General features: G+C 52.3%; 3 protein-coding genes across 5 annotated transcripts; all 3 read left to right on the top strand.

Moving 5' to 3' along the window:
• Positions 1-20,739: 20,739 nt before the first annotated feature.
• NEGR1 (neuronal growth regulator 1) lies at positions 20,740-206,237 on the top strand. Of its 3 annotated transcripts, XM_066555848.1 has the most exons (8): positions 20,740-20,949; positions 102,315-102,547; positions 127,310-127,435; positions 135,367-135,498; positions 156,060-156,180; positions 161,146-161,297; positions 181,844-181,885; positions 203,687-206,237. In XM_066555848.1, exons 1-8 carry the CDS (start codon positions 20,780-20,782, stop codon positions 203,809-203,811), a joined length of 1,101 nt encoding a protein of 366 aa, XP_066411945.1. In that variant the 5' UTR covers positions 20,740-20,779; the 3' UTR covers positions 203,812-206,237. The 3 variants fall into 3 exon arrangements, with proteins under 3 accessions (XP_066411945.1, XP_066411943.1, XP_066411944.1); XM_066555846.1 differs by lacking the exon at positions 181,844-181,885; XM_066555847.1 differs by lacking the exons at positions 156,060-156,180; positions 161,146-161,297; positions 181,844-181,885.
• Positions 206,238-252,276: 46,039 nt separating this feature from the next.
• Positions 252,277-262,706, top strand: ZRANB2 (zinc finger RANBP2-type containing 2). Its single transcript, XM_066555325.1, has 10 exons — positions 252,277-252,403; positions 252,690-252,742; positions 252,928-253,036; positions 254,575-254,657; positions 255,543-255,619; positions 255,926-256,063; positions 256,847-257,019; positions 258,992-259,078; positions 260,428-260,592; positions 261,111-262,706. Exons 1-10 carry the CDS (start codon positions 252,348-252,350, stop codon positions 261,172-261,174), a joined length of 1,005 nt encoding a protein of 334 aa, XP_066411422.1. The 5' UTR covers positions 252,277-252,347; the 3' UTR covers positions 261,175-262,706.
• An 849-nt stretch (positions 262,707-263,555) lies between these two features.
• PTGER3 (prostaglandin E receptor 3) lies at positions 263,556-273,451 on the top strand. Its single transcript, XM_066555324.1, has 2 exons — positions 263,556-264,368; positions 270,180-273,451. Exons 1-2 carry the CDS (start codon positions 263,556-263,558, stop codon positions 270,459-270,461), a joined length of 1,095 nt encoding a protein of 364 aa, XP_066411421.1. The 3' UTR covers positions 270,462-273,451.
• Positions 273,452-283,376: the final 9,925 nt, after the last annotated feature.

The following is a 283,376-nucleotide window of genomic DNA, read 5'->3' on the forward strand; positions in this document are numbered from 1 at the left end:
TCATTCTGTGCTTTGTGGATCACCTTTGTTTTATCTCTTGGATGGTAATTGCAATCCCTTCCTCACGTGCTCATCATTCATATGGGTTTGCTCAAATCCATTTCAGGCTGCTGAAGCTTTTCCCTCCAAAGCTGATGTGAACTAAAAGCCTACTTTAGCTGTCTAAGGCTAAATTACATTTGGCGATCCAGATAAAATCTTTTTTCTCTTTAAACCAATTTTGGGAAATAAATAATACTTATCTGTTGCTGCGTGGGGGTTTTTGCCAAGCAGACATCCCAGTTTGCTGCTCTTAGATGTGTTTTCCCTGAAAATCCTGGAGGATGCTCAGCTGATTCTCCTGATGTTAAACACTCCCGTTAAAAGCTTTTGGTTTTATAAAAGTGAAGGTAATATTGCAAACAGGGTAATGGAAAAGGGATCCTGGCACAGGGATGTGTGACTCCTTCTGCAGATCTCACTGGGCACACCCCTGTAGGATCGTGTCACCCGGATTTTTGAAGACTTTCTAAGCCTTCTGATGTTTACATTCTTGTAACAAACTTTCTCACACACTTTCTGTAAATAATTTATTGTTCTGAATTCTTTTATAGAAGAAATCTGATGGGCTGTTGGTTTGCCCAGTGTCATTGGAGAGGTGGCACCGTCACCCTCCAATCCACTGTCACTTTTGGAAATCTATAAATGCTGGAGTCAGGAAATAAACTCCCCTTTTTCTTCACCTTGAGAGCAGCGGTGTGAGCGCTCGTGTTGTTTGGTGTCCTACAGTGACAGGATCAGGAGCAAACAAAAGCAGGTTTGCACCTGCCCAGACAAATGTGGGTCATCACAAACCTGGTGTTCCTCACCCACGTGGGGAGAAACAAGACAGCACAAACCAGCTAGGAATGCAGGGCAATAAATCAGGGAGCAAATCACTCATTTGCTCCTCTCTGGAATGGGTTTTATTAAAAATGGCTTTTAATCTTGCCCTTGATAAGGAAAAGTAATGGTAGCTGTATTTTACGTGTGCTGCTCAAAATCCAGATTTAGAGGGCACAGGGAGGGGGGAGCCCTTGGTAGCTGCTATTTTCTGTCCAGTGCTTATCTCGGTGCTGTTACAGTCAATCCTCCATGGACTGAAGGAACACTCTGAGGAGAGCAGGAGTCTCTGCTCTGAGCCATTCCCTGGGCTGTATTTGATACCCTGGGAAAAAGCCCCCCCTGGTTCCTCCTGCAGGTCGTTATCAGCCAGGCTTGGCCTTCTTTTTGCATGGGTTTGTATAAAATCCTGCTGCTTTATTTTATTTCAGCACCTCCTCCCCTGAGACGCTTTGTGGGGCAGCATTTAAACCCCAATGTGAATGGTGAGAATCAGCAGTTGTGCTGTTGCTCTGCTCCGTGGGTGTGGCAGGAAAGCAGATTGTCCTCAGCTGAAAGTGCTGCTCAAACCTTCATGTCTTCAAATGCTTTCATTTGTCTGCTGTGTTTATTTTCTGTGGCTAAAGACACAGCTTATGTTCTTATGGATCATTTCTTGGGCTATTCCTGGGCTGTTTTGGGTGAGTAACCCCTCTTGAAGTGCATCAGGGTTTGGGGTTTGTGCGGTCTGTGCCAGGCTCCCTTTGTGATTATTTTTTTTGTTGGGAAGTATTAAACACGGGGATAAAATCTGTGCCAGGCCACCCCAAAGGCAGAGCTGCTGCGGCAGCCCTGGTGTGACCAAACCTGCTCAGCTCAGCAGCTCTGCAGGTGCTCCAGGCACCTGTGTGGGACACAGCCATTTCTTCTCCAAGGGATTTGGTTTCTTTCCCCCACTAATTAAAATAATTAAATGGTATTTAATTGTAAGCCTTCATCCGAGTCTTTGTTCCATCTCATTAAGTGATTTGTTTGGATTATCACACTTGTTTCCACCTTGTGTAGCAGGAGCAGCCCTGGATTTCAGCCCGCCACGAGGCTGCTGGGCAGAGGCAATCCCTGAAAATGGGTGCAGAACTGGGACACTTCCTGGGGCTGGTGGCACAGCTGCCCTTGCGTGGCACCCAGCGCTCTGACCCTGGCGCTGCTGTCTGAGCTGCTGCCCACGGCTGACGGCGTTGAGTCTGGGGTGTCTGCAAGGCCCTGCAGCGCCCAGCTCCTCTGCCGCCACCCCTCCCACTGTCCCAGGCTGCTCCAGCCCTGCCCAGCCCGGCCTGGGACTCCTCCAGGGATCCAGGGGCAGCCCCAGCTGCTCTGGGCACCTGGGCCAGGGCCTGCCCACCCTGCCCAGTTGTTTCATAATATCGAATCTAAACCTACACCTTTTCAGTTTGTAGCCATCCCCCCTTGTCCTCTCGCTGCATGTTCTTGTAAATTTTATCCTCATGAAGAGAGCCATGCTTTAAAATTCAGTGTCAGCATGGATTATGGCTTCAGCAGTGAGCAAAGAGCCCAATAAAGGCCTTGTTGCACTGGCAGCAGAGCAGAATGAGAGGGGTTGAGAAATCAGCCTTTACACAGGTCTGATTTCAGTACACCTTGCAAAACCCCTTCTATGACAGCAAAGAGTCTTGAGCAAGAATGAAGTGAATTTTTTAAATGAATTTTGGCATTTAAAAAATTTCCTTAAAATTCTCCTTTTGGACCATTATTTGTATATCATATTACACAAGCTTGCACATCTCAATTTGAAAAACAAATTACTTTTCAGGTGTCCACAGTTTAAATCTCCAGTGAAGTCATGATACATTTATATTAAATAAACATTGATATCAATATGATTATTTTATTTTAATCAGATATTAGGAGTTTATCACCCTGATTTGCTTTGTTGCTGTTTGGGGCTGCCCAATGAGGAGACAAAATCACGAGCAGTGAGTCCAAGGCCACTCCAGTCTCTCCAGGTATCAGACTCACTGCCACTTCCCAGGTGCTCCCAGCTGCTGCACCATGAGGGGGACACTGATGAACCCTTGAAACCACACAAAGGAAACGTGGGCAGGTAACAGAGGTTTCATTGGGGCTCAGATGTTTTCTTGGAGGCAGCTCCCTTAAAAAGCAGCTTTTAATGGTTGCAAGCATTCCTGGTGTTGTGTGCTCGCAGGAAGGATCCTCTGGCATCCTGGTGCATTCCAGTGGATTCCACCTCTCTCCTCGTGGTTCGCCCCCGTTCTCCTGTGCTGGGGTCAATGCTGTGAACCAAGCCATCCTTGGAGATGTGGCTAAAGGAGAAAAAAAAATCATCCCTGCATTTCATATACATAGTTCTTTCTGCTGTTTTGGAGGATCAGGGGTTTTTCAGGACTCACATTGTGTTTTGAAAAGATGAGGCTGAAGCACCTGCTGAAGGCTCAGAAGGAGCTGAGGACTCCCAGCAAGCCTGCTGGAATTAAGAATAGTTTAAATGATGGAGTCAGGGTTAGAGACAAAGACAATTTTCCATGTAGTCTGTCCAAGTTCTTTGCAGGGAACAGGAAAATGATAATTCTCGGTTTTTATCTCCCTGGTTGATTGGCTGTTCCTCCTGAAAAAGTTCTGGCACTGGCTGGCTGTGGCTTGTTTGCTCCCCAGGACCCCAAGGCTGAGGTTTTTGGATGGTTATTTCACATTTGCTGCACCTGTGCTGCTGCTCGTGGAGCACCTCTTCAGCCAAGATGTATTTAAGGGATTATTGATGGAGCTCTGGTGACCTTTGCTGTGGTTTGCTGATGTGTGTCTGTTTGGCTGAGAAATGGAGCCAGTATTGGATTTCCCCCATCTCTTCCACCACGAATCAGAGTCTTGGGATGGTTTGGGAGGGACCTCAAATAAATCCCACCCAGAGCCACCCCTGCCATGGCAGGGACACCTTCCCCTGTCCCAGGCTGCTCCAGACCCCAGTGTCCAACCTGGCCTGGGGCACTGCCAGGGATCCAGGGCAGCCCCAGCTGCTCTGGCAGGTGACACGCATGGAAATGGGTAAATCCAAGTGTAAAAACCTCTTTGCAATGGATCATGAACAAAGGCTGCTGGGGAAAGGACACGTCCTGATCCGCTCAGTCTCGTTCCGATCAGAGTTCATCTGCTGAGAAGGAGTTGAAAGATAAATGTCACAGGAGAAGTGCAACAACTCCCAGGGCTTTAAATGATCAAAGGCTCCCTTGAAAAGCCTGTTGTCAACTCTTGACGCCGTGTCACAACTCTTTGTGTCAGTCCTGAAGGAAAAACAAAATAGAGCTGATTTTTGGAGATACAAGCTGAATCATCCATATCGAGTAGGTAGAAACACAGCTGCTTATTAGGAGGGTTTTTTTTCCCCCTAAAATGTCTTTTAACTGTCTGGTTACAGTGTTATGGCTGCAGGCAACACAGGATCTGCACATATTGCATTGCCTCTGGCTAGCAAATGTTTCTGGGGTTTGTAATATTTTAGGCAGGTAGCACGGAGCGAGGCTGAGAGTCAAGCTGGCTACAACCAATCAATTATTCACAGTGCACTTCCAGCAAAATCATTTAAAGGAAAACTCTCTTGCCAGTCACTAACAGGCGTGCAGACAAAGAAATGATGTCTATAGCAAAAATAAGCAGCTTACAGTATGATTGCCAATAAAAAAATCAAACCTAGCTTGCTAGGAAGAACTCCACCTGCTTGCTAAAAAATCTGTCAATTGAATACGTTTTTAATAAGGCGATGGATTTGATGACTCAGAGCTGTGGCTTGGAAGGAGTTTGAGTTTCAGCTGACCCAGACTCTGTATCTGAATTTGGCCAAGGGAAGCATTTTGCCATGCCCAGAGTGGGCCTGGGGAAAGTGCTGCTCCTGTGGAGGGGTCCCAAAGCCAGCCCTGCCCTGGGGCTGGGAGGGACCTGGGAGCCCCTCTCACTGCACCCTGCTGCCCTGGGCAGGTCCCCTCCACCCCAAACCCCTCTGGGCTCTCTGCTCTTGATTTATTTATAAAAAATCTGGATATTGATCTAGTACCGATGTCCAACTGTGACAGACAAAAACTCTCTGACAGCTTAGAGCTGGAAAGTGTGTGTTTATTGTGGGACAGCTCCCAAATACTCGCTGCCATTTACAGGTGATCACAGAGCCCTTTTATCCATACAAGTATTGAATACACAAAATACAAATAGATATTCACAACTTTGGTACATCCCATTCCCAATATGGATATTGATCTGCTACCAATATCCAAAAACTCTCCAACAGTTTAGAGTTATAAAGTGTGTGTTTATTGTGGGATAGCTCCCAAATACACACCCAACTGACAGGTGATTACAGAGCCCTTTTATCTGTACAAGTATTGAATACCCAAAATACAAATACATGTTCATAACTTTGGTAATTCATTCAAAAGCCATTAAGCATGCATAGTTTGTTCCTTGAAATGGGTCGGTGGTCCCTTTCATGGGGAGGGGTCCCAAAATGAGGAAGTAAATGAAGTCTTCCTTGTTCTGACCTTTCTGCCTTTTCAATGCAAATATGACAAAGGAAGCCTTGGTAGAACTCCCATTCCCCATCTTCAATTGGTTTCAGAACAGAGGAGGCCACAATTGTCTTATGTTCCTAAAAGCTATTTATGAGTTTCTATATTCTTCATGATAAACCCAGCTAAGCAAACATTGTGCTGACAAGCAATCAATTATTAGTTAACTACTAACTCTTAACTTCATCAAGGCCTCCCCACTTGTTTTCATTAACTCCAGTAAAGCTTATCTCTAACTAAAACCTCAGCTCCTCTAAAATCTCTAAATTCCTTCAAGTTTGTGTCTCACTCTGGGTGTCAGAGCACCCGGGCAGGGTCACCAAGGGCACTGCCACCCTCTGTGCCAGGAACTCTGATTTAATCACGGCTTTCCCAGCCCAGGGATGTGGGCACAGCCCTTCCCCAGGGCTCTGGGACAGGCGAGGAGGAGTTTGCTGCCCTGCTGCTTCCCGAGAGGTGCAATGCTGGGCATGCTGCTCCTGGCACTCTGTGCTGATCAATGAAACCCACAAACCAGGTTGGAGTTGGGTGGGATTAATTTCCAGCAGCTGTTCTGAACTTGCCACTGGATCAGCTCCAGCCTGGTTGTGCTGGCTGCTTCTGTGGGAGGCAGTGCTGGGATCTGCTTTTGTGGATCTATATGTTATTAATGGCTCTTTTTAATCTCTTCTTTTCTACGCTGTTTTCCCTGGTGTAGCTGCAGATTTTCTCTCTTTGCATGGGTTCTGCAGGGATTCTCTGCATTCCCCAAAGGAATGTGATCCCCGTGCTGTTCCTGGGCAGGGCTCTCCTGTCACTGTGGAAATACTCAAACACAGGGAAGGGTTTGCCCAAAGCAGACAAGATTGTCTTGGGCTGCAGCCAGGAGGGGTCCCTGATCCCCAGGGGTTATTTTTGGGGTCAGAGATAAAATTACAGGTCCATATTACAGATACAATTACAAAAAATTTATATAATTACAGTTGCTTTCACTTTATTTATTGGATATTCCTGCAATGAAAATACCATCAATCAAAGTGCTGAACTGAATATGGATTTGGGCTTAATTCCCCTGGCTTTAGTTCTCCCTCACTGGGATCCTTCCTGAGTAAGGTGGTTCATAGCTTTACTGAAGAGTCACTCCATCCTTTCCCAGCTTTTCTGAAATAACCAAAATCACCGGATCAGATTCTTTATTACTTTTTTTCTTTTAGTGAAACCTTTTTTCCTGTGTAAGTTCTCCACCGAAAGAAAGGAAATAACTTGTCATTTAGTTTAATAAAGGATGGATTTATTTTCTGCCACTTAATCATGTTTGAAGCACACGTCGATGTCAAAGATCAAAATCTTTCAGGAGTTTGAGGGGGGAGAATAATCCATTTTGAACTTCACCTGTCAAACACTCCTGCCCTGTGGGGCCTGGGAGGCTCATGAAATGTTAATTTGATGGGAACCTGAGTGGCACCTGGGAGAGGCAGGAGCAGCCTCCCCTGGCTCCAGGTGTTGGGCATTGATCCCTGCAGGCTCCGGGGCTGATTCCTCAGTTCTGGGCAGCAAACAGCTTCACCTCTTCTGCAACAGGAGAACATTCCCCTGGTGCCAGCCCCACAATAACCAAAGGGAGAGGCCAACTTCAGCAATTTTTTAAAAAATTTTTTAAGAGGGTTTTTTTCTCTTTAGATGCCTCATGCAAGACAAGAAAGGGACAGCTGGAGCATAAAGCCAGCAGAAGGTAATGTTGGCAGTGTGGAAGGAAACCCTATTCACAGGTTCATAACGCAGCCCTGTCAATGAGATTGCAGCCAAAACCCCTCATTGAGGTGCAGAACAAAATGAGATAAGTGAAGCAGTGCTTGTGCTGGAGCTGATAACCTGCAGCAAGAGGGGCTGGGCAGGAGGGAAGGCACTGCACTCACCCCTCTGGGGCTCTGTCCCTCTGTGCCTGGTGCCACTGACCCCAGGGTGACACACAGCACCTGTGGCCTTGCCCTCCCAACTGCCCCAGACTTTTTTTTTTACTTAAATTATTACTTTTTTTTTTTCCGTACACGCCATTAAAATTTGTAACAATCTTCATCAAAATGTCAGTTTTTGTTAGAAATCATTTTCCCTAAAAGGGCATGCCACCTCTATTTTATGTTGGAGCTGCCTTGTGCTCATGTAAATCGTTCCCATTGATTTACCCTCTGTGCTCCTTGGAAAAGAGATTTTATTTTCTGAGTCTCTGTAACCCCGACTGCTGGACAGCGTGGCTGGGTTTATATTTCGTAAATATACTGCAGGGATTATTTTGTGCTAAGGGTCAGCTACATATCCACAAATGGCAGATTTAAATGTCTCAAACGTGGCTGAGATTTATCCAGCTGAAATATTAAACAGCTAAATTTCAGCTTTTAGCTGGAATAATGGGGAAAATCAGAGGCCTGGGTTTGTGCTGGCCATAAACATCAGTGAGACCTTTTCTTCTTGTTTCCTGTTGCTTTGCTTTGGTATTTATATTTGCCTTTTTTAAAGTAGTGCAGCACCCTATATTAAGCGTTGACAACTTAATTATATGTGATTGATCTGCTTATTTTGAGTGAGTTGTTAGCAGAATGCAAATGGCAAACGTTGTTCTTTCCCTGTGTTTGCTGTCTGTGAGGAGGGGCAGGGAAGGAAGGCGCACAGGCTGCTGCAGGGACAGCCACCCCAGAGTGTCCCTGGTGCCACTCAGGGGACATTGGGTGGCCAAAGCCCTTTGGGAGCACCCAGGCCAGCCACAGCACTCCTGCCTTGCCATGGATCCCAGCTTATGGACCCCTGGCCTTTCGGCTGGGGCTGTCAGCACAGGGGCTGCCCATGGAGCATCTCCCAGCTGAGCTGCAGAGCCGGGTTTGGCTGAGGGACCAGGGCCCCTCAGAGAGGGGAGGTGCCCAGGGAGGGCTCCCCTGGCAGCTCCTGCCCCACTGCACAGCCTGGAGGGACCCAGGCCTTGGGGCTGCCCGGGGCAGCAGCACCAGGCTGGGCACATGCCCTGCCCTGCCAAGGGGATTTGGGACTGCCCAGGGCAGCAGCACCAGGCTGGGCACATCCCCTGCCCTGCCAAGGGGATTTGGGACTGCCCAGGGCAGCGGCACCAGGCTGGGCACATCCCCTGCCCTGCCAAGGGGATTTGGGACTGCCCAGGGCAGCGGCACCAGGCTGGGCACATCCCCTGCTCTCCCTGCCAAGGAGATTTGGGACTGCCCAGGGCAGTGGCACCAGGCTGAGCACATCCCCTGCCCTGCCAAGGGGATTTGGGACTGCCCAGCCCCAGCATGGCAGCTCTGCCCAGGGCAGTGGCACCAGGCTGGGCACATCCCCTGCTTTGCCAAGGAGATTTGGGACTGCCCAGGGCAGCGGCACCAGGCTGGGCACATCCCCTGCTCTGCCAAGGGGATTTGGGACTGCCCAGGGCAGCGGCACCAGGCTGGGCACATCCCCTGCTCACCCTGCCAAGGAAGGGTTGGAGGCTGTCCCAGGGCAGTGGCACCAGGCTGGGCACATCCCCTGCTCACCCTGCCAAGGAAGGGTTGGAGGCTGTCCCAGGGCAGCGGCACCAGGCTGGGCACATCCCCTGCTCTGCCAAGGGGATTTGGGACTGCCCAGGGCAGTGGCACCAGGCTGGGCACATCCCCTGCTTTGCCAAGGGGATTTGGGACTGCCCAGGGCAGCGGCACCAGGCTGGGCACATCCCCATGCCTGCCGGGGCTCTCCCTGCCAAGGAAGGGTTGGAGGCTGTCCCAGGGCCCTGGTGCTGCCTGCTGCCCCTCTCCAGGGAGCAGCCCTGCCTTTCTGCACCCTCAGAGCCCCTGCCAAGTGCCAGTGACACATCAGAGAGATGGCTTGTTCCAAACTGCTGGGGCTGATTGCTAGCAAATGATGGGAATTTGGGCACCAGGTCCCAGTTCTTGCTGGGGCAGACCCAGCACTTCCCAGCACTCTGCTGGGGTTTGTTTCCTGCAGGGGTCAAACGCTGCTGGCAATCCTTGCACTTGCTCATTCTTGTGCACAGATAAACCACAATTGGTTCTGGGGTTTCAATTAAGGATTGAAATTATGTCCCAGATTATTTCAAATCATCTCTTTTGCGTTGTTTAAAATGTTTTTTCCTTGTTGATGTGTCAGACACAAGCATTTCAGCCTCGTGCATGTTCACCAGTAGAACATCTCTGCCTATACATCCAAAAGGTACATTTCTGCTTCAAGTGTATCAAGATTCTTTGTTTTATTGCTTTATTATTTGCTTGATTGTTTTTATTGCTTTATTCTTGATTAGACTTAGCTTGGACTCGATTCTGGACTCAGCACCCCTGCATGTCAGAGTTGACTGGAAATTCTGTCCTGATACTTTCCAGAATCTCTGGCCATGAAAGCCAGGAGTTCTTTCTGAGAGCCAAAGAGGCGAATGCTGAATATGAGTCCCCCATCTCATTTAAATATCTATGAATTTCTGGTTAAAAAGCCCCGGGTGCTGCTGCTCCAGTGTGTGCCTGAGCAGGTGGGACCTGCAGCTCTGAGTGCCGGGCCATGGCAGGGGGGCTTGGACTGAAAATGGACACCAAAAGTTGGAAAAACATAAATTATGATGGCACAGACTGGTTCAAGTGCTGAAAGATCTGCCTTGGCCATTGCAAGCCTCAAGGGAAGGTGAAGTGTTGATTATTGCCCACCAGGAGCTCTGTGGAAAGATTCCTGTGGGTATGACAGCTCCTTGTGGAAAGGCATGACAGGAGCAGGCCAGCAGGCATGCCAGAGAGTTTTGGGCATGTCACTCATGTGGGACATGTCAAATCCACCTAGGGACACCTTGGATTCCCAGACAGAGCTGGTTTTGAATGATTTAAAATGCAGATTTAATGTCTTTGTTGGCCACAGCCTGTGACTCAGCGTTTCAGGACTGAGTTCTGGTGGCTGATAAAGGACAAGCTCGTGGTGCACGATTTCTCTCCAGCAGGGCACTAATGGAGTGTCTCTGGTTCCTTAATTTCATCATGAGATAGCAGCAAATTCTCATTTAGACCTTTGTCTTCAGCCTGGCTGGAATCACTCAGGGGCTGCAAAGCTCTTCAGGGTGGGTGGGCACAAAGCCCCAGACAGGGCTGGGGCCAGCAGCCTCAGTGGCTTAAAAAACAGGGCTAAAAACCTGCTGAAGTGTAATAAATAGACTTGTGCTTGATGCAAAACCTATTTTCATGCTAAGGTCAGGCATTTCATTGGTATTTCAGTTTGAAAAAAATATTAATTAAAAAAATTCTAGGTAAGTCACCAGATGTTTGCTTTTGGGGCAATAATATCTGACTGACTCCTTTAATGTTGCTCTGATTTGCATTAGTATTTAAGAATGTGCAAATGAGTATTCCCTGGGCAGGTCTTAGGGCTGATCTTTGAGCAGGTTTTGGAATACCTAAAAATCAGGATTTGTAGTGGATGTTGGAAGGTTTCTCTTCCAAACGTAGCCTTGGAACCAGATCACTCTGCCTCTGCCACCCCCAGTCATGGGCTCTGGGAAGGAGAATTGCTGAGGCTGAGTCTCTCCAGTGAGTGCATGGCTGTGTTTGTGTGTGCGCAGCACTCCACGTCCCAGAAAGCACGAGTGTGTGCAGCAGCAAGGTGTGCTTCCCTGAGCAGCTGAGCTTATTTTAGAAACCGATCATCTCCCGGCGGACTGAGGGTCATCTCGTGCAGTTATTCAATTTATTTGACAGGTACAGGCTCTTTTTCAAATGCGACTCTGAGGATGGAGTGGGAATATTCAAACCCTGAGCTGCGTGGTGCTGCTCTGAGATGGGGGAGATAAATCACATTCTGAAGTGGTTAGTTTGTGTTTTTCCTGCTGTTTCACCTCCTCTCGCACAAACCTTTCTGTGTTTGGGAGGATAATTGGTCTCTGATAATGCGGCTGTGAAAATCCATTTCTGTCCTTGACCAAGAGCATGGCTAAAGCTGACTTTATTGTCAATTATTCACCCTTTTTCACTAATAATGGCCAAGCTTGGGGGCCCCTGTGGCTCTGCACAACTCCTGGCAGGAGGGGACAGCCCCAGGCCGGGCTCTGCTCCAGGGAACAGGGACAGGAGCAGAGGGAATGGCCCTGAGTTGTGTCAGGGGAGGATTGGGTAGGACAGCAGCAGAATTTCCCCATGGAAAGGGGCTCAGGCACTGGAACTGCCCAGGGAGGGTTGCAGTGCCCATCCCTGGAGGTGGCACTCAGAGCCCTGGGCTGGGGACAGGGTGGGCATTGGGCTCAGGATGGTGCCAGTGATCCTGAAGGGCTTTTCCAGCCTCACCGCTCCTGGGGTCCTGCCTCCATTCTCATTTTTGGCTCCAGAAGTGCAGGTGCCTTTCTCTCCCCAGCCCTGCGAGCAGCAGAGATGGATCTCTGGAGCAGTGATGAACCTCTCTGCTGCTGCTGCTGCTCTCTGCCCAGCACTCAGTGCTTCCCCAGCCCCTGTTGTTAGTCAAAGGAAATGACTGATATGCAAATGTTGTTTCCTATAAACTCCGGCAGTGCTGTGATTCCAGCATCAATTATGGAAGTGCTATAAGGCACGGCTTTGCAGCATCGCTCTGAGAGTTACAAAGGCACTGTCTGGAGATTCCTCAGGTTTTTAATCTCAGCACCCTAGGAGGAAACATGCAGTCCACACAGCCTCCCCACCTGATATTTTATTAATGAGATTAAATGAGTAAGTAAATTATACATGTAAATCAAACAGAAAACAGAATGGGATAATATGAAGTCAGCACATTAATCAATTTATCAGCTTGGTTTGTTTGATGTGCTGTGATCAGCGATCTTTGTATCCTCCAACCACTCTGCTGCATACCAAAAATAAAGAGCAAAAACCCCTCACCCTCTTTAGAGACTCCCTTCACATCATGCAGATATTCCAGAACCATCTGGACGTGGTTCTGGGATGATCTGGGACCACTGTGGGCACTTCCAGCCTCAGCCCTCCTGAGATTCTGGGATTTGACTGGGGCAGGATCTCAGTGTTCCAGGGAACTCGTGCTCTCCTTAGGGTGCTTTGAAAGGGAAAAACCCAGGGGTGCTGTGACAAAATGCTGGAGGTGGCTTTGTCCCAAGGGCAGGTGTGTGTCCCAGCCCAGGACAGAGAACCCTTCTCGCTCTCACCCGTGCTCCTGGCTGTGGAACTGGGATGGGATCCCCTGGGGGCAGTGCTGAGGGCTGTCCCCAGCTCTCAGCAGAAGCGGCTGGGCCTGGCTCGGCCAGCCCTGTCCCCCTCCTGCCCAGGTGGGATGAGGGAGGCTGCAGGACAATCCCTGGGAATAAAGGAAACCCTGCCGGGCAGGGCTGGGCTGGGCTGCTGAGCAGGGATTCACACTTTGTTCACAGCTGCAAAGCTCTGACACCCCACTGGACTGACTGCACGAGGGATCCCCACCGGGACACTGTGAATGTGGAGTGTCTTGGTTAGGAAGTTATTCCAAATCCGTCAGTTTTGGTAAGGGTTGTTCTGCACCTCTCCAGGCTGAAAGCCACGGGAGGAACCGCTGTGGTTTGTTTGTAAGTTTGGGATGCACTGCATGTAAAGCCACGGGCTCCAACGAGGCCCTGTGTGTGCTGCAGGGAGCCTTGGAAAGCTCTTGGTGCCCTTTTCCTAATGTTTGGAGAGCGTTTCTTTCAGGTAATTCCCCACTCCCATACAGGAAGCGTTTAGGCTTGGCTCCAGGGTGCGGAGTTGCAAACTGCGGCAATTCCCTCCCCTGCAGCCCCAACAGGGAGGAGGTTTGCCCATCACAGACCAGTCACCACCACCAGATGTTAATCCTGGGGCAGCAGGATGCTCGTCTGCTGTCACTCCCTGCTGCTTTCCCTGCATTTCCTGAAGCCAGCTCTTGGCCAGGACAGGGATTGTCCCCCTGTGCCAGGGTCAGTTCTGTGCCCCTTGTGCCCAGAGCGACCCTGAGGGGCTGGAGAGTGTCCAGGGCAGGGAATGGAGCTGGGCAGGGGCTGCAGAATCCCTGAGGAGCTGGGCAGGGGCTGCAGAATCCCTGAGGGAGCTGGGCAGGGGCTGCAGAATCCCTGAGGAGCTGGGCAGGGGCTGCAGAATCCCTGAGGAGCTGGGCAGGGGCTGCAGAATCCCTGAGGGAGCTGGGCAGGGGCTGCAGAATCCCTGAGGGAGCTGGGCAGGGGCTGCAGAATCCCTGAGGAGCTGGGCAGGGGCTGCAGAATCCCTGAGGAGCTGGGCAGGGGCTGCAGAATCCCTGAGGGAGCTGGGCAGGGGCTCAGCCTGGAACAAAGGAGGCTCAGGGGGCCCTTGTGGCTCTGCACAGCTCCTGCCAGGAGGGCACAGCCGGGGGGGAGTCAGGGAACAGGGACAGGAGCAGAGGGAACAGCCTGGAGAAAGGGTCAGGGTGGACATCAACAGGAATTTCCCCATGGAAAGGGGCTCAGGCACTGGAACTGCCCAGGGAGGGTTGCAGTGCCCATCCCTGGAGGTGTCCCAGGAATTCCTGGGGGTGGCACTCGGAGCCCTGGGCTGGGGACAGGGTGGGCATCGGGCACAGCTGGGACCCGGTGACCTTGGAGGGCTTTTCCAAGAGAAACAATTCTGTGATTCTTTGCTCAGCAAAGTCCCTCCGTGTCCTTGGGCTCAGGGGCTGCTGAGCAGTGAGCCCCCCGAGCTCCCAGCCTGGGGGATGAGCGCTGCTGCAGTTCCCAGCCCGGAACTCCCGGTGGATGTTTTCAAACCGCACCCGCTCGCACCTCTTAAAATAGGGAGCGGTGGGCAGAGGGAGCTGACAGCACTCTCCTGCCTTTGGCACCAATATTAGCGAGCTGCTGCCGTTTGGCAATTATTTTCATCCCGCTCCATATGGTGAAGAAAATGTTTTCATCCTCACATAGCAGTGGAGCCTTGCTGTGCGCCCTGTGCTGGGTGCAGGGTGTCCCTGCCCGGGGCTGCTGCAGCCAAACCCCTCCTGTGCTCCTGCCAGGCACTGGCCTGGCCTTCAGGCATGTTCTGGCTCAGGGCAGCGTCTCCGTGCTGCTCCTGGGGGGAAAAGCTGCTTTAGGAGGTGCTGGGGCAGCGCTGCTGGTCCTGAGGCCTCTGTTGGGGCTAAAGAAGGAATTGTTCACTGTTTCTCTATGGAAAGGGTGGTTGAACATTGGCAGGGGCTGCCCGGGGCAGTGCTGCACTGATTGTCCTGGAAAGCGACCAAGGAATGCCTGGATGTGGTACCCGTGGTGACAGGATGGAACCAGCCCCAGGCTGGACTTGCGGGTCTGGAGCTCTTTCCCAGCCTGGGTGATTCTGTGAATTTGGGTTCCCCTGAGATGCTGAGCCTCGCTGCTCAAAAGGAGCTGTCTGCCCGGGCAGGGCTGGGTGCCCACCCTGGAGGGACCCAAAGGCCATGGGCACATGGCACCTGGGGATGTGGGGCAGTGTGGCACTTATCTGGGGACGTGGGGCAGTGCTGGGACATGGGCCAGTGGTGGCATTTATTTACCTGGGGATGTGGGGCAGTGGCACCTGGGATCATGGGGCAGACGTGGGGCAGTGTGGCAATGCTGGGATGATGGGATCCATGCTCTCAGGGTTTCCCACCCTGAGGGATGTGAGTGATGGGCTTGGGAGTAGGGAAGTAATTCCCTATTTCACTGCACACTTCTGCACATGGTTGTGTCATAGATCATGCAGAAAATGGAAAGTGCATTTTATGGAGATTTTGGCATTTGCTTTCAATCCTATTAGCAAAAACCCCACCTTTGTGTCAGGAATGCTGAAGTCATTGGTGACAGAGACACTTAAAAGGAAATTTCTGTTGATTCCAATACTTGACAAAATCACTATTTTCATTTTCCACATGTAAGAGATTTAAATAATAATAAGGAATAAGAAAAAGGAGACAGATAAAAACTTTCCTTTTAAAATGTCAGGGTGCTGGGTTGGTGTTTTCTGAGCTTTATCCTTTGACTTATCTGCACCTTCCACCCCTTTCCCAAATGGAATTTTCAGGGAGTGCCTTTTGAAAAGCCTCTTCAGGCTCTGACTGATGATCCAGTGGGATTGGTCTGGGTGAGCTCTTTTCCATAACTTCTGCAGTTATGAACTTCTGCAGTTATCAGAAACTGCTCCTTGAAAACTAAAGCTGACAAATTATTAGGGTGCCCTGGGTTGTTTGTGTAGATTTTAGGCAGCTTGAGACTCTTTTGAAGAACACTGAGCACTGGCCAGGTGCCCCTTGGAAGGGTTTGTGCTGCAGCACAGGAGGAAAGTGTTGTCCTCATTTCTGTGGTGTTTTTGCTCCAGGAGAAAAAACAAAATGCAGTTGTATTAGAGATTATTACCTGAGAGTTCCTAGGCCACTTGGAATTATTACCTTTTTTCTTCCCTCAAAGATATTAAAATAATATTTAAAAACTAGTTTTACCTCCAGGAGCACTTTATTGATTTCATCTATGATTCTACTCTTCTTTGGTCATTGTGGAAACATTTAAACCTCCCAAAGTTTCTGTGAATTTGGACATAAGCCACAACTCTTCAAATTCTGTGTAGTGTGGGTGGGTTTTTTGGATTTGTTTGTTTGGTTGGTCAGTTGTTGTTGTTGTTGCTGTGTCCCCTCCTTATCCTGTCACCTCATCTGTCCTGGGAGGAACCTCAAAGCCCAGCCAGGGACAGGTGTCCCAGGTGGCAGGGACACCTCCCACTGTCCCAGGTGCTCCCAGCCCCAGTGTCCAACCTGGCCTTGGGCACTGCCAGGGATCAGGGGCAGCCACAGCTGTGTCCTGGCAGGATGGACACTGTCCTGGTGGGATGGACACTGTCCTGGCAGGGTGGACACTGCCCCAGTGCTCAGTGCTGTGTCCTGGCAGGATGGACACTGTCCTGGTGGGATGGACACTGTCCTGGTGGGATGGACACTGTCCTGGCAGGGTGGACACTGTCCCGATGCTCAGTGCTGTGTCCTGGCAGGATGGACACTGTCCTGGTGGGATGGACACTGTCCTGGTGGGATGGACACTGTCCTGGCAGGGTGGACACTGTCCCAATGCTCAGTGCTGTGTCCTGGCAGGATGGACACTGTCCTGGTGAGATGGACACTGTCCTGGCAGGATGGACACTGTCCCAGTGCTCGGTGCTGTGTCCTGGCAGGATGGACACTGTCCTGGTGGGATGGACACTGTCCTGGTGGGATGGACACTGTCCCAGGGGGATGGACACTGTCCTGGCGGGATGGACACTGTCCTGGCAGGATGGACACTGTCCCAATGGGATGTACACTGTCCCAGGGGGATGTACACTGTCCTGGCAGGATGGACACTGTCCTGGCGGGATGGACACTGTCCTGGCGGGATGGACACTGTCCTGGCGGGATGGACAATGTCCTGGCGGCATGGACACTGTCCTGGCGGGATGTACACTGTCCTGGTGAGATGGACACTGTCCCAGTGCTTGGTGCTGTGTCCTGGCAGGAAGGGCTCTGTGGCCAGGGCTCTGCTCCCAGGCAGGTGCCGGCCCAGGGGCACACTGCCTCTGTTCCTGTGCTCTGTTCCCCTGTGCCATGCTGGCTCTGGGATGCAGACCCAAAGCACTGATTCTCCTGGAGTTTATTTTAGTCATCCAACTCCCATCTTGTGTCGCCAGCGGGAGGGAACGGGTGCAGGAGAGTTAAACACACAGAAGGAAACGAAGCAAAAAGCCAAGTGTGAAGTCTGGGAATCAGTCTTGAGTATTTGTGCAAACTGTTGAACGAATACTTGCAAACAACAACTAAATTTAGCTTTTTGAAATGGTTCTAAACAAAAACATGCAGCTGAATTACAGGGAATTATCATATGGCGTTAGCAGGGCTGGGTTGGAGGGACCTGGTGCTAAACCAGCCAAATGCAGTCGGGGGGAGCTGGAAGTGCCTGTCTGCCCAGGGGCAGGGCTCACTTGCCAGCCCTGTGCCCACATGGCCAAAGGCCAGTGACAGCCTGGCCTGTGGCAGCAGCACTGGCACTGTCTCCCTGTGCTGGCACTGCTGGGGCGCCTCCGGTGCACTGGGCACAGCCTGGGCTCCATGGGCTGGGAGGGCTTTTCCAACCTCAGGCATCCTTGAAATGCTTTTTCTATGTGTGCACACATCTGGTGGGAGATTTTCCCTCTTTTATTCTTGTTTTTCCCCACTACAATTCTCCCCGGGCTTGGGGAGGAGGTCGGGCAGATTCAGATGAAGGAATTCAGTCTCCAGACCAGCCCTGACTGGCACAACTGCTCTTGCCTCCTGACCTGCTCATTTTTCCATTTATCTACAAATAACATTAAAGGCAAGATATGAATCTAAAAATGAACAAAACAAAAAGCTTCATCTTTGCTGTTGTTGATTGAGATTTATAGGATCTTTTGCAATGTGAATAGATGGTGCTGGGGAGAGATGCCTTTTGTCCTGCTCACTCAAAGAGGAGCAAATGATTTGATTGTTTGTTAAGGTCAAGTGAGAGGAACATCATTGGACTCATTAGAGGTTCAGAGCTCTCCCTGAAATGAGACGTGCACTGTTACACCCTGGATGATCTGAGCACTGGGCGTACCAGAACACTCAAAGGGCTCCTCACACCTGACAGCTGTGGGAAGTTTGTCACATCCAGGCCCCAAATCCCTGCTCTGGATGGGGTTTGCAGGGATTTGGGGTTTGCTCTGGATGGGATTTGCCCAGAGCTCAGAGTGGTGCTCTCCCAAAGTCTGTGCAAGAGCACTGACGAGCACAAGTGTTGGTGAAGAAGAGGATGCACTTGGCAGGTGTGTGATGAGCTGTTCCAGCTGTGCAGGTCTGGTAGAGGAAGGACCATGTTCCACTCAGGATTTCTGCTCTGCGAGACCAGAGTCTGCTCTGAGGGATCAGAGCTCTCCTGGGGTGCGTCCCCTTTTTGTTAAAGAGTTGCTATGCAAATGGAATTACCTCATTTGGGTGCATCCCACAGTGGGATGGAAGGAGGAGCAGAAAGCCTTGAGGAGCACTTGTGGGGTTTTGCTACTCCCCTTGTCATAGCCCTTGTCTGGGTTCCTGAAGCCCTTCAGGACCCTTGCAGCTGCTTGCTATGGGATGTGTCTGGTTGTTCCCTGGGGAGGCTCTGGCTCTGGAGAGGCCCTGGGGGCGGTGATTGTGGATCTCTGAGTGGTGGGTGGTGGTGGCAGGCTGAGGGGTGGGACAGCTCCACCTCTGTGAGCACCTCAGTGAGGGTGAGGGCACCTGATATCCTGTGCCCAGCCCGTTCCAATTGCATGCAGCATTCCCAATGATATTTTGGCACTTGATGCTCCCCTGGTGCCAGTGAGAAGCTCCTGTGCCACGTTCTGAGGGCTGTGGCAGCTGCCCGTGTGTCACTGGGCACTTGTGTTCGCTCTAAAAGGACCCTGTGCCCTCCCCAGCCACCCTGGGGGAGCCAGCCCCGCTCTCCCCCTCTCCTTCCTCACCAAGGAAATTCTGCAGCCTCGGTGCTGCGGGAGAAAGGGAAGAATTCCCTTTTGTGCACGCTCGGATTTCTTCTGGCAGCTAGAAGCATCTAATGGGATGTGGTAATGGAGGGAGCAGCTTCCAGGAACGGGGATGGGGCTTCCCGAAAGAGCGAGCGGCAGAAGCAGCCTGATTGTTACAGAGCTGCTTTGCCTGGAACGTTCTGCTCCCCGCTCCTCCTGAGGCAAACCGTGCGCAGGGCAGGAGGGCGCGCAGAGCCACGCACGCCCTGGCAGGGCATGAAAGGGAGATGGGCAGGGACAGTGGCACACGGGACAACTGGCACATTGTGCGGGCCAGATGTGCCTGAATCACTCTGGAACAGCCCCAGTGCAGCATTCCTGCAATTCCTGTTCCACAGCAGCCCTTATGCAACCCCTCTGGAGCTCCAGAGAGAGCAGCTCCTGCAGGGACCGGGCTGAGCGGGCAGGGGGTGCAGCCGGGGCTCTGGTGTGAACGCTCACCCTGGGCACTGCCCAGCCTGGAACGTTTGACCTGGGAAGGGGACAGAGGGTAAACAAAGGCAGCAAACAGAACTGAACTCCCTGCTCTGTGTGCCTGCCACAGCCTGCCAGGGCTTTGTGTGTGCTGGGGAAGACCCCAGGGGAAAAGAGGCTGCTCGTTCCTGGCTGGCTGCAGCGAGTTCGGCTGCCAGGGTTTTTTTTTGCTTTTTTGAAGGGCTCGAGGTGTCCCAGTATTTTGGAAATAATCTGTCAGTGGATTTATGTTCCTTGGGGAAAGGCTCTTGATGGCCTGGTGGAATCTGTCAGGCAGGGTCTCCAGATGCCCTGCTGGAGTCCTGGGGAGAAATGTGGGTCGTTTGTCCCTCCTTGGTGTGAAGGTCTCTGGCTGTCCTGGTAGAATTTTGGGAAATAATCTGTCATGGATTTTTGCTCCTTGGCAAAGGCTTCTCAGTCTCCTGGAAGAATCTTTCAGTGGATTTTAGGTCCTTGGCACAAAGGTCTGGTAGAATTCTGGGAAATAACAGAGCAGTGGGTTTTAGCTCCTTGGTGAAGATCTCTGAATGTCTTAGGGCAATTTTAGGAAATAATCTGTTGGTGATTTTTCTTTCTCCTTGGTAAAGGTCTCTGGCTTTCCTGGTAGAATTTGGAGAAATAACCTGTCAGTGGTTTATTTGTTCTTTGGTGAAGGTCTGTGGCATAGAATCTTTTTTTCTGGGTAGAATATTAGGAAATGGAAGTACCAGAGTGGGCAACCCTCCGTTCCAGAAAGGTCTGGAGCTTCCAGCAGGTCCCAGGGGCCCCTGGCTGGAGCTGCCGGTGCCGTTCCCGGCGCTGCCGCCTGTGCGCTGCCTTTTGGCAGGGCGGCCAATTTCCACTCCGCCTTCTGGGGGGGGAGAGCAGAGCGGGGCGGGCGGAACGCGGGGGGCTGGGGGCCCGCGGGCCGGGCTGCGGGGAGGGCGGAGCGGGGAGCCCGGCAAAGAGGGCCGAGCATCCTCCGCCGCCGGGCCGGTTGCCAAGGCGACGGCTGCGTGGCAACGGGCTGGCAGCGGGGACCGCCCGCCGCCGAGCGGAGCGGAGCCGAGCTGAGCGGAGCTGAGCCGAGCCGAGCGGAGCCGAGCCAGACCGAGCGGAGCCGAGCCGAGCGGAGCCGAGCGGAGCCGAGCCAGACCGAGTGGAGCCGAGCGGAGCCGAGCCAGACCGGGCGGAGCCGAGCCAGACCGAGTGGAGCCGAGCGGAGCCGAGCCAGACCGAGCCGAGCCAGACCGAGCGGAGCGGGCGCGCTGCCCTCCGTCCGCGCTGGATGCTGCGGCGGCCGCCCGGGAGCAGCCGCGCTCCGCCGCCCGCCGCCCGCGCAGCCCGGGCCGCCCTCGCCGGCAGCAGCAGCAGCGCTCGCCCGCTCTCCGGGGCCGGCGCGGAGCGGAGATGCTGCCGCCGCTGCGGAGCGCCGGGGGCTCCCACCAGTGGCTGGCCATCGTCTTCCTCGGCCTTTGCTGGTTCCTGCCTCCCGGGAGATTGGCCGCGCCGGGCGGAGACTTCCCGGGCTCTGCCGTGGACAATCTGGTGGTCAGGAAAGGGGACACGGCCGTGCTGAGGTAGGAGGCGGCCGCGGGCGGGCGGGCGGGAGGGAAGCGCTGCCGCAGCATCCATCCATCCATCCATCCATCCATCCATCCATCCATCCATCCATCCATCCATCCATCCATCCATCCATCCATCCATCCGTCCCCGGGCTGCCCAGGGAGGCTCCGGCCGAGCCCCTGCGGGGCTGCTGCGGCGGCGCCGGGCCCGGGGCTGCCCCGGGGGTGCTCCGGGGGTGCGGGAACTTGTCCCCAGAGCCAGCCGGTACCCGCAGCCCTGAGCTCTGGGCCGCCCGCCGGCTCCCGGCGCGGTTTCGTTTGCCCTTCTTTCACTCTATTGAGAAGCCCTGGCTGTTGCTGGAAGTTTAGGAATGGGTTGTTGGGGTGAAATGATGCAGTTTTGGCTTCCGGCAGCAGTTCGGGGCTCTGCAGAGTGAGCAGCGCGGGGCTGTGGCAGGGAGAGGACGATTAAACCCTGCCGGGAGCATTACCATCGGCATTATTTATTTTGATACATAGTTCTATATTTCCCAACGATTGGAGCGCTGGCTCCGTGCCACGAGGAGATTTTGTGCTTCCCGTGGCTCTGTTCCTGCCTCTCCTAATGGACCCTGTGCTCCCGGATCTCCTGTCTCTTGACTGGAGCAAAATTTGTTTACCGGCACTCAGACACCACAATCTACTCGAACCTTTCCTCCTGGTTTGTGTTCCGCAATCCTCGGCCTTGATTTAATTACCCCCCAGCCCCCACTCTAACTTTTTATCCATGTGTTGTACTTTGCCTTGATCCTACTGTAGTTCAAACTCCCCATTTTCCCCTTCTCTGGAATACGGGTGCAGTCGGTTGAAGCTCCTGGCTGCTGAGAAATCTGATTTAATTAGCGGCACTTCTCAGCTATGAAGTCTCTGGCTGGATTGTTTTTTGCTGGGCTGCCACGGATATCTCCAGGTTACAATGCTTTTTATCCATAAGCATTTTTAATGATCCAACAGTCTGCTGTGAAATGCTGCAGGAGGCATTTTCGGTAGGGACTTGGAAGCGGTTTTAGGCTGCTCCTGTTGTAGTAGCTCCTGAAAATACAGTAGATGTCTATGTAGGGCAGCTGACAAGTGTTTTTTATGTGTACCTCAATTATCCTCTGTATTTTGAGACGTGCTCAGGTCCTCGTGCTTTCCATGGCACAAATGGAGAATCAAAGGAAATGATAATTAAAAAGTGGTTTATTTGTACCGTTGCAGGGAGGAAAGTAACTCGATGGGTTCACAGGTTGTTGAGACACACTGGACCACTATTAAACACTGTTAGTACCTCGATAGGTTCCGAAGTGCCTCACTGAGGACGGGGGCGATTGCTCCCGAGGCGGGTTCGGCTGGAGCCCATCCCAGGGGGCTGCCAGGCCCGCTGCCTGCAGCTCGCTGAATAAACGAGTTACATAAACGAGACGGGAGCGAGGGCTGGGAGCACCCCCGGGCTCTCGCCGGCGAGGGCCGGGGTGTGTTTGGTGGCGAGGCTGCTGCAGGGAGCGCCGGCATCGCTGCTGAGCCCGGCGCGGGGCGGCGGGATGCGGGAATGCCTGTGCCGAGGGGCAGTGGGATGCGGGAATGCCTGTGGATGCGGGAATGCCTGTGCTGAGGGGCGGCGGGATGCGGGAATGCCTGTGGATGCGGGAATGCCTGTGCTGAGGGGCGGCGGGATGCGGGAATGGCTGTGCAGAGCCAGCCCCTCCTGCCCTCTGAGCAGCTCCTCTCGCCCCCGTGCCCTCGGCAGGCTCGCTTTAATCGGGGTTGTTCTGCTCTGAGCCGGTGACCCGAGAGGAGAAATGCGGGATCGCAGCGTGAGCAGCACCCAGGCTCTCCAGCCCGAGCCTCTGCTCCTCTGGGGTGTCCGTGGCTGCAGGTGCTGTGAATGTACCTCAACGCACATGAAAGTGATTGCTCTAGCTGCTGAGGGATCGGGAATGGGCTCTTTTTGAACTCCAGGGGGCTGGAAAAGCCCTTTGGGTGCCGCAGGAGGAGTTCGCTCCCGCAGCTCCGGAGCTGTCTGGGTCCAGCCGTGCCCGGAGCGGGCTGTGCTCCGCTCTTCTGCATCTCGGCAGGGTGGCCAGGGCTCCCCGCGGCCAGCGCGGGTTGGTTCCCCCTCCCTGCTCTGGGTTCAGCCTCCCTGTGCCAGCGAGGGCTCCAAATGCACCCGTCCGTGGGTGCGAGGGCAGCCAGCTCCCGGGCTGAGCTCCTGCGGGGACACGGGCGGCACTCCCGCGGCTTGGAGTCGGCATTCCCGAGCCTGAGGGTGATCTCCGGGCTGGGGCTGGCCTGCAGCCATGCCCGGGCCCGGGCCTGGGGCTGCCCTCGGCGGGGCACACAGCCCCCGGGCTCCAGCCGCAGCTGGGCACATCTGGCCGTGCCCCGAGGGTGAGAGCAGAGGGCACCCACGGGGCTGCCGCTGGCACCGGGACAAACTTCCACTCACCAGTCTCGTTCTGTGCTGCTGTGCCAGGGGAGGAGGCTCAGAGCCCCTTTGGAGGAGCCCAGCTCAGGCTGAGCTGGGTCCCAGCCCCAGCTCTCACCCCGAGGTTTCATCGTCTGCCTGAAGATGGGGAGTGAGGGGCTGCTGGGGCTCTCCAGGGGAAGCCTCTGTGTGCTGACATAATACAAAAGTTCAGCTCCCTCATTTTAGACGGTTAATTCATATCTCAGTGTAATCAATCCCTCTTGGGCTGAGCACACAGAGTTTTCTGCAGGATCGTTCCCTCCCTGTCCTGGTGCTCCTGGAGCGCAGCTCCCTGGCTGCTGCTGCTGCTGCTGAGCCAGACCCCAACCCTCACCCATGGCCCCTGACCCCATGAGGGGTGGGTGCCCTCCCCAGCCTGTGCCAGGCCTGTGGTGGGGCCAGATGGTGCCTTGCTGCTGCTGCCCAGGTGGCACAGGGGGCTGGGACTGTCCCCAGGTGGCACAGGGATACTGAGATTGTCCCCTGGTGCCCAGGTGGCACAGGGGTACTGGGACTGTCCCCAGGTGGCACAGGGGTAGTGGGACTGTACCCGGGTGGCACAGGGTTCTGGGATTGTTCCCAAGTGGCACAGGGATACTGGGACTGTCCCCCGCTGCCCTGGTGGCACAGGAAGCTGGGACTGTCCCCAGGTGGCACAGGTGGCACAGGGATACTGAGATTGTCCCCTGGTGCCCTGGTGGCACAGGGTGCTGGGATTGTTCCCAAGTGGCACAGGGGTGCCGGGACTGTCCCCTGCTGCCCTGGTGGCACTGGGACACTGGGATGGTCCCATGGCCTCCCAGGCCAGCACTCCCAACAGCAGCAGCCACAGTGCCCACGTGTCCCTTCCCGAGGCTCTGGCAGAAGAGAAGGTTTGCCAAGGGTGTCACTGAGCACCTGTTTTGGTACAGAAGCTCCTCAGCACAGGGATCTTAAAGAAAACCCCTCCTTAGGTGAGGAGCTGTGCCTGTGATGAGTTATTTCGGCAGCCTCAGTAATTAAAGCTGCTCCCCTTTGTTTGGTTTCAATGGGTGATGGATCCCCGCAGTCCCAACTGTTTGTGTCTGTTGGAGTTAGGAGAAATTCTGTCAGCAACGCAATTGTTTTGCATGGCAGAATAATTTTGGGAAGCCGCTGATTTTCAGCAGTAGAATTCCATCCTGCATCCTTTCTGCATTCTTCCCAGGCAGCTGGTTAAGATTTTATGAGAACACATGAGGAAGGGGAGCGAGTTCTGAAGACGTGGTTTTATTAAAAGAATAAATTGCTGTGTTGTGCACTGGTAGGAGTTCAGGAAGCAGGCTGGGCATTCAGAACCAGAACCAGGCTTTGCTGTGATCCCCTGTCAGGAGAGGGATCACCCTGTTCTCCACCACCCAGTGCCCCATCACCCAGTGCCCCATCACCCCGTGCCCCATCACCCCGTGCCCCATCACCCTGTGCTCCATCACCCCATGTTCCATCACCCCATGTTCTCCATCACCCTGTTCTCCATCACCCTGTGCTCCATCACCCCGTGCTCCATCACCCAGTGCCCCATCACCCCGTGCCCCATCACCCCGTGCCCCATCACCCTGTGCTCCATCACCCCATGTTCCATCACCCCATGTTCCATCACCCCATGTCCTCCATCACCCCGTGTTCCATCACCCCGTGCTCCATCACCCCATGTTCTCCATCACCCTGTTCTCCATCACCCTGTGCTCCATCACACTGTTCTCCATCACCCCATTCTCCATCACCCTGTTCTCCATCACCCCGTGTTCCTGCACATCCATCTTGCTGACAGCACAAGTGGCAATTTCAGGAGAGGAGTGGTTTAGGAGAGGTGACAAATGTGGAGGAGCCGGCAGGGACAGCCAGTGCCACCTCCCGTGCCACCACCCGTGCCACCTCCCGTGCCACCTCCCATGTCACCTCCCGTGTCACCTCCCGTGCCACCTCCCGTGCCACCTCCCTCCCTGCCTGAGCAGGGCTGGGTACCCAGGGAAACAGATGCCATCTCCAGCTGTTTCTGGGACTGCTCCCCCCTTCCTGGCAGGTGGAAGGGGATGAGGGGAGGGCAGGGGAGAGCTCCCCCAGGGATGGCAGCAGGAGCCATTGCTGGTGCCCTGGGAAAAGCAGGAATTCCCCTTTCCCCATGCTGGAGCTACCCCAGGCAGTTTGGAACTCATATCCCCCCTTGGAGATCAGAACGTGCACAGCTGAAGATGATCAAAAGGGTTTTTCTAGCGAGTAAAGGTTTTTATTGTGTGTTTTGTTTTCCTCAAAGCTCCCGGGTAATGAAACCAAGTGTGAGTGAGAGTACCTTTAAAGTACCTGTGCGTTGTGCGAGCGCAGAAAATTGGGCTTTAGAGGCTGTCATGGCTTTTAAAAACACACAAGATCTTTTCAGCAGAGTGTGGTTCTAGAGGAGTTTGGGCAGGTGTGCTCTGCAGTCTGGGCCCAGAGCCCTGCCTGGGCCTCCTCAGCCTCCAGGGGCTCAAAACAAAACCATAGCATGAAGGTTGAGGTCAGCACCCTGGATTCATCCTGGGAGCTGCTGGGCAGTCCTGCCTGAGCTGGGGATCCCATGGATCCCGTGGATCCCAGGCCCTGGGAACACCAGGTGGGAATGGCTGGGGAGCCTGTGGGGCTGGAGCACCTCAGCCAGGCAAACCTTGCACCCAAAGCTGAGCATGGGGGTGCCTAAATCTTATTTAAATTAAATTACTGATGGGGCTGGAGCACCTCAGCCAGGCAAACCTTGCACCCAAAGCTGAGCAGCTCCTCAGGAGCATGGGGGTGCCTAATTCTTATTTAAATTAAATTACTGATGGGGCTGGAGCACCTCAGCCAGGCAAACCTTGCACCCAAAGCTGAGCATGGGGGTGCCTAAATCTTATTTAAATTAAATTACTGATGGGGCTGGAGCACCTCAGCCAGGCAAACCTTGCACCCAAAGCTGAGCAGCTCCTCAGGAGCATGGGGGTGCCTAATTCTTATTTAAATGAAATTACTGAGGGGCCAGTGACTGTTGGAGATTGGGGTTTACCAGTTTTGAATCTTTTCCAAGAAGAGCCATGCTTTATAGCTGAGAGCCCTTGCCTAAGGAGTGATGGTGTCCTGGGACACATCTGTCAGACCCCCATCCAGTGTCACTTGTGCTACTGAGAACTGAGCATTTGGAAAGGAGCTCTGCAGCAGAAAGAGTGACAGTGAGTCCATGCAGCAACTGGAATTTTGGGATACTCTAATTTTTGGATGCATCCCAGTCCCCCCAGTGCCTGCCCAGGGCTGGGTGTGGCTGTGAGCACAGGCACTGATAGAGTATAATAAATATAATAAATAGTAAATATTTATAACATTTATATATATTATAGTAAATATAAATAAATAGTCTGTGCAGAGTGTAATAAATACACAAGTCCCCTTCTTTCCTTTATGATTTCTAAAGGTTCATTTCTTGACTTCCATCCCCTTGATATTCTGGTGCAATTTGGAGTCACAAATCCTTTGGCTCCGTGGGGTTTCATTCCTGAAATGTGACCATGGGACCTGAAGGCTCCTGAGCACACCCCAGGAGATGAAGTTGTTGTTTGCACAAGAATTTCCTCTTCCCAATCCCTGCCAATTATTAAACAAGCACATTATGGCACTTGCCTCTTGTCTGCGCAGCAATAATAAATAAATTCAGCGCAAATTAAAATAATTTATCATTTTAAATGATGGCGAATGTTTCAGCTGTTCTGCAGAGGAACTAACAAAACAAGGAGTCAGTAAGGGATGAAAACTGGGATTTGTTCCAAGGGGCTGTTTGTTGAGGAGAAAACAGAGATTTAATGACTTTCTCGTTGTCACCGTGTGTGACAGAGTGTAGCTGATGTCCCAGGGGAGGGACCCTGGGCTCTGGCACTGCTGCCCTGGGCCAGGCAGCCACGGGGCTGGAATGGGGCTGGAATGGGGCTGCTGCTCCTGCCCCTCTGCGGAGCTGCTGGGAGTGATCCCACAGTGATCCCAGAGTGATCCCAGAGTGATGCCATGGGGGCTGTCCTGGCAGTGATGCCACAGTGATGCCACAGTGATCCCACAGTGATCCCACAGTGATGCCACAGTGATCCCAGAGTGATGCCATGGGGGCTGTCCTGGCAGCGATGCCACAGTGATCCCACAGTGATCCCACAGTGATCCCACAGTGATCCCACAGTGATGCCATGGGGGCTGTCCTGGCAGTGATCCCACAGTGATCCCACAGTGATGCCATGGAGGCTGTCCTGGCAGTGATCCCACAGTGATTCCCTGGGCTCTCCTGGAGCTGGAGCCCTGCCCCAGGTGCGTGGGGTGTGCGCCAGGGCTGGGGCAGGGCTGTGGGAGCAGGGTGTGGATCCTGATCCCACAGGGAATGGGAGCTGGAGCTGCAGGATGGCCAAGCCAGAGTGCTGACTGTGACAGCTGATAGGGGGTGGGTGGCACAGGGGATGGAGCTGGTGACAGGGTCCAGCACCAGCTGCACATGATCCCTGATGCCATCTGCCATGGGATCAGAGCTGCTGAGGGGCAGGGCTGGGCTCTGAGCACTGACAAAGGAGCTGGAGCTCCCTTTGGAGCCCCAGTTCCTGTCTCAGCCCTTGCCAGCAGAGGACTGGGATGGCCAATGTCTCCTGAGTCTCTGCTCCTGCTTTGCCAGCCCTGGACCTGCCAGCTCTGAGTGTCCATGGAGCATCCCCTGGTCCACGGCCTGGCCCAGCCCGGCTGGGTGCCCTCCCTCTGCTCCTGAGCTCACTCACAGGGCTCAGGTGGGGCTCCAGAGAGCTGGGGCTGGGCACAGAGTGCAGCTCCCATCCATGGCTGCACTGGCTCAGTGAGCTGAGGGCTGGGTGCTCAGAGAGTGCAGCTCCCATCCATGGCTGCACTGGCTCAGTGAGGTGAGGGCCTCTCATCCATGGCTGCACTGGCTCACTGAGGTGAGGGCCTCTCATCCATGGCTGCACTGGGCTCCTTGAGGTGAGGGCCTCTCATCCATGGCTGCACTGGCTCAGTGAGGTGAGGGCCTCTCACCCATGGCTGCACTGGGCTCCTTGAGGTGAAGGCCTCTCACCCATGGCTGCACTGGCTCAGTGAGGTGAGGGCCTCTCATCCATGGCTGCACTGGCTCGGTGAGGTGAGGGCCTCTCATCCATGGCTGCACTGGCTCACTGAGGTGAGGGCCTCTCATCCATGGCTGCACTGGCTCGGTGATGTGAGGGCCTCTCACCCATGGCTGCACTGGCTCACTGAGGTGAGGGCCTCTCATCCATGGCTGCACTGGCTCGGTGAGGTGAGGGCCTCTCACCCATGGCTGCACTGGTTCACTGAGGTGAGGGCCTCTGACCCATGGCTGCACTGGCTCGGTGAGGTGAGGGCCTCTCACCCATGGCTGCACTGGCTCACTGAGGTGAGGGCCTCTGACCCATGGCTGCACTGGCTCAGTGAGGTGAGGGCTGGGTGCTCAGAGAGTGCAGCTCCCATCCATGGCTGCACTGGGCTCCTTGAGGTGAGGGCCTCCCATCCATGGCTGCACTGGCTCAGTGAGGTGAGGGCCTCTCATCCATGGCTGCACTGGCTCAGTGAGGTGAGGGCCTCTCACCCATGGCTGCACTGGCTCAGTGAGGTGAGGGCCTCTCACCCATGGCTGCACTGGCTCACTGAGGTGAAGGCCTCTCACCCATGGCTGCACTGGCTCACTGAGGTGAAGGCCTCTCACCCATGGCTGCACTGGCTCACTGAGGTGAAGGCCTCTCACCCATGGCTGCACTGGCTCACTGAGTTGAGGGCCTCTCACCCATGGCTGCACTGGCTCACTGAGGTGAGGGCCTCTCACCCATGGCTGCACTGGCTCACTGAGGTGAGGGCCTCTCATCCATGGCTGCACTGGCTCACTGAGGTGAGGGCCTCTCATCCATGGCTGCACTGGCTCACTGAGGTGAGGGCCTCTCATCCATGGCTGCACTGGGTCACTGAGGTGAGGGCTGGGTGCTCAGAGCTCTTCCCAGCCCAAACCCCTCCTGGAGAGGCCTCTCTGGGCAGTTTCTGTGCAGGCTCTGCTGCTGTGTCCATGGGCAGGGACTGTGCCCCAGCTCTCAGGTGCAGAGCCTTGGCCACATCCACGGCAGCAGGGGCAGCAGGAAATCTGTTATGAAAGTGGCCTAATTATAACGAGCAGTTTTCCCCCTGGCTGGAACAAGTGGACTAGAAAATTGTACTAGACTTTTCATTCAGAGACTATTAAAGAGCAGAGGAAGGGAGAACAAAATATAGCTTTTGTCACAGCTCTTTTTATTTCTCTTTTTTTTGTATAGAGTCCTGCACATAGTCAGAAATGAGTTTCAAATTAATTTAATTATCGTATTTAGTATTTGGTTTGTGATTTTTTTTTAAACCTGCATAAACCCCCTTGGTGTTACATTTCTCTTGTGTGAAGGTGCAAGGGCTGAACATAAACCACAGGCAGCAAATTAAATGTGGCTGATGAGGTCACCTGGAGCGCTGGGCTGGGGTGGCCCAGGCTGGGGACACCTTGGGCTGAGCCCCAGGGAGAGCCAGGGGTGAAAATGCCTCTGGCAGCCCAGCATGGGCAGCAGGAGAACCTGGCTGGCGGCCCCAGGGAGGGGAGAGCTCAGGGAGGGGGCAGAGGGGTCCCAGGGCATCCTGCAGGGACAGGGGAATGGCTGGGGGCTGGAGGAGGGCAGCTTTACATTGGGCATTAAGGAGAAATTCTTCAACCCAAGGAAGAGTCAGTCTCTGGTTCTCTGCTTTCACACAAACTCAGGTTTAGTGACCTCCTCCAGCTTTGGTTTCTTGGAGTGGGTTTGGTTTCTGCACCTACAGCTCCAAGCATCAGCCCAGAAGTTTACCCTGAGCTGTTCTCAGTGGGGTGGGCTGGATTCCCCCCATGGTTTATTGGAGCTGTGCTGACCAGATCAACTCCCCAAACACCTTTGGGGCTCCATGGACACCTCCTGAGTGTCCCCTTGCCCAGGCAGTTCTGCATTCCTGGCTCCTGGCCTGGCTCTGCCCTGAGTCACAACCACCTCAGCCCACAGCGATAAAGAAATGCACTGAGTCATCCTTAACCTTCCATTCCACTTCTTAATTTGCATTAGTACCTCAAAACAATATCCCTTCTGAGCCCTCCCTCGGCTAATCTTGTGAAAGGAAAATGGATTTGGACATGTATAAAACATGGAAAGTCACAGACCCAAAAAAGTGGATGAAATTCACAGCAATCAAGCTTTTCAAGGCAGCCAGCCCAGAACCATCATGCTGGAATTAAAAATAAATTTGGTTACAGGAAATCATCTCCTGTGCTGTTCCCCTTGGTGGGCTGGTGTAGGAGGGCAGGAGGCACAGAGCCCGAGGCTGGGTGCAGTCCCAAGCACACAGAGAGCAGTGCCCAGGGCACAGAGCAGGGCACAGAGCAAGGGGAGCTCAGCAGGGCTGGGTGCAGTCCCAAGCACACACAGAGCAGTGCCCAGGGCACAGGGAGAGTTCAGCAGGGCTGGGTGCAGTCCCAAGCACACAGAGAGCAGTGCCCAGGGCACAGAGCAAGGGGAGCTCAGCAGGGCTGGGTGCAGTCCCAAGCACACAGAGAGCAGTGCCCAGGGCACAGAGCAAGGGGAGCTCAGCAGGGCTGGGTGCAGTCCCAAGCACACAGAGAGCAGTGCCCAGGGCACAGGGGGAGCTCAGCAGGGCTGGGTGCAGACCCAAACACACAGAGAGCAGTGCCCAGGGCACAGGGGGAGCTCAGCAGGGCTGGGTGCAGTCCCAAGCACACAGAGAGCAGTGCCCAGGGCACAGAGCAGGGCACAGAGCAAGGGGAGCTCAGCAGGGCTGGGTGCAATCCCAAGCACACAGAGAGCAGTGCCCAGGGTCAGCTGGGCTCCCAGCTGGAGTGGAGTCCTGTGAGCTGGGAGAGCCTCCCTGCAGCCACCTAGGGCTGGGAGAGATGAGAGGGAGAGACAGGGACAGTGCTGGGACAGGGACAGTGCTGGGGACAGGGACAGTGCTGGGACAGTGACACTGCTGGCACAGGGACAGTGCTGGGACAGGGACAGTGCTGGGACAGGGACAGGGACACTGCTGGGACAGGGACACTGCTGGGCAAGAGGTTGGGTGTGGAAGAGAAATGGGCTGGGCTGGAATTCCCAGATTTGTGTGGCTGCCCCTGGATCCCTGGCAGTGCCCAAGGCCAGGCTGGACACTGGGGCTGGAGCACCTGGGACAGTGGGAGGTGTCCCTGCCATGGCAGGGGTCTGGGAGGAGATGAGAGTTAAAGTCCCTGCCAACCCAAACCAGTCTGGGAGTCTGTGCATTTCTCCCCTGTAAGAATTCTGTGTTTATAGAATTGTTTTGTTTGTTTGGGTTGGTTTTGTTTTGGTTTGGTGTTTTTCCTTGCTTTGTTTGCTTTTACTTTCTCCTTTTGTTTAGCTCCGTTTTGGGTGGCATGTTTTGTTCTGGCAGCTGTGTGCAGCATCCCAGATTCTGTGATTGTCTGGGGATGTTGGCTCAGGCTGCCCCAGCCCTGGTGTGGCGCTTCCCTCCCAGCAGAGCCCTGTGGGATCCACACTCTGACCCCGTTCTGGGGGAGCTTTTTAACATTCCTGGGCCTCAACAAAACAGAGAATGTTCCTGTCGTGCTTCCAAAAACATTTTCACCAGCTAAGAAATTCTTTAAATAGTCCTCACAGAGTGAGGCTGCTAATTTGCATGACAGCTTGATTAAACGTAACCTGCTTCCACACTTAATTTATTTTGAAACTGCCCAACGTTTTCATTCCATGCCATTAATTTTACATTAGTAGACTGGCTTGATTATTTAAGAAGGAAGGTAATTTTATCATCTTCGTTGGTGTAAGTTCAAACTCATACTGAAAAATGGTCTGAAAGTGGTTATAAATAACAAAAGCCTTTGCTCCACATAAAGATCTGTTGGCCCTGGTGGTGTGATGCGGAAGGAAATGAAGATTTAGGTGCTTTGGTGATCATCTTTGGCTTCAGCAGAGCTTGGCTCCGTGTGCCAATGTCTATTCTGAGTGTGTGGGTTTGGGGACCCAAAAAGGCACTGTTTAAAGGTGCCTCTCACACAGGTGCTCCATTTTCCCCAGGAAGTGATATTCTCAGGGAAATGGAGCCTCAGAGGCTCGGGCAGAGCTGTGGATCCCCCTTGCAGTGGATCTGCTCCAGAAATGGGCCACAGCTTTTTGCTTCCCAGGATGCTGGGGCTGGCGCCAAGTCCTGCAGAAAAGGGCCCAGGCAAGATCCTCTAGAACTTATTTCTACACTAATTTAATCAGCTTCTCTTTCCAGGGTGAGACTTGTACAGAAACAGACTATTCCAGATTTCTTGCAAAACTGGAGCCTAAACTAAAAATTATTTAGGTTATCGACCATCTGTTCTCAAAGGATGGTTTCATGAATATGGCTGTGAATGCAATTTTTAGGTAAAGCTCATGAAATTCCTTTTTTTTTTTTCAATTTTTTTTGTTCCCTCTTGAATATTCCTATTATCCCACATTTTTGCCCTGCAGGCAGGTTCTGGATCCTTCTGGATCCCCTTGGTTACCCCCTCCTTTCCTCTCTCTCTGCTCTTGGGAACTCAGCTTGCAGTCTCCATGAGGGTGGCACAGAGATGTTTTTCTGTTTCGGATTTGCAAACTGAGATGTTCACTTTACCTGCTGAACCGTCCCTGTAGATACCTACCAAGGGGCTCAAGCACTCCACTAAAAGAGAACAAAATCCCTTCTGTCCCATTTCTGCCAGTGCCCAGGAATGGCTCTGCCTTGGACACCTCCTTGGGCAGCTGTGCCAAGGCCTGAGCACCTTTCCACAGGGAAATTCCTGCTGACACTTTCAGGGATGAGAGGAATGGGAGATAACAAAGAGGAAGCTGCTCAAAGGGACATCCCAATAAGCTGGGTCTGTTTTAAAACCAGACTTATGCTGGGCCTAACTCAACAGCATGGCAAAGCCCAGGGCCAGGATACAGAGGTGTGCACAGCTGGGCATGGAGGGGAATCCAAAGCTTTGCTGATGTGGAAACGTGCTGGGACCTGTTTTCCCAAAGCTGCAGGCAGAGCAGAAAGGGCCAGAGGAGGGATGGAAATATTGTTTGGGAAGTAAAGAATGTTTACGGGGAGAAGCTTCAGGAGCCCTGGCTAATTAGCTCGGCAGAACGGCATTAGGCACCCTCATTGTGCTGGAGAATGTTTTAATGTCAGAAACCTCCCAAAACCCAATCTTGGCAAAAAACCCATAGTGCAAACTAATGACTAAAAGCTGAAAGTGAACAATTCCAACTTAACTGTGAAGGGAGTGTTTTAGAGGCAATTAACTGCTGCAATCAGCTCTCAGAGCGATGCAGGGCTCCTCATCTCTCGGGGCTGGCTGCCTCTGCAGAAGGTACCTCGAGGCCCTTTGTTGAGCTGGATGGTGCCAGGAGGGGGTTTCTTGGGCAGAGGGAAGGGAGAAATTCCTTTTTTCCCAGGGCAGAGGGGTGCAGGGCTGTCCTGAAGCCCAGCTCTCCTCTCCAGCCCTGCTGGTGTCACAGCAGAGAACAACCACGGGCTCTTGTGAGGATTTGCTGGATCCAGAAATTTGTTTCTGAGTGTTATTGAGTGTCATTGTACAATTAATTCTGTTCTTTAAATACATTAAATTGTTATTTGATTTTAATGCTAAAAATTTGATTTCTTTAGTGACTCAAATTAAAGCTGTTGTGTGTAGGGATGCCATTGAGAATATTCTAATGTAGGCTGCAGGTATGGAAAAAATGCAAAACCTGTTCAAGGGATGCTTGAACTCTGCCTTGTGATTGTCACCCCTGTGGCACGGGGCTGCAGAGGGCAGCTGAGCTGGTTCCAGCTCCTGGAGGAGCCAGCTCAGAGCATTGCTGTGCCTTTCCCCACAGTTATTCAGGAAACAATCTACTCCCATGTCCTCTGCTCAGAAAGCCATAAATCTGTGCTATAGGCAAGCAGTCCAATTTATAAGTCAATTTTATCTGCAGATTGTGAGCGTCAGGACTTTTGAGGAGCAGGGATTTCTGTCAGCAGCAGAGGAACACTGCCTTTGTCCTGGTGGGCGCTGTGCTGCTGCTCCATCCTGGACAGGCTGGCAGGTCCCTGCTAATTGCACTGGTGGCAATTAGGAGGGAGAGGAGCGGGGCAGGTCGATATCCCCGAGAGCAGCTGGCGGTCCCGGGGGAGCCCTGCCAGAGCTGGGCTGCTGGCTCACACTCATTGGCATGCAGCCCACGCCAGCAGGGATTCATCTCCTTCAACTTCCCAAACTACTGCGTCCCTGAGCCACACGGCACGCTGGGAACAGAAAGGTCCAAGGACAGAACAAACACAGTTCATGCACTAAACTGCATTAGAGATTTGAGAACAGGGAGCCCAGAGCAGCTGGGGCAGATCCCTGGCACTGGCCCAGGCCAGGCTGGACACTGGGGCTGCAGCACCTGGGACAGTGGCAGGCGGCAGAACTGGATGAGTTTCTCCATGTTTTCTCCTTTCTCCATTCTTTATCATTTCTCCATTCTTTCTCATTTCTCTATGTTTTCTCATTTCTCCATATTTTCTCATTTCTCCATATTTATTTTCTCATTTCTCCATGTTTCTTATTTCTCTATGTTTTCTCATTTCTCCATGTTTCTCATTTCTCTATGTTTTCTCCTTTCTCCATGTTTCTCATTTCTCCATATTTATTTTCTCATTTCTCCATATTTTCTCATTTCTCCATGTTTCTCATTTCTCCATGTTTCTCATTCCTCTATGTTTTCTCATTTCTCCATGTTTTCTCATTTCTCTGTTTTCTCGCTTCTCCATGTTTCTCCTTTCTCCATATTTTCTCATTTCTCCATGTTTCTCATTTCTCCATGTTTTCTCATTTCTCCATATTTTCTCATTTCTCCATGTTTTCTCATTTCTCTATGTTTTCTCATTTCTCCATGTTTTCTCATTTCTCCATATTTATTTTCTCATTTCTCCATATTTTTTTCTCATTTCTCCATGTTTTCTCTGGAAGCTTTCAGGAGGTTTCAGACAATGCCCCAAGGGGTCTGGGGTGGGCGACAGATCCGTGTGGGTCCTGCCAGGCTCCCAGGGGTGCTCCCAGGGTGATGGGAATCTGCCTGCCCAGGTTTAATGAAGATATCCCACATCTTGGGGATCCAATTTACTGACTGTCACTGTTGATGAAATCTCTCTGAGCAAAACTCGGGGTCTGACACTGCCAGGGACAGAGTCAGAATCCATTTCAGGTGAGCACAGAAATTCAGCCTGTGAGGTACCTGTGCCTGTCACAGGTGAAAATCTCTGCTAATGAACTGTGTATTAGTGTGAGACAGGAAGAGAACTTCCTCAGTCTCTTAATTTACTTTGAATAATTCATTAGCTCGCACTCCTCACCCATGGCAGTCGTAGGTAAATCCCACACTGGAGCTGCTAATTAAAGTTGCAGGATGAAGGGAAGCTACTAATGAGATGCCAGACAAGTCCTCCAACAATGCAGAGGCACTTGTAGGCACACCAAGTTTTATTGTTGGTTTTTACAGGAGGGCAGGGAACACTGAGGAATTCACACTTGTTCCAGCACGACTGTGTTGCAGTGTGATGTAATACCCTGTTTCAGCCATCCCTGCTCCTCCCTCAGGTGTGCCAACAACCTCTCCCTTCCTCTCCCCTTGCCCCCTTGCCAAGTGCTGTCCGTCAATCTTAACATTCCAGCGAGGGCATCGTCTGATTGGCGAAGTTCAAAAGATGCCCCTCAGCCCCGGCAACATTGGCCTATCCAGGTGTCATTGTCCCCTGAGCCTTTCCCCCTCCCACCTGGTTGGTGGCACACCTACCCCTGTCCTCCCCCTCTCCCCGGGCTTAAAAGACACGGGGACCACGCGGTTCTTGGTTGTGTTGGAGCTGTTGCAACGTTCAGAGGTCTGTGATCTAGGAATAAAGCTCTGGATCAAACCCTCCAGCAGGACCCGTCTCCCTTTTCCTTCACCATCGCCTAAAGCCTTTCCACCAGAGGCAAACCTGAGTTCCTGCTTGCCTGGACTTGTCCCAGGTGCCAGCTGCAGCACCCAGCCAGCCAGGGGTGTCTCTGGGGTGAGACCACCCCAGCTGCCACCTTGGGTCCAGCAGCGAGGCCAGAGGAGCCCAGGCACGTCCCACCTGGCAATATTGGGATCACTGCACAGCTCCTGACAGGAGGGGAGCAGGGACAGAGCAGAGGGAACGGCCCCAGGCTGGGCCGGGGCAGCTCAGGGGGGGCACAGCAGGAATTTCCCCATGGAAAGGGGCTCAGGCGCTGGAACTGCCCAGGGAGGGTTGGAGTGCCCATCCCTGGAGGTGACACCCAGAGCCCTGGGCTGGGGACAAGGGGAAAATTTGGCACAGCTGGGACTCGATGGGCTGGGAGGGTTCTCCCAACCTCAGGGATCCTGAGAGGAGTAGAAATTACCTGTGGCACCAAAATGGGTCCTTAGTGGTCATCCAAACACGCAGAGATGGAAAATAGTGCAGTATTTCACATTTTTATGAGATATAAAAGAATAGAGACAATAAATCTGTGTGGATTTTACCAGACACTTTTATGGATAAATGCACTGCTAAAATATCACCTCTGTACCAGGTCATGTTTTATAGGTTATAGCAACCCCTTGTCACCTGAGTGAGGGTCTGGGTGTGACATGTGGTCAAGAGTGTGGACCTCAGGGAATGAAAAACACAGCAACAGCTTTGCACGGTAGAAATTAATATTTCTGGTGTTTGCTTCTGCAACATGAGATGCAGAAACTGAATGTTATGTGCAGAGTACACAAAATTGCCTTTTTGTGGTTGGTGTTGTCTGGTTTGTTCACTACACAGACATTTGTGATGTTGCAACACATTTAAATGTGTTTTCTGCTGGTGGGGAATGAGATATCCAGAGATCTGTGTGGGCACATGGAGAGGGACAAAAATACACTTTTAATTATTATTTTCAATGTACAAATTGCATCTCGCTGCTCAGACAAAATCAGCTGGCTTCAAGCACTTTATCTTACTCAAGAAAATATCTCCCAGAGCAACGTGAGCAGCAGAGCCCCCTGAGCCCGGGCCAGGCGGGTGTGAGGAGGGTGAGAAACCCTGGGAAAGCTCTTCTGGAACAGCTGCTTTCCTGTGGAAACAGGGAAATATTAACTGCACCTTCCTAATAAAGCAAATTGAGCTGGAGCTGAAACACACATAGCTGTGATTTGAAATGCAAGCAACCTCTGCAAATCAATACGAGCTCTATAAAAAGAGTTCAAAATGATGATGCAAATGAATCCTGAGGTGCAATATTCCTGTCAGGCACAACACACTGATCCCTGCCACTCACAGCCTGCTGCTGTCTGTTTGTGGCACTCCTGACAGGGCTGTGACTGGAAGAGAAGGCAGCTCCCAGCTTGGACCAAGCACAGCTCTGACAAAGCCTTAGCAGCAGCAGGGAGTCCAAAGCCGAGCTCAAACCTGGCTCTGTGTGCAGCTTGGGGTGAGGCTTTTCCCCGCAGGGCCCTGCTGGGCTCAGCAAATCCACCCTGGGCTGGGCTCTCAGCTTGGCCTCCCCATGGCTCTGAGCCTGCCCTGAGCCCGGGGACCCAAGCTCAGCTTCCCAGCAGCGTGGAAGAGCGATCAGGGCGATATTTGGGGCTGGGCAGGAGCAGCTGAGCCTGGCTGGGTGTCCTGGTTCAGAGCAAATTTGGGAGAGAACCCCCAAAGGGGCTCCTCTAGGAAAGCAGATTCAATCGGCCTATCACCCCAGCCGGTCCGGGAGAAAATACCTCCTTAGAGAAAAGTGGAAAAAACTGTTTATTAAACAAGAAAACTTAAACAATATTAAACCATAAAACCCCTTGCTGCTCCAAAAGAGATGACAAACTGAGAAAGTCCCCTCCCTCGGTTGCAGTTCAGCTCACACAGGCTCTTATCAGCCCCTCCAGTGCTGGAAATGTCGCGGGCCAGGCCCGGCCCGGTGGCCACAGGTGCAGCTGCCGGTGCTCCCCTGGGTGTTCAGTCCAGAGCAGGTTAAACAGGGCCAAAGAAAAGGGAAAAAAGAAAATAACCACAGTCCAGGGAACTTCCTTGCCTCAGCAAGCTAAAACTCACTAAAGCAAAGGAGAGCTCTGTCCCACTGTCTGTTCATCCACAGACAACACAGTCCAGGAGCAGGAATGTGGAGGAGTGAGTGCAGTGTCTGAAAACAAACTGCTGCTTCTTCTCTCCCCCCTTCACTCTCTGCAACACGTCTTAAAGGTGCAAAACTTATTATTCAGCATGAACAGAATGAGAAGATTGGGGATAAAAGCATCGTACAGTCAACCAGGACACTGGGATGGGCAGATCAGGGCATGCTGTCCTGCTCTGGGGACACCCTGCAGACACATGCTGTGTCCCTGTGGAGGGAGAGCTGGGAACAGCTCCCTGCCGCTGCCTCTGCAAAGATGAACTTGCTGTCTTCTCTCTTGTCCACTCTTCTTCCTAATCCGAGGATTTAAATTTTGTTGATTCTTAGGTTATCTAAATATGAACAGGTTGCCATCAATCAGCAGCGCCTCAGAATGCACATAAAAGGTGTCCTCAGTATTCCCAAAAGAATGGCTGTGTCTGGAGTGTACATCCCCCTTCCTGGGCTTTGCTCTGGCTCCTGGGGTTGGTTCAAATGTTCATCAATTATTTTGCTCTCGACCTCAGAAGGGGTGGGGAGGGGTTTCTGTTCTCTGTGGCATTATGTTCATTTCCAGGGTGGTAAAAGCCAAGCATTACCAAAAGCACAGTGGTCAGACCTGGGAATTCTCTGCTCATCCCTGCTGGGAATGCACGCAGGCAGTCAGGATTTTCTGTTTATTCAGGAATTCAGAAATTGCACATGGAGATTACTCAGTGCTCCTCGAGTAACGAGGCTGGAACACTGAGGGACAGCTTGGAGCATTCCAAATAGGTCTGGAAAACACCCTGGAGCCTGACCCACAGCCAGCTCTGGAAATGCCCGGAGCTCTGTAAATGCCCTGAACCTGACCCACACCCAGCTCTGCCCTGTGTGGAGGCTCTGGGAGAACTGGGACCTGTGGGTGTCCTGTGGGTGTCCTGGCACCAGGGGAGCTGCTGGAACCCCCCTCCTGCAGCCTGTGTGGGGTTTGCAGCATTGAATGAGAAAGTGAAGCTTCCTCATTATACACAGTGACAAATAATCTGCACAAGGACTCATTAGCAGAAAGTGTAATTATTGCATCTTGCATTGAAAATTACTTAAACCTCTATTCTTGACAAATAAAGCAGCTGACCCCTGATTAAAAGAGATGATGGGTGTGAGTAATTAAGGCCACACTAAATGTAATACATCTTCAAAGCAGCCCTGTGCAATTTGTCTTCTCTTGCCTCTTTTGAAAGCTTCTCTTGCTTGTTTGAGGTTGTTCCTCCAAGGATTCTGAGTAACTGAATTATTTTGCTGGTTAGCAAATTGGAAAATAATTTCCTAACCTTGATCACAAAAGTTCTGGGAACCACCTGGGCTTCTTCACAGCATGAGAAATCCACGTAGTGGTAGAACAACTGTCATTTGAAAAAAAATCGTTCCCTAGGAGTTGTTGGAAAGGAAGGTGAGCAGAGCTTGTGCTCTGGCTGTCAGGAGCTGAGGCACTGCAGGAAAGGCGATTTCCAGCTCTTGGAGCTGCCCCTTCTCCCCAGGACAGGGCAGAGGTGTCTGTGTGAGGGCAGAGAGCAGCACAAAGGAGCCCCAGGGGAAGGGACCAGGCTGGGGAAGCTGAGGGGGTCTCGGGCAGGACACTGGGCTGTGCCAGGCTCTTTGCTCACTGCAGTCCCATTTTCAATCAAATGGAGGCTGGAAAAGCTGGGCAGTTTGGGCTTTGCCCTCCAAGGGCTGGGAAGCCACTGTGTGAAAAACGCCAATCGTTTGTCTTTAAAATTTTAAAAGTTTAATAGTAATAAAATGGTTATAAAAATAGTAATACAATTAGAGTAATAATAATTTGGACAATTTAGGACAATATGAGACAATAAAAACAAGGAGTTATGGACAGTCCAGGTACCTTTTTCTGGGCAAAATAAGCCCGAAAAAGGACCCACATTAACAGAGGATTAACCCTTAAAAGCAACAGCCTGTTGCATATTCATACACCTCATCCATGATGCATAAATTCCATTCAAACACAGGATTCTGGCTGGGCAGTGTCAGCTTCTTCCTCCAAATCCTGACATTGTCTCCAGGGCTGAGCAGGCAGGAAGAAGTTCATTTCTTCTGATAATGGGGCAATAAATTCTCTTTCTCTGAAGGATTCAGGTGTCCTGTGGCTGCTATCTTGGTGCGAGTCCTCTCTTTAAAAAAAGACAGCACAGTTTCTATTTTAACATTTTGTTCTAACCTAAAATGATATTTCACACACTACTTAAGAAAATTAACGCAGCATAACTTTTTAACACAACACATATAATATTCATTTTAATATTTGCAAAAAGCCAATAAAATAAAAATACACATTTTTCACACACTGCAGTGCTTTTGCTTTTACAACACTTGTGTTTTGTGTAGTAAGGAACCTTGGCTTTCCATTTGGTAATTTAAATCTGTACAGGTCACAGAACCATTGGAGGGCTCATCTTTTCCTGATCTGAAATGGTTCTCTTGCTGTAAATCAAATACACATCGATGTGTTTGTGTTCATGAATTAGTTAATTTATCTCACAGTGATATAAAATCAGTGTTCCATAATCAATCTTCTGCCTTTCTGGAGTCTGCCATGGTGGAATCTTGATGCCATGGAAATCCCAAGGGCACAGGACTCTGCCATCAGATGCTATAAGCACTGGAAATCTTTGTTCCTCAGATTAGAAATCCAAGGGCTTTCAGTTTTTAAAGGAAAATGAAATTTCTCCCTCCCCCCTGTCATCTGGGAATGCCCAGGAGCTGGATCTACCTCACATGTGGACAGGACACAACAGAAATGCCAAACCTGGAACCATGGAATTCTCCAATCTGCTGAGCTGGACAGGACCCAGCAGGACCCCAGAACTCCTCCTGCTTTCTCTAGAAACAACAGGAACAAAGTGCTGCAGCCTTGCTGGAAAGGGCCAGACCTTGCCATGGGCAGCGGCAGAGCTCCAGCTGGTGCCAGCAGAGCCAGGATCTGCTGCTCCAGCCACTGCCAGTGGGAATGTGAACCATGTCAAGGGCTGGAACAGAAGCTTGTTTTGTACCCAGGGCCAAGGCAGGGCAATGGATGACTCAGGAGATGGAAGTTCAGTCCTGGAAGCTCCAGAGAGCTGGTCCAGCTTCCCAGGGCGATCCATCTTGGCTTGATCTTGAATGGGAAAACAGATCTGAGGTCCCTGTTACCTTTTCCTGATGAGATGTCACTTGTTCAGTGCTTTGTGAGGAACACAAGGCATGGTGGGGGCCTGTGCTGTGAGGGACCCACTGGGACTGGATTTGCTGCCCTGGAGCTGCAGCTGTCCCAGCCTGGCTCCCCCTGACTCTCCCTTCTGTGCTCCTGCACAAAGTAGGGCTTTGCTCCAGAGCTGCTTCCAGAGGAAGACAGACACCTTTTCTCTTCCTGAGAGTTGTCTCAGTGACTAATTTGTGCTATTTCAGTGATAAGTTAGTCAATATTGCTGAGTAGCCATGTCTTAAATCCCTTTTTTGTTTCCTTGGGCCCTTCAGGAGTCATTTTTAGTCTGGCCACGAATGTTGTCTGTAGAGAAAAAAATGCCAGCAGTGAGGCTGGCCCTGGAACGTGTCTGTGCTTTCCTTGCCACCTGAATTTTCCATTTCCTTCCTACAAATGAGAGTGAAGTTTGGTAACACAAGTGGGAGTTGTGACTTCTATCAGAATTAGAGAATAGATTCACCTGGTCCTTTTCATCTGAGCCCAAAAGCAGGCTCTGTACATCCGAGTTCCCATCTCCTGCACTCATTTCCCAGGCAATCTCAGCAATCTGGAGTAAGTGTGGTTTTATTTAAGGTGGGTGCTGCTGACACATCCATAAACACTCCCCAGAGCTCTCGCCCAGCCTGCTGATTGCTTTGTGTGAGCAACAGGCAGGGAGTAAATATGAAGAGCAAGACTTTGAGGCAACTTAATAAAGCTCCACCGCTGTCAATGCAGTGAGGGCAATTTCAGTGGTTTAGAAGGAGAATGAGTGTAAATTATGAAATGAGGCTCTGCTGCCAGCGTGGGACAGGCTGCAGGCAGAGATGGATGTGAGCTGAGCTCGGGGGTCTGGCATCCCAAATTCTCCACCCACACGCTCATTTATTTTCATTTAATGTGTTTTTAATACCAGCATTTGGATCTGCCTGCATTTTGAACTGCGTTATCTGCATAGAAATGCCTGGGTTGTGGCTGAGAGTCCTCAGAGATGTTTGTGAATCTGAAGAGAGATTAATTATTCCTGTTAATGTCACAGGACCCCAGACTGGGTTGGGTTGGGAGGGACCTTGAAGCTGATCCCATTGCTCTGTTCCATGGCAGGGACACCTCCCACTGTCCCAGTGTCCAGCCTGGCCTGGGGCACTGCAGGGGCAGCCACAGCTGCTCTGGAATTCTGTTCCAGGGCCTGCCCACCCTGCCAGGAACAATTCCCAATTCCCAATGTCCCATCCATGCCTGCCCACGTGTGACCCCGAGGCATTTGTGCCTGGCTTTGGCCTTGCTGTGGGCGAGGTGCCATGGGCAGCCGTCACCGTGGGGTTTCCAGAGAACCTCAGACCACCTTGCTTGGACAAATCCAATTATTCCTCTCGTCACGTGAGTGAGATCCATGGGGTGCAGAAACAGAGGAGTGGGGTTTAATTCCCCCCTTGGAATTGCAGGCTGCTGCCAGTGGCTGCTCCAGCTCACTCTGCACTTGCAATGAGAGCAGCTCTCCATGGCTGAGAGAGCCTCTCCTGTGACTGAGAGGAGCCTTCCCGGGCTGTGTGGAGCTGTGACAGAGCAGACCCGCAGCGGGGAGGAGGAGGAGGAGCTGCTGGCTGCCCCCAGGGGCCAGAGACACCCTGCTCCTGTGGGCTGTGCCTGCCCAGCTGTGCCCAGCTGTGCCCAGCTGTGCCCTTCCGCCACCCTGCTGCTGACCCCTGCAGAGTGCAGCTCCAGCCTGGTGCTGAACTGTGGAATTGAGCAGAGGCAGCACCAGACACTTCTATCACCCTCACGAGCCTCTCAATTGAATCTGGAGAGGAATTTATGGGTTTAATACTTTAGGTTCTTCTGAGTTTATCAGCTGTCAGAGAGCACTGATGAGCCCTGGGCCTTTCCCTGTGACTCTGAAATGCTCCAAAATGCCCCAATTCTCTCGAGCTCCCGCCCACCTCCCCGTGACTCTGGCTGGGATGAGATGGAATCAGAGCACAGGGTCTGGAGGGGAACCTGCCTGTCAGAAACCTGGAGGGTTTGCACCAAGCCCTTCTGCATCAGAGCTCCCAATGCAGCCAGCCATCCATCCTTGTGGAATCTTGGATTGTGGGGGAATACCTGCCCATGGCAGGGGCTGGGAACAAAATGGTCTTTATGGTCCCTTCCAAGCCAGGCCATTCTGTGATGCTCTGGGTGGCATTTCTGGCTTTGGGGAATACAGGTTTCCCTCCACCTTTGCTCTCTGCCTCTCCCAGACAAGTCCCTCTTTTCTCACTCCATCGTTGCCTCCTTTTCCTTTCCTTTTCTTCATGAGAACATTTCATAGATTTCCCAGAGCCTTTTGGATTATCAGCATGGTTGGTATTGTTTCTCCTTTTCTGATTGCCAGTATTATTTTCCCCACCTCCCCCTTTGCTCCAGGTTTTTCCTTAGTGCCTGATCATGATAAAGAGATGAGGACAGAAATCCTGTGTGTTATCTCCCTGCTCTCAGCAGGAGCTCTCTTTAGCTTTGAACCATTGCAGCAAATGTCAGATAGGTTTGTAACTGGGAATCTTTCCTTTATGGGACACTTTTTTCCCTGTTTGTAAGATTTGCTCAGCACTTGTTGGGTGCCCACCCCTGGAGGTGGCACTCGGTGCTCTGCGCTGGGGACAAGGTGGGCGTCGGGCACAGCTGGGACTCGATGGCTTTTCCAAACCTCAGGAATCTGGGACTGCCTGAAGGAGAAGGGGAAGGAGAGGCACAGGGGTGAGCAGCACAGCCTGGGGCAAGGCCATTCCTGAGGGGCTCCTGGGCTCAGCTCCCCTCCTGTCTCTCTGCTGGGCTCCCAAGCGTGCTGGTGTTCACAGGGGTCCGGGACGAGGGAGGAGATGAGAATCTTGGCTCCGTGTTTCAGAAGGCTGATTTATTATTTTGTGATATATATTATATTAAAATAAAATGAAATATTAAAACGATACTAAAAGAATAGAAGAAAGGATTTCATCAGAAGGCTTGAAAGGAAAGAAAGGAATGGAATGATAACAAAGGCTTGTGACCCAGACAGTCCGAGCCAGCTGGGCTGTGATTGGCCATTAATTACAAACATCCAACATGGGCCAATCCCAGACCCACCTGTTGCATTCCACAGCAGCAGATAACCATTGCTTACATTTCGTTCCTGAGGCCTCTCGGCTTCTCGGGAGAAAAGAACCTAAGGAAAGGATTTTTCATAAAAGATGTCTGTGACAGCAGAGCTGTTTGGGAAGGGCACAGTGGGCACAGCCCTGGGATAACGGAGGGGGGGATGAGGGGGAGCTCATGATGAAGCCCTGGGATAACAGAGGGGGGGATGCAGGAGAGCTCATGATGAAGCCCTGGGATAACAGAGGGGGGGATGCAGGAGAGCTCATGATGAAGCCCTGGGATAACGGAGCGGGGGATGCAGGGGAGCTCATGATGAAGCCCTGGGATAACAGAGGGGGGGATGAGGGGGAGCTCAGCGCTGGAGCCACAGCTGGGGACACACATTAGGTACAAAATGTGGGTTTCGCTGCCATGTCGGCCCCGCTGGGCAGGCAGGACACGGCGGGTTCGCTCCCGGAGGGTGAGTGAATGCCCTGGTGCACAGCGGGGGAAGCTGCTGCGATCCTGGCGGTGCCGCGGCTCCCCTGGCTCCTGCCGGCTCCGTTTCCATGGCAGACGGGCACTGTGAGCCTGGAGCCTGAGCTCGGACACGTCCGCGGCGTTCACTGGGCTGCAGCGCCGGGAGCGGCTCCGGGAGCGGCTCCGAGGCTCGGGGGAGCCTCCCTGCCCGGGGGGGCTCTGGGATGGGAGCTCCGGAGGGGCACAAACCCATCTTAGACAGGGGAACAATCCTTCTTATAGAGGGACAAACCATCTTAGAGAGGGACAAACCCATCTTAGACAGGGGCACAATCCTTCTTATAGAGGGACAGACCCATCTTAGAGAGGGGCACAATCCTTCTTATAAGAGGGACAGACCCATCTTACAGAGGGACAAACCCATCTTAGAGAGGGACAAACCATCTTACAGAGGGACAAACAACTTATAGAGGGGCACAAACCTTCTTATAGAGGGGCAAACCATCTTGTAGAGGGACAAACCCATCTTATAGAGGGACAAACCCATCTTAGAGAGGGGCACAAACCATCTTATAGAGGGACAAACGCATCTTATAGAAGCACAAACCATCTTATAAAGGGACAAACCAATCTTATAGAGGGATAAACCATCCTATAGAGGCACAAACCTTCTCAAAGAGGGACAAACCCATCTTGCAGAGGCACAAACCCATATTATGGAGGGATAAACCATCTTACAGAGGCACAAACCCATATTATAGAGGCCCAAGAATCTCTTAGAGAGGCCCAGAACCATTGGCAGAGCCCTCCCCAGCGCAGGGGGTGTTGTCTGGCTGGGAACAGGGTGAATGGAGCCCTGGGATGGGGCAGTGTTTCTGGGAAGAGCCTGTGCTTTGGTGCATTTTCCAGAAGAGGTCACAAATAGTTTCAGTGTGTGCAGTGCTTCCTCTGACCCCTCCCGTGGTTACCCTTGGATCATCTGCTTTCCTGGCAGGACACTCCAAACCCCACAAGGCTTTGACATCAGCAGCTCCATTTGGTTTCCAGCACACACTCAAATCAGCTTTCCCTTCAAGATCACTGGCCCAGAGGAGCTGTGCAGATACCTGGCTGCAGGGGTGTGTTGGGGTCACTGAGTTTTAATGGGTTACAAAGGACTCAGTGACCAACTCTCTGGAATTGTTTTTCTCAGCTAACAAATATTTCTCTCTATTTTAGAAGAAGTTAAGTATCTTTTATTTTCAACTTTACTTGAAGCCTGAATTTTTTCTTTTTTAAGATTGTGGAATGAAAGCAAGCAAGAAAAAGATTTGTTTCTCTCCTCTTCTTCTCAAAATAGGATTTTTTTCTTTGTTTAACTTTGTTTCCCAGCTGAACACTTTGGGAGATTTAGAAGTGTTTTTGATGCAGTGTGGTAGCGAGCAGAGTTATCAGCAAATGGCCTTTTGCTTCAGCATCAATATCATCCCTGCAGCAGCACCTGCCTCTGCAGGAGGGGAGCAGCTGCTGGGGCTGGGAGCACAAATGAGACCGTGATGGATTCGCAGCCTGTTCCCATTCCCACCCTGCTCCCTCCGTGCTGCTCTGGCTCAGCCCCAGTGCCAGGGACAGCCAGGCTGGCACAGGCTGGGCTGGGCCTGGGAGAAGCAAAGCCCCCCTGGGTTTATGTGCAGGGTTCAGTGCTGTGAATGGAGTGTGAAGCTGCAATGAGGTGGTTTTGTGTCCTGGGCTGGTCAAACAGCCTGGGCCAGGGAGGGACTGGGGACAGGGCATGGAGGGACAGGACATGGGAATGGCTCCCAGTGCCAGAGGGCAGGGCTGGATGGGACATTGGGAACTGGGAATTGTTCCTGCCAGGGTGGGGAGGGGCTGGATGGGATTCCCAGAGCAGCTGTGGCTGCCCCTGGATCCCTGGCAGTGCCCAAGGCCAGGCTGGACACTGGGACACCCTGGGACAGTGGAGGTGTCCCTGCCATGGCAGGGGGGGCACTGGGGGGCTCTGAGGGCCCTCCCAGCCCAGGCCAGCCCAGTGTGGGATTCTCTGGCTCTGTGGCTGGCACAGGGGCTGCACTCAGGGCTGTTTGTCCCAGTGCTGTGCTCAGGCAGCTCCTGCTGGGGTTTTCCCTTCCAGCTCCATGGCCCCAGCTCCAGCCCTGAGCACCCACCCAGCTCATTCCCTGCTCACCTGGCAGCCCCTGCCAGCACAGGCTGGCAATGCTGGCAAGTAGAAAAGGAAAAACAACACCAGTGCAGTTAAACACTGCCCTTGATGGCTCTGCAGCTTTGTGTTCTCTGCTCAACCCCCAGATCCGTTCTGACAGACTCTGATGTGGGCAAATGTGGCCAAAGAGATTTTTCCTCATTGGGGCGATGCCTCATTCCTTTTTTGTTGCTTTTCACTCCAGCTTTTATTGCTTGCTCTGAGAAGATTGAGATGTTTTATTCCTACTCCATTAAAAAATAAAACACTGGTGCAAGCGAAATGTTAGTTTGAGAAACAAAGTGTGAGAAATCGGCTGTGATTGCACTGTGGTGGAAAATCTTCCTGTTTTATTGAGACATAATCAGTGTGGATCAGTTCTGCTGGGAAGAGCAAGCTGCTGTGATCAGAGCAGCCCAGGGACCTACAGCCAAAGGGAAAATGTATGTGGAGAGGCTGCTCACCCTGCCAAGAAACTCACCCACATGTGACCTAAAATCCTCCTGATAGAGACTTAGAAAATGTTGTCCTTTGAATCCATTCTCTGCAATTCCCATAAACCTGGGTAGTGCAAAGATTTCCTATTCCTGTCACTTACCTCTCCAGCATTAATGGAGAAACCTCAGCCAGAATTCTTTTCTCATTATGCATTCCTTAACAAAACAAACCCCAAACCCACAACTGAAGAGCTTTTTCTTCCTGAGCCCAAGTGTGTCAGTTCCAAATTCATGGGATCATTGCAGGTGGAAAGGTTTGATCCTCCTGACAGCTGTCAGCTTCACTGGGGATGCAAAATTAATATTGAAGGACAACAAATGAATGGCAGAAGAAATCTTGAAAACCTCCTCAGCCCGAGACATTTGGGTGCAGACTTTTAATGCACTAAAATATGAATTGCAAGTAGGCAAATTACTAGGGGATTCAGATGTTGGTTTGTGAGGGGAAGGGGCAGATCCCTCTGACAGGCCCAGAGCAGACAAAGCAAAGCATTTCAGAGCCCACCTGGACAAACAGACAGACAAACAGACAGACACTGGAGGCACTTGGGCAGTTCAGTGGAGGAAATTGAATTTCTGTCATTATCACTCAGTTGTTGCTTGCTTCTTTTCACAGCTAAATTATTTTACACATATTGGCCTCTCCTGTTTGATGAGAGGAAACAGCCTCATATTGTGCCAGGGGAGGCATGGTCACATCCACCCTCTTTTTTTTTTGGGCTGTGAATTTTTAATTCTTGCCCCTGGGAGAAGCTGCAGTTGTCAGAGCATTGGTTGTAAAGATTTACTTCTGTTGGAGTGCTGTGGTACTTTGTGCTATAAACCTCAGGACTGGAGAGCAGCACAGGAAAATTTAGGCTGAGTAATTTTTCCGGATCAATAAATGCATCCGTGAGCAGAAGGGGCTGGAGGCTGAACCCTCATCCATCACTGGCCCTGGAACCCAGTCAGGGCCAGAGCTTTGTCATCCCAGCCCCGGTGCTGGGCACAGCGCTGCTCTTGTTTACAGAAAATGAATTTATTGACAGCTGGGCCTGGATCGATTACAGCCCGGCTCTTCCTGGGCAGGAGTTTTCCTCTTGGTGAGCAAGGAAAGGCTGGGGCTGGGAGCTGGAGCAGGGCACAGCAGGGGTTTGTGCAGGGACAGCCCAGCCTGGAGCAGGGCACAGCAGAGGTTTGTTCCATGGACAGCCCAGCCTGGAGCAGGGCACAGCAGAGGTTTATTCCATGGACAGCCCAGCCTGGAGCAAGGCAGGGCAGGGGTTTATTCCATGGACAGCCCAGCCTGGAGCAGGGCACAGCAGAGGTTTGTTCCATGGACAGCCCAGCCTGGAGCAGGGCACAGCAGAGGTTTATTCCATGGACAGCCCAGCCTGGAGCAGAGCAGAGGTTTGTTCCATGGACAGCCCAGCCTGGAGCAGAGCAGAGGTTTGTTCCATGGACAGCCCAGCCTGGAGCAGGGCACAGCAGAGGTTTGTTCCATGGACAGCCCAGCCTGGAGCAGAGCAGGGCAGAGGTTTGTTCCATGGACAGCCCAGCCTGGAGCAGGGCAGGGGTTTGTGCAGGGACAGCCCAGCCTGGAGCAGGGCACAGCAGAGGTTTCCATTGCACGCTGTGTGGAGACCAATAAATAATTAATAATTAATAACAAATAACAAGAAAGGTCCCTGCCCACTGCCAGGCTCTGGAGCTGTCCATGGCTATTCCCACACACCAGCTCCCTGTCCCAGCTTCCCACTGGGGCTGGGAGCACAATATTACACTGGGGCAGGAATTTGTGCTTCTGTTCTCCAAAAGAGATCCATTTGCAAGGGGTCAGTTTCACATTCAGCATTCCCTGAGTGACATATTTAGCTTTTCCTGATGTATTTCTTCCTGATATATATTTATATAGTTGCATTTTTAGGTGTAACTCTTGATTTGCTTCTGGTCAACAACACTCCCTTCTCAGTGCTGGTTATCTTTTATATGTCATAGAGTGAATTAATTATAGCAGGGGGAAAAGCTCTTGGAATGCAGTTTGTGCACATGTTTGTCACGGCGATCTGTTTAGTGAGACAAAATTAAATCAAGGGAAATCTAATGGAATAGAAAATCAGACCTCCCCAAGGGAACGGCTTTGGTTCCTTGGAAGCTCGACAGGAACACGTGCATGATAATCCCAAGGGTTTAGAAAGAAGTAAAAAGAAAGTTATTGCTGCTCCCATTGGAAGGGGCTGCCTAGGGCAGCGGGCAGTCACTGTCCCTGCAGGTGTTCAGAAAATGTGTGGCAGTGGCACTGTCCTGTGGTGTCCCTGTGGGCGTGGGGGTGTGCAGACAAAGCCTGGACTTGAGAATCCTGGAGATCTTCCCAACCTTCACAGTTCGGGGATTCTGGGATTCTGGGATTCTGGGATTCGTTCTCCTGCTCATGTCAGGCTGGCTAGGGATCACTGGGAGCATCTCCAGGTGTTGGGAAGTGTGCTCTGGATACCCACAGGGATCTGGCCCAGGACGGTTCCCAAAAGAGAAGCACAGAACTATTGAGGCTGGAAAAGGGACTCAGCCAGCCCAGGTTCTGCTCAGGTGCCACCACCCCACTGAACACTGGGAGCCCTCCTGAGCCCTCCTGTCCCTGCAGTGCTTTTCTCCTCCTCCTTCTGCACTGAGAACATCCGGTTTGGTCTGGGGGTGTGAGGGGCTGGGGTGCTCTATGGGTGTTCTGTGGGTGTTCTATGGGTGTTCTATAGGGTGTTCTATGGGTGTTCTATGGGTGTTTCATGGGTGTTCTATGGGTGTTTATGGGGTGTTCTATGGGTGTTCTATGGGGTGTTCTATGGGTGTTCTATGGGTGTTTATGGGGTGTTCTATGGGTGTTCCATGGGGTGTTCTATGGGTGTTCTATGGGTTGTTTATGGGGTGTTCTATGGGTGTTCTATGGGTGTTCCACGGGGTGTTCTATGGGTGTTCTATGGGTTGTTTATGGGGTGTTCTATGGGTGTTCTATGGGTGTTCTATGGGGTGTTCTTTGGGGTGTTCTATGGGTGTTCTATGGGTGTTCCATGGGGTGTTCTATGGGGTGTTCTATGGGGTGTTCTTTGGGGTGTTCTATGGGTGTTCTATGGGTGTTCCATGGGGTGTTCTATGGGGTGTTCTATGGAGTGTTCTATGGGTGTTCTATGGGTGTTCTATGGGGTGTTCTATGGGGTGTTCTATGGGGTGTTCTATGGAGTGTTCTATGGGTGTTCTATGGGATGTTCTATGGGGTGTTCTATGGGTGTTCTATGGGGTGCTCTATGGGTGTTCTATGGGTTGTTTATGGGGTGTTCTATGGGGTGTTCTATGGGTGTTCTATGGGGTGTTTATGGGGTGTTCCATGGGGTGTTCTATGGGGTGTTCCATGGGGTGTTCTATGGGTGTTCTATGGGTGTTTTGTGGGGCACATGTCTCCATCAGGGCCTGGCTGATACCCCCATAGCCCCAGCAGGATGGAGAGCCCATCCCAGGGATGTGCTGGGCTCCTGCCCGGGCTGCCAGGAAAGGTTTGTTCTGCCCTGCATTTCCTGGTGCTTTAGCACTGAACTTCTGGGAAACTTTGGGAAGCTGGGAACCTGGTGGTTAGGTCATTCCCTTCCTGAAGCAGGCAGGAATGTTCCCATCACCTGGAATGTTCCCATCCCTTGGAATGGGAATGCTCCCATCCCCTGGAATGGGAATGTTCCAATCCCTTGGAACAGGAATGTTCCCATCCCTTGGAATGGGAATGTTCCAATCCCTTGGAATCTGAATGTTCCAATCCCTTGGAACAGGAATGTTCCCATCCCTTGAAACAGGAATGTTCCCATCTCTTGGAAAGGGAATGTTCCTATCCCTTGGAATGGGAATGTTCCCATCCCTTGAAACGGGAATGTTCCCATCCCTTGAAACGGGAATGTTCCCATCTCTTGGAAAGGGAATGTTCCTATCCCTTGGAATGGGAATGTTCCCATCCCTTGGAATGTTCCAATCCCCTGGAATGTCCCTGCAATCCCTGCGGGAAGGGCCCAGCTCCGATCACATTGCGTATGCAAATCAGGTAATTAGTCAGTAGCTCACACAATTGCACATTTTGCATGGGTAATTCTGCAAATGGGGCCTCAGGTGTGGAGTGCTCATCGTTTTCCACACGTGCCACTCATTTATTTATTTGAATGAATGCCTTTTTTCACACCCAGATCTCTGTGTGCCCTGAGCAGCAGAAGCTCCCATCCCTTGGAAAGGCAGGGCTGTGCTGGATTGCAATTTCCCAGGGGAGGGGAGAATAGTTCTCTTCATTTTCACTCCATAGTTTGTTTATAATGGGAATCAGCTCCTGGTAGAATATTTGCAATAAAAAGCTTTGAAATTGATTAAATGCCTGAGGTTCCTCTTGGCCATTAACCAAAGCTGGCAGCCATTTATTGCTCTGAGCAGAGCAGGCAGCAGAGATAATCCCCTCAATGTAATCAGTCCCTGCAAGAGAATGAAGTGTAAACAGCAGCAGGGTGATGTCAAAGTTTGGGATTTTGGGAATGATGCAGGAATATCACATTAGCAGCACCAGAAGCTTTCCTGCAGCACTGGGACACTGGCACCCTCCCAGGAAGCACCACCCACACCCCAGACTGCCCAGTTCCTGTCCAATTGTGGAAAATTTGTGGAAAAATTGTGGAAAAAACTCCATTTCTGGAACGTGCACGTGAGTTCATTTTTCACTGGAGCTCGGGGTTTTTCTAGGCCACCTGCTTACCCTGAATATTCTCCCTCTGCAGTCTCTGCCTGTGTACAATAGACCCAATTAGTCAGATCTCAATCAGCTCCAGCCCAGGTTTAATGAGGGCTCCTTTGCAGCTGCATCCTTGGGGCTGAGGCAGTTCCCTGTTCCTCCTTGGGAGAGCTGCTCCACTTCTTCTGGCAGTGTTTGCTCTCTGCCATCCCAAGCTGCTGGTGCTTGGCCAGGACACTGGGATGGGGGCTGGGGGCTGCTCTGGGAGGTCAGAGCCTCCAGTGGTGTCCAGGGAACCATGGTGGGGTTATGGGGTGGAGATTGTCCATGAGCTCCTTCTGCTCCCAGCGCCTGCAGCACCCCCAGAGCTGCAGCTCCCGTGGTGAGCCCAGCCCTGCAGGAGCCCCTGGTGGGCTGAGATCCCAATCCCCTCAGCACAGGGTGTCTGGGGTGGCCCTGGTGGGCTGAGATCCCAATTCCTCTAGCACAGGGTGTCTGGGGTGGCCCTGGTGTGTAACCCTGTTCTTCTGAAGTTCTTCTTTCTAAGCCTTCTGGTGTTTACGTTTTTTGTAATGGAGTTTCTCACACACTTTTCATGTAAATAATGTTTTGCATTCCTTTCTGGAGGAGGAGAGAATTGATGAACTGTTGGTTTGACCAGTGTGGTGGGAGAAGTGGCAATTTCCAATCCATAGTCACTTTTGGAATTCTATAAACATCGAGGTCCAGAAACAAACTACTCCTTTTTTGCCTTGGACATCTCAGAGTGCGAGTGTCATTTATTTCATGTCATAGTGCAACCCTGGTGGGCTGAGATCCCTATCCCTTCAGCACAGGGTCTGTGTGGAGTGCCTCTGGCCCTGCAGGAGTGGCCAGGCTCACAGGTATGTTTTGGGGCCTGTTTTGGCCCACAGGGATGCTTTGGGGCCTGTTTTGGCCCACAGGGATCTTTTAGGTCCTGTTTTGGCCCACAGGGATGCTTTGGGGCCTGTTTTGGCCCACAGGGATGCTTTGGGGCCTGTTTTAGCTCACAGGGATGCTTTGGGGCCTGTTTTGGCTCACGGGGATATTTTAGGGCCTGTTTTGTCTCACAGGGATATTTTAGGTCCTGTTTTGGCCCACAGGGATGCTTTGCGGCCTGTTTTGGCCCACAGGGATGCTTTGGGGCCTGTTTTGGCTCACAGGGATATTTTAGGGCCTGTTTTGTCTCACAGGGATCTTTTAGGTCCTGTTTTGGCCCACAGGGATGCTTTGGGGCCTGTTTTGGCTCACAGGGATGCTTTGGGGCTGTGCTGGGAGGGCTCAGCTGGGCTGGGCTCAGGCTGGGACCTGGGGGTCCCTCCCTGGCAGCTGCTGAAGGGCTCGGGGTGTCCCCGGGAGCTGCGTCTGCTCCTGGCAGGGCTTTGCTCTGCCTGCTGCCTTCTGCTCTGGGCTCTGCCATGGAACAGCCTGGCCCTGGGACACAAGGTTCCAGAACTCATCTTTTGCTGATCCTCTCCTTGCCAAACACTCGCCTCCCTTCAGACCTGAGTGCTGGCTGCTGGCTGGCAGCAGGGATATTGTCCTGGAGCTTTAGAGACGGCAAACGTGTGGGTTCCAGCTCCAGGAAATCCTTGGGAAAGCTTCAGAGGTGCTTGTCTGAGGAATTAAAGTCATCACCTGGAAAGGACAATATTTACAGTATCTCTCTGCTTCCATTTCACAGCCTCAGTGTAAATCCTGACTTCCACACAAATTTATTATTTACCTTTGTCGCTGGAGACCTTGTCTGGAGTTATTTATCATATATATTGTGTGTGATTATATTTCAACTTCAAATTACCACTGGCAGACACGACTATGCCTTGGCATCTCTCTTTATTACACTTTGTGCTCAGCAATTCATTTTGCCTGATGGAGCCAGGGTGTCACACGGGCAGGTTCCATGATTTATTGCTGTGCTTCCAGACTTTTTGTCTTGAGCCTCCACCTGTTCCCCAGCTGTTATTGGAGCATGTGTCTCACTTTGGGAGGGTTGGAGCTGTGTCTAATGCAATTCCTCTCTGTAATCCCACTGATAACGTGGGGCTCTGTAATCAGCACTGGAAATCTCCTGCTCCTCTCCCTTGTTCTGGGTGTGTGTGCAGCCCACAGCAGATTGCAAATGCTGCTTGCTCTGCTCAGCTGGGACATCAAAGCAAACTCTGATTTAAGCCCAGGTAGCTCAGAGGTCAAAATCAACAGTACTGAAATGTGCAGGAACCAGTGAGCAGTGGCACTGTGGGATCAGGGAATCCCAGGCTGGGCTGGGTTGGGAGGGACCCTAAACCCACCTGGTGAGGTGCATTTGTTCAAGGGCATCCACTTTATTTGGGGTATAATGCTAAAACTGGACTATGTCTAGTTGTTCTTCCTAATTCAGCCTGTGGCATGTGCAAGGAAATTGTTCATAACAGGAAGATTTTCTTCCCCCTCCAAGTGTTTCATAATTCTGATAGCATTAGCTCATGTACCCCTCCAAGTGTTTCATAATTCTGATAGCATTAGCTTGTGTACAGCCAAACTGCCAAATTTGTGCCCTCAGTCAACACCTGGCATCAAACCAGTGGCACATGTCAGGGTTTCTGCCACGCCTGACCAGAAGCTGATTGAGTTTTCTCCAGGGGTTTCTGCTGTTGGTCCCTGTGAAGCCAGGCTGGGGTTTTTCAGGACAGGGCTGACTGTGCAACAAAAGGCAAGAATCTGCTTTGCCATGAGGACTCTGCACCATCCCAGGCTGCAGTAACTGCCTTGGGATTTTGGTGTTTGGGTTCCATGGGGAATGGAAGGACTGGGACAAGATGATCCTTAAGGTCCTAAGCCTTCATTCTGGGATCTGGGTGAAGTTCTCTCTTCACAAGTTCATAACAGCAGTGTAAATTATTTTAACCAGGCAGTCTGGAAAAGAGCAGAGGGTTTCCAGCCAGTTTTGTGTCTGTGTGCAGCAGCAGGGCTGGGCAGGGGCTGCTCCACTTTGGGATTCATTTCTGTGGGGTCCCGTCCTGGACATGGGGCTGGGGTGTGGGGAGGGATTTGGGCTGAGCCTCAGCCCTTCTCTGCAGTGTTTGGCCTTGAGGCAATGCTGGCTTCACTCACGTTTGGGGAAATGGGCTCAAAGGCAGATTTTGGGCCCATTTCTGCCTGAAATTTGCACCAAAAAATGGCGTCTTCCACTGGGCAGTAAATGGCATTTGGTCCCCATTTAGGAATGTTCCTCTGGCCAGGTGTTTCTTTTAGGATCAATCCTCTGGCTAGGTGTTTCCTTTAGGACTATTCCCAGTGCCAGGTGTTTTCTTTAGGACCATTTCTATTTCCAGGTGTTTCCCTTAGGATAGTTCCTAGTTGCAGGTGTTTCCTTTAGGACCATTCCCAGCCCCAGGTGTTTCCTTTAGGACCATTCCCAGTGCCAGCTGTTTCCTTTAGGATGGTTCCCAGTCCCAGCTGTTTCCTTTAGGACCGTTCCCAGTGCAAGGTGGTTCCTTTAGGATGGTTCCCAGTCCCAGGTGTTCCCTTTAGGACCATTCCCAGTGCCAGGTGTTCCCTTTAGGATCGCTCCTCTGGCCAGGTTCGATTCCCCCAATAGCATTCCCGGGCTCTGCCCGGTGGATTTTGGGACAGGCAGGCACAAAGCCCGGAGCATCGTTCCCGTCCCGAGGAGCTGAGCACCGAGGCTGCTCTCGGAAGAGTCAGAGCTCCCTCTGCTTGCAGGCAATTAGCGACGGCGTTAATTGCACTGGCACACCAAGGACAGGGCTGGATCTGCATCTCCCTGTGAAACAGGCTGGGTGTGTGCTTGGGATGGGGTGTGAGCAGGAAGGTCTCCAGTATGTGTGAGGGCTTCCAGTAAATCTGAAAAATAGAGGAAATTCGTCTCCTTCTCTGTGACTTCTTAGTTCATCTCCTTATCTCTCAGTAGTAGAAATTATATGGATGGACGGTTGTGAGAGACAACTGTCCATCTATAACATTACTAATAATTTTAGATATATGTGTACATACATATACAATAATAATACAGAGATGCAAATAATATTAAATAAATTCAAAAGCAATCTATTGCTTCAGTTGATTTAAATTGGCAGGTTTAAACTCGAGTCTGGTGTGAATCCCTGGCTTTGCTGATATGGTGTTTAACACCAGCTCAGGGCACTGCCCCACATTTCCTAAGTTAGGGATTCTTTCTTCATCTCAGAGGAGAACAGGGGAATATCATGTGGAAACAACCTTGTTGCAGCAGATTGGAACTGGCTGGTGCATTACACTTATGAGAGGAGCCTTTTGGGATATAATTGCACAAAGGCCGGGTGCTGTCACTCTGTGCTGGGTGCAGTGGCTCCTCTGCATGGCTGTGCCAGTAAATGGGCAGTAATTGGGCAGGGATGATGATCAACGGCAGGCACAGCCATTCCTCTGGTTCAGGCAGCTCTGCAAAGGTGTTTTTGTGATAAGCACAGGGTGTTTTGTGATAAGCACAGGTTTGTCCAGAGGGCTGGGACTGGGACTGGGACCGTGGGGCTCTGGGAGTGCCTGCAGGGCCATTCCCTGCAAACAGCATCCCAGGGCATGGAGGATGCAGGAGCAGGTGTTCCCAGAGCTGGGAATGCTCCAGGAGAGCCCTGCAGAGGGATCAGAGCAGCCAGGAGCTGCAGCTTCCCCAGGGCTGAGAATGGCTGAGTTCACTTGTTCTGGTAAATCTGCTGGGATGTCTGAGAGCAGGGGGGTGGCAAAGGTGGCACAGCTGCCATGCAGGGACAGCCCTTCAATACCTGCTCTCCTCCCAAGAATGGGCACAGAGGAGCTCCTGGAGGGTCACAGAGGGCAGCACCTGGGGAGGAGCAGGCACAGGCTGGGGTGATGTGCTCTGGCCTTGCAGTGACTCCTTGGGGCTGGATCCTGGAACTCTGCTGCTCCAGGGGCCTTGCAGTGACTCCTTGGGGCTGGATCCTGGAACTCTGCTGCTCCAGGGCTTTGCAGTGACTCCTTGGGGCTGGATCCTGAAACTCTGCTGCTCCAGGGGCCTTGCAATGACTCCTTGGGGCTGGATCCTGGAACTCTGCTGCTGCAGGGGCTTTGCAGTGACTCCTTGGGGCTGGATCCTGAAACGCTGCTGCTGCAGGGCTGCAGGAGGCTCCCAAAGGAATGCACCTGTGTGCACAGCAGCAGCCTCTCCCTGGCTGCAGAGAGAGTGCTGAAAGTGAGGGTATTGCTCTCCTCCTGCACTTGCCCACCCAGGGCTGTCTGGGGCTGGCAGCAGCTCCAGAGATGCTGCTCTGGGGAGCAGTTGTTCACTGGCAGACAAAGCAGGTCCCTTGTTATGACATAAAAACCCCAGCACAGATATAACAAAAAAAACCCCACAAACACACACAAAAAAAACCCCAGGAAAAGTCAACAAACAGAGAAACAACCAACCAATATCAAACCCAGCAAGCAAACAAGAACTAAAGGCAGAGAGACAGAGAGAAAAAGGCTCCCAGGTGTGTTGTCAGCAGGAGGGGGATGCAGCCCCTCCTGCTCCTGCCTGTGGCAGGGGAAGATGGGCGGTGGTAATTCAGATTAGGATCATCTGCACCCTCATCCCACAGCACCAGAGCACTCAGGGCACAGCATTATCCCAAAGGATGCCCTTGGGAACTGGGAAGCCACATTGGATTTAACTGGAGGCAACCTGCTGTCCCTGGGGTGGGGCTGGTGGGCTCCGTGTGCAGTGGGGAAGGAAAGGAGCTGCAGCAAATGAGGGAAATGCCAAGAAAATTCCTCTTTCCAGGCTTAGGAAGCGAGTGCCAGGGAGTTAAACACATCCTTGATCTTCCAGCCACGCAGGGAGGCTGTGAAACACGGATGTGGGGTCTGTGTGAGCTGAATGGGAATTTCCTGGAGCAGCTGAGGCCAGCAGCCCGCCCTGGCACTGAGCTGAGGGGAGCACCCAAGTGCTGGGAGGCAGCGCTTCCCTCCCCATCGGAATTCAGGTCAGCACTCCAGAGAACAGCAGAACAGGCACAGTCCAGCAGCACGGCCTGGGAGAGGGACTGCCCACAGACCGCACCAGAGTGTGCAATGCCTGCTTATATCCACATTTATAATGGCTATCAAATGCCCAGTTTGTGACCAAATTCACCAATTCTCAGTGCGGTGGTCAGTCAGTTAATGAGAATATAACTGATCTGCACTGAGAGAGGTTAAAATGGGCAGGGGAGAGAGAGAGAGAAGAAAGGAAAGAAAGGAGGGAAAGAAAGGAGGGAAGGAAGGAAGGAAGGAAGGAAGGAAGGAAGGAAGGAAGGAAGGAAGGAAGGAAGGAAGGAAGGAAGGAAGGAAGGAAGGAAGGAAGGAAGGAAGGAAGGAAGGAAGGAAGGAAGGAAGGCTGTTAATTTTAACAGCCTGCACCTGTTGCTGTCCATAAGTTTTTGAATGTAGCCACAGTGTACAAGGGCTGGGGAGATGCTCATAGGAGCAGCAATAAACGTCCAAAGCAGGAAATCTTCCCAAACCATTCCAGTTAGAAACAGCTACTCACACTGGTTTCCTTTGACTTGGTTTCTCCAGTCTGAAATACTTAGAGTGCTGCTACAAACCAGTTATTTGATTTCCCTGTGCCTTTTTGCCATCTGCAAAAGCTGATGTAGATCAGAGCTGCAAAGGGAAGTCTCTTGGAAATGCTGTTTAATTTCCAGCCAGCCACTGTGGGCAGGGGGAGGATGCAGGGAGGGTTATCCTCTGCTCTGCTGGGCTCCAAGGCTTTCCAAAGAGCCCAGGAAGGTGCAAGGCACAGCTCCTTCCAGAACCTCATTGCACTGAACCACTGAGGCCTCGAGGCAGCAAAGCAGGGAATAACCACAGTGAGCTTTCCTACAGCCAGGCAGTGTCTGCCCCTCTGGGCACCCTTGCCAGGGCCTCCCTCACAGCAGGAATTCCTTCCCAAAATCCCAGCCAAACCCGCTCCCATTTGAAAGTCACCCCTCCTTGCGTCTGCCAGTTCCCTCTTCTCTTAATGGGGGAAATGTTGATAAATGTAAGTTTGTGTGAGTGGTGGTGGTCACTGGGATTTGCTGCACAAGCAAAGATTCCTGGAAAAATTTTAAAAATGTTGTCAATGGACATCCCTGAGCTTTCTGAGGAGAAAAAACCACGATTTTTAGGCTGGTTTAATTGTTCTCTGAGTGGTTGTTAGTGAAGAGGTAATTCAGCCTGAGCTGGAGGAGGCTGAGCACAGAGCAGTTATTTGCCATGGTTACCCGGCCCTGAATGAAGGGACAATTATTCCGAGAGGGGCTGCAGATCCTGCTTGCTCTGCCCTCCTTCAAAGTGCTTTTCCCACTCCATTGTGCCAGCAGCCAAAAAGGCAATTCGGTGCATTTATCCAATTTTAGAGCACCGTGTTTGTAATTAAAGAGTTTGCTGCTGGCCCGGGCTGGGAGCGAGGGGTGCCAGGAGGTGCTGGTGGCTAGCATGGAAAATCCCAGGGCTTCCCAGCCCCAGGCCTGCAGGAAGGGCTGCTCTGGTCCTGTGTGTCCCATCAATGCAGGGATCCCCTAAATCCTGTACCCCACCTCTATTCTCTTGGTGGTTTGCACATGTTGGTCCCATCAATTTGGGGATCCCACAAATCCTATACCCAGCTTGTATTCTCCAAGTGGTTTGCACGTGTTGGTCCCATTAATGCAGGGATCCCACAAATCCTGTACCCAGACTGTATTCTCCAAGTGGTTTGCAAACGTTGGTCCCATCAATTTGGGGATCCCACAAATCCTGTACCCAGCCCACATTCAATTAGTGGTTTGCACATGCTGGTCCCATCAATTTGGGGATCCCACAAATCTTGTACCCAGCCTATATTCTCTTAGTGTCTGCATGTGTTGGTCCCATCAATGCAGGGATCCCCCAAATCCTGTACCCAACCTGTATTCTCTTAATGTCTGCACATGTTGGTCCCATCAATTTGGGGATCCCACAAACCCTCTACCCAAGCTGCATTCTCTTAGTGGTTTGCACGTGTTGGTCCCATCATTCATTTCAATAGTTGCAAAAAGCCAATCCTAAAACATGAATTTTTCACAGGATGAAACACCTGAACACCAAGGAGAGCAAGGCCATGGGCAGGGCTGGCCTGCAGGGCTGGGGATGGCTGCACTCTGTGCTCCAAGAGGGCTTTTCCATCCTGCATGATTCTGGGATTGTTCTGTGCTCGTTCTTAGGCTCTTCCACAGGCAGTTCTGATGTTTGCAGCCCCCAGCCCCAGCTGCTGTGTTTGAGGTCTCCCTCTTTGTGCCTTTCCCCATGGAATCCCATTGTGTTCTCCTGGAGGAGCAGACTCCTGTTCCTCACACCTCCAGCTCAGCCTGGGATTCCTGCTCTCCTCTGCCTGCCTCTCCCTCCCTGCTCCCTCTCCCATTCCCAATCCAGTGCCTGGAGCTCCTGGGAAGGGCAGAGCCAGCTCTGGGTGCTCCTGGCTGTGCTGAGAGAGGCTCAGGGGATGCAATGATCCATGAAAGCTCTCCTGGGGCACTTTGCCACTGAACGCAGAGCCTTCAATTTGGGCAAAAGCTTCACAGAATTTACCTTCCTCTTGTCTTGCACCCATGTTCAATAGAATGGGTTTGATCTCGCTGCACAGAGAGAAATAAAAGGAGCTTATTTTTCTGAAAGAGAAAAAATTAAATTCATTGTATAGGAGCAGGTTAGGGGCAGGATTTCAAAGGAGCTGCTCCCTTTGGTGACTCCTCCTCTTCCTTCTGTGCGTGTTCTAGTCAGAAACAGAGAAAAGGAAGATGAATTTGTCAAGCAAATCTGAATTATTGGGTTCTGTGTTCTCTCAGTCAACAGGAACTCAATGGTTTAATGCTGTAATTAAGTGCTGTTCTTGTCCTTTGGTTTTTCCCAAGTGCCCAGGCCACTCCTGTTACAAAATGCTTCGAGACAGAACTGCGTAAAACATTAGAATGGGTGGTGACTTCTGCTTGGCTTTTATCTTTGAGAAGTTTAGCTTTAATATTTAACAATATTTTAATATTTAATACATGTGGAGCTGTTCTTGCAGCTCGTTCTGCTGGCCCCTCCGGTGCTGTGCTGAGCAGCTGCCCGGCTAATGGCATTGTTAGGATGCTTGATGGGCTGATGTTGGGCTGTTACTGATGGGACTGTCAGGGGGCAGAGCAGGCAGGGCCCCAGGGGGCTGCTCCTGCTTCCCAAAGTTCCTCCTCAGCCTCCCTCTGACAGGTCTGGGCTTCTGACTAAAGCTGGGAACAAAAACGGGGCTGTTCTGTCCTGGCTTATCAAAAGTCACTGATAAAACACCCTCCTGGGAAACCTGGAGCTGTGTGGGGATACTTCCTGTCTGGAAAACCAGGGAGTCCCAGCCTGGTTTGGGTGGGAGGGGACATTAAATACCCTCCAGTGCCAGCCCTGCCATGGCAGGGACACCTCCCACTGTCCCAGGGGCTCCAGCCCCAGTGTCCAGCCTGGGATGCAGGGGTATCCCCAGCTGCTCTGGGCACCTGTGCCAGGGCCTGCCCACCCTGGAGGGAACAATTTCCAATTCCCAAAGTCCCATCCATCCCTGCCCTCTGGCACTGGGAGCCATTTCCCCTGCAGGAAGGATCAGGGCTTGTTCTCCTTGTTCTCTTGTTCTCCCGGTTCTCTTGTTCTCCCAGTTCTCTTGTTCTCCTTGTTCTCTTGTTCTCCCAGTTCTCTTGTTCTCCTTGTTCTCTTGTTCTCCTGGTTCTCTTGTTCTCTTGTTCTCCTGGTTCTCTTGTTCTCCTTGTTCTCTTGTTCTCCTGGTTCTCTTGTTCTCTTGTTCTCCTGGTTCTCTTGTTCTCCTTGTTCTCCTGGTTCTCTTGTTCTCCCGGTTCTCTTGTTCTCCTGGTTCTCTTGTTCTCCTTGTTCTCTTGTTCTCCTGGTTTTCTTGTTCTCCTTGTTCTCTTGTTCTCTTGTTCTCCTGGTTCTCTTGTTCTCCTTGTTCTCCCTGCTCTCTTGTTCTCCTTGTTCCTGAGTATTTCCCGAGCTGGGTTTCCTCCTGTGCAGGAGAGCTGCCCATGGATCTCTGCCAGCTCCTCCTGCCTGGGGAAAGCCCAGGCACTTCCCCATAAACCAGAGTGCTGGCACAATAAAGGAATTAGCAGCAGTTTGTGGCCGGGTTTCTGGGGTGTTTGTGGGGTCAGGGGCTGCACTTTTATGGCCCAAGGGCTTTTGGCTGGGGAGAGGCTGTTCTGCAGCTGCTGGGGCTTGTGGTGGTGACAGACCCATGGATAAAAGGGATTTCACACCCCAGCAATGCACCCCCCATGCACTCCTGGCTTTTCAGCCCTGCCCAGGGGTCTCCCTGAGCTCCTGCCCTGCTCCCTTCCTCCTGCTCTGCGGCTGGGAGCTCAGGGAGCTGTCAGGGATCTTTCCTCCTGAGCCAGGCTGGGTAAGGATGGCAGCCCCAGGATTTAGAGCACATTCCTGGCCCTACTGCTTCATGTGTGGTGGAGACAAAAATCTTCCATTCTGGAAGTGGCACAGCCACGAGCCATTTAAATATCATTTACTGGGAGAAACTCCAGGAGTGAGCTCCAGCTGACAGTTCCAGGCTTAACTCATTTCAAGCAGTTTAAGCCTGTATTCTATTCCCCAGATATGGAAAATAGAACTAATTTCAACTGATTTCAAATAGTTTAAGCATCTATTTTAATCCCCAGGTGTGGCAAAGAGAGAAAACTACAAAGAGTTGTTATTTTAAATGCAATTGGAAATAAAGCTAAAATAATAATAATGAAAATAATGTTCAGTCTTTGTAAGGATTATGTGCATAATAGCACAATAAATCTTCAATTTTAGAGAGTTTGCTCTTATTTTCTGATTTAAGATTATTGATGCTTTTTTGGAATAACACACGTCTTGGACTGACATAGGCAAGTGCAAACAGAGAAGTGCACAGGAGAGCACAGAGAACACACAAGATAATGACAATGAAAATCTCAGTTATTGGAGGCTCTCCTTCCCCTCCCCAGCTCTGGGCACAGACACAGACCAGGAGTGGCTCCTCCCCAGTGTTTCCCACTGCAGACTCCCTGTGCTTCTCCTCTCCAAAATATGAAATGGTTTTCCTCCTTGACTTGTAACAAGCCGTTCTCAAATCTCCCTTACAGTCAATTAAATTCATTAATTAAAAGCAGATAAAGATCAGTGAGTAAAGGCTGAGCTAATATATGCCTAATATATTGTTGTATCATGCTTTGTCAAACATACCAGTAATTGCTCGTTTAATTTATTCAGCATTACTGATTTAAATATCTTTCTGGACGTTTTGGAGTCAGTTGTCATTTCCTTAATGTCTGCTGGTTGCATATCAAAATGTCACTTTATTATTTCAATACATTATCTATGACTTTGGTTTCCTTAAAGCCTCTAATTGCTGTGACAGTGCTCACAGAAACACAGGCCTGATCTGAGAATTATCTCAATCCTGATGTGAGCAGGCAGCTCCTCTTGCCAGGAGGCTTTATTTCTGTGTCACCTTTGCAGAACTGCAATGTCGTGGGGACTCTCGTCCCCTGACGGGGCTGCAGAAGGCAGGGCAGCCCTGCAGGGCTCAGGAGGAGCCGTCCTGCAGGGGATTCTGCTGCCAGCCCCCACTGACCTGAGCTGCCCTGGCTCCCGGCGGGTGTGCACAGAGCAGGAGCCAGTGGCGGTTTGGGGTTGGGTGTTTGGAGGGTTTGTGTTTGAGGGATTGGGTGTTTGGGGAATTTGTGTTTGCAGGGTTGGGTGTTTGAGGGGTTGGGTGTTTGGAGGGTTGGATGTTTGGGGTTGGGTGTTTTAGGGGTTGGGTGTTTGGGGAATTTGTGTTTGCAGGGTTGGGTGTTTGAGGGGTTGGGTGTTTGGAGGGTTGGGTGTTTGGGGTTGGGTGTTTGAGGGTTGAGTGTTTGGAGGATTTGTGTTTGCAGGGTTGGGTGTTTGGGATTTGGGTGTTTGAAGGGTTGGGTGTTTGAGGGTTGGGTATTTGGGGTTGGGTGTTTGGAGGGTTTGTGTTTGCAGGGTTGGGTGTTTGGAGGGTTTGTGTTTGAGGGATTGGGTGTTTGTGGTTGGGTGTTTGAGGGTTGAGTGTTTGGGATTTGGATGTTTGGAGGATTTGTGTTTGCAGTGTTGAGTGTTTGGGATTTGGGTGTTTTGGGTTGGGTGTTTGCAGGGTTGGGTGTTTGAGGGGTTGGGTGTTTGGGGTTGGGTGTTTGAGGGTTGAGTGTTTGGGATTTGGATGTTTGGAGGATTTGTGTTTGCAGTGTTGAGTGTTTGGGATTTGGGTGTTTCGGGTTGGGTGTTTGCAGGGTTGGGTGTTTGAGGGGTTGGGTGTTTGGGGTTGGGTGTTTGAGAGTTGAGTGTTTGGAGGATTTGTGTTTGCAGGGTTGGGTGTTCGCAGGATTTGTGTTTGCAGGTTTGGGTGTTTGGGATTTGGGTGTTTGAAGGATTGGGTGTTTGAGGGTTGGGTATTTGGGGTTGGGTGTTTGGGGGTTGGGTAGATTTGAGAGGTTGTGTAGGTTTGAATATGGGAGAGAGAAAATGAAAGTTCCAGTGAGTTCTTTCAGTCCTCATGAAACCTGAAAGCGAAGAGAATTGCACTGACACCTCTGAATGATAATGATCTGAAAAGTTTTAATTAAATATATATAAACTGGGGGGAGACCTGCCTTGTGCTGGAAGAACCAGAGAACCCAGCCTGGTTTGGATTGGGAGGGACCCCAAATCCCACCCAGTGCCCCCCCTGCCATGGCAGGGACACCTCCACTGTCCCAGGGTGTCCCAGTGTCCAGCCTGGCCTTGGGCACTGCCAGGGATCCAGGGGCAGCCCCAGCTGCTCTGGCATTCCCATCCCAGCCCCTGCCCACCCTCCCAGGAACAATTCCCAATCCCCAATGTCCCACCCATCCCTGCCCTCTGGCACTGGGAGCCATTCCCTGTGTCCTGTCCCTCCAGGCCTTGCAGTGGTCTCAAATGCCAGATCTCATCCCAGCCTCAGAACACATCCACCAAAAACCCAGCCCGTGACAAAAGATTTACCTCAAATGTTAAAACAATTATTTTTGCAGGAAACAAAAGTAAAACAAAAGGATTAAATATTTGGTAAAATGTCAATTCCTAAAGGTCTTCAGACAAATCGATGGCTGGAGCTCAGCAGTTCAGTGTAGGAGCCAGTGGTGGGCAGGCTCAGAGGGCAGGGTTAGGACAGCAGTCAATCTAAATTCCATATCCCCTCATAGGTTTGCACAGAAGGATTTGATTACAAACTCCATCCAGAGATTGTGGAAACTGTGTGTGTGTGTAGAGATACAGAAATAGGTGCACAAACTGTATTTCCTGTGTCCCTGTGTGCTCTGTCCCTGCTGCTCTGCATGGGTATCCAGCACTGATTTTAGCCCATCGGCTTTCCTGCCTGGGGTTTTGTAGAGCTCTGTGAAGCCCTCAGAATAGCTGGTAGGAGTTGTCAGGCACAGCAAAGTATTTGAGCAGTTGGAACTAATTAACTATTGAAGAGGGGGTTTGCTAACAGTGAATGGTGGTGCTTTATTCATGCTCGAATTTTTAAGATAGTTTTTTTTTTTTTCCAAGTCCCACACAAATGTAGATAAAGCAGTTACCAATAACTGTTACAGGAACAGTTTGGACGGCTGTCAGTTTGGATGGAATGCCATATGCCCGCTCAGCTGCTCATGTAATCCTCTCTAGCTCTCCTCAGAATTCATTGCACTGAGAAATGGGCTTGCCTTGGGTTCACTGGCCACAGGGGCACTTGGGAGAGGAGCAGTGGTGTCGAAGGGACTGTCCCAAGTGTTTCTTGACAAATATTTATGACAGAGAAAGAGGAATTTAGACAAGAGAAGGAGTCTGTGGTGGTGAGGGAAGCACTGGAAATGAGCCCCAGCTCAGGGGACCCCCCTGAGCATCAGTGCCACAAGGGAACCTACAGGAAAGAAGGATATTTCCTGTGATACATTCAGGTTGTGGACAAAGGCAAATCTTATCCAAATGGATAATATTGTGTATGAAATCTTGGGGGAAAGTTCAGAAGGGATTACAAGTACCTAAACCCAGATTGTGCCATGGTTCCTGTGCTTGGACTCCATTAACCTCACCAATTTCCATTTGTTCTTTGACATTTCCAAGTCGCTTCTAAGCTTCTGATGAGCAGCTCTAGGCTTTTTAGAGAAGGAGCCAGTGAGATCAGTGATTGGGCCCAGGAGAGCAGAGGGGGAATGAGGGATCAGCACCAGGGCAGGAGCACAGCCAGGGTCCCTGCCCAGCCACCCCAGCCCGTGCTGGGGGCAGCTCAGCTGGGGATGGGGTCACTGGGATTGGCAATGGCAGGCTGTGATGGACAGAGCTGGGATGGGACAGGTCCTGGCGCCCTGGGCACAGGGGTGACAGTTCCTGCAGCCCTGGGCACAGGCGTGACAGTTCCTGGTGCCCTGGGCACAGGGGTGACAGTTCCTGGTGCCCTGGGCACAGGGGTGACAGTTCCTGCAGTGCTGGACACAGGTGTGACAGTTCCTGTGGTGCTGGGACAGCTGTGACAGTTCCTGGTGCCCTGGGCACAGCTGTGACAGTTCCTGCAGCGCTGGGCACAGCTGTGACAATTCCTGCAGTGCTGGGCACAGGGGTGACAGTTCCTGCAGCCCTGGGCACAGGGGTGACAGTTCCTGGTGCCCTGGGCACAGGGGTGACAGTTCCTGCTGCCCAGGGCACAGGGGTGACAGTTCCTGGTGCCCTGGGCACAGGGGTGACAGTTCCTGCAGTGCTGGGCACAGGTGAGACAGTTCCTGTGGTGCTGGGCACAGCTGTGACAGTTCCTGCAGCCCTGGGCACAGCTGTGACAGTTCCTGCAGTGCTGGGCACAAGGGTGACAGTTCCTGTGGTGCTGGGACAGCTGTGACAGTTCCTGGTGCCCTGGGCACAGCTGTGACAGTTCCTGCAGCGCTGGGCACAGCTGTGACAATTCCTGCAGTGCTGGGCACAGGGGTGACAGTTCCTGCTGCCCAGGGCACAGGGGTGACAGTTCCTGGTGCCCTGGGCACAGGGGTGACAGTTCCTGCAGCGCTGGGCACAGCTGTGACAGTTCCTGCAGTGCTGGGCACAGGGGTGACAGTTCCTGTGGTGCTGGGCACAGGTGTGACAGTTCCTGCTGCCCTGGGCACAGGTGTGACAGTTCCTGCAGTGCTGGGCATAGGGGTGACAGTTCCTGCAGTGCTGGGCACAGGTGTGACAGTTCCTGCTGCCCTGGGCACAGGTGTGACAGTTCCTCCTGCCCTGGGCACAGGTGTGACAGTTCCTGCTGCCCTGGGCACAGGTGTGACAGTTCCTGCAGCCCTGGGCACAGGTGTGACAGTTCCTCCTGCCCTGGGCACAGGTGTGACAGTTCCTGCAGCCCTGGGCATAGGGGTGACAGTTCCTGCTGTCCTGGGCACAGAGCAGTCCTGCAGCCAGGAGTGAGCCACCGTGGCTTGTTTTGTCATCACAGTGATTGATACAGTCCCCTTGGACCTTGATTTTAATGTCTGGGAGGTGGATTACCCCCAGGGTCACCCTCACCCTGAAGGTGCTCACAGAGTATTTTATTTTTCTCCTTTACCATTGCTTGTCTTAATCTGTTTCCTATTAAACCCAAGCATACCCCCTCCCCTGCCTCTTTTCCTTTGAAATTGGCAGTGAACTACCACTGGAAAAATAAGAACATTCAGACATCAGCTTGGAAGGGTGAACACTTTGTTCTCTCTGCTGCAAACACAGTATTTGTATTATTTTTGTTCTAATTCTCACTTCACTCCTATTAAGGAGCAATTTCAGCACATTCACTTCACCTTGCTGCCAATTTTCGTGGCAATTTAAAGAAGCAACAAACAGGTGCAGACCTTGCAGGAGTCAGTGCAGTTGGCTCGTGGCTTGAATTGGTTTCATGGAGTTCCACATATTTTTGGGAATTCTGCTGGTGCATTTGGAGAGTCATCCTTCCGCCCCGTGGGGAGCCTGTCCTGAGCAGGGCTGGGCTCCCACTGTGCTCAGCATCTCTGCCTTTGGGCTGCTCGTGCCTGGCTGAGAAGGGATTTCCTGAGGAAAATCAGGAAGGCACTTGGCCACCCCACCCCCTGTCAGGGATGCATTTCACCAGGAAAGGCTCATTTCAGGCCGGGTGGGGCCTTTCATCCTCTGCTCCTTTTTCTCCCCCCATTGGAACGTTCTCAGTTTCTTCCTTGTGATCATTCTCACCCTCTTTTCCATGGGATTTTCCCATTGGGAAGAGATGCTTCAGTTTGGGAATACTGGAATCAGGAGGTCTTGGGGTCAGGAGGGGCTGGGAGTGGGAAGTGCTGGGATTAGGAGGTGCTGGCATCAGGAGGTGCTGGGATCATGGGATGCTGGGATCAGGATCCACTCCCATTCCTGCAAACAGTGCCCAGCCGTGTTTCCCAGCCATGGTTCCCTCCTGGAGCAGGGTGTGGGTGCTGCTGCAGGGCTGTGGCAGCCCTGGCCCCTCCTGGGTGCCTCAGCAGCCCCAGTGCTCCCCTGGCCTGCCCCCACTGCTCCTCACATCTGCTGCGTGACACCGCAGCCCTGGACGGGCTGGCTTTGGTCCCAGGCTGAATCACAAAGTGATGCCAGCACCTTGGGGAGGGATGTGAGGTTACCACTGGTATTGATTTATTTATCCCTTGAGTTGGTAGTGATGCCAGCACCTTGGGGAGGGATGTGAGGTTACCACTGGTATTTATTTATCCCCTTTATTAGAAGTACCAGAGTGCCTCTTGAGGCTGTTTTGGCAGGTGCTAATTTGGCAGTAATGAGGAATGCAAAGTGCAGTGCATGGGTTGGAAGGAAAGTGCAGCCCATGGGTTGGAAGGAGAGGAAAGTGCAGCCCATGGGCTGAAAGTGCAGCCCATGGGCTGGAAGCAAAGTGCAGCCCATGGGCTGGAAGGAAAGCAAAGTGCAGCCCATGGGTGTCAGTCACTCAGGCACAGCCCTGAGCAGGTGCAGGATCCCAAACACTGCAGCCTGCTCAGGGGCTGCTCCCAAGCCCAGAGTGGCTGTGGAGATCCCTCCCTGGAGTGAAAATCTGCTGGGTAACCACAGAGACACTGAAGTTTGGTGTTGCAGATGAAACCACATGGAAGAATTAAAGGTTTAATCCAAAAATGAAAAAATGGCGTTTATTTTGCCAGGCTAGTTTTCAGTATAATTGGCTCAATGGCTTTTCTTCAGTGCTTCATGGGGTCAAATGCTGCATGAAGTGTTTCAAAGGGCTGATTTTTAAATTAATTACTCTTGATGGAAAACATGCCCTTTTTTGGTGTGTTGCCCTAAAACAACCAGAAACGGCATGAGTGTGACTGGTGTGGAGCACATTTTGGGGCCACCAAAGCCACTCCTTCTGGGATTCCTGGTTCTGGCATTCCAGAGGACAAATGTCCCAAAGCCTGGCAGTGTAGCAGGGCCGACCTTTGATGTGGGGAGTTCCTGGTGCTGCAGGGAGATCACTCCACAGCTCCATCTTTATGTCCCTCTTCTCAAAGGGGGCCAAATCCTCCCCTTTTGTCTTTGAAGTGCTTTTAGAGAGATCTGAGCTTAAAAAAAAAGCGGAAATCTCCTCCCTACAAAAGCTTTCAGTATTTGATCTCCTCATCTGATCCCTTCGGAAATGCCATTCCCACCTTGCAGAGGGGCAGCCAATGGCACGGGGGGTCTCACTTTGGGGAGCAAACTTCAAAGAAAGGAGAAGGGCATGAAGAAACGAGCTTATCATGGACATGCACAGCTCTTTGGGAAAGCAAATACCGGGTTTGATTTTACACAAATCCTGCCCTCAGCCTCAAAGGTGGAAACACACAGAGGGATTGGTGGTGGAGGGCAGAAATCCATGGGATGGGGAGAGTCCAGGGCTGCAGTGAGAAGTGATGGAAATGTGACAGCCCAGATCCTGGCAGAGGGGGTGTGGGGCACTGGGGGAGCTCAGAGCCAGCTGGAAAACAGAGGGGAGATATTTTTTACATTCAAAATATAACATAACATAACATAACATAACATAACATAATATAATATAATATAATATAATATAATATAATATAAATATTATAAATATAATAAAATAGAATATTATTTTTTACATTCAATATTATGTGAGGACTACTCTTTCCAGGGAGAAAAAGAGAACAGATAAAACCAAGAGCAGGGCAGCAGGAGGACACCCTAGGAGAAGGTGCAGGAGGGAAGCAGGCCCAGCACCTGGAGGTGTTTCTGTGGGGCTGTGCAGAGATTTCTCTCAGCTCCTGGAAGCACTGGGGGATTCATTCCCTTTTCCCAGCCAGGCAAATTCCTGAGATTGCCTTGGATCCATTTCCGTCAGGGAACATGCTCAGACCTGGCCCAGACCGGGGCAATTATGCTAATGAGGGACGTGAGAAACTAATTTCAGACATAAATAATGTATTATTGACCATAAGATTTCCCTCAAGCTTCGATTTCATTCCTTCTTCATCGCTTTGGTGCCGAGGCAAATTAGCCTCGTGGAAGGGATAATCTGGGGCCCTTTGGGATCCTGGACTCTGTCAGGAATGAGTCAGTGCCACCTTCCCAGGACCTTCAGGCATAACTGGAGGGAGATAAAGCTCTGGACAAATGTTCCTGTCCTCGGTGGGGAAGGGGATGAGGTCCCACAAGTGACTGCAGAGAGCTGCCAGCCCCACTCGTGCCATATCCACAGCTCCTTCCCCAGGGAAGGGACCCGAGCCAGGCCCTGTCCCCTGGGAAAGTGCCCAGGGTGTGCCAGGGGAAATAACACAATTACCAGGGAATGTGTGGTCTGGAAACTGGAAATCGTTTGCTCTGGACCGTGTGAATGCTTCTTTTCCATGCTGGAACCCCATTTGAATTACCCAAAAAGGTGTGTGCACACACCCCACCACGATTTTGTTGATATAAAGATGCTTTTGGGGCTGTACTGCAGTGTTTTCTGTGAGTTTTCTCTGAATAGAAAATGAATGTTCCTGTTGGGGAAGATGAAAGAGGAAAGCCTTATCAATATGATTGCCTGGCCAAAGATGTTGAGAATATGGAAACTATAAGTGAGATTGCAATGAAAGCAAGCTTTGAGATCCCTCAGTTACTGAACAACTGGAAAACAATGGTGTGGCTGCTGAAGGTGATCCCCTTTTGATGGAACAACACCCTCTGCTTGCAGGCAGGCCCAAGGGTCAGAGCAGACCCTACAGCTTGGCAGAAGGGCCCAAAGAGGAGTTTTTAGGGTTTAAAATGTAACACAGGATGGTAATGTAATGATTCTTATAGGCTGTATGTAAATGCTGTAGGATTTGTATCTTGTACTGGATTGGTTAGTGAGAATCAGAATATTCAACACAGAAGAAGATTTATGGTATTGGAACAAGAACCTCACGCTCTTACCCCTTTTACTCTCTCACCCTCCCATCCTCTCTGCCCTCTCTTCTCTCAGGCCTGCTCTGAGCTGTGCCTGGCAGCTCCAGCAGGGCCCTGCCCCAGGCCCTTTGCAATGAACTCCAAGTTCCAGCCCTGGCTGCAGGGATCTCTGTCTCCATCCATCCTGACCATCCTGCCCCTGTTGCTCCGACACGTTCCCGTCTCACTCGGCATTTGTGGGTCCCCGTGGATTCCCTGCTGGAAAGGAGAGCATCCCTGTGTGCCCTCTCCAGAGGCACAGGGCTCTGGAGGAGCTTCCCTCTGCCAGGGCAGGGCAGCTCAGTGCCCCCTGAGCAGGGGAGCTCAGGGCACAGTGAAGTGTGGGAATGCAGGAGTGTGGCCCTTGCTTTTCAGGGCTAGGGGATGAAAATCTCCGTGTGCTGGGTGCAGTGCTCACCCCCCACTCGTGCTGCAGGCCCTGCACACCAGCAGGGAAATAAATCTGGTGCAGTTTTAGTTGGAGGCAGTGAGTGAGTCTCTGGTTTGATCTCAGGAGTGAGGAGCAGCCTGGATTGGCAGTGCAGGCTTGGTTAGCTCCGAGCTGATGAGCACCAAGCACGCCCCTGCTGCATTCTCTGGGTCATTAGGATTATATTCTGCTTTTTGCTAATAATTGTAATTGCAGAAGTGCACAGACAAAGGACTAATTACTTCAGACCATCAGGCAGACAGAAAGTGCTCAGGGCTGGGTTTCCCTTTCCAGCAGCCAGAGCAACTCCATCCCATAGAGTGCCTGATGGACCTGTCAGGGCATGGCACCACCTTACAGAGCCCAGGGCTAGAGGGGGCTCAGTCCTGGCCTAGACCACCTGAATTCCAGAGGCTCCTGAAGCAGAGGAAGCCTTTGTTATCTCCCTGGGCCCCGGGCTGTGCCCCCTTCTCCCAGAGAGCCAGCTCAGCTCATGGATCCCATCACACCCTGCCTTTGCTGAGTCCTGTCAATCGTTAAACCCTGGGATATCCTGAGCTGTAGGGACCCCAAAGATCTCCCAGCCCAGCCCCTGGCCCTGCACAGACCCCAAATCCCACCCTGGGCATCCCTGGCAGTGCTGTCCAAACCCTCCTGGAGCTGCTCTGGCAGCCTCGGGGCTGTGCCCGTTCCCTGGGGATCTGGGCAGTGCCAGCACCCTCTGGGGATGAGCCTGTCCTGATGTCCCTGGTTAAACCCACCACCATGCTGAATATTCCAGCAGGAGGACTGGAAGCACAAGGTCTGTGCTGGATCAACCCAGGTTTCCTTCCTGCTGTGGTGCTTCAAGCAGAACTCACCTGGGTTCTTCCAGAACCAGGGTTCAGGTTTGGTGTCACATTCCTACCCCTGAAGAATATTTCAGCTTTTATTGACTGCCTGAAACTTCTGCTCATGTTCTGGAAAGACTTTTGCCAGTCTTTTGGAATGGTTTGCTAATTTCTCCCTGCCTAACTGGTCACTAGAGGTGTGACCAGGTTAAACTGCACCAAGATAATTCCCAAAGGTGATGATAATTCACCCCAGATCTTGCAGGTCTGGCTGGGAATCAGCCTGTCGGCCCCCCAGGCTCTGAAGCTCAGGGGCTGGGATCTGTGCATTTGAAATCAAAGCTTTGCAGTGCTAGAAATGTCATTCCAATCTCCTCTTTTTTGATATTTTCTTCAGGAAAGAGTTCCATTCAAACAGTAATGTTCCAGAGAACAAGAATGAAATGTCATCTTTTGTATCTTTTAAAGCCCTATATTGTGAGCTTGTAATACAGCCAGTACAACCCTTCAGAGGCAGAAAGTTGCTGCACATCACAGTTTTGCCCTGGAACATTGTATATTGTCTTCCCTAAATGTCACCCTTTGTGCGCTCGGGCCGGGCCGAGGTGGGCAACGCGAAAGGGCTGAGTTAACATTTCATTTGATGGTCCTGGTAATTACAATCAGGATTAATTCCTCCAGCCTGAGAGCAGGTTCTGGGCATTCTGGGCATTGTAAATTATTGATTTGTGCGTGGCAGAAGGAGCGTGGCTGAGCCACTCTGCTGCACAGGGCTCCAGTCCCAGGGCGAGGGAGTGACAGCGTCCCAGACTGGCGTGGGCTGGGACTCAGAGCCAGCCCTGCCATGGGGGGACACCTCCCACTGCCCCAGGTGCTCCCAGGGCCCAGCCTGGCCTGGGGCACTGCCAGGGATCCAGGGGCAGCCACAGCTGCTCTGGGAATTCTATTCCAGGGCCTCACCACAGAATCCCTGAATCTCAGAATCACAGAATTCACACAATCCCAGAACCCCAGAATTCACACAATCCCAGAATGACTGAGTAGGAAGAGACCTCCAAGACGATCGAGTCCAGCCCAGCCCCAACACCCCAACTCAACCCTGGCACCCAGTGCCACATCCAGGCTTTGTTAAACACACCCAGGCATGGGGACTCCACCACCTCCCTGGGCAGCCATTCCAGAACTTTATCACCTTTCTGGAAAAAGCTTTTTCCTGATATCCAGCCTGTATTTCCCTTGGTGCAGCTCGAGGCTGTGTGCTCTGGTTGTGCCAGTGCTGCTGCAGAAAGAGCCCAGCCCCAGCTGAGCACAGGCACCTTTCAGGAGCTGCAGAGTGACAAGGACAGTGCTGTGGCTGTCCCAGAGCCCCTGCCAGGGTGCCCTGCTGTAGGAGCAACAGGGGTAGCACGGTCAGGATGGATGGAGACAGAGATCCCTGCAGCCAGGGCTGGAACTTGGGGTTCATTGCAAAGGGCCTGGGGCAGGGCCCTGCTGGAGCTGCCAGGCACAGCTCAGAGCAGGCCTGAGAGAAGAGAGGGCAGAGAGGATGGGAGGGTGAGAGAGTAAAAGGGGTAAGAGCGTGAGGTTCTTGTTCCAATACCATAAATCTTCTTCTGTGTTGAATATTCTGATTCTCACTAACCAATCCAGTACAAGATACAAATCCTACAGCATTTCCATACAGCCTATAGGAATCATTCCATTACCATCCTGTGTTACATTTTAAACCCTACAAACTCCTCTTTGGGCCCTTCTGCCAAGCTGTAGGGTCTGCTCTGCCCCTTGGGCCTGCCTGCAAGCAGAGGGTGTTGTTCCATCAAAGGGGGATCACCTTCAGCAGCCACACCATTGTTTTCCTGTTGTTCAGTAACTGAGGGATCTCAGAGCTTGCTTTCATTTCAATCTCACTTATAGTTTCCATATTCTCAACATCTTTGGCCAGGCAATCATATTTGTAAGGCTTTCCTGTTCCATCTCCCCCACACCCTCCAGCCTGGCCCAGCCTGCAGCAGCCCCAGCCCTGGGCACACCCTCAGCACAGCAGCACTCTGCAGAGAAAGCAGGAAAGGCTCAATTTGCCCCAGATCCCCTGCTCCAGTCACAGCTCTGGGCTGCAGCTCTTTGGGGAGCACCGTGGGCACAGGGAAAGCTGCAATATGAAACGCTGCCATTACAAGGGAAATTTCAATTTTGCCAGGGCTAGAAAGCAGCATTAAGCTGTAATTAAAAAATTATTGCAAACCTCCACGAGGCTCCAATTCCATTTAATGGCTGCAGCTCTCTGTCCATCATCAGGATGAGCCTCTTCAGGGGGACACAAACCTGGATTTTACCTGTTTAATGCTGGGCGTAATTATCATCTGCTCATTTCCATCCCACAAGTGGAAATGATACAAAACTGGAATATTTATATTTTATGCATTGAAGTTCTGCTTCAAATCAGGAGATGACCCAACTTGTGCAGGCCTGCAAATTAATTTTAAAAGAAGTAATTATGCTGTTGAAGCCAAAATTAAACCCACACTTGCTGAGTACAAACCCAAATACACAGAACTTAGTGGGAGCATTTTTTATTTATTTATTCCTAATCAGCATTGCAGCAATGTTAGAAAAAAACTGTCAAAACCTTTTACATGGCAGATCTCTGAAAAGCTTTACAAAATTAAGTTATAGCTGTATATAATATAAAATCAATGGAACTGTTGAGAAAATCAGAGGTACCATTGTGAGAACAAAAAACTAATCAGAAATAAAACCTTTTGTTTAGCTTAAATTAGAGAATACAACTGGTGGGCAGGTGTTTGCATTTGTGTTTTCATGCACCCTTTTCCTGCCATGGCTTTCCAAGGTACAGAACTGAAATGGGACTGGGAATGGTGGGAAGGGCAGAGTTTGGGACACGTTTGTGGAAGCAGGAGGTTTGCCAGGAGCAGGGTTTCACATCCCACATCTTCCCTCTTCAGCTCAGCAGGTCTCAGAGTCAGCTCCTCCTGCTGGAATTTACCAGTTCAGATAAAAGTACCCAAAGGCCGCCGTGCTCTAGAGAAAAATGCTCACGTGCACGGGCGGGGTTGTGCAGCTGGAGCTTCCCCTGCCCTCTTTTGTTTCTCAGTGGTGCCTGCAGCAGGGTTTGCATGCAGCTCTCCTCATCTGGGCAGAGCACACTGTCAGCAATCCAGCACTGGTACTCAGTTACTTTATTCCTGTGTAAATTCTGAACTACAAGACAAACACTTCAGAATTCAGCATCGTTCTTTAAATGTGGCAAAGCAACCCAAGCTGTAAATTTTTACCCCAGGTGAAAACTCATCAGCACCACAACAGAGTGCAGGGTTTGGGCTGTGCTGGGGATGCTGGGATCTCTCACTGCCACCAGGAGAGATTGAAAACTTTGCAAATCTTCTCTTCTCTTCTCTTCTCTTCTCTTCTCTTCTCTTCTCTTCTCTTCTCTTCTCTTCTCTTCTCTTCTCTTCTCTTCTCTTCTCTTCTCTTCTCTTCTCTTCTCTTCTCTTCTCTTCTCTTCTCTTCTCTTCTCTTCTCTTCTCTTCTCTTCTCTTCTCTTCTCTCCTCTCCTCTCCTCTCCTCTCCTCTCCTCTCCTCTCCTCTCCTCTCCTCTCCTCTCCTCTCCTCTCCAATTCTTTAATAAGCAGTAGTCAGGGCATTTATTGTTGCCACATGAAAGCACCAATGGGCAGCCCAGGAGACATTCCTGACTGGCATGAAGGTGGAACTGTGTTGTTCAGTGCCCAGCTGCTGGGGTGATGCTCCTGTGGCCCAGGTGCCCTGCAGGGAGCTCCGCTGCTCCTGCCGGGGTGAACGAGGTGGGTCCAGCCCCTTCTGCCACAGAACCACCAACAGGAGAGGGGAAACGCCCTCAGCTGGGCCAGGGGAGCTCAGCTTGGGTGCTGGGAGAATTCCTCCTTGGCGAGGGCTGGCAGTGCCCACCCCTGCAGGGACACAAAGCCCTGGACGTGGCGCTGGGGACATGGGGCACCGGGGGCCTTGGCAGTGCCAGGGACTCGAGGGGCTCAGGGGGGTTTGCCAGCCTGGGCCGTGCTGGGATTCAGGCACTCAGCTGAAGCCTTTAACAAAGCCAGCAAAGGTTTCATTTCCCCAGGTGCTGGCGTTTTCCAGGCTGGTATTTCCAGGATTCTTTGTGAGTGCTCACTGTTCATTTATAACCCCTTTGGTGCTCAGTGAGGGTTTCCTTTCCCTTGCTGGTGGCACCTGACTGTCTCAGAGAGCTCCAGGTGTCTCATTCCTGGTCATTCCTGGTCATTCCCAGCCATTCCTACCCATTCCTGCCTGTCCCTGCCCATCCCTGCCCATCCCTGCCCATTCCTGCCCATCCCTGACCATTCCTGCCTGTCCCTGCCTATTCCCAGCCATTCCTGCCCATCCCTGCCCATTCCCAGCCCATCCCTGCCCATCCCTGCCCATCTCTGTCCATTCCTGCCCATTCTCAGCCATCCCTGCCCATCCCTGCCCATCCCTGCCCATCTCTGTCCATTCCTGCCCATTCTCAGCCATCCCTGCCCATCCCTGCCCATCCCTGCCCGTCCCTTCCCGTTCCAGCTCTGGAATTGGCATTTATGGCATTTCCCAGATAACCAGGGGAGCAGAGAGGTGCTGCTGCTGCTGCTGTGGGTTTGTCAATAGTCTCCCATCCACAGCTTTGTGTTTAATAGGCTTTGATGGACTTTTCTTCCATTAATTTGTCTAATTGCCTTTCAAATCCATTTATGCGTCTGGCTCCCATGGCATCCTGTGGTAATGAGTTCCACACTTTAATTATGCACTATGTGAAAAATTACTTTCTTTTCTTTGTTTTGCACCCACTCTCTAATTATTTTCTGACAAGCCTTTGTTCCTGCGTTTTGAGAAACAACAAATAATTGTTGGCCACTTCACACTTGTGCTGCCACCGTGGTTTTCTGTGCTGCTCCTCCTGCCTCTCCTCCCTGGGCTGAGCTGGGTTCAGTGTTCTTTGGTCAGAACCCGTTCTCCCTGGGCTGGAGACCTGGCACAGGTGCCCAGAGCAGCTGGGGCTGCCCCTGGAGCCCTGGCAGTGCCCAAGGCCAGGCTGGACACTGGGGCTGGAGCACCTGGGACAGTGGGAGGGGTCCCTGCCATGGCAGGGGTGGCACTGGGTGGGATTTGAGCTCCCCTCCAGCCCAAACCTTTGTGGGATGCTGGGATCCCATCACTCCACCATTCTCATCACATTTCCCACACCTTCTTCGGGTCTCCTGACCCTTTTTTGAGGCAGGATGCCAGAGCTGCAGGCTCTGGAGGGAGCCCAGCCCTGCTGGGTGGGGTCTCAGCCCTGTGGCCAGGCTCCTGGGCAGGGGGTGACACCCTGTGTGCAGGAAATGCCACCTGGCATCCCAGGGCATGGTGACGGCAGTGGTTACCCCTGGCAGAACAAAACCTGGCTGTGCCAAGCCCGTGCCAGCACAGGAAGCCCACAGGTGGAACAATGTGTGCTGCAGGAACAGTCTGTAAGGTCACACAATACCTGTGCCAGCAGGTATTGCCTACAGATGGCCAAGGAGCCCAGCCCAGGTGACTCCATGGCACTCCAGAGCCCTGTCCATGCAGGCAGTGTCCCTGTCCATACCAGGACTGTCCCTGTCCATGCAGGGAGTGTCCCTGTCCATGTAGTGAGTGTCCCTGTCCATGCAGGGAATGTCCCTGTCCATACCAGGACTGTCCCTGTCCATGCAGGGAGTGTCCCTGTCCATACCAGGACTGTCCCTGTCCATACCAGGACTGTCCCTGTCCATGCAGGGAGTGTCCCTGTCCATACCAGGACTGTCCCTGTCCATGCAGGCAGTGTCCCTGTCCATGTAGTGAGTGTCCCTGTCCATGCAGGGAATGTCCCTGTCCATACCAGGACTGTCCCTGTCCATACAGGGAGGGTCCCTGTCCATACCAGGACTGTCCCTGTCCATGTAGTGAGTGTCCCTGTCCATACAGGAATGTCCCTGTCCATGCAGGGAATGTCCCTGTCCATACCAGGACTGTCCCTGTCCATACAGGGAGGGTCCCTGTCCATACCAGGACTGTCCCTGTCCATGTAGTGAGTGTCCCTGTCCATACAGGAGTGTCCCTGTCCATCAGGGAATGTCCCTGTCCATGCAGGGAGTGTCCCTGTCCATACCAGGACTGTCCCTGTCCATACAGGGAGGGTCCCTGTCCATGCCAGGAGTGTCCCTGTCCATCAGGGAATGTCCCTGTCCATGCAGGGAGTGTCCCTGTCCATGCCAGGAGTGTCCCTGTCCATACAGGAGTGTCCCTGTCCATTCAGGGAGTGTCTCTGTCCATACCAGGAGTGTCCCTGTCCATGCAGGGAGTGTCCCTGTCCATGCCAGGAGTGTCCCTGTCCATACAGGAGTGTCCCTGTCCATACAGGGAGTGTCCCTGTCCATGCAAGGTACCTTTCCATTTTGATGATTCTCTGGTTTTATAATCTGTGACATCTCCCTGTGTAGCCCTTGCTCTGGAAGAAGCCGCACAGATCTTTGAGGTTTGTGCTCTGCATCCAAGGGCAGTGGGGTGGAGCTGCCCTGGCTGTCCCTGTGGGCACCACGGGGGCTGCAGCCAGGAGCCCCTGGAGCTGGGAGGGTCTGCTCAGCTCCCTGATCCCATTTCCATCCCCATCTCTGTGGGCTGGAGCTGCCTCAGCTGCACAGCACAGCCAGAGGTGACAGCCTGGAGGGCAGAGGGTTAACTGGGCTGGCTCCTGCTCCTGGGCAGGCAGCTGTAAATCCCACATTTATGAAAGCTGGCTGTAAACAATGCAGATTCCTCATTAAGTGTTCCAGGCAGGCAGCAGGACGTGGGCTCACCTCGGGCAGATTACAGGCTGAGTTAGAGGGTGGGTGTGCTTTGGTCCCGTAATAAAGTTCCCCTGGCAGGGCAGGGCAGGGCAGGGCAGCCTGGGGAGCTCGGGGGTGCTGGGCTTTCCCAGCTCAGGCTCCTGGGGCACTGCCCTGCTGCCAGCACGGCCTTGTCTGGCCTCCCTCGGCTCTGATCCAGCTTCTCAGAGCTCTTCTGCACCCAGGTGAAGCTCATTCAGCAGCCTTCAGGAGAGAGGAGTGTCACAGGCATCTTCTATGAAAAATCTTCTTGAAAAATCTTCTCTTTAAGATTTTCCCTCCTGAGAGGCTGAGAGACCTCAGGAGCAAAATGCAAACAATGGTTATCTGCTGCTGTGGGATGCAACAGGTGGGTCTGGGATTAGATTATGTTAGTTGTTTCTAATTAATGGCCAATCACAGCCCAGCTGGCTCGGACAGAGAGCTGAGCCACAAGCCTTTGTTATCATTCCTTTCTATTCTATTCTTAGCCAGCCTTCTGACGAAATCCTTTCTTCTATTCTTTTAGTATAATTTTAATGTAATATATATCACAAAATAATAAGTTCAAGCCTTCTGAACCATGGAGTCAGATCCTCAGCCTGGGACCCCTGTGAACACCACCACAGAGGAGGAGGCAGGATGATGCTTCCCACCCTTTCCCCTCCTTTCCCCATCCTTTGTTGCCACCCTCTCCTCACAGGTGACAGATGCCCTGGTCATTTCCAGCTCTGTGCCTTGAAATCCACGGTTTCAGAAGGGCTCTGGGATTGTTAGGGCTCAATTAGTAACAAATAATTAATGAAGTAAATGCAGTTCCAGATCCTAATCAGCACCACGACCTCTCTGCCCCACCCCTGCAGAGGGACGGCGTTTCCTCCTGCTCTGCTCCTAATCTGGGCTTTAATCCTGGCCCAGGGTTTGATCCTAATGAGATTAGCGCCTGGCAGGGCTGCCGTGCTGGAACACCCAGACAATCCTGTAACCATGGTTTCCTTCCCGTGCTCCCCTCAGCACGGAGGGATGTGCGTGCAGGAGGCTGCCTGGAGCTCTGTCCGTGATTCCTTCTGCAAACCCTGCTGGAGACAGAGCCCCAGAGCCCCCCAGAGCCCCCCAGAGCCCCAGAGCCAGCCCGGGGCCAGCAGGAGCCCTGCAGGGGCAGCCTGAGCTGTGTCTGCCCATCCAGGCACACCTGGGGCCCTGCGCTGCACTGGGCCTTGGCTGTGTCCCTGCAAAGGGTGTGCTCACCTGGGCTGTGCTCACCTGGGCTGTGCTCACCTGCAAAGGGTGTGCTCACCTGGGCTGTGCTCACCTGGGCTGTGCTCACCTTGGCTGTGCTCACCTGGGCTGTGCTCACCTGCAAAGGCTGTGCTCACCTGGGCTGTGCTCACCTGGGCTGTGCTCACCTGGGGTGTGCTCACCTGGGCTGTGCTCACCTGTTCTGTGCCCCTGCAAAGGCTGTGCTCACCTGGGCTGTGCTCACCTGGGGTGTGCTCACCTGGGCTGTGCCCCTGCAAAGGGTGTGCTCACCTTGGCTGTGCTCACCTGGGCTGTGCTCACCTTGGCTGTGTCCCTGCAAAGGCTGTGCTCACCTGGGCTGTGCTCACCTTGGCTGTGCTCACCTGGGCTGTGCTCACCTGGGCTGTGTCCCTGCAAAGGCTGTGCTCACCGGGCCGGGGGCACCTCTCACACAGCCCTGGGGGCTCTGAGGGGCTCAGGGGGGCTCAGGGTCCCCTCTCACACAGCCCTGGGGGGCTCAGGGTCCCCTCTCAGGACAGCTGTGAGTGAGCTGGGAGAGCTGGGCCCCTGAGCTGGCTGGCACAGGTGCCCAGAGCAGCCATGGCTGCCCCTGGATCCCTGGCAGTGCCCAAGGCCAGGCTGGACACTGGGAGCCCCTGGGACAGTGGGAGGTGTCCCTGCCATGGCTGGGGTGGCCCTGGGTGGCTTTGGGGTCCCTCACACCCGGAGCATTCCCTGCTGGGCTGTTGGGATGTGCTGTGCGGGTTCCCAAGGCTGCCTGGGCTCCCTGAGGCCGGGGGCTGGAAGGGGCAGTGGGGATGGGCTGGGCAGGGCAGGCAGGGAGCCCTGGCCATGGGCAGTGCTGGATCTGGGTGTTCCCACTGGGAGCAGCCCCTCGAGGGGCTGAGGGGACACAGGAGACACCTTGGGGGCAGTTTGGGGCCGGGGCTGGGGCTCTCTGCAGGGCCAGGGGCTGGGCCCCACCGTCCCTGAGGGTGCCTTCAGGATATTCCATGATTCTTCCTAATCCCATCAAGGTATTTGCATAACTACCTAATTTCCAGTGTTCTATTTGCATTAGAATACGGGAATAAATATGCATAAATAAAAGTTATGTTCAAAGAAAATGAAGGCAGCAACGATTCCTTCTCAGTGTTCCAGAGCAATTAAAAAGTTAGACACATGTATGGCTGCTTTTCCATACAAGAACTGTCTGAAAGACCTTCAAAATCTATTTAAATTCTGGCTTGTGTATTATATTAGTTCATTATAAAGCCTTTTAGTTAATTCACTTTATCCTTAAAGGCTTAAAATTCTAATTAAATTTTATATCATACCCCAACATTCATTAATATATTCCTTTAAAAGCGTTTATAACTCATTGTCTCTATCACTTTTACAATTAAAATCGTTACTCCAGTTTGGATCTCAGGAGCAGGCAGCAGCTGCCTGTGCGAGCAGCGCTGAGAAGGCACAGAGGAGCCCACCCCAGCTTTTCTGTCTGCTCCCTGCGTGCCAGGCCTGCTTGCACCGGGACGTTCCCAAGGCCCTGGGGCACTGGCAGCAGGCAGCTGATGGGTTTTCCAGGCAAGCAGATGATTTGGAGGATTGTTTTGCAAACCTGCCCTTTGCCTGACCATTCTGAAGTGGGCGCATTCACAGGCAGCTCTGCCCTGTCTGGGGTGGCTCCGCAGCTGCTCAGGCCCTGGCCAGGACTCCATTTGCATTATTAATGTGTTTTTAACAAATGATCTATGAGGAGCAAGCTGTGACTATCGAGCACAATTACCGCTCAAATGAGAGTTTTAATATTGCAGCATCTGCTGCTCCTGCCAGTGGCCAGCTCACAGCCTCCCAGCAAGGCAAATCTGCACAGCCACCAGGATTCCTGAGCTGGAAATTCTGGGAAAAACGGAGGAAGGGTGTGCAAGTCGTTTGTTGGGTGGAGAAACAAATCCCAGAACTCCTGGGTAAATTTAAATGCAGAAAGCTCTGGGCCAGATGAAAATATTCTGGGTTTAATTCTGGACTTCAGAGGCACAGCCAAGGCTGGGACATTTGTGTCCCTGTCCTGGAGGGATGAGGGGGAACAGGGATTTCCCATCCACACCCTCCAGGCTCTACCAGGAGCCTCTTCCAGCTGAGTTCCTCATCCTCCAGGATCCCACAGGAGCTGGGTTCCTCATCCTCCCCAGATCCCACAGGAGCTGGGTTCCTCATCCTCCCCAGATCCCACAGGAGCTGGGTTCCTCATCCTCATCCTCCAGGATCCCACAGGAGCTGGGTTCCTCATCCTCATCCTCATCTTCCAGGATCCCACAGGAGCTGGGTTCCTCATCCTCCCACATCCCACAGGAGCTGGGTTCCTCATCCTCATCCTCATCTTCCAGGATCCCACAGGAGCTGGGTTCCTCATCCTCATCCTTATCCTCCCCACATCCCACAGGAGCTGGGTTCCTCATCCTCATCCTCCAGAATCCCACAGGAGCTGGGTTCCTCATCCTCATCCTCATCTTCCAGGATCCCACAGGAGCTGGGTTCCTCATCCTCATCCTCATCCTCATCCTCATCCTCCCACATCCCACAGGAGCTGGGTTCCTCATCCTCATCCTCATCTTCCAGGATCCCACAGGAGCTGGGTTCCTCATCCTCATCCTTATCCTCCCCACATCCCACAGGAGCTGGGTTCCTCATCCTCATCCTCCAGAATCCCACAGGAGCTGGGTTCCTCATCCTCATCCTCATCTTCCAGGATCCCACAGGAGCTGGGTTCCTCACTCTCACCTCTCTGAGCCACCAGAGCTTCAAAGCTGTTTTCTTCCACAGATCTATCGAGGCAACACTTTCAGTGCTGTGCTCCAGAATCTGGTTTCCTAAAATCCCAGAACCCCAGACTGGGTTGGACTGGAAGGGACCCCAAATCCCACCCAGTGCCAGCCCTGCCATGGCAGGGACACCTCCCACTGTCCCAGGTGCTCCAGCCCCAGTGTCCAGCCTGGCCCTGGGCACTGCCAGGGATCCAGGGGCAGCCCCAGCTGCTCTGGGCACCCTGTTTGTAATCATATTAATAATCACAACTGCAATTCCTAGACTGGAGCTGAAGGGACCACCCTGAGCCCACCTGGAAGCTCCTCCCAGGGCTTGTGTCAGGATAAGGATGCAGGTGCTGGCACCCACCTTCCCTTTCAGCCTGGAATGAGTCACTCCAGAGCCTAGGGCTGTGTTTTTACCCTTCATTTTCTCCCAGATTTTGTTTGGGTTTGTTGTAGGTTTGAGCTGTCATCAACCCCTCAGTTGTATAACCCTTTTCCCAGGCTTTTTTGTTATTTTCTCCTTTGCTGCATTAGGATGCAATTATGTACTTCAGCTAATTGCCAGTTACTTAGTGTCAAAATGCATAATGTGTCTGAAATGTCCTCGCCTTCTCTGTCAGGATCCTGTGCAGAGCAGGAACGAATACAAGCTATTCCTCTTGTCAAGAATTTACCTGAAAAGGTTTTTCTTTTCTTGCTCCATCACATTTTTGGGTGCAGCGTTGTGATTGCAGGCATTTAAAATGTATCAACTTTCTATTTACAAATGATTAGTTCTTGAGGCAGTTTTCGTGCAGGACTTATTTACTCAGAATTATAAATTCACATTTGGTTTGGCACGGACTTGGGGCTGATAAATCTGGAAACGTTTTTACAGACTAATGTAACTGGACAGCAGCAAGTGCCAGAAAGCATTAGGAAAATGGAAATCTGCTTCACAGCTGAATTTACCCTCTTAGAGACGCTGCATGCATTTGAATATTTTATCTCAGATATGTGTGAGGTAGTTGGGAAAAGGTTTAAATTTTAAAAATGGCATAATTAATGGCAGAGCTAATAATGGCACCTGGCTGAGGTGTGTTTGCTGCTAAAAAAGGAGATTTTTCTGTTCACATTGGCAGGCTGCCGGGTTTCTCCTTCAGAGCTCTTAAGTCACATCACTTTTGGCACATGAGAATTATTTTTAAAAGAAAATTAGAAAGATCCAGAGTCAATCTGCAGGAAAGGGAACACTGGAGGAGGGGGCCTGGAGCAATGTGAGCCTCAGAGAGGCAGTGGGGCTTCACCAGGCAGGTTCTGTTGTCTTTTCTGGAGAAGAAACAGTCCCCCGGGGAAAATCTGTTTACTTCTGTGGCTTAATGAAGAATTACTGGAAATCTCCAGAATCTGGCATTCCACAGCTTTTTGCATCTGAGCCGCCAGTTCAGGAAAGGTTTAACGAGGAACTTACCTAAAACCATCATCCAAACAAAAAGCACAGGGGGAGAGATTGTGCCTCAAGCCTGCCTCCGCTCAGCTGTCCGGTGTTTGCTGATCTGGGTGATGTCTGGCGTGAGGAAACAGCCACAAATGTGGGTTTGCCTACAGCTCTATAGTGTTGGAGCTGCTGTGGAAAGGGATTATTCATGGGAAATGCTGAGAGGAGCCTTCCCTCTCAGGAGATTCTGGGGCTCCTCCCCTGTGGCCAGCGGAGTGAGGGGCAGCCGGGCAATGAATCACACACCGCGCCAAGTTCCTGCTGCTGTGGCATTTTGCAGTCCCACAGAATCACAAACTGTTACCAAGTGAGCCGGGGACAGGCTCTTTGTCAGGGCCAGGCAAGGAGGATTTCGTGAAAATGGCAGGAAAATTAATGCACAAACACCAGAGGTTCATGTCCAAAAAGAAGCCAGAGGAGTCCTTTTTCTTTATTTGAATAAAGGGAGAGGCCGTGGGGCATTCTCCTGGGATTCCCTTCTCAAATTTTTGGAGAGTGCAGCCTCCTTTTTATCCCAATTTCCAGCCACATTTCCCTTCTCTCTTTCCCCCTTGGCTGAAGTACCAGAGAGGTTCAGACTTCCCAGAACACCTGACACCAAACAGTTCCCTGTAATGTATAACCCTCCTTTTAAATTTTTAATTCTTACAGAATTGAGGGGTTTTTCTTCCCCATTGTTTCTTTCATCTCTCAATGTCTAATTTCGTTTATCAGCAAACCCAAAGTTTATTTGTAAAAGCAAATCTCCTTTTCCATTCATCAATCCATGGAATCCTTCCCATTGTTTCTTTTACCTCCCAGTGCTGGTTTTACCTACCAGCAGCCCCACAGCTGGTTTGGAAACACAAATCCACCGTTCCTCTCAGCACCAACCCATGGCCAGGTCCATCCCAGCCAGCGCTGTGTCACAGGTGTCACACAGGTGTCACACAGGTGTCATGTCACCCTGTTTTTTTAAGATTTTCTAAGCCTTCTGATGTTGACATTCTTGTAGTGAACTTTCTCACACACTTTCTGTTTTGCATTCCTTTATGGAGGAGGAGAGAGTTGATGGGCTGTTGGTTTAACCAGTGGCATTGGAGAGGTGCCACTGTCACCCTCCAATCCACTGTCACTTTTGGAAATCTATAAATGCTGGAGTCAGAAAATAAACGGCCCTTTTTTCTCTTTCACCTTGAGAACGGTGTGAGCGTGTGTTCTTTTGTGTCCTATAGCGACAGTGTCACAGGTGTCACACAGGTGTCACACAGGTGTCACAGGTGTCACAGGTGTCACAGGTGTCACACAGGTGTCACACAGGTGTCACACAGGTGTCACAGGTGTCACACAGGTATCACAGGTGTCACACAGGTGTCACAGGTGTCACAGGTGTCACAGGTGTCACACAGGTATCACAGGTGTCACACAGGTGTCACACAGGTGTCACAGGTGTCACAGGTGTCACAGGTGTCACACAGGTGTCACAGGTGTCACCTGCAGGGCTGGCTCAGACCCCTCAGCATCCCTCCACCTTCTGTTGGGGTTGAAGCAGCCCAGGGCTCTGGGCTGGAGCCTCTGGGGCTGACCCTGGTGCAGAGGGATGAGAGGGGCTCTGGGCTGGGAGCACCTGGCACGGTGGCAGTGTCCCTGCCCGTGGCACTGGCAGGGTTTGGGGTCCCTCCCAAGCCACACCTCTCTGTATTTTGTGATTTTGGCCGCCCCCACGGGACACAGCAGGGGCTGGTGCCAGCAGTCAGAGCTGCACAAATGGGAGAACTCACAGCACAGTGGGATTTTCCCAGTGGGTTGTAACAGGGGGCTGGGAATCACAGGGACAGCAGCTCGTCCATTCCTTATCCATGTGGGAAAAGGTTAATTGCTGAGGAAATGTGCTTTCCTCCCCATTCGTATCCTGGGGTTTACAGGGAGAGGGGGAGCCTGGCCTCTGAGCAAATCCTTGATAATTACCAGTACCACAATATCTGAATGTGAAATTCAACCTTCATCATTTGCTAAATAAGTCCAGATTCCTCCACCTGAATCTGCCTTAGGGAAGCTTGAACTAAGACAGTTTTTTTCCCTAATTTTTCTGAAACATCCTTTTTTAAAGGGATATGAGCTTCCTGCTCATCCAAGTTACCTCATGAAAATGAAATGAAAGCACTCCAGCCACACTTCCCCAGGCTGCATTTTGCAAATATGATTTGTACAGGCCATTCCCTTAGGAACCAAGTCTCTAAAGCCTCTAAAGTCACAGAGACCTCCTCAGCATTTGGCTTTTCCAGCCCTGCCATCACCTGGTGGCTGGATCCTGTCACAGCAGGAGCCTCTCAGCTTTTTCACTAATTCCCCTGATTAACCTCTACGAAATTTGTTTGCGACTGCAAAATGCTTGCTGCAAATTCAAAGCACTTCAAAACCTGCTAAATATTCACAGGATGTGCTGCCCTGCTCCCTCAGCTGGGGTTTGCCACTCCTGGGGCACCTTGGATGAGGAATCCTGAGGGGTCTGTGGGGCTGTGGCAGGAGGCTGCGAGGAGAAAGGGTTTGGTGGTGAAAACCAGGAACTTTTGGGTCAGGCTGCTGAAAGGAGGAAAGGTTTGGTGGTTAAAACCAGGAGTTTTTAGGTTGTTTTTAGCTGGCATGGAGAAAGGGTTTGGTGGCTAAACCCAGGAGTTTTTAGGCTGTTAGCTGGCATGGAGAAAGGGTTTGGTGGCTAAAGCCAGTATTTTTAGGCTGTTAGCTGGCAAGGAGAAAGGGTTTGGTGGCTAAAGCCAGTATTTTTAGGCTGTTAGCTGGCAAGGAGGAAGGGTTTGGTGGCTAAAGCCAGTATTTTTAGGTTGTTAGCTGGCCTTGCAGAGGGGAATGGTGCCAGCAGGGCCTGGAGAGCTGCAGGAACCCCCAGGTCCATCAGGGAATGCCAGGGAGGGACGAGCAGCACAGAGTTTGTGTAAAGGGATGTGGGGAGCACCATTGCAAAGCTTGATAAGAATTAAGAGAAGGACTCTTCGTGTGGCACTCCTGAATTGAACCTTAATTATGAATTCTGAGGGTCCTTTAAATGAAAGAGAACCATAGGCAATGGTTAAGCACTGTAAAACACTGCAGAGGTGGGAAAATGGCTTCTCTGATTCCTCCTCTCTGTTTTTTCTCCTTCTCTGTTATTTTCCCCTCTCTGTCTGGTCCTATCCTGTGACACTGGTGAGGGTGTTTGCAGAGGAAAGTTTGGGATGTGCTGGTGCTCTCTGAGAACTGGGGGAATGGCAGTTTTAATTACTTGTCAAGGGCAGCCAGAATCTCAGAAATGCGTTACTTTGCGTTTCGTAGGCTGCAATCGAAATAAATAAATGGGGCTGAGAGCTCAAATGAGGGCCTGCACAGTGGGCAGCAGCACTTCAAATGCTTGGGAGCATGAGGAGGCTGGAATGTGTTCCAGCAGCATATTGAACAATGGGAATCTCATCTGGAACCTCGCAGCCAATTCTGTTTGCCTCCCCTCAGCTCTAATTAAGATTGACAAGGTTATCCAGAGCAGGAGAACAAATATTACAGGAATTGGAGATGTGTTGACACACGACTAAAGAACTACACGAAATTACATCTCTAGACAGGAAATACGAGCACAATTAAGACAAGGCTACTTGAGAAAATGTAGGGAAGATTTGTGCAAGATTTCTCGGGCTTTGAGCTCTTGGGCTGTTTTTGTGCCATTTCCACAGAATCCCAGAATGGTTTGGGTTGGAAGGGACCCCAAATCCCACCCAGTGCCAGCCCTGCCATGGCAGGGACACCTCCCACTGTCCCAGGTGCTCCAGCCCCAGTGTCCAGCCTGGCCTTGGGCACTGCCAGGGATCCAAGGCAGCCACAGCTTCCACGACCTTCTATTCCAGGGCCTGCCCACCCTGCCAGGAACAATTCCCAATTCCCAATATCCCATCCATCCCTGGCAGTGGGAGCCATCCCCCTTGTGCCCTGTGAACAGTTTCTTTCCAGCTGTCCTGTAGCTCCTTCAGGTCCTGGAAGGCCACAGTTGAGTCTCCCTGAAGCTTCTCCAGTTGTTGGAGGAAGGCCTTTGACACTTATTCTTGCATAAAAGTAAAATACCAGGACTGGCACAGGGTGCCCAGAGCAGCTGGGGCTGCCCCTGGATCCCTGGCAGTGCCCAAGGCCAGGCTGGACACTGGGGCTGGAGCACCTGGGACACTGGGAGGTGTCCTTGCCGTGGGAATGGGATGAACTTTAAGGTCCTTTTCAACCCAAACTATTCCATGATTTAACCTAAAATAAAAGTTTGCAGCTCTTTGATGTAAATGTGAATTTTCATGTGTGTTTTGTTTGATGTAAATATGAATTTGTTGTGTGTTTTCCAGTGCGGTTTCAGTGCATGGTTCCCAGCTGCTAACACACTCAGCATCCTTCCACACCTCACACAGAGATTATCAATGATCAGTGATCGATACAGTTTATAAAAGTCTGTTCTGAAGGGAAATTGCTACCTTTCAAAGGATGGGATTCTATCTTCCCCTCTCTTCTCCAAGTAAAATGAACAGCCAACTTACTTTGAACATGAATAAGGAGACTGGGTATGCTTTCTTCAAAGGGAAAACATAAACAGAAAAGAGAATTCCCACTGGCTGCTGCTATTAAAAAGCTGTTTATGGGTGAAGTGCTCAAGGAAAGGGCTCCAGAGCAGCCCCTGGTGCAGAGGGTTGTGCAAATGTTGTCAGTGCCTGAGGCAGTGCAGGAAGGGGAACGGCCTGGGAAGGGACTCGGGGCACCAAGGGCTTTCCCAGGAGTGATGAAACCTGTTCCACCGGACAGAGGCTGTTTGGGCAGGCAGTGAGGGGGTTCTGGTAATCACTGATTGTTCAGGGGCTCCGTGTTTGAGCACTCGCGATTCAGGTGCTCAATGTTTGTTTAGGTGCTCAGTGTTTGTGTGGTCAATATTTACGTGCTCAAGGATTGTTTAAGTGCTCAAGGAGTCTTTATGTGCTCAGTATTTAGGTGTTCAGTGTTTAGGTGCTCAGTGTTTGTGTGCTCAATGTTTGTTTCACTGCTCAGTGATTGTTCAGGTGCTCAAGGATAATTTAAGTGCTCAGTGTTTAGGCGCTCAACATTTAAGCGCTCAATGTTTATTTAGGTGTTCTATGTTTAAGTGCTGAATGTTTGGGTGCTCTGTGTTTGTTTAAGTGCTCAATGACCATTCAAGTGCTCAATGTTTAGGTGCTGAATGTTTGTTTAGGCGCTCATTGATTGTTTAAGTGCTCAATGTTTGTTTAGGTGCTCGTTGATAGTTTAAGAGCTCAATGATTGTTTAAAGGGTCAGTGATTGTTTAAGTGCTTAATGTTTAAGCCTCCATATGTAGGTGCCCAGTGTTTGTATAGGTGCTCAGTGTTTAGGTGCTCACTGTTTGGGTGTTCAACATTGTTTAGGTGCTCAGAGTTGTTTAAGTGCTCAATGATTTTTTAGGTGCTCAGAGCTTAAGTGCTCAGTGTCAGTTTGGGTGTTCAATGATTGCTCATGCACTCAGTAATTGTTAAGCGCTCAGTGTTTCAGTGCTCAGTGTTTGTTTGGGTGCTCAGTGTTTGTTTAGGTGCTCAGATTTGGGTGTTCAATGATTGTTTAAGTGCTCCATGTTTGCTTAGGTGCTCCAGGATTTTTTAAGTGCCCAATGTTTGTTTAGGTGCTCAGTGTTTGTTTGGGGGTTCAGTGTTTAAGTGCCCAATGTTAGTTTGGGTGTTCAATGATTGTTTAAGTGCTCAATGTTCAAGTGCTCGGTGTTTGTTTGGGTGTTTAAGAATTGCTTAAGTGACTGTTTAAGTGGTCAGTGTTTGTTTGGGTGGTCAGTCAGGACTGTTCCTTTAGAAAGGCAATTGGTGAAGGTTTCTTTGGGCAGGCAGGGAATGTTTGTTTGGGTTGTCCAGGAATGTTTGTTTGTGTTTGTGTTTGTTTAGGTTGTCCAGTGGGTTTTGTTTGTTTGGGTTGTGGGTGGAATGTTGCTTGGGAAGGTGGTTCCTCCTTCCCTGAGTGCAGCCCCCAAACCCCCTGTGCTGGGAATTGCCATTTGTCTCAGGCAGCAGTGGGGGAGTTTAATATTAGTCAGAGGAAACTGAAACTCCCCATTTGGGTCCCTTCTCCTCAAAAGGCTGGGCCGGGTGACTCTCGAGGTTTTTGGTTTGAGGGGCTCAGGGCAGTGCTGGGGCACAGAGCTGAGCCCTGGCCCTGCCTGGCAGGCAGGGAGAGCTCCGTGAGCTGCTCCCCTCTGTGGGCACTGCTCCAGGCTGCTCTGGGCTGCAATCCTGCCTTGCCCTGGAGCTCCCCAGGGTACAGCTCCTTGTGATGCTGCACCAGCTGCTGCGAGGAGCAGTGGTGGCAGGGGAAGGACAGTGCCAGCCCCGGGACCCCTCCCCACCCAGCCCCGGGACCCCTCTCCATCCATCCATCCCTGGGACCCCTCTCCATCCATCCATCCCCAGGACCCCTCTCCATCCATCCATCCCTGGGACCCCTCTCCATCCATCCATCCCCAGGACCCCTCCCCATCCATCCCTGGGATCCCTCCCCATCCATCCCCGGGACCCCTCCCCATCCATCCCCAGAACTCTTCTCCATCTATCCCCGGGACCCCTCCCCATCCATCCCCAGGACCCCTCCCTATCCATCCCCGGGACCCCTCCCCATCCATCCATCCCCAGGACCCCTCCCCATCCATCCCTGGGACCCCTCCCCATCCATCCCCGGGACCCCTCCCCATCCATCCATCCCCGGGACCCCTCCCCATCTATCCCTGGGACCCCTCCCCATCCATCCATCCCCGGGACCCCTCCCCATCCATCCCTGGGACCCCTCCCCATCCATCCATCCCCGGGACCCCTCCCCATCCATCCCTGGGACCCCTCCCCATCCATCCATCCCCGGGACCCCTCCCCATCTATCCCTGGGACCCCTCTCCATCCATCCATCCCCAGGACCCTTCTCCATCCATCCCTGGGACCCCTCCCCATCCATCCCCAGAACCCCTCCCCACCCAGCCCCGGGACCCCTCCCCATCCATCCCCGGGACCCCTCCCCATCCACCCCTGGAACCCCTCCCCATCCACCCCTGGGACCCCTTCCCATCCATCCCCGGGACCCCTCCCCATCCACCCCTGGAACCCCTCCCCATCCACCCCTGGAACCCCTCCCCATCCACCCCTGGGACCCCTTCCCATCCATCCCCGGGACCCCTCCCCATCCACCCCTGGGACCCCTCCCCAGTGCTGCCCTTCCAGGCTGGCCCAGGGGGGCTCCTTCCCTCCTTCCCACCAGGATCTGCCCCCCGGGAGCTGTTCAATAGGGTTGTTAATAATGCATTAGTCTGGAGCAAGCAGCTGGGAGGTTCATCCAAAAAACCTGACTGCTGCTGGCAAACACAGCCCCAGCCATCTGTGCCAAGGCCCTGTATTTACATCATCCATCCACAACCAGTTCCTGCTCTTGTAAATCAAGAGATCATTGTGATTCTCCTGAAAGATTCATTGTGGTGAGAGACTGCAGCACAATTAAATTTGCCTTCTTTTATTATTTATCACTAATATTCCAACCAGTGGTATATCAACAAAGTAAATGTTCCAGGAGATAAGCCCAGATGAAATCATGGATCAGCCCTGGTGGAGGGGAGACAAATGGAGTCATTCAGTCATCAGTTTGGGCAGGAATTCTATTTCATGAGAGCCTTTGGTGTTTTGAAATTTTGTTTTCATTCCGCCGGGGGCTGGAGATTGCTCCTGAAATATTCTGGCAAAAATGAAATTGCAGAGAACGGGAATGGCGTGCCAGCAGCAGCAGCAGCAGCAGCAGCAGTGTGTGACATCGATTGTTATCCAGTGACCTGCTGGGGGGACACTTGTGGGGAGAGTGCTCTGCCTGCCAGCGAGCAGAGCTGTGCCATAGACCACCCTGCCTCTGGAGCAGGGGCCAGCCTGCTGGGGGCTGTCAGAGCCCGGGGGCTGGAGCTGCTCCTGCTCAGCCTGGGGCTGATTTCCATCAGCTGGAGGGGCAGCAGGGGGCTCACAGTGCTGGGGAGGGGCTGCTGCCTGCACGGGCAAGTGGGCTTGGTGAACACCAGTGCCTCACACAGCTCCAAACCTCTCCAGCACATCCTCTGGGAGCGGCGACACAGCAGCACCTGGGCCCCCTGAATGGAAGGGTTTGGGTGGGATTGGCACTCCTCTAGGCTGTTTGCAGCCAGCTTTGGAGGTTTCTGCACCAGGAGCTGCTTGGTCAGACGTGTGGTACCTCAGGGGCTGGTTATTTATTTATAAACCTGCTGTCTCTGCTATAAAAAGCTTTGCAATAGCCCAATAATAAATGCATTCATCACCACATCTGCTGTAATCACTGCAGCTCCTGAGCTGCTATTTGGCTCTCATTAGCTGCAACTCCCATTCACCTATAATTTTGGAGAACACACAATTATGTGTTATCACTCCTTCAAGTGATTACTACACTGGATGTTTTTAAGATAATGGCGTGGAACACGCCGTGATGAATTGCACCTCTCCAGGTAGTTTTGTTTCTGTCATTAACTCTATTATTTTATTTAAACCAGCCTGGAGGAGCTGTGGGGCAGGGCTGGCATCACCTGCTCGGGGAAGGGCCTCAGGTCAAGGCTGATCTGATAAAGGACGTGGCCCAGCACACAATTATCTCCCTGCTGCCTGTCCTCCCCACTCACACTGCAGATATTATTATGAGGAGATTGAAAACCCAACCTGTTTGCAGCTGGAAAGGTCCTTTTCTCGTTAAGCTTTGATAGTGATAAAAGCCTTTTCAGGGAGGACATGGGGAGGAACAGGAATCCTGAGAAATCCCTGGAGCCTGGGCAGCAGCAGCCTGGGAGAGAAGAGGTGAGGAGAGCCCAGCTCTTCTGAGGAGCCACAGCTCTGCCTGCAGCTGGGCTGGCACTGCTCAGACCCCTCAAATCCTGGCTCCAGCTCTGGGGCCCTCAGGACAAACCTGACCCTCAGGGGCTGGAGAGTGTCCAGGGCAGGGAATGGAGCTGGGCAGGGGCTGCAGAATCCCTGAGGGAGCTGGGCAGGGGCTGCAGAATCCCTGAGGGAGCCGGGCAGGGGCTGCAGAATCCCTGAGGGAGCCGGGCAGGGGCTGCAGAATCCCTGAGGGAGCCGGGCAGGGCCTGCAGAATCCCTGAGGGAGCCGGGCAGGGCCTGCAGAATCCCTGAGGGAGCCGGGCAGGGGCTGCAGAATCCCTGAGGGAGCCGGGCAGGGGCTGCAGAATCCCTGAGGGAGCCGGGCAGGGGCTGCAGAATCCCTGAGGGAGCCGGGCAGGGGCTGCAGAATCCCTGAGGGAGCCGGGCAGGGGCTGCAGAATCCCTGAGGGAGCCGGGCAGGGGCTGCAGAATCCCTGAGGGAGCTGGGCAGGGGCTGCAGAATCCCTGAGGGAGCTGGGCAGGGGCTCAGCCTGGAGCAAAGGAGGCTCAGGGGGCCCTTGTGGCTCTGCACAGCTCCTGCCAGGAGGGCACAGCCGGGGGAGAGTCAGGGGACAGGGACAGGAGGAGAGGAAATGGCCCCAGGTTCTGTCAGGGGAGAATTGGGTTGGACATCAGCAGGAATTTCCCCATGGAAAGGGGCTCAGGCACTGGAACTGCCCAGGGAGGGTTGCAGTGCCCATCGCTGGAGGTGTCCCAGGATGTGGCACTTGACCATTTCTCCCTCAGCCTGAGGCAGCTTTGCTGTCCCCTCCCTTTGCTGTCCCTGCTCACCTTGTCTCATTTTCCCCACCAGCAGCAGTGCAGCAAGAGCAGGTTCAGATTTCTCCTGAGCAGGTCTGGGCCGTGCCAGGGCACACTCAGGGCCCGGGGCACCCTCATTCAGGGTCTGGGGCACACTCAGGCTCTGGGGCACCCTCACTCAGGGCCTGGGGCACTCTCACTCAGGGCCTGGGGCACACTCACTCAGGCTCTGGGGCACTCTCACTCAGGCTCTGGGGCACTCTCACTCAGGCTCTGGGGCACACTCACTCAGGGCCTGGGGCACTCTCACTCAGGGCCTGGGGCACTCTCACTCAGGCTCTGGGGCACTCTCACTCAGGGCCTGGGGCACTCTCACTCAGGGCCTGGGGCACTCTCACTCAGGGCCTGGGGCACACTCACTCAGGGCCTGGGGCACTCTCACTCAGGCTCTGGGGCACACTCAGGGCCTGGGGCACACTCACTCAGGGCCTGGGGCACTCTCACTCAGGCTCTGGGGCACACTCAGGGTCTGGGGCACACTCACTCAGGGCCTGGGGCACACTCACTCAGGGCCTGGGGCACACTCACTCAGGCTCTGGGGCACACTCACTCAGGGCCTGGGGCACTCTCACTCAGGCTCTGGGGCACACTCAGGGCCTGGGGCACACTCACTCAGGGCCTGGGGCACACTCACTCAGGCTCTGGGGCACCCTCACTCAGGGCCTGGGGCACACTCACTCAGGGCCTGGGGCACTCTCACTCAGGGCCTGGGGCACACTCACTCAGGGCCTGGGGCACACTCACTCAGGCTCTGGGGCACCCTCACTCAGGGCCTGGGGCACTCTCACTCAGGGCCTGGGGCACCCTCACTCAGGGCCTGGGGCACACTCACTCAGGGCCTGGGGCACTCTCACTCAGGCTCTGGGGCACCCTCACTCAGGGCCTGGGGCACACTCACTCAGGGCCTGGGGCACACTCACTCAGGGCCTGGGGCACTCTCACTCAGGGCCTGGGGCACTCTCACTCAGGGCCTGGGGCACACTCACTCAGGGCCTGGGGCACACTCACTCAGGGCCTGGGGCACACTCACTGAGGACCTGGGGCACACTCACTGAGCATCCATCCCCTCCCAGCCAGGGCAGGGCTCTGGCACAGCCTCCCCTGCCAGCCCTGGGGGTTTGGGCACAGCCCCTGCCTGGGGCTTCCTTAGAGAATTAAAAATAAGGACCAATGTAAGTGTCCCAAACTGAAATAAAGGCACTTAGTGGCTGCTCTAATCCAGTTGGATATTTCAGGGTGCTAAAACCCCTCAGCAACACGCTGGGATATTGGAAATTTGGGAAGTAACAGGAAATGGTTACTCATTCTCCAGACCTTTGCCTTGCTTTGGTCTCAGAGCTTATGGTGCTTTTTTCCCCCTTTAATTTTGTTTCAGTGTTTGTGGTGAAAAAGAGTCAGAAAAACCTCTGACTTTGACAGTCCAATAAAATAAACACAATTGGCTCCCAAATTTACCAAGATCCCTTTCCCTGAGCATTAGTGTAAAACCAAAAGGCAAAGCCAGGTCATGAATTGTTTCCTTACCTCTCTGCATTGGTAATGTCTTCTTTGTAATCTTGGGAAGTCAGTGTTTCTCTATCATAAATCTCTAGGAATGAATAAATATCAAATACAGCAGCCAGACCCTTTTTAATATTGCAAATAATGTGATGAATTTGGGAGTTACTCTCTGAAAGTGAAGCCAGGGCTCTCACACCAGCAGGGGTGTGGGATATTCTGAGCCATCAAACAGAAAATAATGTGAGCTCCCATGAAGGAAGTGATTAATGACTGAGAATTCTGAGCTTTACACTGCAGTGTTTTGTCCATTTTAGTATGAAAATACATCTGTGAAAGGGAGGAGGGGAGAATAATTTTGTATAATTAAAACCAAATGAATTTATTGCAGTCGTGGCAGCAGCAGTTTCTCCGTCCTTGCCATGGGGAAAAATCCATTTCCTGGTGGCAGGAGGGAAAAATCCACTACTAAGGGTATGGCTGGGGGTGCTGTGCCAGGAAACCCCTGGGAAAATGGGATTTCTCTGGCTTGGATGGACTGGCAGCTGCTGAGGATGGAACCCACAGAGATTAAAGTTTGTGTGGCATCGGCTGTAGGGAAAATTGCATTCCAAATCCTGCAGAGGAACAAACACTTTTGCTCTTAATTACTGATATTGGGCTGGTTCTCTGTCTGGAGAGGTTCAGATGGAGGGGTTAATCCCTGGTTATCTGCAGGCTGATTTCCTGGGGCATCCCAAGGCGGGTGGGATCATGAGCCAGCCCAGCAGCTGGAGCTGCCCAGTGTCCCTGTGCCCTGTGCTGTGTCCCCTGTCCCACCACAGCAATCTGAGCCCCCTGGCCAGTGAGCAGCCCCTGGGGGCTCTGTGCTGCAGGGGCAGGGGGCAGGGTAATGATGCTGATTGCTCAGGAGCAGAATGGAGGAGCAGCTTGGAGCTACAGCCAAGATGAGAAAGGGAATTCTGAACCCAAAAGCAAAAGGATCAACAACGTAAATGAGTTTAAACTGAAGGGAGGCAGGGTTAGACTGGAGATCAGGGGCAAATCCTTCCCTGGCAGGGTGGGCAGGCCCTGGCACAGGTGCCCAGAGCAGCTGGGGCTGCCCCTGCATCCCTGGAATGCCCACGGCCAGGCTGGACACTGGGACACCCTGGGACAGAGGGAGGTGTCCCTGCCATGGCAGGGTGGGAATGGCTGGGATTTATTTGAAGTCCATTCCCACCCAAGCCAGTCTGGGATTCTGAGATTTTTCTCCTCTCAAGCACTGCCCAACACCTTCCAGCTGCAGCCCAGGCCCCTTGGACACAGGATATCCCCTGTCCCTGGGGTTTCTGGAGCAAGACCAGGCTGGGGAGCATTCCAGGCAATTCCAGGCAATTCCAGGCAATTCCAGGCAGTTCCTGTCCTTCAGGACAGCCAGGAGGGATCCCAGCCCGTGGAGGCTCCTGGCGCAGAGCCCCTGTGCAGTTTTAATTAAGCAAGTGCAAGAGCTGGTTTTTTACAAAGATTAATGGATCTCTGTTTTAATTATGGTGGAATAATAGACTAGAGAGCTGGGAAAGTGGCAGGCATTAAAAAAAGAGGATTAAAAACTTGAGGGAAGCTGGGTGAGACTATATTTTTCCGTACTTACAAATTACAGAAGATCATCCCCATTAATAATGATTGGAAAAATAATAAAGTGCCCTCAGCCTTGTATGACAGTTAACATTAAAATCTATTTTTTATGCTTGTTGTGTGGGGAATTTCTGATTACAATCATCAGTTAAAAAAGAAACTGTGCTTTTTTCCAATCTTCCAAATTTAAATACAGAAGAATCCTCTGATGAGTTCAGCTATGGTTTCATCAATACTTTTCCAAGCCATGGCAAGGTAAAAAGAGCAAAAATCACTTTTATTTAATGTCTGTTATGCTTACTTTAGTTGTGCTGCAGCGTTATCATTAATTGCTAAAAATAATTGGTTCTATGCATAGATTTTGAAAATTACATTGCAGGAAATGCTGCTGGGGTGTGCTGGGAGTTTTAATAGGAGCAGAATTTAGGGAAAGAGAGGAAAAGGAAAAGAGAGAAAAGGAGAAGAGAGGAAGGGGAAAAGCGAGGGAAGGCCTCTGATATTTGCAGGTTTTACTGTTGGTCATCCTTTAAATGAATGATTTCCCAGAGATTGCTGTAGGAAGGGTTTCATTGTTATTCCTTTTGCTAAAGCTCCTCGTGCTCTGCTGGAATCCCTGCCCTGCCCTGGGCAGGAGAAGCACAGTGGCACACAAACCCTTTGTGGAAAAGCTGCTCTTCCTCAGGAAATTGTGAAGGTTTGGGGGAAAGGAAAGGAAAGCCTTTCCTTAAACAGTAAAAAACCCTGGATTTCCCTTATTTCTGCTCCCCCTGTGTCCTGCAGGAGAGCTCTGGGCAATGACAGGGACTCCAGGCCTGGGAGGGGATTTACAAACAGCCAGGGATTAAATCCATTCGCTTGGAAAACATTTCAGAGATGAATCATTTGATTGCTGCTTCCGTGGGGTAAAAATAAAAATGCACTTTTATCCATCACTTGCCACGGGGGTGCTGGGGAAGCACAGGATATTGGCTGCTGCTGGGGCTGAAAACCACCCTGCTGAGGGCTCAGCAAAACCGGGCAGCAGCTCTGAGCCACAGAGCTGGGGGTGCTGCAGGAGCCCCTCTGGGGGTGTCCCAGGGTGGGTGCCCTTGGGAAGGACCTCCAAGCCCAGCCCATCCCACCCTGTGATGGGTCCCAGGATGAGGGAAGAGATGAGAATGTTGGCTCCGTGTTTCAGAAGGCTGATTTATTCTTTTATGATATATATTACATTAAAACTATACTAAAAGAATAGAAGAAAGGATTTCATCAGAAGGCTGGCTAGGAATAGAAAAAGAAGGAACGAATAACAAAGGTTTGTGGCTCGGACAGAGAGTCTGAGCCAGCTGGGCTGTGATTGGCCATTAATTAGGAACAACCACGTGAGCCCAATCCCAGATGCACCTGTTGCATTCCACAGCAGCAGATAACCATTGGTTACATTTTGTTCCTGAGGCCTCTCAGCTTCTCAGGAGGGAAAATCCAAAGGAAAGGATTTTCCATAAAAGATGTCCTGGACACCACCCTGAGATCCTGGAGGTCTTTTCCAGCCCCAGTGATTCTGTGAATTCTTTTCTGATTTTTTTTCTTTTTTTCTGGTGAGCCACGCAGAGAGCAGGGAGTTGGTGGAGCTGGGTTTTTGTGTTGGGAGAGGAGGAGGAGGAGGAGGAGGAGGAGGCTGCCTTTCTCTCCTCGGGGGAGAATTCACAGTGCTGAGGCTTCCCTCCAAGGTTTGGACGTGTGAGCATGAATAAACAGTGGGAGAGTGAAATTAATGAAGTGGTAAATGCTCACTGAACCACAGGCTACCTGCAAAAATGCTGATTTGTAATTCCTGGAGTCCCAGGGCGGTTTGGGGTGGGAAGGGCCTTAATCCTGCAGTCACTGCAGCCCAGCCCCGGGCAGGGACAGCTCCCTGAGCCCGGCTGCTCAGCTCTGCTGCATGGACTGCACCCAGCTGCTGCAGAAAGCCACTGGGAAAGGAACGCGTGCTAGAAAAGCCTCCGTGAATTGGAGCTTTCTCTGCCTCTCCCACCCTGCTGTTCATTAGAATCGAGTTCAAAACGTTCTCAGGACTTTGAAAGAGGCTCCTTGCCTTCCCTGGATGGGACCAGACCCTACACAGCTCCTCCTGCAGGGATGCCAACCTCAAAGTGCCACTTCCCGGTGACATCCCAATTCTCTGCTCTACAAATGGGGATATTTTATCCCTCAGAACCCTTTCAGATTTAATGTTGAGATCATTAATTAAATGAATGGTTATTCTCTTGCTTTGTTTCTGAACCATTTCAGCCTGATGTTTCCAGTTCCTTATTCCTGAATGGAATGTCATTTTCCACTTAAACAATACTGCCAGATGCTTAAGGCACCAAATCACCATTTTCTCCCTCCAGTTTCTATGGCTGTGCTATTTTAATGTTTCATCAAAGGGATGAGCTCTATTGCATTCCCCTCTTCTCTTGGATTTCCTTCATGTAGAAAGCTCTTTATGAAATAAAAATGTCCCATTAGTCTGTTGCACTTTGTATTATCCTCCTTCCTACCTTCCTCCAGCTTTTAAAACTGTTTCAAAGCCTTAAATTCCAAGGTGGGCATGGGGGGTGAGTCTAAAATTTGCCTAATTCGTTCTCCACGTTTCCTGAAGAGTTGTTAATTTGTGGAGAGAAATGCAGATTTTCCGGTGCCACAGCATCACTGCCCAATGGCCGCTAGCTTTGCAGCTCCCTGCTCTCAGCCCTGTGCAGCTGTTCCTGGGCCCCGTGTTCCATCAGCTGCTCTGCCTTTTCCCACCTGCTGGCTCTGGAAAATGGAGCACGGTGCTCTTGAGCCAGGCTTAGACATCCTCCACCCCTCAGGCAGGCTCAGGCTCCTCCAGCAGCTTGTGCAATAAAGCTGCTCCTAAATCTCCTCCCTGTCCTGGGACCCCCTCACTGCAGCCCCTGAGGGAGAGGAGCTCCTGGGGTGGGATGGGATAATGGGGTGGGGTAATGGGATGGGATGATGGGATAATGGGATGGGATAATGGGGTAATGAGATGGGCTGCCAGGTCCCTTCTCACCCAAACCACTGGGGGGTTCTGGGGTTCTGTGACCCCTCTGAAAAGAAGCTGGTTTGGGTCCTGTGATGTCTAGATAGTTTTTCCTGGAAAAGGGTCTCAGCTCCTGAGCTCAGCAGCACAAGGGGGCTGTGTCTCAGGAACAGGGCAGGAATTTTCCATGGAGCACGCGTTGCTGCTGACCCTCAGGGCTGAGGCTGCAGGAGAAAGGGCTGGGCCAGAATAATAACTGGAGCTTTCCTCCAGTGCTCCAGCAGCAGTCCAGGGCAGACAGATACACCTGTGGGCACTGTGTGTGTCTGTGAGCTGGGCTGTGGGCTTTGGATGGCTCTGAGTTTATCAAGCCATTCCTGGTGTGGTGTGAGCTCAGCTCTGATCAATCCCAGCTGTGCTCAGCCCCAACACAGCAGCGAGCAGCGCTGAGCAGCTGCCCCAGCCCCCTGCTCAGGGTTCCCCTTCTCCCCAGGTGCTACCTGGAAGACAGAGCCTCCAAGGGGGCCTGGCTGAACCGCTCCAGCATCATCTTCGCGGGCAACGACAAGTGGTCGGTGGATCCGCGCGTGTCCATCACCACGGCCAGCCACCGGGATTACAGCCTGCAGATCCAGGACGTGGATGTGACAGACGATGGCCCCTACACCTGCTCTGTGCAGACCCAGCACACGCCCAGGACCATGCAGGTGCACCTCACCGTGCAAGGTAGGCCGGTGCAGCCCTGGCATTGCAGTTCTTCGGGGGTTTTTGTTAGTTTTTTGGGGGGTTTTGTTGGTTTTTTTTTTTTTCAGAAGGTTAATTAATTACTTTATTATACTGTACTATTCTATATTATATTACACTGTATTACATTACATCTAAGCTGAATCTGCCAAGCACTCAACTCTGCACACAACTGCGCAGCATCTCGTGACTGTCACCCTCAGTCCCGACTCACACACACCTGGTCCTGACAGGCCAAGGAAATAAAACACCATCACTCTGGGAAAACAATCTCCACGTTGCATTCTACTTTTGTCAAAAAAGTAGACAAAAGTAGACAATGTGTGGCACAGCAAATCGTAAGAATTGTGTTTTCTTTCTCTGAGAAATGTGAAACCCAGAAATATTCTTGGAAAAAATTGTGCCCTGCTTTTCTCTGTGAAGAGAAATGTGGCGACATGGCATGGCAAACTGCAACCCCTTCAGAGTCCCTTTTCCTTTCCCTTCCCTTTCTCCTCTGGTGTCAGTTTTCACATGGATTTAATATTTATTGTATTGTTCCAGGGTGAACAATTCTTGGTTTTGATTGTCTTCCTAATAATTAATGCCCCCATGCAAGGGCTAAAAAAACAAGTTGGAAATTAATTGCGTGTATAAAATACATCAACAGGAGCTTAAAATTAATTAGGCTAACTACGAGCATATAGAGAAATAATAACTCAATAGTTAAAAATATGCATAATTATTAAGCAATTGCATTTATATCTTCAGAAATGCAAAGTATAACCTAAGGCTTTAACTTATTAGTCTTTGGTGCAATCATCATTAACATTTTCTTTTGCATTTTTATGAGTAATAAAGCAATGAATACAGAGGAGAAGAATTGAACTGGCAATCCTTATTAATCCATGTGGCACATGGAAATCCCTTAGAAATAGCAGAGTGAGCCACCTCCCACACCAGTTGTCCTTAGCCATGGGGATCCTGCAAGAATGCTGCGGGAATGTTGGGCTGGAGCTCTGAGCTCAGTGTGTGTGTTTTATTAAAATATTGTGGAGTCATTTTTGTGACCCTGGTGAGAGGCCTCAGGACCCTCAGGCTCGGTTGGGGCATGTGCAGGGACACAGGGACAGGGGCAGGAGCAGAGGGAACGGCCCCAGGCTGGGCCAGGGCAGCTCAGGGTGGGCACAGCAGGAATTTCCCCATGGAAAGGGGGCTCAGGCACAGCCCAGGGAGGGTTGCAGTGCCCATCCCTGCAGGTGTCACCTGGAGGTGGCACTGAGAGCTCTGAGCAGGTCTCAAGCTGGGGATCAGTGCTCTGGGAGGGCTGGTCCTGTGCCCCTCAGTGCCTGCCTTTGTGCAGGGACTCCCTGACACCCATTTGTCATCCCAGCGGGACCCTGAGGTCACTGCTGGGAGGGACTGGGATGGCCCCTCCTGCTCCAGAGGGTTAAATCCTGGGATCACACAAGGAGCTGTCAGGGGGTGACACAAGGAGCTGTCCTGGGATGAACAAGGAGTTATCCTGGGATGACACAGTGAGTTATCCTGGGATGACACAGTGAGTTATCCTGGGATCACACAGTGAGTTATCCCGGGATCACACAGGCAGTTATCCCGGTATCACACAGTGAGTTATCCTGGGATCACACAGGATTTATCCCAGGATCACACAGGGAGTTATCCTGGGAGCACCTTTAGGATTCCCTGTAAGTTCTTCCCCAGCTTGGTATCTGGAGATTAGGAACAGCCTCTGCTTGGGGCAGAAATGAGTGAGGGCAAAGCAAAACCTCTCTGTGTGAGGGCATTGGGCTTCCCCTGGCGTTGGGAATAAATGATGAGACCCGAGGAATCCCAGGAGAACAGGAATGCTGGGCAGCAGAGTCCCAGCCCTTCCCAAGCCCTGGGGCTGTGTTCCAGGAGCAGAAAACCTCTGCAGCTGCAGGAGCCAGGGGTTTGCTCTGCCCCAGAGGAAACAAGGGAAGGCTCAGGGACATCTAAAGCCCCAGACAGCTTCACACTCCAGGCATAAAAGGATCTGCAGTGAAGCTGCCCCCCAAAGGCTGTGCAACCCCAGCTCCCCCAAAGGCTGTGCAATCCCAGCTCCCCCAAAGGCTGTGCAACCCCAGCTCCCCCAAAGGCTGTGCAACCCCAGCTCTCTGAAATCTGTGCAACCCCAGCTCCCCCAAAGGCTGTGCAACCCAGCTCTCTGAAATCTGTGCAACCCCAGCTCCCCCAAACGCTGTGCAACCCCTGCTCCTGCTTTCCCTGGAGCGTGTGAGCCTTGCACACACACAGATCCAGATCTGGCTGTGGCGCACCTCCTCTCTGCTGCTGGGGCTGGCAGTGTTCAGGGGGGAATTAAACACATTTTATGGGTTAAAGCCACCTTAATTCCCAGTGCAGGGAGCAGGGTCAGCTTCCCAGGTGTGACCGTGTTCACAGGGGTCTGAGGATGAGGGAAGAGATGAGGATCTGACTCCATGTTTCAGAAGGCTGATTTATTATTTTATGATATATATCACATTAAAACTATACTAAAAGAATAGAAGAAAGGATTTCATCAGAAGGCTGGCTAAGAATAGAATAGCAAAGAATGATAACAAAGGCCTGTGGCTTGGGCAGAGAGTCTGAGCCGGCTGGGCTGTGATTGGCCATTAATCAGAAACAACCACATGAGCCCAATCCCAGACCCACCTGTTGCATCCCACAGCAGCAGATAACCATTGTTTGCATTTTGTTCCTGAGGCCTCTCAGCTTCTCAGGAGGCAAATTCCTAAGGAAAGGATTTTCCATAAAAATGTCTGTGACACCCAGGGGAGCAGCAGCCTCTGCCCTGCCCCACTCAGGAGCTCCCAGACCCAGGGGCTTTGGCCACTGCCCTCAGGGATCTCTGCAGAGCTGAGGTTGGGTTTGGGCTCCCAAATCCCTGTGCCAAAGCCAGCACAGCACTTGAGGGACACCAGCAGGTACAGGCTTGGTCAGTGTTACTCACTGCAGTTACCCCCTTTTGTAGCAGGCAAATTAACTGAGGTTTTTGATAAAACAGAAAAGAGAACTTGTGTCTTCACAAGCCCACATTTACATCGGTGAAGGAAGAAACACATGAAAGAGGAGATAATCCAGTTAACTTAATTTCAGTGACCTTATTAAAAAGAAGTGAGAATTCTGAAATAATTAATTGAAAGTTTTGATGGCAGCAGTTTGTAATCAGCTCAATGTACCTCAGTGCCAGATGCTGGATCTGCAAAGCCATGAGCTGCAGGTGATTTAAAAACCAGATGTTTGTCACAGCGAGGTAAAATCCCGAATTTCCCCTCACCACACTCTGCTGCTCCCAGAGAATTTTCCTCCAAAAGGTTATGCTTTCTGCCAATTGCACTCTGACATTTATTCTGCCAAAATCGGAATTGCCTCCTCCGAGCTGCTTTCCCTCCAGTGTGCAAAGGGCTGCAGCCACCCTTGGCAGGGTCCCTGAGAGGGGCTGGGGCTGGGGGACAGCCCCAGTGTCCCTGTCCCTTGGGGGGTGACAGACACAGGGGTGACAGACGCAGGGGTGACAGACACAGGGGTGACAGACGCAGGGGTGACAGATGCAGGGGTGACTGACACAGGGGTGACAGAAACAGGGGTGACAGAAACAGGGGTGACAGATGCAGGGGTGACTGACACAGGGGTGACAGACACAGGGGTGACAGAAACAGGGGTGACAGATGCAGGGGTGACTGACACAGGGGTGACAGACACAGGGGTGACAGAAACAGGGGTGACAGATGCAGGGGTGACAGACGCAGGGGTGACAGACACAGGGGTGACAGAAACAGGGGTGACAGATGCAGGGGTGACAGAAACAGGGGTAACAGAAACAGGGGTGACAGACACAGGGGTGACAGAAACAGGGGTGACAGATGCAGGGGTGACAGAAACAGGGGTAACAGAAACAGGGGTGACAGACACAGGGGTGACAGACGCAGGGGTGACAGATGCTCCTGCACTGGGCCAGGGGGGTTTGGGACAGCAGGGACACAGAGCAGGGCTCAGAGAGACCCCAGCCCCAAAGAGGGACCCCAGCACAAGAAGGGACACAGAGCAGGGGGTCAGAGAGACCCCAGCCCCAAACAGGGACACAGAGCAGGGCTCAGAGAGACCCCAGCCCCAAAGAGGGACCCCAGCACAAGAAGGGACACAGAGCAGGGGGTCAGAGAGACCCCAGCCCCAAACATGGACACAGAGCAGGGCTCAGAGGGACCCCAGCCCCAAACAGGGACCCCAGCCCCAAACATGGACACAGAGCAGGGCTCAGAGGGACCCCAGCCCTAAGTAGTCCCAGGGCTTTGGGGCCAGGTGTGGATGCTGGGGTGCACAGCTGGCACAGGTCACTGCATGGGTCACAGCTTTGCCTTTCAGGTGCAGATCCCAGTCCCAGCCCTGTCCCCAGGTGCCCCCAGTGCCTGCTGCCCTTCCCTGTGCTCTGTGCCATCCCCACCTTGTGCTCCCAGCAGTGCCAGAGGCCCGGCCCAGGCAGCCAGGGACACAAACCTTGCTGCCACCATCACCTGGCATCTGCTCCTCACTTACCCCAGCCCAGCTGGGCAGCTCGGGACACCCTTGGGTGTGGGTCCCAGCCCTGGGTGTGGGTGCCAGCCCTGGGTGTGGGTCCCAGCCCTGGGTGTGGGTCGCAGCCCTGGGTGTGGGTGCCAGCCCTGGGTGTGGGGTGCCAGCCCTGGGTGTGGGTCCCAGCCCCGGGTGTGGGTGCCAGCCCTGGGTGTGGGTCCCAGCCCTGGGTATGGGTCCCAGCCCCGGGTGTGGGTCCCAGCCCTGGGTGTGGGTCCCAGCCCTGGGTGTGGGTCCCAGCCCTGGGTGTGGGTCCCAGCCCCGGGTGTGGGTGCCAGCCCTGGGTGTGGGGTGCCAGCCCTGGGTGTGGGTCCCAGCCCTGGGTGTGGGGTGCCAGCCCCGGGTGTGGGTGCCAGCCCTGGGTGTGGGTCCCAGCCCTGGGTGTGGGTCCCAGCCCTGGGTGTGGGTCCCAGCCCCGGGTGTGGGTGCCAGCCCTGGGTGTGGGTCCCAGCCCCGGGTGTGGGTCCCAGCCCCAGCCCAGCTCCCGTGCTGCCCTCCCAGCTCCCCCTCAGCCCTGCAGGGATCTGCTCCCAACACGGGAGCTGTAAATAATTCAGTTATCCCTGGAAATGCCTTTTACAGATTCAGTCAGGAACCACAACCTCGGGTTTTTATTTAAACATGTATAATGTTCCCAAAGTAATACTCTAGGCCCTTTTTCTGTTTAATAAACCCCCTTAATGTCCCCTAAATATTAATGTATTGATTTAGTCTTTGCAATGTTTGCAAAGTCTAATTTGTTTCCTCAGCCGGGCCAAGAGGGACTTGCATTTGAAGCTAACGAGATAAATCTTCCCCAAATTTATTTAAAGTGGGACAAAATAAATATGCAAAAGACTTTAAAATCATCTAACAACCACTTCCCAGCTAAAACTGACAATCCATTACTCTTTTAAATTGCCAGCACTCGAGCAGGGTGTCAGTTTCCTTTATAAAATTAACTTGCTGGTGCCAGCCGCCGTTAGCATCTTGTCCCTGCTCAGCACAGGGACAAAAAGACTTAGAAAAACATTTCTGGGGGGGGGGGGGGGGGGGAGGCAGCCATGCTGTGTGATGGAGACCCCCAAAGGGTGTCTGTCTGTCTGTCTGTCTGTCCCACCAGCAGCATCCTGGCCTTGCCTTGCTGCTCCCGCTCCCTTCAAGGTGCCAGCACAGCAGTGGCTGATCCCAGGGCTCTCCCCAGGGTTTGTGCTCCTCACCTGACACTGGCAGGGGCTGTTTACAGACCATGAACAGGATGGGGCTGCTGTGGAACTGCCTCGAGCTGTTTGATTTTCCAGCATCAGCCTCATTCCATGGCTCTGACAATGGGAAGATGCCAGCAGCTCACATCCCAGGCAGCAGACCCAGAACTCAATGTCACAACTCACTTTATAAGCTCCTTGACCAATCCCACAAAGCAGAAGCACATTGACAGTGTTTATTCTGTATAGTAAATATTCTATATTGACAGCAGTTCCATCCAACCACTACAAGCACAGGTACCTGTGGTTAAACAATGCCTGCTTATTTCAAATACAATACCTGCTTGTGAGCCTTCAAACACAACGCACAGAGCTCCATTATTGAGCTTCAACCTTCCTGATACCTTGCTAGATGAACTTTCTGTAGCTTAGAGAGTTGTTCTAGCCAAGTGTTAATACACAGACCATTGTTCTATTTGCCCTTGCCTTTCTACAGTTTAAATGCTTTTTCTGCTGCCCAATCTCATGGCTGCTGCTCGGCTCCAATCCCAGTTCTGCTGTCTCTGGGGCCTGCCTTTTGCAGCTTTCCCAACCCCTCTGGTTTTGTGGATTCCCACACTCCTCCATTCATTCACTGCATTCCTCCCACACGTGTCCCTGGTGGAGCTGGGGGGATCTCTCACTCTGAAATGAATCTGAGCGCTTTCTCCCCGGGCTCGGGGCACAGGCAATGCTGGCCTTGGGAGGGGAGCTCATTGGCAGGGATGGAAATCAGGAGGTTTTATCTGGAGTGGAGCAGGGCTGCTCTCGTCTGACACTCATAATTCTCCCACGTTGGAGGTGCTTTGGTCACGGCTGCGGCTGAATTTCCATTACCAGCCTGAAATTTCCATCCTCTGGAATCTGCAGCAGGGGACAATGGGCACAAAATGATCATTTCCTCCCGGGCCCCAGGAGGATTGGTTCTGTTCCAGTGAATTGAGTGCACTGAGATGGCTGGTGACCCGTGAGGGTCTTGCTAAAGGTGCCTTCAGCAGAGTCCAAAGGCTCTTTCAGGAACTTCTTGTGTTACATGGCAATGCCAGGCACGGGAAGAGGGAGAAATGTGGGATAAAGCTAAAAAATAAACCATCCCCCCCAAAAAAAATGCTTAGGATAAAGAAAATAATGATCCACCTCCCTCAGTGAAACAAAGCCAGCCAGCTGGGCAGGATCCCAAAGCATCCTGAAGGACAGGGGTTATGCAGTTGTGGAAAGAGGGGGAATGAACCAGGAGTGGTGGCTGGGCCTGCTCTGTGCTCTGTGCCCTGGGCTCTCTAAACTCATTAATACTTCATGAAATCTTGGGATTCAGGAAAACATGAGTGAAATCTCCTGCTTTGCAATGAAGGGAATTGCTGAAGGATGGCTCCAGAATCCAGCACTTCTTTAAAGGAACAAAAACCTGATTTCAGGCTCCAAGGCTCCAGGGATTCATGATTTTATGTATTTTTAGTTAAAAGCAGCAGCATCAAAATTTGTTCTGTGAGGTTGTTCAGTCCTGGGGAGGAGAAGGATCCAGGGAGAGCTCAGAGCCCCTGGCAGGGCCTGGAGGGGCTCCAGGAGAGCTGCAGAGGGACTGGGGACAAGGCCTGGAGGGACAGGAGCCAGGGAATGGCTCCCAGTGCCAGAGGGCAGGGATGGATGGGACATTGGGAATTGGGAATTGGTCCCTGGGAGGCGCTGGGATGGAATTCCCAGAGCAGCTGGGGCTGCCCTGGATCCCTGGCAGTGCCCAAGGCCAGGCTGGACACTGGGGCTGGAGCACCTGGGACAGTGGGAGGTGTCCCTGCCATGGCAGGGCTGGCACTGGGGGGGATTTAAAGTCCTTCCACCCAGCCCATTCTGTGATTCAACAATAACAAGGTACAAAATGCCATTAATACACACCATGTCCTTTTGGGGGGCTGCTTTAAATGCTCCACTTTTCACTTTTCTGTGTCAGCCTCTTCCCTTTCCCTTTCTCTCTGAAGAAGCTCCAGTGGCAGGAGTGAAGCTGGGCCAGGCCCAAGGGAAACTGCAGCTGGGGTTAGGGGCAGAAGGAGCCGTGAACTTTGGTGGAATACCTGCAGACAGAGGGGCTGCACACCCCACACCCCATTCCATGGCTGCTGCTGGGGGAGCTGATCCCAGGGGCTGGGCTTGTCCTTGTCCTCCTTTGGTGGAGCAGACTGTGACCGTGTTCACAGGGGTCCCAGGGTGAGGGGAGAGACGAGGATCTGACTCCATGTTTCAGAAGGCTGATTTATTATTTTATGATATATATTACTACATTAGTATATAGTATAGTATATTAGTATTATTTAGTATAGTTTATACTATACTAAATACTATATATAAATACTAAATACTATAAATACTAAATATAGTATATTAGTATTATTTAGTATAGTTTTAATATTATTACATTAAAACTATACTAAAAGAATAAAAGAAAGGATTTCATCAGAAGGCTGGCTAAGAATAGAATAGCAAGAATGATAACAAAGGCTTGTGGCTGGGGGCTCTCTGTCTGAGCCAGCTGGGCTGTGATTGGCCATTAATTAGAAACAACCCCATGAGACCAATCCCAGACCCACCTGTTGCATCCCACAGCAGCAGATAACCATTGTTTGCATTTTGTTCCTGAGGCCTCTCAGCTTCTCAGGAGGGAGATTCCTAAGGAAAGGATTTTCCATCGAAGATGTCTGTGACAGCAGACTCCTGGCACCTGCAGCCCGTGCTGCTGCTCCTCTCCCAGGCACAGGGACTGTGCAGGGAGTTTGTCTATTCCTGCTTTCAAACTCCTGTCAGCCTGAGAGATGGGATTGTTTCCCTGAGCAGTGCAGGGGCCCTGACTGAGGCTGCTGGTGCCAGCTGTGCCTCAGCAGAGGCTGCTGCAGGAGCTGCTGGTGTGGAGCTCCCTCCCAGAGCTGGCTGTGGCCAGGCTGCAGTGCCCCACTCTGCTGAGCAGCTCATTCATAAACCAGGAACAGCAGAGGGGCAGGGAGCTCCTTGGGAAATGCAGAGGAAAGAGGAGAAATGCACAGACCTGAAGCACTTTAACAACCTGGGACTGAGCCAGGGAAAATGAACGTTTGGGCTCAGAGGCTGTGCTGGAAAACGGGGAGCAGTGTCCTGGAAAGGGTCTGGGAGTGCACAGGACCCTCAGCCCAGCCCCTCAGGATTTACCAGCTGGGAAAGAGGGGCTGGGGACAGAGCTGTGCATTGCAAAGGTGATTTCTGAAACTGGAAATAATAGCAGTGCATCTTCTCTCTAAACCCCACCTCAGAGCGAGAGGATGCCACTCTTCCATTGGGATTTACTCCGTGGCACATCTCGGCTTGGATTCATGAGCTGAGAACTTGGAGAAGAAAAATGTTCAGTGCTCTGTGTTGGGTTTGTGGCTCTGGGAGAAGCACCAGGGGTGGGGATGGCTCTGTCTCAGCAGCCTCTCCTCACACCCCACACACGAGGAGCATTTCCTCCTGTTCTGCACACACTCCTCATTCCCAAACCCCCACGGCTTCATTTCCATTCCGTAGCCTAAGAAAGGGTGAAGGGAGGAGGATGACAATATCTGATATTTGCAAGCAGCCAAATCCACCAGTTGGAAGGAGCAGAACCAAATGCCTGTCTTTAAAAAGAATGTATGGAGCTAATTTAGGAAAACTTCTGGAGACGACTGAAAAAACAACTGAGAAGTAAAGTGGCAGATTCATCCTGTAGCCTTGAGTTGTGAGGAATTTGACAGGCAGCTTTAAAGGATTGGGATTGAATGTTTCCTGCCTGGAAAATCTCCATTTGAAGGAGTGGATCTTTGATTGAACAGCTTTCCTAGAGGTGGGAAGAAAACTTCAGTTGTCCATCTGAAGATTCCAGAGCAGCAAATCCCATGGTTCCCTTCCCTGGCAGGGGTGCAGGGACACAGGAGGGGACAGGCTGAGGGGACAGGGAACAGGGACAGGACAGGGGGAAAGGGCCCCAGGCTGGGCCAGGGAAGGTTTGAGTTGATGCCCTGGTTGCAACAGACAGGTGTGTGCTAAGGAAGGCAGGCGCTTCCCTCAAAATGGAAAATGGAAACCCCCTCCCTCTGAATTTTTGTAATTTTGAAATCAGGGGCTCAGGCAAAGATATGGGAATAGGAATAATGATTATTTACTAGGAAAAATAAAAATAAAATGAAAATGCAGCAATACAAAACAAACCTGCCAGAGTCAGACCATGCCCTGTCCCCTGTGTGTCAGGAGGTGGCACAGCCCCATCCCATGGGGGCTCAGCCCTCCTGCAGTGCCAGCTGTGGTTCTGCTGGAGCAGGGATCCTGCACAAGGGGGGAGTTTTCCTCTGCAGCTCCAGGGGTGGTGTGGATGGGCCTGGGCTCCCTCTGGCAATGCAGGGCAGCAGAAGCTGCTCCTCTGGGAATGCAGGGCAGCAGGAAGCTGCTCCTCTGGGAATGCAGGGGAGAGGAAAGCTGCTCCTCTGGGAACGCAGGGCAAGGCTGTTTTTGGTGTCCCAAAGCTCAGATTGTATCCAGGTAGGAATGCTTGGCTCCTCCCCTGGGCGGAGCATCTCCCCATGGGATGATGGAATTGGATCAGCCATGCAGGGACACTCGGTGGCCATAGACAGAAGATAATTAATAATGAATGGCCCATGAACAGCAGAGATCTCCTGGAGGGAGGATTGGCTGTGGGAGAGATAAAGAAAGCTGCCCCATGAACAGAGATAACTGCCCCAGCTCTGACAGATGGCAATAGGACACACACAGCCCCAGCCACATCCTGCATTTCCAACCTCAGCAGCTGGAGATCAGGAGAAGTTCTGCCTGGGAGGGCTGTCCAGCGCTGGCACAGCTGTCCAGGGCAGGGCTGAGTGCCCATGCCAGGAGGGGCTGCAAAGCTTTGTGCATGTGGCACTTGGGGCCGTGTTCGGGGTGGCCTTGGCAGTGCTGGGGAATGGTTGGACTCCATGGTCTGGGAGGGCTTTTCCAACCTGAAGGACTCTGTGATTCCCTGATTTTCTCTGCCTTTTGTTGGGTGCCTGAGACTGATGTTGTTTCCTTCGATCCCAACCCTGCAACGTTCCATGCTGGTTTCTGGGAGCAGACCTTGCAGGGAGATGTTCTGAGGAGTTTCCTCACAGGGGCTTCACAATGCAAACCCTGAGACTGAAATTACTGGGGCTCCATTTCCTGCACGGGGTCATTTGTGAGGCAGGAACGAGGATAATAAATAGCACAAGATCTTTAGCTCCAGACGAGGAAACGACAGCAAAATCAAACCACACAGCATTGATTCGTAATACAATCCCATAATATGACTCCAACTCCTATTATACCCACTTATCACAGGTCTTTTATCCCAGCTATTCAGATAAAAGCTCTGGAATTTGTGCAGGCAGCACGGCACAGCCCCATGGGTGAATTTTGAATGCTGTGCTCAAGAAGATGCATGCACAGAATCTCTTCTTCCCTTCTTTTTTTTTTTTTTTCTTTTTTTTTTTTCTTTTTTTTTTTTTTTTTCTTTCTTTTTCCCCACCTGATGTTTTGAACATTTCTCCCTTCAGGTTAATATGTTCATTTATAAGGAAAGGATTAAACAGAAATCTCACGAGAGAGACGTGAACTTGAATGTGAGTGTGCAGATTTGAATGGATAAAGAGGCACTTCAGGAGCTGGATAAAACCAGAGCGTTCCTAAGCCTCTGATTCCAAACCTGCCTCAAGGCCAGCAGTGCTGAAGACATTACAGGGAGCAGAATAAACAGCTAAAAATTGCTTACTTATAAAAAGCTTTGTAATACCAAAGGCTCAAGTAGAGAATTGTGAGTTATTCTGTTGACCCCCGTGGATTACTTGTTTTGTTGTCTCTGGGATTCAGAAATGTTCTTATTTTATTTAGACTGAAATTTTAATCATCTCCACTTTGCATTTAAAATATGATATTATTTCCCCTTCTATCATCTGTAAGAGAAAATGGGGAAATTTCCTTAATAGTTGGCAGATTAGCTTTGTTATGTAAAACAGATCCTGGCAAAAGGAATTATAATTAACACAAGCGTTCCATTACACAGTGAAAGGGTTGGTTTAAAGTCTTTCTGTTCCAAACACTTCAAAGCAGAGGCTTTGTTTTGTGCTCCCACTGAATTGGATGTAGTTAGCACGCCCAAATATTTTGCCCATAAATATTCCCAAATCGCTGGATATGATAACAGCAATCTCTGAGTGAACTTTCCTCAGCCCAGGTTTGTGGTTTGAGAGCTATGGCAAATCATTTCCTTCATAAGCCTGCTCAGCACAGGTACCCAGAGCCCTTTAGCAACAAGAAATCATTCCGTGCTCAAAGCTCCCATTGATTTATGGAAACAAGCTGCTCCTGCTCACTCACAGGGTGGGCAACAGCCTCCAGCACACATCCTGACATCCCTGAGACCCTGTGGATGTGGAAATCATTATTTATGTGCTGCGTGGTTTCCACTCCCGCACGGACGTGTTTCCATTGCCTTTATTACCTGGGGGGACTTTTGGGAACAATGTGATTGTGACATCCCTTCCCTGGCAGGCTGGGAAGGGGAGGAATGGAATTCCCAGAGCAGCTGGGGCTGCCCCTGGGTCCCTGGCAGCGCCCCAGGCCAGGCTGGACACTGGGACACCCTGGGACAGTGGGAGGTGTCCCTGCCATGGCAGGGGGGGCACTGGATGCATTTTGGGGTCCCTCTCACCCAAACCCGTGTGGGATCCTGTGATTCTGGGGTGCCCAGGGAGTTGTGGGCGCAGGAGGCTGGGGCTCCTTTGGCTCACTCTGGGCTGTCCTGAGGCTCTGTCATGGATCACACTGAGTAATTCCCCATGGAGTTCCTGTCCAGGGGTGACAAAGAACCAAGTGCAGTTCAAGCAGTTCCACTGGGGCTCCTGGCACTCTGCCACTGTGTCCAGGGCAATCCTGGCCCCCAGCACTGCCTGGGCCAGCAGAATGTGCTGAGTGCCTTTTAACTTCCAATTACCATGAACTGATTGAGATTTTATTTATTCATTTATTCATTTCTGGCTGCTGAGGCTGTGATGTCCCAGCACAGAGAATAGAGATTCTATTTATTTGTTTATTTATTCATTCATTTATTAATTTCTGGCTGCCCAGGCCATGGTGCCCTGGCACAGAGAATTGAGATTTTATTTATTTATTCATTTATTAATTTGTGGGTGTTGAGGCCATGATGCCCCAGCACAGAGAATAGAGATCTAATTTGTTTGTTTGTTTATTTATTTACTTATTCATTTATTAATTTCTGGGTGCCCAGGCCATGGTGCCCTGGCACAGAGAATTGAGATTTTATTTATTTATTTGTTTGTTCATTTATTAATTTCTGGGGGCCCAGGCCATGATGCCCCGGCACAGAGAATAGAGATCTTATTTGTTTGTTTGTTTATTTATTTACTTATTCATTTATTTGTTTCTGGGTGCCCAGGCCATGGTGCCCTGGCACAGAGAATTGAGATTTTATTTATTTATTTGTTTGTTCATTTATTAATTTCTGGGGGCCCAGGCCATGATGCCCCGGCACAGAGAATAGAGATCTTATTTGTTTGTTTGTTTATTTATTTACTTATTCATTTATTTGTTTCTGGGTGCCCAGGCCATGGTGCCCCTGAATTGAGATTTCATTTCTTTATTTATTTAATTTATTAATTTCTGGGCGCCCCTTGGCACGGAGAAATGGTCATTAGCTGGGCACCCAGCCCCTAATGAAGCAGGGGCATTAGCTGGGCACCCAGCCCCTAATGAAGCAGGGGCATTAGCTGGGCACTGAGCCCCTAATGAAGCAGGGGCATTATCTGGGCACCCAGCCCCTAATGAAGCAGGGTCATTCATTAGCTGGGCACCCAGCCCCTAATGAAGCAGGGGCACTAGCTGGGCACCCAGCCCCTAATGAAGCAGGGTTTGGAGTGCTCAGCCCAGCCCATCTGGCTGCCAGTGATGCTCCTCAGATTTGGTTTATCCCTCGTTACTGGAGTCCCCAGTCCCCAGGGTAATTTATACCCAGTGATTTATACCCGATAATCTATACCCGGTAATTTATACCCAGTAATTTATACCCGATAATTTTTACCCGGTAATTTATACCCGATGATTTATACCCAGTGATTTATACCCAATAATTTATACCCGGTGATTTATACCCAGTGATTTATACCCGGTAATTCACAGGGGCAGGATCCGTGCCCGTTTTCCCCTGTCTGGATTTCTGCCAGCGGGGCATCCAGGGTGCCCATGGGGCTGGGTCTGCCATGCCAGGCTGGATAATTCTCTGACAATCAGGGGATGGTTTTCTCCTGGTTAGGCCAGCACACCCTGCGAGGGAGCTGCTGTTCTCTCTGTACCTCCCCTGGGCCATCGCCGGCGGGCTGGCCGCTAAAATCCCAATTTACCGGGATTTAAGGGCACAATGCCCTGCAAAGTGCTGCAGAGCCGTCCCATCAGCATCTCAGCGCTGGGCTGGGGCCCTCTGGGGAAGAACCCGGAACCCAGCTTGTGTTCCTGCAGAGAAATAAGGGCAGAGTTCTGTGCCCTGTCTCTGGCCAGGCACCCCAAACTGCTGGGCAGGCAGCAGTGCTATGGCAATTCACTGCTAACTGTCTGTAGAATATGAATATTAATAACGCCATTAATCCCCATTAATCCCAGCAGTTCCCATGCCACTGCAGTGTCAGGAAGATTAAATCACACCACTCCCCACGCATTTCCGTGGGATGGGGGCAGCTCTGCAGCAGCTCAAGAGGAGGAATTAATAATGTGGAAAGCAATTCCAGGTTTCAGTGTTAGATAATCATTACTAATTTCTAGCCTTTGTGGTGAGAACAAAAATAAATACTGAATAAATTTGTATCCACTGACTTAATCCAGGGAAGAAGCCTGTCCTCCCTTGGACTGAGTGGAGCAGTGGAAACTTGCTCAGATTATATGTCACAGACATCTTTTATGAAAAATCTTTTTTTTAGGATTTTTCCTCTTGAGAAGCTGAGAAGCCTCAGGAACAAAATGTAAACAATGGTTATCTGCTGCTGTGGAATGCAACAGGTAGATCTTTGATTAGCTCATGTTGATTGTTTCTAATTAATGGCAAATCACAGTGAGCTGGCTCAGACTTTCTGTCCAAGCCACAGGCCTTTGTTATCATTCTTTTTCTATTCTTAACTAGATTTCTGGTGAATTTTTTTTTCCATTCTTTTAGTATAGTTTTAATGTAATATATATAATAAAATAATAAGTCAAGCCTTCTGAAACATGGAGTCAGATCCTCGTCTCTTCCCTCATCCTAAAACCCCTGTGAGCACGGTCACAGATACATTTGTGTACAGGACAAGCAGAGAGCCATCATCTCATAAACCACCCCATGGCAACAGGGGCTGAATGAGCCACACTCATTTTTAGTGCTGGCCCACCAAAGCCCAGCCTAACTTCCCTGCCAGGGGAGGCTGACCGTGCATGGCAGCCCAACCCCACGCTAGGGTGAGGCAAACACAGCTGGCCCTGCCTTTCCTGTCTAAAAATTAGACACAGCCAGACCACTGCTGCAGGGTGGGTGCACAGCAGTTCCAAATATCACCAGGGGAATGACCATCAGTAACTCCCTGTGCAGTTTCTGGGCTTTAGCTTGTCACAATGACCCCGAGATGTGTCACAAAGTCTCTTTTCTCAGCCTGGTGGTTGAAGGAGTCAGAGCTCTTCATTTCTCAGTCTCAGGGTTGTTTATTGTTCCTTATCTATAAAATTCTTTCTCCTGCCCTGCCCAGGTCCGTTCAGCAGGACAGACAGACACACTCTGCCTGCCCCTGGGCAGTGTTATCCTTTTTTACTAAAAACTACCTGTACAATATTTACCATAACTTCCCAATACCCATCACCCATGTTAGACACTGAGCTTCTGCTCTAAACCAATGCAAAAGTGCCACCATCACAGCAGGAGATGGAGGCCAAGAGGAAGAAGAAGGAGAAAGGACATGCCCAGATTCCTCCATCTTGCTCCTTGAACCCCCATTCTAAAAACCCCAAAAAATCTATTTTTCACTCTGTGACAAACTAATTATTATTTTACTTATACTTTCATGGCTTGCAGATTCTCATACAAGGTTGGTAACTTTTTCCATGGGTCATGATCAGAGTCACAGGGTCCTGGGCTCTGTGCCAGGGTCTGTGAGCCCCCTGGCAGGGTCCTGGCAGTCCAGGACAGCCAGAGGGATGTGCTGAATCCCGACAGTGCAGAGGGGCCTGGAGGGGCCCTGGGGGTCCCAGGAGGGCTCAGAGGGATGTCAGTGCATGGGTGGGGTGATGTAGCCCAGATCACACCTCTGCAGTTTGCCAGCGACCCCAGAGTGTGAGCGCTGTGACAGCAGGCTGCAAAGCCCTAATGATGGATTTCACAGGGCTCTGGGATCAGTGAGCTGGAATCCTATAGGGACAGGAGGGACAGGAGCCTCGGGAGAAATCAAACACAGAAATGAGGGAAGGAGCAGCACTTGGGCAGAGTGAGGGTGGCTGTGCCCTGCGCCAGGGCAGCAGCACAGCTCAGAAAGGGCAGCTGGAGAGGCACTGCTGGGCTGGGCAGGGCTGGTGCTGCCTCCCTCTTCTGACTCAGCCTGAGTGGGGAAGGTTCCATCCCCGGGGGCAGGGAATTCTCACAGGGAATTCTCACAGGGAATTCTATCAGGGAATTCTCACAGGGAGGAGCAGCTGCTTCACACTGGAAATCACATCAGGGTGACCATGGGGAGGGTGGGGTCCCTTCCCTGTGAGGTGAGGAGAAAGGGACAGGGCAGGCAGTGGCATCCAAAGGGAATTGTGTAATTGAGCTGCAGGGTCACAAAATCCCAGGCTGGGCTGGACTGAGAGGGAGCTCAAATCCCATCCCATTCCACCCCTGCCATGGCAGGGACACCTCCCACTGTCCCAGGGTGTCCCAATGTCCAGCCTGGCCTTGGGCACTGCCAGGGATCCAGGGGCAGCCCCAGCTGCTCTGGGCACCTGTGCCAGGGCCTGCCCACCCTGCCAGGAACAATTCCTAATTCCCAATATCCCATCCATCCCTGCCCTCTGGCACTGGGAGCCATTCCCTGGCTCCTGTCCCTCCATCCTTGTCCCCAGTCCCTCCCCAGCTCTCCTGGAGCCCCTCCAGGCCCTGCCAGGGGCTCTGAGCTCTCCCTGGATCCTTCTCCTCTCCAGGTGAGCACCCCCAGGTGTCCCAGCCCGGCTCCAGAGGGGCTCCAGCCCTGCAGCAGCCCCGTGGTGGAATTCCCTGAGGATTGGAGTCAGTGGTCCTTGGGGGTCCCTTTTAGCTCTGAATATTCTGTGGGGCTGTGCTCTAGAGAGAGCTGGGGCTGAGAGGAAAGGGCCAGGAATTGCTTTTCACACCAGAGCAAAACGCTTAAAATGGGGAGTAAGCAGAGCCATATGGTTGGGATGCAGGGAAGGGGGAGTGATGCAGCCAGAGAACTGTCAAGGGAAATTATTTTAATAACTATCTTAGGAATACGATGTAAATCTGTCATTCAGGCTTGCTGGAGAGAGACTGAACCTGTAGAGTTCTCCAAAAGGAAAAATGCAGAGTTACAAGGAATCATCTCAGATCATTACAGCTCTTTTATTTAGTTCCTGTGACAGCATGAGCAGCAACAGGTATATCACTGTTTACCTGTCACAACCCTCTAATATTCTCATTTTGCCTGTAAGGAGCAGTGATGAGGTTTTACCTCTAATTTTCCAGTCTAGAACTCTTTTCTTGGCACTTCTTGTGTGGCAGGAATCCTTCAGTGAAAATCCCTTTGCCCACATCCATTGGAATTGGTGTTTAAAAGATGCACATCCCAATTTGAGTGTACAAACTCCAACCCCTGGGACAGGGACAGGGGTGGCTGGAGCTGGGCCAGGGCAGGTTTAGGTTGGATTTTAGGGAAAGGTTTTTCCCCCAGAAGGTGCTGGGCAGTGCCAGAGCTCCAGGAGCACAGGTGGGATCATTGGGGTGTCTGTGCAGGGCCATGGCTGGGACTGATGATCCATGGGGGCCCCTCCAACCCAGGATATTCCATAATTCCGTGGTTTTCTGACTCCAAACTTGCCCCCAGCCCCTTCAGCAGCCAGCAGCCTGCACACCCTGGGTGCAGCTCTTCCTTTGTCTGCGAGCATAAAGAAAGGGAAATCCGAGTTTATTTTGAATTATTACATTTTATTGCTTTTCTGGCTGAGCAAACAGTGGTGCTCTCGCTGCTGGTTGGAAATCGAACCTTGCAGGATTTAGGTTGGGCTGGAAAGGGGAGCAGAGGGGTTTTAAGGGGATAATGTGTGTGTCCTTATGTAATAACAGCAGCTTTCTGACACCTTCAGGAGGAGCAGGGCCAGTGTGGCCTGAGGAAGGTGGAGGTGTTTGCTGGGATCCATGTGCTGGGATATTTGTGGGGTTTTGCTGGTGTTCCATTGGCCTCCCTTACTCTACAGCTCCTTAATCACAGAGGCCTTCAGGAGCTTCCTGGGACCGGGGGCTTTTGGAGATGTTCAGACTGATTTATTCAGATTTATGCAGGCTCTGTTTAAGTGACCAGTGTTCATCCTGCCCCACCCAGCTGTCCCTTTCTTACCCTGGGCAAACTCTTCTCTTCTTGTCTTGCCATAGCAAGGTTATGAAATGAATCCAGGGGAGCACTGGTTTTACCAGATTAAATCCTGTGTTATTTCAACCTTGGACTGTTTTCATAGTTCTGACCTCTCCTCTCCAGCCCCATCCAGCCTGGCCTTGGGCATTCCAGGGGCAGCCCCAGGTTCTGTGGGCAGCCTGTGCCAGAGGCCAGGAAACAATTCACAGCCTCCCCTCTTTGCTGGTGCTGCCTGGAGAGCCAGCCCTGCCTCTGCAGAGCCCTGTCCCAGCCCTGGGCGTCGATGAGCCCCGGCAATGGGGCCCTGCTCAGCAGCAATCAGTGCCCAGCTGGGAGGGCTTTGGCTCCAGCCACCGGGAGGTCGCTTTTTTTGTCATTATTTTTGCCCTTTATGACTTTTTGGCTCCATTTCCATGATTAAACAGTTGGCAGAGCTCTGATTGCAGAGTGTCGCTCGCTGAAAGGAGCTCGTGGAGCGTCTGAAAGCTTTTCCAGGGAGCGGGGAAAGCTGAGCTGCACCTCCTGCTCCTCGTGCTCTGTGGTCCTGGAGTGTCCCACCGGGACAGACGGACATGCCAGGGGTGGGGACAGACGGACATGCCAGGGGTGTCCCACCAGGACAGACGGACATGCCAGGGGTGGGGACAGATGGACATGCCAGGGGTGTCCCACTGGGACAGACGGACATGCCAGGAGTGGGGACAGACAGACATCCCAGGAGTGTCCCACTGGGACAGACGGACATGCCAGGAGTGTCCCACTGGGACAGACGGACATCCCAGGGGTGTCCCACTGGGACAGATGGACATCCCAGGAGTGTCCCCACTGGGACAGACAGACAGACAGATATCCCAGGGGTGTCCCACTGGGACAGACGGACAGACAGACATCCCAGGAGTGTCCCCACTGGGACAGACAGACAGACAGACATCCCAGGAGTGTCCCACTGGGACAGACGGACATCCCAGGAGTGGGGACAGACAGATATCCCAGGAGTGTCCCACTGGGATAGCTGAACTGCCCAGGGGTGTCCCACTGGGACAGACGGACAGACAGACATCCCAGGGGTGTCCCACTGGGACAGATGGACATCCCAGGAGTGTCCTACCAGGACAGACAGACATCCCAGGGGTGTCCCACTGGGATAGCTGAACTGCCCAGGGGTGTCCCACTGGGACAGACAGACAGACAGACAGACAGACAGACATCCCAGGAGTGTCCCTGGGACAGATGAACTGCCCTGGCAGGAGGAAGGGTGGAGAGGCACAGGCCACAGAGTCAGATCTCACCCCAGTGAGGTTCAGTGGCACAGAATCCCCAAACGGGGCCATTCCGTTTCCACTCACAGCCTGACAATGGCCTCAGATTGCTCTCAGGTAAGCTGAGCACAGCAAAGGGGTAATGATAGAGTTCTGAGCACCAGTGGTGCCCATGAATGTGCAGAGATGATAGTGACTCGGATCTCAAGGAGGGAGAAGATTCCTCCCCAGCTTAGGGAAGTGCCACTTTTGTAGCCCTTGTGTCACGCCTCGGCGCTGGCAGGAATTGGAAATAAATGAGGGCTGCAGATGAAACCATTTCTCTTCCCAGCCCACCCATCATTTATTTCCTCAGCCCCACTTTGCCAAAGCTGCTGTGTTTGAGACAAATTGTGTTTAATTAGGAGGAGGTGGAGACCTTTAGGCAACGCTCTTCAATCAAAGTGCCTCGAGGAACTAATCATGGAATTGCAGAAGCCAAAGGGCTGGGAGCTGTCCCCGCTGGTGACTGATTGTCAGAGGGGAGGGCTCCTGCTGCAAAAGCTCTCCTGGTTTAAACCTGTGCTCAACACACTCTGGAAAGGCTGTTTGTGGTGGGGGCATTTCACTGCTCTGTAAATATTGAGCTCATCTGAGTATGAAATGAAAAAAAATAAAAAAACTATAAAAAACAGAGCGATTTCAGTAAGTATTGATAAAAAATGTTACAACCCTAAAAAGCACAGTTATCTTTTTTTTTATGGTCGATACTTAGGATGCAAGATGTTCAACCACACAGAGTAGTTTGCTGAAAATAATTCTTGGGGATGTTTAGGGTTGGTTTTAGTTTAAAATCAGGGATTTGGGGTGTGGCATCCAGTGTTCAGGGGGTCAGTACTGTTTCCAGGGCTGAGGATGGGAACAGTGCCTGGGTTTGCCAGGGAGGTGAGGATTTATTTTACCAGGGATGCAGGGACAGCACACAGGGAATGGCTCCCAGTGCCAGAGGGCAGGGATGGATGGGACATTGGGAATTGGGAATTGTTCCTGGCAGGGTGGGCAGGCGCTGGGATGGGATTCCCAGAGCAGCTGGGGCTGCCCCTGGATCCCTGGCAGTGCCCAAGGCCAGGCTGGACACTGGGACACCCTGGGACAGTGGGAGGTGTCCCTGCCATGGCAGGGGGGGCACTGGGGGGCTCTGAGTTCCCTTCCAACCCAAACCCATTCTGGGATTTCATCACAGAAATAATGTGGAGCCCTTGGTGAAATCCAGGCAGGTTTAACCCCTGCAGTGGTTCCCAGTTTCTGGGAGCCTTCCAAGCTGCTCCCTGATGGCAGTTCTGGATTTTGCAGCACAGGACTTTCACCGGGCAGAGTGAGCCTTGCACAGTCCAGCTTTTAGGGAGATTCTCTGCAATCCTGACATTTTGAACCATTTTAACAACATTTAACTATTCCATTGCAACCTGCATCGGGTTTGGTTTTTTCCTCAAACCTTTCCTTTGATTACCTGTTGTGTTTTCCCCTTTTTGTCCTCCTCAAAATGATGGTTGGACATGATGTTCTTATTGCTCTTTTCCAGCCTTAATGATTCCATAATTCCATGGTTTGACTGTTCTGGCTGTGTGTGGTTTTCCAGGCACAAGTTGCTTTGTCCTCCTGATTACTGTGGGAAGAACAGGAGAAGGAAAGAACAGGAATTCAGGGTTTTCCTGCCAGGCTGAAATTCCTGAGCCCATGAGGCAGGGAGGGGGGTTTGGGGCAGGGAAGGCCGAGGATTCTCAGTGAGTGGGAATGGAGCTTAATCACCCTCCTAAGCACAGCTTAACTTTTCAGTGGATTTCTCACAAAAACCAATTATAATGCCCAAGCCACAAAGAGAAGAGCACGAATCTGTTTCCTGTGTCCTGGCAGTGATTCCCAGCTGTTCCCCACGCTGATGGAATCAATTTATCCTGTTCCCAGAGGAACCCAGGGCTCCCCAGCTGCTCCCAGCCCCTCCAGCAGGCAGCTCAGCCCAGCAGGGCCCCCAGGGTGTCCCTGCAGCACTGGGGGCTCAGGGAGGGAGGGGACAGCCACCCCCAGGGCCTGGGCAGCTCCTGCTGCTGCTGCCAGGGGTGGGCTGCTGGAGGGAACTGATTGCGGAATTCATTGGGGAATGCATTGTGGAATTCATTGGGGAATTCATTGGGGAATGCATTGTGGAATTGTGGAATTCATTGGGGAATTCATTGTGGAATTGTGGAATTCATTGAGGAATTCATTGGGGAATTGTGGAATTCATTGGGGAATTCATTGTAGAATTCATTATGGAATTGTGGAATTCATTGTGGAATTCATTGTGGAATTCTTTATGGAATTGTGGAATTAATTGTGGAATTGTGGAATTCATTGTGGAATTCATTGTGGAAATAATTGAGGAATTGTGAAATTAATTTTGGAATTGGTCTGGGCAGTTCCTGCTGCTGCCAAGGATGGGCTGCTGGAGGGAATTGATTGTGGAATTCATTGGGGAATTGTGGAATTCATTGTGGAATTCATTGTGGAATTCATTGTGGAATTCATTGAGGAATTGTGGAATTAATTGTGGAATTGTGGAATTCATTGTTGAATTCATTGTGGAATTCATTGTGAAATTCATTGTGGAATTCACTGTGGAATTAATTGTGGAATTGTGAAATCAGTTGTGGAATTGTGGAATTCATTGCTGAATTCATTGCGGAATTCATTGCTGAATTCATTGTGGAATTCATTGTGGAATTCATTGTGGAATTCATTGTGGAATTCATTGAGGAACTGTGAAATTAATTGTGGAATTGTGGAACTGGGGGACTGTCAGCCCAGCCTGAGTCACATCCCTGACAAAAATCTCCAGCCCCCCTCCCAACACACTGGGCTGCATTGAGAAGGGGTCTCCACCTGCTTGAATCCTGTAAATGCTGGAACCAGGCGAGCTCAGGTCCCTCCTGAGCCTCCTTTTCCCATGGATGAACATCCCTGGTTCCCTCAGTCTTCCTCCTGCAGCTGCTCCCCAGCCTTTGGTCACACACCCTGTCCAAAAAGGGAAGGTTTAGATTAAAAACTTTGTGCAAAAAGGGAAGGGTTTACTCTAAAACATTACCATTAAATTAATGTTTTAATTTAACATTAAAAAAGAAAAATCCAGACAATTACAAAGCACTTTCCACGCTGGACCCCCGCACCAAATTTCCTTGGGAGTTTAATTCCTCTTCCCTCCTTGTTTATTATCTCATTTCTCTGGCCTTCTGTTAATCCATTTTCTGAATAAATGTTTATTTGCTGCTTTATTTAATTTTTCCCCTGACCTTCACAGCTCCACGTGATCTGGATGGGAGGCAGGAGCTGCTGAAGTGGGGAGCAGCTCTGTGATGGGTTTAATGTGCACTCCAGGCTCAGCAGAGCAGATTTTAAATGCCAAATCTGCTCCTAGATCAGAGTCTTTGGAGGTGTGGGAAGAAATACGGATGCAAAACAAACATTTTTAAATTCCTAATAAATATTAACATTCCATTGTGATGCTGCACACATATTGGAGACATAATTAATAAATTCCGCAGATTTTAGTGATCTGAATGTAATGATCCCTATCAGGCAGTAAATAGCAGAAAAATTACCAGCATACTGATACAGCAGAAATCCTGATTTGTCTCAAACTGTGAGGCTCCAGAAATGCTGTGGGAGCCAATTTCCATCGCTGGCAGGACGATGTTCCTGGGAAATCTCTGCCAATAACAACATCCAGGGTTTGCCATCCGCCCCGGATCAGGCTGCATCGCTCGTGTCATCTGACAGGATTACACTGTGCAGCAGGGCTGCAGCTCCCTGCTTATTTGGGGGTTGTTCTAATTAATGGACCTCTCAGATTCATTCCTTTTCCAATTCTGTTTTGGAAATGCACCAGTGCTGTGACCTGCTCAGTGTCATTGTAACGAGACTTACAGACATCCTCAACGAGCTTTGATTTAATTTCCTCGCTGTAAAGCCCAGATTAAAGGAGAGCCCAGTCAATTAGGAATGGAACAAAGCTCGTACTTAAGAGGAAATCACTTAATCTGCACTCTGTAAATCTGGAAAATTCTCCACCTTCCACCATGTCACAGCTCCAATCTCCCCTCAGAAAGACTGGAAAGTTCCTGCTGAGAAGCCCCAGAATGCAGCAAAAGCCTGCACAGCTCTTGTGGGCCAGTTCTTTGTGGCTTCAGCAAAACCTGTGGGGGGACTGGGGCTGGCACACAGCAAAACCAGGGAGAGAAAAGCCCCAGCTGGACAGCACTTGGGTTAGGGGAATGGACGAGCCCCAGAGCAAGAGGAAACAACACAATAAATGTGGTTTAGTCCTCTCTGTGAGCAGCTCGGATTCTCCAGGTGCACACAGAGTGGTTGGAACAGCATCATTAATTTTTAAAAGCACCAGAAAAACCCAATTTTGTCTCCTTTGCAAACTGCCAGGAGCAAGCTCAGCCTCCCCTTTAGTAGGAGCATCCGTCTTCCAGGAGCTCTCTGCACACACACAGGAAAATGCTGCCTGTGCTTGTGGGGTTTGGAACCAGGGCTGAGCTCCTGGGCTGCCCTGGGGGAGGTTCTGCAGGGCCTCTTGGGCCCTGTGTGTGCTGTGCCCCTGCTGGTGGCCCCTGTGACCGTGTTCACTGGGGTTCTTGGGTGAGGGAACAGACGAGGATCTGACTCCATGGTTCAGAAGGCTGATTTATTATTTTATTATAAATATTACATTAAAACTATACTAAAAGAATGGAAGAAAGGATTTCATCAGAAGGCTGGCTAAGAATAGAATAGCAAAGAATGATAACAAAGGCTTGTGGCTCCAACAGAGAGTCCAAGTCAGCTGGGCTGTGATTGGCCATTAATTAGAAACAACCACATGAGCCCAATCCCAGACCCACCTGTTGCATTCCACAGCAGCAGATAACCATTGTTTGCATTTTGTTCCCGAGGCTTCTCAGCCTCTCAGGAGGAAAAGTCCTCAGAAAGGATTTTCCATCAAAGATGTCTGCACCAGCCCCCCTGACAGCCCTGTCCCTCTCGTTGCAGTCTCTCCCAAGATATTCCGGATCTCCAGCGACATCGTGGTGAACGAGGGCAGCAACGTCACCCTGGTGTGCCTGGCCACGGGGAAACCAGAGCCCTCCATCTCCTGGAGACACATCTCCCCCTCTGGTGAGTGCCTGGGGACAGCACAGGGGCAGCAGCGGCACCAGGGCTGTGCCACCCCTGGGCCCTGAGTGCGGCTGGGCTGGCAGGGCTGGGGGTGCCTTGGGGGGCTCCTGGAGCAGGGCTGGGCAGAGCTATAGGAACAAAGTGGGCATTTATTAAAGGCATTCACAGGGTGCACCTTGGGCACTGCAAGAGCCTGGCCAGGGCTCTACACCAGGATGGACCCTGAGTCACAAGTTATGGCACTTTTATAAATTTGGGTCCAGTTCCATGTTGGGGTTCATTGTCCAATTCCAGCTCCAGGTTCTGCAGTCCCACCCTCCCAGGTTGCTCTCCTCAATTCTCTGTTGTTTGCACTTTTTGGGGCTGAAGCTGCAATGCTGTCCTTGGTTCTGGGGCAGGAAAAGGATTGTTCTGTGTGCCTGAGGAGAGGACAAGGATTGTTCTGTGTGCCTGAGCTGTGAGGAGAGCTGCTGACATTTATATGGAGTTCAGAGTTGTACACCAATGCAGTGCAGAGCCTGGGAAATGTGAAAGCTCAAACTTCAGGCATCATCATAACACAGGGACGAGGACAGAGCTCCCTAAATATGGATGTATGTCCCTACAAATGTTGTAATCTCAGTCATGGATCAACCAATTCCAGTTGAAATCCAAGCAAGGATGGAATGAGGAGCACAAGGCGCTCCCTAGAAATGGGAAACGAGAGTTAAACACAGGAACAGGCCATGCAGTAGGTTTGGTTTATTCTCATTTCTTCCACTGCTACAGGTTGGGATTTATGGTCCTGCTGGGTCCCTCCCTCAGGATATTCCAGAATTCCTCACCACTGAACCATTTCTCCACGATTCAGCTTATCAGAATGGTTTTGCTGAACGAATTCAATGATGTGTGTGAAAAATTGTTAACAAAATGGCAACAGAAAGCATCCCTGCTGTTGGATATTTCCATGTATCCCTTTGGTTCCTCAAAGCACATTGAAAGGAAAGGTTTTGGCCAATGTCAGGGCCACTGCAGCTGCTGCCAGTGAGCAAAGCAGGGGCTCTGGGGAGATGCCTGCTCTGGAAATGAGGATTTTGTGCTCCCCAGCTCTGTCCCAGGCACTGCCTCTGTCACTGGGACTCTGCAGTCAGAGCTGGCTGTGCAGAGAGGGATTGCTCTGCTCCCCCAGCCTGTACACAATCCTGTAATTACAGACCAGAAGGGTTCCGTGGGCTGCCACAGCCTCTCATCATCCCCAGGAACAGTTGGCTTTACAAAGCAAGATCTGGGAAAAAACCCTCACTTCTGACCTTTAAAACAATGACAACGAATTCAGCCTGAAGTGTCCATCAGGGGACTAGAGGAAAAATTCAGTTGTAGCAGAAAATGGATTTTAACTAAATGTCAAATAAAATTTTATTGGAAGCCCTGGTGATACTTTGGATTAATGGCTTAAAGCGTTTGAGTGGCTGCAGAAAGGAGCTGGGGTGATGCTCCTGGAGAGGGAGGAGGAGAAAAGGAGAATTATTGCACTCAGGCTGCAGCAGGGGCTGAGGGCGAGCAGAGCATCCTCATCTGGAGTTCAGGCAAAATGCAGAGGTGGCACCTGGGGACACGGCCAGGGGTGGACCCAGGGGCTCAGAGGGACTTCCCAACACAAATGAATCTGTGGAAATTAATGCAGGGAGTCAGAAGGGCCTTCAGTGACCCCCCTGGATGTGCTCCTTGCTCCCAGCCCCATCCATCCAACCCCACCCTGGACACTTCCATCATCCCAGATCGGGGATTCTGTGCCCTGGGGATCCACAGACACAGCAGGGTCTGGAGGGGGAGAGCACCGGCTGCAAAAGGCTCAAAAATCCTGTCAGATGTGAAGGGAGCAAGCCCAGTGCTTACAGTAAATGAAAGTGACTCTGATGAAGGGGAGAGAGTGATGAGGAGGACTCCGTGGATATCAGAAGGTTAATGAATTACTTTATTATACTATACTATGTACATTTCATCCGGACTGGATCTGCCCAGCACTCGCTCTGCACACACCTGCTCACACTGCCCAGAATCTCGTGGCTGTCAGTGACAGTCCTGATACACACACACACACACACACACTCTCCTGGTCCTGATAGCCAAGGAAACAGAACACCATCCCCATGGATAAACAGCCTCCACGTTGCATTCTGCTTTGGCACAACACAGGCACAGCAGCAAGCGGTAAGAATTGTGTTTTCCCTCTCTCTGAGGCTCAGAGAAGGTGAATCTCAGGAATCCTCGGGAAGAGCTGTGCCTTGCTTTTCCCTGTGAAGAGAAACGTGGCAGCGAGCGCTGGCAGGGGCAGTCGTGTGCCCCAGAGGAGGCTCAGTGCCCAGGGCACACGGGCACAGGTGTACCACAGCCCTCCCAGCACACCCAGGGAGGCAGAGAGCGTTGGTATTCTGCCTGCAGCTCCTCTCCTGCCTCAGCCTCGGCTGCGCTCGCTAATTCCTGCCCGTTCTGGCTGTAATTCCCAGCGGCACTAATGAGGCTCCCGGGCAGGCAGCGCATCTCCCATCCAGCACTAAATTATATTAACCAAGCATATTTAGAATATTCTCAAATTGTTTGTCAAAGCTGCTGCTAAAAGATAAGGAACTGAAATCTCTGAATACAAATGACTCAATGTAGACTAATTCCAGGATATGATCATGATTTACATCAACACAGCCTCGACTCGCATGAGGTCGGATTCAATTTTTCTGAACAAGAGATAAATTGAGCCTTTCGTAGGAATAAAAATAAAATGCATTTCAAGGTGATTTTTAAACTTAGTCCGTAAATTATTGGCCCGGAATCTTTATTGTGCGTGTTTAACTTGCAGTCATTATGTAAATGCTCTCGTTCTATAAATATTCATTACACGGCCCCATTATGTAAATCCAGCAAATCTCCCCACTCAGCGTAACAGCGTCGGGCTGCGGGTTGTAATCTCCAAATCTGTATTGTTGAAATGTCACCCGAATAAATTGCAGGTATTACTTATTTTGTTCTGACATTTCCCAGCAAAGTGCAGCATCGATAGTTTGGGAATGAAGGCAGAATGTTAAAGGATGAAGTTCTGCCAGGGCACAGCTTTAGCTCTGCTGTGTCCCACCAATGCCTGGGCAAAGCTCTGCGGGCAGCAGCAGCAGCTGACACCCAGAAATCTCCTGATAAATGATCCTCCTTGCCAAAATTCAGGTGCTGTGCTGTAGGGGGATACAACATAAGAAAATAGAGGTAATATAGAAAGTAATCTTACCCCATTAAGGAGTTGCAGCTGAGCCAAGTATTAGAGATTGGGAGCAGGCCTGATTTTAACAGGCCACACCTGTAGTCAATAAGAAGAGTGTGTTAAAAGAGTGGATTGGTTGGTTGAGGGGAGCTGGATCCATTGGCTGCTGTGAGGACAAGGAACAGTCAGTGCCCCAGAGGAGATGCCCACAAGAAACCTCAAGGAGGCATGAAACTCTACCAATGTGGAACCCTTGCAATGCAATGACAATAGAACTCTGGCACTGCAATGACAGCACCGTGCATCAAAACCCTTCTCCGCTTTGGTTTTGGCAGAAGTTTCTCATGGGGAGCTTCCCCAGCTGGGGAAGGAAGGGATGCTCAAGGGAGGCAGGGATAGCACAGGGCAGTGGAGTTAAGGGGAAGGAGGGTCAGGCCCTGGCATGGAATTCTTTCCTGCGGGGCCCTGAGTGCCCAGAGCAGCTGTGGCTGCCCCTGGATCCCTGGCACTGCCCCAGGCCAGGCTGGACACTGGGGCTGGAGCAGCCTGGGACAGTGGGAGGTGTCCTTGCCATGGAACAGCAGAGTGAAATGGGATTTAGGATCCCTTCCAACCCAGAGCATTCCAGGATTCTGGGATCCCTGCTTACTTCCAGCTTCATATTTCCCAGTTCTTCCCTGCTCTCTTTCCTTTTTCTCACAGTTTAATCTCCATCACTCCTGGTCAGCAATTTTCCCGGAGCAGGAGGATGATGAGTGGATGTAGGGATGGGCCTGCATTGGAGGAGCAGGGTTCCAGACACTGTGGATAGAGGCAGATTTTCCCATGTGGAATGCAAGGCAGGTCCTTGGCACCCCGGTGTTCATTCTGTCCGTTCTGCAGAGCACTGCTGTTCTTTGAGGGAGGGATTGAGCAAAGCCTCCCTAAATCCTGAGCAGCAAACCCAGACCTGGCAGAGCCTGGGCTCCCCCTGCCCCTGACAGAGAGGAGAAGGGCTCTGCTGGAGTGCCAGTGCTTCAAACCTGCGTTTCCAGGCTGCAAATCCTCAACTGACAGGAATTATTATCGGATTTCCAGGGCTTTGCCTGTGTACAAAGGGCCAACCCTTCAAATGCTCCCTCTCCTGCTCACAGATGGCTTTAAAGCTGGAAGTTTTAGAAAGGAGTTTCTGGCTTGTTTCCTTTTCCTTGCTGGCTCCCGAGCAGGGAGCAGGTATTGCTGGGGAGGGTGTTGCTGTTGTTCTCCCCCGGAGCAGAGCAATTGTGCACTGTGGATCTCTGAGCAGAGAGGAGCTGCTCTGCCCCTGCCTCCCCTCCACACCGAGGGGCTGCTCCAGGATTGCCCTTACTGTGGGAAGGATCTCAAACTGCACTTTCCTGACCCTGCAGCTCCAGTTCAATTGGCAGGGGCTCCACAGCCTGGCAGTGACCCCCTTGCCCAGGCTGCTTTGGCACAGAGAGCTCAAACCCAGGGACTGTTCCCTCCTGGGCCAGGAATCCTGCAATGGTTTGGGTTGGGACCTCAGAGCCCATCCAGTGCCACAGGCAGGGACACCTCCCACTGTCCCAGGAGCTCCAAGCCCTGTCCAGCCTGGCCTGGGACACTGCCAGGGAGCCAGGAACAGCCCCAGCTCCTGAGGAAGGCTCCTTTGTGTAGCCATGATATTTTCTGAAAAATCCTTTCCTTAGGAATTTCCCTCCTGAGAAGCTGAGAGGCCTCAGGAACAAAATGCAAACAATGGTTATCTGCTGCTGTGGGATGCAACAGGTGGGTCTGGGATTGGGCTCATGTGCTTGTTTCTGATTAATGGCCAATCACAGCTGGCTTGGACTGTCTTGGTCAGTCATAAACCTTTGTTATCATTCTTTCTTTTTCTATTCTTAGCCAGCCTTCTGATGAGATCCTTTCTTCTATTCTTTTAGTATAACTTTAATATATATCATAAAATAATAAATCAGCCCTCTGAACCATGGAGTCAGATCCTTGTCTCTTCCCTCATCCTGGGACCCCTGTGAACACCATCACACACCTTTGGAGGAAGCTCTGGTCAGCTGGAGGCATGGATGAGCAGTGTTCCCTGGAGAACACCCAAATCCTGCATTCCCTGGGGCGTGGGATGGCTCAGGTGGCCTTGGCTCCCCCACCAGCCCTTCCTGAGAGCAGTGACATTCATGGGGCACTGCTGAGGGCCTGCCTGGCTCAGTCCTTCTGCAGCCTCCCAGGGAGCTGAGGGCTTTTATGAGTGTTTGATAAGAATTTCATGGCCCGCTGGTCATCCTGGAGGGATTGCTCAGCTGGTAAAGGCATAGCTTGTCATTAAATCAATGGTGCCTGCTATCAAACACGGGGATTAATTAACAGTTTAAAGTCAAAGGAGCACCCAGTGGACACAGCTGGGTGGGATTCCTCCCTTTGCCTTTGGATCAGCAATAAAATCACTCCCAAAACGGCCTCCCAAGCCACAGCTCTGTGTGAGAAAGGCCACGTCCTCTGGGTTCAGTTCTGGGGATTTTGGCCTTTTCTTTTTAACAGGACCTGTAGTACCAGCCTCGGGAGGGTTGGTATCAGGCTCCAATTTAGTGACATCCAGTGCCAGCAGCCACTGCTCCGGGGGAGGTGACACTGCCCTGCAGCTGGGGCTCTCTGAGGGACACTCCTCAGAAAGGGACACTTCTACCAGGACCATTGCAGGCCTTTGAGCATCCCTTCAGGAACAATTAAAGGCATTCCTGGAAATCCTCAGGCCTTCTTAAAATCCTTTAAAGAATTCTCTTTAAAATACACTTGTCAGGAGAAGAATGCTCCAGCTAAGATGGTCAAATAATTGGGGCTTGGTGAAGGAACTGAGGGACAAGAGTGGGATCAAAATCTTTTTGAGATACAAACTAAAATTGCCCAAAAGCATGGCACAGAAATGAGCAGGATCTTTTTCTTTTTGACAATTTTATGATAAATGGGAAGCATTTCTTACTTTTCAATAAAAGTAGATGAACTCATTAATAACTCATAGAATGCAATGAAAATGAGAGTTTTAAATGCAGGCTGAGCTTATTCCCACAGATATCAGTTCATTTTTACCTGAGAAAGGCTGCACTTTTGAACGAGCAGCATGTGGATCTCAGGAGACATGTCAGAGCTTCAATTATCAGAGCCAGCCCAACGTTTTCCCCTCTTTCCAGAGCCAGCCAAGCCCAGGCTTGTGCAGAGGCACCAATAATTCACCCCTTGATGGCCAGGCCATAACAGCTCTTCCTAGTGGGTTTTTCCCAGAGCTCCCAAAGGCACAGTTATTAACAGCCAATTAAAGGCTTTCAGGCTGGGAAAACACTTCCAGCAAGGCTTTTAAACCCTTAGACCTATAATTTCCAGCACCTGTGGTGGCGGCTGCTGTGAGAGGCTGTGCTGCAGTAATGGTGGCACTGAACTTCTTGGGGTTTGTGATGTGGTGAGCGCCTTGTGAGGAACCCAAACCCATTAACTGGCCATGGAGAGGCTGGGAGCACAGCTGGGAGCAGGAGCAGCTCCAGGTGAGGGACACCAAACACTCCCTGCCAGGTGGGAACAGCAGGAGAGGGCTGGGAGGGGCTGGGGAGCGCCTGTGCCCCGTGTTGGGGGGGACAGATGAGTTCTGGAACAATTCCTGATGGGTTCCAGTGTTTCTAGAGCTGGGCCAGTGTTCTGGAACAATTCCTGATGGGCTCCAGTGTTCCTGGAGCTGGGTCAGTGTTCCTGGAGCTGGGTCAGTGTTCCTGGGACAATTCCTGATGGGCTCCAGTGTTCCTGGAGCTGGGTCAGTGTTCCTGGAGCTGGGCCAGTGTTCCTGGGACAGTTCCTGATAGGTTCCAATGTTCCTGGAGCTGGGCCAGGGTTCCTGGGACAATTCCTGATAGGTTCCAATGTTCCTGGAGCTGGGTCAGTGTTCCTGGGACAATTCCTGATGGGCTCCAGCTGAGCTGGGCCAGTGTTCCTGGCTGGGAACAATTCCCAGTGGGTTCCAGGGCATGGAGCAGGCACAGACACCAATGTTTCTGTTTGGCTCTCTGTCCTGTCCCAGCACAGGGAGATCGCTGCCTGTCCTGGGAATCACTCAGGGACTGTCCTTATTCCTGTGTGACACCCAGATCCCATTCCTCTGGGTCCTGTGGCCGAGGAGAGCTGTTAATGATTGGATCCAGTTAATTATTGGCTGGGATCAGCTGCTCCAGCAGTGGCACTTGTCCCTGCAGCTGGCCCTGGGCTGGCTTTGCTCCACCCTGCAGGGCAGGCTGGGCTCTGCAAACCATCAGCACTCAGGGATGCTGAGCTCTGAAGGCAGGAATGGTGCAGTGCTGGGCTGCTTTGGGCTGGAGGGCATTGACAGCTCATCTTGTCCACCCTGCCGTGGCAGGGACCCCTTCCCCTGTGCCAGGGTGCTCCAGCCTGGCCTGGGACACTGCTGGCAGCCAGCTCTGTTCCATGACATCCATTGGGTACAAATTACCCGGGTGTATCTCAGAGCTGTTGAGTTTCTCTGTGGAGCTGGGTCAGGAGGGAACCTCTGGCCAGCTCCAGGAGTTTGGGGGTGTCACCTCCCCTCGGAGCTGGGGCTGCTGCATGGAGCAGCAGTGGCTGGGCGTGTTAAACTCCAGCTGCTGTGCAGATGTTGGGTTTCAGGAGCTGTGTGCTCGGCCTGCTGTAATTTCCTCCTGTGGTTATTTCATTGCAGCCAAGCCCTTTGAGAGTGGGCAGTACCTGGACATCTATGGGATCACCAGGGACCAGGCTGGGGAGTACGAGTGCAGTGCAGAGAACGACGTCTCGGTGCCGGACGTGAAGAAAGTCAAGGTCACAGTGAACTGTAAGTGCTCTTATTTGTTATTGCCTCGGTGTGGTGGAGAAGGAGAGTCTGCAGCAGCAGCAGACTGCAGGAGCTGCTGCCTTGGTCGCAGTGGCTGAGGGGGCTGTGCTCTGTCACCTGGGTGTCACCAGAGAGTTTGAGGTGCAGGCTGTCATTCTGGCTGATGATCTGAGCAGCTGCTGGTGGCTGCTCTGGATGCTGGCCTGAGCCCTTCCTGGTTTCTCTTGTTGTGGTGGTGCTGGAAGTGATGTGAGGAGATGAGAGGCTCTGCTTGGGTCCCTGGATGGGGCCTGATCTCCATGGAGTGTGAGCTACTCCCCGAGGAGGGACAGAGGGACACTGCTGTGGGGACCCTGCAGGGTGCTGGTGACACCAGCAGCTCTGACCTGCTGGGATCTCCACGCCAGGGAGGTGCTCTCAGCTTGGCCCTGAGTCTGATCTAGCACTCAGCATGATGTGAAATGTTCTTTTTCCCTCCAACATGTGAGAAAACTCAGGCACAACAATGTGAATAATTTCTCTTGTTTGTTCTAACAGTTTTCTTTGGTTAACCTCAATTACCCAGCGTGTGATTTGTTTCTGGTTTGGAGTTGCTGTGGCAGCTTTATTGGTCACAAATATGAGATGTCAGCATTGTGCCTCCCCCAGAGGCCTTGTTGGAGCTGCTGTGTGAGCAAATCCCCTCATGCCCTGTCACTGTGGGGCCGCTGCTGTCACCTGGGGCATTCCCTGCTGCCCAGACCGCTCTTGTTCATGGGGCCAGGGCTCCTGGGGCACAGGGAACAGTGTAGGGGCCCTTCATTTCCATAAAACTGGTAACAGCAAGGCTTCCTCCCCAGAAATTCCATCCTTTTGTTTGGCGACTGTGGATGTGGGTGGGTGGTGGCTTTGGCAGTGCTGGGGGAAGCTTGGGCTTGATGTCTTGGAAAGCTTTTCCAAGCTAAATGATTGTGTGGGTTCTCTTCCTCTGCTGCTGCTCTCACCCACTCCTCGTGCCATTCTGTGAATGTATTCTTGGTGCCATTCCATGATGGTGCTCCTGGTGGAGCATTCCATGGTGGCTGTGCTCCTGGTGCCATTCCATGGTGGCTCCGCTCCTGGTGCCATTCCATGGTGGCTGTGCCCCTGGTGCCATTCCATGGTGGCTGTGCCCCTGGTGCCATTCCATGGTGGCTGTGCTCCTGGTGCCATTCCATGGTGGCTCCGCTCCTGGTGCCATTCCATGGTGGCTGTGCTCCTGGTGCCATTCCAGGGCTGTGCTCCTGGTGCCATTCCAGGGCTGTGCCCCTGGTGCCATTCCATGGTGGCTGTGCTCCTGGTGCCATTCCAGGGCTGTGCTCCTGGTGCCATTCCATGGTGGCTGTGCTCCTGGTGCCATTCCAGGGCTGTGCTCCTGGTGCCATTCCATGGTGGCTGTGCTCCTGGTGCCATTCCATGGTGGCTCCGCTCCTGGTGCCATTCCAGGGCTGTGCTCCTGGTGCCATTCCATGGTGGCTCCACTCCTGGTGCCATTCCAGGGCTGTGCTCCTGGTGCCATTCCATGGCTGTGCTCCTGGTGCCATTCCATGGTGGCTCCGCTCCTGGTGCCATTCCAGGGCTGTGCTCCTGGTGCCATTCCATGGTGGCTGTGCTCCTGGTGCCATTCCATGGTGGCTGTGCTCCTGGTGCCATTCCATGGTGGCTGTGCTCCTGGTGCCAGTCCATGGCTGTGCTCCTGGTGCCATTCCAGGGCTGTGCTCCTGGTGCCAGTCCATGGCTGTGCTCTTGGTGCCAGTCCAGGGCTCCACTCCTGGTTCAGGGAGGCATTGGCACCTGGATATTCATGGCATGGAGAGGCTGTTCAGTCACCCAGGCAGGGACAGAAAATGCCCAGGTTTAAATGACTCTGTGAAATTCAGGTTTCTGGTCTGGGCAGCTTCCAGCCCTGCACAAACACAGAGCTCCTGGCACACGTGTGGCTCTAATGACTTACAGGGGGTTCATTACACTGCTTGATACACCAGCAGCTGCATTTTCTACTCAATTTGTGCCTGTCCTCCCTAATTTCCCTTGGAAAAAGGGCGGCCTGAGAATCTGCCTGAATCCCAAAAGGCTGGGGGGGCAGGAGACGAGAGGAGCCATTGAAGCTGCTGGTTGGTGCTGAAGGAATGCTCCACCAAATCAAGTTAAAATAGATAAGATGTAATCCAATTTCATTTCACAAGTAAATCCTATTAGCATTTTCCGTTACATTTTGCAAAGCAAATACTGATTTATAGATTATAATATTGAACCCTGCTTGGAATGAACCAGTGTCTGGATTTCATGTGTCATCTGAAAGCTGGTCTGAAACTCTCCAGGTGCTACTGTCACTTTGCTCATTCTCTCCTGCTCTATTACTGTCATGCTTGAAAAATATTAAAGGCAGCTGCTGAATCCTAGAATTTCCAGTAGAGCTGAGGCCATGGCGAGGGGATGAGGAATGGGATGTGTGCCTCAGGAAACTGGCATTTATTTGCATTTATTTCAAAGTGTCAGCTGTCTAAATAAATAGAAAATGTGGGTTTATAGTGGAGTGGCATTGCAGAATTCCCTTTTGTTAGGATAATCCACGTTAAGGTCAGTTTGCCTGTAATTGTACCTCGGACAGCTCTGTTGCAGCTGGAGCTGTCAGACTTCACTGAATCAAGATCCGCTGGCTTTGGGAAGGGAAAGGGCATTTTTGAACTCATTGCTGGGTGGTTTTGTCCAGTTTTCAGGGTACCTTTTCCATTCCCCTGGATGGTTTCAGGGTCCTCAGCTCTGGCTGTGTGTCCCTGAGCCCTGCCCAGCAGAGCAGGTGGGAGCAGAGCAGGAGCAGGGCTTGGCACTCGAGCCCAGCTCGGCTGCCCCAGCCCATTCCTGGGAGCCTGCTGGCCAAGCTGCTCTCCTCTCGGTGGGGCAGGTGCTCTGACACCTCTGCCACAGCATTCCAGGGCTGTGCAGACACAGGGCCTGCCTGGGACAGCTTCCCCCAGGCCGTGCTGCCTGCCCAGGACTCACACTGCAGCCCTGCATTTACTTAATGCAGCCTTTTAGGAAGCTTCTGAAGCTCATTAGGCTGCTTTAGCTCCAATCAGTTTGGTTTATCCAGGTGTTCACTGCATTGCTCTTTCCTTGTCCCAACCCGGGACACAAAGCCAAGGATTGGGGTCGCTGGGTTGGTGAAATCTTGTGTTTGGAATGATTGTGTCCCAGAGCTTGGAAACGCTCTCAGGAAAAGGGTGACTCGTGGGGGTGTCCTGTGCAGGGCTCAGGGCTGGACCATGGTCCTCATGGATCCCCCAGCTCAGCAGATTCTGTGATTTAACCCTTTCCTTTTATGCACGTGCTTTGTGTCCTTCAGCAAATCATCTCAGTTTGGGTTTTGGGAGCTTCATCCCCAACCTCATCGGGTTTTCCTGTGCCTCTGGAGCCTGGGGCTGTGTGCTGGGAGCAGCTTCCACGTTCCCTGGGACCCTGGGTGGGCATCCCAGCCCTTCCAGGAGCTCTCAGCCAGCCCAGTGGGGTTTGGGGGCCTGTTCCAGAGGCAGGTCCTGTGCCCTCCCTGCTGGGGTGCTTGGATCGATCAGGGATTTCTCTGGGGTGCTTGGATTGATCAGGAATTTCTCTGGGATGCTTTGATCAGGGATTTCTCTGGGATGGTTTGATCGATCAGGGATTTCTCTGGGATGGTTTGATCAGGGATTTCTCTGGGGTGCTTGGATCGATCAGGGATTTCTCTGGGGTGCTTTGATCAATCAGGAATTTCTCTGGGATGGTTTGATCAGGGATTTCTCTGGGGTGCTTTGATCGATCAGGGATTTCTCTGGGATGGTTTGATCGATCAGGGATTTCTCTGGGATGGTTTGATCAGGGATTTCTCTGGGGTGCTTTGATCGATCAGGGATTTCTCTGGGATGCTTTGATCAATCAGGAATTTCTCTGGGATGGTTTGATCAGGGATTTCTCTGGGGTGCTTTGATCAATCAGGGATTTCTCTGGGATGGTTTGATCAGGAATTTCTCTGGGATGGTTTGATCAGGGATTTCTCTGGGGTGCTTTGATCGATCAGGGATTTCTCTGGGATGCTTGGATCGATCAGGGATTTCTCTGGGGTACTTTGATTGATCAGGGATTTCTCTGGGGTGCTTTGATCAATCAGGAATTTCTCTGGGATGGTTTGATCAGGGATTTCTCTGGGGTGCTTTGATCAATCAGGGATTTCTCTGGGATGGTTTGATCAGGAATTTCTCTGGGATGCTTTGATCAGGGATTTCTCTGGGATGCTTTGATTGATCAGGAATTTCTCTGGGATGCTTTGATCAGGGATTTCTCTGGGATGCTTTGATCAGGCATTTCTGGCAGTGGGGTTTTTCTGGTGCAGGGATGTGTGAGTTCTTGTCAGGAATTTTAAGTGGGGTGTTTGTTTTCGCTTGGCCAGGCCGGGCTGTGCTGAACAGCTCCCCTCATTAGCATTTCTCCCCTCATTAGCATTTCTCCCCTCATTAGCATTTCTTCGAAGGCTCCTCGCTGTTGCTATGGTGCTTTGCATAACATTATGGATAATGCTGCGATTTTACTTTGAAATCAGACATCCTGTACAAGCCACGCCGGCCTAATTAAATCTGTAACCTTAAATCTCCTGGGGAAAAACACAGCAGGGCTTGGGGGCTTGCTGGGCTGCCAGTCCCTTGGACATGTCACTGAGCCTTTTCCCAGGAGGTGTGCCCCATCCCTGGCCTAGGATCAGCATTTCCTGGGCAAGGTCTTGAGTTTGGATTCAAGCAGGAAAATTGCCTTGGTTATTATTAAGTATGAAGGCAAATCCCACATATTTTCTGGAGGTCTCAGTCCTCCTCTGCTTTGGCACCAAGTATAAAATTGCTCAGAGCAATTTAATTTTAATTTCCATTTTCCTCTAATAAAAGAGAGGGGAGGAGGGGGCTTCTCTCGAAGCAGAAACCAAGAACTCTGATTCTTTCTGGCTTTAATAGCTCCTGATTTGCTGCTCCATGTTTATAGCCCTAACTTTGGGATTTGGGGTTAAGGGCAGCCCTGGCTTTAGGAGCCAAGCTTCACTGCCAGGGGTTCTGCTGCTTCCCCAGGTGTCAGGCAGCATTCCAGAGGGGACTGTGGCACTGGGTGGCACTGGGGACTGCTGGCACTGTGCTCCTGGCTCATGCTTGGTGCTCTCCATGGAGCAGAGCAGGGGGGTTCAGTGCCCAGTGGGGTTTGCAGGACGTGCCCTGCTCTGGGCGGTGTGGGTGGTGCTGGTGCTGCTGGGCACATCCCCAGGCACCTGCCCGTGCCAGCTGTGCCAGGGCACGGCCCCAGCCTGCCCCGTGTGCTCTGTGAGCTGTGGGAAGGCAGCTGAGAGGGCTGGCCCCTTGGTTTGGGGTTCCTGTCCCAGCTGCTGCCACCATGGGCAGTGCAGCGCCCTCCCCTCTGCTCTTCCCACCCAAAAACATCTGCAGGAGAGCACAGCTGGAGCTGGGCTGCTGCTCTGAGTGGGGACAAGGGTGCTGCTCCCTGACACGTGCTGGGGACAGGGGTGGCTCCTGCATGGGACCGTGGCCAGGCTGGGAGGGCTGTGCCTGTGCAGGTTCTGCCCAAGGGCTGTGCCTGTGCAGGCTCTCCCGTGGCTGTGCAGGTTTTTGGCAGGGCTGTGGCTGTGCAGGATTTTGGCAGGGCTGGGGCTGTGCAGGTTCTCCTGTGGCTGTGCAGGTTTTTGGGATGGCTGTGGCTGTGCAGGTTCTCCCGTGGCTGTGCAGGTTTTTGGCAGGGCTGGGGCTGTGCAGGTTCTCCTGGGGCTGTGCAGGTTTTTGGCAGGGCTGGGGCTGTGCAGGTTTTTGGGATGGCTGTGGCTGTGCAGGTTCTCCCGTGGCTGTGCAGGTTTTTGGGATGGCTGTGGCTATGCAGGTTTTTGGGATGGCTGTGGCTGTGCAGGATTTTGGCAGGGCTGGGGCTGTGCAGGCTCTGCTGGGATGGCTGTGCATGTTCTCCCATGGCTATGCAGGTTTTTGGGAGGGCTGGGGCCGTGCAGGTTCTCCTGTGGCTGTGCAGGTTCTCCCATGGCTGTGCAGATTCTCCTGTGGCTGTGCAGGTTTTTGGGATGGCTGTGGCTATGCAGGTTTTTGGGATGGCTGGGGCTGTGCAGGTTCTCCCGTGGCTGTGCAGGTTTTTGGCAGGGCTGGGGCTGTGCAGGTTCTCCTGTGGCTCTGGGTTCTCCTCTCAGCCCAGCCCAGCTCCTGGCTGGCTCCTCCTGCTCCACACTGCCCTGACTGTGCGGATGGGACCCTGTGCAGATGGGACCCTGTGCAGCTGCTCCAGCCCTGAGAACTCTCACATTGCAGATCCTGCTGCGATTGAAGACTCTGGGGAGGCTGTCAGGGCAGTGATGGAGGGGACACCTTTCCCGCAGCACATCCCACACTGCTGGAGCAGGGAATCACCAGGAGCTGTGTCCGTGGGCTCAGGGTGCGAGGACTGAGCTGCCCACCGGGCTGAGGGAGGTGAGGGGGCGGCACAGCCCTGGTGGAAATTCAGGCTGTTGTTTAAATCAAGGCCAGCAGAGCTGGGTTTGCAGCCACCAGTCCAGGGCTGCCAGCAAAATGTTTCAGGTGAAACCAGTGCAAATAACAAGTTTGGGTTGTTGGTTTTTTACATAAGATAAAGGTCTTTGGAGAATTCCTGCAATCCTATAAATTGGAAGTTTTGTTCATGCACAATGTCATCAGTTGAAGTTTGGTTTTTTTTGCTTTTTGGGTTTTGCCTTGTTATTTTTGGTCACCATTAGGACTAAATTGTTATTTAGCTCATTTGCAAGCTGGCCTCATCACTGAGAACCTATCTGAGCTATGTGATGTGCTATCTCATAGCAACACAATGAAAAGCAGCTCACACCAATTCGATAAGAACTGCTCTGACAATTAAAGCCACCTCAATTGCTTGGTGAGGAGCAATGTTGCTGCTTTGAAGGAAACATTTCCCTTCACTTGGGGGGAAGGAAGCCTCCTGTAAAGCAAGGTTGTCATTTAGTGTCCTTCAGGTGCTTTTATTAACATTTCAGCAGTCAGATTAAAACAATGGAGCTCAGGTTTGAGACTGGAGTGCAGTTTGGCTCTTGAATTCCCATTGATTTCTTTGGGGGGGAGGGATGGTTTGTGCAGAGGTTCTGCCAGCTCTGAGTGGCTCCTGCTCATCCCTGCAGATCCCTGCTCGTCCCTGCTCGAGGGGCAGGGCTGCTGCTGCTGTCCCTGCTGGGCAGGGGGCTCTGTGCTGGCACAGCTCCTCACAGGGGCTTGGCAGGGCCACAGGAGCTGCAGCATCAGCACTCAGATCTCCTGAAAGACAAGGAGATGGTTTGCACCTTCAAGAGAAACCTCTGCTTGCCCTGCCAGGAGGTGTTGGTTGGGAGCCAGCAGTGCCAGGGAGGGACAGGTGTGCCAGGACAGGGGGTGCTGCTGTCCCCAGGTGTGCAGGGACAGTGGGTGCTGCTGTCCCCAGGTGTGCCAGGACAGGGGGTGCTGCTGTCCCCAGGTGTGCAGGGACAGGGGGTGCTGCTGTCCCCAGGTGTGCAGGGACAGTGAGTGCTGCTGTCCCCAGGTGTGCCAGGACAGGGGGTGCTGCTGTCCCCAGGTGTGCAGGGACAGGGGGTGCTGCTCTCCCCAGGTGTGCAGGGACAGTGGGTGCTGCTGTCCCCAGGTGTGCAGGGACAGTGAGTGCTGCTGTCCCCAGGTGTGCCAGGACAGGGGGTGCTGCTGTCCCCAGGTGTGCAGGGACAGTGAGTGCTGCTGTCCCCAGGTGTGCCAGGACAGGGGGTGCTGCTGTCCCCAGGTGTGCAGGGACAGTGAGTGCTGCTGTCCCCAGGTGTGCAGGGACAGGGGGTGCTGCTCTCCCCAGGTGTGCAGGGACAGTGAGTGCTGCTGTCCCCAGGTGTGCCAGGACCTTTGATTCCTTGAGAGGCTCCCAGGAACACATCTGGGCAGAGCTACAGGAATAAAGTGGGCATTTATTAAAAGGCCTTCACAGGACACACCTTGGGCAGTGCAAGAGCCTGGCCATGCCTCCACCCAATTTGGACCCCAGGTCAGGAGTTTTCACCCTTTTATAAGTTTGGGTCCAATTCCATGCTGGGGTTCATTGTCCAATTCCATCTCCAGGTTCTGCAGTCCCACCCTCCCAGTTTCTCTCCCCCATTCCCTGCTGTTTGCACTTTTTGGGGCTGAAGCTGCAATGCTGTCCTTGGTTCTGGGGCAGGAAAAGGATTGTTCTGTGTGCCTGAGGAGAGGACAAGGATTGTTCTGTGTGCCTGAGCTGCGAGGAGAGCTGCTGACACTTTATAAGGAGTTCAGAGTTGTACACCAATGCAGTGCAGAGCCTGGGAAATGTGAAACACTGCAAAGGCAGCTGGGGCAGGGGAGGTTTGGGATCAGGGAATGTTCCCCATGGAAAGGGTGCCCAGGCCTTGGCAGAGGGTCACAGTGCCCATCCCTGGAGTGCACTCAGAGCTCTGGGCTGGGGACACGGTGGGGATGGGGCACAGCTGGGTCTTGGTGACTTTGGAGATTGTTCCGCACCTGACTCTGTGGGAGCAGCCGTGAGACACTGCCCCAAAATGGGTGGGAAATACTGCAATCAATATATTGCTGGTTTTCATAAAGACACCTTGTGAAGTTTTCAGGCCACTGCTGGTGAAAGTGTGGCACCAGCCCCTGGATCTGGGGGCAGGACAATGCATAGAAGGGTTTTGGGAGGTTTTATCTGCTGCCCTGCTCTTGCTGTCACTTTAAAGCCAAAGGAAGGTGCCAGTGAGACTCTGGGCACCTCTGTACATCCGAGTCTGCTGGGCCCCTCTTGGCCCTCCTGGGGGCAGCAGGAATGTGCTCCTGTGATGGTGCTCACAGGGGTCTTAGGATGAGCGAAGAGACGAGGATCTGACTCCATGGTTCACAAGGCTGATTTATTATTTTATGATATATATTACATTAAAACTATACTAAAAGAATAGAAGGAAGGATTTCACCAGAAGGCTGGCTAAGAATAGAATAGCAAAGAATGATAACAAAGGTTTGTGGCTCAGCTCTCTGTCCGAGCCAGCTGGGCTGTGATTGGCCATTAATTAGAAACAACCACATGAGCCCAATCCCAGACCCACCTGTTGCATCCAAAAGCAGCAGATAACCATTGGTTACATTTTGTTCCTGAGGCCTCTCAGCTTCTCAGGAGGGGAAATCCTAAGGAAAGGATTTTCCATAGGAGATGTCTGTGACACACCTTGAAGCCTTGCAGTTCCCCCATCCCAGAGGTGCTGGGATCCCATCTGGGGGTGTGGAGCCCCCAGGGGCAGAGCAGGAGCTCCCTGGCAGCCGGCCCTGCCTGCAGCCGGTGCCTTTCCCTCTGCCAGCTCCCGGCCTCCAGGTGATCCCACTTTAACCACCAGCGAAAATACAGCTCTGGAAATTGAGGCTTTAATGGAAATGAGTCATCTCTAAAGAGCTGCTGCTGTTGGAAGAGCTGTTGGAAGCAGCAATTTGGAGCAGAGCTGTGTTAGACTCCAGGCTAGAGCCAATATTAATGGAGAGCTCTCCAGCTTCCAAGAGTGTTCCCCTGCCCAGATCACTCTTCAGCAAAAAACAATTACTTAAAATATTTCCTAATAGTCAACAGACTGCAAAGCAATATTTCTGCCTGTGATTGCATTGTTCCTGGCTGCTGTGGAGCCAGGCTGAGGCCTCCCTGTCCCTTGCAGAGCCTTTGAGGTGATGGTCAGAGGGGTCTGAGAGCTGCTGCTGGGGCCACAAAAAGCCAGGTCTGAGCAGTGTCAGCCCAGTGCAACTCTCCATCCCTTGATATTTTATTTTTCATGGTTTTTTAATCCCAGTAATTGCAGTTTGAAATGGTTCTGCACTAGGAATGTGCTGTAATGACATTATTACAACCTGATTTTTCCTGGGGTTCAAGTACCTGCTGTGGTGGCAAAGGTGTGGTGGAGGCAGCACATGGGAGCTGCAGGAGCTTTGAGAAGTCCCCTCTTGCTTTTGTGGTTTAAAAGAAAGCTCTGCTGTGGATGCAAAAGGGAGGAAAAGCTCCAGCACCACCCCTCAGGCACCAGAATCCATGGAGCTGCTTCTCTTCTGCTCTCTTCAGATAAAGCCAAAGTGCTTTGAGGCTGGAGTGGCCGTCTCTGCAGCTCAGAGGTGCAGAGCAAGCCCAGGCTCTGTGGTGGAAGGTGGTGCCCCAGGCAGGGCCAGGACCAGCACAGACCCCGTGGCTCTGGTTCCTGGTTGTGGGAGTGGCTGCTGGACTGGCAGAGTTCAGTTCCCTTGGAAGAACTCCCTCCAAAATGCTCCATTTCCAGTGCTCGTGGAACCAAACTCTGTGAGATGTGGGATGTGTCCCCACCCACGTGTTCTGCTGCTGCTGCTGCTGCTGCTGCTTGGGGTGGGACCGGTGCCCCAGAGGGAGCTGGGGAAGGGAGAGGTCAGGGGTGCTCCTGAGGCAGCAATTCCTGGGCAGGGAGCTCCCAGGAAAAGCCAGCTCTGCACCCAGGCGTGTGCAGGGGATCTGCTGTCCCTCCCTGAGGAACGGTGACAGCCCTGGAACAGGTGACAGCCCTGGAATGGGTGACAGCCCTGGAACAGGTGACAGCCCTGGAACGGGTGACATCCCTGGAATGGGTGACATCCCTGGAACGGGTGACAGCCCTGGAACAGGTGACAGCCCCTGGAACGGGTGACAGCCCCTGGAACGGGTGACAATCCCTGGAATAGGTGACAATCCTTGGAACAGGTGACATCCCTGGAACGGGTGACAATCCTGGAACGGTGACATCCCTGGAACGGGTGACATCCTTGGAATGGGTGACATCCCTAGAACAAGTGACAATCCTTGGAATGGGTGACAATCCCTGGAACGGGTGACAGTCCCTGGAACGGGTGACATCCCTGGAATGGGTGACATCCTTTGCTGTCCCAAGGACACGCAGCCATGCCCTGGGACGAGCTGGGCAGCCTGGCCTGCTCCTGGAGCCCAGCACTGCCTCTCCCAGGTGGGCAAGCCCTGCCAGAGCCACACCCAGGGGAATTTTTCGGTTCCATTTTCAAATTTCAGTTTTATTTTCCATTGCACTGTGACCGTGTTCACAGGGGTTTTTGGATTGGGGAAGAGAGGAGGATCTGACTCCATGTTACAGAAGGCTGATTTATTATTTTATGATATATATTACATTAAAACTATACTAAAAGAATAGAAGAAAGGATTTCATCAGAAGGCTGGCTAAGAATAGAATAGCAAAGAATGATAACAAAGGTTTGTGGCTCGGCTCTGTGTCCGAGCCAGCTGGGCTGTGATTGGCCATTAATTAGAAACATCCATCATGGGCCAACCCCAGACCCACCTGTTGCATCCCACAGCAGCAGATAACCATTGGTTACATTTTGTTCCTGAGGCCTCTCAGCCTCTCAGGAGGAAAAGTCCTCAGGAAAGGATTTTCCATACAAGATGTCTGCGACAACACAGACTCTTTCTGGAGCTTTCCTGCTCTCAGCAGAACCCCTGAGGCCATGGCTCTGGCCGTGCCACTGTCACCTCCCAGCAGAGCTGAGCCCTTCCCTCAGCTCACATCTGCCCGCAGAGCTGGGCAGGGGCAGCCCAGCCCTCCCTTTATGCAAACTGCACTTTTTAATACAGAGCAAGAGCTTCGAGACCTTTCATGGCTCCCTCTCATTCTTCATGAGCTACATATGTACATCAGCTCCAACACTCTGTCAGGGAACAGGGGTTTTCAATCAAAAAGACTGTCAGGAAAGCTGATTCACTAACAAGAAAGCTGTCAAGCTGTGACAGCTGCTGTCTTTGCAACCCCAAACAATCTGTTCAGTGCTAACTGTGACTTATGCTTGCATTTATTATCAGCAGTAATGAGTGCTGGCCTCGGCAGCAGCGCTGGGCTCACCTGGCTGCCTGGGGATGCAATCACAGCGAGCTGGATGGGAGCCCTGTGCTGCCGAGCAGCTCTGCCTCTGCCCCTGAGCTCCCACCCAAACCCCAGTGCAGCCCTTTCCTTGCTTTTGTAGCTCCGTGTGGATCTGGGGGTTCCATCACTGCTGGGAGCTAATGGGAGTGGGGTTTCTGATTTCCCCCTCTGTGCTGAGTAATGGATTTCAGTTTAAGCACAACGTGTTTATCCACAGAAACCAGTGAGGAAATTTGGGCTGGTGCTTAATTATCCCAGCACCTCAGAGACCACAAGATTCCCACCCTGGGAAGGGAAGGGAAGGGAAGGGAAGGGAAGGGAAGGGAAGGGAAGGGAAGGGAAGGGAAGGGAAGGGAAGGGAAGGGAAGGACCTGAGGGCTCAGGCAGGTGCTGCTGTCCAGGTGTCAGCACTCACACTGTCAGCATCTAAAATGAAAAAAGAGCGAGAGCACGTTGACATCTCCCTCAAGCAAAGTCTCCCAGCTCTGTCTCACCCTCCCCAAATCTGCTTTGCTGCAGTTCTGGCTGATTGCTGCAGGCCTGGCCCGTGGCAGAGCGGGGCTGGAGCGGATTCCTCCTCCCTGCTGTGCTGCACGCTCAGTGCTGCATCCCAGCAAATCCCCTCCTGCAGCTCTGCTGAGCCAAAGTCCCTCTGTGCCCTGGACCTGGGGAGCTCCAGCTGCCCCCAGGGCTGCCTGGCCCTGCTGCAGGAGTTTGCTGTAGGTAACCAGCGTGTGGGGCACCTCTGGCAGCCCCTGGCTAGCTGTGACCCCAGTGAGGGCAATGAATCCATCAGGGAGCTGCAGCGTGGGGCTCAGGTGTGTGCTGGTGGCTGTGCTGGGTTTGGGGGGCACAGCCAGGCCCCAGCTGGGTGTTTGGGGCAGGAGCACTGCACAGGGTGACCCCAGCAGGGTCCCTGTCCCATGAAGGTGCCCTGGGCTGGTTTCTCCTGCCCTCCGTGCTGCTGTGGGGCTGCAGCAGGGCTCTGCCTGCATCCCCCACCTACCCTCAGGGACTTGGCTCCTTGCTTCCCAACTTTCTTTCCTTGGAAAGCCACCAGCTTGCTGTAGTTCATCTTCTTCTCAACTTTGCTGCCAAAAGATCTACTTAGTAATTCCTGGAAGCCGTTGAAGTCCATTGCTTGTGCCTTGCCTGGAGCAGAGGCAAAGCCTGGTGTGAGTTCCCAGCCGGGCTCAGGGCCAGCTCTCCCTGCTGCCTGGCACAGCTGTGTGGCAGTGTCCTGTCCCTGCCCCTCAGTGCCACTCGCACGTTTTCCACCCACAAACCAATCACTTGTGGGTTATAAGCTTTGTGCTCAGCACCTCAGGCAGGCTTCCTGTCCAAACCCAGAAATGGCACAGCAGGCAGGGGTTTGGGGGCTCCAGTGCAATCCAAAGCTGGGCTGAGGGAGATGTGACATCCCTGTGACATCCCAGATCCCACCAGGAATGCCTGAGGGTGCTTTCTCCCGAGAGGATGGCACCATTGTTCAGTTAGTCCATGAGGGGATGATGGCACCATTGTTCAGTTAGTCCATGAGGGGATGATGGCACCATTGTTCAGTTAATCCATGAGGGGAGGATGGCACCATTGTTCAGATAATCCATGAGGGGATGGCACCATTGTTTAGATAGTCCATGAGGGGATGATGGCACCATTGTTTAGATAATCCATGAGGGGATGGCACCATTGTTCAGTTAATCCATGAGGGGATGGCACCATTGTTCAGTTAATCCATGAGGGGATGATGGCACCATTGTTCAGTTAATCCATGAGGGGATGATGGCACCATTGTTCAGTTAGTCCATGAGGGGATGATGGCACCATTGTTCAGTTAGTCCATGAGGGGATGATGGCACCATTGTTCAGATAATCCACGAGGGGAGGATGGCACCATTGTTCAGTTAGTCCATGAGGGGAGGATGGCACCATTGTTCAGTTAGTCCATGAGGGGATGATGGCACCATTGTTCAATTGATCCACCTTGAAAGTGCAGGGTTGGTAAAGGGAAGGCCTGGGTGGGAAAGGCAAAGCTGAAGGAAGGCACATGGGATACTGGGGATATGGGAAGGGATTCCTGGCTGGGGTGGAATTCCCAGAGCAGCTGTGGCTGCCCCTGGATCCCTGGCAGTGCCCAAGGCCAGGCTGGACACTGGGAGGTGTCCCTGCCATGGCAGAGGTGGCACTGGGTGGGATTTAGGGTCCTTCCCAACCCAAACCAGCCTGGTACTCAGTGAAAAGCTCAAAAGACACCCCATGTTCCATCCAGAACTGAATTCTTACCCCCATCTCCTGTGTTTGCATGTACAATTTATGGAAATGTGCGTGTCAGGATGGCAGTGAGTCCAGACGCTGATAAGTCATGGAGAAAAGCTGGAATAAATCAGCCTGCAACTTGCTGAGCCCAGTGGTTGTTCCAGTCGTGTCTCTCCAATGTTTCTGCACGGCAGAGAAGGTTCTGACATGAGGAGCCATTATGGAACCACTCCATTAATCTGGGGAGAGGGAGGGCTGCTGCGCTGAATAAATTAGAAAAATTGAATAATCCAGAGTGTTGAAAGCCCATCTTAATTATTTAAAGTACAAGTAACACTGTCTGGCTTGTTACTGCGTTGGTAAAACACTCGGAGGGTGCATATACAGAAAAGAATATATTTGAATATCACTGAAATCTGTTCTTCTGAGCACAAAACACATCTCAGAAAACCTGTTCTCTTACCTGGAATTTTTTATCTTAACACCCTGGAAAGCAATTTCACTAACAAAAGATGGCATTAGGATGCCAAATTAAAAGCTGATGAAAACAGGGAAAATAAAAGATCTTTTTTTTTCTTGACATTTACAATTAATGCCACAGAAATGTTGGTTTAATCAGACAATATGGGGGCTCACAAAGGTGAAATTGGAAGTTTCCAGCCCTGAATGCTCGTGTAAAAGTTAATAAATTCAGCTCGTAATCATTATGCACATGCTAGTTATAATAATTTACTGTCCATACCAAATCTTTATAAGCATTGTAATTAAATATAAAATGCACATTAGAATTATAATGAGTAATTAGGGCAACATAACTAATGTGCCTAAAAGTCCCGAAGCTCATTAAAATGTTAAAAGAGGAAACCTGCTGGAGCTGGAGCTGGAGCATTCCCTGTGCCCAGCAATGCCATGGGTCCAACTCTCCCTTAGACACTTGGAAGCACAATGGAAGTAGTTGGGATGGGGACCAGCTCCAGCAGGTCTTTGGGCTGGTTTTGAGCCGAACCTCGGGGGTTAAGTTGGGCTTCCATGTGAAGGTGTTGGGGAAATGCAGAGTGAGAACCAGGGGCTGGTTTGGGTTGGGAGGGACCCGAGAGCCCATCTCACCCCACCCCTCCGTGGCAGGGACCCCGTCCATAGCCCAGGCCCCGTTCAGCCTGGCCTTGGCCCTGCTCTGTGCGGGGTCTCACCTGTGTGGGTCCCTCGTGTGACACCGAGCCCCTGGGCACACCTGGCAGCAGCTCCGGGCGTGCTGAGCCCAGCTCCCTGCCTGCTCTCGGGGCTCAGTGCATCCCTCTGGGTGTCCAGAGCTGCTGGGACCCCTGCCAGGGGCTCAGAGACCCTGGCACGCAGCCCAGAGCACCTGGGGGTTTCATTGTGACCCCTGGAGCAGATCACCAGCTTTGTATGAAGACCTGAAAGCCACAGAAGTTTAAGTAGTGTAATAATAAAATTGTCACTGGGTGAAAAAGTCGATTTTGGGGTTTTTAGAATAAGAGTTTTGGGAACAAGATGGAGGGACTTGGGTGTGCCCAGCTTTTCTTCTTCTTCTTCTCTACCTCCATCTTCTGCTGTGATGTTGGCACTTTTGGATTGGTTTGGAGCAGAAACTCACTGTCTAACATAGGTGATAGGTATTGGAAAATTTATAATTATAAATATGTTATACATAGTTTATAGTATAAAGGGATAACACCGCCCCGAGAGCAGGCAGAGTGCCTGGAGCTGTCCTGCTGGACAGGGCAGGAGAAAAATTTTTATAGATAAGATACAATAAACAACTCTGAGACTGAGGACTGAAGAGCTCTGACTCCTTCTTTGAACGTGCGGGCCGAAACAGAGACTGTTCACGAGTCTCAGGGCTGCAATAAGCTGCAGCCTGCCGAGACCCTGCCACCCTCCTGCCAGCCCCTGCTGTGGGATGCACAAATCTGTGGTTCTGGGGACAGTGACTGTGAGCTGTGGCCAGGGCCAGCTGTCCCTGCCAGCCGTGTCCCAGGGGACAGACGTGCAGGACACGGGGAACGCTCCACAGAGCTGGAGCCCCCACCCCAAAAGCCTTTCCCAGCAAGGCACTTACAGCCCGCGGGGAAATTGCTACCCAGCAGTTCCTGTAACTCATTTCCAAGGCAGAAATTAGGCTTTGTTTGAAGTGCCCTGCTCGGCAGGGATGAGCCACGGGAGGGGATTGAACAAGGAGCCGCTGTGGGGACAAAAACCTCCGGATCTGAGTCACAGGAGCCAGCGCTGTCGGCAGACACAGATAATCACATTTTCCCTCTATCATTTTATTTAACCGTTATTTAGCAGGCCCAGAAATGACAAATACATTTTAAATTATTAGTTTTACGCCAGGTTTTCTGGTTAAGATCCCTGTTAGGTTTCATCGCGGTGTCTCGCTCAGCTGTTGATGTGTCTGGATAACGCTGCCCTGGGAGCTGTGGGGGGCTGGCACCCCTTCCCTCCTCCTGCAGCCTCCCTCAGCTCCCCCTCCCAGCTGCCTCCCTCCTCCTGCCGCCCATCTTTGAGCCAAGGTGTTATTTTGTCATTTCCTCGCTGGTGTTCATTGCTGCCTGTGCTGGGCTGCCCAGCAGGAATCCCTGCCCTCACACCTGCCGTGGGGCAGCTCCAGCTGTGGGATGTGAGGGAGGGCTGGAGCTGGAGCCTCACTCGTCCCACTCCTCCCTTCAGCCTCAGCTTCCTTTTAACCACCTTTCTGCTCCCTGGTGTTCGTCTCTGCCCATTCAGGGCAGACCTGGGCAGCGAGAGCAGCAGGGTTGGGGTGTGGGATCTCACCTGCAGCTGCTCAGGCTTCCAGGGCTGATGGATTTCTGGCTCCTTAATTAGAGCTCCAGGAGCACAGCTGCATCCCACAGTTTGTCTTTAGAGTAAAAGCCATAAAATAAGCTGACAATGATAAATCCAGGAGATGGTGGCTCCAACAATCTCTGCTTTGTGTTTCTATGCCTGTACTAACCAGGGATTTCCTGGAGCAGGGAACATTGATTTCCATTCTTGTTCTGAACAAACAGGAGCTGAAATCCTCCTCAAAGGGAGATCTGAGAAAATTTCCTCCTCAGAAGTTTTCCAGTAGTTTCCAAGCCAGCAGCAGAGCCTGGAATTGTTATTTGGAGCTGGGATGCAGCTGGCATCCCCATCCCAGCTGCCCATGAAGCAGCAGTAAGCTGCAGGGTTTTATGCACCAGCTCATCCTGAAACACATTGTCAGGGATGTTCTGCCTTTGTGTAAAAAACAGCCAGCCAAGCAAGACAAAAATATCCCCAAAACAGCAAGGAGAAGGTGAGCAGGCTCAGGGGGAAGCAGCAAGGTGGTGCCTCTCAGGAACAGGGGCCTGGGACGTGACTCAGGCCTTCACTCATCTCTTATTTGCTCTTCCAGTGGTCACATCTTTGACACAGCCTGGGGGAAGGAGTGGGAATGTTTCACGTGTCCCTGTGGATCTTATGGAGTCACAAAAACAATCTGCATTCCTTCTTGCGCAGATTATGAAGGAGTCACGCAAATTGCTTATGCCTGTATTCTCCCCTTCAAATGTTAATGCTGCTGGGTGAAAGCTAATGGATTTATGGATTGGTTTGCTGTAATCATTGGACGAGGAGGCTGGAGGCAGGGGCTGAGTGTGCCAGTCTGAGAGGCTGATTGAGGGAGGATGGAGGAGGGAGCAGCAGCTCTGCTTTGGCCCCAGGTGAAGCTCCCCCTCCCAGTTTAGTTAAAACCAGGGGTTGTGCTGAGGGCTGTGTTTGCTGTCCCTGGCCAGGGCAGCTGTGCTCCCAGCAGATTCCCTTCCTGCAGAGTGGGACAGAGCCCTGCTGGGAGGGGGCACTGGCTGTCACTGCCCTGAGGCTCACAGAAAACATCCCGACCTCTGTCACCGACCCCCTCCCAAGGACTGGCAAAGGCAGGGCCTGCCCGGGATCTGGGGACAGGAGCCTTGCAGAGCTGGGTGTGGGGCACTGCCAGGGTAAAGCACACAAAGGAAGATCCCTCAGGATCAGGAGGGTCTGGGATGATCCACACAGGATTTGGGCATGCAGAAGGCAGTGCAAAGGACAGGGATGCAGAGATAAGGCTGCACAAGGGCTTAGCAGTGTTCAGTTGTTGAGTGTTTCAGATTTACAAAGCGATTTGGTGGGGTAACAAATCAGTTTACTGTAATTACAGCAACGCTCAGCTGCAGAGCTGAGGTAGCTGCACCGATCCATAATCGACCCACACTCAGGTAAAACCTGGTGTGCACCTGTTTCCAGGTGTGGAAATAGCCTCTCCAAAACTCCCTGTGCTTCAGTGAGACATCCCCATCCCATCCCATCCCATCCCATCCCATCCCATCCCATCCCATCCCATCCCATCCCATCCCATCCCATCCCATCCCATCCCTCGGGGTTTGCACCTGGAGGAGGGTGGGGATGGGTGGGGGTCACTCAGCGCTGCTGCTCTGGGGCTGAAGGTGCTTCCTGTGGCCACCACCAAGCTCCATCCTGGCCACAGCCCAGCCAGCACCTCCTGGGCTTTCTCCACAGCTTTTCTGAGGGCTCCTGGCAGGGCCAGGCTCGGCTGGGGTGGTCCCAGGACCCTTCAGCACTCGGGTGGCTCAGCCAGGGCTCCTGAGGAGCCCCTGGATCCGGGCTGGGGGAGCAGCACCACGATGTGAGGGGAGCAGAGCAAGGCAGGCAGAGCTCCATGTGCCCATAAACACCTTAGAGCAACATCTGGAGAGCTGCTCGGGAAAAAATAAACAGATTTTTATTTATAAGTTATGTGGTTTGGTTTTTACAGCGTTTTGATGATGCACATAAATTATTGTTTAAAGCCAGAGAACGTAAAAAGTTCCAGGAGGAGGCAGTTGTTGCCTTTGATAATCTCTTTCCTGAGGAATTTGCTGTGTTTTATTTTCAGCTGGCGGTTCCTTCTGCTGGCAACTGGAAAACCTGACAATTGCTTTTCATCTTTATTTGTGTCTGTAGTTCTAAGCTCAAAAAGTTTATTACTATTTACAGTGTTTACTATTTAAAAAGACAAAATGCACTTACTGAAACAACTCCACATGCGGTGGAATGATGGGAAAGTCACTTTTCTTTGATATTTGTGGTTGGCTCATCGTTTTGGAGGTTTACTCTGTTAGTTTGAGGTCTCAGAGGTTTGGGGGTGTGTGCAGCTGATGCAGGAGATCAGGGACCTGCCAGACCCTCGCAGTGACAGGCTCCCCCAGTGCTGGGGGCTCCTGGGCCTTTCCCAGCGCTCCGGATTTAAACACTGATAGCTAATTGAAGTGTGCTGCTGGCCGTGGGCCGTGCTGGGGGACTGAAAAGCAGCTTTTTGCAGGACTGGATTGCTGTGTCTCCACGTCTCAGCTGGGTTTCCACGCTGGGCACATGGAGCAGGATGCGCAGTGTGGGATGTGCAGTGTGGGGTGTGCAGTGTGGGATGTGCAGAGTGGGATGTGCAGTGTGGGATGTGCAGTGTGGGATGTGCAGAGTGGGATGTGCAATGTGGGGTGTGCAATGTGGGATGTGCAGCATGGGTTCCCACACCAGGCACACACATCAGGATGTGCAGTGTGGGATGTGCAGTGTGGGATGTGCACCATGCACACACATCAGGGTGTGCAGTGTGGGATGTGCACCATGCACACACATCAGGGTGTGCAGTGTGGGATGTGCAGTGTGCACCATGCACACACATCAAGGTGTGCAGTGTGGGATGTGCAGTGTGGGATGTGCACCATGCACACACATCAGGGTGTGCAGTGTGGGATGTGCAGTGTGCACCATGCACACACATCGGGATGTGCAGTGTGGGATGTGCACCATGCACACACATCAGGGTGTGCAGTGTGGGATGTGCAGTGTGCACCATGCACACACATCGGGATGTGCAGTGTGGGATGTGCACCATGCACACACATCAGGGTGTGCAGTGTGGGATGTGCACCATGCACACACATCAGGGTGTGCAGTGTGGGTTCCCACACCATGCACACACATCAGGGTGTGCAGTGTGCACCATGCACACACATCAAGGTGTGCAGTGTGGGATGTGCAGTGTGCACCATGCACACACATCGGGATGTGCAGTGTGGGATGTGCACCATGCACACACATCAGGGTGTGCAGTGTGGGATGTGCACCATGCACACACATCAGGGTGTGCAGTGTGGATGTTTTCCCTCTGCTGGAGCACACACAGTGCCGCCACGTGCCTCAAGCTGGAGCAAAGCCCCTGGAGGGGCCGAGAGGAGCAGCGGCATTGGGTGACCTGCCTGTCCAGATGCCAATGTCCATTTATTTCACAATTCTTATTTTTCAGTTGTCCCCACAATTCAGGAACTTAAATCCAGCGGTGTGATGCTTGGAGGGAACGGCCTGATCCGGTGCGAAGGTGCAGGAGTGCCTGCCCCGCTCTTTGAGTGGTACAAAGGAGAGAGGAAGTAAGTAGCCCCTGCTCGCCCACCCCTCGTGTGCCAGGGCAGCTGCCAGGCTGGGGCTGCCCCGGGGTGCCCATTCCAGCAGCTTCCCAGCCCCAGCAGCAGTGCTTGGAGCTGCTGAGCTGCCCCGTGGCCATGGCTCCCATTGTGGCAGAGGGGAGATGGCACCAGCCTGACATCCAAAGGAGCTGCAGGAACTCCAGCCTTTGGAGGGTGGCAGCCAGAAAAGCACTGGGAAAACCCCCAAAGACGATTTCTGTTTAATTTGTCTCACTCACCTTTGAGAGCAAGGCTTTGAGGCAGTGTGAGTGGTGCCCTGGCTGTGCTCCCTGGGCTGACATCTGCAGGTCTCTGCAGCCAAGGAGGTCAGGGGAGCTCTGAACCCTCAAACCTGGCCTGTGTTCTGGGTTTGTGTGGGCCCTTCTGGGTCAGCAACAGCATCTCTGCAGAGCCCTTTGTTCCCAAGGCAGCTCATTAAACAGGGAGGTGTTTTGCTTTCCAGCAGGACATTCTGCAGCTCTGGGTCTTTGCAGAGCTCGTTTCTCTCAGGCTCACACGCTGCTGCAGAAGCAGGTGGATATTGTCCCTTGTAGCTGGGAAGCTTCGGGAATTTCCCAGCCTCCAAGTGCTGGGTTTGTCAGCTCGAACATCCCATTAAACCTGGGAGCTGGCAGGAGAATATTAATGACCCCTTTTCACAGAAAGCCATCTGTCAGCTCCTTCCTCAGCTGCTCCCCTCCTGCAGCACGAGCTGCTGTCCTCCTCCCTCTGCTGAGCTGTGCCACCCCACTGTATCCTGAAGCTTCTCTCCAGCTGATCTCCCCTGTAAGGACAGGAGTGTTTCTCTGCGCTGGTGAGGTCCATCTGCACCCCATTTCCATGGCTGCTCGTGGCTGTGTTGCTGTGCCCATCCCGGGGCCATTGCAGCACAAGCACCCTTTCTGTGGGAGTATTTCAGAGCAGGTTTTGGCACTCCAGGTTCAATTAGCAGCCCCCAGCACGCTGATCACCTCTCTGTTTGTAGCTCTGCCCAAACTCCTCCCTGCTGAGCACGTCCAGTGCCGTGGCAGCAGCAGGAGAGGCCAAGCAGAGCATTTCAGGACAGCCAGGCTGTGCTGCTGCTCCTGTGCTGCTGGGAGTTTCACCTGAGCAGGAAAAGCTCTGTCCTGCTGGCTCTTGCTGCTCAAATACTGGGCTCAATCTAGTGCTCCATCCTTACAGGAGCCGGGCTCTGGTGATCCTTGGGGATCCCCTCCAGCTCAGGGCATCCTGTGAGCTCTTGCTGGGGATCTCTGAGCCCCATCCCTTGCAGGAAACGGGGAAATACCCAGAGGTGGGGTTTTTTTGCTGGTTTTGGATCCAATGTCTCCCCTCTGCCTCTGGATGATGGGCAGCCAGCCCAGGGTGAGCACTGGCCAGCTCAGGATGGGCCTTGGCTAGCTCAGCATGGGCCCTGGCCAGCTCAGGCACTGCTTTGGTGCAGAGCTGAGGAGGCTCAGCTCTCAGAGGGAGCATCTCCATTACCCTGCAGGTAATTTGCAGCTGTGCTCCATGGCTGAATTTACTCCCTGGGAGTGCACACCCTGCTGGATTCTCAGCTAACACAGTAGAGAGGGTCCCATTTTTGTCAGATACTCTTGGGCTGGGACTCCTCTTTCTTAGAAATCTGGATGGATTGTTCAATAAATTAGCAGTGGGAGTTAGCCCTGCAATCATAAGTGTGTGTGCAGTGTCTGAAACAAGGCTTTTGGGGGTGGAAATTGCATTGTTGTTACTGAGATTGATGTGAATCCAAAAGCACCATTCCCAGACTCCAGGGATCACCTCATCATAAAATACCCATTAAAGCTAAACACAGAGGCAGTAACAGTCTGCACTGAGTTAAAGTTATTGCTCTTTGAGGCAGGGAGGGCTGATTCTGCTAATCACTGACTTGCCAGGAGCTCTGTTCAGGAAATTCCCACAGGTGCTGCTGCACGGGGTGGGGAGAGCTGGAGAAAATTCGGGGGAGAAGTTAACAAATCATCACAAAATTGTCCTAGAAACATCACATGGTTGGGGTGGAAGGGATCCTGAAGTCGATCCCATTCCAGCCCCCTGCCATGGGCAGGGGCACCTTCCCCTATGCCAGGGTGCTCCAAGGTGGATCCAGGGCCCTTCCAGGGATGGGGTGTCAGCAGTGTGGGTGGCTTTGGAGATTGCTGGGGATTCCCTGTGCAGAGCACCACGGCTCCACTGTGCCAGCTCTGAGCCCAGGCTGCTCCCAGGCTGCGTTCTGGGCTTGCAGAAATTAGAGCTCAGGCATTAAACAGCCACAGGGAAGAAGCCCAGAAGTCACCTAAATGAAATATTAAAGTATTAATTCCCTTTTCCTTCTCAAAGCAAACAAGACTTACATTTGGAATGACAAAGCTCATTATCACGGCTCCATCAATTATAGCACGGTGCAGGTATCCTGGGATGGGAGCAGAGGCAGGGCCTGGGGCTGGCACTGGGGGAGCTGGGCATGCCAGGGAGCAATCCTGGGATGAGGAGGGGCTGGCTCTGCCCTGGCTACACAGAGCAATGGGGAACGAGCGTGCAGGGGGCTGCACACCCCCAGAGTGCTGCTGTGCACACCCCAGAGAGCTGCTGTGCACACCAGGACACAGTTGTGCACACCCAGAGTCTGTTGTGCACACTCAGAACACTGCTGTACACCCCCAGAGGGCTGTTATGCACACCCAGAACGCTGTTGTGCCCACCCAAGTCTGTTGTGCACCCCCAAAGTGCTGTTGTACACCCCCAGGACACTGTTGTACACCCCAGGACACTGCTGTACACCTCTCAGGATGCTGTTGCAGCCTGGCAGTCACTGGGTGAGGCCCAGCAATACAGTATTATATAATAAATGCCTATATAATAAGTAATTATACAATAAATGACCAATGTGAGCTCAGCGCTGAGCGTGGCCAAGGCGCACACGGAGCACAAGTTCCCAGGAGCAATTCCTGCTCCTCCAGCTGCACACAGACACCCTGGGCAGCTGTGGCCAGGGCCTGCTCTGGGCATCGTGTGCTCATCCCTCTGCATCCCTGTGCAGCCCCGGGCACCCCAGGGCCCCAGCCCCGAGCCCCAGCGCCAGCCCCGTCCCGGCAGGGCAGCAGGGAGGGGATGTGGGGACAGTGACAGGGGAAGGGCCCCGGGCTGGCACCCCTGGGCCACAGCAGGGCACAGCAGGCAGGCACTCCCACTTGTTGTGGGGCAGATGTCACCTGGGACAGGGCACGGGGACAGCACAGACCCCAACACTCCACGGCTCCTGGGGAAAAGAGGAGGTGACCCTTACAGCTGAAATGGAGATGGTGCAGCTCAAACTCTGGCCACAAGTGTGGAGCTGGCTTGGAAACAGCCGGGGCAGAGCACAGGATCCCAGACTGGCTTGGGTTGGAGAGGACCTTCAACCCACCCAGGGCCACCCCTGCCGTGGCAGCGACACCTCCACTGTCCCAGGTGCTCCAGCCCCAGTGCCCAGCCTGGCCTGGGATCCAGGGGCAGCCCCAGCTGCTCTGGGCACCCTGTGCATGGGAACAGAACAGCAAGGATGGCTGGGAGTGAAGAACTCTTCTGGAATTTTCTGCAGGAGAGGCAGGAAGCAGAGGGACAGCCACTGGTGGGTTTAGGGGAGAACATCCACCTGCAAAGGCTGAAGGGGCAAATTCCCACCTGGCACAGAAGTTTTCTCTTTCTGGACAAAAGATGAATCTTCCAAGGGCAGTGTTCACCCCAAAGCAGGCACTGCAATCTCATTTTTCTATGTTTTTGTGCCCATGGAATGTGTCACATCCTCTCCCCAGCCCTGGGCTGGAGGAGCAGGGTCCTTTACAGCAGCACAGCCTGCCCAGGGAGGAGAAATCCCCGTGTGAGCAGCACCTGCAGGGCTCTGATGGGAAGAGAGGCACCCCCATAGCAATGAGCAATGCTCAGTCCACAACCTGCACAAGTGCAATTAATGACAGATTTGCCAAGGTTTTCAGACAGAATGGGGGAAGATGGCACTAATTCCCGGGATATATGATTATATCCTTCCATATAGCAGACAAAAATTGCATTCTTAATCCAAAGCTCTGCTCCTTATGGGAAATAGAAGGAATTATGAGTAATAACTGTGGCGAGTTTTTAATAACACGGTTCCCCTCCTCGTCTCCTTGTTTGATCAGACGTGGTTTGCCTAGGACAGCACTGTTAAATTGGTTCTCCTGCTTTGTCCTGGTGCCCAGCAATGCTCCCGGCATGGCTTTGGGAGCAGTATCCACACACCTGCATTTTTCCTGTGAATTTGGGGTGGGAAGCTCAAAGCTGTGTGAGAGGAGTCCTGATTTGGCTTTTCTCTCTGCTTCATTACCTGATCCTGCCCAGGCTGCTGCCTCAGCAGCGCTGCTGGAGCGTTTTGTCCCTAATTGCAAGGCTCATTTGCAGCTGTAGAGCCCCATAAACAAAACCACTGTGACAACCCTGGCTCCTAATCCTCACCTGCCACCAGCCAGAGCTGGGAAAGCACACAGCAAACTCCAGAGCCTGAAAAGACCCTCTTGGAATGACAAAGACCCTCTTAGAAAGGCTTACCAGGACCCCTTTCTGCCCCAGGGAGAGCATTGCAATTCCCAGCTGGCTTTGCCCAGTTTGAAACCCAAGCTCTGCATCCCGGAGTTTCTGTCCCCGCTCCTGCAGGCAGGAAGGGCTGTGGGTGTTTCTTTTCTCTCAGCTGCAGGACATTGAGGCAGCACCGTTCCCCCCAGCACCCCCAGCCCCAGGGCTCCCCAAAGTGCCAGGAATTGTGCTCAGCACAGGCACTGGCAGCTCGCAAAGAGCTCACCGTGCTCCCGGGGCTTTCTGTAGAACCAGGAAAGATAAGAGAGCTGGGGAAAAAAAAAAATAAAATCTTGGTTGTGGTATATGAGTTATAGACATTTTCTTTTTGCTTTCTAGACTGATCAATGGTCAACAAGGAATCACTATTAAAAATTATAGTACAAGATCCCTTCTTACTGTTACCAATGTGACAGAAGAGCACTTTGGCAACTATACTTGTGTCGCTGCCAACAAGCTAGGGACGACCAATGCCAGCCTGCCTCTCAACCGTAAGTAACGGGGACGTGGGGCCAGTGCTCTGGTTGCTTCCTCCCAGCCCCGAGGGTCCCAGAGCCAGGAGGAGCAGTGTGTTTGTTCCCCTGAACACCTGGAAACGCCCCTGTGCCCGTCGGGGCTCGGCGTTCCGCGCCTGGCGTGGCTGTTCCGTGCTGGGGAAGGGTTTGGGCTCTGAGCTCGGGCTCTGTGCTGCGTTTTGGGATATCAGGGGCTGTGGCTGTGCCAGCAATCCCAGATAACCCCCCCTGCCATGGTGGTGCAGGGGCACAATGGGCACAGGCACAGCTTCCTGTGATTCTGTGACTCTGTGATTCTGTGACTCTCTGATTCTGGGATTCTGGGATTCTGGGATTCTGTGATTCTGGGATTCTGGGATTCTGTGACTCTGTGATTCTGAGATTCTGGGATTCTCTGATTCTGCGATTCTGGGATTCTCTGATTCTGCAATTCTGCGATTCTGGGATTCTGTGATTCTCTGATTCTGTGATTCTGTGATTCTGCGATTCTGAAATTCTCCGATTCTGTGATTCTCTGATTCTGTGATTCTGGGATTCTGCGATTCTGCAATTCTCTGATTCTGCGATTCTGTGATTCTCTGATTCTGTGATTCTCTGATTCTCTGATTCTGTGATTCTCTGATTCTGTGATTCTGGGATTCTGCGATTCTGCAATTCTCTGATTCTGTGATTCTGTGATTCTCTGATTCTGTGATTCTGGGATTCTGTGATTCTGCAATTCTCTGATTCTGTGACTCTGTGATTCTGTGACTCTGTGACTCTGGGATTCTGGGATTCTGCAATTCTCTGATTCTGTGATTCCGTGACTCTGGTTCCTGCTCCCAGCAGCAGCCCCAGGTCCCTGTGGGGGCACTGCCAGCAGGGGCAGAGATCTGCCAGCGCGTTCCCAGGAGCAGCCTGGGCTGCAGAGCTGGGATGTGCCAGGGCTCTGTCCCGCCTGGCAGCGGCTGGTGCAGAGCAGCGCAGTCTCTGGGGAAGGCAGTGAGCAGTGTGAGAGGTGAGGGGCTGGATGCTCAGTGTGGGGGTTGCCCAGAGGGGCCCCCAGGTGCTGTTGGGGAGGGATTTTTAGCTGTGCCTTGGTATCATTTCATGCTGCTGGGCGTTCAGCCACCTGCTGCTATCCAAAGGTGTTCGTGGTGCTGCTCTGTTGTTCTGATGGTGAACAAAGAGAGACAAAACTCTGGGTGTATCCTACTCATAAAGATACTCCTCACTGCGTGGAAATGCAGAGCTTCAGTTGCTCAAATCCCACAATTATTGCCTTCCTTCCATGAAATTTCCTCATGAGCCTACTCCCCATATGATGAGTGTTGTCAGAGGTTCTGAATTCCTGCAGGAGAGATGTAACAGGCACAAAATAACAGGGAGCCTTTGCTGCCATTTATTTAATATTTGAGGGATCATTACCAAAGCGGGAACGACGTTACACTTATTTTAAACAGAAAATGCAAGTGAAAACAAAGGAATATTAAGCCAGAAGGAGCTGGAATTTGGTGTATTTGCAATTCAGAGCAGGTAGAAGGAAGGTCTGGCTTCATTTGAACAGAGCAGAGCTGAATCTGTCTCTGAGCTGCTGCCAGGATTTTTTCCATCTTAAATTGTAAGGTGCCTTGTAGCCACCCTTACAAAGCACTTTGAGAGGCAGAGGTTGAAAATGTCATAGAAGTAGCAAGTGCATCGGTACAAATCATAAAAATAGATGTTCTCTATCATGAAAGAAAGGGGAGGTGGGAAGCACAATGGTCTGAGAGAAAATTCTGGAAATCTGGGTCTGCTTCTGACCTCGGGAGGGAAATGGGGGATGTTGGCTCAGAGGTTTGACTCCAAGAGCAAGCTGAAGTGTCTTATTTTATACTGTGATTGTTTTAATCCAGCTCTCCAAACAAGGAGAGCTGTCCTAAAGGTGGTGATCTGGATTTTGGTTGGGAATGAGGATCATTTGGTGAGGTTTTTCCTTGGCTTATAATTTACATTAGTATTATCCAGAAGCATTATCCCTTTAAAAAAATGACAAAAAAAAAAAAGCAGCAATAATTCTTAGGGTAGCAGCTCGCTGAGTGTGGGCTCCTCAATCCTTGTGCTGTGAAACTCTTGCATTTATTTCATTTTGCTGGCAGGGAGAGTGGCCATATGTGCTGGTTCAGGTGTGTGCGAGGGAGCTGCGAGCTCTGCCCGCCCGCTGCAGCGCCCAGGAACCAAATGTGGCCTCCAGGGCAGCTCCATTTGCCACTGGGCAGTGCTGGAATAGAGCTGCTGCCCTATTTCAGGGCCTGGGGCACTCTGGGGCTGCGCTGGGGTCGCACAGTCTGAGGTTCTCTACAAATCCTGGCACTCCACAGGAAGCATCCTTGTCCTTTCCTAACAGATCCTGCCAGAGAAATTGCTTTTTCCATGGCTGGTTCTGTGGTCCAGAGGTGTTACTGGTGTCCAGGTTCACACAGAATCCTTGGATACACTGCCAAGAACTATGAAAAATGTAAATAATTGTGGGAAGCTGCCCAAGAGGTCAGTCGGGAGTGGCATTGGGAGGGAGGAGGAGCCTTGTGAGAGGGATGTGCTGGTATTTTCTGCGCTGGTTTCATCACACGAGGACTTCACTGAGCCAGCACCTGCCTGTGCACTCCTGGTTGGTGGCACACGTTGGGAATCTTGTCTCCAGCCTGCGGAGGCGCCAGACCATGCCCTCAATGTCCATGTGCTGATTGCCCCGTGCGCTGGTTCCTACAGGAGATCCCTGATTAAACTCGTGTATCGACGCTCCCGGTGCCTGTGTCAGAGATGTAAATGACGGGAGTGTTCTCCCCCAGGTGTGAATGAGCTCGGTGCAAATCCCTCTCAGAGCTCCCCAGAGGCACCAGCAGCAGCCCTGGGGCTGGCTCAGGGTCCCTGCAAAGGGGAAGGGTCCTGACCCCCAGCCCAGCCCTGTCCCCACGCTCACTCCTGCAGGCTCTGCCACCAGAGCTCGGGGGCTCCAGAGATCTCCTCAGCCACGGAATGAGGTCTCAGAGGTCCTTTCCAGGCTGGATGGAGGGGCCTGAGGGCGCAGCCCTGCTGCTGTCCCCTCTCCTGGCAGCGTTGCGCTCACTGCCTGTGACCCAGAGAGAGCCTCCACACTGTGGGCACCTCACAGCCCTGCCTCTTCCTCCCTCTGGCACCTGTCCCGGGGGTTTCCTGGGTGCTCCAGCCTGTGCAGCCCTGGGGGAAGAAGGGAGAGGGGCAGGGTTTGCCAGGAAGGAGGAGAGCTCTCGGGGTTCCTGTTAGAGAGCCTCTCTTTGCCACCCGAGAGCGAAGGAGGGGTCAGGATTCCTCAGCTGTGGTTTTCAAGGTTGTTTATTCTCTGTTATCTGGGACATTCTTTTCCTGACCTGCTGAGCTCTGTCTAGCAAGTTGGTCCGTGGCACACTGACCGCCCTCGGGGTGGTGTTGGCTTTTTATACTAAAAACTAGCTGTACTTTATTTACAATAATTTCCCAATACCTATCACCTATGTTAGACAGTCTGTCTCTACTCTAAACCAATCCAAAAATGCTACCATCACCTGTCACTGTAGGACACAAAACAACAAAACCACACACCGTGCTATCAAGGTGAAGAAAAAGGGAAGTTTATTTCCTGACTCCAGCATTTATAGATTTCCAAAAGTGACAGTGGATTGGAGGGTGACGGTGCCACCTCTCCAATGACACTGGACAAACCAACAGCCCATCAGATTTGTCCTCCTCCATGAAAGAGTGCAAAACAATGAGCTATTCACAGAAAGTGTGTGAGAAAGTTTGCTACAAGAATATAAACATCAGAAGGCTTGGAAAAACTTCAAAAATCAGAGTGACAGTCACTCAGAAGATGGAGTCTAAGAGGAAGAAAGAAGAAGGACAAGGCACACCCAGATTCCTCCATCCTGGCTTCTGAACCCCCATTCTAAAAACCCAAAATTCTACTTTTCTATCTTGTGACAAACTAGCCACCTTTCTACCCAAACTCTTGTGGCTTGAAAATCTTCACATAAAGTTGGTGATTGTTTCCGTGGGTTGAAATCAAAGGCACAGGTTCTTTGGCTTTGTGGCAAGGCCTCTGAGCATGCAGAGGGATGTGCTGGGTTCTGGCACAGAGCTGGGCTGTGGGCACAGGCAGGGGCAGGGCAGTGCCCTGAGGTGGCTCTGCCCACACTGTCCCTGCTGGGCTCCTCTGCCAGCCCTGGCCCTGCATCCCCCATGGGATCTGTGCCCTGCATCCCGGGTTGTGACCGTGCTCACAGGGGTCTGAGGGTGAGGGGAGAGAGGAGGATCCGACTCCATGGTTCACAAGGCTGATTTATTATTTTATGATATATATTACATTAAAACTATACTAAAAGAATGGAAGAAAAGGTTTCATCTCAGAAGGCTGGCTAAGAATAGAATAGGAAAGAATGATAACAAAGGTTTGTGGCTCAGACTCTCCGTCCAAGCCAGCTGGGCTGTGATTGGCCATTAATTAGAAACAACCACATGGGCCAATCCCAGACCCACCTGTTGCATTCCACAGCAGCAGATAACCATTGTTTGCATTTTGTTCCCGAGGCCTCTCAGCTTCTCAGGAAGAAAAAATCCTAAGGAAAGGATTTTCATAAAAAGATGTCTGCGACAGGCAGGCTCATCAGCAGTTTACCCAGACTTCATTAATTAACGTGCTGCCACTGCCCTGTTCACAAAGTTCATCCTTAAACTCAGCAGTTCTCTTTTATTGACTGAGAAATCTCAGTGCCTTTGGGTCTGTGTCAGGTTCTGCTCAGTTTTAGCTCCACAGCTTTGCCTGGCCCACCAAATCTGACATTTCTGGAGAGAAATACATTCTCCAGGGAAATTCTCTTTGTGTCCACAGTTTCTACTGTTGTCCAATTACCTAAGAAAGATTTTGCAATTTTATCTCTCAAATACCGGCCTGGAAAGCAAATCAAATTTCAATTTGCATAGTTCTGTCTCAGCCAGGAGGGCTGGTCTGCATCAGAAAATATAATAGAAAAAGTGTCTGTAGGTATATATATATATATTTATAAGCTTAAATGAAAATTCCTGTTCTCATTAGGAGCCTGCTGAAAGCCTGCTGCAGTCAGTCAGAGGGCAGTTATTGATTTAGCAAGGTTTGGGCGCAGCCCGAGGTCTCCAGGAGCCATCGCTGTGCAGAGAACTGGAGCCCTGCAGCTCATTGTCCCTTCATCCCTCCCAGCCCTGCCCCTGGGTGCTGTCCTGAGCTCCCCCAGCCCCTGCTGGGCCTCTCCCTCCACGGTCTGGAGGGTGATGGACAGGGAACAGGTCTGAAATCCACCCCAGGAGATTGCAAACGCTCTGTAAAGGGCTGCTCACACCCCTGAGCCGCTCCTGCTCGGGCTGTGGGACACCCAGGCCGCACAGAGGGCTCCTGGTGCACCCTCCAAGGCTCCAGCATGTCCCACCCGAGCTCAGGAGCCCCAGGCTCTGCCTCTCCCTGACAGCCTGAGGGGGTTTTGCTTTCCCCCTGCTCTGTCCTCACTGGGCCTGGCTGCTCCCAGCCCTGCTGGGCACACAGCACTGGCTGGCCAGAGGAGAGGCTCTGCTCAGCCTGGGAAGGGCCAGAACCAGAGGGGTTGGGAAAGCTGCAAAAGGCAGGCCCCAGAGACAGCAGAACTGGGATTGGAGCCGAGCAGCAGCCATGAGATTGGGCAGCAGAAAAAGCATTTAAACTGTAGAAAAGCAAGGGCAGATAGAACAATGGTCTGTGTATTAACACTTGGCTAGAATAACTCTCTAAGCTACAGAAAGTTCATCTAGCAAGGTATCAGGAAGGTTGAAGCTCAATAATGGAGCTCTGTGCGTTGTGTTTGAAGGCTCACAAGCAGGTATTGTATTTGAAATAAGCAGGCATTGTTTAACCACAGGTACCTGTGCTTGTAGTGGTTGGATGGAACTGCTGTCAATATAGAATATTTACTGTACAGAATAAACACTGTCAATGTGCTTCTGCTTTGTGGGATTGGTCAAGGAGCTTATAAAGTGAGTTGTGACATTGAGTTCTGGGTCTGCTGCCTGGGATGTGAGCTGCTGGCATCTTCCCATTGCCACAACCATGGAATGAGGCTGATGCTGGAAAATCAAACAGCTCGAGGCAGTTCCACAGCAGCCCCATCCTGTTCATGGTCTGTAAACAGCCCCTGGCTGGCAATGCAGCTCAGGGCAGGACTGAGCACACAACCACAGTCTGGGGTTTCTCTTTCTGCTCCCAGATCTTTTGGGAGCTTCTTCGTGCCCGTGGCAGATCCCTTGGTGTCTCTGGTTCCTACAGTTTCCAGACAGGAGTGGAAGCTGTAGGAACCCTGAGTGTCCCCAGGAGTGCCCTGAGTCCAGCTGCACGCCCTGGTCACGTGCCATGAGTTGGACCTGCCCTCAGAGCCCTTCAGATGGATTTTGGTGGAGATTTCATTACTGTGCCCTTCTTTTCTGAGGGCATCCATGTGATGGTGCTCACTGGGGTCCCAGGATGAGGGAAGAGATGAGGATCTGACTCCATGGTTCAGAAGGCTGATTTATTATTTTATGATATATATTACATTAAAACTATACTAAAAGAATAGAAGAAAGGATCTCATCAGAAGGCTGGCTAAGAATAGAATAGCAAAGAATGATAACAAAGGCCTGTGGCTCGGACAGAGAGTCTGAGCCAGCTGGGCTGTGATTGGCCATTAATTAGAAACAACCACATGAGCCCAATCCCAGACCCACCTGTTGCATCCCACAGTAGCAGATAACCATTGTTTGCATTTTGTTCCTGAGGCCTCTCAGCCTCTCATGAGGGGAAATCCTAAGGAAAGGATTTTCCATAAAATATCATAACTACACATCCACTCCGCAGTGAAATGCTCTTGGAGTCCAACAAGTCCCAGTTCCTCAGGCCTGGGGGTGAATTCAGAGCAGCAGGGCTGTAAAGGCACAGAAAGCCTCCTCAGAGACCCAGGGATTGATGGAGCGCTGCTGTTCCCAAAGGAAAACAGCTCTGAGCGCTCCCTGCCTGCCCCAGAATTCCCAGATTCTGGCATTCCCATCCAGGAAAACCTCCCTGGCCTCCCCTCTGCCCTGGGCCAGCAGCTCAGCTGAGCCAGAGCCCCCCTGCCCTGGCAGGGCTGCTCCAGAGCACATTGCTGGAGCTCTGCACCTTGGATTCACACATTCCAGAGAGTGAGATAAATGGCCAAATCCCCCATTTGTGCAAGTCATAACAATTCTGTTAAACGTTGGGTTTGAGCTCCTTCCATATGGATGCCAACTGCTGCTCCAGGTAACAATTACCGAGAGTTATGGAGGAATTTTCTCTAAATCCATTTTCCAGCTTGAGCTTTATTATGAATTATATGACAATAAGTGACTGAGATGGGATGAGGCAGAAATAACCCGTTTGAGCAAGGCCAGGAACACAAGTTTCTCCTTGACATGTAGCAGAAATTTAAAGGCCTGAGAGTGGATCAGGGAAAAATCAAAGAGGAACCAAACAGAAGCCCTGGGATCTTTGCTGTGGGTTCTTGCTGAAGTTGCCCCAATGCTCTGGTCTGTTCCATTTGTGTTTATATGCACAAATTGTGCAGTTGCCCACAGCTCAGGGGGTTCAGACTCCTCTTCTTGCCCACCTGGTTAAATCAGAGGGGTTGAGGTGTGGCCAAATCTTCATCTCAAGTATCGGTTAATTCTCATAAAATCCTGGAATGTCCTGGGTGGGGAGGGGCTCACAGTGATCACTGACCCAGCTCCTGGCCCTGCACACACCCCACAGTCCCCCCTGTCCCTGACTGTGTGCTCCAAGCAATGATTAAACCATTCCATGGAATTTAATCCCCGTGGCAGAAGCACCCGTGGGCAGAGCTCGCTGTACCTCGAGTTCCTTCTCAGAGCACAAAACCTCAAAGTAAATGAAAAGAAAAAATTGAAAATCCAAAGAATACCTTGTGTAACAAATGGCATGAAGACAAGAAGTGCTATAAATAGCATTATAAATAATGATATAGATTTATTTTACAGTCTGGAACACAAACTTCAGCTTGGCCTCAAAACCTGGGGAGGAGGGAGGGAGGAGGCTCAGAAAGGGGAGATAGGAACAGAGGAGGGAACAGTCCCCAGGTGAAGGCACTGGAGGCAATTACCGTCCCTCCTGGGCAGGAAAAGTGGGTTATTGGAATATTGGTGGAGGTGCATCAGGAAATTTTCTCATAACCCAGGCCCAGGAGAGAGTCACTTACACTGATCAGAGGCCAATCCTCAACCCAATGCAAAGCACTCCTTCATTAGAGGGTTATTAAGTGCAGAACTTATTTTCATATCCAGTTGTTGAGCAAAGCTCGGGGGACTTTACAAAGGAATTAGATATTGATCAGGGATATCCTGAGTTTTCAGAGAGATCAGAAAATAGATTTTAAACCCAAGACTTTGGTATTTAAGCAAATAACCTAACAGGTCGGAAAATGCCAAAACTGAAATAATTTCCCAGACAAATTCTGGGTTAATTGACAAAAGCATTTGCTTAAACCCAAACATTTACCTGTAAAGTTTGTGTGCTTCTACCGAGTCAAGTGTTTGTAATTTGGGGATTACCAGAAAAAGCAGGGAGATGGTGATTCCAGAGCTTCACTGCACTTCCCTGGGAGCTGCTGGGAGCTCCTGGGTGTCTGGGCACTCAGGGAGCTGAATGAAAGGAGGAAGGGGGAAAAAATAAATCCTTTTTTTTCTTTTTTTTTTTTTTTTTTCTGGCGGCAAGAAAGCTAAAAATAACTTCAGAGGTTTAAAAACAAGAGGTTTTCAGTGAGCCCACACTAGAAGCACTAATTAACCTCTGTGCTGAACCGCAGAGGCAGCAAAATGCTGAGGTGCCTCAACGAGCCTCGAAAATCAAGAGCTCAATTACTGCTAGCCTTAATTCCTCCTCCAGGTTTGTGTGTGGAGATTTGGACTGGATTTACAATAATAAATTGAGCATAAAAGCTTTCTCTTCTCAGGGCTCTTCCAAGCCTCTGGCATCAGAGGCTTTGATTTGTGATATCAGAACTATTCACAGAAAAGCGCCTGTAATGAATTTTTCAGAAACTTCCTTTTCCCCACCACCTATCTAAAGTAACAAAGCTGATTTCCTGACTTTTAAATGTCCTGCCATGAAGCACCTAGAGAAATAACCTGAATTTTACTGTGGGGGAAGGCGCTGTTCCTGCAGAGACCATTCCTTATAAATCACCCTGATATTCAGATTTTTAGGCTTGGCAATATTTGGATTTACTAACTTTATTCAAAAATAAAACGCAAGCATGAGGACTGGATCATTTAAATTGTGTTAATTTATTCAGTTAAAATTATATTCCAGAGGAAAGAAGAGAAACTTTAAATTGCTGGGGATGTGAGGAAGAAAGGAGCAAATCTCATGGAGTGGCTGCACCCTATGACGATGTAGCAGCTTTAATTTAGGCAAAAAATTGTCCGTTTTTCGCCAGCCCTTTTTCTGAGGCTGGTGCTGAGCTGTCCAGGGTGCTGCAGGTACTGAGGAAATGCCTGCAGGAATGGGAAATCTGGGTCAAGATCGAACTGTGGCTTATCTGAATCAAAGGGGACATAAATGTGGGTTTTGTTGGGCTTGGTTTTTTGGCTTTTTTAAATGTAATTTTACAGCTAGAGATAGTTGTGAGCATTTCTTCATCTTCTTCATCAAGCTAATTCAATTTATTCATCTTAATCAAGCACAGAGTTAAAAAAATCGGCTCCTGCTATTGCCAGAGCAGAATGCTGTATGAAGGATGCCTGGTTCCAAGCTGTGCTTTTGGAAGTGCTTTTGCAGAGCACTGCCCTGCCCTGAGGGTGCCACCAGGCTCTGCTCACCCCTGCTCTGTTTTCCAGGAGAGCTGTGCCAAAGGAGGCAGCGGTGCCTCCCTGGGGCTCCCCTGGCCCTGCAGTAACCCCCACCAGGGCTCCTTGCTGGGCTCCTCTCTGCTCCCTGCCCCGCTGCACGGCCCCTGTGTCACAGACATCTTCTATGGAAAACCCTTTCCTTAGGGTTTCCCCTCCTGAGAGGCTGAGAGGCCTCAGGGACAAAATGCAAACAATGGTTATCTGCTACTGTGGGATGCAACAGGTGGGTCTGGGATTGGTCTCATGTGGATGTTTCTAATTAATGGCCAATCACAGCCCAGCTGGCTTGGGCTGTCTGAGCCACAAGCCTTTGTTATCATTCTTTCTTTTTCTATTCTTAGCCAGCCTTCTGATGAAATCCTTTCTTCTATTCTTTTAGTATAGTTTTAATGTAATATATATCATAAAATAATAAATCAGCCTTCTGAACCATGGAGTCTCCTCCCTCATCCTGGGACCCCAGTGAACACGGTCACACATCTGGAAATTCACATTCATTCTTCAGTCCAAGGCTGGGACCACAGGGGCTCCTCTGCAGCCACCTCCCTGCTCCAGCAGGGACATCCCAGAGCACAGGATTGTGTCCCAATGGTTCTGGAATATCCCCAGAGAGGAGAGTCCGCAGCCTCTGTGCACAATCTGCTCAGGGCTGGAGCAGAAGCTCTGCCTCCTGTGCTGGGACAATTGCTGGGCTCAGTCCCTGCCCGTGGCTCTGCTGCCATTGCTGGGTCTGGAGCAGAGCCTGGGCCTGCTCTGACCTCCCTGCACCCAGGGGCACACAGGGACAGACAGGGACACACAGGGGCACACAGGGGACACTCAGGGACAGACAGGGACACACAGGGGACACACAGGGACAGACAGGGACACACAGGGGCACACAGGGGACACTCAGGGACAGACAGGGACACACAGGGGACACACAGGGACAGACAGGGACACACAGGGGCACACAGGGGACACTCAGGGACAGACAGGGGCACACAGGGACAGACAGGGACACACAGGGGCACACAGGGACAGACAGGGACACACAGGGACACACAGGGACACACAGGGGCACACAGGGACAGACAGGGACACACAGGGGACACTCAGGGACAGACAGGGACACACAGGGGACACACAGGGACAGACAGGGACACACAGGGACACACAGGGGACACTCAGGGACAGACAGGGGCACACAGGGACAGACAGGGACACACAGAGACACACAGGGGACACTCAGGGACAGACAGGGACACCCAGGGGCACACAGGGACACACAGGGGACAGACAGGGACACACAGGGGCACACAGGGACAGACAGGGACACACAGGGGACACACAGGGGACACACAGGGACAGACATGGACACACAGGGGCACACAGGGGACACACAGGGACAGACATGGACACACAGGGGCACACAGGGGACACTCAGGGACAGACAGGGACACCCAGGGGCACACAGGGACACACAGGGACACACAGGGACACACAGGGGACAGACAGGGACACACAGGGGCACACAGGGACAGACAGGGACACACAGGGGACACACAGGGGACACACAGGGACAGACATGGACACACAGGGGCACACAGGGGACACACAGGGACAGACATGGACACACAGGGGCACACAGGGGACACTCAGGGACACTCAGGGACACTCAGGGACAGACAGGGACACACAAGGACGGACAGAGCTGAGGCCCCTCTCAGCTGGGGCTCCTCTCCAGGCTGAGCAGCCCCAGCTCCCTCAGCCTCTCCTGGGCACTGAGATGCTCCAGGCCCTTGCTCAGCCTCCAGGAGCTCCTGTCCCTGCTGTGCTGAGGAGCCAGAGCTGGACACAGCACCCAGAGGTGTCCCCAGAGCTGGGCATGCAGCAGGATAATCTGCTCCTTCTTAAACTCTAACTCCATCTTAATTAATCTCCTTTCACAGAAATTGTAGTCATTTCATGAATCTCATCATGACATGGGCACATCTCCCGTGTAATTTATAGAGATTGTAATGATTCATTTGATAGGCATTGTCTGTGGATTTCGGCTCGTCAGGGATCAGCAGAGCTATAATTACACAGTAATTACTAAATAAGTTATTCACAAATTGCTGTGCCAGTGAAAGCAAATAGCAGAGCACTTGAAGAGTTTCCAGTTCTGGGCACGTGTTCGGCCCGTGCAGGGAGTGTGGGGCTGAGGTGTTGGGAATCCATGGACCATGAGGGAGACGTGCTGGAATCCATGGAGAATAAGGACAGGGTGCTGGGAACCCATGGAGAATGAGGACAGGGTGCTGGGAATCCATGGAAAATGAGGGAGAGCTGCTGGGAATCCATGGAGCAGGAGGGAGAGCTGCTGGGAATCCATGGAGAATGAGGAGAGGGTGCTGGGAATCCATGGAGCAGGAGGGAGAGCTGCTGGGAATCCATGGAGAATGAGGGAAACAGGGCTGGGAATCCATGGAGCATGAGGACAGGGTGCTGGGAATCCATGGAGCAGGAGGGAAACAGGGCTGGGAATCCATGGACCCCATGGCTGGGACGTTGGGCAGTGATGCCCTGAGGAGCTGGAACAGAGGCTAGATGGAGTTAAGAGGAATAAAGTGGATATTTATGGAAGGGCCTCTGAAGGCCACACCCTGGCTTTACCTGAGCCACAGTCATGGCTCTGCCTGGGTGGCTCCAAAATGGGAACAAAAGTGGGCTTGGCCATGAGATCTCACATTTTTATAAGTTTCAGTTCATTTGCATATAGGAGCCAACTGTCCAATTAATAGCTTAAAATGATGAAGTTTCACCCTCCTTGCTTGCCTGCCTGCTGTTGTTTTTGCTTTGGGCCTGACGCTTGAAGAGATTGTCCTTGAGTCTCCAGCTGGAGCAGGATTGTTTTGTGAAAGGATCCTAGTAACATTAATGTAAAGCTAAAAGCTGCACACCAAAACAGAACAGAAAACCTTATCACCAAGGTATCCTTTTGGCAGAATTGTCCCTGGCAGGGCGGGCAGGGGCTGGGATGGAATTCCCAGAGCAGCTGGGGCTGCCCCTGGATCCCTGCAGTGCCCAAGGCCAGGCTGGACACTGGGTTTGGAGCAGCCTGGGATGGTGGAAGGCGTCCCTGCCATGGCTGGGGTGGGAATGGATGGAATTTGAGTCCCTCCAGCCCAGAGTGAGCTGCTGGGTCACCTCTGCAGCTGGGCTTGGCACTGGGGGGTGCTCCCAGCCCTGCCCTGGGCAGTGGCACACGAGTGTCTGTGCCCCAGCACCTGCCCCTCACAGGTGTCCCCTGCTGCAGCATCTCCAGGGGCTGCTCTGCCGTGTTTGTCTCCAGAAATACACCGACAGTTGTGCGGATTTAGAGAGTGACCTCTGAGAACAGGAATATCATTACTGGGAGTCAGAGCAGTGCTAATCATATGTTTCTGAGCAGGAAAATGCTAACAGATTTCCAGGTCTGCATTATTCATGAGCTTCCATTTATCCATATGAATGAAAGACCAAGCTCAAAGGGCACGGTCAACTTTGTCACTTTTTCTTCATTTTGTTATGGTCTCAACAGCTGTAAAAATCATTAAAGCAGCAGTTTTCCCTGGAAAAACCTGAAATGGGGAATGAGGACTAGTGAGCAGATATTGTTTATCCTTTAGAACAGTGTACCTTGAATACCTAAATCAAAGCATTGTCCTTCATGTCCCTCTGGTGACGCAGACATATCCAAATGTGTGAAATTCAGTGGGTTTCTCTCTTCCTGGCCTGCTCTGGTTTAGGTTTTCTCTGAGTTGTGCTTGGCAGGAGCCTCTCCAGGAACACCAAGGTGGGGTGCGAGTGCTGGGGGGCCTTCTGAAACCTGTAAAGATCTCACTGCCCACATTTATTCCTTAAATCTGACAAAATCCATAGTTAATTTAGTAGGTTTTTTTTTTCTCTTCCTGTGTTGCACGTTTTCGTTTTTCATGGTTTGGTGCTGTAAATGCTGATGCAAATGTGCCCTCACATTAGTGGGTATAATTTTGTGATACTCAAAAAAAAAGTGGCCTGCAAATGAATGGCTGCTTTTGCCAGCATCCATTTGCTGAGGACAAAGTCCCCTGATTTATTCATTTATTCAAAATACAGGCAGTCCTGCAAACGGTAAAGCCTTGAGCATATACCAGTGTCTTATAGATGTGAAATTGTTGTGAGAGTGAGGAAGGAAACTGAATATTTTTACTGCCAAGAGAATCAAATGTGTGACCTTTAATTAAAACATTATTTTGAATGTTTTAATTAAAATATAAATTTGTCTGTTGCTGGTTCACACACACATATAACACCGCCCTTCATATTTAAATTAAATTTGATTTAATTTAACTAAATTAAATTAAATTAATTTTTTTCACTATAAAATCGTTCATACTACATAAAACATGATGGTTCACTCTGGAGCTTATTAAAAATAAATAAATAAAAAAGCTTTTTAGTAGACTGGAGCATTAAAACAATGTGTTTAGTATCTTTCCTTACCTTTACATAAGGAAATCAAATTCCATCTGAATTTAAGTCAAATTTGAAATCCATCCCATTGTGCTGGCAGGTGAGAACAAGTCTGGGACTCGGGGCTGGAATCCACAAGCCTGGAGGCTCTTAAAAATTGCCTTCCATTGGACTTTTTTTACAACAGGGCACAAAAAGCTGTCAATAATGTGGTTTTCTATAGCCTTAGAAATATTTGAATATTTATTGAGAAGCCCCTGCTATCAAGCAAAGCAATCAGCTGGAGGTTTAGAGCTGCCGGAGGATGGAGTGAGAAAACTCCCTGGCAATTTCAGCCCTCAAACTTCAAGTTCACAATTATTATTTTTTTAACGTCTCACCGGTGTAGAGCTATTAAATATTTATCATTCTGTAATAAAAGAATAAACCATTTAAATAAAATAAACCATTACGAGGCAATTAAGGTGTAATAACTCAAACCTGCAGAAAAGCTTTAATTGTAATTGCAAAATATTAAGGGTGGGAGAAAGACACAGAATAAATTAAGGTCACGTCTCTGCCCCATCCACTCAGAGTTTCCATCCCAAAGATTTATTATGAAGTGTTTTTCCATTTTTTGTGGTACTCAAACGGGCTCTGGCTTCCCTGGGCTTAAAGACCTCGATTTCACAATAAATCATTAATCTTTAACAAAGCTGATGAAGCCTGGGGGAGATTAGCTTAAATAAACCCAGTTAATTATCAAAGGTCATAAATGGAAGCAGTTATGAGCATTTTTTTAATTAACTAATGAGTTGGTATTTAACTGCCAGTTGTGTTTTGGTCCAGTTATTGATTCCTCCAAGTCGAAATATCAAAGTCAAACAATTGCACTGATGCAGATGGAAATGAAAGAAGCTTTTTGTATTCTCCAGCTGGGAAATGCTCTCCTTGGGACCCTCCCAGCAATCCCACCCTGGGCACCGCTGGGCTCTGGCAGGCTGGGGAATGTGCCCAGGACCTCACCTGGTACCCACCCTAAACCTGCCCTGACACGTCCCTGACGAGCGGCAGAGACCACAGTCACCAGTGAGGGGCTGCAGAAAGCTCTGGAACATTCCAGAGCCTCTGCTCCTTGGAAAACAGGTCGGATTTTCTGCCACTGAAGCAGAGAAGAGTTCATTACACCGAGACTTCATTACAGCATTGCTCTTCTGTTCCCCAAACCAGAAATTAGGCGTGGCTTTACTCACAGTAAAGCACATTTTTCACTTTTAAAACCTGGCGTCCCCCTAGCAGCTTTAATTGCTCCAAACACAACAGTTTGCTTTTGGGCCAGCTGCAGAGTGATAAAATAAGGTGCCACTGTTAACAGAAAGTGGGATATTGGTGGCTTTAACTCTAGACCTGGTCCCAGGGATGGGCTGGTGCTGAGCTGATGCTGGGAGGGTGCTCCAGGGAGCTGGAAAAGGGCACGGGCCTTTGGAATGGGATGGGATGGGATGGAATGGGATGGAATGGAATGGGATGGAATGGAATGGAATGGAATGGAATGGAATGGAATGGAATGGGATGGGATGGAATGGAATGGAATGGGATAAGATGAGATGGAATGGAATGGAATGGAATGGGAATGGAATGGAATGGAATGGAATGGAATGGAATGGAATGGGATGGAATGGAATGGGATGGAATGGAATGGGATGGAATGGAATGGGAATGGAATGGAATGGAATGGGATGGAAAGGAAAAGAGCTGTGATGCCCGGGGCAGTGCCCAGGCTGCTCTGGCTCTGCTGGGAGCGGCTCCTGGCGTGGATGTCTCTGGGGCCATGGCTCTCCTCTCGTGGCACAGGCTGAGATCACTGCTGTGCCCTTTGCTGAGCTCTCCCTGCTCTCTGGGGGATGAAATTTGTGCTTTGCCATGGACAGTGCTCTGCTCCCTCGGTAATCCCTGCCCCAATTACCCGAGTTTCCTCCTCGCAGGAGCCAGGGTTTGTTTCAGGAGCTCTGGGGAGGAGCAGTGTGAGCACAGCCAGGCTGCAGAGCTGCACATCCCCACTGGAATTCTGGAGGAATCTGCCCCCAGTTTGTTCCCTTTGCTGTGGCAAACAGGCTGAGGAATCGCTGCCTTCCTAGCCACGTACAAGGAGACTTGCTGGGCAAATAATTACAAGTAATTGGCCCCTGGTAAACTTAAAGTCAGGGTTTATTTACTTGCTTGTTTTTACCTGCTTGTATCCTCTAATAGCTCCTTGCAGCTCATATTTTTCCCAAGCCTTGGATGTCAGGAAGCTGCAGCTGTGGGTCCTGCCCTCCTGGAGCACGCCTGTAATTTCCAGTCCCGCTGTCCTCCCCTGCCTGGGAATTTACTGTTGTTTTGACAATTTTATGTGCAAACATATTTAAATCCCTCTGACCTCAGCCTCCTGAGCTGATTGAATTTTGCTCTAACTTTGGTCTGGCAATTTCCATTTCCATGTTTTTATGCAGAATGCCAGGGTTTCAGCTTGTGATAAAGCTGAGACAAAAATAGGTTTGGGTCCGTGCTGAATTTCTGTGTGTGAGCAGAGGGGCTCTCATTTCTCTCAGGGTACCTCATTCCCTCACTGTGTGGTTGGGTGGACATGGTGGTGTTTAACTTGGACTTCATGGTCTCAGAGGTCTCTTCCAGCCTTAGTGGCTGTGCAGTCTCTGGGGGCAGGGAGTGCCTCCCTCAGGTTTGCTCTGGTGGTTCCCTTCCTGTCCCGGCTTTCCCAGACGGGGCCTTTTTGCAGCCAATTCCTTTTGTTCCCTGTAATTTGCCTCCTTGTACTCCCCTTTCATGGGATGGTGTCCCATTCTGATAAGAGGTTCTCTCTGCCAGCTCTTTTCTGCCAGCCTGGGATCAGAAAGGAATTTCTAGATACAACCTCCGTGCCTTTGGGAAAAGGCAGCGCTAAACGTCCTTGACATTTACCCTCACCTCCCTGGCCCAGCTGTCTGTAGTGCTTACATCCTCCAGAGGTTTCCCTTCCCAGGATTAGGGCTGCAGCTGCAAATCCCCGGGGTTTATTCTCCCTCTCCATTTAAAGCCTCTCAGCTGCTGCTTGTCTGGGTCATTTCCAGTGTTTGATCCAGCTCAGCACCCCCAACCAAAACTGATTTTAAGGAGAACAGCAGGCTTTACTTCTTCCCATGACAAGGTGCTGGGGAATGCTGCAGCAGAGCTGGGCTGCCACACCAGCACCTGCCAGAGCATTTCCCTGGTGCTCCAGGGCAGGTTCAGTTTGGACATGAAGGAAAATCCCTTCACTGAAGAGTTCGGGCCAGGAGGTCAGTCAGGAGCTTGGTGCATTTAGAGCTGGGCAGAAATCCCCAGTTCTCCAGGTTCGTTTGGCAGCCAGGGCTGTTGTGCCAGTACCCCTGTGCCCAGAACATTCCTTGTTCTGTGTTTTTGAACCCAGCCTGACGCCAAGCTCTGCTTTCAGCCAGCGAGCCGGGTCTGGCTGTGCTCTGCCCACGGGAGGTGGCTCTGCAGGGCACCCGGGCCCCTGCACACGCAGCCCCAGCTCTGCCACGGGCACAGCAGCAGCTGCTGGGCACCCGCTGCTCCTCCAAAGCCCCAGAGTTCAGCTCCAGGAGAGCCCCCCAGTGCAGCCACGGGAACGGCACAGAAACTCCTGGCTTCCCATTAGACTTGCAGAGATTCCTTCTCCACTCTTGGAAATGTGAGCAGTCCTGACACCGTGGGATGGGGGTCCCAGGAAAGTGCAGTGCAGATAGTGCCACTCTTGCCCACGCATCCCTGCCTCCCAGTGCTCCTGAGGAGTCATTAACAAATTTTAATTTGAATGAACCAGCCTAGCGTGCTCCTGCAGAACCAGCTGGTTTTGTTTTCCCTCTATAGACCTGAACATTTTCATGAATAAAGATTTGCAAAGAGTTTCAGAACTTGAAACTAGAAATAGATCCGTCTCTCCAATGCCTTGATCTAATAATGTGTTTAAAAATGAGATTTTTTTGCAAGAATAATACATGAAATCACCGCCCTCGCTTCCAGCCTCAGTGCTGGCAGGAATCTGTGACTTTATGCTACCTTAAGCACCTATAATTAAGTCTAGATCTGATGTTTCCCGGGGAGACACGATCCCAGCACAACCCCTGCTGGTTTGGGGAGGGTATTTGTTTTTTAATGAAATATTGTACTGACTGAGTGTGTTAATTTGCCTGATTGTTGGAAAGAATGGTGTTCATCTGCAGCAAGAGGAACTTCTCCTTTCCTACCAAGACACAGTCACGAGGATTGACTTCTAAATTCCCAAGAAAAAATGCTGTTAACCTAAGGCAGCCAGAAAAATAACTTTTGTCATCATTTCACAACACATTTGAGCCAGTTTGAGGATTATCCGAGAGGAGCAGGCTGTAATTGCTCAGAACATGAAGGTCTGGGAGAAGTTAAGGAGAACTAAATCAAATTATTGTCACACTTTTAAAACAGCCATTAAAATACGAACTCAATGAAATCTTGATAGGTTTTTGCTTACTCTGAGTCTCTTGTTGGACTCCAATTCCTGTTTCTCCTGCTGAAGGCAGGGTTGGTCTGTGCAGGGGCACAGCCTCCTTTCCCAGGGGAACATTTTGGGGTGGGAGCATTTGCTGTGCTGAGTTTCCCTTTTCCCTGGTGCTGAGTTTCCCTTTTTCCTCGTGCTGTTTCCCTCTTCCTCATGTTGAGTTTCCTTTTCCCCTCATGCGGAATTTTCCTTTTCCCTCATGCTGACTTTCCCTTTTCCTTCATGTTGAGTTTCCCTTTTCCCTTCATTTTGAGTTTCCCTTTTCCCTTCATTTTGAGTTTCCCTTTTCCTTGTGTTGAGTTTCCCTTTTTCCCTGTGCTGAGTTTCCCTTTTTCCCTGTGTTGTTTCCCTTTTTCCCTGTGCTGAGTGATGTGGGATATCAGGGACAGACCCATCTGTCCACAGCACTTCCACTGCTCCTGCCCCTGCACTGGGGTGGGAAACCTGGAACCCTTTTCATGCTGAAGGAGTCACCAACTTCATGGATTTTAATGCCAATTAAAAGTGTAACACAGCTCAAATTCCATTTCACTTTTAAAACGTGCTTTGGGTTCATCAGCACCCACGGTGTGTTTGTCAAGGTGTTGAATAATTGGCTTTAAGGTTGGAAACATTCATCTGCATTAGCACAAGTTTAGCAGTTGGCTAAAGAAACTTCATAACTTTTTATTTGGGGAAATATTTGTCTGCTATTTCTCTTGGACTCGTGTTTGCACAGTATTAACCTGAAAAGCAATTTTAGGTGGAAAAAAACACCCCTCAAAATTGGCCAGGAGCTGGTGTGTGCTCAGCCATTCCCTGCACATCCCTGCTTGTCAACTCGCTCCCATTTTTTTTCATTAGTTTCTTGTTATAGTCAAGATATGGTCAATGATCTTTTGAGCTTGGTAATTTTGTTAAACCTTTTTTATGAGCAGTATTGAATTGCTGCATTGAGATGGGAGCTTGCTTCTGTGCAAGATTAATTGGGACCGGTATTTCATTTTGCATAGCGCTATTCAAAGCTAATAAAAAGGCCCAGAATAATGAATTCTAAAGTCAAATTATAATGAAAAGCCACAGGTGATTGTTTCATTAGGCTGGATGCAGGAGAACTGTGTCTTCTCTTAACTTTGCCTGTTTGTATTGGTTGCCCTGGGGGAAGTAAACAACTTCCAAATGGGTTTGATGTTTCTGAGAAATGTTCTCTTCTGGAAAGACTTCAATAATTAAAAAGATATGCCTTCTTAAAAGTTCAATGAAGCACAAAACTATCGCCTTAAAACATTCTTTGTTCAAAATTGTTACCTTGACTGATACTCATGGGAGGAAATTGCCTCCAGTGGAGTGAACACAGCCCTTCCCTTAGCCAGGTGTCAGTGCCTCCCTGGTGGGTGCTTTGGAGCTGGAGAACCCAGGGGCAGCAGGCCTGGCCCGGTGGGAGTGTGGTGGTGCTGATGGTGTGCCCAGAATGAGGGTAAGAGCAGTGCTGGGTGCAGCTCCAGCACAGGGCTCTGTCCCAGCCCCACTCCAGGTTCAACTGTGCTGTCTCTTGCATGACTGTTTGCTGTCTCATTCTGTACTTGTCTTCCATGTGTGATTAACTCCCAAATGTTCTCTTTTTTTTTTTTTTTTTCTTTTTTTTCCTTTTCCCTTTTTGTAGAAATTATTGAGCCTACTACCTCTAGTCGTGTCTCAAGCCCAGGTCAGTATCCCCCGAGGAGGGTCGGTGCCTGCAGGGCTCATTGCCATCCGTGCCCGGGGCTGGCCCGGGCTGCTGTGTTGTGGTAGTGCTGGGCTGTCCCTGTCGTTGTGCTTCCATTGGTGTGTCTTCCCTGCAGCCTTTGTGTCTTGTCCTCCTTCTCCCTGTTCGGAGCAGCCTCTCCCCATCCCTGTCCCTGCCATGGGTGTGTCCTGGTGGGGCTGTGCAGGGCACTGCTCCGTGTGGGCAGTTCCCTGCCCTGGAACCACCTCACCCCCTGAACCCTCGCTGGTGTTGTGGCCAATGTGGATGTTGGTTTGAGGATGTGCAGATTTCTCACTGTCTCGTCTCTGGCTGACCGTGGCACGGAGCCAGGAGCTGTTGGGAGGTGTTTTCACTGCCAGGGCCAGGAGGGGATGGTGGGAGCTGAACCCTCTGCGTGTGCCTGGAGGGTGTTCACAGCTCCCGAGGGCTCCTGCTGCATCCCTGTTCTCTCCTGTTGCTGCAGGACACCCTCAGTGGAGCTGGTCACAGAATCCTGGAATGGTTTGGGTTGGGAGGGACCTCAGAGCCCCCCCGTGCCACCCCTGCCCTGGCAGGGACACCTCCCACTGTCCCAGGGTGTCCCAGTGTCCAGCCTGGCCTTGGGCACTGCCAGGAATCCAGGGGCAGCCCCAGATGCTCTGGGCACCTGTGCCAGGGCCTGCCCACCCTGCCAGGGAACAATTCCTTCCCAATATCCCATCTGCAAGACAAAAAACAAGCAGAATTTTCCTCTGGCAAAACCTTCACCAGATGTGCGCTTTTATTTCCTAACTGAGATTAAAAGATTGGGAGGACTGTGCCAGAAAGCCACAGAAGTGAGGTGATTAAACCAAGTGAGGCAGGTTAAACCAAGGGCTGCAGAAGGGAAAGCAGGCACAGGGGATTCCAGCACCCTTAGACCTACAGGAGCAGCAAGACAAGTGTTGAAATCTGCAGAGCTTTAATTAAAGAGCTTAGGGAGGGCAAGCTCTGGTGTCACTTGAGGGGCAGAGGTGCTGCCTCCCTGCCTTCCCCAGGCCCCAGGGAGCTTCCCAAAGCTCTCCATCCCCTCTAGGGCAGAGACTGTGCCCTGTCTCCATCTCCTCTAGGGCAGAGATTGTCCTGTGGCTGCAGCCAGAGCTGCAGCACAACCTCTGCACATCATCTCCATCCAAACCCACGGCATGGAAGGGGGGACTGGGCTGCAAAAAGCTGATAGTGCCTGCAATAAAAGTCCCTGTCCTTGGGATTTTCCACAGTTGCTTTGCACTACCAAGCAGCTGGAAATAAGCTGGGGAATTATTTTTTGAGCCAAGAGAGGCTGAGAAGAAGGAAGGGGCTGCCGCTGTGTCGGCCGTGCAAAGCGGCGATAGGAGAGCCCCACTCTGGTGGTGTTCAACTCTGGGGTTTGTAATTCCTGAAAAAGGGCCCTCAGCCTGATCCTGTTCCAGCTCTGTCCAGGGAAGGAGGGATAATGCCAGCTGGTTGCAGCTGGAATGGGCTCCAGTAACATTTCTGGCTTTGATCTCCATAAGTGAGTGCTCCAACAGAGTCACAGTCGTTCCTCACTTTCAAAAACTGCTGTTCAAGTAGCACAGCTTTGAGAAGTGTTTGAATTCTTGTCTGCAGAAATTTGCACCAAATGAGCAAAATTATGTGTATTTTTGGGAGCAGCATGGAGATGGGGGAGTGGAAAGGAATAGAGTCCTTTAACAATGATCCCTCTTCATTCTGAAAGCACAGTGCTAAATTGAGAGGGCCTTTTGCAAAATGAAATTGAGAATATGAAAACCTCTGAACACAACAGTGGAAAAATTTAGGAATCATTAAAGTTGCAGTAGTTATAAACTACATGAGCAAATCCAACTTTAAATTACCAAGGAAAGCACTGAGCTCAGTTTGCAGTTGAAAACCAACATCTGTTCTGCTGAAAGACAACAGAAAAGGGGAGGAGGGTTTAAAGACAGTTCTCAAAATGGTTGCAAATTTATTATTGAGTCTTTCCTCCTGGAAATCAGCCCTGGTAGCAGCAGTGACATTGCAATGAACTGTTCTGTTTGCCTTCCATAATTAAATAACACTGTGATAGTCCCTCTACTTGGCTAATTTTAGCCTGGTAAATAGCTGGAAAATGCCAGCACTATTGTAACCAAGTTATTCAGCTGCAGAGGCAATGAAAACCTTCCCAGAGTGCTGGGAACTGAGCCCCTCGTGTGCTGCAGCACCAGCAGTGAAGGCAGCAGGTTGGGCTGGGAGATGGTGGCAGAAAACCTGGGTTATCTGTCCACAGCTGCTTATGACTGTAAAATCAGGTTTGTCATAAATCACAGAATGGTTTGGGCTGGAAGGGGCCTTAAAATCATCTCGTTCCACCCCCTGCCACGAGCAGGGCCAGGGTTTCTGGCTTTGCTCAAATCCTGCCGGGAGCTTTGGCCAGGAGTGCTCTGGGTCTGCCTGCCCTGCTTCCCTGGTGCAGGAATACCAACCATGGAAAAGCTGCGGCAGCTCATTTCAGCCTCGTGTCTCGCATCAGTCAGAAACCAGAGCATCGGCCTCCTTCCTGCTCAATCAAGGCTGCGCAGCTAATTAGCTAATTACCACCATCCTTCACCGCTTCAGCGCAGCTTCAGGGGGTGTGCTCCCTGGAGCAGGTCCTGCTGCTGGAGGACACAGACCCTTGGTGGGGTTCAGTGTTGGGTCAGAGGCTGTGAGAGCACCCCAAGGGAGGCAGTCTGTGCCGGCAGGGGGGACAGCTGGGGCCAGGGCTCCCCAGAAATGCAGGAAAATCCTGGCAGGGTGGTCAGGGTGCCATCAGCACCGCCTGAGTCCCCAGGGCCCTCCTCCAGGACCAGCCTTGGAAGGGACTCTGTGCAGGGAGTGAGGAATCTGCAGCAACCCTGCAGAACTTTCTGCAGCCCCCCCCAGTTCCCAACAGGGGACAAAGCATTTAAGACATTTTTAATTCATGCAAAGCAGCGCCGTGTTCGAGAGCCCTGGTGACACATTTGTGCATTTCCCTGCTGGAGCCTCTTTCCGCACATTTGGGGATTTACTCTCCTAATTTGAAGCGACAGTGCTTCAAGCATGTAGAATTAGCTGCAGAAAGTTACAAAATTGGGGCCACGGTTGGTATCTGTGTTGTCAGCCAGCGCCAGGAGCTGGAGCTCCTTACAAATCTTTCCTCCTTCAGCATAATTAGTTCACAGGTGGTGTCTTGGAAAGCCTTTGAAGATGTTGCTGAATTCTTAACGCTGACTAAACAAGTAACTGTGACAGGTCAGAGAGAATAATTGAGGAATCTTCTTTAATTAATGATTTCACATCTTATGAGGCACTTTTATAAAAATTGGAGTGGGAGAGAGAAGGACCTTAAGTTATTTAATTTTCTCAGGAACAAAAGCGTGTGTTTAAATGAGCACTTGGGCAGGTTGGACAACTCCTTGAACCCCAGTTGCTTCTCCCCACTCTGCCTTTCTGCATATCTAACACATTTAATATGCCAGGATACCAAATAATTCCTCATTTCAAGCAGGCTCTGTTTGTTCCGTGGGAAACCTGCCAACCCCTCCAGTTTTTCTCCTCTTAATGCAGTCTCAAATCACATTTAAATCAATCAGTGATTTTGTGTAAGGAGAATCTGCAGGGCTGGACTCTGGATTTCGGGATTCACAGCGCTCTGTGTTGCCATTGGTTGTGTCTGTTGGTGAGGAAAGCGCCGTGCTCCTGCAGCTGGGGGGCTCTGCATGGCAGCAGGAGATGCTGGTGCAGCACCCCTGGAGCAGGGAAGAGCCCGAGGCAAGAGGCAGGGCCAGCTGGGCTTCACTGCCAAAGCTGCTCTTCCTTCTCCCCGCTCCTGCAATTCCTTCCGAACTCTAAAGGGCTCTGAAAAGGTGATCCACGTTTCGGGTAGCAGGTCCTGGATCATGGCAAACTTAACTTCCAGATCCTGCCAGGAGCAGGTGTGTGTTTGTTCTTAGAGCTTCTGATGCTTGGTGGCTGCTTTGTTGCCCCCCAAATCCCCCGCCTGGGATCCCATCTCCATCAGCTGATGAGAATCACCCTCAGCACCCAGTCCCACAACACCAGGGGTCCTTCTGTCCCAGTAACAGACACAGGACAGATACAGGGCTACCAGGCCTTGCCGTGAGTAGTTTGGCATCAACCGGGTGAATGTCTCCAAAATATCAATGTATTAAACCTCCTTGTTAGTCAGCTGACAGCTCTGTGCTCAGAGCACATCGTGGGCAGTGCTGCTGCATCCCAGAGCCCAGGCAGGTGTGAAATTCCAGCACGGCTCCAGGAAAAGCTGGAATGTCTGCATGCAGCCAGCTCCGTGCACCTGCACCGTTAATTCTGGGTTTCTGCGGGAACCCATGGCCCAGCCACACTGGGAATTATATCCTGGGGGAAATAGCTGCCTTCCAGTGCTGCAGTCACCTGCTGCTTCAAACAGGTGAACTCTGTGCTTGTAAATCTTCCCGGGAAGGCACATCCTCCCAGCCAATGTGTGGAATTAGGTAAACATTCCTGTTTAAGCTGAACGAGTGTCTCAGGCTGTGCTCAGTGACATTCAGCGTGCTCAGAGCCTGCATCATCATTCCAGCAGAATGTTTGAACACACTAAATCATATTATTCACTGCTTGCTGAAGAGATGCATTATTTAATATCAAGAGAGCTGCTTTCTATCAGCTGAAAAATAGGACTAGAACTAGGTCGTTTTTAGTCCATTGATTCCCACTCTCTAAGCCGGCATGTAAAATACAAGAATGTTTTTTTCCTGATACTGTATTGCCTACAAGCCTTCTGTCAGCGGGGATTTCAATATTAATGAGTTTTCCCACTAATATGAGAAGCCCACTTAGGAGAAGAAGCTGCCGTGAGAATCCTGAATATTTTACAATATCACACATCGATCAGTTGGCTGGAGTTTCACATCTCAACCAAGGAGTGCTTGTGAGAGATGCCAGGGAGGCAGAGCAGGGCCAGGTGTGAAACGGCTCCTGGAGGCTGTGAGGGGGATGTGGAGGCTGGGGAGATGCTCAGCCTCCTGCTGCTGCTTTCTCCCACCCGTGTGTTCCCAGGGCTGCGGGTGAACCAGGAGGTTCCTCCCATCTCTGAGGGAGGGATCAGTGTCCTTGGTGCCGGGCGTGGGTCAGGGTCCAGATCGATTCCTGCTTTTGTCAGGTGTGTGTAGGAACTCCAGTGTGGGAGCCTGGGGAACACGGGGAGGGCTCTTCCCGGTACAGCTCTAATTTCCTGCAGTTACTGGGGTTTAAACACGGATATTCACAGAATCAGGGAATATCCTGGGCTGGAGGGACCCAAGGGTCATTGATCCAGCCCCTGTCCCTGCACAGACGCCCCAAATCCCACCCTGAGCATCCCTGGCAGAGCTGTCCAAACGCTCCTGGAGCTGCTCTGGCAGCCTCGGGGCTGTGCCCATTCCCTGGGGATCTGGGCAGTGCCAGCACCCTCTGGGGATGAGCCTGTCCCAAAATCCACCCCAAACCCCCCTGGCCCAGCTGCAGCTGTTCCCCTGTTCTTTACACAACCTTTTTACACCTTCCCCGAGGCTGAGACAAGCCCCAGCTCCGCCTGAGAGAAGACAAGCAGGAGATTCCAGCATGTGATTCAGCAGCAGGAAGAGAGCAGTCCGTGTTTTTATTTATCACAGAAGGATATGTTTTAAGTGAAGGTTTGATCAGCCAGAACTGGCTGACTACGGGAATTGTACAGGAATAAATATGCATACATCCATCTCGATGAGATGGGTGCCCATGTGCAGGGATTTAAAATGAACATGGAGCTGTGGATCCAGAACCTCAGGGAGGGCCCAGCTCCGTGTGGAACTCGGAGGAGCCTCCAGCTACAGCTGGCAGGGAAGGATCTGACAAACTTGGGTTGTTGAGGGAGGGAAGGCTTGGGGGATTAGGGGACTTGTCAGAAAAAGCCTGTTTGAAAACTCCATGAATATGTCAGTTTTAAAGAAATTCAAATAAAGGCCTGTTGAGTTTTGAGTGGGAAAAAAAATAGGTTGGCTTCCTTCCAGGCTCCCCATCTCATTCCAGGCAACACTTCTTCTTTTTTTGTCTTTTCCCTGTCTGAATTTCTCACCAAATGGAAATTTCAGTTCCATGCCAGCTGCATTTAGAGTATCTGTGCAACATGGACATTTTGATGGAGTTGCCAACAATATTTCCAGCCAGGATGGAAAACAACATCCCAGGATGACACGGGATCAGCCATTTCCTCACTCTGAACCCAGTGTTTCAAAGCTGCATCTTTTCCTTCCCCTCTCTACAAACAATTGCAAAGCCCAGCCTGCTGAGGTGGATTTTAAGCTGGGCTTTGTCCTCCTTTAAACTTTCCAGATGTGCCCTTAACGTGTCACCAGGCAACCCTGAAAGGCTGAGTGTGGGCTCTTCCAGGAGGCTCTCTGGGTTAAAGAAAGCAGCACCAGCATCTGTGGGATTTGTATTGTGGCTGAGCCAGGCCTGCATCCTTCCAGAGCAGGGTGGGAACAGGTTCAAGCAGCAGCTCTGAACAATTAAATAAACACTCTTTTATCACTGGCACCTGCTCCTGTTCATGGTGCTCAGGAAGCCCAGATTTTAACCGAGCCTCTGAATCCACAGAACAGTGTGGAGCCATCTGATTAAAATTTTAAAGATGCTTTTCATTAAGATGGAAGCTGTGCAAAAACATTTTCCCGTTTCCAGCTGCTGAGTCAGACAGCTCCACGAGAAAGAGCTGCTGGCATGAGGCAGTGGAGCTGAGCTCAGGGGGTGGGTGGCAGCCTGCTCCACACTGGGCCAGGTCCTGGGGTGGCACTGGGTGGCTCTGAGTGGCTCTGGGTAGCACTGGGTGGCTCTGGGTGGCTCTGGGTGGCTCTGGGTGGCTCTGGGTGGCACTGGGTGGCTCTGGGTGGCTCTGAGTGGCTCTGGGTAGCACTGGGTGGCACTGGGTGGCACTGGGTGGCACTGGGTGGCTCTGGGTGGCTCTGGGTCAGCCAGCAGCGCCTGCCACTGCACACTCAGGGCTGCCATGATTGACCTTGGCCCCTCTTGTGCCCCTCAGGTGCAGGCCCATGGCTCAGCTCTGTGCTCCTCGGCCCATCCTGCCCCAGATGCTGCCTGCCTGTGCAGTGAGCATTGTCACTCTCCCTTCCTCTGTCCCTGGTGGCTCTGCAGTGGCTGTCCCCAGCTCAGCCTCCCTGCTCAGAGCCACCCAGAGGGAGCTCTCTGCAAAGCCAGGCAGCTCAGAGATCAGCTGGCTTTGGGAAGCTCAGCAGGAGCAAACAGGGTGTGGATTTTCCAGAGGGAAAACAGGGAGAGATGTGAATAACCCAGAGCAGAGAGCTCTGCTCAGAGAGACCCTGCAGGAACGAGCAATGCCTGCCTGTAAGGATCCCAAACCTGCTCTGCCCTTCCCTCCCACGCTGCACAGCCCCAGTCAGAGCCCAATTTCCCCAGAATCACAGAATATCCTGAGCTGGGAGGGACCCACAGGACCAGCCCAGCTGCCAGCAGGAGGAGCAGAAGTGTTTGACAGAGGTGGAATCCCACCCTGCTCAATGCTATCACTGTCCAATTCCCAGGCAGGTGCTGGCCAAACCTGAAGGATTTTAGTGCTTAGGGGTTATACATGGTACAAACTAGGAAAGAAAGATTGGGTTTGAGGCAGTGTGTCTTCCTGCACGTGTCTCCAAGGCTATCAGAGCCAGTTTGAAGGCATCCATCTCTGTCCCAAAAGCACCAAGGTACTGCACTAATTGACAGAGATTTTCAAAGGCATGGCTCTTAGCAGAACCTGCACACCTAAAGCTCCCAGCCAGCTTTGAAAAATCTCAGCTGTTGGGGTTTTTTTCCTCTCTTCTGTGTAATAACATATGCAAAGCTGAGCCATAATGTCTCCAAAATCCTCAGGATTAAGCTGAAAAGCGAGTGGGGAAGGCTGGGGCATGAAAAGCTTCCTGATGCAAAATCCTCCAGCAGCAGGAAAAGCTGCAGAGCAGCACAGGCAGGAAGGGTGAGGGGCTCTGGAAAGGGACCCCCTGCAGAAATCCCAACCCCAAACGGCTCTGGGAGCGGGGGGATCATTGCCTCTCCCCCACAGGCAGCTGCAAGAGCTCAGAGTCCTCCCAATGGCAAATCAGCTCCTGCTGCAATCCCAAATAACTCATCCCAGGGAGCAGGGATTGGAGACAAATGGAACAACAGAATCACAGACTGGCCTGGGTTGGGAGGGACCTTAAATAAATCCCACCCAGAGCCCCACTGGCCATGGCAGGGACACCTCCCACTGTCCCAGTGTCCAGCCCCAGTGTCCAGCCTGGCCTGGGACATTCCAGGGATCCAGGGCAGCCACAGCTGCTCTGGGCACCTGTGCCAGGGCTGCCCATTCTAACAAAAGGATCCCTCAGCGGGGTCAGTGCTGGGAGATGGATCCCTAACAGGGAGCCACAGCTGAGGGTGGCAGAGGCTGTGTTCAGAGTGACAAATCACTAAATCACTGCGTTCAAAGGGGCAGGAACTGAACCCCGTGTGCCCCACAGCTCTGGAGGGTCAGCTGGGAGGAGGAGGCAGAGAATGATGGCTCCCAGCCTTGAGCACCTGGGCACTCCGGCATTCCTGAGCACCTGGGCACTCTGGGCATCCCTGAGCACCTGGATACTCTGGCATCCCTGAGCACCTGGGCACTGCCATCCCTGAGCACCTGGGCATTTTGGCATTCCTGAGTACCTGGGCACTCTGGGCATCCCTGAGCACCTGGGCACTGCCATCCCTGAGCACCTGGATACTCTGGCATCCCTGAGCACCTGGGCACTGCCATCCCTGAACACCTGGATACTCTGGCATCCCTGAGCACCTGGGCATTCTGGCATCCCTGAGCACCTGGGCACTGCCATCCCTGAGCACCTGGGCATTTTGGCATCCCTGAGCACCTGGGCACTGCCATCCCTGAGCACCTGGGCACTCTGGCATCCCTGAGCACCTGGGCATCCCTGAGCACCTGGGCACTGCCATCCCTGAGCACCTGGGCATCCCTGAGCACCTTGGCACTCTGGGCATTCCTGCCATGAGGAGAGCCCAGTGCTGGCTGCAGCCCAACCTGGCTCGGGGAAGATCTCAATCAAGTTGCAAAGTAGCAATAATTTTGCTGGGGCAGTGTTGGAACACTGTGGGGCCCCATGAATAGTTAATGTCACGTCGAGGGCTGCAGACAAACGCTGCTGGCTCTGGAGAGCCAATAGCTCAGGCTGCTGTGAGTGATGTCTGTTCCCTGCACACACAGCCCCGTGGAAATTGCAATCATCCCTCACGAGGGGCTCGCTGCAGCCCAGGAGGGGCGGCCTCTGCCTGGCTGCTGCTCGGGGAACTGCCAGGGCAGCCTGCTGTGCCCTCCCTGCTGCTGGGCACACACAGTTCTGCACAAATGCCTCTGGGGGAGTCCAGGTGGATCCCTGTGTGGAGGGCACTCTCCCCATGCCCCTCAGTTTGTGCCTCTTGCCAAGGACAGGGCAGCCCTGGGAGCTGGCACAGCTCTCAGCCCCTCCATCCCAAATCCAGGGGGTTGGAAAAGCCCCCCAGAGTCCAGCTCCTGAGCCATCCCCACCCTGTCCCCACCCAGGGCTCTGAGTGCCACCTCCAGGTGCCACCTCCAGGGATGGGCACCCCAGCCCTCCCTGGGCAGTGCCAATCCCTGACCCCTTTTCCACGGGGAAGTTCCATCCCCACCCTGTGCCCAGCTCAGAGCTCTGAGTGCCACTGATAGTGGAGCCCTGGAAAATGTGAAAGATAGACTTTGAAAATGTTGGGCTTTGTGTTTTCTCAGATCACTGCACCTGCGTAAGCAGTATGATAAATGGCATAATTGTTAGATGTGATGATTGTTTAGTAACTAAATATAATTATTGTATAATCATAAGAAGAATCATGAGTAACTATGTTAGAAATTTAAGGGGGAGCCATGAGAAGCCATGCTTGACTGAAATCTGTGTACACAATAGAACAATATAAGTTTAGTAATTAGCATGGAAGTTATATAACGATAGAGTATAAAAACACGATCATCTCAAATGTACGGTGGGAGTCAGATTTGAGTTGAGTGCTCCTGACACCCAGAGCTCTTCATAAAAGCACCTGCATATAATCCCTTATGTGATTATGTGTTTCTGAACACTAACACCACCTCCAGGGACTCCCTGGGTACCTCCAGGGTGGGCACTCCAGCCCTCCCTGGGCAGTTCCAGTGCCTGAGCCCCTTTCCATGGGGAAATTCCTGCTGGTGTGTGACCGTGCTCACAGGGGGATGAGGGAGGAGACGAGGATCTGACTCCATGTTTCAGAAGGCTGATTTATTATTTTATCATATATATTACATTAAAACTATACTAAAAGAGTAGAAGAAAGGATTTCACCAGAAAGCTGGCTAAGAATAGAATAGCAAAGAATGATAACAAAGGCTTGTGGCCTGGGCTCTGTGTCCAAGCCAGCTGGGCTGTGATTGGCCATTAATTAGAAACAAGCACATGAGCCCAATCCCAGACCCACCTGTTGCATCCCACAGCAGCAGATAACCATTGTTTGCATTTTGTTCCTGAGGCCTCTCAGCTCCTCAGGAGGAAAATTCCTAAGGAAAGGATTTTCCATCGAAGATGTCTGTGACACTGGTGCCCACCCTGAGCTCCCCTGAGGCTGTTAGGATGCAAGGAGCCACTGTAACCTCTGCAACCAGCAAACAGTTGGACTTGGTTGTTTATTTCACCCAGCACCTTCTTCTAATCAAAACACTACTGATGATTAATCCTTTGGCCATATGGGCACAGTTTGGGGATAAATTTCCATGGGTTATGGGTTTTTTAATATTCCTGTAAAAAGAGAGGAATACATGCACTGTGCAGAAATGTGACCAAGAGAAACCCACCAGAAATGCTTAAGAAAATCAACAGAAATCTGAATAAATGCCACATCTTAGAAATCATCTGCCAGGTATCTCAGTGGAAGATTTGCTGAAAGGCTACCAGCACTTCCAGCCAAAAACTTCCTTCCTCATACACCCAAAAAGGGAGAGAAATCATGTTCCAACCTGCTTAGCTCCACATCCTTTGTCAAGAGCACAAGAATGATGTGGAAACCGTGCAGAAACTGGAAAGCTCAGGGTAAAAAATTATCATTCACGCTGCTGTATGACATTGCCTCAACACAGCAGAACCAACAAAGTCTTCCTGATATATGAGAACTATCAGAGATTGCCACTGAACACGGAGATTTAATGTGCTGCTTAATTCAAGAGCTTATTTACAATGTCACACGTCACTTGGAGAAAAATGGCTCTGACAACCAATCATTTAAAATATAGGAAGAATGTTTAACAAAAGGTCAGAAGTACAAATATTTTACATATTAACTACTAATAAATTCATTTCCTCTCAAAGTTAGGAGGATCAGCAAATGTCTCCAAAGCCATTTGCAGTATTTCAGCACAAGGCCCAACCTCTAATTACCAATGTAAGTTGTAAATAATTGTCAAGCATGCAGATGAGCCAAAAATTCTCTCAAATTAAAGTAATTAGCTCCCAAGTCAAATTTTTCTGTCACATTAAAACGCTTTTCCTTGTCTCCAGTGTGACACTTACAAATGAGAGCCACATTGTCAGGGAAGCAGTTATTGTAGGCTGCCAGAATGATGCCTGAGGAACCTGAGCTCCCCAGCAGTCCAGGTTTTCCCTCCTTCCTGTGCTGCTCACCCCACGTGGGTTAAATTACCCAGCAGTTTATCCAGCTGGATCCCTGGCAGGTGGCTCCAGAGCTGCCCCATCCCTGGGCGTGGGACTATCCCTGGTGGAGAGCCTCAGTGCTTGGCTCTTCCTGCTCCTCCTTCCCTGAGGAACCTTCCAGACCTCCTGGGCTGGGACACAGGGATGGGAGAATGGGAATGGGAGTGGGGACGGGGATGAGAATGGGGATGGGGATGGGAATGGGAATGGGAATGGGAATGGGAATAGGGATGGGGATGGGAATGGGAATGGGAATGGGAATGGGGATGGGAATGGGGATGGGGATGGGAATAGGAATGGGAATGGGAATGGGAATGGGAATGGGAATGGGGATGGGAATGGGAATAGGAAAGGGAATGGGAATAGGAAAGGGAATGGGGATGGGGATGGGAATGGGGATGGGGATGGGAATAGGAATGGGAATGGGAATGGGAATAGGAAAGGGAATGGGAATGAGTATGGGAATGGGAATAGGAAAGGGAATGGGAATGGGAATAGGAAAGGGAGTGGGGATGGGAATGGGAATAGGGCTGGGGATGAGCAGCTTCCTCAGCCCAGTGCTTTCTCTGGCACTTTCATGGTTTATTCTCAATGTCCTCTCAACCAAAGCTGTGTGTGCCCCGTCCAGAGGAGGATCCTGAGCTGTTCTCCTGTTTAGTTTTGGATTCCCAGGCAGGACGCAGAGTCAGGCTTGGTTTCCATTTAACTTCAGGCTAAACAAGGCTGGGTTTGCTGCAGATAAACCCAAAATCAGGGCAGATGTTGGGGAAGATGGAGTCCCAGCCTTGAGCATGCCCCATCCCAAGCCAGCTGTGACCAGAGGGTGCACAGAGCCCTGGAATAACACAGGACTGGCCTGCTCCCTTCCAGTGGCTGCTCCCCTCTACAGCTGCTGCTATTCCACTTCCTCCAGACAAGCCAGCAGGGTTTAGACTCAGAAATCCAAGCTGGATGTGTGGTTTGCTTCGCCCTGGGTGTGCCAAGAGCAGTAAATCTGCAGGATGCTTAAAGGGAGGGACAGGGTGAGCCTCACTCAGCATCTCAGCCATTAGGGAAAAGGAAAGGTTCACCCCAGAGGGTGCTGGCACTGCCCGGGCTCCCAGGGAATGGGCACACTCCCAACCCTGCCCCAGGAGTGTTTGGGCAGCGCAGGAAGGCCCAGGGGCCAGGATTTGGGACTGTGAGTGATGGGTGTGCTCCTGGTGCCCAGAGCCACAGAGCCCCTGCTCCCTTGGCTGATTTCTGCCCTCTCCTTTGCTGCTTGAAGGGGGTGAGGTGGGGATCCCCTTCAGCACGGGTCCAGCCCAGGGCTGGGGTGGATTCTGTCCAAGCCAGCTCCTCCTCAGGGCTGTTCCCATCTGTGAGAAACCCCAATCACTTGTTTGTAAAATTGTAAAAGTTTAATGGTAATAAAATGGTTATAAAGATAGTAATACAATTAGAGTAATAATAATTTGGACAAATTGGACTAGGACAATATGAGACAATAGAGACAAAGAGTTATGGACAATCCGGGTGCCTCTTTCTGGGCAGCACGAGCCCGAAAAAGGACCCGAAAAAGGCCCCACGTTAACAGAGGATTAACCCTTAAAAGCAACAGCCTGTTGCATGTTCATACACCTCATACATGATGCATAAATTCCATTCAAACACAGGATTCTGGCTGGGCAGTGTCAGCTTCTTCCTCTGAATCCTAACATTGCCTTTGAGGCAGGAAGAAGTTCATTTCTTCTGATAATGGAGCAATAAATTCTCTTTCTCTGAAGGATTCAGGTGTTCTGTGGCTGCTGTCTCACTGCGAGTCCTCTCTTTAAAAAAAGTATCCTAGACAGCACAGTTTCTATTTGAACATTTTTTTATAACCCAAAACTATACTTAACACACTACTTAAGAGAATTAATACAGCATTGCTTTCTAACACAACACATTTAACGTTCATTTGAATATTTGCAAAAAGCCAATCATGAAATAGGCATTTTTCACACATCTGTCACTCCAGAGCTCCCCAGGGATGTTCCATTTCCCCAACACCACTGCACTCCTCAGCCACACAAAGAAATGGGACACGGCTCCAGTATCAAGGATGATATATAAAGCCAAATTTCTTTCTGTTCCCTCACAGTAATTTCCCCCATAAATGCTTCTGGGGGCTGTGAAGTGTTCCTTGCAGCAGAGTGGGAGTCCATCAGGGCTGTGCTATTTCATCCTGCTCAGCTCTCCGTGCTTCATTCATCCCAGGCAGGCACCACAGGGACTCTGTTCCCTGCACTATTTCAGGGAAGGAGCTTCTCTTTGATACCACCAGCTTTGTCTCTGTCTGCATGAAACTCCACTGAAGCACACCTGAGCAGAGTGTGAAGGCTGAAAACGGGGGGTCTTTCACCAAAGCTTGTCCTGTGCTGTCACTGTCACCAATGCCCTAACCCTGGGACACCCGGGCACATCCACAGGATCCTGCAATGCTTTGGGGTGGGAGGGGCTGTAGGGATCACCCAGTGCCACCCCTGCAGGATAAACCCCTGCAGAATAAACCCCTGCAGAGTAAACACCTGCAGAACAGACACCTGCAGAATAAACACCTGCAGAGTAAACACCTGCAAAATAAACACCTGCAGAATAAACACCTGCAGAGTAAACACCTGCAGAGTAAACACCTGCAGAATAAACACCTGCAAAATAAACCCCTGCAGAATAAACCCCTGCAGAGTAAACACCTGCAGAATAGACACCTGCAGAATAAACCCCTGCAGAATAGACACCTGCAAAATAAACCCCTGCAGAATAAAGACCTGCAGAATAAACACCTGCAGAGTAAACCCCTGCAGAATAAACACCTGCAGAGTAAACACCTGCAGAGTAAACACCTGCAGAATAAACACCTGCAAAATAAACCCCTGCAGAATAAACACCTGCAGAATAAACACCTGCAGAGTAAACCCCTGCAGAATAAACACCTGCAGAGTAAACACCTGCAGAGTAAACACCTGCAGAATAAACACCTGCAGAATAAACACCTGCAGAGTAAACCCCTGCAGAATAAACACCTGCAGAGTAAACACCTGCAGAATAAACACCTGCAGAATAAACACCTGCAGAGTAAACACCTGCAGAGTAAACACCTGCAAAATAAACACCTGCAGAATAAACCTCCCACTGTCCCAGGTGCTCCAGCCCCAGTGTCCAGCCTGGCCTTGGGCACTGCCAGGGATCCAGGGGCAGCCCCATCTGCTCTGGGAATTCCATCCCAGTCCCTCCCCACCCTGCCAGGGAACAATTCCCAGTTCCCAATGTCCCGTCCATCCCTGCCCTCTGGCACTGGGAGCCATTCCCTGTGTCCTGTCCCTCCATCCCCTGTCCCCAGTCCCTCTCCAGCTCTCCTGGAGCCCCTCCAGGCCCTGCCAGGGGCTCTGAGCTCTCCTTGGATCCTTCTCCTCTCCATGACTGAGCAGGACCCACAGCAGGACCCACAGAGGGACCAGGAACTGCAGGGATTTTGGGTGAGGAACCACTCAGAGCTCTTGAGCAGTTGCTGGCCTGGGAAATGCTTTGCTCCAGAGAGTGGCTTTGGGAAATGCTCTGTTCCAGAGGCCGATTTGGGACCCTCAGCCCCCTGTGTCCCCCCATGCCAGCCCTGCTGTCCCTCCGTGCCCAGTGAGCCAGGGCTGGCAGCCCTGGTGGGACTGCTCTGCTTTGAGCCACACCACCCCCACCAGCAGAAGCCATCTGACTTTGAAATCTCCAGGGCTGGGTGTATTTTTAGCAGCGTGAAACGAGCCTGTGCTGTTTAGCATGAGTTATTTGGCTGGGGAAAGGTGACTCTGGCTGCCGCGGAGGGCAGGCGGGGAGCGTGGGTCTCCCTCTGCCCCCCTGGGCAGGGATCCCCCAGCCAGGGAGCCCCAGGTCCAGGCACAGAGCCCCACAGTTCAGGGTTGCACAGCTGCTGGCCGTGGTTACCGTGTGTTCCTTGCTGGGGTGTTTTTTCCAACCTGCAAATGTAATATTTTACATTTTACCTCAGTCCAAATCAGCACCAGGATCGGTTTTGCATTGGACACAGGGCACATCCCAAGTGGGCTCTTCATGACTGGAACAAGAAATGCCTCTGTCTCATTTTCTGTGCCTACACAAACACAGGCTGGGATAATATTTCACTTTAGGACATTGCTGGTGGCATGTCTCAAGTGTTTAAATTACTAAGCTTTCAGAGTTCAGCACAACAAACAGCTGATTTTTGCTTCTGCAGTTCTAGTAATCGTATTTTAGTCCCTGTTTTCCCATTTTAAGACTCACAAAATGCTTTTTTATTCATTTAAATTTGAAATAAGGACAAATCAGCATTTCATCTCCCAGCTCCTGCCCTGCCAGCAGCCCTGTGTGAATGCTGATGGACAGGGCCTGATAACACCCCTCTCTTATCAACCCCATCACTCTTCTGGGGCTCATTTCCTGGATCTTTCTGCCAACACTCCCATCCCAGAGGATGATAAAGCCCCTCAGTTAAGCACCTGGCACTTCCCAGCTTTATCCTGCCCAGCCCTGGCTTATCCATGGGCAGAGTCAGCTCTTGGACAGCTCCTGCAGTATTCCGTGTCCTTCCTCAAGGATTTTCTGAGAGATTTGTCTGAGCAGCGCTGAGCTCTGCTTGACAGATAATGCACAAAGCAAGAGCTGACTGCAGCCCCACCACCCAGGGATGGGCTGAGCCCAATCTGTGCCCTGGGCGGGGAGGATGCTGTGGGAGAGGGAGGCTCACAGGACATTCCTGCCGAATCCTCATCCCTGCAGCTTCCAGCCCTGCCCTGGGCAGCTGTGCCAGGCTGGGCAGCCCTTCCAGGAAGGAATTCTCCCTAAAATCCCACCCAAACCTGCCCTGGCCCAGCCTGAGGCCGTTCCCTCTGCTCCTGTCCCTGTTCCCCCCGGCTGTGCCCTCCTGGCAGGGGCTGTGCAGAGCCACAAGGGCCCCCTGAGCCTCCTTTGCTCCAGGCTCAGCCCCTGCCTGGCTCCCTCAGGGATTCTGCAGCCCCTGCCCGGCTCCCTCAGGGATTCTGCAGCCCCTGCCCGGCTCCCTCAGGGATTCTGCAGCCCCTGCCCGGCTCCCTCAGGGATTCTGCAGCCCCTGCCCAGCTCCATTCCCTGCCCTGGATATGCTCCAGCCCCTCAGTGTCTTTCCTGTCTTGAGGGGCCCAGAATTGACCCAGAGCTGACCCAGAACTGCCCCAGAGCTGACCCAGAACTGACCCAGAGCTGACCCAGAACTGACCCAGAGCTGACCCAGAACTGACCCAGAACTGAGCCAGGGCTGGGGGTGCCCAGAGCTGACCCCAGCACAGGAGGGGTGTTTTGAAGCTGACCCCAGCACAGGAGGGATGTTTTGAAGCAGGCCAGGACAGAGGAACACCAGGCTGGAGAGAACCTCCATGCCCACATGCCTGTTCCCAAGGCATTTCCACATTTCTGGAATTCCCAGCCTTCTCCAGGTGCTGCCACCGTGGCCAGGGCTCTGTTTAGCTCCAGCCTGCAGCTGGCATCACTTCAGAGTGATCCATTCACCTGCACTCCTGCCTCTGCCGTCCCGTGCAGCTCCTGCCTGGGCACTCAGCCTCAGCATGATTGCATTGGGATGAGACTGAACAAATCCCTGATCCATTTTCAGACAAGGCTTGGCTCTCCCAAGGCCAAGCTTTGCCCTGGCCTCCAAGGAGGTTTCTCTGCTGCCAGAGGGGCTGGTTCCAGAGCTCTGCAGGCACCCTGTGCCCATCACCGCTGCTGCTCCCTAACAGAGCCTTTATAGACTGTCCACCTCCTCCTCCAGAGCCATAAATCCTCCAGCAGCTTCAAGTGGAACAAAATGAAGAGATGTTATCCCCAGGCCTCGCCCCAGCCTTCTGAGGCCCATTATCTCCCCATCTTTTCTTCTAAAAGAACCTTATTTGACAGCCTAGTCTTTTTCATCCTTCTTTTTTGCCTTACTGCTCTGACCTTGAGTTAGTTTATTCCTTCCCTCTCTGTATGTTTTAAAGGTTGCACCAAAAAATCCAATTTATTAAGGCTTTCCTTTAGTAAATTATTAACCTGAATATGGTTAAATGCAATGCTTATTAACATCTCCCTGCATAATCCATTTAACAGAATTAGTCTTGCTTATTCAGACAACCTAAAGGGGTCTGTGCTTTTGTCTACACAGCATCAGCATTAAAGCTTATAATTATTTCTGGTTAATGCAGCCCTTGGTGCTAGGAAATGCTGGTTTGTGTGTTCCAGCATAGCACTTCTCCTAATCTCTTGTATTAATTAGAGATACTGATATAATATTACTTTGTTCCTTTTTATTCAGCACCAGGAGAGATGTCTGAATATAATCCTATCTGTGCTAAGGGTGTCTTAAATATTTCCACAAGTGCTGGCTGGTGTAAAACATTAGGATTAGGTCCAATAATCCCTAAATTGGAAGAAAGGAGAGCTCACAAAGGCACGTGGGCACGCCAGGTGTGCCTGGCACTGGCGTGGTGCCATGGCCAGGCAGGGATTTCTCCCCGCCCTGAGGGGACATTGAAGGTCCCCTCTGACCTCAGTTTCCACCCCCAGCCTCTGTGGGTCCCTTCCCAGCCCTGGTGATGCTCTGTGTGTGTCCCCTTTCCCTTTCCCTTTCCCTTTCCCTTTCCCTTTCCCTTTCCCTTTCCCTTTGAGGGATGCAGCCACTCTGGCTCTGAGCAAAATTTGACTTACACAGCAGCACAAAAGTAAATTATTGCCCCTTAGTGGCTGCAGCTGACATTTTAAACCCATTGTGTCCTGTAAATCCTGGGTCATTTGGTATTTCAGACATCAGGCTGCTCGTGGAGCTCGTTTTAATCTTTTCCTGGATGGAAACTCACTTTCTTTTCAGGCATGTCAAGGTGTCACCCCCACGGGCTCTGAATTTGCAGCACCAGATCATAAAGTCATGGAATTGTTTAGGTTGGAAAAGCCCTCCCAGACCAGGGAGTCCGACCATGGCCAGCGCTGGCAGGGCCACCCCTGAGCCACGTCCCCAAGTGTCACATGCACTTTGAGATGCCCCTGGGGAAGGGCAACCGTGAAAAACGCCAATCACTTGTCTGTAAAATTGTAAAAGTTTAATGGTAATAAAATGGTTATAAAAATAGTAATACAATTAGAGTATTAATAATAATTTGGGCAATTTGGATTAGGACAATAGGAGACAATAAGAACAAAGAGTTACAGATGTCTGGGTACCTTTTGTGGGCAGCACAAGCCTGAAAAAGGCCCCACGTTAACAGAGGATTAACCCTTAAAAGCAATCACCTGTTGCATATTCATACATCTCATCCATGATGCATAAATTCCATTCAAACACAGGATTCTGGCTGGGCAGTGTCAGCTTCTTCCTCCGAATCCTGACATTGCCTTCGAGGCAGGAAGAAGTTCATTTCTTCTGATAATGGAGCAATAAATTCTCTTTCTCTACTTAAGAGAATTAATACAGCATGACTTTCTAACACAGCACCTATAACATTCATTTCAATATTTGCAAAAAGCCAATCACAAAATACATGCATTTTTCACAGGAACCCAAACCTGCCTGGGCAGCTGTGCCAGGGCTGGGCAGCCCTGCCCTGGAGAAACTCCTGCAGCCCATCCTGACCCTCCCTGGACACAGCTCTCCTTCCCTCGGGGCACCCAGACCCTCTGAAATCAGCTCTGTGTCACGCTGGGGATGGGGCTTATGGAAATGCCCAGCAGGGCTGCAGGTGTAATCACAGACTCTGATCATTCCAGATTTATTTAAAGCCTAATCACACATTCCTCCACCATTACCTCCCTGCATAAATATTAAGACTGGGAGCTCGTGTGTGTGTGTGTGTGTGTGTGTGAAACAATGGCATGGTAATATTTCAGTGGGGGAAAAAAAGGCAGCTGGTTTATGCTGCTCTCAAACATCTCAACCTTTTCATTTTCCCCTAAACTGAGGGCTTAGTCCGACACAGAGAACCATCCAAAAGTGCTTTGAAAAAAGAACAAAGTGACCTTGCATGGCCTTGCACAGGAAAGCAAGGATTGCTCAGTCCTTACCAAAATAATTGCTCAGAGTAGATCAAGGACTGAGCAGACCATTCTAAGAGTCTTTAAATTTTAAAGGTGTGTTTATTTCTAAAGTTTATACATCAGCACAAAGCTATGAAATTTTATTAATACCCAGCAACAGCATTTTGCTTGGCCAGCAATGAATTCAGGGAGCCACAAGAAAAATAATCAAAATTCTGAGGGGGAGAAAAAGAAGTCTGCAAGAGATTATTAATTTTTAAGGATTTTTAAGAGTCTAGCCCAATATTTTAAACTATGTGCCATCCAGTAGGCCTCGTCTGACATCATAATTGATAATTAAGCATCTCCAGGTTTGCTTCTCCTTCAGGTTTCTTTTCCATCCAATTCTCCTGCTTAGGCAGCTTTGGGAACAGAAACTTTTCTATTATCTCCCAAGTCAGTGCATTTTCCCCCCATTAACTCCCCTCTTGCCTTTGTGCAGAAACAATCCAGGTATGATTTAATAAGCCCTGGGAAGACAGAGCTGGTTCATATGCAGGAAATCAGATTTACATAATTTTCCGCTGGCTTTTATAGCTACTGTAGTTCAAATTATCCTTAAGTTGGGGAAACTCTCTTCATACCATAAAATGAAATAGCACCTGTGTTATGCTTCAGCTTCCCCACCCGGCCCTCATAATAAATTAAAGGTTGATTTGTCATCCTGACTTAGCAGAGAAAGTCCTTTTGTAATGAGAGGAGAGGAAGTGCCCTGGCCTGCAGTTAGTCACAGTCATCAGTCACTAAACTAAGCTTCAAAACCGAGTTTAATCTTGTTTTGTTTTGGGTTTATTACCTGAGCCTTTCTGCATGGGGGGAAAGCAGAGGATTTGGGGTTGTGTCACATTCTCTGCGCCAAGTAAAATGTCACACACTGCAAGGGGAGCTGCAGGGGTCTGTACAGAAACCAAAGGGACACTGGTGGTTGGGATTTGATCCAAGATTTGGGCTGAGCAAGGCTGGGGACTGGGAGGCTGCATCCTGGGAAAGCAAACAGGATTTGGTGCAGGGTGAGGGAGCAGCTCCTTGTGCTCCCTCCTCCTGCCTGAGGCTTTCCAAGAGCAAAGCCATGGGTTTCACAGGATCCTGGCATGGTTTGGGTTGGGAAGGACTTCAAAGCCCCCCAGTGCCAGCCCTGCCATGGCAGGGACACCTCCCACTGTCCCAGGGTGCCCCAGTGTCCAGCCTGGCCTTGGGCACTGCCAGGGATCCATGGCAGCCCCAGCTGCTCTGGGAATTCTATTCCATGGCCTGCCCACCCTGCCAGGAACAATTCCTGCCCTGTGTCCCATCTAAATCAGCTCTCACTCAGTTCAAGGCCGTTCCTCTTGTCCTGTCTAGGACAGGGTTTCTGCCAGGTCCATCCCTGAGGCACAGCTGGGACACTGCCAGTCCCAGGGACCAGCTCCTCCCTTGCTCCTCAGCACTGATTTCTTTCTCTTTGCACTTTGTGTGCATTTGCCCAGGAATTCGAGAAAGGCTTTGTGGTAAACAAATAAATACAATTTCTTCAAAATTAGTATTAATGTCTTTAGCTGAGCACCATTGTCAAACTCTGGCTTCTGGAGTTGGGCAGACAATGAGCTGTTTCCCATGAGGGCTTCATCCAGTCCCCTCTCATTGATTGCACTGCAGATCTTCAGGCTCAGTAACCTCAAAATGGATCGATTATCCAGCTGGTTAAAAACGAAGCACTCCCGTTTCTAAGTGCTCGCCTTAAAAACAATTCCAGCTGCTGGAGCAAGCGGGGCCATTCCCTGGGCAGGGTGGCAGCAGAGCTGGGCAGCCTTCTCTGTGCCGCCCAGAGCAATCCTGCTGCTGCCCTGAGAGGGAAAAACTCCTTACCCGTGGAGAGGGATGCAGTGTGGGGGGACGAGGGAGGGAACTGCCACTGACCCCTGTGCTTGCCTTGCAGCTCCCAGCACGGCCCAGTACGGCATCACCGGGCACGCCGAGGTGCTCTTCTCCTGCTGGTCCCTGGTGCTGACGCTCTCCTCCCTCAGCAGCATATTCTACCTGAAGAACATCCTTCTGCACTAAATGTAAAGACCCATAAAAGGCTTTTAAGGATTCTCTGAAAGTGCTGATGACTGGATCCAATCTGGTAGAGTTTGTTAAAAGCGGCGTGGGATATAATCAGTGCTTACATGGGGATGATCGCCTTCTGTAGAATTGCTCATTATGTAAATACTTTAATTCGACTCCTTTTTTTTTGATTAGCTGCATTACCTTGTGGAGCAGTACACATTGTCCTTTTTTAAGACGTGAGAACTCTGAAATTACTTTTAGAGGATATTAATTGTGATTTCATGTTTGTAATCGACAAGTTTTCAGAAGCATTCAGTCATGGTCTGCTGACTCGCAGACTGTAGTTTACAAAAAAAGGATATTGCAGTAAAAATGTGCTTCTTTAAGGCTGCAATACAAACATTCGGTTCCCTCCTCAACTAGCATTCTATCCAAACTTACACAAAAAACATTTGTTCTTTTTTGAGTTAAAAAAAAAAAATCGAATAATATTGCCTTCAAAATATTTCTTCAAAATATTACACATATCTAGATTTTCTTCTAGCATGATATTCAGGTTTCAAGAATGAGCCTTGTACTATAACTGCGTTGTGCAGTACCGCTTTTGTTCTCTTCCCTCCTTCCTGCCAGTTCAGCATGGTTGTGCCTTCATGAAACACGACTTTCCTCTTCCTCTCCAACCGGTCTGGAATGTGTTCTGGGAAATGCTGGAGCATCCTTTGGAGCACAGGAGGTGTCTGGGTGAGGCCAGAGGAGCCCGGGCTCCCAGGAAAGGCTCCTCTCCCCCTGCAGGAGCTGCTCCAGGGGCAGGGCTCAGCTCATGGGCAGCACCAGCTCCTTCCTGTCCCTCCCTCCACCACCACTGAGCAGTAGGTGACCTCTGTAAAAATGACATTTCCCATTAGAAAACAGAGCTCCAACGATTTTGTGGCACCTTTTGAATGTGGGAATGTTCCCCCAAAGCCAAATTCCCACCTGGCTGTAAATGTCAGGACCGTCCCTTTTGTATTGCTGGCAAAGCCGACGTGAATTGGTATTTTTCTTGCACTCAATTTTGTACTGGTTTGGCTGATTTAGCAATGATAAAGGATGCTTTGAACCATGAGACACCTGCAAATCCCTGGAGTGTCAATTTTCTATCTCCACATATCCGTGTGGCAGCAGCGGGGCCGCTCCTGCTGGGGGCACGTGGCTGTGCTTGGAGAGCCACCTGGGCAGGCAGGGCTTGGGGACCTGCTCCCCTGGCCAGGGCTGGCCCTGCAGCCCCACAGCATCCCGTGCAGGGGACCCTGAAGGATCAGCCCAGAAATCCTGTGCCATGGTGCTCCATCCTTCACAGCCCTGCACGGCGCTGGTGTGAAGTGCTGCTCACAGCTCACACAGAGCTGCCACCTGTGTCACTCACTGGCGTGGCCGTGGCCAGCAGCCCTTGGGCACCACATCCCCTGGTGTCCCCAAGAGCTCCTGACCTGCTCACCAACAACTACTGACAGCAGGAATAGCAAAATCCTTATCACAGAATCCTGGGCTGGGCTGGCTTGGGTTGGGCTGGGAGGGACCTCAGAGCCCATCCCATCCCACCCCTGCCAGGGACAGGGACAGAGACAGGGACAGAGACAGGGACACCTCCACTATCCCAGGCTGCTCCAAGCCCCATCCAGCCTGGCCTTGGGTGGGGCAGCACCACTTTCACTGTGATCATCGCTGCCAGGCTCTGTGTTTGAGCTCCAGCAGGTGGCTGGAATTTCCCAGTTCCCCACTTTTCCTGCTCACAGCAGGTGCTGGCAGTGAGCAGCCCCAGCTGGGCCCTGGGAATACTCAGCAGTCCCAAAATCCCCTTTTTTCCAGCAAGGAGGGCTCGGAGCTCGCTGGGCTCAGTCCCAGGCCAGTGCACAGCCAGGAGGTGCAGTGCCTCTGCTGTCCCTGCTGAGAGAGCAGAGATGTTCACTCCAACAGATGGCAATAAAACATCCTGGGTCACTCTGCATGTGGTCAGTGACAGGCTGTATTATTTCTCTTATGATTCACAGCCGTGTGCCAAGCAGTTGCTGTTTTCAGAAATGTGGCATTTTTTAAAACCTGGAATAACATGAACGAACCCATTCTGCTGTAAGGAAAGGGTACAGACTCACCTCAAATGAGCTTATCAGTCCTGATACCCCCATCTCTCTTGTATTGCAGCTTTAAAGTGCTCTATTTCAGAATCCATTCACTAGAAACAGTGGTGCTGCAGGAAGTCTTGTGTCAGTGCAGTTTTATGAAGGAAGAAATGAGGCTGTGGATAACCCCACGCATGTGTGTAAAACTGGGAGAGGGTTCTATGCTGTGGCTGGATCAAACCCTGCATTCCAGTGATTCCTGACATTTGGAACCTGATCCTTCCAGCAACAGGATAGAACGAGCAGCAGCTTGATTAAACATGAGAACCAGAATATTCAGTGAAGCGTTGAATGTTTGCATTCACACCAGGGAGAGCCACCGGGTGGCACGGACAAGAGGCCCTGTCCCACATTTGATTTTCACTCGGTGGGGGACACCCTGCCCGCCAAGCCCAAAAAGAAACCCCCAAACCCCCAAGAGCAGCAGAACTGGGAGCTGTGTCTGGGTGCCAGGGGCGCTTTTGTGAGGCAGGGGAGTGCTGGGGGTGAGAGGGGCAGGGAGCTGAGGGGCTCTGCAGGGTTTGGGCAGGGCTGCAGCTGCAGCAGAGGGGTCAGGGGGACACACCTGGTCGGGGTGAGCTGGGCTGGGACGGGCTGGGGTCTGTGCTCCCAAAGGGGCAGCAGAGTGGGCACAGCCACTCCAGGCTCTGCAGGATGGGAGGGTGCCTGGGGCTGCTTCCAGCCCCTCATTGGTGGGGGCACTTGGGCAGCTGTTGGAAGGTTTGTTCTGTGCTTCCCTGCTCTGTCTGCCAGCCAGGCTGGCTCTGTGTGTTCCCTCCTTCCCAACACGACAAGAAAAGGCTCAGCTGAGCATTTCCAGCGGGCTGCTGGAGCCCCCGGGCTGGGAGGGCTCCTGTGCAGTGCCTCAGGGCTGTCCCCACGCTGTGACACTGCTGTCACACGCTGCTGGCCCTGGCACTGGGCTGACACTCAGCTGAGGCGTGTCTCACAACTCGGCAACAAACGCAGCTTCCCAAGGGTTTGTGTCTTGGCAGGATCCTTCAGAGCCAGACAGCTTTTTTAAAACTTTTCAATAGGTTTTTTTTTAGAGTCGATGCTGTTTTTGAGATCCAGGAGTGTTAAACCCATCCCAGTGACAGCTGCTTTTTTTGCACATTTTCTGAGCGAGTGTTCAAAATAGACAATGGCAAATGTTCTGCTACCAAAACCTCCACAGAGCCCACAGAACTGTGTTACGAAGAATGTGTATACCAAAATATGTATTTACATGGATAAATATGCCTTAAAGACTAAGTATGCATTTACTTCTAAGGCTGGATCAGCCTTGTGCCCAGTCTGGAGGTAAATAGTCCATAAATTTCACAGCTGCCATGGAGGGGGGTGCTTCTTTGGAGGAAAAAAAAAAAAGAAAAAGAAAAGGGGAGGGTGGGGAAGCATTTCTTTTAAAAGAATCTTCAACTGTTTTAAAATCCTTGCATGAACTGCCATGTGTGAGGAGGAGTGGGGAGAGGATGGAGCTGAGCCTGGCGCTCCAGCACTGCAGGGTTTGCCGTGGGGCTGGCAGGGCTGTGGTGCCACCAAAAACTGCCACATCCTCTCCCATGCGCCCCTCGCACCCAAATCCCTCTGAGGGGGGACAGGGTGAGGGGTCTGGGTGCTTCCCAATCCCACGGGGCTGTGGGAACGGGGCCACCAACCCACAGCCTCTCCTGCTGCAGCTGGCAACACAGGATCCTGGGAAACGGGGAAATGTTGGCCAAAAAAGGGAATTTCAAACCAGGAGTTAAAAATTCTCCATTCTGCCTTAGTATTGAGAGCAGAGGGATGAGTGCTGGCAGGGCAGGGAGGAGCTGGGCCTGGACTTGGCCAAGAGCAAGGGGGATGTGGTGGGACAGGGACCTTGGCTGTGCTGGGCTGGCTCCTGGTTTGTGCTCCTGTCCTGAGCTCCAGGGACAGGGCAGGGATTTGCTCTGCAGCCAGGAAAGTCCATAATCCACCTGGAAACAGCCAGGGCAAGGCAGTGGCACAGGGGCTGCTGGGGAAGGGATTCTCAGCAAATCCTGCTCTTGGAGCTCTGTGTGAGCAAGGCTTTACTGGGGCACCTTCAGCGCTGTTTGCTCTGGCTCCTGATGCCTAATTCATGAAGGGCTCCAAGGCTCCTTCTTATTAGAAAATTCTCATGTTAAAAGATGCGGAGATCAGCATATTTGCCACCTCTCATGAGCTGAGTTCTCAGTCATTCATATTTCAGGGCAGAGGGAGCGTTCCCGTCAGCGGCAGGATGAAAATCTGCATTAGGGGATGGAGCAGTTCCAGCTGCTCTGCCCTTGGCTGGGACGGGCCGGGCCAGGCCCTGGGGCTCTGCCTGGGGGCTCAGGGGGTGCAGGCCAGCCCCAGGCGCTGATCTGGGCCCCGTCATCCCCCAGTGCCAGAGCTGTCCCCGGGGTTTATCCAGCTCATTCCCAGCCCTCTGGGGACGGGAGCGGTGTGACAGGCCCCTGCCTCCCTCCCTGCCCAAGGCCGGGCACAGCAGGGCTGGGCTCTCCCACAGGCACCTCAGAACCCTCCAGGAGCCGCTGTGACAACCAGCCCAGCCCAAAGTGTGCCCAGCTTCCCAGCCCAGCACGGGGACAGCAGAAATGACCCCTCTGCAGCAGCAAGGACAGCGAGGGGACAGCGCAGTGCTGCCCCGGCCACAGGGGCTCCCCTCATCAGCCAGGTGCTGGGACACTCATTCCCCCCATGCTCTCCTTTCCCAGCTCACACGCTGCCTGCAGTGATGATCTTTATTCCAGTCAGTACCCGGAGGGGGAAATCTGCTCCCTCCTCTTAGGATTTCTCAGCAAACCAAGCACAGCTGGCACGGACACCCTGTGATTTCTGTGCAGAACCATCAGCTGTCCCCCTCCCAGCACCATTAGAGGCACGCTGGTCCCATTAATCCCCACGACAGGCACTTCAATGTGAGCCCCGAGTGAGAACAACCCTCCAGGCAGAGATGGAGCAGCAGCAGCAGCCTCGTTTTCCAGTGGGTGGCTGAGGGTGGGGTGGCGGGGCCAGCCTCCCCTCCCTCTGTTTTGTGGCTTTTTTAATATAAACCAGCCTCTCCTCGTTGCAGGGTGGGTAATTCTGGCTTGGAGGGGCAGCCTTTGAGGGGTGCTCAGCTTTGGGGATGTGTTCCTTCAGCTGGGGCCGGGCAGGAGCTGCTCCACCCTCCTAAGGAGCCCGGTCCTTGCGGGGATTTGGGTTTGAGGAGGCAGCACGCCTCATTAGGCTGGCAAAGCCCTCAGTCCTTGAAGGAACTGCTTTTCCTCCTCCCCCGTTTCAGTGAGCTGCTAAAAGCACTGAGTTGTTCTTCCAGAGCATTTCAAATTCACTGCTCTTTCATTATCCTTGACCTTTTCACATTTGTTACCATAAGTGGGGAAAAAATTAACATTGGAGTAAATTACTGCAAATCCCTCCCCAAAAAATGTTTAAAAACAGAGCCTGGGAGGCTGGGGAGCAATGGCTCTTGCTTGCCACTGTTTTCTGTGTAAAGAGGATTTAATGTCTGTTTGCCAAAAATTATGGATCCTAAATCCCTGGGGTTCCCTGTTTAGAAATGACTTTTAGCAGGACAGGTGCACGTATCCTCCCCTGTGCTTTGTGTTAGGAGTGGCAGAAAGGCAAAGTGTGTGATGGGACAGGGCACCTTCCTGCGTGCTGCTCCTGAGGCCTTGCACTCTGGGTCTTGGTCCCTGGGGTTTTGTCCCTGTCTCTTCATTCCCATCTCTTGGTCCCTGTCTCTTGGCCGCCATCTCTTGGTGCCCTTCTCTCCTTTCATCTCTTGGTCCCCTTCTCTTGGTCCCTTTCTCTCCTTTCCATCTCTTGGTCCCCTTCTCTTGGTCCCCTTCTCTTGGTCCCTTTCTCTCCTTTCATCTCTTTGTCCCCTTCTCTTGGTCCCCTTCTCTTGGTCCCTTTCTCTCCTTTCCCATCTCTTGGTCCCCATGTCTTGGTGCCCTTCTCTCCACTCCCATTTCTTGCTCCCTATTTCTTGATCCCCATCTCTTGCTCCCTATTTCTTGGTCCCCATTTCTTGCTCCCTATTTCTTGCAGCCCAGGCTGGGCTCCCAGCCCATCCTCTGCCCCCTAAAGAAGCCATCAGACCCAGACAACGGCAGAGACCCCCCTGGTGCCCACAGGGCTGAGCTCCCCTTTCTTCCCTGGCTCCCAGCTCCACCTGAACAGACTCTCTGTCACATGGAGCGGCTGCTGTCACATGGAGTGGCTGATGTCACGGGGAACAGCTGATCTCACAGAGAATGGCTGATGTCACACAGAGTGGCTGATGTCACATGAAGAAGTTGATATCACATGGAGTGGCTGATGTCACAGAGAGGAGTTGATGTCACACAGGGACAGCTGATGTCACACAGAGGAGCTGATGTCACACAGAACTGCTGAGTCACAGGCAGCAGGACCAGCTCCTGAGCCTGTCCCCAGCCCCAGGGGTGTCCCCCAGCCCCGGTGGGTGTCCCCCAGCCCCAGAGGTGTCCCACAGCCCCAGTGGGTGTCCCCCAGCCCCAGTGGGTGTCCCTCAGCCCCGGTGAGCCCCTCTGCGTGCAGCCCCAGCAGCTCTGTGCAGAGCCCCGGCTGTCAGAGCTCATTTCAGAATTAATTTCCCAGTGTTAATCACCCCGGGCTGCTCTCCCTGTGCGGGGAGGCACAGCACAGTGAGGGGCCCTGAGAGCTCTCCTGCTGCAGCACTTCTCTCCACGAGATTGCAGATCACACTCTTAATGCCTCGGGAAAATCACAGCTGAGGGCTTTGACCTTCTGCAGGAGCACAGCAGCAGCGCTCCAGCAAAGGTTAATGAGCACGAGGAGCAGGGAGAGGGGATTGTGCACTGAGCGCTCTGAGAGGGCATCCAGCACACTCAGGGCTCCCCGGGCACCAGGACAGGCTCCCCGAGAAAGGAGAAAAGAGCAGAGGGTGATTTCCCAGGGGATGGAGGGAACAGGGCTCCACTGCAGGCCTGGGCTTTGTTCTCAGCTGAGATCCCCACAGAGCACGCGGGACCTGGCTCTGAGCATCCCATATGTGTTCATTTCTCTGGGAACTGCGATCCTGAGTTAAATTCCTTTCCCTGCCTCCTTATCCAGCTGGTGCTGGAGCAGAGGAATCCTTTTGCCATGTGGGGGAAGGTGCCAGGATTGCTGTCAGGCTCTTCCCCTCCTGTTTGGCTCCTCCAAAGGGCTGGTTTGGCCAGCCCAGAAAAACAACCCAGCCTTTCTCCCATTCCAAAACTTCCTCCATTTCTAATCCTCTCCCACCCAAAATCATAGCATCACTGCTGTGAATGACAGATCAGATAAATACTGGGGGAGACCTCAAATGAATGTCAAGAATTCGGGCTGCTCCAACTTAATAATCACTTGTTGTGTTCATTACCTCTGTCATCAAAGGCACTTTACCTGAATTTAATGCTCAGGCCTCTGGAAAAACCCTGGAGTTCTGACAAGTGCTTCAATATTCCAATGGATTACAAATATTTTGGAAAATAATTCTTTCCACAAGCTGAGGCAGAAAAGCAAAACCAAACCACAGCCCACCAAAGCAGGTGCTGCTCATTACCAGTGACTTTATCACCGGCTCATGGAGAGGTTTGGGCTGGAAGGGACCTTAAGGATCATCCAGTGGGGATGGACAGTGCCTCTGGAGGGGCTATTTATGGCCTAGGTGAAAAAACCCCACAGCATGGAGTCATTAGTGTTTGCTGAATGTCAAGAGGCACAGCTGAAAACAAAGAAAAGCCAGGCCTTGGAGGGAGCCAGGTCTGTAATTATCCCCTGGCCACCCAAAATATTGCTATTAAACAGCTCCCAGCTCAGCTTCCAGCACAGGGAACACAGCTTTGCTCTGGGGCAGGACCTGGCCCCAGCATGGGGACACCACTGTCCTGCAGAGCCCTCCAATTCCCAAAACCCCTCAACATTTCTGCAAACCCCAAGGCTGGAGCTGGTGACTGAGGGGCAAAGAGCGACTTGCACCCAAAAACAGCCCTAGGGAAATGCTGGGATCAGCTCAGCTCCTGCCCTTCCCCTTTTCCACCAGGGCATCTTCCTGCTTGTTCCCTCCATGGGATAAATTCCTGGGAATGACAGGGATAACATCCTGTTATAGGGAATATCCCAGTGTCCCTTACAAAGCCATCCTTGGGGTCCCTGCTCCCAGGGAAGGGGGGACTCTCCAGGGCCCAGCACCCCTCCCAGTCAATTAGAGATGCAGATGTACTCAGCAAAGTGCTCCGGCAGATGTTCTTAATTAAAGCAGCCCACCCCGAGCCCACACGGAGCAATCACCCCCCAAAATGCCTTCCTGCTCTCAGATGTTCCCAATCACTGCTGCAGGATCCTGCAGGAATATTATTTTTGTAGGAGTAAACCATTTGCTAAATAGGCCACCTGTTAAATAAACACTCCCACTCTCCAAATATTGTTATTTTGTTTTCCAGCCTATGCACAATCTGGATTTATTTTAGATGAAAAAAGATAATCACTAAAGCACAAAAACGCCCAAAAAACAGTATTTTGACTATTTGCAACTATCCATCTTGTGAGCACATCTGCTCCTTTGCAAGCTGGCAGAGCTGCTGCACTCAAAGAGATTCACAGCTCCTTATTCAGCCGGGAGCTGATGAATTTCCATCAGAGGCCTCGGCACTCTTCCCTTCTTTGTCACTTCTTCAAGCCTGAATTGCTCCCACTCCCCAGCTTCCCTTTCCTGAGCTGCCTCTTCCCGCAGGGACAATCCCCCATCCAGGATGGCTTCAGCAAAGTGCCACAGGAGAAAGGACAGGGTGTGCCTCCAGGTCTGGTATAAAATCCCATTTTCTGACCTTTCAAAGCCCACCTTGAGCCGTGCAGGAACATCCACAGCCCCTGGAGAGCAGCAGGGCGGGCGTTCTCAGGAAAAGGGGGATGGAGTGGAATGGAATGGAATGGAATGGAATGGAATGGAATGGAATGGGGTATTTCCCTGGAAGGGATTTACAACAGCTGCAGGATTTAAACAGCACCACTGCCATCAGAGCTGACACCCAGCCTCTTCTCCTTTGCAATGAATGGGATACATCCCAGGGAACCATGGAGCTGTTGAGGCTGGAAAAGCCAGGATACATCCCATGGAACCATGGAGCTGTTGAGGCTGGAAAAGCCAGGATACATCCCATGGAACCATGGAGCTGTTGAGGCTGGAAAAGCCAGGATACATCCCATGGAACCATGGAGCTGTTCAGGCTGGAAAAGCCAGGATACATCTGACAGAAAAGCCAGGATACATCCCAGGGACCCATGGAGCTGTTCATGTTGGAAAAGCCAGGATACATCCCAGGGAACCATGGAGCTGTTGAGGCTGGAAAAGCCCTCTGAGATCCCCAAATGCAGCCATGCCCAGCACTGCCCAGGCCACACTGCCCCGTGTCCCCAAGTGCCACATGCCCAGGCTGTTAAATCCCCCAGGGATGGGCGCTCACCCCTGCCCTGGGCAGCTGCTGCAATGCCTGACATTTCCCATGGAAACTCTGCCAGCAGCCAAGCTGAAGGTGCCCTGCACAGCCTCAGTCCTTGCTGCCCTCCTGTCCCTGGTCCCTGGAGCAGAGCCCCATTCCCACCTGGCTCCAGGAGCCCTGCAGACCCGGCAGGGGCTATGGCCACCTCAGGGATTCCATTCCAGAGCATCTCCTTGGCACAGGGAGTGGCTGAGCCCACAGGGAGGGACACCCTGGGCACAGCCACAGCCCTGGAGCTGGGGCAGCAGGAGCTGGGAGGGAACATCTGAGTGCACAAACGGGGCCATGAGGAGCTCTGGCACCGGGAAAGTGCAGCAGCAGGACTGGCCCAGGCTGCTCCTCCCAGCCTTCATCCCTGTGTGTCCCACAGCCCATCCCTGTGTCTCCCAGGCTGCTCCTCCCTGCCTTCATCCCCGTGTCTCCCACAGCTGCCCATCCCTGTGCTGCTGCTCTTCCTTGTCACGCTCATCCTCTGGCTCTTTGGCAGCACCCCCAGCCTGGTCCCACACCTCTGGGGTTTCTGTGGTTTAGATGACCCCAAGGTATTAGAAAGTTTCGTTTTTTCTCCCAGCCCCACAACCAAAGAAGTCGAGATTCCTTGGTTCTGCTTTTCAAGGCTGTTTATTTTCTCTTATCTGTTCCATTCTTTCTCTGACCTGCTGAGATCTGTCCAGCAGGTCGGGTTGTGGCACAGTCCCTACCTTGGGGTGGTGTTGGCTTTTTATACTAAAAACCACATGTACTTTATTTACAATAATTTCCCAATACCTATCCCCTATGTTAGACAGTCTGTCTCTGCTCTAAACCAATCCAAAAGTGTCACCATCACAGCAGAAAATGGAAGACAAGAAGAAGGAGAAGAAGGACAGGACATGCCCAAATTCCTCCATCTTGCCTCTTGAACCCCCATTCTAAAAACCCCAAAACTCTACATTTTCACCCTGTGACAAATTCACTATCATTCTACTCAAACCCTTGTGGCTTGTGACTCTTCACACAAAGTTGGGAATTGTTTCCATGGACTAAAATAGAAGGCACAGGTGGTTTTGACTCTGTGCCAAGGTCCCTGAGCCCCCAGGGTCTGGAGCCCTCCAGGGCAGCCTGAGGAATGTCCTGGGTTCCAACACAGCCCCTCCAGGGGGGTTTTCCCTTTCCCTCTGGCTGGGGCAGAGCTCTCCAGGCAAGGCTCATTCCCCATCCTTACCCTGAGCCTGTCAATGCCAGGCAAGGCTCACAGCCCATCCTTACCCTGAACCTGTCAATCCCAGGCTCACAGCCCATCCTTACCCTGAACCTGTCAATCCCTGGGCAGGGCTCACAGCCCATCCTTACCCTGAGCCTGTCAATGCCAGGCTCACAGCCCATCCTTACCCTGAACCTGTCAATCCCTGGGCAGGGCTCACAGCCCATCCTTACCCTGAACCTGTCAATGCCAGGCTCACAGCCCATCCTTACCCTGAACCTGTCAATCCCTGGGCAGGGCTCACAGCCCATCCTTACCCTGAGCCTGTCAATGCCAGGCTCACTCCCCATCCTTACCCTGAACCTGTCAATGCCAGGCTCACAGCCCATCCTTACCCTGAACCTGTCAATGCCAGGCTCACTCCCCATCCTTACCCTGAACCTGTCAATGCCAGGCTCACAGCCCATCCTTACCCTGAGCCTGTCAATGCCAGGCTCACAGCCCATCCTTACCCTGAACCTGTCAATGCCAGGCAAGGCTCACAGCCCATCCTTACCCTGAGCCTGTCAATGCCAGGCAAGGCTCACAGCCCATCCTTACCCTGAGCCTGTCAATGCCAGGCTCACCTCACTCCCCATCCTTACCCTGAACCTGTCAATCCCTGGGCAAGGCTCACAGCCCATCCTTACCCTGAGCCTGTCAATGCCAGGCTCACAGCCCATCCTTACCCTGAGCCTGTCAATGCCAGGCTCACAGCCCATCCTTACCCTGAACCTGTCAATCCCTGGGCAGGGCTCACAGCCCATCCTTACCCTGAACTTGTTAATCCCCATGCTCCGCCAGCTCCAGGCTCCCCTGCAGCCTCTGAACACTGAACCCCAGCAGCTCACCAGACTTTTCCAAGTGCTTTAGTGCTTTTTGACTCTCTCTGGGTTTGAAAAGGAAGTGAGTTTAGTGTAGATTCTTAAATAATTCCACAAATCCTGTGTTACTCATTTCACCCCGAGTGCAGCTCCCAAATTAATGGCGTGTGTTAATTGGGCAGCTAATCCCCCTCCCAGAAGAAAAAAGCAACCTTAAAAATTATCATAATGCTTCTCATTTTTGGTGCTGTGCTGCAAACGTGTTTAAGATGTTTTAATAAATGAGAGGCCTTAATTAGAGCAGAGTGAGCCCTACAGTGCCCCTCCACATAAAATACACACGTGTAAGATGAGTTGGGTCCTTTCAAGGCAGACCCTTCCCTCAGCCCTCCATCTCAGCCTTTTCCATACAGAAATCCAGGATTCCTTTCATTCAAAGCATAGACTTTAAATTCCTACACCCATTTCAGGGCACTATTAAATATTAAAGCCAGATATTAAAATTTCAAGGGACCTAAATTAAACCGGAGGTACTCAAAAATAAGCGTCGCTGAATATTTAATGGCAAAGATTTCGTAATTAACTTTGGAAATCTCTCACACCCAGACAGAGAGGAGCTGCCCAATGAAACGTGACCATCCCAGTGACCTTCCAGGGGGCTGCAGCAGGTGCTCCCCTGAAAGACTCAGGTGTGTTGGGCTCTGTGGAATTCCTGTGGTTTTCCAAGGAAGCCTTGCCAAAATCAAAACCATCCAGTGGAAAAATCAACCTCGTTTGCAAATTAGATTTGTAGTTAGACAAATTATGCATCTGATGGAATTCTTTTCTAAAAGTGAAGAATTCGTGTTTAAGGACAGGAGACCTATTCCACATAAAGCAGTGCTCGCTGCAGAACTGTAACACACAGAATTATTTCAGCTTTCAAAATGTCTCAGACAGGGTGAAGGGGTTCGTGAGGATTGTATGGCACAAAGTGCAGGGTAAAACTGATATCTGGAATTTCAGCAGGGCATCCCCACAGCCCCATCCTGCTGCAGTGACCCCTGAGGGCTCACTGGGGCTGCTCACCCAGCCCAGGCTGATCAGGAGATCTTGGCTGTGGCTCCTTCAGTCTCCAATGTGCTGAAAAAGGCTCCTGGAAGTCTGAGGGAGGAACCCAGGTCAGTCATAAAATCACATTTTCTGAGCTTCCAAAGCCCAACCCCAAACGGAGCTGGGGTTTGGAGCAGCTTTTCCTTCATCGTTCACAAGGATTTCCAGGGAGCACCAGTGTCCTGCACAGCTCATCCAGCTGGGGAATGGCCCAGGTTGGACAATGCAGCCTCTGTGTCCCTCCCTGCCCCTCAGCCCTGCTCAGAGCCTGGGTGCTGCCTCTGGGCAGGGTCAGGGCAGCACCAGAGCACGGGAACAGCCTGGGCCCAGCAGGGAATGGCAGGCTATGCCAGGGAATGGCAGGATATGCCAGGCTGGAAGGGCCCTGCAGGGAATGGCAGGCTATCCTGGGCTGGAAGGGCCCTGCAGGGAATGCCAGGCCATGCCAGGGAATGCCAGGCTATGCCAGGGAATGGCAGGCTATGCCAGGCTGGAAGGGCCATGCAGGGAATGCCAGGCTATGCCAGGGAATGCCAGGCCATGCCAGGGAATGCCAGGCTATCCCGGGCTGGAAGGCAGGGAATGCCAGGCTATGCCAGGGAATGCCAGGCTATCCCGGGCTGGAAGGGCCCTGCAGGGTGATCACAGCCCAGCTCTGCAGCCCAGCTCTGCCACCAGCAGCAGCTGCCTGAGCTCAGCCTTTTTCCTCAGGCAGCTCCCAAACAGCGATCCCAGCGCTGGCCAGCCCCGCTCCTGCCCTTTTCCCCAAATGAATTTGGTTCATTTTACACCGAGTTCTTCCCCGCACATCCTCAGCAGGATCCCCTGGGAGCGGTGGGTGGCTGTGGTGACAGGGAGGGCTGCGTGGGAGGCTCCTGCCGCGTGCCCTGCCAGCCCTGGCACGTGGAGCAGCCACTCCCAGGGAAACTCATCTGTTCCTGCAGCTCCTGCAAATGCAGAGGGATGAGAGGCTGATGTTAGTGATGCTGGGATAACCCGAGGGGCTGAGGGTAAGGACCTGTGCTTTCCTGGGGCACCTCGCTGATACTGGCACTGCAGCGATCTGAGTGGCCAGAGATAGTCAGGGTGTCTGGAATATGGTCAGGATATCTGGAACATAGTCAGGGTATCTGGAATATAGTCAGGATATCCGGAATATAGTCAGGGTATCTGGAATATGTTCAGGACATCTGGAATATAGTCAGGGTATCTGGAATCTATTCAGGATATCTGGAATATAATCAGGATATCTGGAATATAGTCAGGCTATCTGGAATATAGTCAGGATATCTGGAACATAGTCAGGGTATCTGGAATATAGTCAGGGTATCTGGAATATGTTCAGGACATCTGGAATCTATTCAGGATATCTGGAATATAGTCACGATATCTGAAATATATTCAGGATATCTGGAATATAGTCAGAGTATCTGGAATATAGTCATAGTATCCGGAATATATTCAGGATATCCGGAACATAGTCAGGATATGCTGCCCAAACATGGTCCAGTGGCATCACCTGTGAGTGAAATGTTCTTCTACAAAGGGGCTTTGCCTGCTGGAGCCAGAGCTGTGAGACACATCCCACCCAAGCTCAGTGAAAGATTAGGGCAAGGACAGAGCACGGAATATCCCAGACTGGGCTGGGTTGGGTTGGAAGGGACCTTAAACCCCACCCAGTGCCCCCCTGTCATGGCAGGGACACCTCGCACTGTCCCAGTGTCCAGCCTGGCCTTGGGCACTGCCAGGGATCCAGGGCAGCCCCAGCTGCTCTGGGAATTCCATCCCAGCCTGCCAGGGAGGGATTTCTCCCCAGTTTCCCATCCCAATCCCTCCTTCAGCTGCAGTGCCCCTCAATTCAAGCACAGCCCCTCTCTGAGAGCCTGCAGCTGTCCATTCTCCCTCTGCTCTGGCAGAGTTTGGCATTTTCCCTCCTGTTTTCCATCAGGGAGCTGAGGGTGGGACACAGCCCCACCCTGAGCACAAACCCCTCTGGTCCTGGGCTGTAAGAGCCTGAATGAGAGATGTGGGACTCCAGGTGTCTCTCCAAAATGCAGTTTATTGTATCCAAAATGCAGTTTATTGTATCCAAAATGCAGTTTATTGCATCCAAAATGCAGTTTATTCCATCCAAGAGGTTCCAGCAGTCCAGGGTGGTGGGTGGCAGAGCTGTGCCCACAGCTGTCAGCTCCAGCTGCAGCCAGGCCTGGACACCCTTTGGTTTAGGTTACAAATGCATTATAGACTTCTCTTTTGTTACATTGCATTCTATACTTCTCTTTTGGTCACAATGCATTATAAACTTTTCTTTGCTGAGCACCTTCACACAGCAGAACCAATCCACACTTTAACTATTATCTCTAGCCCATCATAACTCCTGTAATTCCCATATTCATGTCACTGTTCTCCAGTCACTAACAGTCAGTACATCACAGTTTAAGCTGGGAGTTGTTTTTCAGTTTTCTTGCAGTGGAAAATTCTGAGACCTTTTTTCTCCTTGCCACATTTGCTGCCTTGTTTGCCTGTGCTCTCTCCCTGCTTGGTGAAAACATCTTCTTGTTTGGGGTGGGTTTATCCTTTGCTCTGAGCCATAAAAACCCCTTCTAACCCACACACCCTGTGCCTCCTTGGTTATCCAGTGAGACTGGCTCAGCAATTCTTGTCTTCTGTATCAAAACTCGCTTCCATCTCTATTCCTTCATCAGACTCGACATTCACAAATCTTTCTGCCAAGCACACACACATCTGTGAGACTTTCTGGTCAAACTCTCCTCCTTCCCAGCACGGGGCACCTTGCTGGGGTGTGAATCCCTCCCTCAGCGGGCAGGGAGTGCAGAGCACACCTGGGGCACACCTGGCTCAGAGCTGCCCACCCCACAGCATCCCTTCCCTGAGCACAGGGCTCGGGCCAGCAGCACCTCCCCAGACAACCCCAAGGAATAAATAAACCCCAAACAGCCAGCCCAGCACTGAGCAGCCCACGCACAGCAACACCTGGATGATGCAGCAGAGATTAGAGCCAAAAATAGCCCAGGGAAACAAAAATACTCGCAGACAAGCAATGAAAGTGTGGTTCTGAGGTGATTTATTAGGAATTATGAGGCAGTGCTGGCGTTGTGCTGAGCTGGGAGCAGTGAAATTGGAATAAACACAATAATCTCACTGTGTTAATAACTCACTCCAACCCCCCTGGATGTTTCACAGGGGGGAACAGGGACAGGACCTGGGGGAGAGATTTTGTTAAAATCTCTGTTTCACCAGAAAAAGCAATGAGTGGGGCAGGGTGGGGAGGAGGCAGCTCCACCTGTGCAGGGCAGCAATGGGAAAGGGAGAAACCAGGCAAAGGCATTCCTGGGGAACCAGGGGAGGCACCTCCAGGGAAAAACTGCAAACCAGGACAGGGAAAATGGGCACTGTTTGCACAGCTGAGGGAACCAAGAGCCATTTCCCCCTTCTCTGTCCAGGCCGATCCCTGCCTGGCACACCAAGGGCAATCCAGAGCTCTCCAGGGAGCTGACAGTGGCCAATGGCAGGGCCTGGCGCAGAGGTTTGAAATAAAATATAAAATAAAATAAAATAAAATAAAATAAAATATAAAATAAAATAAAATAAAATAAAATAAAATAAAATAAAATAAAATAAAATAAAATAATAATAAAATAAAGTTAACCTCTGTTTCTGCCCACCATCAATTCCAAGGTGCTGCTGGAATTCCACAGATCATGTGGCCAATTCCCAAACAATTCAATATTCCAAAGCTGCTTCCTCTTCATTTTAGAATCCCAGACTGGGCTGGGTTTGGGGGGACCCTAAATCCCACCCAGGGCTTTGGGAGGACCCTAAATCCCACCATCCCAGGCTGCTCCAAGCCCATCCAGCCTGGCCTTGCCTCTGCTCACAGAGCACTCCACACTCCCTGGGAGCCCCTCCAGGGCAGGGAAATGGGGAAATGGGAAATGGGGCAATCCCACCCAGGACAGGGAAATGGGGAAAGGGGGAAATGAGGAAAGGGGGAAATGGGGAAACAGGGAAAGGGGGAAATAGGGCAATCCCACCCAGGGCAGGGAAATGGGCAAATGGGAAATGGGCAAATGGGAAATGGGCAAATGGGGAAATGGGGAAATGGGAAAATGGGAAATGGGGAAATGGGCAAATGGGGAAATGGGAAATGGGGAAATGGGGAAATGGGGAAATGGGAAATGGGGAAATGGGGAAATGGGGCAATCCCACCCAGCTAGGGCAGCCTGGCTGGCCAGGTGGGACTCAGAGCCCCAGCAGCACAGGGGCTGTGTCTGGAATTGCTCCCCTGGCTCTGGAATTAGCTAATTCCACTCTCCCCTGCTCCGTGCCTGCTCCCTGATGGATTTCCCCGTTCTCCTCAGCAGCAGCTCAGCAGTTTGTGCTCCCTGCTCCCTCCCTTTATACCCCGGAGTACATCCACAAACTGTGACCAAGTGTGAGTTTTATTAGCAGCAGGCTGGGGGAAGAGAACAAAGCGGCCATCAGGAATCCTGTCAGCAGCTCTGGTGGCTGTGACAAGGGAGAAGGGCTTTCCCAGGGACTGGATTCCCTCCTCCCTCCCTGATGGGCGCGGGGCTGTCCATGGGACATCAGCATTTGGTCAGCAGCTCCCAGTTCTGCACCTCTGCATCCCCCCAGTGACCATCCCACCGTATTGCCTTGGAAAAGCTAAATCAGGGCCCATTTACAGCAGGCTGATGGATGAAACCCCGTGTTTCCCACTCATTTCCATCCCTGAAGTGCTAAAAAAGGCCCTTGGCAGAAGCCCAGCGTTCTTTTTCCTGCAGAATAAAGGGCTGAGGTGAATCCAGCCCAAAGCCATCCTCTCAGAAAGCAGCCTGCCAGGTTTGACACGCGTGCTCTGAGAAGCAGCCGCCCACAGCCATCAAATGCTCTTATTAAAATAAACACAAAATCAGAGAGGTTCAGACCTCGGTGCTTTAAACAAAGCAAACCCTGCTGGGTCTGTGTAACTGAGAGGGAGGGCTGGCCCTGGCTGTTGACTTATGAATTTCCATTTTCATTCATGGCAAATATTGGCCTTCCCTTCTCATTCCCTACAGAAAGTGAGGCAGAACCATTAAATGAAATATGGGAAAGAATGAAATCAACCTGCAAATGGAGGGGTTTGACTGGGGCCCACAGTGAAGAAAGCCAGGTAACCCCAAACAATTCCAGAATATTTCCATAGTTGAGCCAGAGCCACACTAGTGATCCAAGGAAAGCAAGGACACGTAGAATGCTCAGTCCCAAATATAAAAAACTTCACATATGCTCCAGCCTCTTAAAGAATATCCCACACTTGCACCTTAACTGTAAAAAAAAATAAATTATTGAATTTCCCAAAGCTCAGCTTAGTTAAATAAATGTATTCTGATTTTATTAATGATGGGGCTGAAGGAAACTCAGCCTCGAGAGCCAACCCTTAACGAGCTGCAGGCCTGTGAGCTGAGGGGGGAGTGAGAGCCACAAACAATCCTGGGTTTATCCCAGACAATGCCACAGCACCAGGGAAAGGCAAAGCCAAGTCCCAGCCCTGTGGGAGCATGGGCAGCTTCCTCACAGGTGAATTCTTGCCTGAATTCATAATAAATCCAAGAGTAATCATAAAATCATGGAATGCTTTGGGTTGGGAGGGACCTTAAAGCCCACACAGTTCCTCTTCCCTGCTCCTCCCACTGTCCCAGGTGCTCCCAGCCCCAGTCCCAGCCTGGCCTTGGGCACTGCCAGGGATGCAGGGCAGCCACAGCTGCTCTGGATAACCAGCCTGGAAGTGTTTCTGTAAAATGTGCAATTCTCACCATTCCAGAGCCATAATTCCATCACATTCCAGGCTATGCCCACCCCCCCATCCCTGCCAAAATCCCTCTTCCAGCGCCACGTGCGGCGTCTGTTTGGAAGGATCACATCCTGTATTTGTCTGCTGGCTTGTTTACAGCTGACAGCAGCACAAGCCAAGCGAATCCAAGGAAATCAAATCCCTGGCAGTGCCCTGGTCACCCCTGCACTGCTGCAGAAATCTATTCCCACAGCTGGGGCCGCTCCAACTGCATCAAATTCCACTTACACTCCATCAGCCAGCAGCAGCCGTGCAGAAACGCATCCCCAGAGCTCCTGGCAGGGCTGGGGGAGCAGGGCCAGCTCCCACCTGAGGCACCTGGGGCCGGGAATTCCTCACCCAGCCCAGCCAGGGCCGGGAGCTCGTTCCGTGTGTGCCCATCCCTCTGTCAGCCCAGCACTCCAGCACGGGGCTCGCTCCAGGGAGCTGCATCCTCAAACAGGGAGGGATTCACCCTCACTCCAGGGAGGGATTGATCCTCACTCCAGGGAGGATCTGATCCTCATTCCAGGGAGGGATTCACCCTCACTCCAGGGAGGGATTGATCCTCACTCCAGGGAGGATCTGATCCTCATTCCAGGGAGGGATTCACCCTCACTCCAGGGAGGGATTGATCCTCATTTCAGGGAGGGATTGATCCTCATTCCAGGGAGGGATTCACCCTCATTCCAGGGAGGGTTTGATCCTTGCGAATAGGGAGGAATTGATCCTGACTCCAGTAAGGATTTGATCCTCCCTCATTCCCAGTGAGGATTTAATCCTTCCTCCAGTGAGCATTTGATCCTTGCTCACAGGGAGGGTCTGATCCTCATTCCCAGTGAGGATCTCATTCTTGCTCCCATTTAGGATTTGATCCTTGCTCACAGGGAGGGTTTGACCCTCACTTCAGTAAGGATTTGATCCTCACTCGTTCCCATTGGGGATTTGATCCTTGCTCACAGGGAGGGTCTGATCCTCATTCCCAGTAAGGATTTGATCCTCATTCCCAGTGAAGATGTGGCTCCATCCTCCCCAGGGAAGGAACCTGGGGGTGCAGAACCCTTGAGCTGCCCTGAGGTCCCCGAGGGACCCCGAGCCCCAGAGAGGACAAAGCCATTGAACCCAGTAAGTGCACAAACAACGGGAGGTGTTGAGTCCCTTTTCCCTCTGTTTCTGCCCAGGATTGTATTTTATTCCCAAATCAGGTTCGGATTGTACATTGTGTTACGATTAGCAAAGGATAATTATATATATATATATACAAATATATATTTTACTCTTTTTTATTCATTTCTAAATGAATCCCCTCGGGGTGCCAGGACACGGTGAGGATTTTCGTTTTTCACAAGTGGTTTACAGTAACTCAACTCAACAGATGCCTTATTCCTGAGGATGGCAGGAGTTTTTGGAAGAGGAACAAGCCCCTATTCCCAGGTCCTGGCCGGCAGGGATGCCTGAGGCAGGGAGGGTGTTTCTGTGGGGAGCAAAGAAAGGAGCTGGGGTCTGAGAGGCGCCTTGGGACCCCAGGCTTGGGCTGACATTCCCAGGTCCAGGCACTGCCCGAGCCCCCCGAGCCCTCAGAAGAGGCTTGGTGCCTTTTGGGGGGTCTCAGGCCAAGGCAGATCATTACAGGCCCAATGCTGCAGCACACAGTGTCTGTGCCCATGTCCCACAGATCTCCCTCCCCGCAATTCCACAAAAATCCTCTTTAAAATACGCAGAGATTTTTCCAAAGCCACTCGTTGACATCCCCTCACTGCTGTTCCACGGGCAGGGAGGAAAATCCCTTTCCCAGAAGTTTTTCCTTCGGTTAAGAGCAGAGCTTCTCCTCTCCAGGATTAAACCACGGTGACATTTCCTTTTCCCCCTTTCTTTGATCCGTTTCACCTGAGGCTGGCAGAGTCCCGAGCTCACCCCAGGTTTCACTCCAGCCCTTAGGGTGAGTGCATTTATTGCTGCATCTGTTCTCCACACTCAATCCCAAAACCATCCAGTGGTTCCTGCAGGGCTCCCAGGGAGCCTCCCTGATCCAGAGCTGCTCCCACACCACTTCCACCCCTCCTGGGTTTGTCCTGGTGGCCGGGGCACCCAGCACCACGGCAGGGCTCCATGGCTCTGTGTGCCAGGGTTTCCCCTGGGTCCCTTGGATCCAGAGTTCCACTGGGATCAGGGCGGCTTTGGAGTGACCCAAAGCTGGGGTGGTGTTGTACCCCCAAACCCCTGCCCTGGCACGGGAACACCCCGGGAGGGCTTTCCTGGCAGCTGAACCCCAGGAAGGGCCGCCAGAGCCGCGCTCACCCCTGCCCAAAGTCCCTTCTTCTGACCCGAAAATCCGCCAATCCCAAAAATCCGTCAGCCCCAAAAATCCCCCAGCCCAAAATTCCACAGACCCCAAAAATCCCCCAGCCCCAAAATCCACAGACCCCAAAATCCACAGACCCCAAAAATCCCCCAGCCCCAAAATCCACAGACCCCAAAATCCACAGACCCCAAAAATCCCCCAGCCCCAAAAATCCACAGACCCCAAAATCCACTGATCCCAAAAATGCACCAACCCCAAAAAATCCATCAACTCCAAAAACCCACTGACCCCAAAAATCCATCAACCCCAAAAACCCACCGACCCCAAAAATTTGCTGACCCCAAAAGTCTACTGACCCCAAAAATCCACTGCCCCCAAAAATCCACCCACTCCAAAAATCCACCCACTCCAAAAATCCACCCACTCCAAAAATCTACTGACCCGGAAAATATGCTCACCCCGAAAATCCACCCACCCCAGAAATCCGCTGACCCCAAAACTCCATCAACGCCAAAACCCCACCAACCCCAAAAATCTACTGACCCCAAAAATCCACTGGCCCCAAAAATCCACCCACCCCAAAAAATCCACTTACCCCAAAAATCCACTGCCCCCAAAAACCCACTTACCCCAAAAATCCACTGCCCCCAAAAATCCCCCGACCCCAAAATGCACCGACCCCATCAGTGTGGAGCAGGGGCCCTGGGGGAGCCCGGGCCAGGAGGAGCAGGGTTCCCGCAGCCACAGCCCTGGGACAGCCCCGAGCGTGTCCTGGGACAGCCCCGAGTGTGTCTCGCTTCGTGTGCTCTTGTGTGGGGTAGAGAAGGTGGCCCTGTCGTGTTGTTCGTGAGCTGTTCTTCCCCAGAGAGGTGTCCCATGTAAAATACGTCAGTGCAAAGTGTATATTTTATGTGAGAGGAAAATACATTTTAATAAAGGTAAAGCTTTGTTTAGCTGTAAAAAATGGCAACTGTTCAAGTGTACAGTAACTTCTTACTAATGTATGAAAATCTGTGATATTTTTGATTTGATTGTATTTGTATTGCCCAAATAAAACATTTTGGCTGTATTGTTCCTAACTCTTACCTTTCCTTTTTAAGGGGGGGGAAGTGTATTTGTTTCACAATAATTGACTTTATTCGGGGAAAGGGAAAGAGGAATGACCAAATTTTCCACAGTGAATTACCAGCTGCCCTGAGCAAACATGGTCCCTCTTGTGCTGCAGCTCCCACAATGAATTCCTGGATGGATTTTTCCTGCACGTTGCTGTTTATTGGTGAGAAAGGAACAATTCTTCTTTCAGCTCAGGCAGAGCTCGGGGAGAGCCCTTGAGGGCCCTGTGAGGGGAACCCTTCGGGGGTGGCATTTCAGCCTTAGGACAAAAGGGAGACAATTCCCACTGCCCAAGGGCAGGGATGGATGGGATGCTGGTCAGGAATTGTTGCCTGCAAGGATGAGGAGGGGCTGGGCTGGAATTCCCAGAGCAGCTGTGGCTGCCCCTGGATCCCTGGCAGTGCCCAAGGCCAGGCTGGACACTGGGGTTTGGAGCAGCCTGGGACAGAGGGAGGTGTCCCTGGGGTGGGATTTGAGGTCCCTCCCAGCCCAGCCCAGCCCAGTCTGGGGCTCTGGGACCCTCCCAAGCCCAGCAGCTCTGCTAGCACAGGGCACAGGGCACAGAGCCACGTCCAGAGCATCCCCAGCATTCCCAGAGCACAGAGCCACCTCCAGAGCATCCCCAGCACTCATTCCCAGAGCACAGAGCCACCCCCAGAGCATCCCCAGCACTCATTCCCAGAGCACAGAGCCACCCCCCGAGCATCCCCAGCATTCCCAGAGCACAGAGCACAGAGCCACCCCCAGAGCATCCCCAGCATTCCCAGAGCACAGAGCACATGGAGCCACCCCCAGAGCATCCCCAGCATTCCCAGGGCACAGAGCACAGAGCCACCCCCAGAGCATCCCCAGCACTCATTCCCAGGGCACAGAGCACACGGAGCCACCCCCCGAGCATCCCCAGCACTCATTCCCAGGGCACAGAGCACGGAGCCACCGCCAGAGCATCCCCAGCATCGCCGCGTTTCCATGACAACCCCCCAGACACAGCTCTGGCCTGGAACGCTGCTGAAGCAGGAGAAGCGTGATGGGAAAAGGGGGCTTGGGAAGTGCTTCCGTCTCCAAAGGGCCTGGAAACACCTCGGGAACATTCGCACGCTCCTGAACCCCTTCAGCTGCTGCTGACCCGCGGCTGGGAGCCGGGAGGGGCACATGGGGCAGCCGGGAGCCGGAGTGGGAATACCCTGGGAATATCCTGGGAATATCTGGGACTATCTCAGGAATATCCCAGGAATATCCCGGGAATATCCTGGGAATATCTCAGGAATATCCCGGCAATATCCTGGGAATATCCTGGGAATATCTCGGGAATATCCCAGGAATATCCTGGGAATATCCTGGGAATATCCTGGGAATATCCCTCTGCCAGCACTGCTGGAGTGGGACCTGGGATCAGGAATATCCTGGGAATATCCCAGTGCCTGCCCTGCTGGAGCAGGAGCTGGGATCAAGAATATCCTGGGAATAGCCTGGATTCTCATTGCTTTTCCCAGAGCACAGCCTGGGTTCCCTTTCCTTTTCCCAGAGCACAGCCTGGGTTCCCTTTGGTTTTCCCAGAGCACAGCCTGGGTTCCCTGCCCTTCCCAGCAGAGCCTCCTTCCCACCAGGAAGGAGAAACGCAGGGAATTTTAATCAGAAGTTTCTATTCTGATCACTGCTGCCCTACTCTGGCTTCATAGTTCCCATAAACCCTTAAAGAGAGTATCAGGCTGGATTTATTTTGATGGATTGCACCTGCCCACTCTCTTGCATTTTAAGGTGCCTCATTACTGGGTGTTGGAGGATTTAATTTCTGAGCATGTGGAATAAACCTTGTACTCCGGCCACTTCATTGGTTCGGCAGTGCTGCTGTGCCCGGGTGCAAAGCCAATAAAGGGAGCACAGAAAAGGAGAATATGAACAGCTCTGACTTTGTACAGATAAGCTCAGCAGACAGGCCACGCTTTAATTAATACATGGAGAGCAAGGAACGCTGCCTTAAAGAGAGATTAAAGAATTCCTTGAGATTATTTAGTTTTTAATTCATTTTTGTGTCCCACACTTGTTTAACCATCTGCGTCCCTTACAGGATCTTCAGCTTTGTGTTCATGCACCCCTAGAAAAAGGCACTTTGCACATTAAATTCTGGAGGAGTGCAAAGTGCCCAAGAACACTTTAATCATCACCTTTACCAGAGGATCCTCTCCAGTAATTATCTTTACTTAGATTTAAATACTTACTTGGGGTTAAACTGGCCAATAATTAAATTTATTGCTCAATTTCTCCCACCAGAGATCTTTGCAAATGGAATTCAAAAGGAGACAGGCGGGGTTGGCTGCTCTGAGGATCTCAGTGGGGATTACAAAAATGTGCTTTGAGTGGCTTGGTGTGCAGGGAGTTAAATGGGGATCATATGTAAATATTATACACGTACATATAAATTATAAATAGAACAGAATCTTGCTGCAAGATACATTTTTCTAGGCGTTTTTGCTTCTTGCATATGGCAATTCCAGCGAGCACCTGGCCTGGCACCAGCAGCTCTTCCCTCCCAGGGCAGGGAACGGAGCCGGGCAGGGGCTGCAGAATCCCTGAGGGGCTGGGCAGGGGCTGCAGAATCCCTGAGGAGCTGGGCAGGGGCTCAGCCTGGAGCCAAGGAGGATCCCCAGGGATCTTTTCCCTCTCTGGAATTCCCTGCCAGGAGGGCACAGCCGGGGGGGTCGGGCTCTGCTCCAGGGCACAGGGACAGGAGCAGAGGGAACGGCCCCAGGCTGGGCCAGGGCAGCTCAGGGTGGATATTGGGAATATTCCTTCCTGGAAAGGGCTGGGGAATGGTTGGGCTCTGGGGTCTGAGGGGTTTTTCCAGCCTGAACACCCCCAGGTCCAATCACTGACCCCCCCAGCCCATCAGGGGGATCCTTCACACCCCAGCCCTGCCCTGGGAGCAGCCCCAGCTCCTCCTGGATGGGCCCCAGGGCCCAGTTTCCCTTTGCTCCTGACAAACAACCCCTCTGGAGCATGCATTCCCTTGCTTTCCCCACCTGCAAATGCCAGCAGGAATTTTAATGGGATATTTGACTTGTTTGAGCAAATGCAGCCTTCATTAGCTGTTATTTTTCCCGGCGATAGGCACTGGTAAATCCCACACCAGACTTTTGTGACTGTGTCTAATAAATGTTGCCTCGAGGCCCAGTGCTGTCTTTAATAAGCACAAATCTTGCTGCTACGCTGCTTTCCTGGCCTTTCTTCCCAAAAAGAAATCGCTGCTGCTGCTGCTGCTGCTGCTGCCTCACACTCCCCAGCCTCCCTTTGTTGGCAGAAAGGAGCATTTTTTCCAAGGCTCTGAACGGAGATTGTTTTCTACACTTTAAAAAAAGAGACTAAAACAACACCAAAAAAAAAGCCCTGTCTCTTTAATTGCTGCCTTTTTCTAAGGAAAAGGAAAAGCCAGTGACATTTGGAGGGCTGGGGGAGCCTGGAACCGTTCCATGCCCCTATGAACACACAGAGGGAGGAAATGCATCCTCGTGTTGACTGCAATCATCTCCTACCCTCCCTGAACTTCCTTTATGCTCTTCCTTACTTTTTATAAACCCTTTTTTGCCAAAGCCCCGAAGCTGAAGGCCAAGGTCACCCAGGCAGCTCTTTCTCTGTGAGTGTGTCCCTCCCCAGTAAAAGTTATATCCAGGAAAATGTAATTTAATCACTGATGGGGACCCATAAAGCAAAGCCACGCATTGTGGATGCAGAGTTGTTTATGGCCCTGGAGTGTCACTGATGGCAGCCATAAATACAGGATGGATCCCTGGGGAAGGGGACAAGGGCAGTGAATGCACAGCAGCACCAGGTGGGAGTGGTTCTGCCATTCCTGTGAGCTGGAGGCACCCGCAGGGATCATGGATCCATCTCCTGGCCCTGCACTGACCCCCAGCCATCCCACCCTGTGCTGGGAGCCTTGCCCAAACCCTCCCGATGCAGGAGCTCCCAAACACCTCTCTGTAATTTCTGGGTGCAGGCAGCTCCTCTGCCTCTCGCCCTCTTGTCATCTCCATAGGATCCAGGCTGTTTTCCCGAGGGTCAGGCTGGGCTGTGCCACTGCTGCACAGGCCGGTCCTGGATGAGCAGGATCATGCCAGGAGCACCTGGCAGTGCTGCCTGTCCCCATGCCATGTGCAGGTGAACAGTTCCCCCTGCTGCACTGAGCTGTGCCCCCGTGCCAGCCCCTCCCGGGCCACCGAGCGTCCCTGCACTCACCTGGGCAGGTATGGGAATGTCCCTGCTCTGGGAATGTCCCTGCACTCACCTGGGCAGGTATGGGAACATCCCTGCACTGGGAACGTCCCTGCACTCACCTGGGCAGGTATGGGAATGTCCCTGCTCTGGGAACGTCCCTGCACTCACCTGGGCAGGTATGGGAGTGTCCCTGCTCTGGGAACGTCCCTGCACTCACCTGGGCAGGTATGGGAATGTCCCTGCACTGGGAACGTCCCTGCACTCACCTGGGCAGGTATGGGAGTGTCCCTGCACTGGGAGTGTCCCTGCACTCACCTGGGCAGGTATGGGAATGTCCCTGCTCTGGGAGTGTCCCTGCACTCACCTGGGCAGGTACGGGAATGTCCCTGCACTGGGAGTGTCCCTGCACTCACCTGGGCAGGTATGGGAATGTCCCTGCACTGGGAACGTCCCTGCACTCACCTGGGCAGGTACGGGAGTGTCCCTGCTCTGGGAACGTCCCTGCACTCACCTGGACAGGTACGGGAGTGTCCCTGCTCTGGGAACGTCCCTGCACTCACCTGGGCAGGTACGGGAGTCTCCCTGCTCTGGGAACGTCCCTGCACTCACCTGGGCAGATATGGGAATGTCCCTGCTCTGGGAATGTCCCTGCACTCACCTGGGCAGGTATGGGAGTGTCCCTGCACTGGGAGTGTCCCTGCACTCACCTGGGCAGGTATGGGAACATCCCTGCACTGGGAACGTCCCTGCACTCACCTGGGCAGGTACGGGAGTGTCCCTGCACTCACCTGGGCAGGTATGGGAATGTCCCTGCACTCACCTGGGCAGGTACGGGGGTGTCCCTGCACTCACCTGGGCAGGTATGGGAATGTCCCTGCACTCACCTGGGCAGGTACGGGAGTGTCCCTGCTCTGGGAATGTCCCTGCCCGGGAATGTCCCTCCTCCAGGAAGGTCCCTGCCCTCACCTGGGCAGGTATGGGAGTTGTCCCTGCCCTCACCTGGGCAGGTATGGGAAGGTCCCTGCCCTCACCTGGGCAGGTATGGGAGTGTCCCTGCCCTCACCTGGGCAGGTGCAGCTGCCCGTGCTGACCCCAGGACACTCCAGGGGTGTCCTCCTGCAGCTCCCCCAGCCCTGCCTTTGTCCCAGCAGCTCCGACCGTGGCTTGGATTTCCCTTCAAACCCCCAGGCCTTTCCCCCTCAGTTTCCCCAGTCAACCCCATTGGTTCCCCCTCCCTGCCATGGTGTGCTTCAGGGGCAGGAGCTGATTTACCCATCCTGATAAAACACAATAAATGTGAATAACCTGCAGATAATAACCCAGCCTGGGCTCCTCAGAAACCAGAGCTTCACCAGCTGGGAGCACAGAACCAACAATGGCAGGGAGCGTGTTTGGTGCAGAGAGGTGAGGGTTCTGTGATCCAAACAAAGTTTATTTCTTAAACACAGCTTTGAGAGCTCCAAGGGGGAAAAATCCTGGAATTTTGTTCCCTCTCCCTCCTGCAGAGGATTAAGTTTTACACCCCAGGAATTGTCCAAGGATCAGCCAAGTAAAAATACAGGATTTCTGATTGCACTGGCTCTCCTCAGGAAACACCTCCCACAATTCAAAATTCACATTTTCTGCCTTATCCCTCACTTTGGAGCATCCTTTCAGAGCATGGGTAGGTGCTCTCCCCCCCATTATTTCTTCCTTCCTTCTTTTATCGATCCATTTTGCTTTGGCAATGTGAAATTCCTATTTTTATCAGTCCAAGGCAGCCTTGCTGAGACGTGCTGGGTTCGGAGTGGGAGCGATAAACCCACGGAAACCCGGAGATAATGGCAAAATTTGCCTTCTGGATTTTTGTTCTTCCTCTTCTGCCAAGTTTGAAATGCAAATTGCAGGGACCTGTGGTGTAGTGCTTAAAGCTAAACAAATGCAGCTTCAAGTCAAAAATCTTCTAAAGAGCCAGGAGAGGCTCTGAGGATTCCCAGGCTGGGGCTGGAGCTCGGAAATGCCACAGGAGGCACACTGCATCCAGAACGTGACGTGTCAGGACAATCCAGGCAGCAAATTAATTCCCAGGCTGGCTCTGTGACATTCACCTCAGGTGCCCACTGCTCACCGGCCCTTTCTGCCCCTCATTGTGGTCCTGATAAAATCCCTGCTGTATTTGATACCCTGCATCTCGCTGTGTCCCAGCTGCCAGGCTGGGAATTCCCATCAGTTGTGGGAACCCAGGGAATCCCTCTGGCTGCCCTGGAGGGCTCCAGACCCTGCCCAGGGGGCTCAGAGACCTCAGCACAGAGCCCAGGGACCCTGTGCCCTTGATTCAGCCCTTGGAAAAAACAATTACCAACCTTTATATGAAGGATTACAAGGCACAAAAGTTTAAGTAGAACGATAGTGAATTTATCACAGGGTGGAAAAATAGATTTTTGGGGTTTTTAGAATGGGGATTCAAGGAGAAAGATAAAGGAATCTGGGCATGTCCTTTCTCCTTCTTCTTCCTCTTGGCCTCCATCTCCTGCTGTGATGGTGGCACTTTTGCATTGGTTTAGAGCAGAAGCTCAGTGTCTAACATGGGTGATGGGTATTGGAAAGTTATGGTAAATATTGTACAGGTAGTTTTTAATATAAAAAGATAACACTGCCCAGGGGCAGGCAGAGTGTGTCTGTCTGTCCTGCTGAGCGGACCTGGGCAGGGCAGGAGAAAGAATTTTATAGATAAGGAACAATAAACAACCTTGAGACTGAGAAATGAAGAGCTCTGACTCCTTCTTTGAGTGCCAGGCTGGGAAAAGAGACTTTGTGACACATCTGGGGGTCACTGTGAGCAGCAGAGTCCCGAGAATCAGTGATTGTTTTCCCGAGATGCCAAAGGGTTCCAGGGCATGGGAGCCCTCCCCTCACCCTCCCAGCCACACCCTCTGCTCTGGGAGAGGGGACAGGACCCTGCTGGGGCTGCCTCAGGCCGGGGACACGGGGAGGGAACACTTCTCCTTCCAAAACTTGGGAGGGTTGGCTTCAGAGGAGCCCCTGGAGCTGGGCTATCCATGGGGTTCATCCATTGCTGAGGGATTCCCTGGGCAGGGCAGGGCAGGGCTGGGCTGGGCTGGCACTGCTGAGAGCCTGAGTGCTGGGGCAGAGTTGGGATCCTCGGGACAAGGGACCCGAGGGGCTGGAGAGTGTCCAGGGCAGGGGATGGAGCTGGGCAGGGGCTGCAGAATCCCTGAGGGAGCCGGGCAGGGGCTGCAGAATCCCTGAGGGAGCTGGGCAGGGGCTGCAGAATCCCTGAGGAGCCGGGCAGGGGCTGCAGAATCCCTGAGGGAGCCGGGCAGGGGCTGCAGAATCCCTGAGGGAGCTGGGCAGGGGCTCAGCCTGGAGCAAAGGAGGCTCAGGGGGCCCTTGTGGCTCTGCACAGCTCCTGCCAGGAGGGGACAGCTCCAGGGAACAGGGACAGGAGCAGAGGGAACGGCCAGGAATGCACAACCCTTTCCAGGAAGGGAAGGAATTCTCCCAAATGTACAGCCTGGGCCTGGCCTGGCACAGCTGCCCAGGGCAGGGCTCGGTCCCCATCCCTGACGGGGTTTTTGTCCCTGGGGACACGGTCAGGTGTGGCCTGGCCAGTGCTGGGGATGGCTGCTCCTGTACCCCTGGGGGGTTTTTCCAACCCCAACAATTCCGTGGCTCCGTGCTGCTCCACTCCTGGCTGCCCTGGGCTGCTGGGTGTCCCGTGCTGCCCCTGCTCTGCCAGGCAGGGGTGTCACTGTCCTGGCACACCCCTCACAGCTGCCTGTGTCCATGCCCAGCTCCCAGGGCTGCATTCCCACCCAGCCTTTCCCCTGGACAATCCCACCCCGGGGGCACCAGCAGTGCCAAAAATGTCATGGTTTGACAGTGGCACAATGCCAGTGCCCCCATGAGAATGATCTCTTCCTGGTTTCTGCTGTGAGATGTGGCCAGGAATAAGCAAAGCAGGCTCCCACTTAGAAATAAAAAAAAAAAAAAAATTATGAACTAAACTACAAGGGAAAGGGAAAAAAAGAAACACACAAGGAAAATGAAAACTTCACAAATTCATCTCCTCCTCTTCCCCACCAAATTCCCAATACATGCATCCCCCAAATCACCAACTCTCGGTCCATCACCACCCTTTAGGTAATCAATCCTCAGTTCATCAAGAGGAGAGGAGTCCTTGTACCATGGGCTTCCCCTGGAAACACAGCTGAAGCCTCGTGTGTTTCCGTGTCACTCGTGGCACCGCCTGGAGTACATCTGCCGTCGTGACCTCTCCCTTCCATGCCCCGTGCTCTCACCACTGAACACGGACCAGAGCTGCTCCTAGGGTTGTCTTTTTAAGGATGCTTTGTCCCATTCCAAAAGGAGCAGTCTCTCCTTTGGGACACCTGTCCCCACAATCTCTCCTTTGGGACACCTGTGCCCCCCAAATTTCACCCCCTGGGGCCGAGGGGCACCAACACTGACCCCTCTTGGCTCTGAGCCATTGCCTCCCCCTGGATGCAGTCTCTGTGTCACAAGGAATCAATCCCACCCCGCTGGGCACCAGCAGATCTCTGCTCCACACCAAAGCTGGGCAAGAAAACACTGAGATTTAACTCACCAGCCCTTGGCAGGTTTTTCTGGGGCAGAAATACCAGGGAAGGATCATTTATCATAAGCACATTCCTCTAATATTCAGAGAAACAATTTTTCAGCTCTGAGTTATCTGTTATGGCTCCTTTTATGTTCTCGTTCCTTACTACGAGTTTCTGTTCAGGAGGAAAAAAAATAAGTTTATTTCAGAGTGACTGGAGTCCTACATGCAGCTCTTGTGTGAGATGTTCAATATTTTATGATTCCTTTCTTCTTAAGTATTTCTAAGAGGCAGAACGTCGCCGGCTGCCGAGGAGAAATCGGATTTGTTACCATTGAACAATCCTCAGAAAAGGAGATGGAACCACAGAGGTGTGGGGGAAGCTTAAAGGTTGAACTCTTGCATCTCCAAAGGAACACAGAAGGCAGCTGGAAATAAGAGCTGTGGCTTCTGACCTTTGTGCCATCCCAGTTTTGAAAGAGAATCCGGGATTAGGAGCCAGGGGTGAATTTTGGTTCCAAGGCTGTCGTTGCCTGGCATTGGTGCAGGGAGAGGATCCCCTGTCCCTGGGAGAGGCTGCACCCCTGTCCCTGTCTGCCCTGGGCAGGACCCCAGAGAATCCCAATGACCCTTCTGGGCTGGGAAACCCTCCCAGGGCCACCGAGCCCAGCCTGGGGCTGATCCCCACCCTGTCCCCAGCCCAGGGCTCCGAGTGCCACCCCCAGGAATTCCTGGGACACCTCCAGGGATGGGCACTGCAACCCTGCCTGGGCAGTTCCAGTGCCTGAGCCCCTTTCCATGGGGAAATTCCTGCTGCTGTCCAACCCAATCCTCCCCTGACAGAACTCGGGGCCATTTCCTCTCCTCCTGTCCCTGTTCCCTGACTCTCCCCCGGCTGTGCCTTCCTGGCAGGAGCTGTGCAGAGCCACAAGGGCCCCCTGAGCCTCCTTTGCTCCAGGCTGAGCCCCTGCCCGGCTCCCTCAGGGATTCTGCAGCCCCTGCCCAGCTCCCTCAGGGATTCTGCAGCCCCTGCCCAGCTCCCTCAGGGATTCTGCAGCCCCTGCCCGGCTCCCTCAGGGATTCTGCAGCCCCTGCCCAGCTCCCTCAGGGATTCTGCAGCCCCTGCCCGGCTCCCTCAGGGATTCTCCAGCCCCTGCCCAGCTCCCTCAGGGATTCTGCAGCCCCTGCCCAGCTCCTCAGGGATTCTGCAGCCCCTGCCCAGCTCCCTCAGGGATTCTGCAGCCCCTGCCCGGCTCCCTCAGGGATTCTGCAGCTCCATTCCCTGCCCCTGCTCCATCCCCTCCACATCTCTGGTCCTGATGGTCCCAAAGTGCCCCCAGTTTAACCCCCTCAGGCCCTCCTGGAGCAGCCACATGTTCAGGTTTTCCCAATCTCAGCAGCACAGAGGTCACCACGAGGTGGAAATTCTGCTCCAGCAGCAACGTGAGCCCAGGAGGAGAAAGAAAATGCATGAAACTGCAGATGAAGAAGAAATAGTGCTAAAAAGGTCATCCAACTCTTCCTCCTTTCCTTCTCTTACTTCATAAATCATTTTGTTTATGTAAGGGAGAACAATAAAGCAGGCCAGATTTAGAAAACATTTTTTCCTGTCAACAAGCAGAATGATTGATGCTGTGCAAAACCAGTATCTAAGTAGGAAAAAAAAAGCTTTCAGGGATGATTTACTGAAACCCACCGAACAATTGGATTTGGATGCTGAAAAATAGCAACTCCTGAGACTAAATTAATTAATGAAATATTTGGGAATGGCCTTGACTAGTTAGGACTAAACAGAAAGGGGGTGGGGGGGGGACTGCGTAAGATTGTGTTCAACTCCAACCTACTCTCCACATTATAAAGGAAATTATTTAAGAACAACAATGCAGCCCAAATATCTGGAGGCAGAAGAGGAGCCTTGAGCAGTGGAGCCTTATCAGGAGGCCTTGGTGGCCGTGTGACAAGGTGTGAGTGGCTCTGGGATGCCAATTCCCAGCTGGGGTCCCACAGTGTCCCAGTGTCTCCTGCCCTGCATTCCTGGGAAGGAGTTCAGGAGGGCTCTGCAGCTCAGGAATGGGATGGAGGGACTGCAGGGTGACAGAGTGACAGGACAGGGACAGCTCTGCAGCTCAGGAATGGGATGGAGGGACTGCAGGGTGACAGGACAGGGACAGCTGTGGAGCTCGGGAATGGGATGGAGAGGCTGCAGGGTGACAGGACAGGGACAGGGACAGCTCTGCAGCTCAGGAATGGGATGGAGAGGCTGCAGAGTGACAGAGTGACAGGACAGGGACAGCTCTGCAGCTCAGGAATGGGATGGAGAGGCTGCAGGGTGACAGGGTGACAGGACAGGGACAGCTGTGGAGCTCAGGAATGGGGTGCAGAGGCTGCAGGGTGACAGGACAGGGATTCCCTCATCCAGGGAAGGGGAGAGGGACATTTCCCTCTCCTGGGATGGCTGGGGATGCCTGTTAAACTGGGATGCTTGCCCTGGCCAGTCCCAGTGTCTATAGAAACACGAGCCTGCCCACTTGGCTGGGAATATTTTGGGACCTGGCTGGCCCAAGATGAATTTTCTTCTCCATGCTCAGCTTTGAAGCCTTGGCAACACACAAACACTGCATTGATCCCAGCCCTTTGCCACAGCTCTTGCCTGGCTGAAAATCTGCTCCAAGGGTTAAACACCGAGGGATTGAGAGGTGCCAGATTGAGACCCAAACCCCCCTGGGATGCTCCAGCAGCACAAGAGCAGCAGATCCACACGCTCCCAGAGGAACAACGTGGGCTCAGAGCATCCTGCTCCCTTTGGAATTAAACCCACACATCCTGTCTGAGGTTGCAAATGCAAGGTGTGCCTGGGGGTATGTGTTCTGTCAGCATCTGTCAGAGGTGGGGCAGTTACCCTCTGCTCATTGGGCAGTTTTATTTACCTCTTCCACAACCAATCCTCCCTCCTGGACACCCCATTCCAGGAGGAATTTCCCCAAAATCCAGCCTGACCCTCCCTGGCCCAGCCTGAGCCCTTTAGGGTCCCTGCCTGGACACCTCCAGACCCATTTGTCACCAGCTGCCCAGAGTGACAGGCTTTTATCCCTCACTGAGGCTTTCAGAGGAGGGTTTTGTGCTGCTTTCCACAAGATTTATACCCAACCTCCATCTCTTGCAGGTAAAGAGAAATCACTGCACTTTTCCCCTTCTAGCTGATGTGGGTATTAATCTCCAGGAGCCTCCACACTGAGTCCATCACCTGCAGGCATCCACCTTAATGCAGAGCAGTGGCTCAGGAGGGGCTGGAACCAAAACACACTGGCAATAATCCCTCTCTCCTCCCATCCATCCCTGCTCTCCCAGCTCTGAGCTGTGTGAGGCGTTCCGTGTCCTGCCTCTGAGCAGCAGCTTTTGTTTCCTATGGATCTCCAATTTCCAGATTCACTCTCCTGACGTGGCTGAGAATGAAGCTTGAAATACAGAGGTTTCTCCCAGGCAGGATTTATGTGAGTTTGACTAAAACCCGAAGAATAATATCTACAGTTCCTCGAGGAGAAATGATTTTTAACTTCAGTACTTTGCCTGAAGGACACGAAGCGCTTCCCAGAAAACCATTCTCACAGAGAAATGCAACCCCCAGCAGAAATCTCTGGGTTTTGCTGGAAAACATTCCTGTTTCACTGCCCCCCATACCCAGGCAGCTCAGGAAATCCATGGCTGGAGCTGCTGAAATGGCCCTGACACCCATGCACTGGGCAGGGGAAATAAAAACAGCAGATCCTGGAAGGGAGGGGATGTGCTGCAGACAACTTCTATGGAAAATCCTTTCCTTAGGATCTTTTCCTCCTGAGAAGCTGAGAGGCCTCAGGAACAAAATGCAAACAATGGTTATCTGCTGCTGTGGGATGCAACAGGTGGGTCTGGGATTGGGCTCATGTGCTTGTTTCTAATTAATGGCCAATCACAGCCCAGCTGGCTCAGACTCTGTCCGAGCCACAAGCCTTTGTTATCATTCTTTGCTATTCTATTCTTAGCCAGCCTTCTGATGAAATCCTTTCTTCTATTCTTTTAGTACAGTTTTAATATAATATATATCATAAAATAATAAATCAGCCTCCTGAACCATGGAGTCAGATCCTCGTCTCTTCCCCAGTCTGAAAACCCCAATGAACACGGTCACAGGGGTGTGGGTGATGTGCATTTCCATGGGAAAACACGGATAAAATCCAGCAGCAGGAACACCGTGCAGGAATCAAGGGGCATTCTGAGACGTGTCCAAAGCACAGGGCTCAGTCTAGAAAGTGCATTTAGGGCTGATTGCTTGCTCCAGAGCTAGTTTAACTGGTCAGATCTCAGAACCCCAGAATCCCAGAGCAGTTTGGGTTGGGAGGGACCTTAAACCCCATCCAGTGTTCCCACCCCTGCCATGGCAGGGACACCTTCCCCTGCCCAGGGTATCCAGCCTGGCCTTGGGCACTGCCAGGGATCCAGGGGCAGCCACAGCTGCTCTGGGAATTCTGTTCCAGGTTCTGCCCACCCTCCCAGCCAGGAATTCCTTCCCAAGAAGTTTCCTCTTGTATTCCTCACCCCTGGATCCCAACGCCCTTGCCTTATGATAAATTTCCATGCATTAATTAAAACCAGGCTCATTATTCATTTTAGCTCCTTTGCACAGATCCTGGGACGGTTTTTAATGAGCTCCCGAGCTGTACAGGTGCAGTTTGGTTGGACTGGAGTTCACCCACGTCACCAGCAGCACGGAGCAGCCTGGAGCAAGCAGCTCACACAGAGAAAGTGGATTTTGGATTTTCTGGGCTGGGCAAGGGGGATTGGCCAGTTTTGGGGCATTCAGGAGCCTCAGCTGTGCAAGTCCCTGCTGCTCTGTGCATTCCCACACACACTGTGCTGCAGCTCTTCCCACAGATCCTTTATCACAGCCCATAAACCTCACCATTTATTTATTCATCCATTCCCACCAGTGATGCTCGGGACCTCCTGGAAACAACGTTTATTTTCATTTTTTAGCGGTTTCTCAGCAATATAACATTTCCCAGTGTTAACACCACCAGCAGCAACTGTAAGTGCTGGTGAGGAGCCAGAGTTCAACCCTTCTGCTTTAGCACATGGAATTTATTTCCCTGTTCTCAGCCCAGCCCTGTCCTGTCCAGAATCACAGAGTTAATGGATTAGCAGGGCAGGAACAGCTAATTACTGGAACATCAATGTCTCCATGCTTTGGAGGATCAGAGGTCACAGAGAAATAGATGTGGGTTTAAATCAAGGCTTTGATTGTGAGCTCATCCCAAAGAGTAATTAGCAGTGTGTGTTAGTGCATGAAACAACTGTTAATTATGGGCTGTGGGGCAAAACTTCTGCTCCAGCGAGAAACTTCAGCCCTGCAGCTCCTGGATTTGAGACCAGCTGATCCTGACAGAACCACAGGATCATCCAGGTTGGAAAATTCCCTGTCCCAGCCCCAGGGTCCAGCCTGGCCTTGGGCACTGCCAGGGATCCAGGGGCAGCCACGGATCCCATGGAAGATTCCTTTGGAGGAAGCTCTGGTCAGTTGGAAGTGTCTGGCACAAGTCAAGGCATCCATTGATTTCCTCAGTAAATGAATCAGGTCTGTGGAGTACAAATTGATCCAAATATTGGGATTTTCCCATGTAAATGTCAGGACTCTACAAACAGCAATTAATGAGAGACAAGGTGAGCACGGGGGGGTTGTGGAGGCATTTTGGGGAAATAAATGGAAATAGCAGGCATTGCTTTCAGGGGAGCTGCCCTGCTGGGGGCTCAGGCTCTGCCCCTGGCTCTGGGCAGGTGGGCAGTGAGCCCCTGGAGCACCCGGAGCTGCTGGGGAGAGAGAGGGGAAATGGGAACAAAGGAAGAACAGTCCAAAGGAAGAGAGCAATCGTGAGCAAGAACATTCCCATTGGAAATGGAACACGAAGAACTGCACAGGACAAGGTTTTTGTTCTGAACATGAGACGAAACCTAAAATTGCTCAAATCCTTACATTTCTATCAATGGCCTTAATACACTTTGCCATTTCATTGTACAAAACCATCCTTTACCAGAGTATCTGTACTTTTTAAAATAAACCGTGCTTTTAATTTTAAAAACCCCTCAACATCCCATGAAAAGCTACAGATGGAGTTTCCATAGAGAGCTGTTTGAGTCCCTCTCCCATTGAGCAGGTCCTCAGCAGAGCCTTGCTGCACCTGCTGCTTTACATCTCTGAATATTCATGGTCCAGCCCGGAGGAGGGGCTGGGGGGCTGTCCCAGCACGGGGAGGGGTCCCAGGCCCTGGGCTCAGCCCACCCCACCCAGCCCCAGCTGGACCCCAGTGCTCAGCTCAGGGGCTGTGCCCAGAGTGGGGAATCCCTCCCTGGGGCAGGAGAGGCCCTGGAATGGAATTCCCAGAGCAGCTGGGGCTGCCCTGGATCCCTGGCAGTGCCCAAGGCCAGGCTGGACACTGGGGCTGGAGCACCTGGGGCAGAGGGAGGTGTCCCTGCCATGGCTGGGGTGGCACTGGGTGGGATTTGAGGCCCCTCATACCCAAACCAGCCGAGACTCTGATTTTATGAGCTCCACCTCCTTGACCTTCACTTGGAATCCTTCTATTGATTTTTTTTTTTTTTTTTAGTGAGGGTAAAACCAGAGCTCGCTGTGACCCTGCAGTGTTTGTATGGGAGCAGCACCCCAGAGACTCCAGGGACCCAGAGGGACCCCAGAGAACCCAGGAACCCAGAGGATTCAGGGATCCAGAGGGGTGCAGGGATCCAGAGGATTTGGGTAACCAGAGAATCCAGGGACCCAGAGGATGCAGAGGGATCCAGAGGGATCCAGGGACCCAGAGGGATCCAGGGACCCAGAGGATCCAGAGGGATCTAGAGGGATCCAGGGACCCAGAGGATCCAAGGATCCAGAGGTATCCAGAGGAATCCAGGGATCCAGAGGGATGCAGAGGGATCTAGAGACCCAGAGGGATCCGGAGGATCCAGAGCGATCCAGGGACCCAGAGGATTCAGGGACCCAGAGGATCCAGGGACCCAGAGGGATCTGGAGACCCAGAGGATTTGGGGACCCAGAGGATTCAGGAACCCAGAGGGATGCAGAGGGATCCAGGGATGCAGAGGGATCCAGCAACCCAGAGAATCCAGGGACCCAGAGGGATCTGGGGGACCCAGTGGATCCAGGGACCCAAAGGATCCAGGAACCCAAAGGATCCAGAAGGACCCAGAGGGATCCAGGGACCCTGGGCAAGCCCTGTCCAGCAGTGGTGCCTCTGCTAGGAGGCCACTCCGACACAAGAATAAATCTCCACGTGGTCATTTATTACAAATTCTAATGCAAACAGAGACAGGGATTTTTTATTTCTTCCTTCCGAGCATATGTAGAATTTTAACACAAGCGTTTTATTAAAATCAGAGCTATGAATCATTCATGGCCAACAAGTGACTCCCACTCGTTGGCAGAATGACCCAAGCTTGGCTTCTCACTGACAACAAATAAAGCAGTGCTTAATGAGCCCAGACAGGTTGTTCTGAAGGCATGGGAGAAGCAAAATCAGGTGGATTTTTAGGACTCAAAATAAAAGATATATTTTGTCAGCATCTCACTGGGTTGTGGGGTTTTTTTCCTTTTTTGAATAATGAATGGAATGATGAATTGTTTTAAGGCAGTGCTAATGCTGGAGTGCTGGGTGAGGGATTCAATGGAGAGGCTGTCAGGGCTCTGCTGTTTCCCTGACAAGGCTGACATGTCCCTGTGACACCTGACGTGCCCAGCCACGGCTGCAAGATGGAATTGTCACTCTGCATTACCTGGCACCTGCAATTACCTGGCTGGAGAGGAGAGAAGAGAGAAGGGAAGAGAAGAGAGAAGAAGAGAGAGGAGAGAAGAGAGAAGGGAAGAGAAAAGAGAAGAAGAGAGAAGAGAGAAGAAGAGAGAGGAGAGAGGAGAGAGGAGAGAGAGAAAGGAAAGGAAAGGAAAGGAAAGGAAAGGAAAGGAAAGGAAAGGAAAGGAAAGGAAAGGAAAGGAAAGGAAAGGAAAGGAAAGGAAAGGAAAGGAAAGGAAAGGAAAGGAAAGGAAAGGAAAGGAAAGGAAAGGAAAGGAAAGGAAAGGAAAGGAAAGGAAGCTGGGTGGGGCTGGCAGCACCCTGGGCTGTGGCAGTGTCCCTCCCATGTCCCTGCCATGGAAGCAGAGGAGCTTTAGGGTCCCTTCCAGCCCAAGCCATTCGATGGTTCCCCGGTGCGTGGATGCCTCCAGCTCGCAGGGGAGCGGTGCCGCTCTTGCAGGGGGGAGCCCATTCCGGTGAAGAGCTCCCAGCTGCCAGAGGTTTCCCATCCCCGGGGCCGGCGGTGCCCGGCACAGCAGGACCCGGACCCGCCGTGCTCCCGGGGCCGGCTCTGCCATAACCATGGCAACGTGGGATCGCTGCTGCGGAGCTGCGACACGGGCAGGAGGCAGCGACACCCTGGGGATGGAGGGCAGCGGGGGCAGACTGAGCCGTGGGCACTGATCCCACGCTGGGGACAGACCTGCCTCAGCTGGGACATCCCGGGATCCTTCCTGCCTCAGCTGGGACATCCCGGGATCCTTCCTGCCTCAGCTGGGACATCCCGGGATCTTTCCTGCCTCAGCTGGGACATCCCGGGATCCTTCCTGCCTCACCTGGCACCTCCCGGATCCTTCCTGCCTCACCTGGCACATCCCGGGATCCCTCTGTCTCACCTGGCACATCCCAGGATCCTTCCTGCCTCACCTGGGACACCCCAGGATCCTTCCTGCCTCAGCTGGCACCTGCCGGGATCCCTCTGCCTCACCTGGGACCTCCCGGGATCCTTCCTGCCTCAGCTGGGACATCCCGGGATCCCTCTGCCTCACCTGGGACATCCCGGGATCCTTCCTGCCTCACCTGGGACATCCCAGGATCCCTCTGCCTCACCTGGGACATCCCGGGATCCTTCCTGCCTCACCTGGGACATCCCAGGATCCCTCTGCCTCACCTGGGACCTCCCGGGATCCTTCCTGTCTCACCTGGGATTTCCTGGGATCCCTCTGTCTCACCTGGCACCTCCTGGGATCCCTCCTGCACCCATCTCTGCCTCACCTGGCACCTCCCGGGATCCCTCTGCCTCACCAAGGCTCTGCACCGTCCCCTTGTCACAAGTTTGGGCTGGGATCTGACCCAGCCTCAGGCAAGGTGTGAGGGACTCATCTCAGGAGGGTTTGGGGAGCAGGTCTGAGCTGAGGAGGTGCTGAGCTGCCAGCCCCCAAACCCTCTGGAGGCTCCCCAGAGAGGGCTCTGGCCCTTTCGCTGGTGGCAAACAGCCTTGTGTGGGATTCCCAAATTCCCCAGGAGCCAAGAACACCCGGGGATCTCCTTGGACATCCAGAGGATCAGGTGATGGAGCTCTAGGGGATGGAGCTCTAGCAATGACCCAGCAAACCATGGAGGGCCCTCTGGGCTGCTCCCGTCGGGGCTGCTCGGTTCCTTCAGCCAAACTCCTCCTCGTTGGTTGGTTGGTTGTTGTTTCATTTTGTTAGAACACAATTTGGAGAAGAAGCCAAACATTTCCTGTCAGGGAGATGCAAAAAGCAGAGAGCAGCAGTGAACTCCAGGTGTGAGGAGCCCCTTCAGCACCCGGAGGAGCCAAATTCTGCCCCAGAGTTTGGTGCAGGTCAACGCCTTTGACACGAACAGGGCTCAGAGTAAAAATATTTTAGTTAAAATCAGTGCAAAAACTTGCTGCTGGAGTTTCTTCTGGAATTGTTCCTTACCCTTTAAATGTTCAGCTGGCACATTCCCATGGACTGGGATCCGTGTGAACAGACTGCAGCACTTGTTTGTGGAGGCAGACTGCCAGAGGGAGAGATGCTCTGGCAAATACATTTCATTTACAAGAACAAAGCAGAAAATTGTGGTTCAAATCGACAGCTGTGAAGGGGTTAATTGTTTCTGAGCCCGAGTCACACTTTGGTCACCTTCACACCAAATTTCAAGGAGTAAACTTGAAACTGCAGGAGCGGCTGGATCTGCAAAGCCTCGCAGGGAGCACTGCCACGGGCAGAGGTGGAAAGCCAAAGGTGAGGAAGGCCTGAAAGCACAGAAACCTCCCCGGGCAGGGCTGCGGCCTCCAGGGAGGTGCTCAGGTGCCAGGGATGGACATTCCTGCAGGTGGGAGCTCCAGGAACTCCTGGTTAGTGGTGCAGTGAGGAGAGCAGGGCAGGAGCAGCGCCCAGCAGAGGTTAATCACTGCTTGTTTTCCTTGACAACCCCTCCCCAAATGATGAACCTTTTCCAACCTGCCTTTTACAAATATATATATTAGATCCCCTTTTTACCTGCCTCAGCTCCACTCCTACACTTGCCCATTAAAGAAATTTGTGATCAAAACCAGGTCCTTTGAAGCACAGTAATTAATGCTGTTAGTGGGGGCATTATTTATCCTGCATCTCACATCTGGGGTCCAAACACACCTTTGAAATGTACAAATATTGCCTTTTCCCTGCGTGTTTTTTGGGAACACACACTCGGGGAGCAGGTCTGGAGAACAGGATTCCTGCTTTTCCTGCTGGGAGTGCCCCTCCTGGGGTGACACAGGAGCACAGAGCCCCTCAGCACCATTGCCCAGCATCCCACAGGTGCTGCAACCCAGCCCTGCCCACCTGCACTGCCAGGCTGGAATGCTGGAAGAGCCTCCGGGGACACTGGAAAAACAGAGTGGTGGGAAGGAGGAAAGTTTGACAAGAAAGTCTCACAGATGTGTGTGTGCTTGGCAGAAAGATTTGTGAATGTCGAGTCTGATGAAGGAATAGAGATGGAAGCGAGTTTTGATACAGAAGACAAGAATTGCTGAGCCAGTCTCACTGGATAACCAAGGAGGCACAGGGTGTGTGGGTTAGAAGGGGTTTTTATGGCTCAGAGCAAAGGATAAACCCACCCCAAACAAGAAGATGTTTTCACCAAGCAGGGAGAGAGCACAGGCAAACAGGGCAGCAAATGTGGCAAGGAGAAAAAAGGTCTCAGAATTTTCCACGGCAAGAAAACTGAAAAACAACTCCCAGCTTAAACTGTGATGTACTGACTGTTAGTGACTGGAGAACAGTGACATGAATATGGTAATTACAGGAGTTATGATGGGCTAGAGATAATAGTTAAAGTGTGGATTGGTTCTGCTGTGTGAAGGTGCTCAGCAAAGAAAAGTTTGTAATGCATTGTGACCAAAAGAGAAGTATAGAATGCATTGGAACCAAAAGAGAAGTCTATAATGCATTTGTAACCTAAACTAAGGGTGTCCAGGCCTGCCTGCAGCTGGAGCTGACAGCTGTGGGCACAGCTCTGCCACCCACCACCCTGGACTGCTGGAAAACCTTGGATGGAATAAACTGCATTTTGTATACAATAAACTGCATTTTGGACACAATAAACTGCATTTTGTATACAATAAACTGCATTTGGATACAATAAACTGCATTTTGATACAATAAACTGCATTTTGAACACAATAAACTGCATTTTGTACACAATAAACTGCATTTTGGAGAGCCCCTGGAGTCCTGCATCCCTCATTTCAGCTCTTACACCGGAGGAGGAGGCTTTGCTGTCCTCACAGAAGGATCTGCACCAAGCTGGAAAAGGAACAAATGACAAGGTTTTGTGCTGTTTCTCCAGTCTGACAGACTCCTCTGATTCCAGAGGGGAATCCTGCAGTCCTCTCCTGAAAGGCACCCCAGAGGAGGGGAACAGAAGGAAAATGAGAGGAAAACAGCAAGAATCAAGGAACAGTTTCTTGGATAAGCTCGGAAGCACAGGCTGGCGTGGCTTGGGAGAGGCCCCACAGCTCAGTGACTTCTCCTGAAACGAGCCAAACTTGGCTTCATTTCATCTGGCTTTGAAGACTGAGCTTAAAAAGCTAAACCCTGTGGCTCCAGGAGATGCTGGGCTGAGCTGCCAAGGCCAAGGGAATTGAGGGCAAGCCCAGTTTGGCTTCCCTGCCAGAGGAGTGAGGAGCATCCTGATCCCTGAGTGAGCCCAGCCCTGCAGCAGCTCCTGCCAGGAGGGATTTGCTGGAGAAAATCCCACCTCTCCATCACGCTGAGGCTGCGGGGAGGCTCTGTCGGTGGTGGAGGCAGGGGGGGACGCGCTGCTGCTGTTTGGGAGCAGGATTTGACGGGCTGTGATCCCTTGCTGCTGCAAGCCCCTGTTACCCCGGGATCAGGGCTGCCAGGGCTGGGCAGAGCAGAGCCCTGAGCTGAGCACGGCCGGCTGGGAAGGCTCCTCCTCTGACAGCTGAGGGGTTCCACTGCTGCAAGCATTCCCCACTGCTGCCTCCACAACGGCACACAGAACCAGGGGATGCTGGCAGAGCAGGAGCAAACACGTTTAGGAGCAGCTTGGGGGGAAATGCAAACTCCCACAGCCAAGGAAGCTGGGCCTGGGATCCATCACCCCTTCAGCACCTCCAGCAGCAGGAGGGGAACGGCCAGGTGGGATCTGTCGCAGACATCTTTGATGGAAAATCCTTTCCTTAGGATTTGCCCTCCTGAGAAGCTGAGAGGCCTCAGGAACAAAATGCAAACAATGGTTATCTGCTGCTGTGGGATGCAACAGGTGGGTCTGGGATTGGCCCATGTTGGATGTTTGTAATTAATGGCCAATCACAGCCTGGCTGGCTCGGACACAGAGCCCCAGCCACAAACCTTTGTTATCATTCTTTCTTTTTCTATTCTTAGCCAGCCTTCTGATGAAACCTTTTCTTCTATTCCTTTAGTATAGTTTTAATGTAATATATATCATAAAATAATAAATCAGCCTTCTGAACCATGGAGTCAGATCCTCGTCTGTTCCCTCAGCCTGGGACCCCTGTGAGCACCCTCACATGGATCCACATCCCCCTGGGAATCTCCCGGCCCTGGGCTGTGTGACACAGGTGTGATGTGTGTGACACGTGTGTGACACATGAGTGACATGTGATGCGTGTGACACATGAGTGACCCCTGTGTGCCCTTTGTTTAGGACACCCTCCCCCACGGAACCAGGGCTCAGTGGACATTTGCCAGCTCTACCCTTGCTAAAATACATTTAAATGTTATTTCAGGTATTTCTGTTGTGATTTGATGTGAGCTCAGCAGGTTTGAATCGTTCTTTAATTATTAAATCAATGAATGTCACGCAGGCAGTGACTTCTGCACGGGTCACACCTTGAAGGAGATCATTCCAAAAGCTCAGCAGCTTGGGATCACCATGGAATCCAGGATGGATGGGGCTGGGGGGACCTCAGAGCTCATCCATGGCAGGGACACCTCCCACTGTCCCAGTGTCCAGCCTGGCCTTGGGCACTGCCAGGGATCCAGGGGCAGCCCCAGCTGCTCTGGGAATTCTATTCCAGGGCCTCAAACCCTCCCAGGGAACAATTCCCAACTCCCAATGTCCCATCCCACCCTCCAGGGAACAATTCCTAATTCCCAATATCCCATCCCACCCTGCCAGGAACAATTCCTAATTCCCAATATCCCATCCCTCCCTGCCAGGAACAATTCCTAATTCCCAGTGTCCCATCCCACCCTGCCAGGAACAATTCCTAATTCCCAATATCCCATTCCTCCCCTCAAGGGAGCAATTCCTAATTCCCAATAGCCCATCCCACCCTGCCAGGGAACAATTCCTAATTCCCAATATCCCATCCCTCCCCTCCAGGGAACAATTCCTAATTCCCAATATCCCATCCCTCCCCTCGAGGGAGCAATTCCTGCCCAATCCCTGCTCTAAATCCAAACCTCCCCACTTGCTTGGCAAGCTCCACACCCAAAGGTGGCACTGGAACCAACCACGGCTGACCAGGTGTCCATGGGCATCCTACACCCCCCTGGGATCCCACACCAACCCCACACAGCCCTGGGGGTGTCCCGGGGCTCTCTGGCCCCTGCAGAGCCCAGCACATCCCACATCCCACACCCTGGTTATCCCTGGTCATCCCAGGAGCCCCCCTGCTCCGTGCAATCCCAGCAGATCAAAGCAGGCCCACAGCTGGAAGTACTGCGCTCCTTTAACTCCCAGAGCTGAAATTGTTATTATTATTATTATTATTATTATTGTGTCTTGGAAGGCATCAGCAGTGTATTAAGTGCTTTAAAGTGATGCTTAAAAACCTGGGAGCCCTGAGCTGCTGAGTGAAGAGCGTGGCACGGAGGCAGCGCCCCAGGAAGGGCTGGGAAGGGCTGCAGGCACAACCTTCCTTTAATTACCTGCCTTTGATCTTCCTGGCCTTTGTACCATTTAGTTTTTCTTCAGGAAACTGATTTTCAGGGCTCGTTGGTAGGAGCTGGCTGTCGAGAGCTGGGCCAATTAAACAGTTTTCTGCACATTGATTCATTCTCAACTGCTCGCTTTCATTACGCTAAAATGATGGCTGATGTATTTCTCATTTACCGGGTTATTATCAATTCCTCAGCCTCGTCTGAAGGCCAAATGTGCTGTGATAGAAACAGGAATCCAATAAAAGTGTTCACAAGCTATTGGGATACGGGGGGAAGAGATTTAAATGGAGCTTTGCGGGAGGAACACGGGAAAAGAGGAGCAGCACAATGGAAATCCGAGAGCAAAGCTGCTCCTTCGGCAAAGGGAATATCCTGGACAGACACAGGATTGTGTCTGGGAACTCCAGGTCCCCCCCTCGTCCACCTGGGCTTTGCTTTAGTCATAAATTAAAAGTTTGGGGCTATTTTTCAGTTCCCAGTTGGCTTTTAAGCTTTTATCACAGCTGGGGCTGCCCCTGGATCCCTGGCAGTGCCCAAGGCCAGGTTGGATCCACCTGGGACAGTGGGAGGTGTCCCTGCCATGGCAGGGGTGGCACCGGGTGGGATTTAATGTCCTTCCCAGCCCAAACTGCTCTGGAATGACATTAAATTTCCTAAATATTAGACGAGCAGTGTTTAGCTGATTTCCTTCTGAGATTCCTGCTCAGCCAACATTTTTTGGCACAGAGAAGGACATCCCAGCTGAAGAATCCCTTCCATCACTCATTCATTTACACCCCAGGCTGGTTTGCTCCCCCTGGCACGACACTTTCTGATGGATATTCCCACTTCCATTAAAGGCTTTTCCCTAAAGGCACCCGGGAATGGATCAGCTCCAGGTTGTTCCTCCCTGGAGCCTTCGGGAGCAGCAGCAGGCAGGGAATACTGGGAATATCTCATGACCAGAGGTCAAGTTTTGTCACATTTCTTTCATGGGAAAAAACTTTAAATAAGAAGTGATTATTAAAATGGATCAATGGCCTGCACTGGTATGGTAAAAAAGATAGTTTGTCTAGTTGGCTTAAACTGAGATGGTTTTTAGCCAACTGTAAGGCAGCTCCTTTTCTGTAGACTCTTTTTTCTTAATTACTTCGGATTTTCAGCTGCATTGCATGAGCAAAATTAATAATAAGAATAAAATTAATATAAAGAATATATTAAAGAATATATATATATATAAAGAATAATAAGAAGAATAACATTAATACTTTTGCAGAATAAGACTAATACCTTTGCAGAATAAAACGAATAGCTTTGCAGAATAAGACTAATAGCTTTGCAGAATAAAATGAATAGCTTTGCAGAATAAAACGAATAACTTTGCAGAATAAAATGAATAGCTTTGCTGCTCCTGCTGCACCCAACACTCCGTGTCCTGTGCCAGGAGCAGCCCCAGGTCAGTCCTTGCTCGGTCCCAGGGCCAGCCCCTCACGGTGACACTGGTGGTGTTTCTCATTGATGGCTGATATTTAGAACACCCCATGGAAAAGCAGGTTTTTCCACGGGAAACAGGCGTTCCTCAAGTGCCACCTGCTGTACTGGCTGCAGCAGGACAGGGCAGTGGGGAATCCCTGCAGCTGCCTCATTCCAAATTCCAGCCCAGCCCTTCCCCGGCAGCAGGAAAACACAGCCCTGTCCTCCCTGATTGCCGGGGACATTCCCTAGGTGGGCATTTGCACGGCCCCCTGCTCGAGTGCCCCAGCTCTGCTTTACACTTGTATAAATAAACAGCAATCGCCCCGAGAGGGAGTGATGAAAACCAGCTCCAGGAGCAGATCCCAGATGATTTTTTCCACAGGATGTGGCTGCAAGAAGGAGAGAGAGAGAGAGTGAAAACTGCCAGGAAGGTAACGTGTGCTGTAAACAAACACGCAGCACGGATGTGGCTCAGGAATGCTGGGCCAACCTGAGCACTGCAGATCTTGGCAGATCACAGCCAGGCCAGAGCAAAGCAGGAAGGGGAAAATCAGAGATGGTTTGAAGGGAGATACCGGGAGAGCACTGAGGATGGGCACAGCCCTGGCACCCTGGGGACGCCCAGGGGACAGAGGACAATGTCCCAGTGCTGGCACAAACCCACCCATAAACCCTGGCATGGTCATTAGTCAAAATAAAAATATTTATTTAAATAATGGTTTGACTCGAACATTCCCACACTGATTGTTATCCCAATGACATTGTGAAAGGCTCATCCCCAGAGGGTGCTGGCACTGCCCAGATCCCCAGGGAACGGGCACAGCCCCGAGGCTGCCAGAGCAGCTCCAGGAGGGTTTGGACAGCGCTGCCAGGGATGCTTAGGGTGGGATTTGGGGTCGGTGCAGGGCCAGGGGCTGGGCTGGGAGATCTTTGGGGTCAGTACAGCTCAGGACATTCCCTGACTGTCACTGTGTGATACCTGAGCGCTCCTGTCCCCTCGGGATGTCCCTGGGACCGTGCCCAAGGAGCACAGCCCAGCCCAGCGTGTCTGTGGCAAGGAGGGTGTGCGGGGTGGCTGCGCAGAGCCGTCAGCAGCCGGGCACTGCGGGGCTGGAGGGAACGGCCCAGAGCTCCCGTGAGGGACGGGCAGCGTGAGACAGGGCACAGACAGAGACACGGAACGGGCCGGGGGCAGAGGAGATTAAACCCTTCAATCCACCCAGTGCCACCCCTGCCATGGCAGGGACACCTCCCTCTGTCCCAGGCTGCTCCAGCCTGGCCTTGGGCACTGCCAGGGATCCAGGGGCAGCCGCAGCTGCTCTGGGCACCTGTGCCAGGGCCTGCCCACCCTCACACAGCCTCACCCTGTCCTGCTCCCATTCCCTTTTCCCATGTTCCTTTCCTGTTCCCTTTTCCATTTTCCTTTCCCATTCACTTTTCCCTTTTTCTCTTTTCCCCTTTTCCCCTTTCCATTTTCTCTTTCCTTTTTCCCTTTCCCCTTTCCTTTTTCCCTTTCCCTTTTTCGCCTTTTCCCTTTTCCATTTTCCCTTTCCCTTTTTTCCTTTTTCCTTTCCCTTTCTCTTTCCCTTTTCCCGTTCCCCTTTCTTTTTCCCATTCCCCTTCCTTTTTCCCTGTCCTTTTCCCTTTTTTCTTTTTCTTTTTCTTTTTCTTTTTCTTTTTCTTTTTCTTTTTCTTTTTCTTTTTCTTTTTCTTTTTCTTTTTCTTTTTTTCTCTATTTTTTTCTCTTTTTCTTGCGCTTTTTCTTTTCGCGCCCCCCGCCCTCCCCTCCGCCAGGGGGCGCTCGCGCCCCGCTCCCCGCCCTTCCCCTCACCGTGCGGCCGAGGCGGCCGCGGCGCTGCCTGAGCGGAAGGTGCGCGGGCGGGGCGGGGGCAGGGCGCAGGCGCGCGGCGGGCAGCCCGCGCGGCGCAGGGCCCGGGTCCTGCGTGTGGCGGCGGCGCTCGGCCCGGCCCGGCTCGGCCCGAGATGGCGACCAAGAACTTCCGCGTGAGCGACGGCGACTGGATCTGCCCCGACAAGAAGTGAGGGCACGGCCGGGAGCGGGAGCGGGGCGGGGAGCGGGGCGCGGCCAGCGGCAGTGCGGCCGGGGAGCGAGGCAGGGAGCGGGAGCGGGGCTCCGGGAGCCGCGGCCGCCGGCTCGGGGGGCACGGGGCCCGGCCCGGCCTCAGGGAGCTGGCTCTCGGCGTGGGACCGAGCCGGGGTAAATCGCGGCGCTCGGCTCGGGGTGAGCCCGCGGCGCCGGAGCTCCGCGCTGCGCGGGTTCCGGCCCCGGTTAATGCCGGCCCTCGTGCTCTGCTCCGTGCCCAGGTGCGGGAACGTGAACTTCGCCAGGAGGACGAGCTGTAACAGATGCGGCAGAGGTGAGTTCTCGGCAGCACACACGCCTTGTCCCCTCGTCTCCTTGTGCCCCATAAAACTGCTCTAAAAATTCCTGCCGAACCCGAAACTGTTTGAGAAGTCCACTTATTTTTGTTTAAAAGACCCTGAAATGTTCCGGTAAGTTCCGAGGCTGCCGTTTCAGGCGCTCTTGTGTCTCTCCCCGCAGAGAAGACGACGGAGGCCAAGATGATGAAGGCGGGGGGGACGGAGATCGGGAAGACGCTGGCCGAGAAGAGCCGGGGGCTGTTCAGCGCCAACGACTGGCAATGCAAAACGTAGGCACCGACACACGGCTGCTGCCTCTGCCTGGGAACTCCCTGTGCTGCCGGGACAGCAGGGCTCCGGGGCGTGCTCTGGGAGCAGCACTCGTTTGATGCACATTAATTAATAGAGCAGCAGAAACGGCTGCACTGCCCAGGAAAAAGGCCAGGTTTGATAAGCTGGGACAGTGCCCAGGTTTGGAGGGAATGTGGAGATGGCACTGCCACCCCCATGGCATTGGGAGGTGCTGCCTTCCCTGGCAGGGTGGGCAGGCCCTGGCACAGGGTGCCCAGAGCAGCTGTGGCTGCCCCTGGATCCCTGGCGGTGCCCAAGACCAGGCTGGACATTGGGGCTGGAGCTCCCTGGGGCAGTGGGAGGGGTCCCTGCCATGGCAGGGCTGGCACTGGGTGGGCTGTGATGTCCCTTCACACCCAAACCAGCTGTGGCTCTGGGATTCTTGGATGTGGCAGTTCCAGTGAGCACCTGGCCTGGCACCAGCAGCCCTTCCCTTGCAGGGCAGGGAAAGGAGCTGGGAAGGGGCTGGAGCCCCGGGAGAGCTGAGGGAGCTGGGAAAGGACCCTTCTGTGCAGCTGTGCTCCTGGCCCTGCTCCTGCCCATTGATTTGACATCTTCCCCACATCTGTCCAGTGCTGTCACCTTCCCCAGTGCTGTGTCCCCACCCTTGTATTCTCAGTCTGAAGGGTAGCCTTTTAGCCCCAGTCTGAAGGATAACATTCCCAATCCAAGGATAATCTTTTATTCCCAGTCTGAAGGGTAAGGTTTTATTCCCATCTGAAAGATAAGGTTTTATTCCCTTCTGAAGGATATTTAATCCCCAGTCTTAGGGATAAGGTTTTATTCCCATCTGAAGAATGTTTTATTCCTAGTGTGAGGGATGTCTTATTCCCATCTGAAGGATGTTTTATTCCCATCTGAAGGATGTTTTATTCCCAGTCTGAGGGATGTCTTATTCCCATCTGAAGGATGTTTTATCCCCAGTGTGAGGGATGTTTAATCCCCAGTCTGAAGGATAAGGTTTTATTCCCATCTGAAGGATGTTTTATTCCCAGTTTGTGGGATGTTTTATTCCCATCTGAAGGATGTTTTATCCCCAGTGTGAGGGATGTTTAATCCCCAGTCTGAAGGGTAAGGTTTTATTCCCAGTCTGAAGGATAAGGTTTTATTCCCATCTGAAGGATGTTTTATTCCCAGTTTGTGGGATGTCTTATTCCCATCTGAAGGATGTTTTATCCCCAGTGTGAGGGATGTTTAATCCCCAGTCTGAAGGGTAAGGTTTTATTCCCATCTGAAGGATGTTTTATTCCCAGTCTGAGGGATGTTTTATTCCCAGTTTGTGGGATGTTTTATTCCCATCTGAAGGATGTTTTATCCCCAGTGTGAGGGATGTTTAATCCCCAATCTGAAGGGTAAGGTTTTATTCCCATCTGAAGGATGTTTTATTCCCATCTGAAGGATGTTTTATTCCCATCTGAAGGATGTTTAATCCCCAGTGTGAAGGGTAAGGTTTCCATGTCTCTGTGTCTCCCTGCAGCTGTGGCAATGTGAACTGGGCGCGGCGCTCAGAGTGTAACATGTGCAACACCCCCAAGTACGCCAAGCTGGAGGAGAGGACAGGTGAGCTGGGGGTGCCTGGGTGCTGGCACTGCTGGCAGAAAGGGCTCTGGGAATCAGAGTGGGCATTCCTTGTGTTCCCTGAATGGGCACAGTTCGTACAAGGTGCAGGTTCTTGGCCCCAGCGAGTTTCAGTGCTGAGGGAAGTGGTGGCTCCGAGTGGGGAATTGGGGAATGTTCAGCCTAAGCTGCCCCTGTGTTGGGTTTTGATGTCAGGACTTTGGAAGCAATGTTTAATTAATCTGCAGAGGCCTCCCGTGGGCTGGCCACATACAGATAAGGCTGTTATCTGCTCAGGAGGGCTGGGGCTCAGTTTCAGCTCCCCTGAGGGAATGTGAGCCCAGAGGGAACTGGGGCAGGATCTCCTTACAGCTCCTGCACTCTCCCCTCTGCACCTGGGATCAGACAGGGAATGCACTGCAGGACTGGAGCAGGGCAGGGAATTTGGAGCACAGGGTGGAACACAAGGGCACAGAAATAAAGGAGCCTAGAGAACAGCACAGGGCTTATGATTCAAAAGGAAAAACAATATTTCAGTATTGAGTATTGGGAAAATAGTAAAGGATATTAAATAATGTAATCATATTTCATATAATTATTATAATTGTAAATAATATATCCACGTATTTATTACTTAAATAACTTATTGAACTACTTAGTACTTAAATAAGTTGATAAATACTTTTAGTGTTCCTAATCCATTATTTTAATTGGATTTGTGAGAAACTGCATTTAATAAACGTGCGTGGGAACAATTCCTGTTCCTCCTGAGATCCTGTTACATCCTTATGGCAGATTTGTGATCCCCTGAGGGTTTCCAGAGCCCCTGTGGAGGTTTCTGTGCTGCAGGCAGCTGAAGGCATTGTGTTGTTTTGCCCCTTTCTCAAGGCTATGGAGGAGGATTCAATGAGCGGGAGAACGTGGAATACATAGAGCGGGAGGAGTCCGACGGGGAGTATGATGAGGTAAGGGAGGGCAGGGATTGCTCTGGGGAGACTCTTGTTGTGTTGTTTAGGGATATCTCATAAAATTGAAATGCAGAATGCTCAGATTCCCATTCATCTCTGTGGAGGTTCATTGTCCCCAAGACAAGCATCTCTTTAAAAGTTCCTTGTTGCTAATTAATGTTCCATAGTGCTCCCTCTTCCCTTGGGTCAAGATCCTATTTAAAATTGATGATTATTTGTTTTCTTATAGAAGTGTTACCAAAATTACAGTTGGTGATTGTTTTTCATTAAATCCTGTTCTAATCCTGGCACAAAATTCCTCAGTTTGGGCGCAAAAAGAAAAAGTACCGGGGGAAGCCAGTGGGCCCTGCCTCCATCCTGAAGGAAGTGGAAGATAAAGAGTCTGAGGGAGAGGATGAGGACGATGAGGATGAAGATCTCTCCAAGTATAAATTGGATGAGGTAGGATGGTGTGTTGTCTTGAAGCAGTTTTTAATCATGATTTCAGGGCTGCCCAGGAGCAGGGGAAGGGCTGGTCACTGTTTTTCAGCTGCCTTTAGAGAGCAGAGCTCTGGCAATAATGGTGCCCAAAGCTGCTGGAAGAGATGTGCACAAGCTCTGCTTTGTTCTAAATACCTGCACTCAAAAATGGGCAGTTCCTTAAATCATCAGTGACAAGCCTGAGATCAGAACCCAGAACTCCAAGATGTTTATTTGAACCTGGATGTGTGGTTACCATGTATAGCGAGTGCTCTTGAGTTTTCTTCCTAGGCTTTTAAAACCACATCAGATTTATTTTTTATAAAATGAAATAAAATAATCTGAGAGTTTTTTTCCATCTTTTCTGAGCTATGTGAGTATCATTTATTGGATTTTCCACATCTTTGGGCAGCAGCCCTGCAGAGACATGTGCAGATGGTGCTGTTTTACACAGCCATCACCAAACTTTGCATATGAGATCTGTCTCTGCAGAGTTGGGCTTTGCTTAGACATTCTGAGGGTGAAAATTCATTTAAAGTAAGTGGTAAAAATGTGTCTGTGTGCTCATTAACTCCATTAAATAACGGGGGGTTTGGTTCAAAACCAATTTCCAGTCACTCTTTACTGCTTAAAATTGTGAGGTCTCATTGCATTCCGTTCAGCTTTCAAAGGCTGGGAAAGAACATGAAGTAAAGTCCGAGATTAGTAAAAACTGAAGGGGAGCTCAAAGCATTGCCTGAGTCTTCTGTGTTGTGCCTGTGGCAGGATGAGGATGAAGATGATGCTGACCTGTCCAAGTACAACCTGGATGCCAGTGAGGAGGAGGACACCAACAAGAAGAAGAAGGCGCCGCGGCGCAGCCGCTCCAAGTCCCGCTCCTCCCACTCGCGCTCGTCCTCGCGCTCATCCTCTCACTCGAGCTCAAGGTCTAGGTCCAGGTAAACGGGTACAGGTCCAGGGTAACGCCAGGCAAAATGTCAGTATCTGACTTCCTTATTTACTTTGTTTGATTGCCTTACAGTTGTGTGATGATGTGAATAACTCTCCGTTTACAGAGGTGGTGATGCTCTGCCTGAGCTGCAGCAGGGAGGCTCTCTGGGGCTTGTTTCAGGGATTTAAGTTGGTGTTTGGTGAAATCCTTCAGAGAAATGGAATAATGGAATTTATTTTCAGGCTTTCAGCTCGTTGGCCATGTGTGGTTCTGTTGTTGGACAGAGGGGGGCACTGCTGGAGTGGGAGGAGGTGGCAGAAGAGGCAGTGACAATGCAGCCCAGGCAGATTCAGGGAAAGGACAAGTGGGAATATCCTGGGAATAAAGACAAGAAACTTGAACTTGACTTAATGGCAAGTAACAAAGTTTTAAATGCAGTGGCAATGTTGTCAGAACCTTCCTATCCCTGGAACTGTCCTAGGCCAGGCTGGACAGGACTTGGAGCAGCCTGGTCTGGTGAAAGGTGTCCCTGCCCATGGAACAGTGAAATGAGATGAGCTTTAAGGTCCCTCCCAACACAAACCACTCTGGAATTCTCTAATAACACTTGAGAGTTTGTGGGGGACCTCACAAAGGTCTGCTGGGCAGGCTTAAGCTCTCACATTGCTATTTAAATTCAGTAATAAATGAACCGTTCAGTAAGTGCTTTGAAATTGGGTGATGTCAGTATTAGAGCTTTTGAGCTCTTTACAGCTCATGCAAGGAGGATCCTGATTATTCAGAACAAGCTCCCAGGGTCACTTATTAAATCCACATCTGTAAAGTTCAAGTTTCTTCTAATCTTCCCAGCTTCATCATTGCCCCTCTGTGTTCTCAGTGCTGTCACTGCCCAAATTCTGCAGCCTCTGGCTTGGCTTCTCCACATCACTGTTGGCTCTTGCTCCTGCTGCCTCTTCTGTTCCTCAGCCTCCCCTGCTTGCCACTGCTCAGAGCAGCGTGAGTGCTTGGCTGGAGGCTCCAAGGACACTCAACAATCTCACCCGCCCATAACTTTGATCATTAATTCACAGATATTAACAGTGAAGTAGAAAGTAACTTGTCCTAACTGAGATTTCAACTTCCTCTTAAACTTTTTGCTTTTAGCTACAGATAATTGGAAATAGCAGTTGCCATTTGTGGATGCCTTTTTTTGTGGGTTTTAAAAAGGTTTAAATGTAATTTCCTAGCTAGGAAATGTTCATACTCCTATGTTCTGCCCAGTAAAATGAGAAAGTCATGGTAACAGAGACTGACAGCAAGTAGAATATATTTTACCTGAAAATATTATTAGAATTTGTTATTAGAATTTATTATTAGAATTTGTTTTCAGTGCTTTTGGTTCCAGTGGCTGCTGGAGCCTGCTGCCATTGTTAAATTCCTCTTGTGGTTTGTGCTTTAGAGAAAATCCATCAGTGAAAAACTGGGAAATAATTGTGGCCAGTTATAAGTTGTGTTGGATATGGCAGTATTTTAGCCCCAGATTAACCACTTAATTTATAATGCAGGGGAAAATCTTTATGAAAATTTGAAGATGATTGCAAAGCGCTTGTGAGAACTGGCTGGGGGAAAATTGAACTGGCCAATCCTAATGCTCTCATCTGCTCTGCCTCTGAAGGAAACTGATGGGTTTCCAGTTAAGGCACAAATTAAAGCATTGATTTCATTAAATAATGAACAGATAGGAAGTTATTTCTTTTTGCCAGATAACTGCAATCCTGTTTAATTGTTGTGCTTTGTTTTAGGAGCCATAATCTAAAGCTGCCTTTGTAATGTTTTTAATGCTGTGTAGAAGTGTCTGGTTTTAAGTGTGCTGGGGGCAGGAGGGGATTGGCATTTTAGGACTCAGACTGTGTTGCTGCCTCGTGTCTGCTGCTCTCAGGAGCAGTAACTCTGCTAAATGCAAGTCAGACACTGGAAAAAGATCTCCCGTGTTGTTGCAGGTCCCATTCCAGGAGTTCTTCCAGTTCCAGATCGAGATCCCGCTCCAGCTCCAGGGAACAGTCGCGGTCCCGTGGGTCCAAATCCAGGTGAATGCGGTACCAGCCTGTCCCTGCACAGACACAGGGCACAGGCTGCAGCTGCTCTGGCCCCACCGTAAGGCTGTGCTGCTCAGACAAACATTAACTGCTTTTTATCTTGGAAGTCAGACCTGCTGGGTCTCTGCAGGAGCTGAGTTCACTGAGGAGCTGAGGTTTTGGTGCGAGAGGTTAAGTCTGGCCTAAGCCGCACGAGCGGACGCCACCGAGCTGCAGTGGAGGAAGAAGGATTTGAGTGCATGGTTCCCTGCTGCAGGCATTTGGGCGCTTTTCCTGTTTCCACTGGGGCTGCTTGAGCTGGAGGAGCGTTAGAAATGCCGCTGTCCTTCTGGTTTTGTGTTCAGTGAGGATTCTGCATCTTCCACAAGACAGGGCAGCCGTTCCTGTATGAACCTGGGGGATCACAGGAACATGTTGGTAGGAAATGGTGGGAGAAGCTGAGAGCAGAGGGATTTGTGTAGACCATCACTGAGCTGGGCAGGGCACAGGAACAAAAGCATGTTTGAGGTGTCTCCTTGCACAGGCTTTCCATTGGCAGAACATTCCCTCTGTGATGGAGTGAAGGGCTGTCCCTTCTCCATGCATGCAGAGAATCCCAAAATTCTAAGTGAGGAAGCTTGTGTTGGGAAGAACAATCAAAAATAGTGCACCTCCCCCTGGGGGCAGGGACACGCTGTGGATTATCCTGTGAGGGTCAGCACAGGATGGAATCTATGCTTTTGGGAAGAGGAAAGGTGTCCCTGTGCCCCACCAGAGGGGCACTGTGTTCCAAGAGATGTTTTTATATATTCTGGCTCTATTCTGAGAGGTTTTTTGCAGTATTTTGGTTGAGGAAGGTTTCAGTCTCTTCATAAATGTAGTTTGAGATCTGTAAATATAGCAGCTGGATTTGATACTGTTTGGTCAGATGAACATGCAGTGTGAAATGTCTGGTAGGATAAAGTGAACCATGGTAAATCAGCTTTAGATCTCTGGTTTCCAGGTTATTCTGATGTGTGAGTTTAACAGCTGAGGAAGATCCTTACAGAGGCAACTTCCCAGCAGCCTCTCAGTGCTTTTTTGCCAAAAAGGCTCATTTTGGTGAAGGCTGGGGAGAGCTTTCCAAACCATTGGTGGTCCATTTATCAGGAAACACTACTTAGCAGAATTTCTTGGGCAAGCTGCCCTGGCAGTAGCAGTGTTCTTGGCAGAGTAAGTATGGAAGCCCCTGATGTTTATTTTCCATACCCTTGGAGAAAACAGAGTAGTGAATGTTGATGAAAACTGTCTCTGCTTGTTCTGTCTTTGTGCCTTCTCCATGATCCCAGAATTAAATGTGGTTTATTTCTCAATCAATAAAGATCCAGCTCCAGGTCCTACAGGGGGTCTTCCACCCCAAGGAAAAGATCTTGCTCCAGCTCTCGCTCCTCGTCTTCCCCCGAGAGAGGCAAGAAGCGAAGCCGCTCTAGATCCTCTTCCTCTGGTGATCGCAAAAAAAGGCGCTCGAGATCACGGTCACCCGAAAGGTTTGGGTTTATGTAGAATAAGAATGGCTGTATTGAGATGTGTGATGGTTTATTGTAGTTATCCAAGGACTGAGATTCACTGGGAAGCTATTGAATCCGAGCAGTTATTCTCATAGTAAAAGTAGTTTCCTCACTTGCCCTACTCTTACTTTTGTTAACCCCTCTGTAATTGCTTTTTTTTGATAATTTTCCCCCCTCCAATGAAAGTCCTCCTGGTAGGAGCATGTTCTGTATAAAAACCTGGCTCACCCTTCTTTCAGTGTGTGACAGTATTAATGTGTTCATTACCGAATTACTTTCTTAAGCAAATACTGCATTGAAATAGAAACTGTATTTACTCTCACTATTAAACTTAGACTTTTAGTGTTAAATTAGTTGCTTAAAGTTACTTGTATATTCTTGTAAGGCCCCCATGAGATATACTTGGCTTCCAGCTATGGTAGGATGCTGCTCAAAGTGGGTGCCAGGATGAATCTGAGCTCATTTCTGTGCATGCTTTCTCCATTTGTATCTTGCAGACGCCGCAGATCTTCCTCCGGATCCTCCCATTCTGGTTCCCGTACGAGTTCTAAAAAGAAATAATGTGTAAAAGCTCACACTTACAAAAACCCACCAAAATTCCAGTCAGTGCATGAGACATTTTTAAGAAGTTGGTGTCTTACTTGGTCAGAAGTGCTCAATCTGCTAGTAGAGGTGCATGTCTGTCCTGGCTTTCTGGCAAACTGCAGCTTTGTTCATCCATCACCCAAACCCGCAGTAGCATTTTAAGCCATAAACTCCCCGGCACAAGGGGAAGTTCTGTGGTGTGGGGGGGGTTTATTATTTTTCAAGATCAGTTCCTCCATTCCTGGCTCCCTCAGCTGGAGGAGCAGGTTGGGAATGCCCTGGCACAGCTCTTTGTGCGAGGAGGAAGCCGTGAGTTTTCCAGACCGGGATGGAGCTCCCTTGGGACCACAGCAGGAGCAGGGCTGGGGGACCTGGGGCCAGCAGTGGGGCCTTGGGCTGAGCAGTTTTTGTTTTGCCACGTAGCAGTGCCAGTGCAGATGGACACCCCTCTCTAGCAGCTCAAACCCCCTGTCCATCATGATTCCAGAGGGAATTAGCCTCATTCCTGGCGAGGGAGGACATTTGCAGCCAGCACAGTGCTGTGGCTGTGGTGGTTTCCAGAGCCGGGACTCCGGGATCCCTCCTTCCAAACGGATTGGTTGGGATCTGCTCTTGGGCTGGAGGAGTATGGAACTGGCTCCTTGGAATCAAGGGAAGCTTCTGCAGGCCGCCTGTAAAATTTCCTTTGGGGCTGACTAAAATTTTCAAGGTATCTTAATTTTATTTTTCTTTAAAAATGAGAATGAATAAACTGTGGAGAAAGTTCTGGCATCTTCAACGTCTTCTTCATCAATCATACTTTTTCCCTTCAACACAATTTATGGCTTAAAATGCTTTATGGAATCCATTTGAGTATAAAACTTGGTCTCTCTTGAGCTCCGTTTGGTTAAGAAAGGTTTAAGTTTCTTCAGTGCCGTCACAAGGTAAGTATGGTAAGGAAAACTCTTCTTCTTAAGCAAGCAAAGAACCTTCATTTATTTCAGTAATAAAACTGCCAGATTTGCTGCTTGTTTTGATAAACTGCATAGAAACAAACGGAGCAAAATCGAAAAACTCCATTCTGCTTTTTTTTCTCTTTTTTTTTTCCTTTTTTTGAGCCACGTCTTTTGGACTGGTCTAGAAGCAAAATGTTTTTGGTGTAGAGGTATTTTGATAAATCTCTTTGCAGAAAAAAATGCAGTTTCTTCTTTAATGCTTTCTTTTCTCTCTAATTTCCATGCTAAATGTGTGTAGGTTGCACAAGAGCAGGTTAGTCTGTAACTGTGCCTCTGACTTCAACGTCCAACTAAACTGTAAAACCAGATCAAGTAGACGCTCTGTTGTTAGCCTTGGGTTTTCTTGTGCTTTGTATTCCAATTGTTGCTGTACTTAACAGAGGGGAGGTTTTAAATTTAGCAACTGATAGGCCACAGGCAAAGCAGGAGGAGGATGGTTCATTTGGCTTAGAGAACGTGTAAGGCAAAATGATGCTGTAGACAAGTGTAAATAAAACCTGTGAGTCAACTGTGCTCGAGTGCTTTGTCTTGGGGACACTCGGGCTTCCCGCTGCCCTGCACTGGCCCTGGTCCCTGTCACCTGCACTGACCCTGTCACCTCCACCAACCCTGGTTCCTGTCACCTGCACTGACCCTGTCACCTCCACCAACCCTGGTTCCTGTCACCTGTGCGGACCCTGGCCCTGTGAGTCAGCTCACCTGGTCCACCCACACATTCACATTGTTGCAATCCTTTAAGTCTTAAAAATAATTTTTAATTTCAACAGCAAAATACTTTATAAAACTTCTGGGTGTTTTCACAGAATCATGGACTATCTTGGGTTAGATGGGACCCACAGGGATCATTGATCCAGACCCCCCAGCAATCCCACCCTGGGCATCCCTGGCAGCATCCAAACTCTCCGGGAGCTCTGGCAGCCTCGGGGCCGTGCCCAGCACCCTTTGGGGGTAGAACCATTCCCAAAATCCACCCTGGCCCAGTCTGAGGCCGTTCCCTCTGCTCCTGTCCCTGTTCCCTGGAGCCCGACCCCCCCGGCTGTGCCCTCCTGGCAGGAGCTGTGCAGAGCCACAAGGGCCCCCTGAGCCTCCTTTGCTCCAGGCTGAGCCCCTGCCCAGCTCCCTCAGCCCCTCCTGGGGCTCCAGCCCCTGCCCAGCCCGGCTCCCGCTCCGTCCCCTCGGGCTCTGCCCGCTCTCGCTCCCGCTCCGCCTCTGCCGGCCCCGGGGCGGGTCCCGTCCCTCCCTCACATAAAGCGGCGGCGCGGCGCTGCCGCCTCCGTCCCCGCTGTGTGTCCGGTGCCTGCGGGCTCTGCCGGATCCGTGCCCGCTCCGTGCCCGCTCCATGCGGGCTCTGCCGGCTCCGGGATGAGCCCGTGGCAGCAGCGCCCGCCCAACGCCAGCGCGGCCGGCGGGCCGGGCCCGCGGGGGAACGGCACGGGCCGGGCGGCGGAGCGCGGCAGCGCCGTGTCCGTGGCCATCCCGCTGACCATGATGCTGACGGGCGTCGCGGGCAATGCCCTGGCCATGCTGCTCGTGTCCCGCAGCTACCGCGCCAAGGGCAGCCGCAGGAAGCGCTCGTTCCTGCTGTGCATCGGCTCCCTGGCGCTCACCGACATGCTGGGCCAGCTGCTCACCAGCCCCGTCGTCATCTCCGTGTACCTGTCGGGCCGGCCCTGGGCGGCCATGGACCCCTCGGGCCGCCTCTGCGACTTCTTCGGCTTCAGCATGACGGTGTTCGGGCTGTGCCCGCTGCTGATCGCCAGCGCCATGGCGGTGGAGCGGGCGCTGGCCATCCGCGCCCCGCACTGGTACGCCAGCCACATGAGCCCGCGGGCCACCGAGCGCGGCCTGGCCGCCATCTGGGCCGCCGGCGTGGCCTTCGCGCTGCTGCCGCTGGCCGGGCTGGGCCGCTACGCGCTGCAGTGGCCCGGCACCTGGTGCTTCATCAGCACGGCCGGCGGCAGCGCCTTCGCCGCCGCCTTCGCCGCGCTGGGGCTGCTGTCCCTCGTGGTGACCGGCGCCTGCAACCTGGCCACCATCGAGGCGCTGGTGTCGCGCTGCCGCGCCAAGGCCGGCGCGGCGCAGCCCGGCTCGCGCTGGGGCCGCATCGCCACCGAGACGCTGCTGCAGCTGCTGGGCATCATGTGCGTGCTCTCGGCATGCTGGGCACCGCTGCTGGTAGGTGAGCCCCGGGCTGCCCTCGGCGTCCTCGGGGGCGGGAGCCAGCGGGGCCGGCACGGGGGGGCTCCGGGGACATCCATGGACAGCGGGGATGGGGACAGGGACAGGGGTGCAGAGCGTGGGACGGGTGTAGGAGAGGAGCTGGGAGAGGCCCCAGAGGGGGACATCCATGGACAGCCCCTCGGGAGGACAGCGGGGACAGGGACAGGGACAGGGTGCAGAGCGTGGGACGGGTGTAGGAGAGGAGCTGGGAGAGGCCCCAGAGGGGGACATCCATGGACAGCCCCTCGGGAGGACAGCGGGGACAGGGACAGGGACAGGGGTGCAGAGCATGGAATGGGTGTAGGAGAGGAGTACAGCGGGAATGGGGACAGGGACGGGTGCAGAGCATGGGATGGGTGTAGGAGAGGAGCTGGCAGAGGCCCCAGAGGGGGACATCCATGGACAGCCCCTCGGGAGGACAGCGGGGATGGGGACAGGGACACGAGTGCAGAGCATGGGATGGGTGTACGAGAGGAGGACAGTGGGAATGGGGACAGGGACAGGGGCGCAGAGCATGGGATGGGTGTACAAGAGGAGCTGGGAGAGGCCCCAGAGGGGGACATCCATGGACAGACCCACGGGAGGACAGCGGGGATGGGCACAGGGACAGGGACAGGGACAGGGACAGGGGTGCCGAGTGTGCTACGGGTGTAGCAGAGGAGCTGGCAGATGCCCCAGAGGAGAGCCGAGTGCAGGGAAAGCAGCTGCAGGAACCGCAGATAAAAGGAGGAGAACAAGGCTCTTGTGCAGAGAGAAAAGGGGGATGTGGGGAGAGGCTCTGGGAGCAGGACACTGCAGCTGGATGGGATTTAGGGGGTTTTGTTTGCTCCCACCTTGCAGCAAAACTTCCGTCGGTGTTTTATGAGAAAACGCGCAAGCTGTGACTCTGTGAGTGCTTTGTGGCTGGCAGCCCGCTGTGTTTGATTTACAGCAGCCTTCAGGGCTTGTCCAGCCTGGTCTTTAAGGATCTTTGCATTGCTTTCCACTATTTTCTTATTCCTTCCTTAAGAACCCCTCCTCGTGATGTAGGAGTGGGGGAGGCAGAATGCACATCCCTGCTGTGTGGGACCAGGGCACACCCGGGGGTCTGGAATCCCAAAAGGCTGGGTTGTTCTATCAAGGACTAGTAGGATTTTTGGAAAATTTGTTCTTGGGCTCTCTGAGCAGGATGGGCTGAAGCTGGTTGAGGAAATGCTGAGGTTATGTGAAAGGCTCTTTCTGGCTGGAGAAGGAATTTTCTTCGTGTCCTGTCACCCCTGAGGGTTCCACCAGCCTTGCAGCTTGAGAGGAGAGCCCTGAGGTGGGGGAAGCGTTTCCTCCTCCCTCATAACCAGGTGAACCAGTGAGGAACATGGATTCCGCTTGGTGGTTTGGTGCCCTGGGCATTTCTGTGGTTTCAGAGGCAGGAGTCAAGCCACAGGCACGAGGGATTTCAGCAGCACTTCCCTTCCCTTGGTGGCAGCAGCAACACTTGGAGGTGTGGAACAACTTCTGTGGGGTTCTCACAATCCAGACTCATGGCTGCGGGGTTATTTTTACAAATACACCTCCATTTTTATACATAAACCTCCATTTACATGCTCCCCAACATGCTCTGTACACCCCTGAGGTGTAGGTCAGGAACTACAGACCAGACTTTTGGAGAAGTGAGCACGGAGAATGCAAACGCCTTTTCAGTGAAAGCCAGCTCATAGCAATCATTTAACCCGTAGCTGCAGCACTCAGCAGTTGTAAGAAACAGCTGAAATGGAAATCTGGCACTTGACAGGGGAGGTTTTTTTGTTTCTGTGTTTTTTTAAAGACATCTGAGTTTTGTAACTGAGAACTAATGGATCCTGGCAGCTGCTGCTGTGAGGTAAACAACACCCTCGCCACACACGGTATTTTTAGAGCTGATCTGTTGATGTAAACGACAAAATCAAATGTGATTTAGCAGCAGAGGGAAAGCTCTGACATCGTGGCTGTGCTCTGGAGGGCTCCTTGCAGCGTCCTGCGCGTCTGGCTCTCGGCTGCCTTGGGAAGGAGGGAGGAGAGCAGACAGGGCAGGAATTGTTCCCTTTCTCCGAGCGCACAGGAGGACTCACAGGGAGCACCTGGAGAACACCCCGCTCCAGGCTGGCCTGGTTGGTTTGCAGTTCACACTGACCCGTTTGTTTGGAGCCCGTTCTGACAGGGCTCAGGGAATGGCTTCCCAGAGGCAGGGTTAGAGGGGATATTGGAAGGAATTCCTGGCACAGGGTGCCCACAGCAGCTGTGGCTGCCCCTGGGTCCCTGGCCAGGCTGGACACTGGGGCTGGGAGCAGCCTGGGACAGTGGGAGGTGTCCCTGCCATGGCAGGGGTGGAATGGGATGGGATTTAAGGTCCCTCCATTCCCAAACCAGTCTGGGATTCTGGGATAGCCCCTGAGCTGGAGAGAAGCAGATAAATGACCCCGAGGTGAAACGGAGCAAGTTTGATTTCACAGAAACGCTGCTGCAGCACAACTTAGAATTATAATAATAATTTTGGAGTTCCAGCTACAAAATTATTCCTTCCCAGAGTTGTTCCCAAGTTATTTAAAGCTAAAATGCTCAGAAGTTCTTCTGCTCTTCCTATTAAAATACTTCTGCTCCTTATCCCTCCTGGCAGACAGAAATTACAGACGTATAAAACCACACTCATGATAACAGTAAAGTTTTGGCTGCTCTTGTTGAATAAATCCAATCATCAGCATTTTGAGCCAAATTTTTAATGGCATGAATTATGTTGACTTTATTCCACCTGATGTTGTTCCTCTGCCTTGTGCAGGCTTTTAATCCATTTAGAAGACCAATACAGGCCATGATAAACAACCTCTAATGATATCAAACAAACAAAATTTCCAGTAGAGCAGCTGTTGGCCCAACAACTACTCCAATAAAGGGATATTACGTAATAGAACCAGAAAAGAGCAGCAGTTGTGTGCTTGGGAAATGTATTTTTATTAGCCTGGTGGTTTTGGAGCTCCATCTGAAAAAGAGATGGCAGAGTCTGGACAGGGCCAGTGTGTGAAGAGCCAGGGAAGTGATCAGGTTCTGGCAGTGTGGGTCTGGTGCTCTGGTGGCTCCTGATGTGCTCTGGGTCTGTGTCCACGTTTTTACAAAGCTCTACATCCCTGTTTTCACAAGGCTCTATCTGTGGCCACTTCGGTCAATGAAATGTCGTGGGTAGAATCCTCAGCTGCTTCTGTTTAAAGAAACAAAAACAATCCTGTGCTGTCCACGCTGCCCTGCCCTCCAGACTCAGCCCAGGCTTTCCAAGGTCAACACATGGTTATTGATCTGGCACCCAGAATATCCCTTTGAGTGGAAAAATCCTCCCTGGAGCCTCTGCTCCCGGCCACCGTGGCTCCGGCTGTCCCAGCCCGCGGGGACAGCAGCAGCCCAGCTGTGACCTTTGTGGTGACACAGCTCTGAGGAGCCTTCCTGTGGGATTGCAGGTTGGCCTGCCTCTCTCCAGGGGCCAGGACTGGCAGTGATTCCCAGCGGGTCTGCTCCCTCGGCCTCTTCCCAGCAGTTTTGGGCCTGGCTGCCGGTTTATCTGGGGCTGGAAGGGCTGGGAGCGCTGGGCAGAGCTGGGCGTGCATCCATCACTGTGGCTCTGGGAGCACACACAGCAGGATGGACAGACAGACCCCACTGGGAACACACACAGCAGGATGGACAGACAGACCTCACTGGGAGCACACACAGCAGGATGGACAGACAGACCCACTGGGAGCACACACAGCAGGATGGACAGACAGACCCATTGGGAGCACACACAGCACGATGGACAGACAGACCCCACTGGGAGCACACACAGCAGGATGGACAGACCCCACTGGGAGCACACACAGCAGGATGGACAGACAGACCCCACTGGGAGCACACACAGCAGGATGGACAGACAGCCCCACTGGGAGCACACACAGCACGATGGACAGACAGACCCCACTGGGAGCACACACAGCAGGATGGACAGACAGACCTCACTGGGAGCACACACAGCAGGATGGACAGACAGACCCACTGGGAGCACACACAGCAGGATGGACAGACAGACCTCACTGGGAGCACACACAGCACGATGGACAGACAGACAGCCCCACTGGGAGCACACACAGCAGGATGGACAGACAGACAGACCCCACTGGGAACATACACAGCAGGATGGACAGACAGACCCCACTGGGAGCACACACAGCACGATGGACAGACAGACAGACCCCACTGGGAACACACACAGCAGGATGGACAGACAGACCCCACTGGGAGCACACACAGCAGGATGGACAGACAGACAGACCCCACTGGGAACATACACAGCAGGATGGACAGACAGACCCCACTGGGAGCACACACAGCAGGATGGACAGACCCACTGGGAGCACACACAGCAGGATGGACAGACAGACCCACTGGGAGCACACACAGCAGGATGGACAGACAGCCCCACTGGGAGCACACACAGCAGGATGGACAGACATCCCCATTGGGAGCACACACAGCAGGATGGACAGACAGACCCTACTGGGAGCACATACAGCAGGATGGACAGCCCTGTTCCACAGGGATCCCAGGCAGCACACTCGGACAGCTGGGGCCTCCAAGTCATGTCCAGGAAAGATTTGTGAGCAGAAAATCTGTTGAGGAAAACCAGGTGTTCAGGAGCTGTCCCACAGAGTCCCTTACAGGCTGGGGTTGGGAGGGACCTTATACTCATCCAGTTCCATGGGCAGGGACACCTTCCACCATCCCCGGCTGCCCCAAGCCCTGTCTGGGGCACTGCAGGGATGCAGGGGCAGCCCCAGCCTGCCGTGTGGCAGTGCCACAGCTGTGGTGACACGCAGCCAGCAGCCCTCACTGTGTCCCCTGTCGCTGTCCCCCCCAGGTGACCATGCTGCAGATGGTGTTGGAGCATATGGAATATTAATCCCAATATTTCGGGGTGGGACGTGCCTGGCCGTGTCTGGCCCTTGCTGCTGGACCAAAGGCAGCAGCTGTGGTGTTTCACCTCAGAGACACCTTTGGCCGGCTGGGTGCTGCAGCTGGGCACTGGGAACAAATCCAGGCACAGCAGGAACTCAGTTTACCTCTGGTGGAAAAGGTTCAGGGGACGGTGAAGAGAAAGGAGAGGACTCTATGGTAGAGTTTTAATCCAGAGTTTATTCCAGGCTGACAGACTCTGAATGTGGTAACAGCTCCCAACAGAATCCCGGCCTCATGGTCCCATGTCCTTTTAAGCCTGGGGACAGGGGAAGGGACAAAGGGACAGGTGGGGACCAACCAGGTGTGAGGAGGGGAAGGCTCAAGGGATACAGACACTGGGACAGGCCAATGAGCCCGGAGCTGAGGGCATCTTTGGAACTTCTGCCAACCACACCACGAGCCTGCTGGAATGTTAAGATTGATGGGCAGCTCTTAGCAGGAGGGCAAAGGGGAAAGTAAAGGTTGGCACACCTGAGGGGTTGGGATAGGTGAGACAGGAAATGGCATCACACTGCAACAGGAGCCCATAGCCGGGCCCCAGTCCCTGTCTGGGGCACTGCAGGGATGCAGGGGCAGCCCCAGCCTGCCCTGTGGTGACCCTCAGCCCTGACCGTGTCCCCTGTCACTGTTCCCCCAGGTGACCATGCTGGGGATGGTGTCAGAGCCCATAGTTCGGCCCCAATCCCTGTCTGGGGCCCTGCAGGAATGCCAGGGCAGCCCCAGCCTGCCCTGTGGTGACCCGCAGCCCTGACCGTGTCCCTGTCGCTGTCCCCCCAGGTGACCATGCTGCGGATGGTGTCGGAGCACGCGGCCGGGCCGTGCCGGGGCTGGCAGCGCTGGGAGCCGCGCAGGGAGTGCAACCTGCCGCTGACGGCCGTGCGCCTGGCCTCGCTCAACCAGATCCTGGACCCCTGGGTGTACCTGCTGCTGCGCCGCATCCTGCTGCGCAAGTGCCGCCAGGCCGCCGGCGCCGTGTCACACTGCTCCAACGCCGCCGAGTGCCGGGACAGGGACAGCGCTCTCACCCTGTCCCGGGAGACCCGCCGCACCGCCGCCTGAGGGGTGCTCACAATGGCCTGGGGACAGCACCGCGGCCTGGGGACACCGCAGTGGCCCAGGGGACACTGCACTGCGGCCTGAGAGACATCCCACAATGGCCTGGGGACAGCACCGCGGCCTGGGGACACTGCAGTGGCCTGGGCGACATCCCACAGTGGCCTGATGGATGCTGCACAATGGCCTGTGGACAGCACCGCGGCCTGGGGACACTGCAGTGGCCTGGGGGACGCTGCACTGCGGCCTGAGAGACATCCCACAATGGCCTGGGGACAGCACAGCAGCCTGGGGACACTGCAGTGGCCTGGGGGACATCCCACAATGGCCTGGGGACACTGCAGTGGCCTGGGGGACATCCCTGATGGATGCTGCACAATAGCCTGGGGACAGCACAATGGCCTGGGGGGACATCTCTGATGGATGCTGCACAATGGCCTGGGGACAGAACAGTGGCCTGGGGGGACATCCCACAGCGGCCTGGGGGACACTGCACTGCGGCCTGAGAGACATCCCACAATGGCCTGGGGACACCACAGTGGCCTGGGGGACACCACAGTGGCTCTGCAGTGGCCTAAGGGACACTGCACCATGGCCTGAGGGACTTCCCACAATAGCCTGAGGGACACTGCACAATGACTCAAGGAGACATCCCACAATGGCCTGGGGACACCACAGTGGCCTGGGGGACACCACAGTGGCCTGGGGGACATCCCACAATGGTCTGAGGGACATCTCACAGTGGCCTGAGGGACTCTACAGTGGCTTGAGGGACACTGCACAATGGTCTGAGGGACACTCCACAATGTCCTGAGGGGACATTCCCAGAGCTCCAGGAGCTGCAGCCACCTGGAAACCCTCCTGGGAATCTGCTCCATGCTGGCACCCCCTCACTTGTCACTGCTTGGACCCAGAGTTCCAAATTCTTCCTGCAGGGTGCCAAAAGTGCTGGGATACAGCAGGACAGGACAGGACACTCCATGGTCACTGGTGGCTGAGCTGCACAACGGGAGGGGGACATCCCATGGTCCCTGCAGAACGAGATAAGGACATTCCACAGTCACTGCAGACAGGATGAGGACATCCCATGGCCACTGCCACTCCTGGCTGAGCTGCAGAATGGGATGAGGACATCCCATGGTCACTGCAGACAGGATGAGGACATCCCATGGTCCTGAAAACAGGACAAGGACATCCCATGGTCACTGCCACTCCTGGCTGAGCTGCAGAACGGGATGAGGACATCCCATGGTCACTGCACAACAGGACGAGGACATCCCATGGTCACTGCCACTCGTGGCTGAGATGAAAGTCTTGTGGGCTTGAAGTAGAGCCTGTGGGGGCCTCTCTTGCTTTAAGGTGGAAAAAATTGCTTTCCTGACAGCCAGCAGATTCTAGAGAAGGAATTACTGGGGGGACTCACTCCTGGGAATGTTTACTACTAACATTACCTCCTTCAGAGAGTCCTTCCTCCTCTTTTCTGGAGGGGCAAGGGGAGACAGGGAGAAAAACCACAGGAATAAGAAAGAAAAAAGAAATTTGATTGGGTTTCAGTGCCTTAAAGCTGAGCAGGGGTGGTGGCAGTGATGGAACATCCACCCCTTCCAGGAACTGAAGGCAGCACGAGTCTCCTGAGTCACAGATGTGTCCTGATAAGCACTCGTCCGTCCGTGTGGCAGCTGAGGGCAGCTTGAGGAGGATTAGCACTGGGGCAAGGGGAGAAACCCCTGATTTTTCCCCGTGGAATGCCCAGACAGGCTGGAATTGCTGGAATTGCTGCTTGCACAGCACCCTCAGAGCTGCTGGGGGCAGAGGAGCTGGAGCAGAGGCTGCTGCTCATTCTCCTGGGGTCAGGGGCACCAGCAGCAGCAAATGCTGTGTGAGCAATGGGGATGGCACTCTGTTCCTGCAGTGCCCCACAGAGTGCCCAGAGCAGCATCCCAAAGAGTTCAGCTCCTCCAAAAACACAAATGTGGCAGCTCTGGGAGGTTTTAAACTGCGGCAGACTGGAAGCAGGGGGTGGGAGTGTGTGAATTTGTCAGGTCTTTTCCCAAAGAAACTTCCATGGTTTAGTTACAAACTCAGTTCCAATCCACTTGTGCCACATCTGAGGCTTATTTTTTAAAAAGCTGTGTCTTAATGCATTTTCTTCACCCTTTTGTAGCTGACAGCCTCTGACATGTCTCCTGTTTTGTGGCCTTTGGGGTGAAGTTAAATGCAAATACAATAAAATGCATCTGATATTCCATGTGCCAGGCACTGTGGAATTCAGGGGTCTTACAGGCAAATGAAGTCCTGCATCTGTGAGGAATTTCTTGCACAAAACCTTTGTTTTACTCTATTTAATTTGTTTATAAAAGTACCTCCTCAGCGAAGAACCTGTGCCTTCATTTTTGTTCTGCATTGTCTGATTCTTGTCCACGTAAATCTGATTTTATCCAGGTGATGTCTGAGTCCAGCCTAAAAGCCAAGGTTTAGCTTTAATTGAAGACCCAGCCTAAAACTAATGGATTAAATGCCTTTTTTAGTTAGAGTTGCTGGACCCTGCTCTGTGCTGAGCTACTCCTGGGTGTAACAACTGCAGGTTCATCCGTGCTTCAGTTCCTGGGTAGTGCTTTAAGGGAAAATACGGGCTCTTTCTGCTTTAAAAAGCGCCTTGCTGGAGTCAGACTGTCTTGTTGGAATGACTTGGGGCTGGAAAAAGCCTGTGTTGTGCAGAGGATCCCTTTTGTTCCCTCTGTGTACTTTTCCTTTGGGAAGGAGCTCAGCAGAGCCGCTCACTTGTGAAATATGTCGGGATGACCTCAGCCGCCTGCATCAGCCCTGGCCGGCACATTCCTGGCTCTGGGATTGTCTGGGGTCAGGCTGGGATGGAGGGCAGTTCTGGGAGGAAGAGGCAATCCACCCCTGTGAGCTGCTCCTTTACAGCAGGAGCAGGGTGCTGTGTCTCTGAGCACCATGGATCCCGCACGGAAAACCGGGAATGTGACATTGGGAAGGCTTCTTCAGCACATTCAGGGCAGCTGGTTCTTAATACAGGCATGGTTTCACTCCAGTTCACATAAAACAATGCCTTTTGTCATGAATATTCAGTGTTTGGGGTGGGCACTTCTGCCCCTCTGTGCTGGGGTAAAAGGAAGAAGCTACTTCATCAAAATGGGAAGGGATGGGAGCTTTACCCAAATGGGAAGGGATGGGAGCCTCGTCCAAATGGGAAGGGGTGGGAGCTTTACCCAAATGGGAAGGGATGGGATCTTTACCCAAATGGGAAGGGATGGGAGCTTTACCCAGGTGGGAAGGGATGGGAGCTTTACCCAAATGGGAAGGGATGGGAGCTTTGTCCAAATGGGAAGGGATGGGAGCTTTACCCAAATGGGAAGGGATGGAGCTTTACCCAGGTGGGAAGGGATGGGAGCTTTACCCAGGTGGGAAGGGATGGGAGCCTTACCCAAATGGGAAGGGATGGAGCTTTACCCAGGTGGGAAGGGATGGGAGCTTTACCCAGGTGGGAAGGGATGGGATCTTTACCCAAATGGGAAGGGATGGGAGCTTTACCCAAATGGGAAGGGATGGGAGCCTTACCCAGGTGGGAAGGGATGGGATCTTTACCCAGGTGGGAAGGGATGGGAGTTTCCTGTTTGTTTCCAGGAGAGGAGGAGTGGGAGCTGTGCCCTCCAGCCACGGCTCTGTGAGGGGCTGCCCTTCCTAAACCCGATCCAAGGAGCTGAAGTGCCCCTGGGAGTTTCCATTCCCACGTCCATGGCACGGGAAGCTGTGTTAGAGGCGGGTTTCTTTAACGATGCCGTTTCAGCTTGCTCTCTCTGTGTTGTTCCTCCAGCCGCTGCACGTTGGGAGCTGCAGGGCACAGAGGGTGCCCCTGGAGCTGATGCTGTGCCTGCAAGCTGCCCATGTGTGTCCCAAAGCCGAGCGTGCTGGACCGGGGAGGATAAAAACAGGAGTGACCCTGGCGTGTGCTGGGTTTCTGCAGGAGCTGCTGGGTGGGGCCAGAGCAGATCTTATCTGCCCCGTGATCCAGGAACTGCCTGTGGGAGCTGCTCTGCTGGGAATTCCAGCCCAGGGATCCATGGGGAGCACAGCACCTGCACCCCAAACCAGCCAGGGATCCATGGGGAGCACAGCACCTGCACCCCGACCCCAAACCAGCCAGGGATCCATGGGGAGCACAGCACCTGCACCCCGACCCCAAACCAGCCAGGGATCCATGGGGAGCACAGCACCTGCACCCCAAACCAGCCAGGGATCCATGGGGAGCACAGCACCTGCACCCCAAACCAGCCAGGGATCCATGGGGAGCACAGCACCTGCACCTTGACCCCAAACCCAGCCCAGGGATCCATGGGGAGCACAGCACCTGCACCCCGACCCCAAACCCAGCCCAGGGATCCATGGGGAGCACAGCACCTGCACCTTGACCCCAAACCAGCCAGGGATCCATGGGGAGCACAGCACCTGCACCCCGACCCCAAACCAGCCAGGGATCCATGGGGAGCACAGCACCTACACCTTGACCCCAAACCCAGCCCAGGGATCCATGGGGAGCACAGCACCTGCACCTTGACCCCAAACCAGCCAGGGATCCATGGGGAGCACAGCACCTGCACCCCGACCCCAAACCAACCCAGGGATCCATGGGGAGCACAGCACCTGCACCCCAATCCCAAACCAGCCAGGGATCCATGGGGAGCACAGCACCTGCACCCCGACCCCAAACCCAGCCCAGGGATCCATGGGGAGCACAGCACCTGCACCCCAACCCCAAACCAGCCAGGGATCCATGGGGAGCACAGCACCTGCACCCCGACTCCAAACCAGCCAGGGATCCATGGGGAGCACAGCACCTGCACCCCGACCCCAAACCAACCCAGGGATCCATGGGGAGCACAGCACCTGCACCCCAATCCCAAACCCAGCTCAGGCTCTGCAGTATCCCAGCAGAGGTGAATCATCTGCAACCCCCCTGCCAAGGCTGTTCCCATGATTTTATCCCATTATTGCCATTATTTTACTGGGTTTTTGCATTGTGGAATTTAACAGGAACTTTTTGAGCTCCTCAGGCAGGTTGACACAGGGGAGCAGCTCTGGGATGGGCACCCCAGCCCAGCCCAGCAGAATGGGAAATCCCTGATTGTTTTGGGGTCTGAACTAACACAGGAATTCCGGGCAGGCAAATCCCAGAATCTCTGAGGCTGGAAAAGTCCTCCCAGATCACAGAGTCCAACCTGTGACCAATGCCCAGCTTGTCAGCAGCCCAGAGCACTGAGTGCCACACCCAGGCCTTCCTTGGACACCTCCAGGGATGGGGACTCCATGAAATCCCAAATTAAATTTCCCAGGGGATGGCAGGAACGCCTCAGCGCCAGCTCCAGCCCCCACTGAGCAGCTGGGTTTGAGTTTCCCTTTATCAGTTTGATCTCAGTTTTTAAAAAAATAAAACAACAAAAGGCAACACAGAACCCGGGTTTGAAAGTGAGCAGAGCACAGGAGAGCTGTGAAGGCAGAGACAGAGCTGGGACCACAAAAGGCAAATCTCTCTGATCTTCAGCAGCAGCAGGAAGAGCCTGAGCTGATAGGTTTGGTTGCCCAGAGACAGCAGAAAGCTCCCCAGAACTGGGCTGTCAGGACAAGCAGCTCCTTCAAGATGCACCAGGCTCTGCCCAGGGCTACAGGAGACTTGGAGGGATCCCACAGAACCCCAGACTGGGCTGGGTTGGGAGGGAGCTCAAATCCCACCCGGTGCCACCCCTGCCATGGCAGGGACACCTCCCACTGTCCCAGGCTGCTCCCAGCCCCAGTGTCCAGCCTGGCCCTGGGCACTGCCAGGGATCCAGGGCAGCCACAGCTGCTCTGGGAATCCCAGGGCCTCTCCATCTTCACAAGGAGGAATTCCTTCCCAGTCTCCCATCCTTCCCTGTGTTTTCCAGGGTCTCACCCTGCTCCAGGTCCTTCACGGAGTTTGCACCCCCTGCAGTCCCTTCCCTGGCACATTTCCCAGGCCTGTGGCTGAGGGAGCTGCCCTGCAGGATCTGCCCAGGTGTGTCCAGCTGGGCCCTGCAGCTCCCCAGGGCTTGCTGGGAGCAGCTCCACAGTTCAGGCTCTGCAGGTTCCTGCTGGGCACCATAAACTGCAGCTTTTCCCTGCACAGCCTGGCTTACAAATTAACTCTGCTGCTGCTGCTGCTGCTGCTGCTGTTCCATGGCTCGGCTGCCCCGGGCAGAAGGAAACGTGGGCAGCGCCTGGGCAGTGCCTGGGCTGTGCTGGGAGGGTCTGTGCTGGGAGGGTCTGTGCTGCTCCTGCTGCTGCAGCTCCATCCCAGCCCTGCATCCCAAGGACTTTCCCTGCTCCTCGTGGGCAGTTCTGCCCTTCCCAGCCCCGCTGCCATCCTCAGAGAGCCCTGGGTGTCCCCCTGGATGTCCCCCTGGATGTCCCCTGGCTGTCCCCCTGGATGTCCCCCTGGATGTCCCCCTGCTCCCTGCTGCACACTCTGTCTGTCCTTAGCCAGACCCCAGGCAGGCCCTGGCTCCCTCCAGCTCTGCCTTCCCTCGCAGCAGTTTGGGTTTGTCAGGGCTGAAGCCAAAAGGAGAGTTAATCCTGAGCTGGGCCAGGCTTGTCAGCAAGACAGAGCAGCCCCAGCAGGGAGGGGGAGCAGGAGCTGGGCCCCCCCTGCACTCCAGGGCACAACATGAAAGAGATGCTCTGAATATGAAATATGTCAAATATGCCCAAATGCGTTTTGTAAAAGACAATGTATTTATGTTTGGGGCTGCTTTGTTTGAAGAATCCATCATGGGCAGGGATAGAAGCCCCAGTTATTTTTGTTTCTGTAAACACAGTGCTTGGACAGACCTTGCCCCCCCTGTTTGCTCTGCCCTGCATCCATCAGGACACGTCAGCTCAGCCTCTGTGAGGGCTCTGGGCTGGCAGATGGAAGGGAGTGTTCATCCCCCCTTGCAGGGCCTTTCCATGCAGGGTGTCCTTCCCAGCGCCTCGTGCTTTATGGGACAGGTTGGACTTTGCCTGATGCGCTTGGAGCTCCCTGACTCTGAGCAGGCCCCAAGGAGCAGAGACAAACACGGACTGGAAACCCTCTGCCCGCATTTGGGCAGGGCTCTGTCCCATCCTGGCCCCAGGGGGAGCCCAGAGCCGGGCAGTGCCACCAGAGAGCTGTGCCCAGCCCCAGCCCAGGGAGCTGCACACCTCACCAGCACCCAGGGCTGAGCCCGGTGCAGTGCCCAGCCCAGGCAGGGCTCACTGGGGCTGCACACGCTGGGCTTTGGGCTGGGAGTGCCCTGGCACGGAGCCCAACCACCCCAGGGCATCATCCTGCCAGGGGAATGCTCCAAACCCACCTGGATGCCCGCCTCCCTCCAGCCCTCCCCTGTACTGCTCCTGGGGCTGAGTGGGATCTGCAGCCTCTACAGTGCACAACTTTAAATGTTCAAACCCAAAGGAAAGGTCTGGGCACCTGTAAATGCCACAACTTCAAACACTCAAACCCAAAGGAAGGGTCTGGGGACAAGGTGGGGATCAGCCAAAGCTTGGGCTCAGTGATCCTGCAGGTGTTTTCCAACCCAAATCACTGTGATTCTGTGGCTCTTTGAGGCACTGATCAGCTGTGGCACACACGTGTCCCAGGGGCAGGGCAAGGCCAGCTCTGTGCAGGACGTGTCCCCTGGCACAGTGAGAGCCAGCAGGGCTCAGAGCCAGCCCCGCTGCCCAGCTCCTCCTCCAGGGCTGTTTACACGGTGACAGCCAAGAACTCCCTGTGCCGGTGTCCCCTGCCGCTGGTGACAGCCCGGACACGCTGGGTGCCCGCAGCAGGGCCCGGTGGCGGCAGTGGAGCTGCCAGGGCTGGCAGGGACAGGCTCCCTCCAGGTGCCACCTTTGCAGGGCTCCTGCTGGAGGTGGCTCTGTCCCACCCCTCTGCTGGGGACGTCACCCCCAGCAGTGTGACCGTGGCGTGTCCCACTCTGCGTTCAGGGCAAAACGGCACCCCCAGCACAGCAAAAACAACCAAGAGCCAAACCCAGTTAATGCCATAAAAATGTGGCATTAAAAATAGGATTTTTAATCCCATATATTTAAAAATACGGCATTAAAAATAGGATTTTTAATCCCATATCTTTAAAAATATGGCATTAAAAATAGGATTTTCTCTAAAGATACAATGGAAAGAAAGCCCAGAGCATAAAGATCCACCCCGAGCTGGATTTGTTCAGGTCAGCTTAGCTCAGGTCCTTCGGAGTGGATGGACAAACACCATGCTCAGGCACAGCCCTGATGGAGAGCCCAGTGACCATGGGGAGGGCTCGGGCACCCCAGCAGCAGCCCCCGAGCCCTGCCGGGGACAGGAACCATCCCCAGATGGCAGTGCCCGCTCCCGGGGCTGCTCGGGAATCCCATCCTCGATGGGATGGGGACTCCCGAGGTGGGGAGAGCCAGGCTGTCCGTCCGTCCGTCCGTCCGTCCGTCCCGGTTTCACGGGGCTGCACAGCCCGTACAGGATGCTCACACATGCAGCGGCTCCCGTCAGCTCACCGGTATCAATCCGTGCGAAAGCTGAGCCAGCCGGGCCCATGTCGCTGTTTGTCCCCATTCCCCGGTGTCTCAGCCCCCCGGTCCATGTCGCTGTTTGTCCCCGTTCCCCGGTGTCACAGCCCCCCGGTCCATGTCGCTGTTTGTCCCGTTCCCCGGTGTCACAGCCCCCCGGTCCATGTCCCTGTTTGTCCCGTTCCCCGGTGTCACAGCCCCCCGGTCCATGTCGCTGTTTGTCCCCATTCCCCGGTGTCACAGCCCCCCCGGTCCATGTCCCTGTTTGTCCCCGTTCCCTGCTGGCACAGCCCCCCGGTCCATGTCGCTGTTTGTCCCGTTCCCCGGTGTCACAGCCCCCCGGTCCATGTCGCTGTTTGTCCCCATTCCCCGGTGTCACAGCCCCCCATATCCATGTCGCTGTTTGTCCCCATTCCCCGGTGTCACAGCCCCCCGGTCCATGTCGCTGTTTGTCCCCATTCCCCAGTGTCACAGCCCCCCGGTCCATGTCGCTGTTTGTCCCCATTCCCCGGTGTCACAGCCCCCCGGTCCATGTCGCTGTTTGTCCCATTCCCCGGTGTCACAGCCCCCCATATCCATGTCCCTGTTTGTCCCCGTTCCCCAGTGTCACAGCCCCCCATATCCATGTCGCTGTTTGTCCCGTTCCCCGGTGTCACAGCCCCCCGGTCCATGTCGCTGTTTGTCCCGTTCCCTGCAGCCCGGCCGTGCCGGCACGGGGCGGTCCCGGTGCGGGGAAGGAGGGCTCGGAGCGCTTTCCCCACAATGGCACGGTTAAACATTCACCGCTGCTCCGGCAGCCGTGCCACCGCGGGCACACTCACAGCAAACAGCTCCGGAAGGGACACCGCTGTCCCCTGTGTCCCCTGTGTCCCCCGTGTCCCCGGTATTCCCGGTCTTTTCAGTGTCCCCAGTGTCCCAGTGTCCCCTGTATCCCCGGTATTCCCGGTATTCTCAGTGTCCCCGGTTTCCCCAGTATCTCCTGTGTCCCTGCTGTCCCCAGTGTCCCAGTGTCCCCAGTGTGCCCAGTATCCCTGATATTCCCAGTGTCCCCAGTGTCCCCATGTCCCCAGTATCCCTGGTATTTCCAGTGCCCCCAGTATCTCCTGTGTCCCTGGTGTCCCTGATGTCCCCAGTGTCCCCACTATCCCCACTATCCCCAGTGTCCCCACTGTCCCCATTATCCCCAGTGTCCCCAGTGTCCCCAGTATCCCCGCTGTCCCCGCTGTCCCCACTGTCCCCAGTGTCCCCAATGTCCCACAGGGCTGGCAGCCAGCACGGAGCTGTTTCCCAGGGCTGGGTGCAGAGCAGGTGCTGTGGGACACTGAGCTGTCCCTTCCTTTGCGTTTTTCACCCCAAACAGACCCAGGTGGAGGTGACTCCACACAGCCTCGCGTGGCTCTGGCGGTGGCACTGAAGTGTCCCAGCCCCAGCCTGGCTGCTGTGCTGGAGCCAGGGCCAGGCAGGGCGAGCTGCATTCCCCATTTGGGAACGTGCCTGCTCACGGTGACGGTGGCACTGCCCCGTGGTGACAGTGTCACTGCACCCCTGTCACACTGCCCTGCCTGGAGCGTCCCCCGTGGGCACTGGCACAGCTCAGAAACCTCTGCAGGTGCAGAAACCTCTGCCTGGTGCTGGGTGGAAGGTCTCCCTCAGGAAGGGTTGGTGTCCCCATGTGTCCCCTCGTGTCCCCTCTGCTCTGTGCTGGGCCCTGCAGCCACCAGGCTCACCCCAACCAGATGCCCCTGGCCAGGAGGGCATTTTAATTCCCATTTTCCACTTGATCCAAAGGTCCCCATCCCACCTGGGCATCAGTTATCCTTGGCTTGTGCCACCTTGGAGTGGCATAAAATCCCTCAGTGATGGAGTGGAGTTAAATCACTCACTGCTGCTGGCTGACCTCGTGCTGTGAGTCCCTGATCTTCTCCAGTCATGTTTACAAAACCGGGGACCAAATTCCCCTCATTTTTACACAAATAATTTTAATTAGCATATTAAAATAGATGTCTTAACATCACCCTGTCACCTGCCTTCAAGGGCATTTACATTGCCCTTTTCCCATCCCTTAACTCTGAGGCAGAGAGTGTCCCAGGGCTGTCCCAAGAGTGTCCCAAGGGTGTCCCAGGAGTGTCCCAAGGGTGTCCCAAGGGTGTCCCAGGGCTGTCCCAAGAGTGTCCCAAGGGTGTCCCAGGGGTGTCCCAGGGGTGTCCCAGGAGTGTCCCAAGGGTGTCCCAGGAGTGTCCCAAGGGTGTCCCAGGGGTGTCCCAAGGGTGTCCCAGGAGTGTCCCAAGGGTGTCCACAGAGTGTCCCAAAGGTGTCCCAGGAGTGTCCCAGGGCTGTCCCAGGGCTGTCCCAGGAGTGTCCCAAGGGTGTCCCAGGAGTGTCCCAGGAGTGTCCCAAGGGTGTCCCAGGGGTGTCCCAGGGGTGTCCCAGGGCTGTCCCAGGGCTGTCCCAGGGTGTCCCAGGGTGTCCAGGCAGGCACTGCACATCGTGGTGGGTTCCCAGCTTGCTCCAGACCTCACTCCTGCCTGTGGCTGTGACTGGCACAGCCAGAGCTGCTCCTCAGTGCTGGGAATTCTGAGCCCTGTTGGGTTTGAAGGAAGAACACGGCAGGAGCTCCACAGCCTCTGGAACACCAGCTGCTCCCTCCTGACAAAACAAGCATTTAGCAACGCCTGGCACCCCAAGGGCCTTTTCCTTCCCAAAATACCCGGGCTGAGCAACACCCCAAAAATGAGAGCTGCTCTCCCACATCAGAGGGGTTTGTGCAAGCGTGACCCTGGATTTCACAGCAGACACGGGGTGCCCACGGGACATTCCCAAGCTGCTTCCCAGCACTGCCCCTCAGGAGACTCACCCTGGATTCACACCAGGCACGACCTTTCCCAGAATGGGAGCTGCCACCGTTGGGAAAGGCTGGTGAGAGTGCAAGGGCTGCTTTCCAAGGGCTGATGGTGTCCCAGGGGCTGGGGGGCCAAGGGCTGGCATTCCAAGGGCTGGCATTTCAAGGGCTGCTGCTCCAGGGGCTGGTGTTCCAGGGGCTGGCATTCCAGGGGCTGGTGTTCCAAGGGCTGGCATTCCAGGGGCTGGTGCTCCAGGGGCTGGCATTCCAAGGGCTGGCATTCCAGAGGTTGGTGTTCCAAGGGCTGGCGTTCCAGGGACTGGCATTCCAGGGGCTGGCGTTCCAGGGACTGGCATTCCAGGGGCTGGTGCTCCAGGGGCTGGCATTCCAAGGGCTGGCATTCCAGAGGTTGGTGCTCCAGGGGCTGGCATTCCAGGGGCTGGCATTCCAGGGGCTGGTGTGCCACGGCCAGCAGTGAGGTGTCACAAGCCCCAGCCAGGCTGGCTCTGAGGGCTGTCACTGTCACTGCCCTGCTGCAGCACAGCCCAGCTTCATCCCCCCTTGGGTTTATCCATGCCCAGTTGTCACCACGTGCTCCCAAATCCAGCCCGCTGGCGACACCAGTGCTGCAGTGCCACCTGTGCCCTTCCCTGTCGGGATTCAGCACATCCCTCTGGCTGTTCTGGACTGCCAGGACCCTGCCAGGGGGCTCACAGACCCTGGCACAGAGCCCAGGACCCTGTGACTCTGATCATGACCCATGGAAAAAGTTACCAACCTTACATGAGGATCTGCAAGCCATGAAAGTATAAGTAAAATAATAATTAGTTTGTCACAGAGTGAAAAAATAGATTTTTTGGGGTTTTTAGAATGGGGGTTCAAGGAGCAAGATGAAGGAATCTGGGCATGTCCAGCCTTTCTCCTTCTTCCTCTTGGCCTCCATCTCCTGCTGTGATGGTGGCACTTTTGCATTGGTTTAGAGCAGAAGCTCAGTGTCTAACATGGGTGATGAGTGTTGGGAAGTTATGGTAAATATTGTACAGGTAGTTTTTAGTAAAAAAGGATAACACTGCCCAGGGGCAGGCAGAGTGTGTCTGTCTGTCCTGCTGAGCAGACCTGGGCAGGGCAGGAGAAAGAATTTTATAGATAAGGAACAATAAACAACCTTGAGACTGAGAAATGAAGAGCTCTGACTCCTTCTTTGAGTGCCAGGCTGGGAAAAGAGACTTTGTGACACATCTGGGGGTCACTGTGAGCAGCAGAGTCCCGAGACTTCCCGCCGGTTCTCCTCCCTGTCTGTGTGCAGCAGCGCAGAGCTGGAGCCAAGGCCCCATCAGCTCCCTCCAGGATGTCCCTCAAGTGCCCCAAGCCCTGCCTGGGGTGAGCTCCGTGGGTGCTGCTGGTCGCTGCTGGCCCTGGCGGGGATTTACCTGCGGCAGGTGAGCCCTGCCAGGGGTTTGGGCGCAGCACGGCTGCAGCGGTGACCCCGGAGCTCCCTTTGGGGTCTGGCTTGG

Source organism: Molothrus aeneus, chromosome 9 (assembly GCF_037042795.1).
Source record: "Molothrus aeneus isolate 106 chromosome 9, BPBGC_Maene_1.0, whole genome shotgun sequence".
NCBI classification, from domain to species: domain Eukaryota; kingdom Metazoa; phylum Chordata; class Aves; order Passeriformes; family Icteridae; genus Molothrus; species Molothrus aeneus.

Excerpts from the sequence above, each read along its gene's own strand:
- NEGR1 (XM_066555848.1), top strand. The coding sequence starts at position 20,780 with ATGCTGCCGCCGCTGCGGAGCGCCGGGGGCTCCCACCAGTGGCTGGCC. Across the intron at positions 20,950-102,314 it reads GGGGACACGGCCGTGCTGAG|GTGCTACCTGGAAGACAGAG; the intron begins GTAGGAGGCGGC and ends CCTTCTCCCCAG. Across the intron at positions 127,436-135,366 it reads GAGACACATCTCCCCCTCTG|CCAAGCCCTTTGAGAGTGGG; the intron begins GTGAGTGCCTGG and ends ATTTCATTGCAG.
- ZRANB2 (XM_066555325.1), top strand. The coding sequence starts at position 252,348 with ATGGCGACCAAGAACTTCCGCGTGAGCGACGGCGACTGGATCTGCCCC. Across the intron at positions 252,404-252,689 it reads TGGATCTGCCCCGACAAGAA|GTGCGGGAACGTGAACTTCG; the intron begins GTGAGGGCACGG and ends CTCCGTGCCCAG. Across the intron at positions 255,620-255,925 it reads CCGACGGGGAGTATGATGAG|TTTGGGCGCAAAAAGAAAAA; the intron begins GTAAGGGAGGGC and ends AAAATTCCTCAG.
- PTGER3 (XM_066555324.1), top strand. The coding sequence starts at position 263,556 with ATGAGCCCGTGGCAGCAGCGCCCGCCCAACGCCAGCGCGGCCGGCGGG. Across the intron at positions 264,369-270,179 it reads CATGCTGGGCACCGCTGCTG|GTGACCATGCTGCGGATGGT; the intron begins GTAGGTGAGCCC and ends CTGTCCCCCCAG.